At 39.9% G+C, this 279,337-nt stretch overlaps 12 protein-coding genes, 2 long non-coding RNA genes and 1 other non-coding gene across 28 annotated transcripts; 9 read left to right on the forward strand and 6 right to left on the reverse strand.

Moving 5' to 3' along the window:
- Positions 1–11,148: 11,148 nt before the first annotated feature.
- On the reverse strand, positions 11,149–13,982 carry LOC147056822 (uncharacterized). The gene is made up of 3 exons (XR_015066117.1): positions 13,612–13,982; positions 13,387–13,528; positions 11,149–13,045 (listed from the first exon to the last, which is right to left on the reverse strand). It is a non-coding gene; the product is annotated as an uncharacterized LOC147056822 (long non-coding RNA).
- A 3,362-nt stretch (positions 13,983–17,344) lies between these two features.
- On the forward strand, positions 17,345–19,010 carry LOC147056823 (uncharacterized). Its single transcript, XM_085913088.1, has 3 exons — positions 17,345–17,444; positions 18,492–18,588; positions 18,695–19,010. Exons 1-3 carry the CDS (start codon positions 17,345–17,347, stop codon positions 19,008–19,010), a joined length of 513 nt encoding a protein of 170 aa, XP_085769214.1.
- Positions 19,011–19,578: 568 nt separating this feature from the next.
- Positions 19,579–19,649, reverse strand: trnag-gcc (transfer RNA glycine (anticodon GCC)). Its single transcript has one exon. It is a non-coding gene; the product is annotated as a tRNA-Gly (tRNA).
- A 262-nt stretch (positions 19,650–19,911) lies between these two features.
- On the reverse strand, positions 19,912–33,160 carry xpnpep1 (X-prolyl aminopeptidase (aminopeptidase P) 1, soluble). Of its 3 annotated transcripts, XM_085912946.1 has the most exons (21): positions 33,034–33,156; positions 31,625–31,741; positions 31,363–31,487; positions 31,070–31,137; positions 30,649–30,749; positions 29,415–29,507; positions 28,937–29,080; positions 26,924–27,019; positions 25,719–25,800; positions 25,188–25,398; positions 24,718–24,807; positions 24,574–24,624; positions 23,849–23,907; positions 23,392–23,469; positions 23,255–23,326; positions 23,128–23,188; positions 22,957–23,026; positions 20,606–20,779; positions 20,443–20,519; positions 20,270–20,368; positions 19,912–20,157 (listed from the first exon to the last, which is right to left on the reverse strand). In XM_085912946.1, the coding sequence occupies exons 2-21, from the start codon at positions 31,641–31,643 to the stop codon at positions 20,038–20,040; spliced, it is 1,890 nt and encodes a 629-aa protein (XP_085769072.1). In that variant the 5' UTR covers positions 31,644–31,741; positions 33,034–33,156; the 3' UTR covers positions 19,912–20,037. The 3 variants fall into 3 exon arrangements, with proteins under 3 accessions (XP_085769072.1, XP_085769073.1, XP_085769071.1); XM_085912947.1 differs by lacking the exon at positions 31,625–31,741 and having other exon boundaries at positions 33,034–33,160; XM_085912945.1 differs by lacking the exon at positions 33,034–33,156 and having other exon boundaries at positions 31,625–32,998.
- A 1,147-nt stretch (positions 33,161–34,307) lies between these two features.
- cusr (Copper-only SOD repeat protein) lies at positions 34,308–42,193 on the reverse strand. Its single transcript, XM_085912286.1, has 10 exons — positions 42,031–42,193; positions 38,878–40,963; positions 38,359–38,458; positions 37,765–37,833; positions 36,702–36,809; positions 36,487–36,619; positions 36,184–36,298; positions 35,837–35,961; positions 35,506–35,589; positions 34,308–34,655 (listed from the first exon to the last, which is right to left on the reverse strand). The coding sequence occupies exons 1-10, from the start codon at positions 42,065–42,067 to the stop codon at positions 34,564–34,566; spliced, it is 2,949 nt and encodes a 982-aa protein (XP_085768412.1). The 5' UTR covers positions 42,068–42,193; the 3' UTR covers positions 34,308–34,563.
- Positions 42,194–55,417: 13,224 nt separating this feature from the next.
- add3a (adducin 3 (gamma) a) lies at positions 55,418–90,763 on the forward strand. Of its 8 annotated transcripts, none has more exons than XM_085911708.1 (16): positions 55,418–55,609; positions 72,532–72,776; positions 78,374–78,512; positions 79,355–79,506; positions 79,868–79,948; positions 82,097–82,246; positions 82,885–83,028; positions 83,275–83,373; positions 83,884–84,060; positions 84,148–84,402; positions 84,816–84,920; positions 85,320–85,406; positions 85,837–85,860; positions 86,394–86,514; positions 88,581–88,670; positions 90,212–90,763. In XM_085911708.1, the coding sequence occupies exons 2-16, from the start codon at positions 72,582–72,584 to the stop codon at positions 90,460–90,462; spliced, it is 2,070 nt and encodes a 689-aa protein (XP_085767834.1). In that variant the 5' UTR covers positions 55,418–55,609; positions 72,532–72,581; the 3' UTR covers positions 90,463–90,763. The 8 variants fall into 8 exon arrangements, with proteins under 8 accessions (XP_085767834.1, XP_085767837.1, XP_085767832.1 ...); XM_085911706.1 differs by having other exon boundaries at positions 55,419–55,609; positions 90,209–90,763; XM_085911707.1 differs by lacking the exon at positions 55,418–55,609 and adding an exon at positions 68,149–68,733 and having other exon boundaries at positions 90,209–90,763.
- LOC147056828 (uncharacterized) lies at positions 67,154–69,214 on the reverse strand. Its single transcript, XR_015066020.1, has 3 exons — positions 69,167–69,214; positions 68,683–68,953; positions 67,154–68,599 (listed from the first exon to the last, which is right to left on the reverse strand). It is a non-coding gene; the product is annotated as an uncharacterized LOC147056828 (long non-coding RNA).
- Positions 90,764–113,990: 23,227 nt separating the features above from the next.
- mxi1 (max interactor 1, dimerization protein) lies at positions 113,991–136,116 on the forward strand. 3 transcript variants are annotated; one of them, XM_085912888.1, is made up of 6 exons: positions 113,991–114,333; positions 116,106–116,208; positions 119,792–119,821; positions 130,544–130,658; positions 131,405–131,588; positions 132,118–136,116. In XM_085912888.1, exons 1-6 carry the CDS (start codon positions 114,105–114,107, stop codon positions 132,279–132,281), a joined length of 825 nt encoding a protein of 274 aa, XP_085769014.1. In that variant the 5' UTR covers positions 113,991–114,104; the 3' UTR covers positions 132,282–136,116. The 3 variants fall into 3 exon arrangements, with proteins under 3 accessions (XP_085769014.1, XP_085769015.1, XP_085769016.1); XM_085912889.1 differs by lacking the exon at positions 113,991–114,333 and adding an exon at positions 115,377–116,035; XM_085912890.1 differs by lacking the exon at positions 113,991–114,333 and adding an exon at positions 115,377–115,933.
- A 2,092-nt stretch (positions 136,117–138,208) lies between these two features.
- On the forward strand, positions 138,209–164,366 carry dusp5 (dual specificity phosphatase 5). 2 transcript variants are annotated; one of them, XM_085912997.1, is made up of 5 exons: positions 138,209–138,319; positions 159,433–160,058; positions 160,788–160,921; positions 161,538–161,757; positions 163,548–164,366. In XM_085912997.1, the coding sequence occupies exons 2-5, from the start codon at positions 159,695–159,697 to the stop codon at positions 163,952–163,954; spliced, it is 1,125 nt and encodes a 374-aa protein (XP_085769123.1). In that variant the 5' UTR covers positions 138,209–138,319; positions 159,433–159,694; the 3' UTR covers positions 163,955–164,366. The 2 variants fall into 2 exon arrangements, with proteins under 2 accessions (XP_085769123.1, XP_085769124.1); XM_085912998.1 differs by lacking the exon at positions 138,209–138,319 and having other exon boundaries at positions 159,424–160,058.
- Positions 164,367–165,237: 871 nt separating this feature from the next.
- smc3 (structural maintenance of chromosomes 3) lies at positions 165,238–181,603 on the forward strand. The gene is made up of 29 exons (XM_085912472.1): positions 165,238–165,424; positions 165,839–165,914; positions 166,290–166,328; positions 166,410–166,477; positions 166,564–166,635; positions 166,972–167,051; positions 167,142–167,220; positions 167,353–167,470; positions 168,064–168,239; positions 168,407–168,487; positions 169,026–169,190; positions 170,130–170,251; positions 170,706–170,919; positions 171,198–171,301; positions 172,047–172,146; positions 172,677–172,837; positions 173,150–173,291; positions 173,520–173,670; positions 173,769–173,919; positions 175,514–175,667; positions 175,831–175,989; positions 176,833–176,940; positions 177,316–177,424; positions 177,593–177,840; positions 179,233–179,445; positions 179,530–179,718; positions 180,249–180,426; positions 180,509–180,615; positions 181,080–181,603. Exons 1-29 carry the CDS (start codon positions 165,410–165,412, stop codon positions 181,149–181,151), a joined length of 3,651 nt encoding a protein of 1,216 aa, XP_085768598.1. The 5' UTR covers positions 165,238–165,409; the 3' UTR covers positions 181,152–181,603.
- Positions 181,604–186,432: 4,829 nt separating this feature from the next.
- rbm20 (RNA binding motif protein 20) lies at positions 186,433–210,996 on the forward strand. The gene is made up of 14 exons (XM_085912953.1): positions 186,433–186,494; positions 199,189–200,161; positions 200,890–200,954; positions 201,248–201,351; positions 202,312–202,412; positions 204,557–204,703; positions 205,139–205,270; positions 205,355–205,434; positions 205,656–206,331; positions 207,303–207,386; positions 207,465–208,053; positions 208,348–208,413; positions 209,467–209,588; positions 210,451–210,996. The coding sequence occupies exons 1-14, from the start codon at positions 186,433–186,435 to the stop codon at positions 210,511–210,513; spliced, it is 3,264 nt and encodes a 1,087-aa protein (XP_085769079.1). The 3' UTR covers positions 210,514–210,996.
- Positions 210,997–211,844: 848 nt separating this feature from the next.
- pdcd4b (programmed cell death 4b) lies at positions 211,845–218,559 on the forward strand. 2 transcript variants are annotated; one of them, XM_085912955.1, is made up of 12 exons: positions 211,845–211,958; positions 212,370–212,465; positions 213,052–213,369; positions 214,386–214,480; positions 215,248–215,361; positions 215,438–215,659; positions 216,939–217,036; positions 217,368–217,482; positions 217,570–217,677; positions 217,750–217,860; positions 217,934–218,073; positions 218,153–218,559. In XM_085912955.1, the coding sequence occupies exons 2-12, from the start codon at positions 212,423–212,425 to the stop codon at positions 218,208–218,210; spliced, it is 1,422 nt and encodes a 473-aa protein (XP_085769081.1). In that variant the 5' UTR covers positions 211,845–211,958; positions 212,370–212,422; the 3' UTR covers positions 218,211–218,559. The 2 variants fall into 2 exon arrangements, with proteins under 2 accessions (XP_085769081.1, XP_085769080.1); XM_085912954.1 differs by having other exon boundaries at positions 217,934–218,069.
- Positions 218,560–218,612: 53 nt separating this feature from the next.
- Positions 218,613–220,036, reverse strand: bbip1 (BBSome interacting protein 1). Its single transcript, XM_085912956.1, has 3 exons — positions 219,970–220,036; positions 219,417–219,480; positions 218,613–219,114 (listed from the first exon to the last, which is right to left on the reverse strand). Exons 2-3 carry the CDS (start codon positions 219,460–219,462, stop codon positions 218,957–218,959), a joined length of 204 nt encoding a protein of 67 aa, XP_085769082.1. The 5' UTR covers positions 219,463–219,480; positions 219,970–220,036; the 3' UTR covers positions 218,613–218,956.
- Positions 220,037–221,838: 1,802 nt separating this feature from the next.
- On the forward strand, positions 221,839–234,523 carry shoc2 (SHOC2 leucine rich repeat scaffold protein). Its single transcript, XM_085912661.1, has 9 exons — positions 221,839–221,926; positions 226,476–227,519; positions 227,622–227,759; positions 227,846–227,976; positions 228,256–228,444; positions 229,210–229,332; positions 229,922–230,059; positions 230,165–230,282; positions 232,451–234,523. The coding sequence occupies exons 2-9, from the start codon at positions 226,817–226,819 to the stop codon at positions 232,657–232,659; spliced, it is 1,749 nt and encodes a 582-aa protein (XP_085768787.1). The 5' UTR covers positions 221,839–221,926; positions 226,476–226,816; the 3' UTR covers positions 232,660–234,523.
- A 5,314-nt stretch (positions 234,524–239,837) lies between these two features.
- On the forward strand, positions 239,838–243,235 carry adra2a (adrenoceptor alpha 2A). Its single transcript, XM_085911947.1, has 2 exons — positions 239,838–240,075; positions 240,716–243,235. The coding sequence occupies exon 2, from the start codon at positions 240,839–240,841 to the stop codon at positions 242,102–242,104; it is 1,266 nt and encodes a 421-aa protein (XP_085768073.1). The 5' UTR covers positions 239,838–240,075; positions 240,716–240,838; the 3' UTR covers positions 242,105–243,235.
- Positions 243,236–279,337: the final 36,102 nt, after the last annotated feature.

The following is a 279,337-nucleotide window of genomic DNA, read 5'->3' on the forward strand; positions in this document are numbered from 1 at the left end:
TGTTTTTATTAATTCGATATCAAAAAGGAAATTTCAACCAGGGCTACATTTGCACATTTTTAATCAACCTTTTTCAGATTATGGAAAAAAACATACCATGCCTGTAAATTGTATAACATTTTGTAAATAGAAGAATATAGTCATTACATTTTGCCCTCCACTATTAAAAAAAATACAAATTTGGTTATTTGAATGATTTCTTTAAATACAGTATAAACTGGAGCACTGTACAAACACGAAATGAACTGTTGTTTAAAATACAAGATTTGAATGAGGAGCATTCAGTTATTTTTTTAATTTACGATTAGTACAGAATTGGCAAGAGCATAGAAATGTGTGATTTTTTATTTATTTACAATTTCTCAAACTCAATATGATTTTTGTTGTTGTTAGTTAGTTAGTTAGTTAGTTAGTTAGTTAGTTAGTTAGTTAGTTAGTTAGTTGGTTGGTTGGTTAGTTAGTTGGCCTATGTTTCCTTCTTGTTGCTTGATTGTTCAAATGTCTCCACGGCAGAAAAGTGCAGCAACACACTGGTACACAAACCCACACAGGCAGAGTCAACAAGAACCACTTCACTAGCCAGACCCACCAAGTGGAACCCAGGTTCCTTGAGGATCACATTAACCCCATGACTTTCACACACAAAAATGTTGGCGCCTATAGAAAGCGCTCTATAGGATGTTAGTTTTGTAAAGTTTCCAAGCAAATGGTAAACAAGGGTTCTCCTTTGCCCTCCTTTTCACGCCATGGTTTTATTCTGCACAAACGGGCAGCCACCCACCTCGACCCAGCTGACGAGCCACAAAGGCTGCAAAGCTGCAATGAAAGACCAAAGACATTTTGTGAGAGCGGGGCATTTTCATCATTCCAAGTCTATGGTCAGTTTTGAGCACTGAGGTGTGAATGAGCTTTTGGGACATTCAGGCTTTGGATGAACATCATTAAGAACGTTTTGAGCCACTGCAAAGTGCAAAGGCCGCACGCATTCACTCGTAATGATAAAGCTCCACAAGATCAGTAACCTTGTTCTGTTTCAATCCTCACAAATGCCAGTCAGGCTCAAATCATTTGTATCAACACTCCAAGAAACTTTCTTCAATTTGTGCTAGCTTCTCCAATAAAGAAGGGAGATGAAAGATGGCGACACACTTTTCATTCCAGGAAAAGTCTTTAGAGTGTGGCCTGTGTCGAGGACACCAGCTCTGTAACACATCTGCTGCAGCAGTTCGTAAAACCAGCTCCCTTGTCGCTTTGTGACGGCTGAACAATGAGCCAGAGTATCCCTACGAACTGAAATGGCCATGAAGCCATGACGTTTTTTTTTTTTTTTTTTAGAGCAATGATTATTTTTATATAGACATATTTTTGTGCCAGAAAATTAAAGAAAGTTCAGTTGCAGCACCGCAACCCCATTACAGTTTTAGGAACACTTCCTTGGCACAAATTGCTCAATTGCTTTGAGCTTGAAATGGAGGTAAGACTATACAACTTTGAAACAACTCCTTGGTTTTGGGTGAATTTAAACAAATTAATCAGGTTGAATATTATTTTTTCTTTGGGTTTTTTTTCCCATACATGGAGCTATAGCCGTTCTTTTGCGATAGAGGTGCATTCCAGTCCAACTCAAATCTGTATTTACAATGATCATTTATTTCATAAGTGAAATATGCTGGAGACAGTAAAGTTGTCAGCAGAATTTTTACTGTTTAGGTGGGAAGAAAAATGTTTAAAAAAAAAAGAAATTGCCATGGGACTTAGCCATGCAGTGTTGTTCATTGATGGAATTGTAATCTACAAAGAAAGTAAAAAAACAAAAACAAAACATCACCTCAAGTAGTAAATAGGCTTCTGATAGCTTCACAGTTTTCTCCCATTTCTCAGGTTGTTTTTCCTCCATCTTGTTAGTCTGTCTCTCCTAAACCATATCAACTCTCTCCATCAGCACTACACAGCGCACTTGCGTCTCTGGGGCTGGCGACTCCCTCTTCTCCTATCAGCAAGTTCATCAGAGTGCTTTTTCGGTACTCGTTGACAAGACTGCGGTGGCGGCAATCGCTCAGGGCCAGTCCGGGTCACCTTTCATGTTTGACTGATTTTCCATTTAAATTGAATTACACAGAATTAGCAGCACAGCCAAGTCGAGTGAGGAACTTTTCAAACCGACACAGGATTTAAAATCAAGTCAGAGACGTGCGAAATGCCTTTTGGGATACAATTGCTTGTGAATGCGATTACATCCTCCAAAATTTGTCAATTTTGACTTTTTAAATGATTTTTTTTTTCCATGCAATTCACTAATCATCCTAGTCGTGCTCAAGCATACAAATGTGGTTTTGATATTATCTTCACATACACTTGGCCACTGCGTGAGCGATTCGTAGCTTGATCCAGACTTAATACCCCACGAGAGGAATAGAGATCTCTCAGTTCCTTGACATGAATCACAAAGACAAATGGACATTCAGCAGACCCACAGGAAGACACAAGCTAATGCAGACAGTGTGCGCCGAGTCGTTTAACACTGAATGCACTTTGAATATGTAGTGAGTAATCTCACCTCCAGGAGAGAAGTCAGACATATTGTTTGAAAATAAATATTCCCGTTCTTATTTGCACAGCTGGGCGGGCAGTAGATGCCTGATAAAAAAAAATGAAATCACAGCGCTGGTGAAGATGTTGAACCATCCACAATGCAACTCACCTCCTGTTTTCAGTTCAATGTGGAGGACATTCATTTATCACACAAAATGATTTTTTTTGTAATGTTTGCCTTTTTTTAAAATTATTACTTATATTGTTCGAATCATCTTCTCCTCCTTTGTGCTACCAATATATTTTAATGTTTGCCTGTCCTGTCTGTCTTGATAAATGATGAAGACATGTTGATTTTTCTTCAACTTTGCCATCTGTCATGTAAACCATAACTTGGATTGTAAACCTGTGCCACTGACCTCAGCACTGCTTTTATGGAGGACCCTGACCACAGTTGAAGCTGTCACCTCCAATTTGTGGCAGCATAGGTAAGAAAACAGGAGTACTGATCTCTTTTGATGGACATTATAAGCGAACGCAAGGTCAGCCTCCATAAACTTTGACCCAACAACAAATAATCAAAATGTGCAAATGTGCTTTTTGTGGAAATATTTGAGACAAAATGGCAGTAAAGGTTTGATTTATTGTTTTCACTGTCTTTGTGGTTGTACCATTATGTTGTATGTAAAGCATGTTGTTACAGCTGCAGCTGTTATAAAATGCACTATATAATAATTATAATATAATACATAATAACTATAATTATTTTTATATTACATATTAATATTATATAAATACAGTTGTATCGTATTGTATTGTAAAGACAGACCAGGACAGAAAAGGTCACGCTGTCACAAGAGCGACTCGTGCCTAAAATCAAATAAAAACTACATTTCATAATACACTGATAGAAAAGATGACTGTCTTTGCCATGGTGACCATCAAGGTCTTCTTGTTAAATATATGACGTCTGGTAGAAAAAAAAAATCTCCAACATGCGGGAGCAGATGAATGTGTGGTTTAGAATGGCGACAAGAATATCATCCTGTCGTTTCGCAGTGCAATAAGTCAAGTGAGAAATGAAGTCATTTTCTCCTCATGCTCCACAAAAATGGGATGAAAAAAGTGCAATGACATCTTTGTAGTGAGACAAGCCAGAGATGTGCACTCCACGGGAAGACTGTTGTCAAGCTGAAGAATGTAACTTGGCCCCAGATAACATAAGATATGAATGCATACATGTAGTGGAAGGAAACAAGATTGGAAGGTTTATGGGGTCTTCACTCAAATGTGAGGACAGGAAGAGGGGGACTGTGAGGGGAGGGGTGCTTGAATTCTCTCAAACCACAGCAGTGTATTTATGGGCCACCCGTAAACCTCCGATGATCTCGGGCCTGACCGCCCTGCCCGTAAACCGCCAGTTTAAGAGAATCCCGGAATGCTCTGAACCTTGACTGAAGCCGCTGAGGTAAGAGGACACCTTCGTCACAGGGTTCCAAATAAACCACCTCTCGTGACTTAAAAAAAAAAAAGAGACATGCTTCTAGCTGTCTCTCAGGACTCTTTTGATAGGGAATTCCAGCCACAAGTGATCCAGAACAAGTGGGATCAACGCCTCTCGTTGTGGACCCAATGAGCTTGAGAGAAGGTGAGTCCGGATGGAATCAGGAAGACAGAAGCGAGGAGGCGTGATGTGTTTACCGCTACGCATGGACGCACATTGCATTGTCAGATTGTCGGCAAACTGAGAGCAGACAGGACGTCCTGCCAATCACACAAACTCACAGTTTTACCGTGCGTTGTGTGGGTTTGCACATTCCCAAAGTCTGTCAAGTGGAAATTAATGGCTGCTGAAATTATACATCCAGTTTAGCATCTTTCTTGGACCCAGACACCCTGACATGTTTGAGCTGTGAAAACATAATCGTTTAAAATGGCCATGCCAGCACAATATTTCAGTCACTGTCGAACATAATTGTTGCGGCTTTTGGAATCACTTAATCTTTGCAAGATGTATGTCTTTAATATGACATACGTATCAAGAAAATTTGATGACAACTGGTTTGCTGCATGCAAACATATGTATATGTATCCTAGATGTAATCGAGAATCTTTTTTTTTTCTTTAGGAGTGAAAGACTTTAAACATTTTGTAGTTTTCTTTTTGTAGGCAAAAACCTCACAGATTTTGTATGACAAAATATGTCGAGCAGAGCTTGAAGGTGAAATGTGTGCATGTTTTCTTTTCAGTACTCAATCTGTGCCAGCTATTCTTGAAGGAGGGATTACGAACAAAACAAAAGCGTGTGTATTTTAAATAATATCTGTTCCAACATTCTTAAGGCAGATACGTGAGATTGATATCTGTTTTTGATTTTCACCTGAAAAGCATAATTTACTGCAGAGATGTGGGAAGACCATGACATCAATTTTATTTTAGAAGAAACATTTTTTACATTCTGATGAGTGAACAATGTAACTTTTTATTACTATTTAGGGTAAAAGAACAAAAAAGACAAAAGATCACAAATTATAAACACCAGAATGTTGTTAAAAAAAAAAAAAGACCAATGATCGTGGTGCGCTATGTGTGCTTGTGTTGGCAAGTGTGGATTTTTTTTCACACCCGCATCCATATGTGTACATGTGGGTCACAGGAGATAAAATTACAGAGATTACAGATGACAAAATGTTAAAATGTAAGAGTACAAAACAAGTGATGGTACCTTTGGCGTATATGTATTGAAATATGAACTTCTTCCAGGGAATAAAACCTAATGTTGCGCTTCAGAACGCTGTGGGAGATACATATGTTGAACTTCCTGTGAGGACCAGCAAAGTACATTTGGAAAAGTTTCACATTCACGACCATGCTCTCATCTGGCATGCTCCAAAGCAGCTGTACAAGGTAAAGGAGCTTCCAGTGTTACAGTCAGTGACATTGTTGGATGTTGATGCCCCCCCCCCCCCTGGAAACAGAGCCAATGGCTGTTTATCGTCCTGTTAAATCCACATGAGGCTGTCAGCAGACAGCAGGTAGACATCGATGAACTAACTACTGTAACGGGGGGGGGGGGTTATAGATGGAATATGTGCCTATGCGTTTTATTGTTAGACTTTTCAGGCAATCCAATAACACGTGGTAGAGTGTCTCAGTGATCAACATGTGGGATCCATAAGACTTTCCCCACTATATTTTACACATGATGTCATATGCTTTGGATCATGTGCTTCCCTTTCCTTCATTCTTCATATTTTGCTCTCATTCAATGTCCTCTAGACAAATTGCACAATGTTGTGGGGCTCATCAATGCTTCATTTCAGGAATCAACCCAGCTACTAATTTACTTTGTAATTGTTATTCCAAATGTAAACTCAATTCCTCCTTATCAACTGTTCTTAAGCGACGTTTGGGATTTGTTTTCTTTATCATTTTGAACATGGCATTTTTTTTTTTATATATTACTTCAATATCTACAGACCTAAAGTATTTATCCACTTATCGAAACCGCTATGCTTGATTGCTCAGCTCAGAAAGGAAAACATTGGGCGTAAATATGTTCAATACGTCATTTCTTCTCATTTCTTTCCTCTGACCTTTGGTCATCTCAAGTATTCACTGCAATTCACGTACAGCGGGGACCGGCAGGGATAATGGAGGTGCCTTCGATGCCAAAGGTCAAATTTAATGGAAAGCTCTCGTGCGAGCCGTCTCAACAACGTCTGCTCAAGCCAATCAGAATGTTCCGCATCTCCCACCGGAACTCAGACCTAGTTCATGCGCAAAGTGCTTTTGAGATGGACGCGTGTCGGAAAGATACTTTGGCCAATGACGTAATGACGTAAAGTGCTATCGACGCGGAGGGAAGAGGATGCTCACGGGAAGGTGAAAAATGTAAGATTGACCGATTTTGGTAGAGCACGCAGCAGGGAACGTGTCTAAAAAAGATTTGTATCGTTCACACTGGCTCACACATGTTGAACAAATCGACTCAACACTAAATGTTTCTCTCTCCTCTGCCTAATTCTGCACTGAGGAAATAAATAACTTCTTGAAACCAGTCTAAGGGGAAGCTTTAAGGGGGTCCTCCAAAAAGATTAGCCAACATCCACTAAGTACAAGCTTAAAGTATTATGTTTCAATAATGTTTGAGTAAAATGCACTGCCCAAGCGCACAAGTTTTGATCTAAGGGGATCTCTCTATAGCTCGTCGTGTCATTTAAATCCATTCACCAACTGTTAAAAGTGAGGAGAAGGATAAAAGTTCATCAAATAAGTTTTCTGCAAGGATACAGTTGGAATCTAATTGCGTGTTTAGGCACAATTACAATCCGCAATAAGTATCGTGGAGAGTTCCCGTCATTTTTCATTTCATATTTAATATGAGCATCAAAAGTGCTTGTTTCACAAATCTTTCAATAATAATGATAATGAAAAAACAACTCAAGAAGGAGATTTGCACAGAAGTCAGGTTTAGCTTTCAGGTTTAGCAGATCAACGTGAGCAAGCTTTGAGTTGAAAAAGACATATTGGATGAAGAGGACATGTAAATAGACATGCTTATATTTAATGATGCCTGTTGGATCAGCAATCATCAGAAAAGGAAATTATTCCCTACCAAGTGCGGCTTTTTTTTGTGGGTCCGGCTGTTTATGTCAAACGCTCATATTCACCTGGAGTATGGTTGTGGTAGCACTTGATACATAAATGGATGTAATTCTTGATATATAAAAATATATATACTTAGATTTATATGTAAAAAAAATACAAGCTTTATCTTACATTAGTTGTCAATATTGTATTGTGCATGTGAAATTAATAATTGTAAACGAATTGTAGTTGTGTACTCTAAGTAATATAGTAGATCATCCCTGGATTGAAATCAAGTGGTGCTTAGGAGCAAATGTCCTGCACTAAAGGCTCTATTGGGAACTTTTAAGTATTTATTGACTCAGTCAAATTAAACCCTGAGGACCACTGTGATTAACTGAATGTTTTATTTCACTACTGTGGCTCTTCGAAGAGATGCTTGTATTTGTATAGTGGTGTGCCGCGTTTGTGTGTGTGTGTGTGTGTTTCCTGCAGAGTGCTGTACATGAAACCAGTGGGTCGAGTTTATCTAGTGCGGTCAGCACAGCAGGGCACGTATCTACAGTAATAAGAGGAGCCTAGAGGCTCGTTTTACTGCCCTAACTGATTTCGTTTTTTTTCATGTCTGCATTACTTACAGTGGGATTTCATTCTAATTGCAAAAGTGGTTGAAAAGACAACATCTATATTTATGGGAGGTGCCTATATGCTTAAGTGAGTAACTGTTTTGCGGCCTCATCTGCACACCTGTTGTCCATACCCACAAAAATATTTAAACAAGCGACTTCATCAGTACATCAATCAATCAAATGGGTCATTCTTCATCTAACCAAGATTCCGTCTCTGTTCCAGCATGACTGTTCCCTAGTGCGGGTAAGGTCCATAAAAGCATGCTCGGATGAATTTCATGTGGAAGAACTTACGCAAAACTCTGACCTCAAGATCATGAACTGCATTTGGGATGAGCAAGCCAGCAGGTCTGGCTTCCTGTGGGTCCAGTGAATCGTGTCGACTGATTTTACCAGGAAGATGTAACACTTATTTTCTTCTTATTATTTTCCAGTACTTTCCAGGAATTATTTATTTGCCACAGTACGCGGTCCAATTATTGCAACGTATACTAGTCATTTCCACCTCCAAGCGCTGGTGAAGTGTTATTTTCTCCAAATGAAAATTCCATTTCATACGTTTAACAAGATTGCTTCAATGTTACCAAATACCAATGTCGTGCGGTTAGGGCCTTCAAAACCTTCTCAGCAGGCCCGAAAGGTTCAAAGAGTGAGAAAGAAGTAGTCTAGACTCCAGAATAATCACCCCACTAATATGTGCAAAAGACAAATGCAACAAACTCCAGTACTCAATATTCATATCTATTCATATCTAACCCAACATTCAGCAATCTCCAACTCATGTGCACTTCATACAAATTTCGGCTATTGTAGTGCAATTGTCTTATCACTGTGAGTACGAATGACCTCTATCTAGTGCTGTTTCTTCAAGTCTGGCACAGAAGGAACCGATCGGGGGTGGGAAGTGTTGTCCATGATGGATGTGACGCACATCCTTCTGTCAGCCTCCTCTTCCATGATGTCCAGTTGGCAGCAGAGGACAGAGCTTACTTTCTCTTCCTATTAATGCCCGGCACGCAATGACAAGAAACAATGCAGAGGCCATAATAAAAGGTCCTGAGCAAGGCTTTGCTTGTAATGAATGATCTCAGCCTTCTCAGCAAGTGGGAGGCGACTCTGGCCCTTCATGTAGCAGTACTTCTAATTATTCAGGTCAACACCTGAGAATTTAAAATCGAATCTTGTCAATAAAGAACAAACTAAACATTTGAGAAATGATTGACAAATCTAAATGTGTGCTTGCATGTGTGTGGCAGTTAAAAAGAATTGCATATACATTAGACCATGTTTTTATTTAGAGACTATAAATGATCTTTCATCCGTGTAATAATAGCGCTTAGCTTTAGGAATGTTTTTTTCTCTCTCTGTGGAGTTATACATCACAGTTTTACCTTTGCAATAATCACTGTTCCTCAATTTATTAGCAGTACCAAAAATGGTTTATGTTCGCTTTAAAGTGTCAACTGTGCAGTGAACTCAGCTGGTTTCCATTTTTCTGTCATTATTACGTACTTGTATTTAAAGGGCTACAAAGCAAGAAGAAATCAATACCTCGTGGACACATGGCATTGTAACTTCAACTTGTAGACACATACATAGTTATTATTTTTAGAATCTGCCAACAAATTGAGAAACAAAACACTAAAACATTTACTTACCCGCTTACTTGATTTGAATGTCATTAGTTTGAACCCGGTTGTAAACTCTCCATATTTATAAGCTGTTGTATGATTGTGATGTTGACAATGCAGTATCATTTTCAGAAAATTCTTGACTTCAAAGTGTCTTGTTGCAAAGCCTTCTTTTCAGGAATCAGGAACTAATTAATAAGTCACTTTGCTTTCTCGAATATCAAATAGTTTTATGGCTCGGCCATTCGGAGACGCATGTTAAGATGTAATTGTGCAGAGAAAATAAACTCAAGGCAGGTTTACCGCTGTGGCGGATGAAGGTGGAGTAAAACTAACAGAAGCCGGGGGTTCATGTTGACTAGCTGATCCCAACAGTCAGTACCACGCTGAGAAAATATTTGGGCTAAGAGTTTGCCCTTCGGTGGTGCACCGTGACGAGGCGCAAAGAGAGTCCTTGTTTAGCCAGTGTGAGTGCGCTATGAGTGGGGTGATCCCACACCTCCGTCTGAAAAATGGAGTGGGAGTGGGGGGCCCTCAGAGGCAGAGGGTCATTTCTGTTTTATGTTTGCCCAAACCTGCTTGTGTAGGCCTCTTTGTATTCAGGAGAGGTGAGGCTCCACGTGATTGCTCACAGGACCACAATGAATCATCCTCTCACTCTATCTTTTCCCAACCATTTGTTTATGCCTGACACACATTTACAAATGCGCTCATCGTTATTTGAAAGTTTGCCAAGTTCACTTTGGAGCTTGCGGAATTCACAAGTACGTGTTTGACCTTTGCCTTTAAAAACAAATCTTCAAAAGTGAGGTAAGCAGCAGCTATATACTGGTTGTTTGAAAGGAAAGGTTCTGTGAACAAACTCATCACAGTAACCCAAACTTGTAATTTACACTTTAATTAAAAACAGATTCATCAACTACAAATTAATGACACAGCACACACTGGATATTGAGTCATCTCATTTGATCATGAGGAGTAGGACAAGTAATTGACTATGTAAGCAGCAAGCAAGGAATAAATCAAAAATAAATTAAAAAACAAGCAAATAAATAAATAAATAAATAAATAAATAACTTTTTATTACTTATTAAAACGAGCCCTTCAGAAGTATAGGTTCATTCCATTTTTTTCGTTATTTTGCTTGAGGGTGTTTTGAGAGTGTTTAAGTTTTATGACTGTAATAAAACCTGGGGAATTTATATCCTGTTGATTTACAATGGAAGAGTACTTCTTGGGATACGCGTTTTTACGGAAATCATGGTTTTAGCTGAGAATTTGTCATTATGCCCAATGTAAAGATTTTGAGTCATGAATTATAATGAGATTAAATTATAATTTAATCCACAACAACGGCACTGTCGTCATCTTCAGCTGCATGTGTTTGATCCCGGTCAGCAGTTGAAATTGGGCTGGTAGTAATCGATCATCACACTGGTCCGATGAAGTGCATTCGGAGCACGTTCACAATGGCAGTCATGTAAAAAGCAGTGGACCATGTGTTGCTTATAAAACTGTCACTAAAACCTTTGTCACCTTGTTAAAGGCTCTTACTTATGAAAAATAAACAGGTGAGCGATGGATTGTTGCAAAAAACAATAACGGATTTTTTACCACTGAGAAAAGTATTGTCATAGTAGAAGTAACATAATTCAATATTTTCTATGAAATCATCAGTCAGACAAGGTCAACAGTCAACACATTTTCTCATGAGATTTTAGTAGAACGACGCACAATAAATCACCAGATTGCATTCATCACTGGATTTGTTTCTTACCCAGCAAAGTGTCGATTTTACTGTACAACTCTCAAGCAATATATTGACACCTTCTGTGTGTGTGTGTTTGTTTGTGTAGGTGTGTGTGTGCTCACAGTCATTAACACAAACAAAATATAATGCCAATGTGGCATGCATAAAGTCGTGGCCTTTCCATGATTGATACATTTTAGATCATGGGATTATTGTTCTAAATCCCGGTTGTCCAGGAATAAATTCTCTTGGGCAATCCCAATGATCGTATAAGTTATGGTCATTAGCTTCGAGGGGATCTTTGCCTTTTTTCAATGTCCACCCTGTGAAAACATATATGTGTGTGTGTGTTGGGGGGGTTATGGGGAAACTTGCATTCCTCTAACCATCTCTATATAAGAGAGTCTTATTTTAGTTACAGCTCCTGTGTCACACACAGAGACTCACGCACACACTCACGTAAAATAAATTGTCCAATTCCCCTAGAGTGTCTGTTGACATGCTTTTCCCAGAGATCTATGTATAACACTCATCTTGGACCATCTTTGTTTTTTACATATGCATGCCCAAGTGTGTGTGGCTCCCACAGAAGAGGTTGGTTTGGGAATTCATTTGCGACATACACTAAGAAAATCTTCGAAAGGAGCAAGATATGTTTTAGCTAATAATTTTAGCTCTTACCGATGCATCCATTTTTAATACTGCTGATCATAGTAAGGGCTGCGGTGTAGTTTGGTGCACCAAATGCATTCTTGTAGGAATGAAGCATCCCTTCCTCTTCCATGTACTGGATTGTTTTCATGCGATTGTTTTGAGCCTGTTTAGACTCTGTAATCCTTGACGTTTGGTCAAGACAAGTGGGCTGCAAGCCTCCGACAGTTTAATGCAACATGGAAGCAATTTGATGTGATTGAAAGCCAGCATTTTTGAGTGCATCGTTTTCAAGCATTTTCTTTTCTCTCTCTCTAATCATTACATAGCAGCTTGTATAAAGTGCGGTTTGCCATGTCATGGCTGAATGATGGAATGCTATTAACGTTAATGCCGAAAGTGAACACTGGCGGTAAGCACTTCCTACAGTTTTCATGTTTCTTATCTTGGACTAAGAGCAAGGCAGCCTTTGTTTTTTTTATAGGCTTCTTTGTCTGCAATTTCTTTTACACACTCACAAATCAAGACAAAAACAGAACATACAACAGGTCTTTTGGCATCATCCACTTTGCATACTCTTCTAGTTGTGTAGTTTGTCTATTTTGGAATGGACAGAGCTTGGATGAATGAAGACTAAAAAATAAGAAAAACAGAAAGTTCAAACGACAACCACAATGGCAACAAAACCTATTGATGTGATTTTTAGACAGGCAGTCAGCAAGAAATAGCATCTACAACACCAGCAATGAAATGTTGCAGTATGCCAAGATCACAAATATCCTCAAAATATGTTTAGCTCATAATGAAGTCGCAAATCAGCATAAAAATAATTCACATTCACAGAAATTGTCTGGCATCCTCAACAAATTATATCAACTCAAACATAGACAGCACTGGTCAAGGGCCAAACATTTACGTAGCTCTAGACTGATTTGATCAATATGCCACATAATAACATAATGAGAAGCACAAACATTTGTACATAGTTTGACACGCATGGAATATCGAGTGAAAAGACCACACGCCTTGGAACAACACCCAGTCAGTTTACGCCAATGTTATTCATGTATTCCTTGATTGCTTGCAAATGAAGTAACACCATTTCAAAAAAATGATATTATTTTTGAAATGGATTCAGATGGGTGGGGAAGTTCAAGCTTTGTTTAAGAGGCAGAATCCATCTCTGATTTGCAATTTCCCTCAATTTAATGGGCGGAATCCCTGAGAGAGAATGGCGCTTGTGCAGAATAAACAGCCAATCCCTGTGAAACAAAACAGGGCATATTTCTCAATCTGCTTTTTATTTAGATCTCTATGCCATGTTCTAAAAGTAGCATTTTCAGTCAGATTTGTCACAAACATAGATATATGAACATACTTTTTAAATCCCACGAGAGAAATCAAGAGATGGCACATGCATAATAGATATACATTCACACGCACGTACATCGATGCGCACACTCACACAGACATACACACACAACAACAAAAACGAGCAGATGCATAAAATTAATGCATAACACGTATGACCATCTTTAATTTATAACTTAAATAATCTGTATACAACAGGCTGTAATCAGCATAAAAAAAAAAAAAACTTTACCATTCTCCTCCACTGCCTTCCAAAGGTTCATCTGGGAGATGGCCTCCTAACATGGTTATTCCAATGTGACTTGATGGACTGCAAACATTAGCCATGTTCCCGTATTGTTACGTGAGTGACATCAGCAAAGAGATACAAATCACTAAAGGAAAAGAAGGGTGAGTTCACATTTGCATCACAAACAAAAATTGAATTATCTTTACCAGACGTGTCGTTAATATTCACCTCATGTCCACCTCTTTCCTTCTCCCATTCAAACAATCCAATGTTGGCTTCTCATGGTCAACAGTAGCTTTTTTCCACCCCCTTACAAATTGTTTAACTAACACTCCCCAGACTGCTATGTCACGTGTACAAAGATAAAGTGATGTTTGATGGGATAATACAATTAACACACTGGGACCCCACAGCATGTCGGCTCGCTGTTCTCCGTTTGTATTTGTGTTCAACTGGGACATGCAGCACAATGATATGAAGTCATTCTACCTGTGGAAAATACTAATGCTCAGTTTTGATTTCATATTGTTGATATTTCACTAACTTTGTGTACCTAAAAAAAAAATGTCTGGTCAGTCGACTTTGTGTGATATTTTTGACAACTGTTTATTGCTTTGATAGAAAATAAATTATCAAACACTCACAACAGCAAAACCATCAATTTTAAAGCATACTGGAGCTTGATAAACTACCGTTTAGCATGCTAAAAGAAAAAAAGCAAGCAGTCCCATAATCATTTTTGTCACATTACAGGATATTTAAAATGTCATGTCCAGAAATCTAACAGCAAGTTACCAACTCAACAATTTCAACCATCCATTTTCAGCCGCTGACATATTTCTTAATGTTGGCTTGCTTTTATATCAATAATTTTACGTGAAGTAATCACAATACCATCATCCTACCTCCGCCTTGAAGGATGGACAGAGACTGAGAAAATTGGAGGCACAGGTATGTTAAACATCTCTGCCAGTAACAGTACCTCATCAGTTTTAAGACGGCAAGACAAAACAACACTGCAGCTTCGGTGCAAGTTTTACATGAGCAAAAAGAGAAACATAGTAGCCACAGATGTATTACATCAAAGACCTTATCAGATACATGCCCCCATGCTTTTCCATCATTTGGATACAGTTCGTTAGTGTTAGTCATCCTCACATCACACTGCAGCTTGTTCCTCCCTCACGTAAGAAGTGTAATAATGAGGTGCGTGTGTCAGCTCTGTTATACTACAAATTCTTACTAATGGGAGTTCAAGGCCTTTAAAATAAGCAAAATGATGTACAAATAGTTTGTACATATTTGGTGTCAAATAGGAATGAACTGGTGTTGGAATGAACTGTGATGAGTCCAAAATAATATTTTGACCCTCCCTCTGACAGCTAGTCATGTTGGCTTTATTTTCTTAGCAAAAGGAGGTGCACCATGCAGGGTAATATTATTATGATAAATTAATTTGTTTTTTGTTTTTTTGGTCCATTCAATTGTATACTTTAAAGATCTCCATCATCAACAGTATTTCAATTGCTGATACAAATAAAAGCAGCAGAAAGAGACACCATAGCGTTATGTGCTTAGTGGTAAACCCTCTCATTGAACCACATAAGAACAAATGGATCGCACCAGAACGTTAATTCCCAGACAGCCATGTGTAAACATGACATGGGCAAGGAGGGGGTGATGAAGGATGCGCAGGAATTCACCGGACGATCACAGATGACCGATGGATCTGACCGCTTTGGATTCTGAAAATTTAAAATATGTCCAGTGTGTGCACCCCACCCCTTGTTAGGAGTCATCCGGGATGAGCTCCAACACACCTCTGACCCTAATGAGGATAATTGCTTTAGAAAATGGACTTAACATAACACTTGTGGGTTGAAAATTAATGTGGAGTATTTGAATCCCCCATCTGTTTTTAATTTCTCGCACAATCACAGCGGCTTCTTTATTAAATGGCCATTTACTTCTGTTTGGATTGAATCCATCCTGTCAGTCTCACTGATTTGTAATGATTACAAATGGGGTATAGTATCTAAGGGCATGTGTCATTTCACTTCAGTAGTCGTTTCATATACTGTAATATGGATACAATATTCCCCATTCATTTCTGGAAGAGGATTTAAATATAAGATATCAATCTTTCCTATTTCTACTGGAAATGATCTCAAAACATTTGACAAAGCCAAGTAGATGCTTCATTTCACTTCTGAATGTTTTCCAGTACAAACATTTTGCTTTCCCTTTACGTCAAAGCAAAATTAAGACACACATTTTTTGCTGTGCTGTTATTCACAAACTAAGTGGTTCACATTCCACGTTACTCCTAAAAACTCAGGCCATCTTCTTATTGACAAGACACAGCCAACAATAATGATTTTATCCCAAAACTCTCCGATTTAGTAGCCGCTGTGATTTATGGAATCATCGTGGTCCCAACTACATATTAGTCGTGATTTGTCTCATGCCAACTGGTTCATTCAAATAAACCTCCTAATCTCATCCATGTGCGCTTCAAAACTGGAACAGCTCTGAGTGCCAGGGTTGATGTGGACATCAAACCAGGGTTGAAAACATTCATGAGGTGTAAAAGAGATATTGTGACACCGCTTCATCATTCACTCAACTTTTGTCTTTGTTTTTCCAGACTGTACGCTGCCCTGGAAATCAGTAACGTCCAAGTCAGACTACCAGAGGTATCAAAGTGACTGAGGAGTAGACATAAAAGCCAAGTCTGACATCTAGTGACTGCTTTGTAAAGTGTACTTTTGGACCAGCAAATCCTAAAATGAATTTTACAGACATATACTGAAAAAAATCAAAATTGGAAAATGCAGTACTGCGCTACCAGTGTTGGATGAGTTAAGAAAAATGTATTGTTTCACAAAACAATATATTAACATAAAATAATGACAAACATCTGCAGAAACAAAGACAATAGTGCAAATTCAGTGCTGTAGATACTGTTGAATTCTATAAACTTGTATTTATTGTGGTTATTAAAGTCTGTGAACTTCATAACCATTATCATACAGACTCATTAAACACCTAAAAATAATCGTCTGCTCAATTCCTACCTTATTTCCTAAATTTAAACCTCCTCCTTGTTTTGTGTGTGATGTTGGCATTTTGGGAGGTATTGGATTTTCTTGAGGTTTGAGCATTAATTAGCAAAATAATAAAAAGTAGAACCACCAGATCTTTCACTATGTGTGTAGTGAATCAATATGAATTTCATTTGACATTTATTGACATTTAAAACAATGCAGGCTACTGAAATAAAGGATGTTTTCAATGATTTTATGATATCCTAGTTTGAGATTTAGCTGAATAAATAAAGACACAGGAAGGTCGATACATTGCTTAGCTTTTCAAACAGACTGCTCTTATTAGTTGCTCAATTAATAATATTGCGATTCAGGATGAAATGAAGCATAAGGAAGGAAGAATGCTGCCTTTGTTTTTCATTGGACTGTTCTTGCAATTTTTTTGAAACCAAATATCTGAAGAGGCCCGTTCGGGTACCCCTGTAAAAGGAATGCTTTCAATCGGGCTTAGAAATAACACATTAAAAGGTGACATAGATGCAAGAAAATAACCTCCCCTGATTTACTAACTTGACTAACTTATATAACAGGAAGCTAAACTCAAAAGAGCCAACTCTCACATCATTTTAAGACTTTCTTCTGCAAACTGAGAGCCTTCACAATTACCACAGGCAGTTTGGAAGAGTGCAACTTTCTCCCTTCATCGTCCCCCCCCCTAAACAAAGCGCTCAAGCCGAATAATGAGCAGTAAACACGAGGGGAGCTGAGAGAGAACGAGAGTTGAAATGAAGGGTGACAAAAAGAGGGGGTGTCTCCATGGCAACCGATCCAAGCCATTCGAGTCTCGTCACCCAAGCTGCGATTGAATCCAATGCCGCAAGTTTGAAGCTCAGCTTTGCCGGGTTGCTGGCAACATGAGTGGAGCGCAAGAGGAGCGAATGATGACAGCTCACAGCCTTCATTTCAACGCAACTTTGGATCTGCATGATGAGGAGATGAAAACAGCAGTTTTTGGTCTGTTATCCTCTTTTATATAATGTAGACCAGGGGTCACCAACCTTTTTCACATTGAGAGCTATTTCTTGAGCACTGATTAATGGCATCACTGAAATACTGAAATGTACTATTGAAATAAAAAAATATTCTCAAATTATTTTAATTTTATTCATATTTCATCAGTGTGAAGCCACTCACACTCTTAATGATTCATCACAATAATTATCGATATCGATTTAACAAAGCGATACTTATAGTATGCTACACTTTATTTGGATTGTAGAGTTCGGCAAGTGTTTACATTTTCAAATGATTACCTACAAAGTATCCTGGAAATGACAATATCCCAATCTTGTGAACTATTTTTAGAACAGGCTCTCAGGCTACTCATGTGGGCCATTTAGCGCCTGCAGGCAACCATTATGATTTCCCCTATTCTAGTCCAATATATATTCCATTGGCCCCTATGGAGCTGAACCTGGCTCCAATAAAACGGTGCTAAGTTTTTCATTAAAATCACACAGTTGTATTCTTAAACATTTATTCCTGAATTAACTTCCATGTACTCATTCATTCTTTATGCTCACAATTGTGGCACTTAAAATTCAGCACTCAAGTATAGTTTCTTTTTTTCCACTACAAAAAGAATATTTTGGCTTATTAGTTTGTAATCAAAACTACTGTGTTGCACCAGTAATAATTGTATCTGGTAGGCATGTGTCAAACATGAGAACACTCTTTATCAAGTAAATTAAAAAGTACATGAAGCCGATGATAGCCTTGCTAAAGTTCCATGTAACAGTTTGTACTCACAGGGAGAACAACGTTGGCCACTACATATTTTTATTTTATTTTATGTGAGTTGGAAAATGCAATAGTTTACATTAATTACATTACATTACATTGTTTACATACAAATGCTATTAGTGAAGTGACAGACACTGGTTCTATACACTATTGCCACTAGTTCATCAAATATCTATATGATTGATTTATATTCAGTAGCATCATAACCAATTTTGATGTTAAGATAAAAACCAACATATTGTGTTTTCTCCATCCCAGAGGTCAAAGTTTTCGACATAGTCATCATTTCCTTGGCCCTGTGTATCCTCATCATCACCGCCATCTACTGCATCAGTGTGTGCTACAACCGCAGCAGGTGACACGCCCACACATACAACAGTACAGTGCATTATTTTTGCCTCCATGAGCAAAAAATGATGTATGATGATGTCATGATGATAATAAGTGACATCTTTTTCCAGGCAATCAAAGAGAGCCCAAGTGTATGAGACTGCAGTGACCCACGGAGAGCCAGTGGACCCTGTTGCGGTCAGGGCGGTGAAGCGGTCAACTAGTTTCATCAACCCGCTGGCCTTCTTTCGGAGAGCAGATGCAGCGAAAGACAACTCCAGAATCTATTATATCTATAGTAACCCGCTGCCCGTGGGCGCCAAGGAGGATGAAGAAGACACAGCCAGGCAAATCACACTTTCACCGCTTCCGTCCATTGAGGAGTATGCGCAAGACCCCAACAGTGGAGTCATCCTGGACCCACCAATATTTTACATGCAGCTTTAGGTGTGTCTTATAAGTGTAAAATGGAGTCAAGTTTATGAAAAGCAGGACAGCTGTAAAAAAAACATTGGTGCATTTCTGAGGCTCTGGAAAGGTTTTGCAGTGCTGTAATGATTTCATCACAGTTATGATGGCCAAGATGATGGATTTAGAGCCCAAGCCTATAAACTTCAAGGAAGTTCAAAATGTGTGGCGATATGTGCAATATATAATTGTGCAGTTTTAGGAGCGTTTCTGATAAGTCAAAGGTCACGATGCGGTGTTAAGTTTCCGTTTTTGATTCAGTGCTGGAATACTAACACTGTAATCTATTCCAATAGTTAAGAGTTCGTCGGTTAGTTGTACGGTATTTACATTTCCTTCTGTTTTATCTTAGAACTTGAACTGCTTAATACCTTTTCTAAGAATGAGCACAAAATGGTGTTGAATTTAAGATTAAGTACAGTTGGTTAACAGATTGGCTGAATGAATATTGAAGTGCATCACTCAATTTGTCATTACTTGCACAGTATATGGTCCACATCAAGATAATTACTTTATCTATCCCCAGAGGGATAATTGGGAAGGGACATGCATTGGCCGGGAATCGAACCCGGGCCTCCCGCATGGCAAGCGAGAATTCTACCACTGAACCACCAATGCTTGTGGACAGTAAAAAAAAGTGGTGTGTAGGGATTTTTCTCAGATTGATCAAAATAGCATACAATGCATATACTATGGTGTACTTTAAGAACTGAAGTGATCAGATTTCTGCAATTGTTTTTTCTTTTTTGTAACTCAACACCATATTCCAAACTTACCAAGACAAAAGTGATGAATGAGTTGATCTGTAGTTTGTGCCAAGATGATCATTTGACAGTAAGACTGAAACAACCAATAAAACATTGATTTATTTTCATTGATCTTTAATAAAACTCTTGATTGGACATTGTGTTAAAAAACAGAAGAGACATGAAAGAAGTTGAGACACGTAAAAACACTGATGACTGCACAGCACCAGATGGCACAGTAGTCCCGGCCATCATGGTCCTCACACGATGGGTTGGGTCTCTCGGATGAGCCACTCCAGCGCCTCCTTTCTGCCTTGACGCTCCAGCTCCGCCCCTAACACCTGGCGGCACATCCTGTGGTACTCGTTCACCCAGTCCCGCTGCCAACACAAAGACACGCAAAGGAGATTTAGTCAAATAAACATTCTACTTGTAAAACAAGCGCTCGGCTTTTGAGAAGAATGCGATTGAAATGGTGTGGAATGTGTTAACCTCCTTCTGGGTGAGCAGCTCTGTGTTCATCATCTTGACTTGGATGGGAACCAGCGTCAAGGGCTCAAATGTCAAACTACCTCTATTTCTGTAGTTGTACTAAGGGAGATCAAAGAACAAAAAATTGATTGTACAAACTGTAGAACTTGTTTTCCTTCAATTTGAAGTCTTACCTTGGGCTTCGTTGGTACAACAAGAACCACATTTTCAAGTCGGATACCAAAAGATCCATCTTCATAATACCCTGGTTCTATGAATTAAACAAGAACATGTATATCTAAAAAGGCTTAAACTGAAAAAAGCTGGTGAGCTCTGCCTTAGTGTGTCAATCCATACCATCACTGACAATCATGCCTGCCTCAAGAGGCTCATCAGCAAAAGTCTTGTAGCTGATGCCGCAGGGTCCCTCGTGAACATTAAGAAAGCAGCCCACGCCGTGACCTGTACCATGCAGGTAGTCAAGGCCCGACTCCCACAGGGCTGCTCGCGCAAATGAATCCAGCAGGTGGCCTGGACAGTGGAAAAAAGCCATTTAGTCAAGCAGTATGTGTTAGGAAAAGTATAACTTCAACATGACTTTCTGTCGGAAAGCAAGAGCTAAATTTGTTATTTATTCTTACCATCAGTGTGTAACTGGCACATTGCGTTTTTGCTAATTCAATGAATTGTGTTCATTGTTTGCAGCATGAATACCATTCTTACGAAAGTTTGAGGAGTTAAGCAAAACTTGTTTGCTTTGACGAGGAAAACTTTGATGACAGTTTTTGAAATTTGGTTCAAGATTTTGTTAGTTGTGTGAAGACTTTTGCAAAAAATTCCAATGGTTCTCAAAATGTGCCTAAGTCATCAGAAAAAAAATGCGGTGCCTTAATATATGTTGAATTTTTTCTGTGACAACCCTCATCTTATCCTTGCCCCCCCCCCAAAAAAAAACACAATTTGAAAAGAAAAATACAACTCTATATTAATGTGCGTTACCAAGATTGTGTCGAATGTAATGCATCATGATTTCTTGCTGCAATTCATTTCAATTTGCTGTTCCTTCTGATGTGCCGACCTTGACCACTGAAGGCAGTAGAATACCATCATGCAGAGCTAGATGCTAGATGTGAGTTTCTGGAACGAGAAGCCTATAAAGCCTATGAGGTATATTATCATATATATATATAATATTATTGTATCATCTGTCTACATGTGCTGTTATTTAAATTTAAAAATTGTAAAGGTTGTATATCAGTTTTAGATATATTGATGTATTGTTATTATCAAACTAGTGGGGATCGTTCTTCAAGCAGCATAATTTATTGGCTTATTTGTTATTTTTTGGCCTTCATGTAAACTTCACTTGAGTGTCATTAACAACTTTCACAATAGTGCGTTTACGCATGTAGGTCAAAGCAATTAAAGAAATAAAAGGCATCATGACAGATTGAGTGTCACACACCTGGAAAAAATGTGTGTGGGCTTCTAGTTCTTCTTCTTATCGTGTCTACAAGGCAGTTAGTTACAAGGCTTGGCTAGATGTGGTTCAGATGGGCCTGGACATGTACTGACACTCCAGGATTTGAGTCCCTGGCGGCGTAGTGTGTTACTGATGGTAGTCTTGTTACTTTGGTCCCTCACTAGGTCCCTCCGTGTTTTTCAGGGATTTTTGTTCGCCGTCCTTGTGATCATTTTGACCCCACAGGGTGAGATCTTGTGTGGAGCCCCAGATCGAGGCCATTATTGACCAAATAATTATTTTCCACCGTAATTTGCAAGTAAATTCTTTAAAAATCAGACAATGGGATTTTCTGGATCTTTTTTTCATTTTGTATCTCATAGTTGATGGAAATTACAACCATCTCTCATCTTGTAAGTGGGAGAACTTGCATAATTGGTGGCTGACTAAATACTCGTTTGCCCCACTGTATATAAAAATCTCATCTTGCCTCTTATTATTTTGCGAGGTGACCCTAATACGCCGTTGTAATTTGCACCATGTAGAGTTAGAAAAAAAAGTTCAAATGTAGCGCTACAAGAGTACAAAAAAAAAAATAACAAAGGCAACAATCAGATAAATAATGAGAAGTTCTTCTGCTTGGAAGAGATTATCAGCGCTCCTTTTCCTGCTGTCCCTCATTTTCTTCACTATTGCTAATGTTCTCTCCCCTGTGCACTCTCGCTTAAATGTCGCCACTTTGGCTACTGCAGTCAGTGATTAACAATTAGTCTCTGACAATTAGTGAATGACAATCATGTGCAAGCTTTTCCAAGTGAACATGAGAATGGCTTCCAATAATTCCGTGCTCTCACCACACAACACTACTTTTTACAGTCGGCGTCGACCACTTGCAAAGCAAGGATTTTTTTCCTTGTGGGGGCCATGGGCAGCCAAGGAAATTCAGGTAGCCTGGCAAGCCACACCTACAAAGAAAGTAGCTCTGGAGAGCATGCCATTTATTGCACCTTGACCTTGGGTCAAAACGAGTCAAAGTTGTTTACTTGCTGTGAAGTGTGCAACATCACTCTTCAGCAGTCTAAGTCTATCCTCATTTAAAACGGCGCATGGGAAAGACAATAGTTTATTCATTCATTCAGCATTAAATCAGTTTTAAATCACCAGAAATACATAGAGCCATAGAAACTTTGGAACGGTTTTGTGAATACTGAACAAAATGTCATCCAAACATAAATTTAAGTGGTACCTTTGGTTCCATTGGGGAAAACGGCAGCACTGACGGCAATGTGTCCCTTGAGTACATAAGTGAAGCATTCCTTAGAGAATAAAGAAAGGACGTCATTCTCTGGAAATTGCTCTCATTATAGGATTGCTCAGGACAAAAATAGTTGTGGTATGTAAAGTAGGCAGTTGGCACCTTTTCATACGCAGATGGGATTCCAAAGTGCATGGTGCGTGTGACATCTGTTGTGCCATCACTGCCAAAGAGCAGACAAGTCAAACCATAAAGCCATTAAGTTTCGGCGTGAGAACAATGAGTTTACATGTATTGGGCTCCGGAATCGATGAGGTAAACTTCATTGACGGTGAGCGTTCTGTTGGTCTCAGGCAGAGGCCTACAAAGACAAGCGTATTAGAAACACACTACAACAAATCAAAGTGCATCTTTGACTTTTCTGACCTGTAATGTATGATTGCTGCATTGGGCCCAACGCTGGAAATTGTAGGGAAACTCAGGCCGACAAAGTTTTTCTGTTGGCTGCAAAAATACATTGAAAGATTTCAATTGGTTTATTTTTGGTGCTTCAAAGATTAACATCCAATCCAACCATCCATGGATGTTGGAACTGAGATTCAAACCCAGAACCTCTGGACTGTGGGGCAGATGTGCTAACAATTGGTGCAATGCCCTGCCCCCCAGTAGACAAAATTCTTTACATACAGACCAAAAAAAAAAATGTTTAATGATTAAATTGTGCATAGGGTTAGGGTTCAATCTTAAAACATAGTAGATTGAATTGGTCGATAGATGGATGGATGTTTTTCTACATCCTGTAGAGGCAGTTATAACTCGAGAGCCTCTTAATAGACAGCTTTGTAAAGTATAAAATGAATTTGTTTGGAAACATAAACATCACCTGCGTAGTTCCTCAGCCTTGTCAGCAGCTGAGATTTCTGTTACAGTGCCTTTTGGAATCTATAAAATGATCAGTATGACAAAATGGCAGCAAAATCAGTCAATAGTATGTGTTTCTCCAGGGCACAAAACATTGAAGGGAGTACTTAAGATCTGCAAGTATATGATATTTCACTTCAACATAATATGTATAAACTTAGCATGGTTAGAAATCTGAGACCATGTGTGTTTCCGCAGGGCACAAAAAATTGAAGGAAGTATTATATTTAACTTCAACCACAAGATGAATAAACTTAGTTGGAAATCTGAGAACACATTTTTAAAAAGAATTCTTGTTTGCACAAGACTGGCTCCTCATGACACAATTCAAAAAGGGCAAACGCACAATTACAGTAGTTAAGTAGTGTAGTTAGTTTGTAACAATTGTAAGAATTAATCAAAGAAAAGCTGAAAGTTATTCAAAAAAAAGTGCTGCTGAGCTAATTACTAGAAGTGGAGTTAAAAAGGTCTTTGGAGTTGTTTGGAGCAGTCACGTGAGTGACCCATAACATTCAAAGAATTTAAGTTTTGCAAAGTCATTTCATTCTTTTAAAAAAGAAAATAACATGATCCATATTGGTGGTTAGACCGTAGATTAAGGTTCAGCCTCGAAATCAAGAGAGTTGAGGATTCTTTATGAATACAGCTCAGATATTTTATGTAATGCTGAAAATCATACAACTGTACCTCTTTTTCCAACCAGGCAAAGAGGTCACACAGAGCGACTGCATCCTTGATCTATCAGAAAAATGACAGATTATTTGTGACACATGAATAAAGCTGCACGTGGTTTTTACGTGGATTTCAAAAAAGCAAGGGGGTTGATCTTACATGGGCTGTTTTCATTCCTTGAATCTCTGTCGTGTTCTTCACTGCCTTGGCCAGACAAAGAGGGGTATAGGGAATGGTGGACCTGTGCGCCTGTATACACAGCAAAATGGAATGGTCACTGGTTGAAAAGAATGAACTTCAATTCGGTGCAAATGGGGTTGCAAAAAAGGGTGGAGCCAAATAAAACATTGCCAGAGAGTGATAACGATGTTTACTATTGTGGTTGCAGTTTGCAGTAGTGCACTGATATAAAACAAGAGCTGTTGTGTTTAGCCAAACAAGATAATTGAAAACAGTTTCATATTTTCAATGAAAATAGGAGGCAACACCAGGGTACACTTTGACAGCAGAGCTGAGATTTGAACTGACAACCCTACAGTCACTAGATGACGCACTCTACCAACAATTGACAAAATTGACAATCATCCCGTCTCGCTTTCTGGACATACGACATGCATGCCCTCCCTCACCTGGGGGATGACCTGCGTGAGAGCACAACTGGCCTTGTCACAGATCCAAACTTTGTCCTTCTGGCCAAGTGCGGTGCAGATGGCCTGCAACTCAGTGAAGACCGCTTTGTATGGGAATGTCTGAATGTGAAACTCAGGTAAACTGGGCGTATCCAGCTGCAGATGATCTCTCAGTGCTGGATCAGCGAGACGCTTCAAGTCCACAAAAAGCCTGCAGAAAGATTCAGGTGAAAAGAAAGTGGAGTGAAAATACTCTTTGTTTATTTATTAATGTATGTATTTATTAAGTTTCGAGAACACATTCACTCCAAATAAACAAAAGATGAAGAACGATACATTATCTATCTCAAATGAAAAAAAAAATCAGGCCAATTAAATGAAATTGGATGATTTCCCCTATACACACACATCCATACACACACCTTATGACCTGTCAAACTGGTTGAGAATGAATGCAATAAGGAACACAACATTTGAATGTGTTAAAAATGCGCACAAAAAACCTCGGCAACAAATGCATTGAATTCCAACCTTATTGAGTTGATCCCCACAATAGCATACGCAAAGAAGACAGGGTTATACTCAATATCTGCACCACGGAGATTGAAAAGCCCTAGAATAAAAAGAAAAAACACCATAATAATTATTATTCAAAAACTAGAAGCTTTGTGCAGTATATTCTGTATGATCATTCAATGGTCTGTGATATATATAATATATTGAGCTACCATCTTAAATCATTTGAGATAAAAGAAGCAGAACTGCAACTTTGGTCCTGTTGTGTGTAGTATATTTGTACAGCATACAAGTTTCAATTTTTTCATTGAACTGATGAAATAAAGTGAGTTTTTAACAATATTTAAATTGAGGAGATTCACCTATAAACAGCCCAATTTTTTTGTGGTGATCCTCTGCAGATGCCTGAGCAACTCCCCTTCAAACCAAATGTCTATTTAGTCCAAATACAAGCTAATGACAATCACAATCAATGTAATTATCATGAATTTTCCAAGCAAACAATCAGAACTAAGAGCTCTTCAGGCTTGGTCAACAAGATGCTCAAATGGACATGAAGTGGTACGCCTGTACGTCCCCGGGGTCCTTGGATCGTGATCTTGTATCAAAGCTGACTTATGCAAGAGAAGTGAGGCTGATGCACACGTTAAACTAGTAAGAGGTGATCACAATAGATTTTGTGTGTTTCAAAATATGGTTATCGCAAGTGGATCTTTTGTTAAGTTGCAATAAAATGCATGCTGAGTTATTTTTTTGTCATAGTCGAGTTGTCAGAATATTTTTTCATTTACTCAATGGTGCATAGATATTTCTAATCCATTTACAAGGACAGATTATTAATATATCGCCCAGCCCTAGCCAATACCAAGCCCTGATCCAGTACCTTGGAATTGCCTTAAAAAAAGAATGCATGCAAATTGTCTCAATTGGCTTCCCACTTTTGTTATTATCTTAAAAGTATCCCAACATTATACCTTTATATATGACCGTAATTCTAGTGCAGTAACTGTGCAAATTAAGTAAATATTTTTCATTTCTAACATTGCATTTCCATGTTTTCACTTTGGCCTTTGACCTTAACCGAGGTGTGAACTCTGGTTGCTCTTGTTTTTCTAACACTGCATCTAAAGCCCAGTCTTCCATTCACATATATGCCAATGCAAAATTGCAGTATCTCAGCTAAAATACAATTGAGGTCATTCGCATGACTGAATTCTTACATGCTATCTCGTCCAGAGCTGTGGCAATGAACCAGGACATTTTTCGTTCTGCCATCTTTGCACGCAGCGCTGTGATCTTGTCTTGCCACGACATACCTAAAAGAGAAGAAAAACCAGTCTAATCTGATCACTAAATGTAAATCCTGTTTTTTAAATTCTGACAAAGAATACAAATACATATATATATAATCAAAGACAATCTCAGACAATTGCATATATTAGTGATCCACAATTCGCTACTTGCTAATTTATTCATTTATAGATTTTTTTATGGAAACTACCTTCTGTTATTTGTAATTTTTTTTTTTTTTTTTGTGATCAGGTCAAAGCCCTGCTAGTATAAAAGTATTTCTTTGCTGCATCTTGGTGCCCCAAATTGTGTTGACACTACAGGAGGAGTTTCAGTTACCCAGGCCATTGCCCCGGCCAATATAAACGCTTCATGTCCATGTTACGGCATCCATAGGCATTTAAAAACCCCGTAAAGGGGATACAGGAAGCGGTCTAAATTACTTGCAAATTTTTGTAGCAATGTGATATTCTTGGCACGACATCCCTAAATAAGAAGACTCAATCAATCACATGGTCTTGATCTAATCAAATCAGTTAAATACAACAGAAACCAGGAAAGAGTCAAAAGTTTACAGTATCTCCCGTAATCATGATTCTCTACTTGCGAATTTACACGTTGACTGTTTTTTTGAGGGGAACCCATCCTCCGTTATATGCTGAAGATCTCACCAGTTCACTTTTTTTTTGTGCTCAGGTGTAAAAAAAAAAAAAAAAAAGGGGTCTTCGCATATACAGCGAACATGATACAGTTGACCCTTTTCTGGTTCCGTGAAATATGACCGCCGTGTATTCACAGCCTCACATAAACAACTGAGTATGAGCCTTAAATAGGACATAGATTTGAAGACGGAACTTTTGTGTGTCTGTTTCTTTAATGACTTCTTACGGTAACACGAACTACCAAAACAAATATAAAAATTAAGATCTAATCTATTCATAATGCATGCTTGTTCTTATCCGCACCTTGCTCATGTTATGTCGTATGACTCGGCTTAACTGGCTTCAATTAGTGAGCGTGCCAAGAATGCCATGGCTAAGGAAGGCCAAACAACACAACAGCCTATTTCAAGCCATGTATGCTAGAGAGGCCTTGTTTAATAGATTTTTATTCCGGGGGCGGCATTGTGCCACGGGCATTGCTATATTCCAGTGTGCACATCATCATTCAAATTTAAAGGATAATGAGTATTAATTGTGAGAAGTTCACCGTCGCAACACACAGCAAGGTCTAAACTTGACTCCGGAGAAAAATATTCAGTGGAAAACTCTTGAGCGAAAACAGAAAGTTTCCAGGGTAATAATTACTTGATTTGACTATCAACAAAACCTGATGAACAGCTCGCAGTAATTGTTGATGATAATCAGTCTTGATGCAGAGAAATTCACTGCACACAGATAAAGGGGTGACCATTTGAACTTGAGCATGTACAAGGCATTCATTGCCTGTAAGATGAGCACAACGTAATGTGTGAGGCTTTTTCAAACAACAGAAGACTAAGAAATGTTTGTCTGATTCATTCATGAATTTTAAAAACATAATTTATTTTATCTGCAGCTTTTACCTCGCATAGAATCAATATCAATATATATAGAATTACCATCAGAGATCTAGCAAATCATTAAAATCCAGATGTAAAGTTTTTCTTTAAGTCATGGATTGTCTTCTTTAATGAGTCCGTTACTCCTTTTCATTTAACATTTTCATGCCCTGCAGTGTCGTGAATGAAGCTTTTTGGACAATTAGCCTAAAACGCTGTTGAATTTACATGACGATGTGCATGTCGGAACACAGCAATGTCCATGATGTTGTTTGTGTTGCTTTTGGGAGGGATCTAGACCCTTTTTAAGGCTCAAAGCAATCTACGTTTGTGATGGTTAATTGAAGCAAGCCCTGTGAACACACCGCGCAGCCATTTTACCATTCATACGTGTTGTACAGACCCGTGTAGTCCAATCCCAAGGTACGAAGCTGCGTGCTTGGTCTTTGTGGACGGTCACTCCACACCACATCGATGAGGTTTTCTTGCACGGCTATGAGAGAGTGGCCCGCACTGGTCAGTGCCTTGGACATGGCTTTCCATTGATCTGACATGGAACAGATGCAGGGAGAAAAATAACACATGGTAAAATTTGAAATACAATAACAGTCAAAAGATTGGACACAAGTCTGCATTCAATAGCATGACAACTACTACATAAATATTGTGACTATTTGCTTAAAAGCTTTACTTCCAGAGTACTTCCGTAAAGTACAATCGGGCGACTTCTTTGGATGCTACTATGTGTAACGTATGTGGCCATTGATTGTTTCTACCATAGTGCTGTAAATGATAATATTGAATCTATTCTTGAATAAGCATTCACGTTGCTATCGCTTGCATGTCCTGCAAGGAATTTTTGAAGCATGAAATGAAAATACCTGCAGCAATGATCCAAGGGTCAACCCCCACTTTGGAGTTCTCTGGCAGGACACTAATCAGCCAGTCCTCCTGCGACGGTGTCTCCTTCAGTCCTGTATGACAGTTTAAAAAGTATATTATTTGAGTATGCCTATTTAGCTGTTGAATTCCAAGATTTTTCAATATTTGTATAAATATAGGCATGTGCATAACAATCTATCGCAGACATTGATGTATCTATTTGTATCTGTATATGTATCTACACTTGATTCAACTTGATTGTACTAATACTAGGAAATAGTGAACTGGACAAAGCATTTAGTCTTCCTATCTTTGACCTTATCACCACATGCCAGCAGACAAGTTAGCATAGCGGAGGGCAGAAGCAGATGAGAATTTACCAAACCACCATTGCAGTCCATTGTGTCGATACACCTTGCCTTTTGCAAAGATAAAGTTGCTTGAAATAGGTCACAGGATATTTCGCATGTTAAGGTCACATTACCACGGCAACGTGACAAACATCTATAACCGTATAATGTTGTCAACAAGGAATTCCCACAACGCCGACAATCCAGGCACCATATGAAGCATTACTGCTGCAACTAAAGCAACAGCGTAAGGTCAGCAAAAGCCCCAGGCCGCGCCAGAATGCCAAAACTCAGTCATCATGGTTTTGAAAACAACAGTACAATTAGCAGGTAAAGGTACTGTTAATTCAATCTATTATTGTTATGTTGAAAAACAAAAACATAGCAGGTAATCCGATAGTACTGTCGGTTGCACTTTTTTTTTTTTAAATGCATTAGATATTAAGAAATGAGAGCAGAGATTAACCTGTAAATTCAAGTGAATGAAGTGTTGGTGTGAATGCATTTGCAATTGAGTGTTGTTTGTTTGTCTATTACAGCAAAATTACAGAAAACATCCCAGGGAGTTCCCACTGTCCGATTTCCACTGATTAGATGTTTGTCTAAAAGCTTCAAGAATCAATTGCGTGTCAGTAAAGCATTTTGAATTGTATCGTTCTAAATGAAGCAACATAGTCACTGAATTGCATCGGCAACCCTGCACAATTCACAATACGAACCAAACTGAATAGCTACACCCCTAAAATAGAGCGTTAATAGCAGCAGTCACACTGCAAGTCAGCAGGAAAAGGTGTACCAAAATAAAGAGAATCAGCGCAGTCACTCCAAATGATCTGCAACTTTACTGATATCTTTGATGTAAGCACATGAGGTTGTAAATTACCCATCTTCATAAGAGTCCAGTTGTTGTCCATTTGCTGAGTGGCCTGAAGAAAATAACGGCCATCAGTCCACATGGCGGCGTACTGCTCTGTGACGATGGCTGTACCTATGTATACATCACAACAGTCACTCATGACTCAAAAGGCTCGTTGTTGTCCCCACAACACTGGTTCTTTATTTTCTTACATCAAGTACCACACCAAAAAATACTTGCCTCTCCAAGTTCCAGCGAAATAACAAACATTAAAATACAGTAGCATAGCAAGCCTAAGTGTTCACAATTTGAGGCAACTTATGAGCTACTATAACTTTAAGTGATATTAAACTAACCTGTCCTTAAATGTATATGTATGTATATATATATATACAAGGAAGTCACTGTCGCTTGCTACAAAGTTCAAAACTTCCCCCATCAAGAACAGGTACCTGCTGAGCCGTTGAAACCACAGATAAACTCCCGCCTGCAGTCACACGGTGCGATGTATTCACTCTTAAAGACACAAATACATTACAAACATAAAACAGAGGAAGATCACATACATCCTCGGTCCGCATGTCATCTTTGCCAATCTGTCCTATTCACCTTGTGACTTGTACAAGGAGAGGTGAAGGTTAGAAGCAAGAATTCATTTTAAAAGATCGGGTGCAGAAAACACAAAAGCACCAGTATTGTGAGTTATTACAAAGAGCAAGTTTCTAGTAAATCCATTTTTACCTGATGGGCATCACCAGATGGGATGATATAAGCTTGAAGAGGCTCAGAAAAATATTTACAATTCTTCATCACCTGGCGGAGATGCCTGAGCAGCTCTCCTGTGATCTTTGGAGACATGTTTCTGTCTGAATGGACAAGAACCAGAAAACAACTTCATTTAGAGGGAAGACACTAAAACAACAAAGTTGGTTGCAAAGTATACAAGCAAAAATAATTAAGCATAATGATATTGATCATTTAAAACCTGAGGCAGTGATATTACCAGACATTTTGGAGGACATGAAGACTTCGGACGCCTGGAGGAGTGACTCACTCTAACTGGCTGTCTATTAACGTGGAGCTCACAGATCACGTCTCGATCTTTAACCCCTGTAACATGCTGATTCAGCAACAGGTGTCTTTAAAAATCTTAGAAGTAGTACACTCACTGGACTCTAGATTAGGTACCCTTAGAACAATCTTCTTAGAGCTAATGTGATATATGGCCAACTCCAACAGACAGCACTAAATATGTTGCTACAAATATGGCAGCACAGAACAACATCCTGAGAATGAGATTGTGTTTGGTGAGATGTCTTCAATGGCATCATTGATCGATTGGCAAATTATGACATTATAACCGATGTAAAATGCAAATTATGGACTGATCATTCCGGACGATCAGATTTGTGCAAAATCTAATCCCAGCTGAATTTGTGTGAGAAAATGGGAAACAAACCATGCCGGACTGGTCGCCAGTCACTCACTCACCATTCGCATTCACACAAATGAATAATTCAGAATTCTCACATTTTTAAGAATGGCGAGGAAGCTTGAATAACTGGCTAAGCCCCACAGCACAGGGGAGAACACCCCAAATGCCAAACAGGCCTTAAACCAAAACTGGAACCACGCTTGACTGTGATGCAGACTCACTAAAATGTAGTAATTAAATCACAATTATGTTGCCATACTTTTGTTTGTCTTTTTTTCATGTGAAATCAAGGAAATGGTTTGTAATGCTGTAGCATTCTACATAATTGTGTGTTTTCTGGTATTGTTATAACTTCGTTATAATACAGCATAAACTATGAAGTGTTGAACGCTGTGTAATAAAGTGGATTTACTGCTCAGTCACATTAACAACACTCCATTCAAAGCGGAAGCGCTGCCAAATGTCCCCCAATCACGTTGCAGGCTTTTACATCGGTGGGCGTTACCATTGGTTCATCGCTTCGCATGCAATTGACGTTTGGAAATTGACAATGTATATCTTTAAAAAAAAAAAAACTCATTTTCCTTGCGATCGTGAGCTGCTAATACTAAGACACACAATTATTTAACGTGATCTGGTAATAAAATTACATTTGGCTTAGTGTGTTTTAAGGCCAGCTATGCAGTAACAACAACAACAATGTCCACGTTGTATATTGAGTGTGCTATGGGTGTGTTTGGAAAACAGGAGAACATCATCGGGATGTTTTAAACACCCAGCACGGCTCATCTCAAGTTTGCTCTTGACTTTCATGATAAATAATAACGTGGGTTTAAGTCATAGACGTGGGATGAGCAAACGTGTCGTTCGTTCGAAAATAGACCGCATCTGCCAAATAACTCGAATTGGATCACGCTCTGAAGTCCTTTCCGCGCTTTACGGCCCTATATGCAGTACATCAAATAATGAATACACACCCGGGTGCTTTCGCCTTGTGCGCGGGGTTCTTGCGATTAAGTGGACAAAATGTCAACAACAAGTCTTCAGGGTTTGGTTTACTAACAGAAGGCAGCCATTTCGTTGGTGACGTCGACGTTCACGTGACTTCAGTTTGTTCCAGTAACAGTGGAGGGATGCAGCCTCGCCCATCCCTGTGTACTGTATATACAGCATGTCCGTGGCCTCGCCGCGTTATTTTTTTTTTTATGTGCAATCATTTTATGCCCCCCAAGTTGATATGAATAAAAATCACAACTATAACAATCATATGTTATGTACTTTACATGAGGAGACAAATCTCACAGTGCACAATACAGGCAACGGTAAGCAGAACAGCAGTAAAATATAATGCAAAGGTAAAAGAAACAGTCAAGAGGTAAAATCAGCCTCGCAATCTTTTTAAAATATAAACTTTAAGAGTACGGTGGATATAATATTGAGAATATGTTCCCACTATCAAGTGTAGACTCATGACAGACTCCTGCAAAGCCCTAATTGCTCAAATACCAGTAAGAGGTGGGGATGTTCCACCATGCACAAAGTTTTGAGGGAATTGCTAACACTGCTTGACAGAAATTACACACTGCAAAAACTATTTTAACATCACTGCGAGTTTGAAAGCTCCTTCGAATGGTATGAAGGAAAGCAGCCCTGTCATGTTTCCATGCTGTCATACTGTAGAAATATATGTTTTCCTACTGAGCTTAACATTCAGTCAGTCATCTTTCAGCATTCCCCACAAAACCTCTTCAGCGACACCAGACGTTGTTGCCAGGGGCATAACTGGAATATTTCTCAGTGGGGTGGCCATTCGCACACGCACGTACACAAATAATTCAAACTCATGAAAACTCCCAAAATTCAGTGTTTATCATACCATATACAGACAAGGTTTCATTCATTAAAAATGCAAACCTTGCAAAACACACACATTACAAACAGAGGTTCACACTGCAGGTCTCCATGTTCAATTTGGAGTTATTGGTGAAACACAGTTTGTGTGTTTTCACATGACATACAAAACATACTGCGGAAGCTTTAATTTAGCTCAGATACATTTCTCTAGTGGGTCGCTTTAGTATACTGTAATTAAGATACATTCAATGTCAAATGGCTACATTTTCCAAGTAACCAAACAAGAGCAATTTCATAGCAATAAATTAGTATTTTGGTGGCCGCACATTAGCATTTTATACATATCTGTGTTGTGGCCAGCATCATGTATGGTGATCTAAAGATCAGTGACTCACTATACAAACTATGGATTTTATTCAGTATACTGTACATCGATTTACAAACAGAAATTTAGAGTGCATACTTTAAGACAGAAGGTGTTCAAATAAACAACAGGAAATACTGTTAACAGTGTAGATGACATGAGAAATATACACATTGAAAAATAAAGTTTCTTGATCATGTTTGTAAAAAGGTCAGATGAGGCCATGATACTATACTATTTCATTCCGTAAAGTCATTCAGTGGATGAACCCGGTTGTGGTAGTGGCCTGTCACACTCCAAGTGTTGCCAGAAGTAGACGTCCCACAACAAATATGAAGCCGACGACAATGTGTTTGGGTGCCAGGAATCCGGCGGCACTCCCTGTAAACATCAGATAAGGTTTTTCACAAAAGAGATTAAACATTTTGAAATCTCTTCACATCTAAACTTATTAGCAATTCAGTTCTTTCTGTACTATTTTTCCCCTCATTATGAGCAGGAGCCTATTCCAAGTGACTTTGGCCAAAAGGTGCGGTACACCAAGGGCTAGTCACGTCATGTGAAAAAAAATAACCATAATAATGGTACAATTATTATAATCGTTAGTCAACAAATTTAGAAGATTTCCTATTCCAAGTGACTTTGGCCAGAAGGTACGGTATACCAAGGGCTAGTCACAAGTCATTTTACTAAAAATAACCATAATAATACAATTATGATAATTGTTATTGTCATCAAATTAAAAAATTTTTAGAGGCACAAGTAAACATTCCTAGATTATTTTTTGTGCTGATTCCAAAGCTAACCCCTCTTTCCTTTAGCACATCAGGTAAAAGTAATGATAACAAGTAATATAGGGATATTATTATTATTATCATCATAGTATTATGTATGAATTCAGAGTTGAGTTCATTAACAGGTGGGACATTTTTTCCGAGACGTCATAGTTATGACATTAGCAACAAGTGGGATATTTTTTTGGAGACATCATAGCTATCAATTAGAATAGATGGTAAAATCTGTAATGTGCAAGCTTTTATAGGTCAAACTAAAAAAAAACAAAATTTAAATATTTCAGACACCTGATGTGGTAGAATTTGACTTGCTTTAAAAAAAAAAAATATTGGAACACTCAAACTATTTAGGACTGCATACATCCACATCTATTCACATGGATCATTTATTTGAGTTACACTTGAATATTTGATTACGTGATGCAAAGTACACTTACTGAGATTGCATTCGTCTGACTCTCGGAAGCTGCCCATTTGTTCACTGGTTTGGACAGCTGTCAGAAGCTCTTCACTGACATTACCTTATAGGAAAAGACAACGTTCAGTCACACAATGGGCAGCAGACTAAAACTCATGCAAAGCGATATTTGTCCATGATCAGAATAGATCTAGAGCATCTTGAGAATTAGAATGCAAATAAATTTGGTATTCTGTGGAAGATTTTTGTGATAATGGACAAATTTCAAAATGACTTTAGAACTTCAAACAAAAGCCTATAGTTAATTTGTGCTATTCATTTGTCTTATTGCATGCAAAACAATAGCATACCTGATATCATGTAGCTTACTCGCTGGCATCTTCCTTCAGCTTCAGGCACGGGAGAGGAACCCAAGATGGTCACTCTTGCCATTTCAATTTGCAGGACAGTAGCAACACGACTGCGGAATTGATATCTGGGGGGAAAAAGATCGGGGATTAGTGATACGGATTTCGATTGCTGTGATAATGTCTAGGTTATGAGAAGTGAAGTTGAAAGTTGAAACAGTATTCCACTGTATGACTTCAAATAGGGAACGTTGAAATTTTTATTGAATACAGCATGCGAGTCATGTAGATCTAATACAAACCGGAATACGCGTTACAGTAATACCGACTGTGGATGTTTTTTTACTGACCTGCTAAAGTTTGTAACTCTGGGGAAGGTCTGGTCTGCAAAGGGAGATTCTGGGAAAATGTCAGCGCATGCAATGATGTCCTCACCATCCTTCAGCACGAAAGATCTGTTGACCACTGTGAATATATTATAACAAACTTATTTTTAGGGCATGGCTTTTTCGCTTACCTAAATAAACAGAGTGATAGTGTCTCAGTCTCATTCGAAATACACTCAAGGTTTACATCTGAGTTAATTATTAGCATGTGGACAAAAGCCATTTGGTGGTTGCTTATGGGCAAGGTCCTCATGACTCAGTTCTCACCTGTGTGATCCCCAGAAAGTTGAATGATGCTATCAGTGTAGAGCTGTCTCTCCCTCAGGCTGACTGCACCGTGTCTTCCAGATAACTCCCCAACCACACAGCTCAAAGGATAGTCAATAGAGCAGCTAGAACTCTTCAAAAAATGAATATAAAGTTATGTGTTTGTCATTATCAAGTATAGATTAGCTATCACACTTGATGCTTTCGAGTCTTACCATTGATGTCATGTTGAAAGGGTTATAGGTTCCCTGGTAATTGTTACACTGGCTGTTATCAGTGGCGCTGATAAGGTTATTTGATATGAACAGTGAAGCCTCAGTCAGCTGCAAAGAGACATGAAAACAAAAACAAGCTCAAGCTTTGTTTTTTTTCCCCTGAGGAGTGCATACTTCCTTCAATGAGTATTTAGCAATAAAAACACCTGTCATCCTTAATCTGGAAGACTTTATCCGGAAGACTATTTCTCATTGACACGTAATTCCAAGCAATTTATGTAGGTCATTGCTTTCTTAGTCATCGAGCATTTCAAATTAGCCCTATTGCTCTTTGAAATCAGGTCCTTGACAAGTATAAAATATTACAAACTTGCACGTCACTGGACTACCAAAATCCTGCTCATCAAAACATAGAACAAACAAAAGTAAAGCAATAATACCAATGGTAGGGTATTAACTTGAAATGGGGGAGGGGAAGTTAAGCTATCAGTAGTGCAGCATTTACAGTATTAAAAAAAAGAGGGGGGGGGGGTTGTAAAATTGTTGAAAGGACTCCTGGATAATTGATGCAGCCAGAGTAACGTAACTGAAGGGCTGATGGTCAAATGTTCGTTTACTTGCTTGTAATGGTGCATATTAAATTAAACAATTGCTTCTTATTTACTCAAGTGTATCCAGGTATGTAGGTCACAGCAAAAAGTCGAACAAAAGTAATTATTTTGTCTCTATGGAATGTTTTACCTACATATCCCACTGCTCAAAATTATCTCTGTTCACGTAGATTGGCAAAGGAAAAAAAAAAAAAAAAACTACAGACAGAAATTGTACCAAAGCACAAAATAAGTTTTTTTACTGTTGATTATGTACTATATCCATTTCATAAATTTGGCACAGCATAAATGCTTCTGACCTACTTTTATGTCACAATTGAATTCTTAATGTCATAAAAACTACACCATTTTTAAAGTGAGTCTTTACGTCAAACAAAGTTTCAAATATTCCCATATACAGCGGTGTGAACAGCCAAGCAAGCAAAACATCTGTACGTGTATGCAATGCTTACATTTGCAGATCGTAGATTCACCTCCAGGGTGGTATCACCGCTACTTCCATCAGGAAACATTTGCTGGACCTGGAAGAGATCAACCAGAGATAGATGTATTAATTGCTTATTCACAGAAAGCATTGCCATCCTTCCCATTTTTTTCTTGCTCTGCATGCAGAAGGAATTCTGATTTAAAGAAGTGGTTCATGTTAAATCATTTTGATTGTCTCCAAGCGATCACCTCACATGCAAATACAACTAAGTTGTTAGCTCTTTTCCATAGATGCTGTCGGGCTCAGCATGGTGCCTCAGGAGGATAGCTGACATGCACAGCTGTTCTCTTTTGCGCTTCATGGGAGCATTTAGATTCTTACTGCCAGAAATGGATGACAAGTTAAACTGTAGATTTTTATTCTTTACCTCCCTCACGTAACCTACGGTACCACAAGCACAATGCAGTCTCACATGTTTTTGTGGCAGCTTGGCTCATGTTAAGTTACAGCTGTCAAGGACGACTGAAAAAAATCACATTTGTGATCACTATGAAAATTTTCTACATAACTAGTCCGCTCTACCCGGCGGCTGCAGATGCTGAAGACTTATAATACTTACCATTCTGACTGTCCCATTTAAAGGGCCATTAAACACAGCCGTGGAAATGATCCATTGTCCATCTGTATTTCTCTCCGCAGATACGTCAGCGCACTGCATTCTGTGAAAAAAAGTGCATTTTAATGCGTATCAATTAAAGGTCTGAGAAAGGCCTATTTTTCACACAATATTTTGAGTGACCTAATAAATGGAGACTTATGTATTATAGTATTAAAACAAGGGAATTCTGTTACAAAGGACAAGCCACTCTACTACACCTGACTGCCTTCGAAAGGAAAGTAAGCTCTATTTCTATCCCAGCAGGTTTGCCTGTGTGTTGAACACACAATGCCTATTCATGACAAGTCGTACAAGAGCCAGAATTTTGTGAAAAAGAAAGAATATCATCTCCCATTACTTCTAATGGTAGTTAGCCTTTCTTTCAGTTTTGAGAGCACCACCTTTCCTTGCCCCACCCTTTATTCATTCCAATTATTTCACACCCTTTATGGATACACACCCATCGACATGTGTGCTCACCTTGATCCATTGCTGCTGTAGTGAATCACAACAGATCTTCCCACAACGCTGTGGGGCCCAGTTAGTGGTAGGTTGCTGTCGACATACATCTCCTGTGACTCATTCAAGTCAGTCAGCAGTCCAAATTTTCCACTGATATCGCCAATCTCATACTGGTCAACAGTGCCATTTCCAGGTGGAGGGGACAGTGTGATGTTGACAGACAGTGGGTTGTAGTGTCCTTGAATATTTGCAGCGGAACACGGTTCTGTGCTGTTTGGTGGAATGGGCAAAACGTGAACATGGTAGCCACCGGCCCTGGCGTTCAAGTTGGACAAGGACACAGCTATATTTGTGGGGCCATTGGGGACAGATTGGTATAACTGAATATTTCCAGTGGTTGAGCCAGGGCCAAACCAAGGTCCTAGGTTTGCTTTGGGTACACGCAGCATAGTGATATTAGCGCAGGCAATCCTTGGGCCTCCTCCTTCCGCCTGATGGATGACCACAGAACGACCAATGACGCCCGAGCCTTGCAACCACGAAGTGACATCAGTGAAGAAACTTTTCGCTTCGACCCCGCCAACTGCGGCACTGAAGTTAAGGGCACTGTGTTTATTCGAATAGTCGCCGACTTCACAGGAAAGCGGATTGGATGGGCGACAGTGGAGACCATAACTGCTGTCTTGTGTGTCAACGTTAAAAGGGTTCCAATGACCTCCTGCTGTGCTGCAGCGCGTCTCATCATCGTCCCGCTCTGAGCTGATGGGGTACACGTGGATATGCCAGTTGTGGTTTATGGTCGAGGCCATTGTCGGGTTTCCATATGACAAAACCACAAAGGTGGATACATCAGAGAGGGGGTTGTCCTTCAGCTGGGTGAACCACATTTCACCAACTAATGGACTCCTAAAGGTAGCTCTGGCTACAATGACTTCACCGGGATAGCCAATGCTGGCGCAAACATACCTGGGACCATTTGGTTCGTGAATCACAATGGATCGGCCAACAATGCTATTCTGTCCAAAAAGAGGTAAGTGAAAGTCTTCAAATGTCACATTCACTTCATTTAGAGTTGCGAGGGACATATGCTTGGAACTGAGGTCTCCAACCTCGTAAAGGTCATGTGTCGATCCAGGCCCAGTGGGGTATGTCGGGGCTGTTGTGTTGACACTAAATGGATTCCAATGGCCACCCAAATTGTCATTAGAGCACAGGTTAGAAGAAGATGACCTGCCTGAAGGAACAGGAAAATTGTGGACATGAAAAGGACCCACCCTGCTGCGCAGGTTACTCAAGCTGACCTCCACCTCTGTCCGATCAAAAGGGGAAGCTTGACGGAAGCTGATGTATCCATTTATTCCTTTCATATCAAATCGGGCACTAACTTGTTTCTCTGGTACACTATAGATTTGAGCACATATAAAGGTTGAAGCTTGGCGAAGGATGAGAAACGCTGTGTTGTCATCATAGTCACTTAAGTCCAGGCGAGATTTCCTAAGTTGCAAGGGAGTTCCAATCTCGACGACACTTAGATTTGTTAAAGCTGATTCATCTAAACTACCAAGAAGAACGTCGCAGCTTGTAGTTGAGCTTACTGAGCCAAAGAGTGTCATGTTGGTCGAGGATGCATTGACTTGACCAATTGTAACAAGATCTAGGAGGAGCCTTGAGTTGCTTAGTCCGGCGTTTCGACGAATATAAACATTACCTGCAATCCCTCCAGTGAACCGAGCCTGACTTGTCAAGACTGTTTGACTGCGACTTACAACCGTACAAACACGACGGTTGTCGCAGGTCTGCAAAGTCAGCGATAGATCATCCAGGTTTGAGCGCTGATCAAAGAGACTTGACACACTGAAGCTGGCATCTGACGTGGGATCGGCAGTGAATGTGAAAACACTAGAGCCAATGTTTGCCTCTGAGCACGGATCAACAAAGTGGCCGTACATGACGGGAAACTCAGTGAGGGAAAGGTTGATTGTACCGCATGATCCAGCACCAGTGACGTTGACAGTGGCCGTCAGTGACGTTGAGTCAAATTGCACCTGACCTAAAACTCCACCCATGTTGATTGGAGCTAGAAACTGAACACTGGAGGCGGAACCTAAAAGAAAACACATCACACCAAAAACATTTGGTTGGGGAATAATAGTAGAAGTACTTTTTTTTTTTTTAAATCTTTGATCAGTTCAGCATTCTCACTGGAAATTATACAGTACTTGTATTAGAGACATTTTTTTTTTTTACTACCACCGAGATTGATGAACAAAATAATTTCAGTCAATAATTTCATTAATTTTTAACATCATTTGTCAACCACTAGCTGTTATTTCTCCAAGTAGCCTACATGAATAATTTCTAAACCGAAAATAGGCTTTGTGCCAATATATTTTCATACCGTACTCGAGTCATCATTTAATTTACAGGTTTTGCGGGATTATAATGTCTTGCATTTATTCTCAAAGTTCAACACATTTAACATTTGAAAAAAAATGCATTGACTGAGAGAATATATATATATATATATACCAAGTTTTCAAATACGCCAATATTTTTTTGCTAAAACCCCACAGATCACAGAATTTAAAATGAGAAATTACACCCCAAAAATAACTGCAGCATTGCCGAACAATAGTTTAAATCAAGACAGTTCAAATAGCAAATGGAGATCTTGACGTAATAATCCCAAATAAAGTGCAATAACAATCTTTGATAAATATAGAAATAATGGAGATAGTTAATTTTGAATAATTTCCTTTTTTTTTTGTCTTCCACTCAGTTGCGCCTGTCTGGTATAAACCATCTGTCCATTTTTTTTTCCACTTATTCATTCTAGGGTCAGGTCACTGGACAACATTTTTTTAATTTTTTTTTATTGCATACAATGATTGCATTAAATTAATCATGTGAGCACAGCACTTCCACATCTCTATAGACACACTTCCACAATTGACATGCATGCAAATGATAAAAAGTAGAAAATCCGCAGCCAATTCTGAATGAGACTTTAAATGTTTTTTAAGCAAGAAGCCCTTTTGTTTACACGCACCATCCTGTGAGCAAAATAAAGTACTCAGTAATCTAATTAAACAATTAGTCAAACAATTAAAGGTTACAAATAAGAGCCTAGTGACAACACATTCGGTTCTGGAAAAGCTACATTATACTCACCAGTGAAGCTAATTAGCAGAGCAATCAGAAGGCACATAGTGGCAGGAGGGCAAAAGTCAAATGAAAAAATCTGTGCAGTGTCTTGATGTGAAGTGTGTGTGGACACAAGTGCATTCTCTAAGAATGTGTCCTGCGTGACTGGTTTGCAGAAGTGTACAGCTCTCTTATACTTCAATAATTGTGCCATCTGTCCTTGTCAGCCTGTGATTGGTTATCAGGGCTGTTTCAGCTGTGTTGGTTAGAATAGGGGAGGGCTCAAGGCAGTATGGATGGAGGTGGCTTCCACAAAGAGCAAAACGAAAGCATGGGAAGACAATATGCTCAATTGTTCAAGTACACTATATACATACATATGCCATTGTCGATGTTACTGTCATGCTTCATGCAAATGGCTTCAAAAAAAAAAAAAAGGAATAATTCAGATGGGTGGGGTTGGTTTACATTTCACGTTCACTCCTCTGGCCAGATGAATAGAGGTAGAAGAAAAGTTTCTCAAAGCAAAAGGGTGAATTTGTTCGGGGATTTTTGTCGAATGTTTGAGGTGTCTTGCTGGGATTTTCTTTTTCCTTCCACTTCTCAGAGTACGCGTCATCTGTCCTTGTGACTGAGCCGAGGAAAGAAAATGATGGAAATAGGAACATGTTCTAAAAATAGACACCAATGGCCCATCATTTTGGGCTGTTTGTGGTAGGCCATACAGTTATTTACTTACATACCCTAGAGTGCATGTGAAGTGGATCAGGTCCTTCATTTGCTTTGTTTGGATCACTGATTGCTGCAGAGGCTACACTTGTTATGTGACTATTTCTGTGCCACTGCGGGTTTGCTGACTGCTATGGTTTGCACTTGAAAATATGCACTGTAATAACAAATTGTTAAACTCGCAGAGACATCGCAGTGGTGTCATCTGAATGTACGTACGTTTAAATCAGAATCAAACTATTTTATGTTTGAGTTTTGGCAAGTTTCGGAGATAGTATTCTAGTCTATAAGGAATCCTTAAACAAGATCTGCCCTGCGGTAGTATCCAAAATGTTTTAATCTAAACTGTTTTTCTCCCATATTCTAAAAAACATGCATGGGAGGCTGATTGAACACTCCAAATTGCCCGTTGGTATGAGTGTAGGTGAGAATGGCAACCAGCTCACGGTGTCCTGTACCGCAAACCTCATGAGGATAAGCTGAATGAAAGTTGCCATTGTCAAATAAAAACAGTAAGTGCATCAAATATGAGAAAATGAACAAATAATTCAAAGCCAGAAAAGGACTTGTGTGTTGACTCACTGGGTGAGGTCCAAATAATCAAAAGCATCTCATGCAGTACATTTGTACGTAGCTAGTACATGTCACCGTATAATTAAAACCTTAATGTGTTTTTTATGATTGTGATTCAGCAAAGAAATGTTTTAATGAATGAGTCCCACCTATTCACGTGAATTCACAGAAAGATGCCACACTCCTTTCTGACTCATCCTAAATTAGAAACTCAATGAGATTCTTTTTCGTTTCCACGTTAAGTACTGTCATCTTATGTTTTTAGTGTAATTTGAACAGTTTGAAACAATGTTTTGCTTTTTTCATGTTTCCAAATGTATTCGTTCTTTTCACACATGTTCGAATCTTGAAAAACGTTGCATTAGAATAAGATGTGAATGATATTTTTATGTTTGAATGCCAAATGAAAAAAGAGCGCTTTATTGAGGAGGTTGTATCCCATTTTACAGAAGACCTCAGCTGTTTTAAAAGCGCACTTTACTCAATGTTTATTCTACTTGTCTCCCCACTGACACCATCTGAGGTGGTTGTGCACTTCGATCGACAGTTTCAATTGTTCATGCCCTCTAGATGGAGCCAGTACAGCATATTTCAATGCGTCCATCTTCTCAAGCTTGCAGCAAAACTACAATACCAAATACAAAAACGGATGATTTGTTATTTTGATGATTGTTTATTACTATTATTGTTTTGATCATTTTTATTCTATCACGTACAATGTGTTTATTTAGTTGGTTTTCTGCTGAAATCACACAGTCTCCTAATGTCTGGAGGCTTTCCACAGATCCGTAACAATCCTGAAATGATCATTTCTAAAAGTAAAGCCTCCATTACAACTAAAAATAAATAACACAATATCTTTACCTTTGTCAAGGCTGAAGATATTGTTTCTTTTTTCTTGACTGGCTGCAAGATGCAATTAAAATCATTTTGTCCATCTCGTACCTTCCATCATGCTTGCTATCCCAGATGAGTTTGGGCGAGAGGTGGGATATACCCAGGAATGATTAGTCCTACAAAAAATAATATATTTATACTAGTGGTCTCATTCACTGAATGTGCAGATATTCAATTTATTCCTAGTGGCCTTTTAAGTGTATTTAAAAAAAATCAGAATTTTCATTCTCGAGACCTTCACTGCATATAGGACCCACATTGTGAAGGATAAAGAAGTTCAGATGATGGCTGGAAGAACAGATGGACAGATGGATGAAGGGTTTACAATGGCATCTATGGTCATTGGCTCCCTGGCCTAACATTTGACCCGCTTTTCATGTGTGAGTTTAAGAAAGTGTATGGCTTGTACAACCGGTTGGTAAAAGTTAATTTCAAGTAACTGAAAGCAAAAGTAGAATATTCCTGTCAATACATAAATGGAAAAGAATGGAATGCACACTGCATTGTTTGGCATCTAGACGCCGATGATAATTATCATTCGTGGAAATTGTATTTTCGTAAGTCTTGTGCTTGAGTGTGTGTGTGCGCGCGCGTATCAGTGCTCAGCTCTTCCTATCACCGAAAGAAAAAAAACAACTAAATTTTAGAAAAGATTGCGTGTCAAGTCACCTCACTTCATACAAGCTCATCAAATCCAAGGGTCAGATCATATGTACAAACGACAAAACTCGGTGGAATCATATTAGATGGAAAATGAAGTGGATTTTTTTTCTGCTCCCTTGATCAACTGGAAGTTATATACTGTAAATCTAATGTGGTTTAAAGACTTTTAAATACTTTGACGAGACAAACATGCCTTTGGGTTGGAGAATGATCCCAGTGGGTTTAAAGTTGGATGTGAACAGAGGACAGAGATGACTTCATCATTACCTCACTCTGTGCTGCTTTGCGCGGCCTTATCAAAACCACGTGGCTCTCCATGCTATGCACACTGCAAAGTGATTGATTCTTAGACACTGTTTTCTGTGTTTTATTATGTTGGCTGTGTGTTTTATCATGTTAGAATGTAATTTGTATCTCTGGGGTGATAATCACCGCATGTAATTCGGTGCTGCAGCTTTGGTTCACTTCCCAAGAATTTTTTCGCAACGGGATGTTAAACTCTGAATATTCTGGTGCTTTAACATCCTGTATAGCCTCCAGCAAATCGGTTTCTCATTCCGCCATGTCAACGATGTCTTGAGCATGCAGATTTTGAAAGAATGAGAAAAACAGCTAATACTGGTGGCAAAGTAAGCCTCCTGTGTTCAAGCCCTCAATGGTGCAAAAAGCCCAAGTGCTTTAGGCAGTATGCATCTGCAAAAATATCATAGTCCAGACAGATTTACACTGTGCATCATGTCACAAGAATAGAAACCTTTGAGACCAAACATAAGGGAAAGAAAGCCAACAGGTGGAAGTCTTAGCCTATTCCCCAACTAAAGCAAAGTATGTTTAAGAGATAAGAGTTTAATAGATTTTGTGTTTCTCTGTAGTTTTATTCTATGTGGAAAATGTCCATGACCCAATATGAGGCTTGATCACATTTTTTGTTTTTTGACAGATCCTTGGCCTAACAGCATGAAACAAAAATAAAAGTGGGTGTGGTAACCTGATCTGCTGCCAACTCTGATTTTACAATCCTGAGCCACACAATTTCCAGTCATCCATCTCAGGTGCATTCAAAGCTGTCATTTTGAGTTTGTAAATGTGAAACCAAAAGGAGAATTGTCGCTGCCACGTGCAATATTTCTATTTCGACTGTTAAGAAAATAATGCATAAAAGAAGGTGAATTTACTTTTATAAATTATTATTATCCATCCAAATAATTCACCTCACCTGAAGGTGAATTATTATCCATCCATTTTCTATGCCGATTGTCTCCACGGGGGTTGCGGGAATTATTATTATATTTAAATATTTATTATGATCTACAGTACCAGTCAAAATTCTGAAAACACCCTCCAAATCAGTGTTGTTTTTTATTATTTAAACAGCATTATGACTTGAATTGTTTTTTATTACTTACACACAGGCACAGGGAGAACATGCAAACTCTGCACAGGACAGACCAGAGCCTGGATCAAAATCTGCACCTCTGAACTGTGAGGTGAACCTGCTGACCAGTGAGTGGAGACGGAATTATTATTATTATTATTATTATTATTATTATTATAGACGCTGATAAATCACTTTAGATAGCAGTGAGCCAGGCTATTATTATCGTGGGTATGTAAAATGTTTGCGCCTCAGTTGCCCCTTATCTAACTAGGTCAGCTTGTGTACCAAATGTACCTCACAGTCCAGTCACTGAGATATAACCCTGTCAACAGTGCTCAGTTTTAGTTCTTGTAGCTTGTTCATTATTCATTTATTTTCAACACCACTTCAACATTTGGATTGTGTGTAATGTTACCCTGTCTGCATCCATTGCAGCCTAGTCATCCTGGAAGGGGGATCCTGCCTTCTGTGGTCTCTTCTCAAAGTTTCTCATTTTTCCCCAGTTGGGGTTTTGTGAGTTTTTCCCTTGCCCTCCTGGGAGTTGACATCAGGGGATGTTGAGAATAATTGTCAATTTTGTCCGTGTGATGGCCTTTGAGACTTGTCTGTGTTTAAGGGCTGTATAAATAAACTTGACTTACTACCTTACTTGACTGAGCTAATTAATTGTAATTGCTCTAGATAATGTTCAACCATTGGCTTGCGGTGTACATTTAAATCTGGCATTTCTATTATCCATCCACCCATTCTCAACAGCACACCACAACATTGTTTTCAGCTATTTAATTGTAATTGCTGTAGGTCATGTTCAACCGATGGCTGGCGGTGTACATTTAAATTTGCATCTCACGGGTCAGACACCTCTATTAGGAACCTACTGCATATCTTTGTAATGTCATATTACATGGGCCAATATTGCAAAATCAATATATTTTTTAATTTATTCTACAGCTTATTCTGTTAGAAGTTACGGGGAGGGCTAGAGCCTATCCCATCTGACATGGTGTGAAAGGTGGACCACACCCTGCACTAGATGCCACTTACAGGGCAGGGCATTTAGAGACCAGTCACACCCTCACCCTCATCGTCACTGAGTGGGAATCAGTCCAACCCTGCCTACGCACAAGTCAGGCGAGTATCCCCCTCACACCATCAGCAACATGCTTGTGGACTAAATTTATTTTGTATGAGTAGAATGGCATAAAACACAATTTAAAATGTTTTTTTTTTCTCAAGTGTGGCACGATCCCAATGAATTACAAAAACAAAACAAAAATCCATGCAATCGTCAACATATCATTTATAATTAAATTGCACTGAAGTAGTTATGTACTTATGTTTTAGTAAGAATATTACAAGTTCAGTTCCAACAAAATTGACAAAGTGTTTACACAATGTACGATATAATTTTCCTCCATTTGGTCATGGATGGCAGCCAAGTGGTGTAGAGCTGTAGTCTGCCTCACAGTTCGGAGGTTCAGCCGTCCCGTACCGAGCTTGCATGGGTTTTCTTCAGGTGCTGCGGCTTCTCTTCCACATTCCAAAATAAAAACAATTGTTTTGGCAACCAAAGAAAATTAGTCGGAAACGATACAAATTTTATTGAGGTAGATTGTCACGCCCAGTGTTGTGTAGTGGTGGTTACTCAAGAAGCAATGCTGCGTTACATCCTGTTTGAGTGATGGCAAAATGACATTTGGCTGTGTGGACAAAAATGGTCACAAATTCTATTCAAGTTCATTTTGAAAGCAGAATATCCCTTAATTTTATTGTGCATTGTTTGTACATGCGGCCTGACACACAAACATCAAACTAAGGGTTAAGCCATGACAGCAACACTCTGCAGATGAGGATTTTGCATGCCGTACAATTTTCCACAGAGGATGTGTCTGGTTGGAGGCAGGCAGAGATACACAATTGGACATGTGTCGCCTTGCCTGGACTGTCGCAGGATGTGGAGGCTGTATTTCCTTTTTCTCAGCATAGGAAATAACGACATAGGACCCATCTTTTTTTTTCTTTTTTTCAGGAGGGCCACTGATATGCTCCCGGGTTGGAGGTTACAAAAACAATGTAGTAAGATCACGGCCATGTGATATTCTCGAGAACCATTTTTTGTGTCCTTAGTGGGCCAGTGACACAATTTGGTGTTTGAAGTGTTAATTGTAGGACACTGTTGAAATGAGTCGTGTCATTTTGTTGTCAATAACAGTGCGTTGTTGGATCCTATGGATGATGTCATCACGCTTGGCCTGATTCTCTATTGCGGAAAAATCAGTTCCTTGAGCAAAGAGAATCCACGACAGTATCCAAAGCAATCTTCTGTCTTATTTGAGCTTTTTACAAGAAATACAGTTCAAAGTTCATAATTTAACAACATAGCACTTGGATGCTAAGGTCATTGGAGTCATTTGCGTCACACCCATTTCTTCTGCGTACAGCTTGTTATGAACAATGAGCAGTGATATTTTTGATTTGCTAGAATAAATGTTGAAATAATGTCATGGCTGTTTGTGGTTGATGTGAAGATTGGAGCATGCCTGCTTAGTGTTGAAGTTCATTTTAGAACATGATGTTCTCTTCCATCTCATCCAACCCTTTGGTTCAGTTTACTAAATCATGTCCAGATTCCCAAATAGAACAAACGATCTGAACAACAAGACTATCAATGGTCCCTTTTTCAGTGTGTAATAACCATCATTTTCACAACACAAAGCAGATCCAGGAAAAACAGACTCGACCCAGCAGGTCTCTCACGTCTCCTCAATCAATTCTCACTGCATTCAGTCAGACTGTTGCGTAATCGTCGATGATGCCAGTGCTTGTGGGGTTTGACCGTCACATCCAACACATCACAGTGGTCAGCAGTGGATTATGTAACTGTACTGGCTGCTATGATTTATGTGAACAAACGCAATGCCTGTCTTGATTAAAGATGGATGTACCTCCCACAAACTTTTTCAAGTAGTTGTAGTTTAAGTTTGGGTTGTTAAGGAGACTCAATGGGGCCGTCTTCATAAGCGAGCACGTTCATGTAGTTTATGATACGAGTTCATTCATCATGGTCTGGAGGGGAGCTATCTTTTCAGAAGCGAGACGGACTACGTAATTGTTCAGAGTTAGCCAACTTTTATGTGCAAATATTCACCCTCTTGCACTTCATGGTGGCCAAAATCACAAAATAACCAAACTGTCAAACTGTTGTTGAGGTAAAACACACTAGCCAGAGTCCAAAGCAAAAGTAGCTGGTTATTGAAATGGTCAGTTGTCCAAATGTCCAATAGATCATGGAAAATCTAGATGCCCCAAGATCGTTGTTCGCAAGTACAGAACGGAACATTTTGGCATCGACTGAAACGGTATGTGTCTGCCTTCTTTCAACGGTAGAGTAACTACTTAATGATAGGTGTGTTACCTGCATGACTTGCGGTAAACTGTTCTACTGAAAGAAGAGCTATTAACAACTACTACGTGCGGTAAGAATCTAAAGCATTTCTTTGTTCAACGTTCCTATTGTCAAGTAGTTTGAATCTGTGCGTGTTGCGTGCGTGCGTGTGTGCAGGTGTGTTTGTGTGTGCGTGTAAGTGTGTGTTTGTGTGTGTGTGTTTGATCTACAGGGAGATAAACATTGCACAAAATGCCTCCATTAAAATGAGCTTTGTGCTACCATAGGAACCTCTCATAGAACAGTCGATTGCCGCGGCCAGTAAGGTCCATTAAGATGCAGACGTTGAGGGTGTTTTCACTATTGTGTTGCCAAAGTCCTTACTTTCTATTTGCTTTAAATATTTAGGTCATTGTTTCCAGGTGCCAATTATCATCATCAGAAAGGAATGCAGGCGCAGCACCTTCCAAAATAACACATCATGTATTCTATCAGTAGCAATGTTCTCAAACATTGAACCAGGCCTCCTGGTGTTTATACAGTTGGTGTTTATGCATATGGCATTGATGGTTATCAAGGGCAGATTGACTCCCAGGGGTTTGTCTGACCCTCTTCATTTAAACTACGAGTAAAAGGGGCCTCTTCAGAGTGGAAACTACTGACCACGGTGATGAACAGCAGAGCTATGGTTCACGTGATTTCCTCCCATAAGTGCATGTATACACATTCTTCATTTAGACCCAGAGGTGTTTTTTGAGAGTTATGGTTTTTGCCTTTATTTTAAACTACCATCATGCATTTGAAACCCAAAAAAAAATATCTTTTTGAAGTTTCATGAGGCTTTAAGAGGTTTCTCAACACTGGCTTTACTTGGCAATTGAAGACTAGTCAATGTATTTTCCTCCAAAAAGTTGTAATATGTTAGAAAGTAGATAGCGGAATCATTGGCCTACAAAATTGAAAAAAGAAGTTGGCAATACAACAAAAGAATATAAAACTACAGGTAACTTGGAACAAAGACAGCTGGATGAAACTGAAAACATTTCTGAGTAAAAAACTTCCTACAGTAGAGAAGAGATGTACCAATTATGGAAATTGAAAAGTATGAAAAATGACAAGAAGAGATTCTGATCCAAAGAATATCTCACAATGTCTCACTATGTATATGACGCAAAGAAAGTTCCTACTAGCAGCCAAGTTATGACATAACATGACCTAGTTTTGTTCTTTTAAATCAATTGGTGCATCATAGCAACAGTTTTTTTTTGTCCGTTTCTTTCCCAGTTGGTGAGTGGTCACATCAAATGTGTCTATTAAGTTTGCTGTATCAACACACTCTCATTTGAACGTCTTTCAAACTTTTTGATTGCATCAGCAGAGCAGCTGTTTTCAGCATTATGTTGCACCATAACGGCCACAGTGGCAGGAAACAGTGTCAACTATACGGTGGTACAGTCAGTCTCCCTGCTCAATGATATGTCCAGATTTATTTTCTTTTTTTTTGTGCATAATTTCAACTTTATTTGAAATTACAGACTTGAGGCTTTTGAGACTGTCCGTTAAATGTTGATCCAGTTCATATTTGGCAACGATCCATGGTTCAAGGCTTGCAAGGTAAGTGAAGGAGAACGCTAAAATGCCTCGTCGTATGTCACATAACTCTTTCACACTGAAAAAACAAACAAAAAAACTCTTTCATACTGTTTAATTTTGTGCCTTTTTAACAATTGTGTTGGTGTATTGCTATTTTGCCCATCAGAGGACATTATCGTGCAGACAATTACTCCATTTCAACCGCATGAGCAATTTTTTTAACCTAAAATGTAAAAGTCACTTTCCATGTTAAAAACTAATCTAATATAAGGTCTACTTACTTTGACTATTGTGCTATCTTTTTTTCATAATTTTTTTTTACACCATCAATAAGGATCCCTGCTAGGTTTGGTGAATTTGACGCATCTGGCATGAGTGAACTATCTGGCTGAGCTATTTATACTCTATTTACATATCACGTTGCTACAAGGTGGCACGGCACGGTGGAGCACTGGCTCAGAGGATGCAGGTTCGATGCCAGCTCCGGCCCGTGCCTGCACTCCGGTTTCGTCCTACTTCACAAAAACATGCATGGTGGGCTGATTGAGTACTTCAACTTGCTCGTAGGTGTGAGTTAGGGTCCATCACGCGCGCAACCCCCATGGCACCTTTGATTTGCGTTCTGGGTGCATGCAACCACATTTTGTACTACTAATGGAAACCAACCCATGATGACATATTGTGGAAACTTATTTAATAATTTCATATACTGTACATACAAAACAAAAATACATGAGAGCATTTCAGACACAAGTGGTTCTTTTGAAAACTGACGCATTCGCTTGAATGCTCATATAATCATGCCACACAAAGAAAGAAGTCCATTCAATGACCAATTGAGATGATGATTGATAGGCGTGACAGGTTACTACACAAACACTAAAACAAACTTTCACATTTGTGTGTTTAATTGGGCAAGTCAAGTGAGTTCATGTACTTGCGCATGACTATGCACTTCTTAGTTGGATGATTCATTAGTGCCTCCTTGTGTCACAAGCAGAAAAATGACAAAGGACAAGAGAAAGTGAGCAGCAAGTAGATCAAGATAGTACACACAATTCACATTTATGTGGAAAAGTTCTATTGCACTTTTTTTCCCAACATTGTTGGATTTTTTTTAGCATGTAATGATTGTACACACATTTCACATTTATGTGTAAAAGTTCCATTTCACTTTTTTCCCACATTGTTTGATTTTTTTTTTTAGCATGTAATGATTCTCATTCAGCGCATCAGAAGCAGCTTTCTCCTCTGCTCTAAATGAATTTTGCTTTAGAGTGACATGCATCATTCCTACGCAAAATCTCCTTTTACAGTTGTTTTTATATCACAGGAGCCCACAATGTGTTCATCCACGTGTATTCAAACAGGGCTTCCTACATTCCGAGATCTGAGTGGATGAAACCACAGTTCATGGAACAGGTGCTACTAACCTGACTACTTGCTACAACCTAGTGTACATGGTGGTAAATTACAGCTTCAACGCCGAGAAAATCCAACAGAAAAAAACAAGCAGTGTACAAATGATATTCAGCGAACAAATGATAATAAATCCAATGTTTCCTGTTGGGATAGACTGAATGTAAAAATGCATGAAATATCTCTGGCAGTCTGCAATGGAAAGACGCTTGGAAATGGAGTGGGCGTTGTGAGCAATAATACTTAGCTGTGGGCTCTTTTCGTCTGTGTCCCTCTCACTGTCTGCACTACAGTCAGGCAGACGTGAAAGCCCGAATTGCAAACGCAGAGACAAGATACAAGAGAAGTACAATACATTTAATATAAAAAGAATAAATCGATGAACATTTATGACAAGCTGCTGATAGCACAAGTTTCACACATTTAGATGTAAAAATACAAAATATTACACTTTTATTTCCATAACGTATATTAGTACTGCACTGCATGCAAAGATGAGAGTATTCTTTCTCGTAACACAGCAGGGATTATGTTGTGATGTGTTACGTCTGAAATGTCTGAAGTTATTTTTATCTGAAATGTGCTATCACACGGTGGTAATTTGATTAAAGTCCAAGTCACAGTGTGCATTTAGGCCCTAATGAGCTCCCCCTGACCTTGTACCAGACATGCACTCATTACATGAAGCGCCAGGTTTGCTTCTGTCACATGTGGTTACGGTCAACATAGGAATTAAAGAGACTAAAGCCCCCCCGGCACTCCTGCCCCTCCCTGTCATACAAGAATATGCCCATTCCATCCACTGGATTGGGGAAAGGTCATTAGGAGAGTTGTTACCTCTACAGTATACTATTGGAAAATAAATGGCAATCATTTTGTATATACTTATCTGCACTTTATAATATTGTTCAAGGTCATGGGGGAAACAGAAAAACACAGCTGAGCTGGGGTGACGTCAGAAAAGGTTTTCAGCTATGAATCTTCTTAACTTCCATTTCAATGCCATTTCTCTTTATTTATGTATTTATGTATTTATGTATGTATTTATTTATTTATTTATTTATTTATTTGCAGAACAATATCATACATAGCTCAACTTTCAATAGAAAAATATACATTCTGAGACTTTTTTTATTAGCAGCACTGTTTTTTGCCTAACATAATTAAATCCGTTTTAAAATTCCATACAATCTACGCTGCATGAACGTCGGGTGTTGTTGCTTTATATTTTACGTGCAATTATCACGCAAGAATTGTATTCTCATGGTCATAGTTGTAGTTGTATTGTTGGCAGTTTCTGTTCTCAAAGTCGGGTCTGCACTTGTTGTTCCCATGAAAGAATGTGATTCTAAAATCCATCACCATAAACAGGATTGTACCTTTAAATAGGTTGGGCTACATTTCATCTAGTTGTTGATTTGCTATCATTTATCAAAGGATGCTTGCAACCCAAGCATCTTTTCATTCCATGATCAAATTTACAGTATGTGCAGTGGTCGCCTTACACTACGTGAATTTGGAATGCTTAGAATAGCAGAGTATCTCCAGTGTACAATTCACTACCACTATGTTCAGCCTTCCTCTCCTCAAAGGAAGCCTGCAGAAAACAACTAGGTGGTCATAAATAATCTAGATCCACATCCATTTTTGAACCCACAGAGAGAGCTTTGACCTTCTGCGTATTTGCCACAAACCTTCTAATGTTAGACCAGGCATGCAGCTACTGCTATGGTTCTTGAGAGTGGCAAGTTTATTTTGGGACAGGTATGTGCTTCTTCAGAGAGATTGTTTGTGGTCACCTTTCCACATAAGCAGTCTTCTGCATTCTGTACATGTTGGCATCTTTAAAGTGAGATATCAGGGTGAGTGGGCTGAATTTGAATAGATGCATTTGGACGCTTTGCTCAGTTGTGCATCCACTGTTTGCTTGGCAAGCAGAAGTGCCATCGTGATATTTGAGCATTCACATTTGTTTATCTTAGCAGAACCAAAGACAGAGAATTCTGCAGTCTCAGCAAATGTTATTTTGATGAATCGTTTTGTAATCAGAGACATGCCACGACAATTATAGTCTGCAGTCAAATTATAGTTTGCAGTTCTATCAAGGGATTAATTGAAAAACAAATACCCCTAACCACTACACACAGAGTGTAAGCATGCCTTGCCAGTTTAAGTCACGATATAATTTCAGTTGGGCATCGAGTCAAATCATGAATTGTTTGTGGTGTATCAAATTTTTTTGAGTCAACAAATTTTGGAGTCAAATTTAAGCGTTCATTGGTTCATAAGGCTGCTTTGTTAAGTCGCAGATGAATTGGCAAAATCATTTATTTATTTAGTAATAATTTAAATTGGATTTTGAAAACTATTATTTTGTGTTTTTGCTCTCCAAAATGCTGTTGTCAGATCAAGGAGTGGCCAAAACCGTATTGTAAACAGGTGACCCTCAGACCCTTCTCATTTTTTTTCCGTTCCATGCAAAGTGGTTTTCTGCAGCTTTTGGTTCTACTACTTCTAAGTGCTATCATTTCTGTCCCCTCTTTTCCAAAAACCATCAACTATGTGTGCTAGAACATTTAACATTGTTTTCCCTCCTTTCCCTGTCCTTGGATACCCTTCCAAACAATACCCCAGGTCATCACACCATGCTTTCTAGTTCTCTGCAGTAGATAGTCTGCTCAGCATAGAACTCGATAAGGCAGATTGTTCCTGCTTTAAGGGAAGGACAGAAGAGCACTGGGGGGCAGAGAGGAAGAGATGGGAGGGGAGAGATGGGAGGAGCGTGAAACGAGGGCAGCTGGAGCAGTAGGCGACTTTGACACTTGAGTTAGAATGAGACAGGAGTGCTTGCTTGCTGGAGAGGGTGAGTGAGTGAGCAGCAGTGCTGGCAACGGACTTGCTGCAGTGCAGGTGGATCGCGTTCTTGCTTGCTTTAAGAGGAAGAAGATTCAAAGGCACAGAGGACAGAGGTTTGTTGCGCTTTTCCCTTTCACAAAAACTGATAGTAGCCCCGGTTTCTGCTCTGTGACAGACATAATGAGCACAGTGTTCTCCAGCAACAGGGCTGTTATCTCACTGCCCTCCATTCCTATTGACCGTGCAGTTGTGATGGTTCCCAGAGCTGCCAGTGCCAGGGAACTGCATGGAGGTTGCCTCTTTGGCTGTTGCTGTAATCTCATGCAGCAATGCTTGAGATTCAGTTCTAAACTTAAAAAGTAAAGAGGGGGTGAACATTCCATTTTGGCTGCTTCAAGTATCTAGCACACCAAATGAAATCCTTTCACGGGTCCCCCTTTTTAAATACAGAGAAGAATAGAATGGGACGATATGAATGGACCCGACATGGCTTTCTGTGTGCACGAGAGAGGTGCCGCCTTCTCAAGTGTCAGCATGCTTAGCCAGTGGATGCAGAGTATGTATTTGTGTGTGTGTGTGTGTGTGTGTGTGTGTGGGGGGGGGGGGGTAGCATTTGTTTGCTGTTTGCAGATGGGGGCAGGGATTGTTGCAACTGGCCCTCATTGATAAAAGATAAACTATTACCTGTGTTCCCCTCTTCATATCACATATGAGTGAAGAGTTGTGGAGGTTTAAGTTGCTTGATCCTATTCTTTCCCTCATACGTATGATGAGGTGATTTTATCAATACCTTCAGTGTTGGAAGTTTGTCGTGAGAAGACTCCTTCTTGCTTTTTCTGGCAGTTGCTGTGTGTGTTATGGCAAAGGCTCACATAAACAAATTTTCAGGTCATTTTTTTCTTTTTATCAGAAACCCTACAGTATCCCTCCTTGGCTTGCTATTTCTGTTTAGCAATGTGTCCGTCGCATGCACCACATGCACAGATCCTCACTAATTTAAACATGATTTAAAAAATGGAATCTATCACCACAAGTTTAAGTAAATTTAGTCTGCCTTTTTATGGGGATGGACACGCTTCCCACTCACTTTTTTCTGGAATTAAAGTTCATAGCTAAGAACTCCTTTTCTGGTTGTCATGGTAACACAAAACTGAAGTCACTTGGCAACCCCCCCCCAGTAGATGGGGGTAGGGTGACCAGTGGCTCATCTCATAACCCCATTTCCAATGAAGTTGGGACCGTTCAAACTGAACGTCCTTCTTCTTCTTCTTCTTCTTCTTCTTCTTCTTCTTCTTCCTCTTCTTCTTTATTATTATTATTATTATTATTATTATTATTATTGAATAGAGGTTGAAAAGGATTTGCAAAATGATTCAACTTCATTGATATTTGGGTTTGTGCATGTGATACAAAGGTCATCCAAACTCCAGGCTTCAATCAATAGGAATGTTTAAAGGTGTGGCAGTCAATAATCTATAAGGCCACTAGTTGTTGGAAAGATCTGTTATCAGACTAATGTTGAAGTGCCTCTGGAGGGCTGTTTGTGTGCTGCTTCCCTCTCCTTGCATACATGCATGTGTATGATCTGATTCCATCTGCAGTGGGAAACACCAAATATGGTGCAGCTGAAATAGAATTACCACTCGACGAATTGTAATCGGTAAAAATGAATAAATGAATACATTTAAGTGCAGTTTTTTTAAGTCGTGATAAAGACAGTAAAAACAAGAAATGATTAAAACTAATACAGCTGACAGCGCAAAACATGAAATCAATCCAGAGTCTTTGCCTACAAACCACAGTACAGAAATGTGCCTACCATCTCAGTTTCAGTGAATTATGCCACAAATCTCTGCGGTGTGTTTTGACTGGCAATGGTTACTCTCATTGGGATTGGGGAGGGACCTAAGAGATTTGGGTCCAAGTTGTGTCTTGTTCTGCAGCTGATTTTGAGATAAGAACCTTTTCAAACTGGTGTTTAGTTTTGCCACTAATGGGTGTTTCTACACTTGCTGACGTCATTCATGCATGCACCTACATGCCATAAAACATTAATCATTGACCCACACTGGCTAGGTAACTGCTGTGTTTATTTCACAATATTGCTATCGACTTAAATTGTCAGACATAAAAAAAACACACAATAGATATTTTTGCTCCAAGGCGCTGGATAAAAATAAATAAAATTAGTATAATGAATGAATAATTCTTGAAAGTTGTAATACAGTGCGCTTTTTTGTAATATCAAATTAAGATCAAACACCCACGACAAGCCTTAACCATGCTGTCATTAGCATTTTACAATCATCAGTTTAAAATCCATTCCTTACCCCATTTTTTTCTACATCTCGAAGTGAGACGCTTGATATGGTTTTTACGTATTTTAATTCTAACCAAAGTAAGAAATGACTCTGTTCAATACTTCCACATCAAAGTGGTTCAGAATTCTGGCCCAGCAACCTCATTGAGCCACAAGAGCACTATTTATTTTCTGCCCCGTTTCTCTTTATGATCATCGGGGAGAAAAAAAAACAAAAAACACTGGTGAAATTTTGCAAACCAGTTCCGAATGAGCACTGAACCTATACCATTATCGAAAAAGACTAAGAGGAGCTTACATGTGGGCTTTGATAGAAGAACTAAACACCCCTTAGCTTTCATGTGAATTTGCTTTCAGGGCTTCAAACTCACTGTGATCAGGTTTCTCTGCCAGCAGTCAAGATCACTATGTTTTATTATTGTTGAGGTTGCTCAGAGTTCAATTTCTCAGGACAAATTAGTCTTTGTTTCCCTGGAATAAAAGTCGAGCATTTTATTACATTCAGGCATCAAATGTTTTTAGAAAGGAATTGCTGTATATTGTTGGGACATAGCAAATCACTCCAGTCTAAATATAGATTGAAATGGGTGAATTATGCCCCAACCTGTCCTGACACAGCCTTGGATGAAATCAAGCCATCACTTCAAAGAGAAACTTACCATTTCAGAGGTCATGGCAGTGGTTTTCGGAACCTTTTTAAGATCTTAGATAAGTTTAAAATGATCTAATAATGACTCCCTGAAATGGCCGTGACGTTTTAAATAAACAGGGCATTTGTTTTTAGATGATGTCTTTGATGAAACAATACTTCTTGGCAGTAAACATTGGAGCCTGTTTATGACCCCTTTAAATTGTGCCACATTTGTAAGGCGCATGTATTTGTGGGATGAGCAGCAGAGATGGGTATGTGAGTTGCGGCTATGAAAAACTACCCATGCCAATACCAGACAGCTTATTTTGCTGTTGCTATTTGCTCTTGTTTGGTTTTTTGGTGTATTGGATAATTGAAGTTTGAAGAAACAACTTAACCACTTCATTATTTAACATTCAGGACTCTCACTCATTCTCATGCTGCTTACCAGCCTGGCCACAGACTGCTATGGATGGCATCCTATTCTTCAGCATTTACTGCAAATCCGCCAAAGTGGTGTGTTGTGAAAAGCATGCCCGAAATGTTCTGCTCTGCAGTCTTTGCTTGCTACCTGTCTTTGTGGCGTTTTCATGGTCTCCTAATCATTTCATGGGATTATGCAACAATGTAAATGTTAGAGATAAAAGTTGTCAGTGTGTCCTGTGACTGTGCCTTAGACTGGCGACCCATCCTGCATCTCACACAAATTCTGGTGAGATAGACTTTCGATCACTTGAACAGGATATGGACAGATGAGACAATTTGTTATTGTTGTATCAATTCTACTGAAATTCCTTCCATGAAAGGACTTGAAATATCAATTACAGACTTGTTGACGAAACAAGGAATTGAAACCATCTGGACTGAATATGCCCAGTTTGATGTGAACAAAGCAAGAAATTATCAAATGACAATGAATGCTTCATTTCTGTTTTCTCACTATGTTGTCATTTCCTGTGCAGCTGGTTCCGTCACAGAAAAACAGAACCTAGGAGATGAGAAGTCTAAACAGCAATACTGCCAGTGGGCTGGGCGTTCCCCACTGCTGAGACATGTACAGTCAAATGAACGTTCTTATTTTGTAATCTGAAGCGAGTAGGCAGGGTCACAGATGTGATCACAGCAGGTTTATGAAATAGGCATTTACAAAGTTTAATCAGGTAATATTGCTCCAAAAAATGGGGATGATATGTTAATTTGAATTTTTTGTACCAAGTTTTAGAATGAATGTCAGAATTACATTGTGATACAGTACACTGTGAGCCACAGGGCACCAAAGTACTTATCAAACGTGGTGGAAGCAGAGGTGGCAATTTGTCCAGCTCTCTGAAATAGCTCTCTCTATTTGTACTGACAAGCAATTCCAGAGATTTACAGTGCAGCCATGACCCTCAGCAGACCCTGGGTTCACTCAGGTTCCACTTGACATCTAGTAGGCCATGGCACCAATAAAATATTCTCTTAACGGGGGTTGGAAGGTTTTCACACCTGACAGTAACCTGCGAGATCTGCAATGCATTTTTGCAAGGCAACTTTATTGTTAAAGATAGTCAATAAAATGGGATATTTACTCAGTTCTTGGGTGTATTTGTGTGACAACGGCTCACCAGTTTGCCTTACAGTCATAGTGTTTTGTTAGCATATTTTTTTGGGCAACATCCACACATGCAATGTCTTCTTTACATCCTGAGAGGAAAATGAGCTGCTCGAGTAGAACATATTCCTGTGCCAAATTATTCAATTTGCTTCAAGGGAACACATTTTTTGAACAGCCAATGGAGATGTGAAACATTGTGAAAATTAAACTGAATATTATTGAATATTTTCATGAATTGTTATTGTCTTATTATTATTACAAAGCTCGTCAGTCATTTCATAACTGTTGTTTTTGAATGTTTGGCAATGGGCACGTTGTGAAACACAAACTGCTTCTCATCTGCAAATATTGAATGAAATAAATTCCCCCCAGTCATTTCTCTCATACAAATGTAGAAACATGCTAACCACATTTAATACTAAAAGTTAAAAATAATTACCATTAAGCAAATTCTAAGTGGAAACGAAATAAAAAGTGTTTCTTTTTTCCTTTAAATAAATAAATAAATAAATAAATAAATAAATAAATACAACTTTGGCAACAAGATCTTGCAGTCCTTCAGGACCATCAAGTGATCAAGTGTCGTGGTAAAAAAGTGAAGGAGTTTGACCAATATGCATTTCTAACAGTATAACATAGTGTTAAAACTCTGGATATAGGCTAAAGGTCAAAGCGTCAAATGTCAGCTTTATGAAAGTGAAAGTCTCAGAGGCACCTTATCTGGAAAGTGACTTAAATGAGAGTACACAGGTATGTTTGTGTCTCAGATAACTAGCGCTCTTAATGCAGTTCACCACTTCAAAGCATACATCTTGGCTCGTCATCAGTGCATGGAAAGAAGCTCATTCTGAGTCTGATGCTTGCCTCATGCTGCCCGGGGTCTGGCAGGTAAATGGATCAGTCTTATGGAAGTCATTAAAATTCCTTGGAAACATGTGGACACTTGTTTATTTTTCCGCCCGTCTTGAGAGTGGTGGGCTGCCGGGATAATGCACTGTCCTTCCTTGTCGTCGGAAGAGATGCGAGTGGTTTGACAGAAAATGAGGTGGGAGGAAGAATGGCAGACGGCTATGAAATGAAGTTGAATATAGAGGGATGAATGCAAAACACACTGCCTGTTGAATGGCTTTAGTGAGATGTGAAAAGAAATAGACTCAAATTGAGAAATAAACTGGTTCAATTATTTCGATTCGTTATTTTGCTTTCGGTTCATCTTCAAACAAAAAATCGAATATCACAACCGTCACCATGGCATAAAGGGCTGTGCCCGCCACCAAACTGCTTTTAGAAACTCGAAAATCTGATCTAATCTAAATCTGCAGTAATACTTGCCAGTGGAAAAGCCACAAAGTCGCAAAGTGTGCTCGCTCGCCCGCGTTCAAGACTGAGGTCTGGCTATTGGACTGTCGATGAGCATTCTAAAGTCACACTGGCCGGGCGTTCTCCCTGATTGGTAAAACAGACAAGAGCTCTTGAAGGAGATATTAATTCTCAGCTTTTGTAAGAGCAGTCTGTATGCTCCATTAGTCAGTTTCTAAATCAATTTGGAACATTTGAACGCAATAAACTTACTCTCCTCCACCTGTTCAGAATGTTGTCATTACTGAGAAAATTTGCAGATACCACCGTCTCTTCTTGTATATCTAAAAAGCAGATTTAAAAGGACGAGGGTCAGATTGTAATGACACCACAGGGAGGGTAAAGAAAGAAAAATCAGGTCCTGCTTTGTTGGAGCATAGCGATGGTTTCAAAGTAGCAACAGCTGAAAAATATATCAGTGTGAAAAGCCGTTGCTACAGACACTCCCGTCATCGTGGGACAAGAGACAAATATTACGGCAGCTTGCCATGATTGACGTCACTCTCTATTTGTCCATCTTTTCTTTCCACTTCCTACCTACATATTTTTCTGTGTTGGATCATCAAGTGTAACCGACCCTTGTTTTTGTTCGATGGTTTGTTAGAGGCACAGATGGGATTTTGGAAGAGGGGGTGACAGGGACAATGTTTAACCCTAACTTTGAAACCCGGACCCTACTTTGAAACCCTAACCTTAGTTTGAAACCAGGGTGTATGGCGTTTAATAGACTTCTGGCTAGGGTGAGTCAGTGCAATCCATGGACTTGAATGTCGAAAGCTGAAAGGTCTTGAAAAAATTGGACTTGCATGAAACCCAGTTCTCTTCCACGGTGGTCTCATCGTGTGTGGTTGCTTTAGAGGCCCAGAGAGAGAAGCTGATAATTGGTCTTTTTCAGGTTCAATTGGAAGGGTGTGTTCCACAATATCATGAATGAAAACTTTTGTGTAGAATAGTGTTGAAGTATTTCCCATCTTCAGTCAAATGCTTGGTCAGCGTTGATACTAAAGCCTGCTAATTTCACATGAATGAATGTACTTTCAAAAGGATAACACCCGAGCTGTGTCACCAAAGCTGTGACTTCTGAACCTGTTCCTCTACTGAACCCAACATCCTCACAGGAAGCATGTCCTTCCTTCATGGTCGCATCCATACTTGCATCTGTGGCAACTGGCATTGCATCTGAGCTGGACCCTCACTCAGGCAACTGCCAAATAACATGATAATCAGACACGGATGACAAAGCACACAGAAAGATAAGCTCAGGAAATGATAGTTAAACTATGCCCCAGCCTTGACCCCCCCTGAGCATTCAAGAACCTCTGACTTTGGTCATTCCTGACCAAAGTGTGTGTTTTTTTTATGGAGTCTTTGTTTGCCGGACTTCACTTCAAGTGTTGTGACATGAATGTTCATGAAATTGTTGATGAGGTCTAAGAAGACTCTTAGGAGTCTGCAACAAGGTGCTTGGACTTCTCCGTGTCATTGACATTCCCTCTCACAGATGGATGCTTTGTTTTGATTTGTGTAGCGAACCCCAACAGGCTTTTGGCTGACGAGGTCGAAATCACGGGGGACTCGCTTGAACACATGAACTCCGGACACGCTACTCTCTCTCTTGACAGCCTGTTATTGAGCGGTCAGATGTGATGGAAAGGGTCAAAGCGCAGAGCGGGGACAGTGACTCGCTGAGAAGAACGCTTGCTCTTGTTTCCCTTCCTGTCATGGTACGGACGTGCTGAGATTCTCTTTCATACCAAACAAAAACTCACAAAAGCCCCCTGGCCAAATTCCAATGTGTCACGACCACCCTTTTGATCTACAGTGCAGCACATATGGTATTTTCTGTTTTATTGAGCAACAATTTAAACAATATTGCAATTATTTTTATCCTTAATCATAAAAATAAGCTGATGAACTTGATGAACGGATTGTGCACACACACACTGGAATGATGCTGATAAGTTTGTATGACCACAATTTCCCAATTATTGTTGATTAGATTCACTGCAAGGCTGACTTTGGTCATGTTTTACTTTTTTTTTTATCAAAACAGTGCGGAGGTTCATCAGTTACTTCAAAGTGAACAATTTGTAATATCAGACTCCTTTTTGAGATCCTGGCCTGGTGCTCCCCACTTTTTTTTGTCTCACTGTCTTCACTCTTGCCCTTTTTTTCCTGCTCGGATGGGGTCATCGCTCACTGCGGATGTTTGTTTGCCGTCGTCATGGAAACCGGTGAGTGCGACTGTGAGTAAGTGGCCCCTTGTGCAAATGTGTGTGTGCTAGCATGATTAGACCGCAGTTGTAGTTCACAAATAATGACCTCACTTAGACACAGACCCCAAAATATCAAATCTGTCTTCTCCGTCAAATTGTGTAATGGATAGTCTCGGAAAACAAGCCAGCACTCCGGCCTCCTCAAAATACGTGCGTGTGCTTGCATGTGAGAGAGAGAAAAGGAGCGCTTGACCAGAGACCAGTTCATTCTTTTTTGACAGCAGGGGAAAAAAAAAAGCATAATTGATTTCGAGTTTAATCCCTATGTTCATCGCAAACAAATTCAGAAACCAGGAAACGAAGAAAAGGGTAAATAGAGTTCACTTCAGTGTTTGTGGGATGTGCCGTCTGTGCTGCATTGTACTGGCTCATCATTGATAAAAATGTCTTTCTCACTTTTGTGCAATTCAAAGTTGGAAGGGAAAATTATGACTATGACGAACTAGAAGTCGCCTTTTTTTTTTTTTTTTTTTATTATATTTTTTTTTTTTTCAGAAAAAAGACAGGCCTCAAAAATCTAAACTCTTCCAGCAGCTTTTGGCATGACCATACACTACACGCCCTTAAATTGTATCACAGCTGCTTGCGCACTAATTGCTGGGATTGCTCCGTTATTTTGGTGCATACGATAATGACTTGAACATAAAATCTACTTCCTGGTTGAAATAGAATTGTGCAATCGACAGGACAATACAAACTGTCCAAATACTGTATAGTCAGTAACAAACAGGAAGGTGTTTGTGAAAAACATCAGTGATAGTCTTCTTCATAGCAGAACACTGGAGTCTATGTAAAAGGAGCAGTGGCCTTTGAAAGTCTCTTCAAACCAGACGTTGATGTCAACAAGCGCTTTGAAAAAGTCATATAAGTCACACAAAAGCTAATTCAGCACTCAGCTCCTCATTGTGCCGCGTATCCATGGAGCTGCAATGATCGTTTGGCTATTCACTCTGTGGCTGATCGTAAAACTGGTGACTTTGTGTGCATATGCGCTAGGCCAGAAAATCAAAAGAATGAATTGTTTTATACACTTGGTGTTTTACAGTCCTTGCAGGTTGGACTTTTTTTTTTAAAATTGATTTCTTGTTGGTCTTCACATTTTTCCAATTAGAGTCCACATTTTTGTGTGATTTGCTTGTATGACATCATTTTGTGATATTTTGAGTGACAAATTAACACATTTTCTCCCGCGATGCACAAACATTTATTGGGTTTGAGTCATTGCAGGCCACTTTTTTTTGGCATTGTGGCAGTTTTGAAATACAAAATTATCCTTTTGTGGCTTTGACAACCACTCATGGAACATAAACATATCATCCCCATTTCTTTGACTCTCATGTCGACAGTCTTAACCAAAGAGTCCCCGACATGGATTTGATTAAATTTGAAATTGTCACATCTGCTTTAACCATTGATGATGACATTGTATATGAGTCATCTCATAGTGACATAATTATACTTAGCTCTAGCACTTCAAAAGAACAAATATCGGCACCAAACGATGACAATTTCAATGTGTTGCGTCGTCAGTCCTGCATAGTGCCTAAATGAGTAGATGCAGCGAGTGCCCTCGTGTCATTTGAGTTCAACTTGACCATCTGATGAGATGATGACCAGGCGGAGACTTCCTGTCATCACTTCCACAACTCATTAAGTCTCAATCAATGGAGGGAAATGAAGCAATAACTATGACTTCTTTGCAGATCCAAACGTACATGCTGCTCCATCACTTGTCCTCTTGTGTCTGCTGTCAACATTTGAGCCACACGGCCTAAGTAGACTCCTCCAACAATGCTTGAGTGCATCCTCCTTGTTTTGGTCGCTGGAAGTGAATGCGACTACGTCTCATTGCATTAAACATGTGCATCGGACTAAATGCCTTCTTAATCCTCAAAAATGGATTAGTGGTGATTGAGGATCACTTCCACGCTTGTGTGAAAGTAAACAGGCTGTTAAGAATGGCTAGCGTGACAGCTCTCGCAGGATGTAGGTGTACACATGGATGTGTATTTGTGATGTAATACGTGGGCCTGTTCAAGCCTCCAGGCTTAAAGTTATCAGGGCAACAACCCACCATATGAGTCATAAAGGCTGATAAGAGAGAAACTTCAAACCTGCTAGTATTCTTCTGTTTACATAAAATGGAACATTGGGGATTTTCAGCATATTTTGAAATTAATAAGTAATTTCTTTACAAGTGAAGAAATAGACAAGTTATTTTATAGAGGAGGATTATTTCTGCCAATTTTATTAGAGGTCTCCACACCACTATGGCTTTTTGTTCTTGGAGGAAAAAAAAGTCATGAACTTTTTGTTTTTCATTCCAGGATGCATTTAGTCTTGGTTCTCCTCTCTTGGGTTTTGTTTTTGTCACAAGGGTCATGGAGGGGATGAATGACTTCATCACTGGTTGGGATTACTTAAATGTGCAGGGGTGGACAGATGATTCATGAAGCAAACTTTTTAAAACGTTTGCACAGCGGAGGCAGCATTTTGCTGCATGCATCTAGTCTGACGTCATTGGGATTTATTTTATGTTGACACGGAGCAGTGATTTTAGTCGTCTCCAGCCTGTGATTAGGTATCTGGGGGAGACAGACCGAGCTTTATCAGTGATTCACGTCTGTCATCACCTCCCTCCTGCTGTAGTTGGAATGGTGTTTTCTGTTTGCGTCAGTCAAATGAGAGCATTTCTTTTTTTTTTTATAGTTTAGACCGGACTGACTGGCAGCTTCCCAAAATGTGGGGACTGCCACACAGTCATTAAAAATGCTCTATTAAAGTAAGGAGAAAATGCCGTAGCATATAACGGGATAGGCTCAGAAAGCATTCCAGCTGTTTAAAATAAAACTCGCCACCCTTCTTTCATCAGTAGCCTTAAGAGAAGGATGTGGGGCACATATAATGTGAAAATTCACAGCCACGTACTTGAGCTTGAGAATTTCTATTTTTTTTTAAACACAATTGTGGCGCATGGTGATGTCATCATTCATGATGAGGTAGAAAATGTTTCCCATCTGTTCAGTAATTTAAAGACTAACACAATTTAACGTTTCATTTGTTGAAATATGGTTATAGTTGAGCAGGTCAACACCCACTCATTGTTTTTCCATTTGTTGAACAGGTTGTAATAAAACGTGAAAATAAATGAATTGCTTTCTCATGATGTGCAGTAAAATGTCATTGGAAGTTCCTTAGTTAATATACTTAAAGAGTGAAATCTGGATTAGATATTTTTGTCGGATTCCTACGGCTCATACAGCCTTACTTTAGGACTTATTTAAAAATGCATGATAGACTCACAACTTATTTGGACACTCTCCGCCAAGAGAGTCATGCTGCTTTAGCAGAATCAAAACTGTTACATGTGTTTAAAAAAAAAAAAAAAAAGTCCAAACAAGCTTTAGGTGTGGCTAAAGCCTGCCACTTTTATTTTAAGTAAAAGTTATGACTCAAAACAGTGCAGCGGAAATATTGAGATGAAAAGGCTGGCCTTGGTCCATGACCTGCAGGTACTAAAAACAACTGCTGGTTCCATGCAGAGTGAGGTGAGAGCGAGAGAGAGAGAGAGCAAGAGAGAGAGAGAGAGAGAGAGAGCTATTGCTTTCTGAAATACAAGATCTGAAACATCTTGCTTAACATGAGTTGGAACGGCAGGTTTTAGACGAGCTTAGAAATCCTCTTTAGACATTTACTCAAAGCACATTGGGCATTGTTGTAATTTGAGCAAGGTTACTGGCAATGTTTCACCCTGGCAGGTTTATGGCATTAGAACCAGTTGACCGATACTAAGAAGGTGCAGTTACTTCCTTTTTAAGATATCAGAAAAACAGAGCCTTGTTGACAGTTAAACTGAGAGCCGTTAGTTATGTAATCCCCAAACAAATCTGTTTTGCGCAAGAACTTACTGCTTATGTAGTGTGCCAAAATAAGACAATGCAGCACATTAATTCATGTCAAAGTGAGAATATAGTACATGTGGCCAATCCCCTGAGGAAACCGTATGACGTTAGTTTGTCTTAAAAATGCATCAAAATAAAGAAGTGGGTTGCTTAAAGATTGAAATTTTGATTAAACATCACATATACTCAATTGACCCCGAGTGACCCTGATGCTGACCTGCGATGTGACAGAGGATCATTTACATTAAAATATTGATCTTTGGCAAATTTGTCGCCTGAGGGGTCATCCGAGTCTAATATGTGTCTTTTGTAAACAAACAACTTTACAGTAAGTCAGTCAACTGCAGAAGGTTGTGAGGTCTGCGGCCGGACGGCATCATAATCCCCGAACTCTAAGTATAGTTGCCCGGAGACAGTTGTGGGCTATGTGAGGTTGTGTCAAGTAAGAGATGTAAAGAGAGCGAGGATTGTGGAATGTGGAAGAGTGTCTAGGCTTTTGAATTGATCAAAGGGGGGTGTAAAAAGCGCAAAGAGGGAGAAAGCGAACGAGAGAGGTGGAGGAGGCAAGGGTGGAGCAGGAAGGGCGATTATTGTGTGAGCCTGCTTCTGATTGGTCAACGTGTTTGGATGTGTGCATGTGCGTGTGTGTGAGAGCCACTGGGCGGGGGATTAAGCCTGCATCACGTGGTTCCTTTAGCTTCTTTTACACACATACCGTCATTTACAGAGGGCACACACACACACAAACTGATCCTCTCACATATAGACTCACAGCTGTTGATTCATCTCTCTCTGATGAACGGCGAGGAGCAAAGAAGCCCTGCAGGGAGTTGAAGGAGAAAGCAGCTCTGCAGTTTGCTCCATCGCGACTCCACTTGAGAGCAGCTATATGGAGGATCTAGATTGACAAGTGCACTGATTTGTTTTTACGATCGCTTCCTGGTGTTCCCTTGGGTCATTCTGGTCGTGCTCTCTCTCACACACACACACGCTGTCTTGCTCTTCTTATTTTCGGAACCTGTGAGAGTTGATGCAAGATTTCAGGCAGCAAGTTAGAGGAGAAAAAGAGACATGTGCTTTTCTTTTGGTTTCGCCACCTACCGCCACTGCTGCTGCTTCTCTCCCATTCATTGACCAAGGAGGAAATAAAAGGTTGGTTGGGCTTGTATATTTACACCTGCTTTGGCTTTCCCAGTAGATTGTCCTCAAACTGTCTGCTAGAGTTTATTTGACACAGCCACCTTGTTGTTGAAACCTGTCTCGTGTTGTGTTGCACCGCAGCTGCACCTCCCAGTCATTCCATCCCTGTGACTGATTTTCAGTTTAAGGGGAATTCCACGCTAGTTGGGTTGCTTGGGCCTTCAATGCCGCACTAAGAACACACATGGGTGCTAACTGTGCAGTGAGTGTGAGCGCCAGAGGAGATTAGCGCTACTTATTATCTCATGTGTGGAGTCTTTATGTGAAAGGCAACTCAGACGAGGTAACTTGGCCTCAGAGCATTATTTTGTGAAATACAAATCAATGACTCCGAAAAGTATGCTTGTTGCACACGAACGCCCTTTATGCAAGTCGAAAAACAGACCTGCATGCTGTGTGCGGCTTTCAGTTGCTCCGACATGCTGTCCTCTGGTTTCGCCGCTAGCTCTGTCTTCCTTGTTAGACTGGCTTGCTTAATCATGGAAACACGCCCCCTCCTCTGTGTGCATGTGTGTATTGGACTGCAAGGCTATGTGTGGATTTTGCATGTGTGGATATAATTAGCTGCCCTAGAGATTCTTTCCTGGTATTGTTACTGTTGGGGTTGTAAAGTAACCCACAAGGATGTCTATATTTAGAGGTGGCAGCCACACAAGCAGTTATATTTTGGTGTCTCCCCCCCAAGCATGAAAAAGCTATGCAGGTGGATGTTTATCAGTGACAGTTTTAATTTAGCTCAGCATCACATTTTAAACCTTAAGACGTTATCACTGCCTGCTGATGTCTCATTTGTATTTCATTTATTAATATTAATTCATTAAAACGTCTGTTTATGAGGTGCCTTGCATTTGGCTGGTGACCAGTCCAAAATGTATCAAACTTTTCTCAAAATCAGCTGAGTTGACCTTTGACCTCCACAAATTTTCTGCAAGTCAGTTGTTGTGTTGTTGAAGCGGCGATAAATTTGACGTCACGTAATCCTATTGACCAGCACTTTCCAGTTCATCTCCACATTGTGATGGATTGTTCCATGAGGGAAGGTTTCCAAGATCTCACAAAATGTACGCTCTTTTTCCACCATGCAGAACCTAATCAGTATTGACTGTTGGCAAATGCAGGTACGAACAAGTTCTGTTTCCAGCTGGTCTTCCAAATGTACCAACCTGATAACCATATGCTTGACAAAAAAAACACTGCGGGGCTCTCAGTTTCCCAGACATGACAAAACACACACAATAGGCATGATTACTGTTGACTGCTGTACTATTGGGACCATGATTGCGCACAGTTCTCATCTTTTCGGTTGAAATGAAATGAACGAGATTTATATTTGTATGAATGATATTCACTTTGTAAAAGAACAAGTGCTGGGACAAAATCCTAAATTAAAACTTGCTTTTTATAATACTTGGTGACCATGACCCAACATGTATGGACCCTAAAACCCCAAAACTGAGGCAAATGCAAAATGTTTGATAGTTTTATGTACTGTAACGTAAAAGAATAAAAGATAATATATGGACAAGCAAATGCATGGTTGCTTGATTCATGTGGAAGATGGAGTGATGTGTGTTGTCTGAGCTGCTGGCTCCGAACCAGCTCCAAATGTCAATGGAGCACTGGTGCATGACGGGTGAACATTCCTGCTAATAAACAATAAGCTGCTGTAATTGAAATCCAAGAGGGAGCTTATTTTGTAAACTAAATGAAAGTTGGGATGCAGTCGTGCATCAATGTCACTCAGGTCTCATGTTCAAGTCAACAAGCGTAATACGACAGTGCCACAGGTATGTTTGTAAAAAGTCTTGTTTCATTAAATTATTTTTGAGGCAGCAATTAGCGCTGGTGCCGAGCTGCTCTGGTCTTGTCAGCCCTAATTCATTAGAGTGGAGAGGAAAACACTGATTCAATCACCAGCATTCTGTTTATTGGATTAATTTAAACTCATACATGCAGAAAAAAAAGGATCTCACTGTCTGCTCCCATCTGTTGCTAAGGTCCAAAAAAAAAAAAATGTGACTAAGCGGGGTGAGGTGTACAGCTCACCATTGTCACAGAGTTTCGAGGTCATGGTCACCTTGCCTCAGCCTGCAGATTCCTCTTGAATAAACACAGTCACAATGCAGCACTGTATTCCAACATCACATTTCATATGAAATCAACTTGTTGCTCGGCATTGCATACGGCATCTGATTTATGGCTAACCTGTGTGAATATGACTGAATTTGTCATCAAATATTTTTTTTTCCCTCTTCCAAGCATGTCATGTTAGAACGCCCCTCAATAAGGCTACCACCCCCTTATGATCCCAAACAGTCACGCTCTATCTGGGTGTGAACAGAGATCGGGTTCACGAAGGGGGCAACAATCTATTGACAGACACCGAAAAGAGAATGTAAATCAAGGGGAGGGGGCAACTCATGCCGCTGGATTTATTACACAATCCTGCAACCCTGTGTGTGTGTGTGTGTGTGTGTGTGTGTGTGTGTGTGTGTGTGTGTGTGTGTGTGTGTGTGTGTGTGTGTGTGTGTGTGTGTGTGTGTGTGTGTGTGTGTGTGTGTGTGTGTGTGCTGTGTGCTGTATTTGTTCCCACTCCTAGAGTTTAGGGAGCTTACTATATTTTGGTAAGGCTACAGCTGTTGTATTTTTTGACACGCTGAATTCCAGGCATTTAGCAAATTCCTGGCAACTCTTTGCCAGATATCATTTTTTATGCACCCTAATGACTTTACTTTTACTTTCTGGAGCTAATCCAATAAGATTGATCTCTAATGTAAAATAAAAACCTTCAATGTTGATGTGTCAAGTATTTGCTGTCTGTGATGAAAATGGCACAAGATTTTCTATGATTGTCCAAAAGACCTCTCCTACAGGCAAGCAGGGGAGGTGAATTTAATATCAGGTTACATAAGAGTCTTATCCATGCGCGGTTCCCTTAGGAGGTAATGCGGTCAGCTTGTATTCATTTTGGTCAATTCTCATCCTCTGGATTCCTTCCCTAAATTTCTTCCTCTCATTCCTTCACCCTTTGAACCAACACCATCTGCTCGGGCTCACGTTGGCCCCACCCCTTCCCTAATACACTGGCGGCTTATCCTCAGCAACAACAGCCACTGATGCAAATTTGTATTTTCTCCATCAATGACTGTTCATCTCCTTTCGCTTGCTAAGGAGGTAAATCCCAGCTACCCAGCTCCATCAGTTTATCTGTTGTTTTTTTTGCATGTTAAGGCAATACTGTGCAATTTTCATTAGCATCCTTTGACCTGACAAACAATATTATTTACGGTAATTTAATCAAAGTAATCTTTTTTTAATCAGCTGTAAAATTGTTGCAGTTGTCATCCAATATGAGAATAAACAAAATTATAGAGAAAGAGCATACTCATTGCTGTGTTGATGTGTCCTGGTGAGTGTGACTCAATTTGTACGGTTTATATGGTCATAAGTGCAAGCTAATTAAATTGGAGTGCAGATTTGATTTAGTAGTGTCATGTGTAACTTCTTCAGGTTGTTAGACGATGCCAAAAGCGGAACAAAAATAGTTTTGTTTTCATTTGAACCTCAGTTTCAGCTTGTTTTCAAATTGAAGGAGTTATTTGCAAAAAATTGTTTTTTATTGTGGGGCGTGTTAGGATTTGGATTGCCACAGGCCATGCTGTATGACAAAATGCCATTTTTATCGTTGGTATTGAATTTTTATGAACTGGTTTTTGAGTCTAACCTCTCGACCTCTCTTGATATCCTCAGGAGTGATTCGGAGCGGCAGCCATTCAGCAAAGAAGTGAAAGGCAACAGGGATGAGTGTGGACAGCCACCAGGGGGTTGTGACCACCCCTCCCACACCCAGTGGCAAAACCAAAGAGCGCTACTTTGATCGAGTCAACGTCAACGATCCAGGGTACATCCGAGCCAGGAACATGTCGGCTGACCTCCGACAGGACTTCAACGTTCTGGAACAGAAGAAACGGGTCACGCAGATATTACAAAGCCCTGTAAGTTCAAATAACTTGTTGTTTACACTACTTTAGCACACTTGTATACCTAAAATTTGGGTTTCTTTATTAATGTGAATGCACTGATTCATGCCCACGTACTACTAGTATGTACTTTTAGTATGCCTGGATGTGGTCGGCTTGTGTCAGGATTCTGGTAAATAAATAAATAAATAAATAAATAAATAAATAAATAAATGGTACCATGAAACTCTTTTGTACCACTCAGGTATTTTTGAAAAGCATTCAGAACTTTACTGTTTGCTGGCTTAAGTGACAATTTAACTCCTCTTAGACATTTTATAGTTGCTATTGTCAGTCTACAATAAATCTCCCAAATCGGTGCTGGGGTTTACAACTGACCAGAATGAAATGAAAAACCAGATGAATTCTTTCAAAAGCCACACACTAATAGTTTGGATCAGCACTTCCAATGGACTTTGCCCTCTTCTGCAACCCCATGCATTGCATATTCAGCTGTATTTTTTTGCAACTTGAAACGAAATGCCAGTGGCAAGCTAAAATCCCGAAAGAAACACCATGTGCCACACCCTTGCTCAGCTTTGCCTCCAAAATTCTTCAAATGCCCTTCAGGCCAGCAGCCCTCATGTCGGGTCAGGTTTTGCTGTCGTCGGCATCTTAGTGAGAGCAGGGCATATTCTTGCCAATGCTCGTAATGCTGTTGTTTGCTTTTCTATCCCCGGCGGTCCAGGTTCTTGAGAACTATATGAGTTGTGCCAGATAAACTTCTACTGGAGGTACAGTTTGTGATTTCGAAGCTCTTTGGCAAGTATTTTGACGCACAAGGTTGTGTGAGGACACAGTTAAATGGTGCTGTGTACAAGGTATTAGGATTGTCTTGTCTCTCTGTTGTTCCCAGATCGAGTCAAAGGCAAACACCTCATAGCAACACGATTTAAACACAGCTTGTGCATTGTGCTTTGTAATTTGCCCCTTGAACACTTCACATGGCATTTTGTCAAGATGGCACAACAAACCTAACCTAACCTGTCATTTTGGCCCTAATAGTGTCTGGACTATTTATTCAACACTGTTGACTCAAGGCTGGTGTTCAACTGCTCTAGGTTGTGTGCAATTTGAGTCACTGAGATGTGACGATGACGAATGATTAAAAAAAAAAGTTCAATCAAAGTTTGGTCAGATGCCAAATGGTGTGTATCTTTATTGGCATGTATTTAAATGAGGGAGTTTGCAATTAAAAAACGTCATCATTATTAAAACTGTCAGTCCACCATACCCAAGAAAAACAGCCAATCACAGATGGAAGCCGTAATTGCCAAGGTGTCAATCATTTGCCTTGCACTTGCAAGCTGAATTGCAGATTCGTGCTTTCAGGATTGCTGAAACTGGCTCTGGAAAAAAAAAATGTGCATCACTTGTTCGCTAACAATTTTGATTTTCAGTCGATTGTACAGTCCCCTCCGAAAATACAAGCACAAACTAATAACATTTAGTGCGAGAGTAACACTGACGTATATGGGACATTAGATATGGCCATTGAAATCCAATGCGAGTGCTAAAATTTGCCATCATGACCTATGACATTTGCACAGTACAGAGTGCCAAATGGATTCATGGTAAATATTGATGACATCATTTTTTGGGACAATTTTCTGCGACATGACACATCAATTGAATGGTTATGCACTTGGATGTTTACATATTGTGAGCCAATGTAATTAGAAATGTCTCTTTTGGAATAAGGCCCAAAAGTTCCAAAGTGTTGCTTTCTCAGTCTCTTAATCCAAGTTATCGTTTAGCAGCAATACAAAAACAACATCGTGTATGCGTCAGTAGCTCAGTGGCCTCCTTCTCACGACTGGTCTTCCTTTCGCAGTCTCTTTTTGTTTGTTTGGATTCCACTCTTCAAGGACTAGTGGAGTCGTAGATTACATGCTTCTGGTGCTCAGATTGCAGGTTGCGTTTAAAGTCAGACCAATATAGACCAAGTTCGGAGCAATTTACCCATAGCGTGTTTACTTTTGGAAGTCTATAACATTGAATCCTTGACACTGTCTGGATTCATAGACATTGAAGATACAACCCGTCATAACATTATGACCACTTAATACAATAAAATGATAGCCAATACAAGAGCTCTATCAAATCTGCTTGTACAGATGATGATTTTTTTTTATTTACTCTGACAGATATATTAATTATCACAGTTAAAAGTGTTCAGCAAAAAGAATTTCGTTGCAATTACCTCCCTGAAAGAAAATGTGTTTCGCCTTTGAGCTTCGATTGAACTTTTCTATGACAATGAGATGCATATACAGAAATTGGATTACCACCAGCAAGCAGATAGTCAAAAGCACAGCTGACTGCATGTAGAGATAGATTTTGAGTTGAAGATAAACTAGAAAAGATTGTATACATCAGATGATGTCACCACTAATAATAATTTGTGCCATTTTCTTGAGGGGGTTTGAGTTGTTGTTTTTATTTGCCTGTTTTTTTACATATATACAAAACAAAAATAGATTTGGATGCAAACCCTGGCAGCAGATTTGCAAAGCTAAGTTTTTTGGGGGCTTCTGAAAATTAGTTTGCCGTGACTCACTCTGTCGTCTAATAGGTCAAAAGATTAGAGCGCCTGAAATTAAATTTCAGATGCAGTTTCTCATGCTGCTTCTATTTTCTGCATCCTTGTACCTTGTCATCTGATCTTCTGAATGCGTTCTCTACTCTCCTGCATTTTTTCCCGTATGTGGAAACTTGACGTTTCTCATCTCACTGTATTTTTATTATGAATTATAGGAAGTGTGAATATTACTCGCTTCCTCTGCCACTTGTCAGAAAGCACGAGGAGATAATTGATGTGGTTTGGCAGGCTGTGCTAAAAAACGTCTTGCGTGAGGCTTCATATAACGGCTGCCCTCTATTAGGTTTCTTCTTCTCTTTTAAAGGCCCGATGGGCTCTTTGATAGAACATTAGTGGTTGAACTTCCTCCAGAGATTCCTTTTTGAAACCGCTCTTATTCCCGCAGAGCCAGCTGTGTTTCACGAGTCAATCCTCAGCATCTATTGGGTGACGAACTTCATGAAATGTCCTCATTGCCCGCACAGTATGAATGGGTTGGATCATTTTGTGCAACTTGCAAAGGCAAAAGGCAAATTTTTACTTTGCAATTTAAGTGACCTTTTTTCTGCAAGTTTAACTTGGGGACCTGAAGCAATAGAAATATGACAATATTGCTGTACGGTGAATATTTTAGTATTTGAGTATCTGACAAATGCTATCACATAATCAAATTCTTTCCAGCTTGGTAAAAATGATATTTGATTTAAAAAAAATCATTTTAGTGCCATCAGTTGCATGAATGCAATAATCTGGTTATGTAGCAGCAGGTTTCGATGCCATCTCATGTATATACATAGTGTGTGAAGTAACGTCCTTTTAAAACAAGCCCCATGATATTTATAGACCAAGTCCTGTTTCACAGATGCACTCATAGAGGTTAAATTGGTATAATCGATTGCGCTGCCTGGCCTGCAGGCAGACGTTGTCCTGCTCTGTAACATTGTCACGTCGTTAGCTTGTGAGCAACGTTGTGCTCACACAACAGGTTGTGACTCACCAAGTTTTAGGAAATACTAGATTTTATAATATTTTTGTGGCTTTTGGAAATTATTTTCTTGAAATGTAGCTTATGCTACCCTACTGAAATCAATTGTACGATTAGGACTTAATAGGAAAAGAAAACTTGATATCAATGAGCACCTATATGGGTGACATTTTCTTATTTCATGTAATATATTTGTGTAAGTTTGGGATAAACTTCCATTTTGTGCTTTGGGAACAGCAGACACAGATGTCACAAGGCTCACCCGATCCTTTATTTTATGATTATTGCAAACCTCAGCAGCATAAACAATTTCTTTGTTGTTGTTTTTGTTGGTGCAGCAGCGGTCAGGGGGGTGGTCCAAATATTAATGATAGATCCACTTTCAGCCCTGGAATTAATCTGTTTGCATGATGCAGTCAAATCCCTGCTGTCATAATCTTTTTGAGAATTTAGTACTCACACAAACTGTTCAACAGATGCCTGCTAGTGTATGTGTGTGTGTCATTCTAAAATGTGCATTTGTGTGCTTTTTGAAAGGCCTCAAGCAGTTTTCGCTCTTCTTTTTATGAAGCCTGCTTGGATGGGAGGTGAAATAACTTCTAAAATCACCAGAACAGCTCAATTAGGGTCAACCCATTGCCCTGAGAATAGAACCAAAATACCAATCTCTACAGCCGGGCTTCGGTTCTGTCTTTCGAAAACAAATGTGATGGCAAACGAAGAACTCTCCGAAACATAACCCTGAATCGTTCACAGTCAGACATCCGCTTTGAGGTGGTCACCACAGCAACACTGCCACCAGGGACAGAGGAATGTTTGGTCATGGTTCAGACTCAGCAGTGCACCGGGACTCAAGGTGTTCCAATAGAGGGGGTTGCTCCAATTTTCACAAAACACCCTCACACTGGGCCTGTTCTGTTGGCAGACCGCCCACGGATGAGCCTGTGGTTAGAGTGTTGGAGGCAGCATCAAAGTGTTGGATTTTCTTTTCTGCAGACACAGTTCAGAGAAGTTGCAATCAAAACATCAATACTGTTTTAGAGTATGCTTTGTTACTAGACTGAATCTTCATGTGGAAATGGTTCCATGACCCATTTTGCTAATTGTACAAAATATTTGACTGTATGTATAACCCACATTTTGCAATGTATTTTTAAGTACCTCGGGCATTTCTCATTGAGCCCAGCGCAGAGGCTCAATCAGTGAGTTACGTAAACCTTGATCCTGATCCAGAAATGAAGTCCTTCATAAGTGCAATAAATTGCAACCTGATAGAATGAGGAGTGAAGGGAATCTTCTGTTCTAAATGTAAATGAATGGCAAATGTGCAATCCAAATCAATTTCGGACACTGAAAATATTGAGCGCTTCTCATTCTTTTAAAGTTACATAATGCATTCAATTGATTTCATTTTTTTTATGACTCCATTACTGTGTTGATCAAATTGATCAAAACTGCAGCTGAACACTATGTTCAGAACCCAATTAGTAGATAGCGTGTGGCTATTCGATTTCCCACATAGGATGAAAATCATCATATGTCCACCTTTCTATTTGTAATGTAGTCATCAACAAGTCTTTATTTCGTGACAAGTTTGGCTCAACTTTGGATGTTTGGATGGTTTCTCACGTTAATATGATTTTCCACGGATTTAAGAGGTGACTGTGATCTGGATGTCAAGATTAGCCTCACAAACACAAAAGACAGCACACGCTGTTAGTTATTCAGTCTATCGAGTGTACGCTTGTTGATTAGCCAATCAGCTTCGCCGAGGCTGCCTTCCTGCTGACACCGAAGGACCATGACTAATCTGTGATTAAGTGCTGCTTGTGTCCCACATCTTGTTCCCACAGTCATTCTTCCACTGTCTTTCCTACGTGTGCTTTAATCCGCCATGCCTCAAGATCTTTACACACAAGTGTGTGCACATGTGCCATCATTTATCCTGAAGTCCTGAAAATTGAGCATTGTCATCTCATATCTCCCTTTGCTAACTTCCATCCCCAGGCCTTCAAGGAAGAGTTGGAAAGTTTGATCCAAGAGCAGCAATGCAAAGGGAACAACCCCGCTGGTCTGTTGGCTCTCAGACAGATTGCAGACTTCTTCATGGCGAGTTCAATGGCCGGTTATAACACTTCCCCACTAAGTGAGTATTCATTGCCATGTGACATGTCACCATGGTGACCAGTCAACAATATAACCCACACCCAGAGTTAAAAAAAAAAAAAAAAAAAAACTTATTTAAAGACTTTCCCTTCTTGAAGGCTGATGTGCTGATCTAGGCCTAGACACCGGAAGAGCCATGCATTTTTCTCTCACTTTGGATTCTCTTGGAGTTATGACTTGCAAACTGCTTCCATTTGCACATGTGGAATGTGCATCTGAATGCTGGCTGGATCATGTGTTAAAGGGATCAGAGCAGCTCAGTCTTTTGAGTTAGTATTTCAAAGGCTGCAACAGTAAATGATGCTGTGTCCAATACATCACTGTCAGGCTATCACTATTGAATATTTTCAGACTCGATTAATCCATCAATTAATCAACTAATTGGATAAAATTGTATTTACATTAGACTGTGTTAAAAATATTCACCCCGCAAATACTGTTTCTTAACCAAAAAATGTTATTTGAATTATTTTGTGATCATAAAAGAACTAAACAACAGTTAAGCAATATCACACAAGATCGATCATTGTTTCCAAATTAAAAGCAGATGATTAAACACAAAAGATAAATAAGCCTTCTTTCATGGACTACAGAGATCAGATCATTATTACATTTGAGAGCCTGAAATCATAAATAACATTTCTACAATCTTTTGTAGAAAGAAGTCTCAAAGCACTTACTTGATTATTAAAATGCAAGGCGATTAATTAATCAATTAATTTTCACACCTCTACATCACTAAATAAAAGGAACCTAAGTGCTGTACTTCAGTCATCATATTTCTTATATTGCATGCATTTTATTTTGTATTTTCCTGTTCAGGTTTGGGGATGGTCATACCCATTAACGACTTGTACAACGTGGAAGCGAGTGCCATGGTGAAAGGAGAGAAGCTAACACGTTGTAAACTGGCCAGCCTCTACAGATTGGTGGACTTGTTTAACTGGGCCCACTTTGCCAGCTCCTATATCACCGTAAGATTCCCCAAATTCATCATGTAGAGTACAGGTGGACAGGCCACTCATTTTTATTAAGTGTACTTGCACAATATATCATGAGATACAATGACACCCACAGTACTTTTTCATCACTGCTCTATCTGCCGGATCTATTGGTGCATTGTCCAATTCCAATAAAGTTCTCAATTTGTTCAGTCTTTTTACAGAGCCATATCAAATTAGATGGTTGCTTCGCTGGTTTTGTGGGGTTGGTTTTTTTTTTGGGCTAATGCTGAGTGTTATCAGTGGAATGGTGATTCTGTAAAACTTCATTCTGATGTTATCTGGTTGAGTATATACTTTAGAGAAATAAAATCAGTATTTTCTCATTCCAAAGGCCCGAGTCAGCAAAGAGCAAGATCACATCCTTATCATCCCCAGAGGGCTCTCCTTTGCTGAGGCGTCCGCATCAAACCTGGTAAGACTCAACCTGCCTCTGTGCCAACCTTTTGAAAAAGGGCAGCTTCCTCCATTTTGATTAATATCACCCAAAAAAAAAAAATTTGATTGCAGAAAGTCAAACATGTTTTTAAGACACAGAAAAACCACTTAGTACTTATACCAAAAGACACAAAATGAAGAAACCTGAAGTGTTTCTGCCTTTGTCCTGTGTCTGAACTTTGCTTTCAACAAACTTTCAAAATGACTCGTTGGCTGTTTATGTTAATAATTAACATTGTTAAAAAGCCTTTGGCCTTCACTGGTTTCACTGCATTCCTGTTTTGCTGGAATAATATTTTATTGCCTGTATATTTTGTTTTTAAAATGGGCTACATGGATTTTTTTCTGGTTTAGTATTGACACATCATTGCTTTGCTTCAAGACATAAAATGAGCAAAACCACATACTGTAGCCATCTGACAGTGACTAACTAATTAGATTCTGATGCCAAAATAATGACAAAGTACAAAAACGAAGTAATACTGTAATTGTCTGTGCAACATCTGTTCTAACATTTTGATTGAGCAATGCGGCTGCACTGCATCTTCCAAATCCAGCTATTAAAGATAAATGCCCCACATACAGGGGGAAATCATTCACTTTGAATATGTGTCATTTTTACATTTTGCAGCTGTTAGTTTTGCACAAATGTCTATTGTGGACTAACATTAAGTTATCAGTGATGCGCTATGGTCACTTCCTGTCTGCCTCACCTCCACATGTCTGTTTGAGATCCAATGTCAATTAGAGTCATGAGAGTTTGATTCCAACTATCTGGACTTTTGTTTCCAGGCAATTATTGCCCCAAAAAATAAAAGTTTGATCCAAATCCCAGCCAACCATTTTAGATGATAGGCTCTGTTCCATCGGTTGAAGTGGTCAGTTTACTTCCTGTCAACACACACCAACCCCTCCCCCAATGCCCCTGGCTCTTGAGTGTCGTTGCCATTTTTAGACATTTCTTATCATCATCGTTTAAGCATGTCACATTTAACAGCCTTCTGACACGTCCTTTGACATGTTGTGCATATCACAGGGGCCGGTAGAGTTGTGTGAGTGAGCAGCAGCTATTGAAGGTCATGGCGGTGAAATGTTACTTACTGGACATGTGATGGACGCAAATCAATGTTCAGTGGTGGTGGTGGTTCGGTTTTTGAAAGATCAATAAATTGCGTACCCATAATGTAGTTTCCATCTGAGTTAGGAGAGGCTAGATCAACTGGTGTGGTCGACAATCAATAAACTCCAAAAAGAATATTTTGTGTAAATTATGTCAAATGCCAAAGTGACATGTTTGCAACTTGCAACAATTTTCTACTGCTTATCCTATTAAAAGGCTACACATTGGACTAACCACTAACCATAAACTGGTTAATTTAGTTAGCTCCAAATGGATTTTCTGCTTGTTTCTTTTAGCTGGACACAGGACTGAAACAGAAAAAAAACTTGTAGTCTGTGTTCAACAGGGAGATGTAAAATGGATTCATGTGCGTCCAACTGCATGATGAATGCCCTTTCCTGTTGCTACAACTCACACTCACAGTTTTTGTTGTGAAAGGGAAATGCGATCTTGTGGTTTTCTGCTTTATATCAGAACAACATGTGCACCATGCCCGCAGGCCTCAGAGGCTTTCTGTTTGCGATTAACTTTCAACTGGACCCTCACATCTGCACACACTTGGGTCATTTCTTTTTCTTCCGCTTCACACATCTGTCTCTCTAACCAGGTGTCTTCATTCTCTCCCGTTTGTCTATGTCTGCTATTCTTTCTTGCGGGTCGTGTACCTCTCTGGTGAATCCGATATTGCTCCCAATCATCCAATAAGGGAATGGTAATGCAGTTGCCTTATCGCTACTATATCATGTCGCATGTAACGGTCTAGTTCATTTCCTATGGAGGGGCTTATCGACGTGAGGAGCGCTTGTTAGTTTGATTTATGGTGTTGGTTCTATTGCTTTTGTGGATGGATGGATTTATCTGCTAGATTGTTAAACATATGTGTTACAGCAGAAGTTATGTGAGCTTTCAATGTAAAACCATTTGATGGTACAAAGGTGAATGTTTCAGATTAAATACTTGGGAAAAAGTCATGCTGACTCCAGCTGCTTTCCTTCCTTCCCCTAGCTGAAGGTTAACATCATCGGTGAGGTGATCGAGCAAGGTTCCACCAACCTGAGCATCGACTCAGCCGGTTTCAGCCCCCACGCCGCCATCTACTCGATACGTCCAGACACCCGCTGTGTCATCCATGTGCACACTCCTGCCACGGCTGCTGTAAGTCTCTTTCATTTCGTACAACCTGGTAGTTTGTGAGGTCCACTTGAGTAGCCCGCCGGGCTCACCAGTAATAGGAGTGATCATTTAAAAAAAAAAGATTTGTGTGTTGCATATATTTTTCCTGTTCCCTATATATGCACAAATATTCTGCTCCTGAAACCATTAACATAATCATTCACAAAGATGAATATAATTATTCATAAAAACACATATTACTGTCAGGTCAACTTTATATACAGTATATAGCCCTGAATCAAAAGAGGGCTTCATAAGCCCATATTTGACAAATATTAACAACATCCCCTATTCTTAACCCCTTTAATTAATCTTAATTTATTATTTCAAAAATGGGGTAAATGTGATTTTCTCCCAAATGATGCTGTTTATTGTACACAGATTACTGACTATGTATCTTCTGCCATCTAGTGGAAAAGCGTGTAGTTGTTTCACACGCCTACAATACATTGGTGGCATAAAGCAACTTTATTGTTGACAATATTTTTTAATACCAGTTCATTAAATATGGATAATTTTGCTTGGTACACCTGAGGATATCCCATGACAAATTGTTCCACAGCACAGTGGTTGGGAATGATTGACCTATTTTGATCTTATTTCTCCTCCCTGCTTTGTAGGTGTCCTCAATGAAGTGCGGCATCCTGCCCATTTCTCAGGAGGCCCTCATCCTGGGTGACATCGCCTATTTCAATTACAATGGCAACCTCGATGAGCCAGCCGAGCGAAGAGAGCTTCAAAAAGCACTCGGGCCTACAGCAAAGGTGAAAACGCCTTTCGGACACACAACATGAAACAATTTCAATCATGCAAAGGGTGGGTGTTTTTCACACTTTTAGTTTTTAAGCTAAACAGACAGACAACTATGGGACCTCAACTGGTAAAAAAAAAAAAAAAAAAATACATCACATACATCAGTCCGATATGAAATATGTATGGCAAAAATAGCAGTACTTGACTTGTCAACAATTGAAAACATAACCATGAATAATATGCTCTTATTTTTAAAGGTTCTGGTGTTGCGCAATCATGGCTTGGTTGCTCTGGGTGAATCTATGGAAGAGGCCTTTCATTACATCCACAATGCACAATATGCCTGTGAAATTCAGGTACAATCAAACTGAACACTCTTGTGTCAATATGGCTGACATACCAAAATAAACAATCATGCATGAAGACTATATAAAAATGTTGTAGCTATTTGAATAGGGGATTTTTCACATTTTTGCAAATCTTTGTTTTCACTTTTGTTTTATCTCGCTGTGTCCAAGTCTCCTACATAAATGCTTGGTAAAGCAAACAAAAAAAAAAAAGAACATTAATCCTACAGCAAAGCCCAGCTTAATTTCTATAAATAAATCCCTCCCAAGCATGTTTTTTTTGTGCTGTGTGATTTATGACTTAGTGTTGTTGAAGTCCTGTGTCTTTTGCTAAAGGACATTTTGTCCTTGTGCAGATTAACAAAGAGCATTTCTAGCACTAATTCAGCATACGGAGGATTTTAGTTGGCAAAATTTGATTGACAGATGTTTGTTGGTTCAAAAAAAATAGCCCATCTGTCAAGTGCGTTGCGCAAACTGACATCCATCTCCCCTCCTTCTTTGTGTGGCTGCTTTTAGGTGAACGCCATCTCTTGTGCTGGCAGCATAGACAACCTGATTGTGCTTGACCAAGAGAAATACAAATCGCGAGTGTTCGCCGTGGCCTCAACAGTTTCCGAAAATGTAAACAGCCCGTACAAGTGGAAAGTTGGTGAACTGGAGTTTGAGTCGTTGATGAGGATGCTGGATAATCTGGTGGGTCGATTGGTAGCCATGTATGATTTTATCCTGATTGTGATTGAGCTTCCATCTTTGATTATGTTCTTGATGTTTGCTCTCCAGGGCTACAGGACAGGTCATGCCTACCGCCATCCCATCATGCGTGAGAAACCGAGGCACAAGAGCGACGTGGAGATCCCCGCCACCGTCACGGCTTTCATGTTCGAAGAGGATGTTGACGCCACGCACTTTCCCTTCAATTTCCTACAGCAGCGGCAGCAACGGGAGAAGACGCGCTGGCTCAACTCACCTAACAGTTATACCAAGGTCAACGTGGAGGGCGGAGATGACCGCTACAACCACAACAGGACAACCACGGTAAACACAATTTACAAATGCAAATTTCATATCAACAAGATGAATATGGGTCTAGTTTTTCCGTCTAATAATCACTATAATAATTTTTCTAAAGATGTCAGGGTCTGGCTACTATAGCACGTTAGTACTGCCATCTGCTGGTTAAACAAAGCACTATTATACTGCATGGAACACTAACTTCATTTGCCATCATTGACCTTTAGTTTAAGACTTAAGACTCCTTTGTCACTCACCAGGTCAGGTCTTTTCTTTTAGGTATTATGGTTTCTTTTCAAAAATAACTATATGTATATTTATAAATGGAATTGAATTCCTCCAACCATCCGGTTCATGGGATGATTGGTAGAATAATCGATTCTAAAATGATTTGACAATGCCATACCTATTATTAATATTATTATTTCCTTTTACAGTGGATGAAAGCAGAGGAGACTGGAACGCCAATCAGAATTGAGGACCCCAATCAATTTGTCCCTCTCAACACAGACCCCAAGGAGGTACTGCAGAAGAGAAACAAAGTAAGTCTGACGTCACGTCATACAATTTCGGATGACGAGGTCTTTTAACAGCCAAGATTCAATGACGCTGCAAGTGTTAAACATGTTGTGTTTTTTGATGACTGCAAGTTTCATTATTTTGCCATAAATCCAATATTGTGTTTACAATCCTTGGAATTTTCTGAATGTTTTGATTTTTGATGACTGCAAGTTTCATTATTTTGCCATAAATCTGATATTATGTTTACAATCCTTGCAATTTACCCAGCACGGAAAGTATATGCTAACGTTGCCTCAATTGCAGCTTTTCTTTTCTGATCAATAGTAAAAATATGAACACGAGAAATATGCAGACTGTGTGTGTGGGTTAGGGTTAATATTCTTCTTCTTCTTATTGCTATTCTTATTCGTGTTTTACAGATCAGAGAGCAGAATCGGTGCGATCTGACAACATCAGGGCCACGTTCACAGCACCTTGCTGGCATCCCAATTGATCAACCACGACGGGTAAGTTGCAAAACACACAATGACATCATGATATCAAACATTTAAAAGTAGAAATAAAGATCAACAAATTTGCAGGAATTACCATTGTAGGTTTGCTTTAAGGTTTTTATTGCATAGCACTGAATGGAGCTGATTTGTTGTAATTGACTGCCGGTGACAATCTTAGGGTGTAGTCTTAAATATTTGCAGGTTCAATCTGATTACACAAAACCGATTAAATAGTAACACCTTAAAGCCACTAGAGGGAGACAAGTAACAACATCCTGCTGCAAATGCTAACCAAAGTGCCATATTCAATTAATTTCTATTTCTTTTATCTTTCAATGAGTTGGTTGTATAAGAAAATTGCTTAAATGCTTTATTATTATAAAATGATTCACACCTTACCTTTTAATGCTGACATGAGTCTGGTTGGTATCTTGTTTTGAAGGCTGAAGTGCAGATACACGTTCTGGTAAATATTAATGAATGGTTGTTTGCAATATATTTCCAAATTTTTCTCACTTTTTGTGTCACAGCACCAAGAGCATGTTTTGTTGTTTTCGAATCGTCGCAAACACATTCACCCACTGTGTGTTGTATTCGTACAACAAATCATTGTGCTGTGTTCTTAATTGGATGTTAACATGTAATGGTGTGTTTGAATACTCAAATGTAGAGATTTTATTTCACAGATGTGGTTGGTATGCATAGCCTGCATGTTACCACAATGGCAATGTGTGTGTGTTTCATTGTCTAGTTTGTGCAGATTTAAGTTTCCCATCTGGGTTCAAGATGTCAGAACATTTCTGTCTTGAAATGAGTCAAGTTTGAAGTGGTTATTCAGTTTTCCTCAGTTGACAAGCTTTTTTTGTGGTTATGATAAAATATAGACTGGAGTAGATTCATTCTTCTATACTTACTATATCATTCTTTTTTTTTTGTTGCCTTTTTTGGGTTACTAGTGCCTCCTAAATGTTTATGTGTGTGTATGTGTGTCCACGGCAGCCATACGTGCCCACAGAGGAGGAGCAGATGGCCCCACTGCCTCCCAACCCTTTCAGTGAGCTGTCAGAGAAAGATTTGCAGGAGTATCACAAAAACGTGGAACTGAGGCAACTGGGTCTCGGTAGGTGGTGCACGACCACACACAAATTTACTTTGATTTTTCGTGACATTTGGTGCTTTACTTTATGCTCAATGACAAAACATTCCAACACACGTGCGCTCTGAGAAACGTAACAATGTCGCTATCTTGTTTCCATACCAGATGAACCACAAACATCATCTCATAGTGGTTTAGTTATCAGATCAATTCTTTGAATATAAGGGCTCATTAAATGTGGATTTCTTAAACAGTAACTCACAGAGCCAAAATATATATAAAATATATATATTATATTATATTATATTATATATATATATATATATATATATATATATATATATATATATATATATATATATATATATATATATATATATATATATATCTTCCATATACAAAAGTGAATTTTTTTTACCATCTTGTATTGAAGCTCATTGCACAATGTACCTAATGTGGTTGTTGTGTGTGTTTATAGTATGTAGCTTAGCAGCAGCCTCTAGGGAGCTAAAAAACAACAACACAACAAGCTCCTTTTTCCTCCCAATAGACCCTTTGTTTCTGTGCACAGACACACACACACACACCGAACACCAAATGCTAATCATATTGAGAGGCATGGGAAAAACCAAAAATGAACAAATCGAGAAGAGGCAGTCTCAACAGTCTGCATCCTACTTTAAAGCTGCCACCTTGCATTTAGTACATGTGTTCATTCATGTATGCACATGCAGACAGTGTCGGTGTAGCGTGCGGGCACGAGAGGCCAAACGATGGCAGAACAAACAGACAGCAGGTCTTCACACCATACTCAAGACTGCCGGTCATTGCTATGAAACTGTTGCCCTCCCTTAGCCCTGTGAATCCCCACTGGTCAATCTGGATGCCAGCTGGAGACCGTCTGGCCTAAAACATGACTTGGCTACACACACCCACACACACGGGGCCCTATATGGTCATCCAAAAAGCCATTTCATATATTTCAAAAGTGCATATGAAATAAGATATTTGCACCCCTGAAATCTCATTTGTATGGTTGTAGGTTTTCCACAGGCAGACACACACACAGACATAAAGCAAATCAACTTTTTCCACATCTTGTTTTGCAACGTGAATGCATGTAAGTGTTGTGAGCCAGGCCTCGGCTTTCTCAGTGTGTAACCCTGAACGTGCTAATTAATGTGTCATTGTGGTTTGGAGCAGCTTTTGTGCACTGTTAAAATTATTCAAGCCCCTTTTGCTGGGCTGCCCTGGCCCATTAACTATACTAACATTGGCACTGATGTGACTTTATTGTAATGCATAAGATAAAAAAATCCTATTAAAAATAGGTTCATAACTTAAGTTTTGGGCAGTTCGGTAGGTTTAAGAAGTTAAAAGTAAAAAAAAAATCCAAATGGTCAAACTCCTGCAATAAAAAGAAAATAATCTGAAGGATTACATTTGAAAATGGCAGGCTAACATTTTTACTCAAAGAACAAGTTGGATGTTTTTATCGATGACGTAAAAATAGAAATTGCAAAAAAATGTAAAACAGTAATTAGCTGCAATAATTTTTAGAACAAAATTACATTTGTTACATGATATATATCATGTAACAAATGTAATTTATATATATATATTATATTATTATATTATTATTATATATTATATATATATATTTTTTTCCAGTATTCAGTATAAACTTTGCCCACCATTTGTTGCTTAAAAAAATACATCAATTACGATGGTAAACTGCATAGCTAAATAGAACATCTTGAAGAACCTACATGTACACATATAAGTGTACTCCTGTCAAGATAATAATGTCCAGGAAAGAGAAAACCCTGAAAGGAATCCAACAAGGATTCTGTCAAATTTTCAAAAGAGTATCTGTCCATGTCTGAATCCTAACTTGTGTGTGCTATCACTAATCTCTTGACTCGCCTCCCCCCACTTCCCTCCTGACCCTTCATCCCAATCCCCGCACCCTCTCTGGACCGGCTCGCTCCCGCTGTTTTGCCACTGCTTCAATCCATGTCCACTCACCACCATCCTGCAATCCGCTCATCCCACACCCGCTCACCCCGCCCGCCACCACTACCACACAGATGGCGAACACGAACTAACCTCGGACGACGGCTCCACGCTCTCTCAGTCTGTGTCACTCACCCAGTCCCCACAAAGCACTCCAGCTAAAGGTATCAGTCACGGCACTAGAGCCACCTCTTTAATTTCCTGCCCTGTGCATCTGTTAAATTCAAACGACTCTTTTTTTTTTTTTTTTCTCACGATATCTATCACTCATATCCATAGTGTCGGTTTAGTAGGTTGAACACTTGGAAATCTATAATATGATGTCAAATGTCTATTTCGTTAGAAACAGTTGGGCTAGCAACAACACAAATCTTAGCAGATAGTTTAGCACCTCAGTCACGACAAATAATCTGCAATTCTTCTCAAAAGCTTCTCCATTAAATTCATTTCTAATTTGGGGGAATAGTGATGCTTGCTATCCTGTTTCCATGGCAACTTGGAGCCAATTGCGATATAAAGCATTATGATGTTTTCAAAAAGGAGTTCTTACAATATAGCTACCGTAATACCTGATCTTCTGTTGGCTACAGCTCACACGCAGGTGCTCACGTGCACTCGCCAAGTCACCCCACCTCACAAGGATCCACCTCTTAAAGGCACATGCATGTACTGTACACAGACACTTCTATACAGACAGTATTTTCCCAAAACATATTGGGCTTGCAATTCTTTTTATTACGCTGTGGTACATTTAGAATATGTTTAGCTTTTGCAGGAGGGTCTGGAATACCTCCTCCACCATAAATGTGTGTTCACTGTACTTTTCTCTTCTATTTGTTCCATATGTCCTTCGCATTACCTCCTAGGGCCGCTCCTCCTTAAATAGTAGCTGTCAACATCACAGGATTTACTTCCTGTCACCTTCCCTCATAGCCCAAACACATACAACCACACACCAGCAATAGCAATTAACCCATAGCGCCGTGCGGACTCGCGGGAAGCCTTCTTTTATGATGGCACTGCTGTGAGGTCAGATACTTGTGCTTGGATCCGGCTCAGTTGTTAAATGCTCCATTATCAGGATGGCCTCAGTGTATTGTTTGCTTTTTGTTTGAACCACAAAAATAACCTGAGAAGTGGTGATAACGTTTCATGATATTTATTTAAGACCAGTGGCCTGCTTTCTTGGTGTTGCTGAGCTCATAGGAGGAGCTGTACACTCGCAGGACCTTACGTGAACAGAGGATATAGTCTGCTGTTAAAAACCGAGGCCTGTTTTTTTTTTTTAAAGTGAGAGTAGGACAGGCTCTTTAGTCTATGAGGTCAATGGGTTTTACGATGCCATGTTATGAAATATGTAGAGCACAAGTGCAGAGGCAATGCAGCAAACACCTGAAATGGTGTTCGTATGTTCGAGCCAGCAGCGACGCATATACGACACGAGCATTAAAAGCACGCTTGGTAAATGCTAATGAAGTTGAATTTAATGTGCCGGTGTTACAGTTTGAACTCAGTTCGATGATTTCACTATAATTTCTTCTTCTTCTTTTATAATTAGGAGCGTTGTTGACTAGCCTGCCAAATTGGAATGAATATAAAAAATGCCACGTAAATGAAGCGAGGCTAAAATAAATAAATAAATACGATTCATTATTAGTATGAATGATAATCCCGTGTGTTCACGGGGTACTTTTCCCCCCAGCAATCAACCACGCGGGCCTGATGAATGGCAAGGACAACCACTGCGACGCCAACGACGACTTGTGCAAGCGGGTCAGCCAGCTCAACACTAGCGCGGAGAGCGTGGAAATGACGGTGCGCTCGGCCGACAAGATCGAAGAGGTGTTGTCCCAAGAGAGCTCGCCCTCCAAGTCGCCCAACGGCAAGAAGAAGAAAAAGTTCCGCACGCCGTCCTTCCTCAAGAAGAACAAAAAGAAAGAGAAGACAGAGGCCTGAGGGCCACCAAGATGATAGAAAGGGGAGGGCATCTTTTTATGTTTTGTCTTTTATGCTGTCTTTGTTTTCCTGATTTTTGTGTTTAGTCATTTTCAGAGTTTTTATATACAAAGAAAGGATTTGGAGAAAAAAAAAGAATTGGCAAAAAAAATTAAAAATAAACGTTTCCCACGCAGATGGACAGATAGTGTGGTCGGGCATTTTCAAGTGAATCACAAATGCAGTACTCAAAGTTGATTCAGTGATATCTGCACAACTGTGCTGATATTAGAATTGTTAAAAAAAAAAAAAAAAAAAAGTACGATCATTTCAACATAATTCTCAAGTCAAGAGTGTATACTGCACATTTTTTGTTCAATCCTCATCTGGTGGTCCTCTGCCTTTGCATTGAGTTTAGAATCACTAAGAGGCTGCATGACCGATGACATCACACTGGACAACTTCTCCCCATCAGTGGCCACAGGGTATGTGTCCATTTGTTTACTGGCTCTTCTTATTTTGCACCATTCTTCTTGTTTTTTTGCGCTTCTGCGGCATCGACACACATTTACTCACCAAACTGGAGTCATACGCCTTTTAGCGTTAACATCTCAAAAGAGCCAGTCGGATACGATTCATTTACATATGTAGCATTTTCCTACTTACTTTTGGGATGAACCGGATTTTTTTTTTTTGTGTAGTTGAAGTCATCGCATGAAATCTGACCTTTTTTTATTGAACATTTTGCTTGTATTCAACATCCTTTTGTACTCATTTCTAGGCTTTTTTTCCAGGCGCCTATTTTGTCTTTTGCCAGGAGAAGTGATTGCTCACACTATATTTTAAAGTAGAGTACATAAATATAACACAGATATATTTGACAACTGGATATGTCGGTTATAGATTTGTAACTATATATTTTTTTATTTTATTGTGCTGCACTTTCCACTGTAGTAGGATGGTTTCACCCGTGAAGTCGTATGTGGTCGAAAAGCGAGCAAGTAGCAAAGTGAAAAGACTCAGAAAGTGAAATCAGTATGAAGGAGAAAAAACAAAAAAAAAGTAATGATGAGTGCACGCAGCAAAATGACAAACAAAAATCAGGAAGTGTGTTGTGCTGATATGTCTAACCTCTGCAGTCGCCAGCTGAGAATAACAGGAGTATTAGGACCTCACTGAAGTGGCGAAAAAAGGGATATTACCAGATACAAAGTCGGAATGGTAGAAAAAAGTGGCCGGTATCTCCATGAAAATGGAAATGCAGTCATTCTCTGCAATTAGTATAAAGTATTTTAAAACATTTCAACATGGAGTAATATTACAACTTCAATCATGAGGAACTGTTTTTTTTTTTAAACCTCAATTGTTGTAATATTACAAACAAAATTACATATTTTATGCTTGACCTATTTTCCTTGTAAAATTATTATCATTTTCTTGTAAAATTACAACAGTTGTAAAATGACTGAATTCTTTCTTCCTCTTTTACAACATTATTCTTCAACTTAATTCTTATAATCCAGCATCTGTCACAAAATTATACCTCGCAACATTTCGATTTCATTCGTGTTTTATATGTTCAAATGAAGTCTGTCCTGACATTTTTACTCCTCTAGTTTAGGGAGGGAAAAAAAAGATGATTTTATTCTTGTATATTAAGAGTTCCTCTAATATTTTATCTGTGTAGTATATTTTTCCCCTCCGCAGTCTGGCCCTAATCCTCCTGTGTCACGAATGAAGTATGAAGCAGGGATGACTTTTGTATAGTGTTGATATACGTGCTTAAAGAGTGTGTGATTTAAAGCCATATTGTATTGTTTTTGGACAAGAGGTTGTGAGGCTTCAATGACCCTGACGGGACCTCTTGTTTAATCCCCTTAATGACTGCACGACCCCTTCTCTCGGGTCCAATAACCAGCACTCTTCTTCACTCCTCAAAACGCAGCTTTTCACACGCGCATTCAATCTCGTACGCCCGTTTCACTCCCCTCGTGCAACGTTTTGGATAAATGTGATATTTGTCGGATGACCCGTCGTTGACCTAAACTCCAAGTGTAAGATGGGGAAGGGAGGACTTGTAGCATGCTTTCAGCTTTTTTTTCATGGCATCGTCGTCTTTGTCATCTTCCATTTGTATGGCTATATTTATTCTATGTTTGTTCATTAAATATTTTATGGGCATAAATTGCTCCCAGGTGAACTGAATGTGCATTCCTTCAGTTTGACTTTTTAGTTTCTTTGCACCTTGCGCTACCAATGCTTTCCAATCCATCTTTTCTGTTTAAAAAAAAAAAAAAAAAGTTTGCTTTGGTATGCCACAATGAGCCAAGCGACTTTTCGATCTGTGAACACCCCCCTTATATAAATGCTAATCTATGGAATTGCTTTTAGATGTATTGCTAATCAGTGTACATTCACAAATAAACTGTATTTTGCCAAAAATGAATGCTCATTTTCATCTTTGTCCGCATCCACGTCACTCCATGTATTGTTTTGCCTTGCGCTGTATTCATTCACAATCATGTTCTTTTGCATCAAGTGAGCCAAGTTAGGTTGAAGCCATTGATGTTTGCACAATGATCATTGGTTGCATTGTAACGCTACAAATTGGAAGAGGTCTACTGTGAGGAGGAAATAACTGGCTCCTTTTATTTGTCTTGGATGGGAATGGATATACAACCTGTGTGTCTGTGAAATGTTCAATCACATTTGCCACAATGGTTGTTGAGTCTGACCAATAAACAATTGGACAATGACAATAACAGGCACAGGATATGTAGACCTTCTTGACAGGAATACCAATGTCATGAGAAGAGGCCTTGAGAATATCGTGAGAGACATGCGCAAGCTTCTTTGCTCTCCAAATAATTGCGTAACATTTCATAATGCGGCTGCCATTGAGCCAGCCATACTGCAAAAACTGGGTCAAATAAATAACCTGCAAAACAAAACCCCAAAATTGTGTCCCGCCAAATCTTGTTTACTGGGTGTTCCATTTGAAATTTGAGGGTCAAATAAATAACCGAGAACATTTTGTTGTTTTTGATCCAGCTGTTATTAGAGTGTAAAATGAGTTTGACCATATTTTGTCTCAATTTTATGTTGACTATTTTCAGTGTCCCTGAAATTGCTGTCCACCTTGCCATTCCTCTTCCCCTTTAAGACATCTAGTTGCAGAGAAAATATTTCCACATAGTTTTTTTTCCCCATCATATCATGTGTCTAGTTAGATGTTGTCAAGTTTAGAGAGTTCATATATATTTGATGAACTACACACAGTCAGATTTTGAACAGAATCATGCCGCTCATGTCCACCACATGGCTTAGCCAAAAAATGTCCAACCTGTCAGCAAGGTCAAATATTTTACTGTTTGCATGTGTATTGTCTGCTTGGAGTTGATTTTTAATATATACTGTATATTTTTGAAACATTTTCTTATTTAGTCTTGTGTGTGAGTAGTCACATTGTTGTGAGGCATGTGACAATCATTTGTGTGTGCTGTAAATTGCCAAATATGTTTCCTCGCCCTTTAAAATTCAATAGATACTTCCAAAGAATGACCTCCACTCCTGAAATTCCATGATACTACTCAATGGCTGCCTGTCTTTGTTTTGCACAGCCAGTGTGCCTTGACTACATTGCCATACACTAATACAAAAAAATGTGTTGTAACCTTGCTGGATTATTCTTGATGTGCATCGTAATATATGTACTGTATATCATACAGAAGACCAAAAAGTACAAAGTGGTGATAAAAGCATAAATATGAGTCTGCGATTCTCTGTGTTAAGGACAGAGGAGGACGGATTATTGTGTTGAGAGCAGTTCAACCATAAAGTGCTCGTATCTCAAGACAAAGGAAAAATGAAGCTGTCAGATGACGGCTGGTATCTCCTAAATCAGATCTTGGCACTTTAAGGCACTGGTGTAACATTAGTCTTGTAATATTATGACTTAAACTGACAGAATTTTCTTATAGAGTAGTATTCCAACTTTATTCTTTAGTTTAGTACCTCTTTTTTTCTTAAAAAAAGCCTTTTTTTTCATTTCAATGGGATTAATTAAATAAAAATTACTATCTCTTATCATTTTGCTTATATTTGATTGAAATTATCCTTGTAAATGAAAAAGTAAAATCAACAAATAAAATCTATTCTTTTGGATAAATGGTGCCAGTATTAAAGTGTTACTCCCAGAACATATTTATTGCCAGACTCTGCTTTTCAAATGTTATGCCATACTGATTGGTGGTGGCTTCATCATTTAGAATAAAAATCTGATGAAGTCAAACTGGGTGTCATTATCATTTTCATCACATCATAGTTACACGGTTAAAATGGTGATTCCCCAAAAATGACAAATAAACAACTGTGTAACCATGAGGATGTAAAAGTATGCGGAAAAAAAAAATGTTTGTGTAAACAAACAGATTCAATGACATTTTAAAATAAAACATCAACATCTTAAATCTTTGCTTTTTAGGAAAGCTTAACAATAGTTTGTCTTCTCTGTAGGAAATGAATAATGCAGACAAGTATGTACAGTAACAGATTGAAATGGCTTCGGCTTGATCAACCAATGAGCCGTCTTTCAAATGAGTTCATCAGATTGATGTTCTGCCCAAAGCAAGTTGCTAGCCAGCAAATATGACAGCCGTGATTCAAGCCAGAAGCTGATCTGCAAGACAGTTGCACTTCTTGTAATCACCCCATCATATTTCATAATATGTATGATAAAGAAATAGTTTTGGACAGTGTTCAAAAAAATGTGGCAAGATTTTGCAGGCCACATAAAATGACCTTAAGTTTGACACCTGAGCTTTAGATACAAATTGAAGAGTGCTATTGCGTGATGTCACATTCGCCTTAATGATGGCTTGACCTCTATAACTTTTGTGACTTAAGAGGCATATATATCATGACTTTGCAGGTTGCACTGTAAAATGTTGCCTTTTTCCAGTTCATACCTTCCATGCATGAGACGAAACAATGTCATCCTCCACGAGCACGAGCCAACAATCTATTTTTAGAACGGCAGCATGCTGGAAGCTAACAGAGAAACTTAACTCCACTGCAGCCCTATTAAAAAAGGCGTCAAGTAGGGGAATGAGAAGATGAAATGGACCAGACCCAATTTCTCCTAGTCACAACTTTGTGAAGAATCACGGCTGTGGCTTGTGTTATTTACAGCCCGGTGTGTGAGCATGCCCAGTGATTGTGATAAGCCGAGTTCAGCACTTGATTTGGCAAAGCTCCTGATATAAACAATAAAACCAAATCCGACGACTCAGCAGGATTTTGCGAGCGTCATGACCGCGGCTCGTTCCGTCAGCTCGATGGCGGCTGCTGACACACATCCACTGCTCTTCCCTCCATCAAGGTGATTCCAGTGCGCTCAAAGGACGCTCATCTGATTTGTGATCATTATCTGGTGGCAGCATATGGAAACACAGCAATAAAAGAGATTACACTATGGATCCCCTTTGGAGAAAATTGGTTCCAGATCAATAACGGTTCATTACATTAGTGTGCTCTTGTGGCAGGAAAACATAATAGAAAGGATGGAAAATGGTTGTTTATTGGTTTTGCTCCAGAAAAAAAAAAAAGCTATTGGCCTTGCACACCTCCAATTTCAATCACGTCCATCATGGTGAATGCAATTTATTGTGACAGAAGGACTGATCACTTTTTTCAATCATAACAAAAATTCACGACTTTGTATGTTTGTAAAGGTGGATTGTTATTTATTCATTTTGTTTAAAACCAGCACTTTTTTATTACATCCGATTAGATTTTATATGTCAACCTAATGTTGCCATGTTCTCTTAATTCACATCAGTTTCAAAATGTTGAATCAAAACGATAAAAATTTTATTATTAATAAATATTAATTTTAAAAATTCACTATTTGCTCATCCAATCAGATTTTAGGCTCACTCTGGTCGTTGTCTATTGTCATCTGTTGTGATGCATTCAGTCACTGACTCACCAATGCTGTTGGTATATTCTAAGTATAGTGAGTTGTGTAATGTTCCTACTAAGTCTTATCCTAAATATGCCTTTTTGAGAGTCATTGAAAATTGTTTTAGGACACGTACTCCTGGGTTTTCTTGCTCGCGTTCCTGTACTTGTGTCGACCAATCTTTGCCTTCATAGTCTTTTGCAAATATGTTCTGTCATTTAGATCTAAAACATAAGTAAATAACAAATGAACATACATCCTAATTTATTTTTTATTCATGCATTTTATTCTGAGCGGTATTAAGATGGAGGTGATTGTGCTAGTTTGGGGAGGAGGGTGATTTGTTTCTCTGCACTAGACAGCATCATGCTGTGAGTGTCACAACGATGAGCCTGATTCCGTCACGATGCATGTGCTACTGTCGTTGGGTTTTGTGGAAAACAGGCTAGACCTTTGTAGGGCAAACCCCCACCCGCGAGCACAATTGCCTAGACCCAAACATGCCCACGCAGACACCTCGACATGACTCCCGGGCTCACAGCTAGCTCATGCCAGCAGGACGAAAACACACACACACACAGGGGGGCAGTTTGCCCACACCCCATTGGACCACCCACACACCGGCTTTCTTGTCTATGATAGCATCATAAATAAGCCTTTTGTTATTGTACTGCAGGTATTGTGGTTGTGTACTGTGCAATTAACACTGATCAACAAATGTTTTTTGATCAGAGATTCAAGTTTACTACTTTACATTGTTACGTCACTCCAAATTGTGATTGTTTGTCACTATGTGCGCTGTGATTGGCTGGCATCCATTCCAATGTTTGCCACCTCTAACCCAAAGACATCTGGAATAGGCTCTAGATCACCCGTGACCTCAATGAGGACAAATTCTATAGATAATAGACGGACTGCTTCCCACTACCTTTGGAAGAAAATAAAATACAGGTCGTATCATGTTGTGTTATAATTCCTCTTTCCTCTTGCTTGCCAGGCAGGAGTTTTTTTTAGTATTCAGGGACAGAGACACAATAAAGTCCAGAACAAAAGTGGACAGTGGAAGGAACAAGCAGGTGATGGATTGGTCTGTGGCATGAGCTCCTGAGTTGACTGGGAAAGTCAGACTGCATTCAGAGGGAGCAACGTGAGGAAATAATTGAACTCTAGTCATCTTTTACATGCACAGCAGATGCTCTTTGATGATATTTTATGAACAGCAGATTTCACAGGATGTGTCAAACAATAAATTACAGTGTTCATGTTTTGCACGGGGTAATGCAATGCATCGAAAATGCAAGCGTCAAAGCCCTTATTTTCCTCAGGAAGGTGTAAAATATTCTTGCACTATATGGAATATTATCCTCTAAGATGATATATTTGTATGATGCACATGGGCTTCCTGAACACCCCCCCCCCCGACATAAATTAATCTAAAGTCAAACGCATCAAATTATAATTCACTAGACCTAGTTGTCAGGAACGCTGGCTCAAATCTATCCTGCTCAGGGTTGCTAATAATAAATTTCTTTTTGAAAATCTAGGGGGAAAAAATCTCAGGATGAATAGTGGCATTGAAGTGGTGTTACATGATTGATCTGTAGAAGGAGTAATTCTTTTTCTCGAGTTGCCATGAAAAATTTTAATTGAAGACATGGGCAGCATCGTGATTGAGTGGTTCATGTAGCTCCAGTTTGTAGGTTCTGGATTTGAAAATAATTTGTGTCCGTACAACTTTGGTGATAATGAATGCAACTCAAACAGTCTTATCCATAAAAATAATATTAGTATTCGTATCAACCATAGGCGGATGGTTTTGGATGACCAACCCAGATCCTTAAAGGAAATATACCACAGTTGTTTAGGAGTTGAAGTGGCCTCAATGCTCCTGCTGACTTAAGCTGTGGAAGCAGATGGAAAGCAGCTTTATGCTCTCCTACAATCAAGGGATCCTTGTGACAAATGCGGCCACTGCACACAAGAATTAGTGGCATAGATTGCCTATGGGCCGCACAATCATTTGTCCTGACTATTGATTCCCTGCTATGGCTTATATATAGGCCACTCTGTCACATCCTCCTCCCATTGTACAATGAGATTGTATCCTTTTTCTATTGGAAATCTCATCCTCCAACCCAGATCAATAGCCTCCTATTTCTTCATCACTTGTCGAGGACTCAATAGAATACTGCCGTGGACTGGACTGCTCGTCTGCTGAATTAGTGAGACTCGTTTGACACAAACTGTCCAAACTTTCCGATAATTTTGCCACTTTTTTCATTTGTTAAAGATGCATAGGCAGCATTGCGGTTTATAGTCGCCACACATTGCCTCAATCAATGTCATGATTTGTACAGAATTGATTATTGTGTGCCATACTGGGTTTAAAAAAAAAATCATTATGCCATACACATATGAGTATGACGTTTCTGTATTGTTCTCCCAGGTTCTTGCAATTAAAGTAGCTAAAACAGAGCTCGGAAGTTTCTTTTCCACTGGGCGACATTGACTATATCGGTAGTAATAAACAGTTGTAGGAATCAATGACACAAACAGGATGGCTCTGAGGTGTGAGTGTATGCGGTCCTCAGCAGAAAACTGAAGCCCACCCTCAGTTTGTCATTGTGATCTATAGTCCAATGATGGCACACACACACACACGAAGTGACCTTTAACCCGCTTGTCACGATAAACCATGTTGCAGGAAGGAAGCCCCGCACGATACAAAAGTGTGCTGACCAAGTTATGTTCTGGGTGGTTTTCCGTTTCATTTTTACAGGTTGAGTTGCTAAGATCTTTTGAGGTTGAACTGGGTCAGACTGCTGGACTGGGCTGGACTGGACAGCAATGGGCTATATAGCACATCATTTTATTGCCTTGGGCTCTGGATGAACTGATTGGACCAGACTGTGTGAAATTGACCTCCACTTTGAACTTGACTAGACCTTACAAGAAACATGCTTTAAGGAAAGCTGCAAATAGACTCCAAGAGTGTCATTCAATAGATAGAAAGCCTTGAGGTCAGGTTACCTGAGGAGGAGCTACATAAACATGTAGAGAGGTCTTTGAGAAACATCCATCTAATTACTGATGATTTTACTCCAATATAATCCTTAAGAGAACCTAAGAGACATGAACTCAAGTCCGTGAAGCAAAAATAAATGATGTGTCCTAATTCTTTAACCAACACCTGCTTGTTTCATTTTTTTGCAGACCACGGCAAGTAACTCCCCTTTCAATTAAGCTGTCGTGATTGACAAGGTTGAATCCGATTTGAGTCCAATAGTTTCCATCCCACCCAGTCTTCTAGCCCTAGAGAATATGCAGTCTCTCCTCCTTGATAAATAAATAGATGAGTGCGCTATACGTTCCATAGGGTATGAATCTCCCTCGCGCTAGAATCTCAGTCACACAACTTCCTGATGTCCACGTTTGCTGACAATGCCTCAGCAAGGACACTGTATCGTCTTCCTACCCTCTTGCTTTCCTTCCTCTAGCTCGATGGAAGCAAGGAGGGTAGGAAATAAAAGGAAGATGACTAAGACAAATGTCAAACTTGGGAAAAGGGGTGTTCCTGTCATAAAGAGGCTCAATGAGGTGCAACCAGGCTACTGTGAGCTGGGTCTTGTGGACTGATGGTCTTCTTTGTATCAGCCACTATGTCTACAATGGGCCACTAATGGGGGGACTTAGATTTCCCTAAGTGACACTGATTAATGTTGAGAATGAAGGCAGATCTTTCTTTCTCTTATCGGTGCAAGAATTTAATTAGGCCTTTAAGTCTGACAGAAAGATTGCCCTGAAGAGGCATTTCTTGATCCTGCTTATGTTTTCCCAGATTCATGTCAAATCGAGATGTTTAGACTTTAGAATCCAATTTTATTGGAGGGGGGAAAAAAGGCATGATCGTCACATGACTAGAATTACATGCATACAGTGCTTTGAACATGTATTTGCTCCCTTCTAAAATTCTAATCCTTTTGCATATGTTCCCTACTTTATTGTGTAACACAGTCCCAAAAAATAGTAGAGTCAGCTAAAATGCTGTTTTAAATGATGATTTTCTTTATTAAGGGAGAAAAATCTATTCTAAGCAACCTGACCTTGTGTGCAAAACTACTTGCCCCCCTTGTTAAATCATAAATTTACTGTAGTCAATCACATTTGTCAGTTCATTTTCACTGACCACACCCAGACCTATTCAATCAAGAGAGCACGGTCCTATGAGCTTCTTCTCTTTGGGCTGTAGAAATTTGGAGCAGCAGGGAGGAAATTGTGACTTCTCTATGCGAAGCTGGAAAAAAAAAACAAGATCAATGAGAAAGATGAATTGCACACAAGAGAGTCGATTTGTGGAATGTAAATACTATATTTGAAATGGGAATACAAAATATGGTTATTTGTAGACAGGAGTGAAAGGAGTGACAAGTGAAAATGAGGGAGGAGGCTGGAAGAAGGCGGGACACAAGAAGTAGCTGTAGCTTCATCCTCTCATTGTCACGTTGACCCTCCCTCTGCCCTCCCACTCAGGAGTCACACTGACCTCCATTCAGCGCATACTAACGAGGGTTCTGTCACCCCACCATACCCACACACGACCCACTGTACCACATCAGCACATGTACGCACACACAATGCTCTCATGAAGTTTGCTCTCATTCTAATCACATAGCATGTTTTTATGGGAGCAGCCGTGTAAACAATCTCTCCTTTATCCTTTTATTACAACATACACAAGCACATGGAGGACACAAGCCCCACGACAAGACAGAACCACATTAGAATGGAAACAGTCTATTCATAGAGTATACACAGAGTGTTATTAAGGAATTTAACCAATGTTTGATGGATTTTAGTATTATCAATACAAATGTGCCATTTGTCATCATTTGAAGCAACATTTGTAGTTGCAGACAGTAACAGAGACACTCACTGGTTATTTTATTGAGGATTATTTTTGAAACACTAATAAACATTGGCAGGGAATCATTTGAGAAGAATCCTGGCAGACAGCCATGAATGTTTAATGCTTTCATATAGGCTTCATATAGGCGTGCATACACATATTGTACACCTACGCACTCTACAGACACACAAAGCTATTAGACTTCCTCCCATGAATTACTTTAGCCTTCATCTGAGATTTTTTAGACACTTGAATGTGCGCACATACTCTATTCAGACAAGCGCAAAAAGCCCTTCGGGGCACATATTTGCAACATTACATTGCTCCTTTTGATATATTCCAATCTTTTTGAGACTTTATCATGAGCACACTTTGAATTGTAAACAGCCCTCCGAGCCCTCCCTGTCTTTTCTTTCTGCTCATCCAGCACACACACACACACATGGTAGGCTACATACTTTCCGTACAGTGTAAGGGACATCTGCCAGAGAGCCTACGTACGTCCCCACTGCCCATTATAATGCACACATTGTGATGAAATCCCTGTGAGTCTGAAGTGGGCTGACAGGCGCCTCACTGTGAGCGAAGTCCCTCCTCATAAGCCATTGTAAGCCTTTCCATATCACAATAAAAGCTCCCCCTCCTACCAGACAGGATATGGGTTAATGGGTCAAAGGGACGGAGCGCCGCTGTGCATTACATCGGAATTATGACTCGGCCTCCCCTCATCTTGCATATCTGCTATAATCACCTGCAGATTATCCGATACTGAATGCCGGCCTTAATCAAAGTACGCTTAGGGAGAGTAGACAAGGCATGTTGACATGTTATGGTGTAGCCTAAACATGACTGGGGTGGGCTCACAGCTAATTACGCACATCGAAACACTGTGACCGCGTTATCTTAGTACACTTCTCCAGACAAGGCCAAGCTTTGTGAAAACAAGTTAAGCTGCTCCTCTGGGTTGTCCTCTAAGACAACCAGAACAGTCCAGTTGCGATTGATTCAATTTCATAAAAATAAAATGATCTGGATGGATGAGAGTATTCATAGGCAGGGTAGTCTGGGTTTGGTTACACAATGATTGTTATTTCACTGAAATGACGGACACGCTTGTATGTACTAGCCACTTAAGTACAGGTGACAGAATCATATCAGATTGAAACGAACTCACTAGACCCATCTGACTTTTTCTAACCAATCAGCAATTAATAAAAAAGTATATATATTTTTTTTTTATTATTTTTTTTTTATGTTAACATGATAGTGCGTGTAGTACTAGTATTTCCGCATTTGAATCAATGCATGTATTTCTTTTATTTTTCTGGTTTATCTGCTACTGTAACACTTCTTATCATACATGTCAATTGTTTTGGGGTGTTTTTGATGAAGGGTATAAAGGCTTAACAGAGAGGAAAAACATATTGGAGAGCTGGAAGACTGTTCATTTTAGGTCAGCTTAATCTTATCATTGCATTTCTCGACAGTGCGGCCTGTTTGTTTTGTTTTGCTTTGTCAGAAACCGAAACAGTGTGCAATGCTATTCCAATGTGAAACATAATCATATCTTTATACAGTACTCAAAGTAATGAATTATCTTGCTGCCTATCAGCACAAATTAAACTTTACATAACTTTTACAAGGGGGTTTAAGTCCAGCACTCCCTCCCGCCTGCATTCTTTTCACCTTCGTAACTGTGCATGTGACCTGGTGAGGAGCAAGGGTCATGGGCCAGTGTTGTGGGGGTGTTAAGGTTTTGGAATGGAGGGTCCATCGGCTCTAAGCCTTTCTTGTCCTGAGCAGAGCCCCCCCCCTTGTCAACCATCTCTTTCTTTGAGCAGCTGAAATGAACTCCATGGGAGGGCACAACGCAACATCGCAGGCGTCTGCTTTGCACCACCCCGCCCAAAGCCAAGGAGGGCCAGCCATCTGCACCCTTTGTCTAAGGAGGGGGGGAGAGCGCACCCTATTTGCTACTCCTGCACCCCTACGCACACACATACATGAGCAGCAATGGAGTTAAGCATATTTCTCAAGAAGAAAGAAGTCTGTTTAGCCAGAGCCCCCTCCTCTCACTCATTCACTCCCTTCCTCAGTATGGAATATCAACGTTGCATCGTCTTTTCTTTTTACCGTCACACATTGTGGCTCACAATGAGCGGCTGTGTTTGCTTGGGAGTTGCCGAGTGACTTGTCGAAATTGTTCACATAGCTCATTGTGTCTGTCCAGACCTTTATGTTTTGAAGACGGGGGGGGGCTCGGTCTCCCTGGAGGATCACGCTTGAATAACTCAGCAGACTGATGATAACTTCTTACCAAAGTCACTCTCACTAAAATAGTGTAATATTTGAATACAAAACATGATGCAAGGAGGGGGTTGGTCAGTGACTCCTTACGTGTCAATTACATTTCAACCCAATTAAATTTGTACTAAATGAAAGAAATCCAATACGTCACATCTTACATGAAATCAGCCATGGAAATGGTCACAGAGCAGGGTTCATGGCCAGGAGGCTTGTACAAAGCACATCAAATAACCATTGAAGGGCTATAAACGTATGTGAATAGAAAAGAGATCTATGCATTGGATAAAGCACATGTCCAATAGGGATGCCACTCCGAAACGAGACTTGGATCCTTCTGGCTTGAGAATATTCATGTTATCACTCCAGTCCCATTGTTTGTGCACGATGGCTCAGTGAATAGAAGACCTAGTTTAGGGCTGTGGAGGTCTGGAGGACCCGCTTTGCCACTCTATCCCATTGGCTCTCATTGTTTGGCTGGGGTTCTGCCTCGCTTGAGGCCCACCCCAGACCTACTTACCCACAAACAGCAAACTGCTGAGGTTATTCTGCAGCCACTGAAGGTCAATGGCAGGATGGAGAGTAATGTTGTTTTTGCCAAGTGTGGCTGTTTTCAACCTTAGCCAGACTCACTCACATTTTGCCATTCACTAACATTTTGTCAGCGTGTCACTGACTAGCTATCTATCTCAAGTTTTGGAGGTTGGAAGCATTGGAAAATGCAACTTGATAGCTTGGTTGATTGGTTTTCAGGCTATCACGATGGGAATCATCAAATAATTGCCAAAGCGTTAGGATCTAATGAGCCGGAAGTGAGATTAGTATTAAATAATGTGCTATTGCCTCTACCCACCCAGTGAATACAAGCTTGATATTAACTTTCCATCCCAGACAAACTCTAATTGAAGTACCTTTCACTTTCAATCCTAAACTACCTTAATCACCTGCTAATTACAGACATTATCGTTTGGAAGATGCAGTGGCAACTTGTGCATTAGGTTGTGGAAATGACACTAATTATAATATATCAAATTTGTTGGCCAAAAGCAGAACGATTCGCAGAGGGGAACATTAATGAGAGCATTTATCATGATTGCACAATGTTTCCCAGATTGCTTTCGCTAATCTTGTTTTTCACTGTTTCCTCTTAACTTGATGATAAATAAAGACATATTTTACATGCTGTTTGCTGATGGTTTACTTTAGGCTATGACACACAGATATAGAGGTTGACTCACAAAAGTCATGTGTGTGTGTGTGTGTGTGTGTGTGTGTGTGTGTGTGTGTGTGTGTGTGTGTGTGTGTGTGTGTGTGTGTGTGTGTGTGTGTGTGTGTGTGTGTGTGTGTGTGTGTGTGTGTGCGTGTGTGTGTGTGTGTGTGTGTGTGTGTGTGTGTGTACAAGTGTCCATGTTTCTTGCAGTACTACTTAACTGTAGTACATTGCGCTTGCCGATTAGCAGCACAGCGTGTCCGTTATGCTTCTGCCCTGAAGACCCGTGCGTCCCACCTGCACTGAATTTTAAAGAACCGCTTTGATTGGCCGGGATTCAAGTCAGCTTCTTTTACTCCCAAAACGGCGCAAACACCCATATCTGAACGCCAAACGAAAGAAATGTGCACACTTAGCCCTTTGCGTTACACCTCCACTGGCCACAAACATTGAGCCCTAGATTCCGATCCTGATGGTAACCAAGGGGATAACTTAAAACATGATGCATATCATTACTCAGCACTTTCTGGCACACCTGTCTTTTCTAACCTATTTATATGTTATTCCCGACTCATCATTACACTCCATTTCCTGGCATTATAACTTGCTTGACCCAGGGGCTTTGCATGGCAGTGGGGTGCTTTCTTTTGCTGACAGTAACAAGGAAGGATTAGGATTGAGCAGCTGCAGTCATGAATTGAGGGTGCAGGGAGCAGACTGTGCCCAAGACCATCATAGGGTTCAGTGGCTGTGTCTAGAATATCATTGTATGCATGTGCCTATATGACAGAGATACTCTATGAACAGGGATCCAAAAGTGGAAGCCACTGAGGTTTAAATATGCCCCTGGTTGCATCAGCCCTAGTCCTTCAGGGACTAATTAGATGCAACATTTAATGAATTGTCAATGTGAGCAAGAGTCTTGGTATACCACAACATTCCCTCTGGATTTTTATTCTTCAACCGAACAATTCTATGGTGTCAACTTTGTGTACACAATATTGGAAAGACCATTTTTGTGTGTGTAATGCAAATCAAGGATCATAAAAGCTTGCCTGGATGTGTTTGGTGTTGAAGAATCCAACCCCACCAAACACCTGCGTTTACTCAAACTAGAGTAGAACTAGAAGAGATTGTGAGCATGCAGGTCTTTACTGAAGTCCATTGAGTCTGACCTACAATAAATTGTTCTTCTGGATGAATTGAGTCTTGAAAAAAAATTCTTGTGATTGATCAAATTGTAGGAAGTATCAGCCTCTCTCTTTTTTATCAAATATTTTTATCATAAAATGCAAATTACCCCAATTAAAAGATGACCGATGTATTGAAATAATCCATCCATTCAGTCCTGCTCTTCAAATGTAGTGTGGTACATTTGTCTTTTTTCATACTCAATCAACCAGAAAAGTGTCTATTGACATTTTTTTTTACCTTTGTTAACAGATTCAACATTACACTGGAGGTGTGCCCTCAACTGAATGGCATTTTCGTTTGATCTCTGTGTTTACCCCACAAAGAGACTTTAACTGAGATGAGCCTATTGGTTTGTTTTAAGATGGCTCCAGTCTGACTGCCGTCGCCACAGCCTCTTAAAGTAATGTTTCAACCACTGCTAAATGGAAAACATGGCCTCTACAGCTCTAGTGTGTCGAAAAAATCTGCACACCCACAATAACCCTACTGATTAGACTTATCAGGAGGATAATGGGCGGAGCTATGCTGGTAATTACATGATGTCACTGATTAATTGTAACAATAATACCAAGTCATGTAGTTTACAGTATTTAAACACCCCATGTAGGAGGAACAGACGTGTGGGAGCTCCTTTCATGCATGAGTCATTGACTACACGTGAAAAAAATGATTCTGGGATCTGAAGAGCAATCTTTCCTCGCTGGATTCCGTTTTGAAATGTATTGTAGGCAAAGCTTCAGCCTCCACGCCACACCTACACTGTTAGTCAACTTGTCTTAATCAATTTCCGACAAAATTGATGATTTAATTCTATGAACAGTTATTGTGAATAATTATAGATGGATAGTCGTCATCATGATCTGATCTCACTAATCCAGTGGTTTATTGTTGCAGGTGAAGGTTTCACATCGACAGCTTTTGTTCTGATAGGGCAAATGGTCAAGGCCATTAAAAATATCAGAAAGATTACACATTGAGATTACACGTTTTACCATCCTGCCATGCATTTTCTCGTTGAGGTAACGGCCTAGGTGAGCTGGAGCCTATTCCACCTTTGGGTGAGAGGCAGGGCACACCCAGTAAATTCCAGGGCACATACAGACTTCCAATTATTCTCACGTAATCACACCTTTGGGCAATATAGAATCTTCTATGACATTTTTCACGACTGTACATATTAACATGAATGATTTAGGAATGTGGGAGGAAGCTGAGGTAGCTGGAAAACACAACGAGAGAACATGCAAACTCAACACAGGAGATCTGAACCTTGAATTCAAGCCTCACATCAGGCAGATGTACTCGCTACTTGTCCTCCACGCTGCTCGCACATCTTGCCATTTTAGATCAAGCACATTTTATGTTATCATCTTCATTCACAGTGCATTATATTTAGACATAAGTCATCTTCCGAAACCAGGAACACAATGCAATAGATCAATTGTGTGCAAACACTAGATGACCAACAAATGTATTTCTTTGTGCAGTCTGTATCTGTAGGTAGAAATGTAAACTTAAGTTTTATAACAAAGTTGAAGAGGCCAAACAAAGACATTTGGAATTTGAACCCCTGACCATCTGGGTACACACACACACACATATACACACACACCACACACACACACACACACACACGACTCCCGCTGTGCTCCATCTTATCCTAATGGGATTGCTACGGTGGAAGTACCCCAATAATGCAAATAATTAAATCAGCAAGAACGCAAAGAAAGGTTTGTACTCTTCTTGCAGGGAGCACCGCCCCAACACACACACACACACACACACAAACACACACACACACACACACACACACACACACTACTGCCTATCAGCTCAAACCACAGACAGAAAAGCACTGGGCGGCTAGGGGCGGTGGAAGGGGGGGGGGGGGTACTAGGAGATTTGCCGACAGTACCCAGGCAGGGGGGAAGGTTCAGGAGTTGGAAAGGAAGAAGTAAGTGGCAAAACGGAGTGTAGGAGAAAAAAATGAGATGCTTGATCAAATCTGTCAGATGTTCACCACCATCATAGACTGCCCCATCACAGACATCCTAATGAAACAATTCAGATGCAAATGTAACATTTAGAAATGGCTTGAGAAGAGTGATGGGTAATTTTTGGCTTTGCAAACTGAAGATGACAATGGACAATCCTGGGCAACCTCTACTCGTGCTTAAATGAGCTTTTTTCACAGCAGTATTTTGGCATTAGCAAAAGTAATAGATGGTAGGATATGTGGAATGATATTAACTAGGTTTTGTTACTATTGCTCAAATATAAGGATAGAGTGACGACTCCTGGACATGACACCTGACACACGGGAAGTGAAAAGATGCACTTAGTTGTTCCCTAATTTTATTGACTTCTTGACAAGATTCATCCAGAGGAACTTTCATCAGTTCAGACACTGATTACAAATTTGTCCAAACTGTCTTGATAAATTGAAGGATTAAAACTCACAGCTGACATACAGAGGAGTCTGTATTGATTCATGATTTGAGAGATGTGCCACAATGTCTACTACATTGGTCACTTCGGGATAAGAAATACCGAATGAACTGTAACCTCTGTTCTTAACATACATTTTCCTCCTCATCTATATACTTTTATTTCATCCTCCCTCTGTAAACATCCGGCATTGTTTTTTGTGACACTCTTCAAGCTAAAACTCACGTTTTTGTAACCCCACCTATTTTGGAAGGATGTCCATTTGAAGTAGTCTCTGCTTTGACCAAGCTGAACAAGCAACAACCATGAGCTCATGTCTCTTTTCCTTCATCCCCCAGTAAAGTCCCCCCACAGACATGACCCCCCCACTACTGCTCCCCTCCCACATAGGTCCTTTGAACCTGCCCTCTCTTTCTCTCGCTATCCGTCCCACACACGCCCTCCTTCCTTGCTCTTCATCTGCTCCATCTTCTCTGTAATTTCCAGAGCCGCCATACAGTCCCAAGGCTTTTTAGCTAATGTGGCAGCATCCTACATCAGACTGGAGGGCTTGCTTTAACAGTTTTAGGGGAGTGAGATGGCCTGAGACAGTTTGTCTGAGGCCCAGAGAATAAATGACAGGCTAGTGAGACAAGGAAGAAATAAATTCACACTTTCTGTTTGACATTAGAAGACTTTGAACTCTCTGCAGCTATGTACAGTAGATTGTGTTTTTAATGGCCTTTTCATGCCACTTCATATTAATATTTCAGATTGTTCGCAAGATTATGTTTAAAAATATGCATATTGTATTTCGACATGTAATGCAGGGCTTTTATTCAACATCAGGCATGCACATGGCAACTAAACCAGTATCACACCTGTCCAAAACCTAAGATCATAAAAAGCAATGATTTACAAGGTACCATCGTATGTTAGCCCCAAGAAATCAAACCACCTGTATATCAAACTTGGACATATTGAACAGTTTTTGACACAGATACAATTAGTATCAGTTTTTTAAGAATCAGTTAAGGATTTGATGCCATTTAATTTTGACGTCGTCAATTGGCCCAAATGGACTTTTGGGAAATTTGCTATAATCATTATTTCTACATTTTGCCTTCAACGTTTGCCATTTTACACTATCAAAAAGGGGAGGATGACTGACATGAGTGATGTTTTCCATCACGATATGTGTAACTACGGCTCTGGACTGAGCTATGTAATCATTTACGGCCCAGACATTGCTGACAACGGCTGGAACTCATGTGAACTGCACGACACATTGACCGATGACACTTCATACGTGTCACTGTAATATGCTTCGATTGTGCAGCGACATGCACACATATACTCATATATACTGTAAAATCCTATCAGGAACTCAAACAATGAATCACAAAATCATATAAGACACTACATTTTTATTTAGATAGCGCTTTTACAACAGCTGCAGCTGTAACAAAACGCTTTAGCAAGCATATAAAATGATAAATACTGTACACTACTGAGTTTGAAAGCATGTATGTTTTCCTGTGTGAACATCTTAACACAGTATTATTATAGCTGTCACGAATTGCTCCAAATTCTCGGCTTGCTTGTGCGTGTGACTCGGAAAGATTGTTTGAGCAGTCATTAGTAGAGTCAGCCACCTTCTCATTTGTCTGCTTGTGTACATTTCTGCATGCGTGCAATTGCAGACTTTTTTTTCCCCCCCTCTTTCCCGCCGTGTCCATTGTTGCCAGATGTCAGTGCCTGGGAACAGAAGTGAACAATAGTCACAGAGAGCCAAAGGGCAACTGCATGTTCGGGGAAGGGTGACATCAGTCTGTCATCTCACAGGTTTGTACTTCACCACTTCTGCCACTACAGCAGTGTTTGTCAGTAAGTTGGATCTGTTTCAAATCTCTGTGCTAACACTGACTGAACTATCTAGAAACAGCATGGAGGTGAGAATCGAGATGTGCAACAGTAGTTACATCAACAGCATTTGGATGAGGAATTGGGTGGGGTGCATTTGTCTAATGTGTTGTTTTGATACAGTATTTCAAGGAAGGGCTGAGAATATCCTGAAATGGAGATAATACCCAGGAAGCCTTTCCCCCCCAGCGGCCACTCGGTTTGAGCCAAACAAAAGCTGCCTGGGATCTTGATGGAAGACAGATAAGTATCTTCATTAGAAAACCCTGACAAAGCAGGGACCCACACAGATCACAGCTCCTGGGAAAAACACGGAGCGTAGTGTCAGCGGCGGTGTCAATGTGAGGTCAGTTAAAGAGGCTGACACTGCTTTGTCACTCTCACCTTGTCATTTTCCTTGATTAAGCCTCCCCTCAGCTCGATGCACTTTGTTTGGCGCACACTACAAAAGCACCTTTTGCTTGCTCACAGTATGTTTGCACAGTGTCACTATAATGTAAGTTAAAGACAGACAAGCGGCATCTATTGTGCTGCAGCTGCAGGCAATTGCGCCTCCGGATCTGTGAATGTAAACGACAGACAGCCACCCTGGTTGGCTTGGTGGAGAGCCAAAGAATTACATAATTGGCCCACGGAGGGAACAAAAGCAGGCATGACACGTATTCAGTGTTTGTGTGTTTAGGCTTGACCTCCCACTGAGAAGCAGTACCGCATGAGAAAGATGAGGACAGGAATGAGAGGTTAAGAATGAGGGTTGCTTTCAGGGCCCTTATTAGCGACACCACACAGCCACATAAGACAGGCCCAAACAAAAGAGGTTGATTTAGGACTGTGCAACTCTCACGCGTCACCTATACTATGCATTACGAAAGTAACATTTACATCATGTGTATTAGTGGGACCTGTTTTATTGACGCTGGACTTCTCGTAAATGACAAATTACGCAAGACACTTTCAAAGTTGATTTCACAAACTCACTCTGGGGTGAAAAGAGAATGGAGAAAACAAGGGTGCTCATTTTGTTTTGAAAAGTCCAACACACTGAAAAACGTGGCTGTAAAAAGGTCAGATTTATGAACGACCACTTTTGAAATCTCTGCTAGGACAAGTGTGTCCATTTTGGAGTGCTGTTTTGAGAGAGATTCTACAAGTGTTTCTACTTGAAACTTTTAGATTCCTCCTGTCATGCTAGCTCAGTGATGGCGGAGAAGCCCGTGATGAATGTTGCCTAATACTCTCAGAAAAACACTTGCTGAAATGGTCTTTGAGAATGATGTAAGTCATTGACATTTATGAAAATGTGAGATTTCACAGGGAGCAATAAAAGGGTGAGGGGAAAAAAAAAGATCCATTCCAGTCCAGCGTTTTATGAAGTCAATTTGTCATCCGTTCTGATGATGCATATGATTTGAGGGTCTCATTTAGTGGGAGCACTCTATCTCGAACCCCTAAAGATTGCCGAATGACGTAGAATGGCTCCAGCAAAACAAACCAGCATCAGATTTTTCTCATACCATCCGAAAGGTTAAAAAAAGATAAACAATTGCCTAACTGCTGCCGCAGTCTTTGCAATCTGAAAGGTTTCAACGTTAGCATCAGAAGTCGACCATCAAGTTGTTTTTGACAATAAAAATGATGATGCAATTATAGCTATTTTTGTCTTCTTAAATGTAAAGAATATTATGTTCTATAGATTCCAAACAAATCAACATTTAAATGAACTGTAAGAAAGCTGTAATTATTATTCGTGTCAGACACTGACAATAAAATGCTTTACCCTTTTCTTTCCATTTCTCCTTTTGATGCCTGAGCTCTGAGGCTTTGGCTTGTTGCACTGTCTGGGAGTGATTAAAGCAAAGTGCTCACTTTAATCGCAGCGATAACATGAGGAGAATTTGTTGAATTCTTGTTGGTGGGTGTCTACAACAAGGAACATCCATCTTAACCTTCACATTATGACCACAGTCGGCTCGTGGGACGAGCATCTTCTTTGCAGCATTCCATCCAAGACTTACACATGAAGACGTTTGACCTAATAAACATTGCAATGTCCTTGATGTGGCAGAAGAATAAATTGATCTACTCAAGGTCTGCAGCAGGCGGAGGTGCATGAAATATTTTTCCAAGGTTTTGCTCAAGTTAATTTATTTGATAATGACATCTTATTTTCTGTTGATTTGCTTTTGTGCACTTCTATTTCATATACTGATTTGCTATCTAACAGCCAATCAGAGTGATCACATTGTCGAACGGCCAAGTGAAGTGACAATGCTCCAGTCACATATGGATTGCTGCATCCTCCGCATAATGCAGAAATTTCTCGGTGGAAGAAGAGCTGCTTTAATTAGTGACAAATGTAGCCAGCGGTGTTCATGTTCACAACGGCGCAAACCACCCTTTTTTAAATTCTCCAAGTTTGCATATGTCTGCCAACATGGCTCTGTGCAGATTTAAACTGCGCATCATACCAGACTTGCACCAGTCAGGAAAATAGAGCTCAAAGATTTTGGTATGCCCTTTTTCTGGAATATCTCCTTATCAGTACAGTATAGTACTATCCCTGCTGGACATCATTTTTATCTGCTCCGTGTTCAAACGGGTTTCGGTCTTGACAGCCGGGCCTTACAAAAGGTGGAGCGGGGACCTTCAAAGATTCCCCTGTGTTGCACTTAAAAGTTTCTGTCCGTGTGAACTTTACATCAAACGAACACGGGCTTCCACCAGCACTTTGAAGTGGCAAAGTAGGTGGTTGTTTGAGCTGTACACAGGCCCGCCTTGACATGTTCTGGTTGAAAATGGAAAATAGAAATGGCCCTGTCAAAGTATTATATGAAAATAACATTAGATCGCTCAAAAAGAGGATTCATTGAAGAAACTTGCACAACCACTTGCAATTACAGTGGCAATGTGAATGACATTACAAGCAATTGAAACACAAAATATTGACAATAAAATAATGACAAGTGTGAGTGCGAGTGAGGATGGTTGTTTGTCTCTGTGTGCCCTGCGATTGGCTGGACACCAGTTCAGGGTGTCCCCCGTCTCCAGCCCGATGACTGCTGGGATAGGCCCCAGCAAGCCTGCGACCCCCATGCGGACAATCGGTACAAAAAAAAAAATGAATGGTTGGATATTAATATATTCCTAACCCTATAAAAATATCCTTGTTTGCGAGGTGTGTTTAGAGTTGATTTGCTAATAGGGTCCAAAACGAGAAACAACCCGACAGGTGAATGAGAAAATAAGATGACATCTTTTATTGCGACTCCAATAAATGTTGAATGTGCATGACGTATTAATTGCGTCTTGACTTGCTTGATATTTCTCCCATAACTTGGGACTTGCTCGAAACCTGAAGGTTACGATTTGAGTCTTGCGACTTGCACAGGTGTGATTAACTCCTACTGGTTTTTATACATATTAATATAAGGCCGTGTGCGTGTGCAGGTACAGGTACAGGTACAGGTGAGCCTCAATACATAGCTATTTTTTTTAAAACCCGACAAGCACAAGGACCATGCAGAGGTCCTCGACTCGAGGGGGCGGGATTAAGTTTTCTCATGGACCAGCATCCACTGACATTGGCTGCTGCTCCACATTGGACAGCCTGCATTCATAAAAAAAAAAAAAAAAAAAAAAAAAAAGCTCAGGATCGATCAGACACAAACAGCTTCCACTCACTGGCACAAGTCTCACGGTTTCTCCTCAGAAGCCACGCAAACTTACAAGGGGAAAAAATGGCCAAAATTGAGAGTCAACGAAGAAGTTTGAAGAGCGAGGAGTTCTTCTTTGATTCCGAGGCGTCTGTCTTGGATCAGCAAGACTTGGAGATGTCCAGTTGTCCTTTCAATGACGTCTTCAACCCCAAAGACTCCCACATGGATCAGATCAACACTTTTCTGAAAAATGTGCAAGTATTGTTGGAGGCTGCTCGCTTTCTCGAGAGCGCTGAGAGGAAGGACGGAAGTGAGTTGACGTGCACTGTGCGATGTCGTTCTGCATTTGACGAACACACTTTATCATGTGCAGTCAGACAACAAAGAACTGAGTTAATTCAACTAAGATTTAGGTTATTGTCTACGCTTGGTCACTACCACGCTCACAAGACGGATTTTCCTTGCAATAAAAAGATGTTACACCATCGTACGTGGATCTTTTATCTGCATTAAATGGTATGCGATCCACACTGGAGTGTGTATGCACGTCTCCACGTAGGAAGGGATCTGTTATTGATCTTTGCACAGTTGAAAATAGCAAAATGTGACATATTGATTGGATGAGTGGGTGTGCATACTGGCTCTCACTCAGATGCAATACATCTGACCACATTGCAGCGCGCTGCTAGTCACTTCTAGGATGATGTCATTGCGCCCCCGCAGAATGTCATAAAAAGCCTCCAACTCGCATGAGCAAACGTGTAGGACGATGCGATATTGAAAGAGGTACATTCACAAAACCAGCATTTTAAAATGATGAGTTTTACTTTGCGTTCTATTGATGTTCTTCCCGGATGTCTTTTAGATGTGAGTATTGTTGTTCTAAAGTTTTTATACCGAAACAGGAAATGCAGCTTTTATTAAATGAGTACTTTAGGTAAATTACTGGAAGATTCGCTCGTACAGTTCCTGTTTCTCCACAGTTCTCTCGATTGTTTGCTTCCTGCTATTTGTGGGCGTGTCGCGCTGGGTTCCACATGGCGCAAAATCGCTCTCTGATTGGATAGAGGCGAGCTCAACCCTCGAAGTCTGTCAAAGATATCTGCCAATCAAAGACACGGTCAGCAGCTATGTCACGTGTTGCTGGGCCTGACTTTGTCTGTTAACCACGCCCCTAGCTCTTGTTGCCTCATGGGACTTGTAGGTCTTATCGAGTAGAAAGAATACATACTTGAACTTTCAAGTCACTCTCTGTTCATTACTAAGATTCAGATCATCAGTGTTCCGTTTGCTTTACTGTATATACATGCATTTATGATGTATGTATGCATATGTTTTACATACTGAATGGCCTTCGTCGGAAAAAGACACAATTTCCCAGAATGCCCCTCGCTGATTCTGGACCCTCCTTCTTTATGTCCCCGCCTCCGAACTGTAGAGCTGTGGAAAGCAAACAGGAGAGGAAGCGAGCAGCAGCAGGCACTTGCTGGCGCAAGTCACCCCCGGGGATTTTTTTTTAATATTGTTTACATTTAAGTTTTTAGCAAATAACAATCGTATTAATGTGGACGTTTTACTATTCTTATACGCTGATTTTCTGACAACCCAGCAAAGGATTGGCTGCAGCTTGCTAGCTTGTCAACTGTGGAAACACGATTTCCCATCCTTGAATAAGAGAACTAAAAGACTTTTTTAAAATTTGCTTTTAATGTACATATATTGAATTTGTTGCACTGATAACCGAAGCACTGTCTTCCGTGTGTTTTATATCGTTGTATCACTGCTGTCAATGTTAAACGCTAGCAATAAGGTGAACGACAGCAAGGCTCAGGAAAGAATGACGGCTGTTCAACTAATGAATATCCAGCGTCTATTGGAAGCCGCGGAATATCTCGAAAGAAGAGAAAGAGGTAAAAAGCCATGCGACATTGTCGACAGGAGCGTATTGAAGTCTTGCCAGGAAAAGTCCCCGTGCAAAAGGAGGATTTACCTTCAATGTATTTACATTCAGGGTACTTAGAAGAGTGATGTTGAATTTGGCTCATGGCTAAATGCTAACCAAATATATTATTCTTCAAACAGAGTGTGAACACGGATATGCATCGACGTTTCCTTCAAATCAGGACACAAACTACCAGAGGCAAAGGAAATTCCGAAATAAGAAATTCAGCAGTAACCACAATAGGTAAGAAAACTCATATGTTCTTGACAGTGCGAAAGTACACCTACATTGCTTTGGGGCAAGAGGGCTCGTCCTTTGCAAACCTGAGTCACCTGGAATTGTTTCTATAGTTAACATGGTGGTTACACTGATGATTTTAAAGTATTGACTTAAGGCGGAAACAATACCATGTGATTAGTGTTTCCACTGACCCAAAGTTAAATACTTGAGCCCCTCAGCTACTTGATCACAACATTAGACTAAACTAATTAGAGCAAATACAAGACCATTAATTCATAATTCAACTCACCAATCATGATGATGATGAATCATTTGGATTGGCATGTGTCAACCACAAGCACAGTAAAGTAAACAAGTGATTAGCATGGCTGCCTCACAAGAGGCGAAGGTTTCTAATCGCAGCTCCGGCCGTCCTCTGTGCAGTTTGCTTGTTCTCCCCGTGCTTGTGAAAGTTTTCTCTGGGTACTTTCCGCATCCCATGAATATGCATGTTGGGCTAAATGAAGACTCTAAATTGCCTAAATTTCTGTGTACGTTTTTGCCCGTGTGAATCTTTGCTTATTAATGTGTTCATGCTGGGGTGGGCTCCAGCATTATGGCAAATTGTATATATCAACAACTACTCCTCAATAAACTGTGCCATATTCTATTGAGTGGTGTCTTTTAATAATGCACCACTCATGTTACTAAATGAGGTCATCCACATAGGTCTTCGATTGCGTCTAACTAGCTGGTGCAGATGTTCCTAATGAAGTGTCTGATGCATGAACACTAAGGATTGATTTTCGTGCATGACATGTGACAGACAGTATGTCGCAGTATTTGCTATTGATGAATGTAACTTGCATTTAGTAGAGGGAAGGAAGTCTCGCAAATGAAGACCCGTTGGCATGGTGTTCTCTTTGGTACTGGGCTGCTCACGTGAATCTGTCATCTGATCGCCATACATCAAACGAAAGCCCCACTCGCTTGCTCTGAATGCTTTAATATTAATGTGAGAGCGAGCAACAAACAGGAACTGCGCATTACTCATAATCAGCACAGAATGCTGCCTACTTCTGCATGGCAACAGTCAGGATCATAATTGGATTGAGGTGCTTCTCATAATGCTTCCGATGGACAGGGCATTTGTTTAAGAATGCTAATGATGTTGCACAAGCTGCTTGAATAGAGACTCAAAGTCACCAGTATGGGGAGGAGTAGCACTGCAAATATATTTTCAAATGAAGATTTTTTTTCATTAGAGTGATAATTCAAGATGGTGTTATGAAAGTGCCAGCCAGTGTGATCACAGTGTGCATTGATTCTCATGCAATTCACATTACACAATACGTTTATATTTTCTGTGTCATCTAGTAAAGTCTCATGCTCCATTTTTACTATTACTTTGCTTATAGTCACCATTATTCCTTTTCATGGGAAACATATGAAATTATCAATCCATCTACATGTCTGTTTTCAATTTTGCTCACCATCGCACAAACGCATTCAAAACGAGGTCAGTAAAAAACATTTTTTTGTTTTAGCACCATACAAGCCCATTTACCTAACATGAGGTTTTTCCAAATCGCCTCAACGCATAATTTGACAAAAAAAATGTTTCTATATTTTTTTGCCCTAAACATTTTTGGGGTACTGAGCACCTCTGCTAAAATTGACCACATCCTTAGTTAAACAGGTCATTCAATGAAATGAAAGAATTATTAAACATAATATCACGCCATTCAGTATTTGTTTTATTTTTCGGCTTTCCGAAATAATGCTCGAGGTGGTTTTATAAGGAAGATGACAAAATGATAGGAGATAGAACAATGTCAATTTCCGCAAACAGTTTAAGTTTTTGTGGCCTTCTTACTGCCTTCTCTGTAACGTGATAACGCTTCAAGTGATGGGCTTATCTGACTGTCCTCACTTGCCTTCCGTTTATAGCCGGAGCGCTTTATCTCATTGACCCACTCGGTCTCCGTGTCTACATGCACGTGCAAGTACACTCGCACAGACGCACGCATTTATGTGTCCTCCCTCCCACTCGCCCAAGTAAGCATACTTGCAGTTGTGGATGACCTGGAGCCAGTTCATTATCTGGTTTGAAGTATTGGTGAGCTGCAGACATGTTGCTATCTGATTCTGGATGAAGGGAAAGTCTTTGTGATGATAAAGGGCTGTAGGACAGCAAGCTGACTTAGATTGATCCCCATGAATGCGTGACTATATAAAGGTTGTCGAGAGTGCCAGCCTCATGGCTCAACTCTGAATAATTCGTCTTGCCTGATTTGTTTGGCCTAATATAGCAAGCAAGTCAACCTGGCCATTAGTGGCCTTGTCATCTAAAATCATATCCACTGCCACAGCTGACTGCACAGCCACTCTTGCATACCTAAGTAAATGAACTAATATCGTCGAATGCAGACATATGGTGTTTCAATTTGTCAATTATTAATCCGGAAGAGATCATTTCATCCAAGGCAGTGGCACCGAACAATTGCACTTTCCACCTTGTAAATCCAGGTTACAATGATGAGGGATGTGATAGGAGACATATTGAAGCCTGTTTACCTACCTCGAGGGCAAGTTACACATGTCACCCTCCTTCAAATCTAGCGATCCTTGAGCTGAGGAGTGGATGGAAACCCAGCCATTCAGTCAAGGGGAGGGAGGGGTGTTTTGTCTCCTTTCAGTATGTTGCCCCACAAAGGCAGTGTTAGGGACCATCTCATTCACATTTCATTTTCAACGGTGCACTGCACCCGGCTTGTTGCCCACACAGGGCATGCACATGTTCCTCATAGTCTCCCCAACAGCCCATACACGTGTGTGTGTGTGTGTGTGTATACAGGCGCACACACACGCACGCACACACACACACTCATGTGCAGTGTCAAGTCCAGTGAATGCAAGTCACTGTTACATGTGCAGCCCCACTGAGCAATGTTGTGTATTATTGAGGAGGAGTTGATGATAGTGCTCTCCTGCCTGTCACATTGATGTTTTGATGGTGCAAAGGCTTCAGTGGGTTCTGCTTGAACTTTGTTGGAGAGTCTCTTCTTAGTGATGTCTATCGGATCCAGCTGTTCACATTCCTTGGAAACTGGCTGTACTGTGAAATATGTATTTTGAAGGCTATCTTTCCACCGGATAGTTGTATTTTTATTCCAAAAACTTTTAGGGCATTTTGTAAATATGTGAAATAAACTTAAATAAAATTGCAATTAATTTAATGTCATTTTAAGCAAATATGTTTCACTAAATCAGGATATTTGTTTTTATGAGGATGTAAAAATACCAGTACAGGGATATAAAATTTTGTCCATACCGTATAACACCAATGCAGAGCTTCATCATCATCACCACCATCATCATCATTCACCATAAGTAATAATTCAGTTAATCACATTTCATTATTAGGACTCCTTGCCTTGGCTTGCTTAATACACTACATTAAAGCTTTCAAACATCTAGCCCTTAACCCTACCGAAAAAAATGCTTTCGGAAATACTGCACTCTGTCAACCATACTGTGTACGGCATGTATTGCTTTTCTTAATATGGTGTATTTAAACATCTATTGATGTTTTCTTCCCTTGCAGGTCCACACACAACGAGCTGGAGAAGAATAGGTGAGTGGACCCTCCCAAACATTTCATCTTCAAGTCTTAACACACTTTAATAGGCACTTGTTTTGCCTTTTTAAAATTCAAGCTTTGCTCCTCGTAATCAAAACAAACCCGCTCTTCCTTTTGTTTTTTTATTCTTCACCACATTTACAAAGCACATTTTTATACTGAGGTCTTTGATTAAACACTGGCAGATTGGAGCTCCCATGCCGGTTAGAATTTTTTTTTTATGGGTAGTATTTCATTTATACAAGCACGTTTCATTGTTTGTTCATACAACATACTGAGTGCTGTTTATGAGTCCCTCCACATTTTTTTGTTTTCATTCTTTGAAGCATTCCCTTCACATCCTCCCTGTCCTGCTTGTCCTTTGCTGGTCCAGGCTGGCCTTCAACTCTGCCAAAAGCCAGATCTCGGATCTTGAAACATCTGATATTTCAAGTAGTTCACTTCCTCTCCTCTCTGTATAAGTAAAAACGTATTTCTGGTACCAAAGAAAGTGAGTCGAATTGATGTGGTAATCCATCTTTTTTGAAAGCGCACTTGTTAAAATCATTTATAATCCCCCGTCTTTGCCAGCAGTTAATCCAATTCCCTTTCAGGACATGCCCCACTGTAAGATATATGTATTAGTCGAAGTTGTTCACCCGAGTGTTTCAGGCTTATACCACGATTCTCCTAAGGCAGACTTACAAGTTGTGAAAAAGTCCCAGTCAAGCTGAACCATGATGGAATTCACATTTAGAGCAAGACTGACTTCCTGGATTTGTTGTTGCTCGCATGCCGGTTGAAATAGTCTCTTCCATTCTCATCGGTTCCGTCACCAAAACGTCGGGCTTCACCGTCTACCTCAATCATTCTCGAAAACCAAGATGGATCATTTTTGTATTCGAGTGCGTACAATGAAACGCAAACCTGTTAAGAAGCGACTCGACATTATAGTAGGTGTAACATTTTCTTCTGGTACATATCCTTGCTGGAGCCTTTATAATAGCGAGAATTGAACTGAGCTTTGTTGCGAGAGCCCTCGGGGGGTGGATGAGCCGCTAAGCATGAAAAAGCCCGGGCTACATTTTCTGTGGCTGTGCTAAAGCTTTCTGTTCCCTGCCCAGTGAGTGCAGCCCATTCTCAGGCCTTGCTGCAAGCCCATTCTCAGGCCTTGCTGCAAGCCCCGCGACTGGGACCATTTGTCCCGACCAACGTGACGACTTGTAAGCTTTTCTTGGCTGAGAAAAGCCGCTTAAGAGGCTTGATCTTTGGTCTGGTGAGCCCAGCTGCAGCATGTGCACGTGTTGTGGGGCGCGTTCATCAACCTCCCTAACAAACGCACGCGCACAGAGGGCGCCCGGTGTGATTCTTTAATAGCCTCGCTTGATGCTGGATTAACAAACGATCGAGTCAGAAGACAAGGAACTAACTGACAAGCTGATAGGATGAGCAGGGAACGTAGTCAAACACACCTGACTAAGGGTTACTTAAAGCAGCACGCAAGCCTAATCTATTCTCCCTTGTGTGGCAGATTGTGCATGGTGAGCCTTTGTACCCTGTACAGTAATTAACGCAATGAAATATGAGCCAGTATTAGGGTTGAGGATATGGCTGCAACTTCAGTCCTGATGGAATAACGCTTGAGGGATGGTGAAATTGTGTCAAAGATTCATGTATTTATGCTTCTAATTTCCTTTGAGCACAAGAGAAGTTTCAAAGGAAGACCCCGTAGCATGTGCTGGTTTTTCCCTGGTTTTGATCAGTAAGAAGATTAGATGATCTGAAAAGCTTTTAGAAAACACGCTTTGGGTTGATTGACTGACAGTTGACCAGTGATGCGACCAGAGAAGCAACTTTGCCTTTATCGGTGTCAAAATCCAAATCTGTACCTTCACGAGATGTTTGAGGGGTCGAAAATGAAACAAGGCAGAAAGGAAGGAAAACGAGATGCTAGCAGAAGAAACGTGACTCAATTAGACTAAATCTGACTCCAGCTTCTATTTTTAGCTTTACAGCTGGGGCAACAGAGAGAAAACACCACCGTCTTCTGACCAATCACATAGGTTAGCTGTGTGCCACCAATGAGAGGCTTACGATGAATAAGCGGTGAAAAAGGTTGTCACTCCTTATTTCAGTTAAACGGGCTCTGGATGCTAACAGACAATTGCGATAAACACAACATTGGAAAAAAAAAGATGATTATTTTATACGTAGCCTGTGTCCGCTGCTGGTGACTCTCTGTGAAGGATTCAATCTGCCCCCATAGTTCAAATCTAGATTGACGGTTACAAATACTTTCCGAAGTGGGATGATTATTCACGAGGCCATGCATGACATGCCCAGTGGAACTCTTAGGATAGGAACTGGGGTTTTAATCCAAAACGCAGGTTTAAATCAGTTTTTTAAGGTACTGTTGCTCAGAGAATTCATAACAAACGTGACAGTTAGCTGTAAGGTCATCCGAAGCACTCTGCGGAAAGGTGACCCCTAATTGACTCACACGGATGGAATTGGGCCGCGGAAAAAAGAGCACGTCCCTTAATTTTCCAACTCAAAATATGAGTATTCTCGTCCGACAAGTTTTAAGAACATGAATCAAAACACAATTCCGCATGACTCAGTGCTACCATCCCAGCCTACTGGGACTGTGGAAAAAAACATAAGTGCCTTAACACATGGATGTATTTGCACTTTAGTTCTGACATTTGGATTACATACAGCCATTGCTGAACCAGCTACATGTATTATACTACCATCCCCCAGAGACAACATCTGGCCAAATCTCTCTTCCCCCCCCTTCATCAGACTCATTTTTAGAAGCCCATCCATATTAGTGTTGTAATCCAAAGCTCCTGCCCCACACCCTTCAGGTCACATTGGGTTCAAATGGAAAGTTTGCGTTCATTTGGAAGCTTTCATCCAATCACAAATGAAGACAAAAGGAGATGCTATGTTTAATATATTGGTTATTCAAGTCAGATGTTTCATGCTTGGATACAATTCGGAGGTACGGTGCAGTACAGGGATTAGGGGCCGAGTGAATTTCAAATCACATGATCTGTACGTGTGATTAGGAAAGAGATTTGAACAGTATATGCAATTGTTTTCATACTATGCTTGTTTGTTGTCGGTTTTAATCTGAGACCGAGCCACCTCTTTGCCCTTGTTTGGATTTTTTTTTTTTTTTTTTTTTTTTTTTTTTCCTCCCCATCGCTTGTTTCTCATTGGAGCAGATTAAAAGGCAGTGTGCACGTGTGAACTAATCCATGAGTTAGTGATGGGTTTCAGCCCCGGAGTCCCTTGGCCCCGTCATGCAGCTAGCACATTCCCCTGCCGCCGTCCCCCCCCCCCCCCTCCCTCACCAGTGAACTTTGCACGAGCATTCGTGTGTGTAAGCGTGTGTTTTTGCCTGTGAGCGCTGCTTGAAGAGGGTCAATTGCTGCTCTATTGTTTTATTCTAACATTTTTTCCCCCCTCGTTTTGCCCATCAGTCCTTGGTCCCTGCTTTGCACTGTTGCGATGCGTCACGTCTCTCAGGGTGGCCTCGGCAGTGAGCGTGACAACAATATTTGTCCGCTTTGTGATCAACTGCAATTTCACGTTATTTACTACTTGCGGTCATGGTATTGGTTAGGCAGGGCAGGAGGTTCTTTGAACATTTTATTGTCCCCAGTTTGCAGTGTCGTGCTGAATATATATTTGCATTTTGCTAAGGTTTTTTTTTTTTTTTTTTGCTCACCCAAATATTCTTGCTCACAATAAATCTCCATCTGGGGATTGAGGTCACAACTGCATGCTGAAGTACTATTAAACAACCCACTCTAACGCTGCCATGAATTTTACTCCTCTATATTTCCTTTGCGTTTGTTGGCATGTGGGCAGAATATATAGTAGGTCAGTAACGGCTCATATGGAATCCCTTCACTTGTCAATGTGCATCGCTGTGAATGAGTGAGATGAACATTTGAGTATTTCATTTCAAACTACTCATCAGTCTTTATCATAGCTAGAAAAAAGTTGAAGTAGTTTGTTGACTATTATAGAAGTTTCTTCTTCTATATGGTCTATTTTTCACTCATCATTACTCAACTCAGAATTAATCCTGACTGGCTTCTGTTTTGTGCCAATGGGCAGTTTCTGGGCAGATCTCACATGCACACACACACACACACACACACACACACACACACACACACACACACACACACACACACACACATAAAGCAGCCCTCTCCTCCCCCACGCTTTACATCTCTCACCTGCTCTATCTCGCGCCAACTCTTCCCATATCTCTCCCATCTGTCTGGATTTCATAAAGACAAGAGGGATGTATCGGTCAGACCAACAAGAAGAGCCTTCAGTTTCTGAAGGGAAATTATTCTTCTAATCTGACGTGTACGGAGACGTGATGGACTAACTTTTGTTGACAGAAAACAAAACCAACTTTTACAAGTGCACATAGCTGTCTTTGATTCAGGCACAAGTAGAAAGGAGGAATGTTATGAGCAATGTAATGAGTACCCACTGTAGTTGTGGGATTTTCAAAAAATAAAATACAATGAACCCTTCAAACGTCTCTGAAATCCTCTATAACAAATCAGTTCAGGAAATAAAAAATTCAATACTCAAGGACATGACTTATTCCACTGCTCTCCTCATGACTAATGTTCCATTTGTGCTATTTGAGTTGACTTTTTAGGGCAAGAAGCTGTTTGAAACGTCACGCTCATTTTGATGTGTGGCCTGGAGAAGGCTCCATACAAGTAGATGTGTTCAGAATTAAACAAGTTTTACTCTAATCTGAAGGTGTTTTTTTATTTTTTTGAAAGCAGATTTTCTGTAGGCGATATCAAACAAAACGTATCATCATATTTTCAAAATTCTTGGTGTTTTGTACTCTGGTAGAAATAGCCATTTCAACCAAATTCATATTTTTTACTGACTGTCAAGTTATTTTCAGGGGGAAATCTTGCTATGTCGCTAATATTACTGCTAAACTGTGGCATGCCCATGATCATAGGAAAAAAGTTAGCAATTTTCACTTGCACATTGGAATACACACATGCAATGTTGAAGCTTTTTTTTTTTATATATATATATAAATCACATCTGGCCACTCGTGGTATGCAGAATTTTTTTTTTTATGATTCAGAGAGCACTGGCATTTCAGTTACGGTTCCTCCTAATTGATGAGCGAGGCCAACATGATCTTGTTAAATGAAAATAACTACTATGACGTGTGAGCATGCCTAAAAATAGGCTCACTGCCAAATCCAGAGGTTTTCTACATATAGTTATGCCACACATCCAATACGTAAGTGCAATTTACTGAACTTTAAATTTATGGTTCATATAATAAAGCTGTGGGTTAACGCCCATGCGTCAGGCCCCAATTTAGCAGCCATGCTTAGTAGCTCTTTAATGACTGTTCCAGCAGTAGCGAGTGGTAGGTCCCCCGTCAACGGTATGGGGGAACATGCAAACGAGAAAGTGAGAGAAGAATGCCCAGCTCCATGAAACACAGGCACAGAAATACTTTGTGGGGGGATGTGAAACAGGAACAAAGACAGTATGTTAAGAAGCCGCATGAAGTTATGGATGGATGGATGGATGGATGGATGGATGGATGGATGGATGGATGGATGGATGGATGGATGGATGGATGGATGGATGGATGGATGAGATGCCACGTGAGCTGAGCCCTTCCCTTCTCGCCATATATATTGCATGTCACCATCTGCACTGGGGCTTCACGATGTGTCGCATGTTTACATGCGCTTTTCTTTGTGTATGATGTGGGAAGAAATTGTCGTACATAAGATTTTCCTTTGATGACCGGTCTGGATTGTTCCAACAAATGAGGAATGTGTTCAGCTCAGCAAGTACAATAGAATACAAACTGCCTGCACGTTGACTGGGGTTGATTTGATTGCATTCCTCCGTGACGGGAGATAATTTGACATTGACTTCATGTTGTGCCCAGTGGATGTGGATTAGACTGCTTCAAATAAGCTTTTGCATGACAAAATATTCTAAATGTTTTTGTCATCACTCAGAATTAGGTTCTGGGACTGGCTCAAATAAGCCTTGACAATAAAGAAGTTGTAAGAGCATCGAGGGAAAGTTGAGCTGATGATCATCTTTGTTATAATTATGATTCCCTTTGTAAATCAATTTAGGGGGTTCACCTCTGAGACGGACAGCGCTGATATGTAATTGGTGTAATAACTGGGTGAAGGGTCAGATTCGCTCTCCCTCCAGATGAAATAGAATTGGGTCAAAGTGTGTGTGCGCGTTAAAAGGGCTTGAGAGCGTGGGGGATTTGAAGATGTAGATTGACTCTTATCTGGGCTGCAAATGTGACCCTGCCTTTAAGAGCATAGCCAGTGCTAATGTCAGACATATTCGGGCCTGAGAAGTTATCTATTATTTATGTATTCACAAGTTTAGAATCTAGGGCAGTCTGTTTTTTTTTTTTTTCTCCTCTGTCTTTCGTGCTTTAGCTTTAAGTGTTGCTTTAAGACGGTTTTGATTAAGTCGAAACACGTTTTGGTTTATCAGTGCAGCTTTTAAAAACAAATTACAATGTTCTTTATATTTGTCCTTAGGCTTGTGTTTATTGCAGCTAATTTATTCAAAGCTTAGAAACATTTGGTGAAATAGCAATGTGAGTAATATAGTCAAATTTACTTTTACATTACCTTCATGCTATCAAAAATAAAACATTGAACGACATCGGTACTTAACAGATTCCCATTTAAACTCATTTGATACCTCGTTGGATTATTATGACGGCTCTTTATCGTTATGAAAAAAAAATTTGCGGCATCTGTTAACATACTAGACAGTTGCTCATCATATGTACCAGTATGTGTGTTCAGAGATGATAGCAGAGCGCGGGAGGAGGCCAGTGGTGAACTGTACTCCTTTGAACTGACAAAAAGAGATGTATATGTGATGTGCGTTGGTTTCTAAACCAGTAGGTAGGCAGCTCTCCTATACCAGATGGGGGAAAGAATCAAAGTGCTTCTATAAAAATAAAACCCACATTGAAGTCTGTTTGCTCACATTTCAAAGCTGTAGTTGAAGCTGCTGCAAAGGACATTAGTACTGAATTTTAGAACAACAACAAAAAAAAACATTGCATTTACACGTCGCTGTAAACGCGAATGAGTTAGTCATGCAATCGGAAAGGCACTGCTCTTGTGATTGGAAGGGAGGTGAGCAAAGGTGGGGTGAGCTGGGGTGCAGTGACCCATGGTCGGTTGGCTCCGAGCTCACATGTCGAAGCCAAAAGGCAGAGCTGCCCTTCTGCGTAACCATCTGGGGAACGTCAGGAGCACAAGCCATAAGAAAACATATGTACACAAACATGAAGGGAATGGGCCAAACAAAGTAGACGTATTACCAGATCTGTATTAAAAAAAAACAAAAAAAACACCTTTATAATTATTGGCACCCCTGATAAAGCTTTGATGCCTTCGAATAAATTCATTTGTGGGAGGAGCTTGATTCGGTTTGTGGCGAACCATTTCTACAATTTTCAGGTTGAGAGTATGCTTCTTCAATAAAGAAACAATTTTTAAAGAATTTGCCACATCTAAGCTGATATTTCTTGAGGGCTGTGTATTTCTCTCGATGTTCCACCACTCTATTCTGAGGGTGTGACTGGTTTTTGAGGGCTGAAAGGACTCTGGCTGTGCTGTGTAACTATTTATGGTAGCGAGACGGCTCTCGTATTGTTAATAGGAAATGGCTTAAACTGTGTGTCTCCATGATAACGTATCAATTGCAGGGCTTAGGAACCCTTTGGAGGGGCCTCCCAATAAGCCACAAACTCATGGCCTTTAACCTCCTGGTGACACATTTCAAGATAGTGCTGGCAGAACAAACTTATATGATAAACCTGCATCCGCTTTTAGCTATCTTTAGTCATTAGCTTGTTCCCTAACCACAAACGAAGGGATTTTATTATTATTATTAATTTTTGCAAATATTTGCTTTTCAGTCTGTTGACATCACAGTAAACAGACTGACTTGTCTGTCTTCCTCCTGGTCATACATGATCAGCTGAGTTCTCCTTCACTCATCAAAGTGTTCCCTACGAGTCTGGCATGTGTCCAGACTTCGGGACAAAAAAAAACAAAAAAAACATGTAGATGTTTTGCAATCTTGTCTGTCACTGACAGACACGTTGAGGGTGCTTGAAGGCAACATGCTGCCAATGGACCACTTGTGTTTCTAAAACAGGAGATCACATGGTACACACGATAGTGTTAAAAGCAACACAACTAGAACTTAGAGGGCTTTGGATTTACAGACTGTATCAACAATTGGACAAAAAGGAACAGAACCAGAACTCAGAGTACTTTGGCAATACAGACTGTATCAACAATTGGACATGATATGCAGGTCTATAAAATAAAGCCAGTGCAGAAGGATTTGATCAGTTGCCAAGACCTCTTCCCAGGATTTTTTTGTTTATTACATGTATGTTCTGTAGCAATGATAAAACAAACTAAGCTTCAGGATGTGGCTTCCTTTTAATGTGCTATCATAGTAACCTGTCGGCCCAGCTAGAACAATGCATGTGACGGTGAATTGTATTTATTGTCTTCTTAGGTACAGCATGTTCTGGTGCTCTTTTTTTTTTTTTTTAATGCTCTGAAAATTGAATCCATTCATCAAAATGCTCTCCTAAGATGTACTCATCCTACAGTTGACTCGCTGGAATTATTGTTGGCCTAGTAGACCATAGGCTAATTAAACTTTATCCAGACCTAATGGAAGCAATGTAGGGTTTTTTTTTTTTCTCCGACATGACTGCACGACAGCATCATTGCCATGTGAGTGTTAAATGATTCTTGTGATTTCTCACGGCCTTGTCAAAAATTGCGCAACAAGCAACGCCTCGCAGTCTCAAATAGAAATCACGGTGCAAGAAACCAGAACTGAATTTGCCAAGACAGAATGCTGTACTCCGTGATTGCCCCTGCGGATCAGAAACAAGTGCGTTTGAGGAAAAATAGGAATGGGCAGTGGGGTCAATTAGCCATTTTTTTTAAAACACAATCCTGAGCAGCCTGAAGCGTTCCTCCTTATTTAGCTTGAGTTTTGGTTAGCGAAATGATCTGTCTGTCTCTTCTCCAAGCATTATTGATTTCTTCATTTGTTTTATGAAAACTGGCCATGCATTAGCGAGCTGACCGGCACGGTGCGTGGTCCCAGATGAAGCCAGGCTTCTTGGAAAGAGAGATGAAGTGTCAGCTGATAACATGGTGGTTGAAGCAGGGCTGTGGGTGTCCATGTGAGGCAGACAGACTTTGCTAGGCCCCCCCCCCGTCAGTAGAAGATAAGGCGTTGACAAAAGACCCGAGCCAGACAGATAGACATCATGCTCACAGCCAGATTAGAAGCATACTTCACACGCGTCTCTTGACCTCCAAACTTTGAGCACCACAGATTGCATCATGGCACCTCCTCCTTCATTCAGACCACTTTTCTTGCCGGTGTCGAGTTAAAGCGCACCCTCATGCATACTTGCCATACATACCGCTCTAATGGTTTGCACTTTTGTTCTTATCAGCGGCATCCATGTATACCTCAACCTTCCATTCACACTCACTGATGGATGGATATTCCGGGCTGCGCTCGTCTGCACCAGTTTGAAAGTAGTTGAATCCCAGTTGATTTGATTTCTTCAGTGTGGGTCACTAGACTGAGCCCCCAGATTCCTAACAGCCCCCCGCCCAGCCCTTCAGGCGGGCTGAAAGGGCAGCTCCTGTTAATGGAGCGCTGATTGCGTTATAGCCATAATTATCTCTCTTTATCTCTCAACTCCGGGCCATTAGCCGGGATAGATGTCACCCCGGGCCTTTCCCCAGACACCCAATAAGGTGCTGTCTAGATGATGGAACGTATGGGCCCAGAGAGGTCCAGGAAATGCCATTACACCTTTCCTCTCTTCACGGCACCTATCATCTAAAACATATTTGTTATGGAGATGAGCGGGGTAACCTAAGGGGGCTGAGAGAAATGCCAACAGAGGATCATGTATCGCCCAGAGGCTGAAACCATATGCAACTTGGCTGAGGTGCTCGCTATCACTTCAAGCTTGTTGACATTGTAGGAAAGTGTTGGAGAGTTTCTGCTTTCTTCAAGTATGCATAATATGTGCCGTTTAATATGTCTCAAGATTACATAGCACATCTTGCGTTAGGGTGCTGAAGTGCAAGTCTTTCCCATCTCCTCATTAGCACTCGACTGTGAATGAGTCGCCGCTACGGTAAAGTCAGTAACGGTAGACATCTGTGTTTAGCCTTTTAAAATGCTCACTGATTTACACTGACATGCGATGGGGGGGGAAAACGAAATGGTGTGTAAAACAGAACCTCGATTTCATGGACGAAAGGGGCAAAGTAGTCCTTAGTCCAACTTTATTTTTGATGCCAGTTTTCCTCAGATTAGTTTGAATTTCAAAGAAAATTCCTCCATTCAATTTAATTACTTTGGGGACTTTGTCTAATCCATCACTGTCATCAAATCTTTATTAACTGTATCAACAATAATTGAAGTATATATATTTTTTTACCATCACCCAGCAAGTAGAAGACCAAGCGACAAGTCTAAATGATAATCCTTTCAGGGAATAAAGCACTCATTAACATGAACAGCATGCATTGCTTTTAATGTTTTCTTCCCTGTTGTGTAAACATTTCCCCTCTATTTTGACTGTAGACGGGCTCACCTGCGGCTGTGTCTGGAGCGCTTGAAGGCCCTCATCCCGCTGGGACCGGACTGCAGCCGCCATACCACCCTGGGCCTGCTCAACAAAGCCAAAGCACATATAAAGGTGATTCAGCTATTCCATTTTATCCACTGTTTAATTTTTACCAGAATACCTGTGGTGAGTTTAATCCTAACTGATTTTAGACACTTATCCATTGTACTAGTTTCACACTGGAACGGCCTCGCTCGGCCTCGAGTGAGCGAGAGGCGCGGTACAACCTCAACCGGTTGCCAGGAAATCACAAAAGACAAATACCAATTCGCAATTCAGCGTCTTCAGTTAAACACGAATGTTCTCGGAATGTGAGAAGAAGCAAACATGCAAACTCCACACTGAGATTTGAACCCAAACTTGAGAAAAGTGAGGCAGACCAATAGTGTGAGATACGTTCCAAGATTCCCAAAGTATCGAAAAAACGTGCGCGTCTAAATTGTGAAGCTCAGCGACCTCATGTTGATGAGCACTCAAAACGTTTTAGCGCAACGTGCGTGTGTAATTAGGGAGGGAGGTGGAACAAAGGCCACATTGTTGCTGCCTAGTTGATCGGGCAACATCCACCAACACTCGACTCGTCTGCTGCTGTCAACTGCTTTGGCCAACGATGACCCCGTTGTTTTAGTTTTGTCTCCGAGAGTCACGCTTGTCACTAGTGACATAACGCAAATGAAAATAAAGGGACTCTGAAGGCAAGAGTCAGGATACACTCTGGAGTGCTTGCTTCTCAATAAGGTCTTCAGTCATCAAGCTATGATGATGACCTGTTAATACATGTCAATTTAACCCCGCCCCCCTTTGATTCCTGCTTCCAGAAACTTGAAGAAGCGGACAGGAAGAGCCAGTACCAGCTGGAGTCTCTGGAGCGTGAGCAGAGGCACCTCCAACGCCAACTAGAACTGCTGAGAGGAGGCGGCGGAGTGGCCGTGGAGGGCGAGAGGATACGCATGAACAGCGTGGGCTCCACTCTGGGTTCTGAGCGCTCCGACTCCGACCAGGGTCAGTTGTTGTTTTGATCTACTCGCAGTAAAGCCGACATCATCATGACAGCTTCTGTGAGCTTGAAACTGACATTTGATCAAAGGACCAAGCAAATACAAGTCGAAATGATGTAACATGAATGCTAGCCGCCAAGTTAATGTCAACAAAAGTAACTGGTGTACTCACTAATTGCAGGCTAGTTCACATATGAAACTTGTATTTCAAATTAAAACTTTCATAGTTAAGAATATAATTCAACATAGACATAGCGAAGCTAAGCAGCTGACATGGATGAATTCACTTTGATGATCCAACTCGCCTTCATCTTGTTGCTATCTGTGGATGTCAAAAGCAGGATTGACATTGAATCATCTTTAGCAAAAACTACTTTGAGTTGAATTGGTCGTACTTCCTTTTTTTCAATTTTCTAAACTCAAATGTACTCTCACTAAATCATTTGCCACTATCGCGTGGTCAGTAAAGGAATTGCACGCTTCCTTTCTTGCTAGCGTCGATCGAGTAATTGACGTTCCTCTCTCTGCCACAGAGGAGATCGAGGTGGACGTGGAAAGCACGGAGTTATCTCACGGAGAGCTGGACAGTCTGAGCACAGCCAGCACCAGCGACCTGGATGACCACAGCAGCCTGCAGAGCATGGCCAGCGATGAGGGATATTCCTCTTGCAGTGTCAAACTTGCCTTCTCCTCCTAGAAGCTACACAATGCCACCACTGCAAACACCTCCTATTCCTCTGGCCCCTCTTCTTGCTGCTCCCATCCAGCCCTCCCACCCGATATATCCGTGCTCCCATCCAGCCGGGCCCTCTGTTCGCCTTCTTTCAGTGTGCCCATCACCATGCAAAGGCACCGTTAAAGCCGAACCCAGTATCTTGGACAGGTGCTTTCAAACTTTTTGAGTCTGGGAACCTACTTGGGAGACATTTTTATGAGGAGCCCCTCTTAATCCTTATGCCTACTAAATATATTTTAACTACCACGTGAACCTCTAGAAGCAAAAATAATTATGGTCTACCGTATTTTCCAGACTATAAGTCACTCCGGAGTCGCACCAGTCATAAAATGAATAATAAGGTAGAAAAAGACAAATTTGGGGGGAAATTTATTTGATAAAATCCCAACACCAAGAACAGACATGTCATCTTGAAAGGCAATTTAAAATAAAAATAGAATAGCAGTGACAACAGGCTGAGTAATTGTACGGTATGCTGATGTTACATGACACATAAACAACAAACTGAGAACGTGCCTGATGTAACATAAAGAGTTATTCAGATAGCTATAGCATAAATAACATGCTAACAAGTTTACCGAACCATCCGTGTCACTCCAAATCACTAAATACAATGAAATCTTCAACAACCCCACTAACTCCGGAGGGAGAACATGCGGCACTTCCTCTTCTCCGTTGCTTACGTCAGACTCATCGTCAGTTGCAGTTCCAATTATTCCACAGGCCTAGAGCGCCCTCTTGTGGTTTCGTGTGAAATTAATATTAACATAGTGTGTTAATAATTTCACACATAAGTCGATCCTGAGTATAAGTAGCACCCCCGGCCAAACTATGAAAAAAACTGACTTATAGTCCAGAAAATACGGTAATTTTTTCTACCTAAAGGCAGTGTTTCCCCAGATCGTAAAAATCTGCAAATAATTGAACCCCCCCCCCGTAAATGGTTCTAATTGCTTACAGATGACATAAGGTAGAAAAGCACTACTTTTGTCTAAATGAAGGTCCTCAACTCCATTCAATATCATACTTTAGCACTATGATGCCGCAAGAGAGCACCAAAACTATTTATTTATTTTTTTTCGTTGCTTTGGCCCAAGCATAGAAATAGCAAAATAATTTGGCAAATAACAGAGGACACATCCCTACAAATATTCAGCAAATTTAGTCAGATTAATGTGGTGCATCACAGGAGGAGTCATTTGTTTACTGCGTGCCCATCCCTATATCTAGGTTTGCACTTTCAAAAAAAAAAAAACAGAAACCACAGCATAATTTATTGAAAACTATTTTGCAGCTCACGGACCCCAGTTTGAGACCCCTGATATAGGGCCCCTAAAATCTGGTTTTGATCATTTTAGAAAGACAAATGACAAAATATTTTAAATAAAAAAAAAAAATCACGCTTACAAGCCCATGTATGACCCAAGATGCACTTGAAGCCCATTTGTTGTTGAAGTCGCTCCAAGCTGATGGGTGATTCAGGCCGATGGAAAGCACACAGCGCGGTAACATTACCCCACGCCGCCTAATCTGTCTTATCTTGGACACTTGACTCGGTGCTATTGTGCAAGTCCTCCATCAGCTGGTAAAGCAAAAGCGTCCGCTTCCACGCGCTAGCCCGGAGCAAGACCACCACACACAAGTCATTCCTGTTCAATGCGGCGCCTTCTCTTCATGCTCTCTTTCCCTCTCAAGCGATCCTGCACTTAAATACTTTTCAGCTGACACGGCACAAACTACAGCAACAAGATACGATGGGAATAGACGTCCACCTTTTCTCCAGCAGTAACAAGCAATAACTCTTCATCTTTTTCCCTTTTGTGACCGTCCAAAAAGAAGCAAAGTCATGTTTTATTTTTTTTTCTTCCCCCCCCCCATTGTATATACAAATAGCTTAATGAATTCATGTTAAAGTTGAAAAAAAAAGAAAAAAAGTTAGAGCTCATGGATAGAACTTTTGCCTCTGTTGCTGACTTGTGTTTATTGTGCATTTGAAAGTCCATAATTGGAAGCGCGGTGGACGTGGCTTGAACACTTCATTTTTGCTGGTTGACATCCTACAAGTTAATTCGTGTGTTGCTGTCTGGTGCTGCGCAAGGTAACGGGATGGAAGCTGCAGAGTTTAATTTATTACATGTGATATTCTCTCGGGAGTGTGTGTGTGTGTGCGCATGTGTGCGTGTGTGTGTGTGTGTGTGTGCGCGTGTGTGTGTGTATGGCATTCCACTGGTGGTCAGGTGATCCCACATGTTGGGGAAAATAAACGGGTTGTCAAAGTTAGCCATCCCAACTCCACTGGCATTAAGAATTGCACTTCGCCCACTGTTTTTCCCCCCCCCCCCCCCTTTCTCTCTTCTGCCCTTTTGATTTCTAACAGAACATCGTTTGAATATTTATTTCTCCATCCCTCTAACAACAGATGTAACAAGAGGGAGAAAAATAACTTATTTTTGTCCTGTCTTACTTTAACTTTCCATGCGTATTCCTGATTCCTTATTTTAAGAATAATGTATTGTATGTTTTATTGGTCTTTGGGGGCATTTGGGAGGGTAACATAATGTAGCCATTTTCTTTTGCTTTGGATGTTTATTCAATGGACACTTGAAATGTAAATGACCCCAAAGCTGCTCTTTTAGTTGCTGAGCCTGTTTTTAAGTCACCTGTCTTGGTTGGAGGTTGACCCCGCCCCCTCGCCGCTGCCAGCTTCGCACTACAAAGTCACGTCCGCATGTTATACAACTGGATTGGCTTCTCTCCAAAGCCAGCCTGCTAGTCAAGTGGAGACTATTGTGAGTGTGTGTTTGTGAGAAAGTAGGCCAAGAGGGCGGGTCTTCGCCACAGGCATATGCTGAGCCAGCTACTACCCAAACTGGGGTCTTTCAAAACGCCACTTTCCTCATACAAGAGGACTTGTCTTTTTAGTTGATAACATGTGTCTTAGACTTACAACACCCCCATAAGGTGATTCAACAGAAAAACAACAGTAGGGTTTCAACTTGTTGGCACTGAATCAGAAAGTGACCACTGGTGCTCGATCCTACAAACAAAAATGCCAAAACCACATCAGAACACCTCAGTGTCCTCATTCTCTCTCTCTCTCTCTCTCTCTCTCTCGCTCTCTCTCTCTCTCTCTCTCTATCATTCTACCTGAGGGACAGCGTATATTGATTCTGCCCCTCTGTGACTTTTAGCCATCTTTGTTTCCATTTTCTTCTCAACGTTACTTTCCCAAGACTGCTGTTTCACTTCTCTGACTGTCTCAACGCTACAGGGTGTGTCAGAAATGTTTCAGGACTTTGTGTCACAAAAGATTTCTTTTTCATTTGAATGTGTGGAGCAGACGACATTTACATGCAGTGATTATTCGGGTCAGAATTTAGGTTCATGAAACGATTGGAATAACATGCCTCAATGGACAGAACTTACATTTAAAGAATCCCGATTGCACACAGGTGACAAGCCGAGATATATAACGCGCTGAGCATCTGACAGTGCCTGGTCGAGAAGAACATCGTCATGTGACCTTATGATTTATTTTTGTTATCTTACATCTTGGGCTCAAGAAGGTCCTCTTAAAATGCTCGGTATTTGTATTAGTAACTGCAGGGAATTACTTCCACAGGAATATGGTTTTGAATTGCCATATTTTGTGACACAAGTCCTGGAATTATTCTGACAGTGTTTTTTTTTTTTTTTTTTTTTTACATCTGCTGAGGATATGGTCCCGAACAAGCAACCTTGAGCGTGTGGTTAACTTTGCAAGTGGGCTTTGTTCTGCTTTTAGAGTCTAGGCAGCCCCCCCCCCCCCCCCCCCCCCCCCAAAAAAAAAAGTTGATGTTGCAGTTTTTGTTTTGTTTTGGGAAACCACACTCCATTCAAGTGTCGTTGAAGAAAACGGGTCCTTGAGGTGAAGTTAAGGCAACGAGATGAGTCCCTTGCGGGGAGTCGTCCGGTTGTTCTCAACCTGTGACCATCCTTTGTATAACATGCACTCTGATGAACGTGTTTTGTTGCAAAGTTGGAAATGCAATACTTACAATAAAAACGAGATTTTCAAACCTAAACCACTGACTCAACCTTTCCATAGCATTACACAGATATGATCAATGTTCAGACTTTACGCTTCAATTGGAATTTAATAACTATTTCAAAATTATCATTATTTTATGCACAGAAACATTTTAATTCAAAATCAAAGAATACATTCCATGGACATTAATTTGTTTCCTCACTGAACATACCTTTTGCATTCTAGGGCCACGAGATTTGTAAAAGTAACAGATGCCAGATCTTTTGCAGATGAGGTATAATAATTAAAGTGAATTATGGGAAAGAGTTGATCATAAAAACCAGCACTTTTCTACTTTATGACTGATTCAATTCTAATTAAATGTAATTGAGCAGTTATTGAACAAAATATGCATTGAATGTTACATATTTACGTAGAATAAACTATGTTGGTTCCAGCACACTTGTAACCCATTGAGGCAATCTATAATGGAAAATAGATGAAAACTGGAGAAGATATAAACTCCACAAGAGGAAGACCAGAGTCAGAAAAGAATACTGCTTCTCTGAACTGTGAAGGTGAGCTGTTAACCCATGCATCACTGTGCCGCCTGTTTATTTATTTCAATTGAGGCAGACACACATGATGTTTAATTCAAGGGTGCAAGAGTGGCAACCTTTTCGGTTTTTTTTTTTTCCTAATGTGCTTTAAGGGAGGCTCGACCTCCCGTGTTGAACAAAGGCACCATGTCACTCCATGGAGAGAGTCTTCTTTCAATGATGTCAAAGTCAACAAGTTCCTCCAAGATCTCAAACAAAAGAAAATCCTCTTTATAGTGAGTAGAGCGCTAAAGGTCATCATGCACCTAAAAAACTAATGACGTTCGCTTAAGGCCATATTTAAAAAAAATGTTGCCTTTCAAAGATCTTTTGGTTTTTCCTTTAATCCTCCTTTGTTGTTAAATACGATACAGTTGATGCACCCTTTATTTTCCATGCAATGTGAGCATTAGTATTTTTTGTCTGACGGACATATTGATTTGATGTTACGAACTGGTTTCTGCAGAAATACGTCAATAATGCATGTCCCGTTACCACTTTCTTGACATTCATAGTCGTGGCGTGGAATGGCTGCATAATATATAAATATTTCTTAGCGTAGTAGTGATAGAAGACGCGAGTTCCGACGCCAGTGCGCATTCCCCGTTACGTCGCCCTTGTCGTAAATCGAGGACACACTTTTTTTTTTAAACCGCGTGAGCAGTCGTGCTTTTCGAGTTGGATCGTACAGAGCAGGGGTACCCAACGACCGGGCCGCGGACCGGTACCGGTCCGTGGGTTATTTGGTCGCACAGAAAAAAAAAAGATATATATAGTATATATAATTTATTATTGACGATCAATTAATTGATGTCAAGACGCTCGTCCCGGTCACATGACATGTTTCACTAGTCGAGCCCGCAAAGTTAGCAAAAAATGAGTAAGAATTTATTTTGAAAAATGTAAAAAAAATGTGGGGATTCTCTCCCAATGACATCCGTCGGTGCACCTGTGCCTCCTGACACAGGTGAATTCAGGTCAAGACGCTCGTCCCGAAGCAAGCAAAAATGAGTAAGGAAAAGAGATGTTTGGAAAGAGGAAAAGGCCCAATGTGGAGACATATTGAACATATTGTCTGACAGACATCCAACCAGTTTGTCGTTGCTGGTACAGAGAACAAAAATACGGCCACCTTGTGGACCAAGTCTGCCTGATGAACAGGTCTTTCATTTTTCTGAATTTCCTTTCACCCCCAAAGAATGGCAAAAGTGGGTTATTTTTATTATTATATTTATTTATTTATTATTTTTATTATAGTTATTTTTTTATTTATCCATGTACCTACAATAACGTGTAATACCAGTAATACCACAAACGCCGCTAGGTGTCAGTATCGCTCTACAAACACCTTGCTGTTCTGCCTCATTGGCTTGTCTGTCAGTCTTCAAAGGGTAAGTCATTTTATTTTCAATATTATACCATGTCTTGATATTCCCTGCTTAACTAACTTTTCTTCATTCTGTATTCCTACGAGTTGCAAACATAAAAAAAAGAAACGCTTGCCATGCCTGTCAAGTATTAATAATTCAAAACATTTTTTGGAACTATGCATTTTCAGTAATGCACTTAGGTGTACAGAATTCTAAGAGCGCCATTACATTACGTACACTAAAAAAATCTTTGCCATGCCTGTCGAGTATTAATAATTAAAAACACTCACTTATTATTTTTTTTTTTTGGAGCTATGCATTTACAATTATGCACTTGCCTTCACTGCTATTCTATAGCTGTACAGTATTTCAGAGTGCCACCACCATTTGCTTTGTCAATTGCCTTATCCAGAAAAAAAAAAGGTGGAATATGTGCATTGGAGACATTTATCTAAATGAGATGAAGGCGGAATGAAAAAAATGCTAAATTACAAACAAAAAAAACAAGGGATTGTATTGTTTCCACATTGGTTGTGAGTAACCTTCTCTAGGTATGTTTAATAAGGCGGAATAGGTTCGCCCGAAAAATCGTCAAATAGGTAAAAATATGCCAAACTGCAACGATGCAGTTGTCCAACATGTAGTATTGACGTCATAATTTTGGTATCGTTTGACCATACTTTGAGGTTGTTGGAATGAAATAAGAGTGATGGATGACACATTTGAGCATCACAAACGCGGAGTGGAGTGGGGGGGGGGGGGGGGCGCGAGCTTTGGGGTTTCTCGCCCCCAACCCCTTAAGTCCCATCATGACTCATCGTCAGTAGCTCATCTTGTAGTTGTTTTCACTCCTTTTGCCTCACTGGAGCCCATGCCACCAATTACCATGCAGAAAGTCCTTAGTGGGAGTCTATGGGGGATTGCCAGAAGTTAAAATAAAGGAGGCCAGCGGGGCAATGTGATAAAATGGGGAGGTGGGTGGGGTTACTCCAGTGGTAAGCATGAGTCATTGTACCCAAGGCGACTGGTCATTTGACATTGGAGCAACTTTGATGCTCCCTTTATCGCTATCTCTCTATTTCTATCTCTCCCTCCGGGGCAGCCAGTCGTGATGACAAGCTGATGGATCATTCATGCTTGGAGGAAGTGGGCACCCGCAGGCACGTACTTGGCAGTCAGACAGGAAGTGGCACCGGGTTTCATGAGAAAGGGTCTTTTCAAAAGTGTTCACCAGTTGCACTTTGAAGCTGCTCATTAGTTGAGGCTTTGTGTTGGAATTAAGAGTGCCATCTCGTTTCTCATTACGATCGCGGTACATTGGTCAGGCGGAAGGATTTCAAACCTGTTTTGATCTTTTGAAAGTATTTCATTCAGCATTTTAACATATTAGATAGACATTCTTTCCAGGTTGTTTTCAAGGAAATACAGTGCACGTTCGATAACTCAACTGAAATAGACTTCAACTAGATAAAGTGGGGTACGTGACAGTGAAACTAAGTATAACACAAGTAAAAAATAGTAAAAGGCTGCCCTTCACTAGCAATGTCATCTGATTAGCAAATAAAAAAATACTTGACTGCAGACAAATAGTCGACGGACAAATAAGCAGCAAGTGAACGGACCATTTTTTTCACTGCAGGCTTCCTGTCCATAGCAATCTACCGCCTACACTACCTTCCTGTGTGCCATGCATTGTGACAGCCAGCTAGTCATGCATGGTTCAGTGACAAGGTCTCAGTCTGCTTCACACACTCCCACCCCTGTTTTGCTGTCCTTCAGCGGGATTGTTGCTGAATGGGAAGTAGCACTTTGCTGATGACTGGCATGTCATTTCTTGCACACACAAACACACACGTCCAGAGCTGAGCTGACTCGGTCACCGTGTCACATGCTGACCTGGTGAATGTTCCGCTAAGCTTTGCGCTTCCTCCACACCATGTCATTTGACCATTATTAGCTCTACCATGGCCACAATTTGCCATCTCTGAGCAGTGCGACAGCCCGAGGCTCGCTCACAGCCCTCCGAGGGGGTGACGGCTACTCGGCTGTTCCAGGAGGGCCTCGGGCAGCCTTCAATCTCACGACTGCATTTATTCTTAAATCTTTGCACTCGTCGCTCCCGCACTGTTCACACTTCACGGTTCGCTGAGAGCCGTGAGTCATTTCTACGCATAATCAACCCGATTTGTCTCCATTTTAAATGCGGCTGCATTTTACCTGAAAAATTCAAATAATTCGCAGTTTGAACACCGGCACTTCTTCATTTGTTTATATTTGAATTCTCCCATAAAGGCATTGGATGTTCTCGGTTCCTGGTTCATTAAACCATGACAAGGATTGGGATTGACTAGGGATTATTGTGTAACTTTATCCTAGTTTGAGTTAAGAGGCTCTTCAGCATTGTTTGCATTTTTTAATGTGTTCATGTTCTCTCATGATTTGTCTAACTTCCTGTTTTCCTCGATGAGAGTTTGCACTTTTTGTTTCCGAGAGTGATGCTAGTGCGGAAAAAAAAAAAAACAACTGATGGAAGGGCACGGCCGTTGCAGCAGCTGCCCGAGTGATGTCTCAGATGATATTCATCCACACTCATGCTGTTGACTCACACTTGCAAGCCTTGGCAGGTGATGCGTACGGCCGCAAGATGAGCACAATCTGTCATAGATGAGATAGGCGAGGTGAGGCCAAATGACAGAAAAAAAATCATTTCAAAACAAATCGGGAATGATTTAGAAGAACTGATGAATAACCAAGAAAGTAGAGATGACATTCATATGATTTGATAGAAAATCTGTAATCTGGTTTCGCTCGCGTTTACACCATGTCTGGGCGTGTAGGCAGGATGGTGATAGTCGTGTCACATATGCCAAGCAGGGTACACGCATGCCGACAATCTGGACATAATTGAACATTTTTCCTCCCTTGCCATTAAAGACCCTATTCACGGATGTCGCAAACGTACAGTATTTTCCAGAGCCATTATACTGTGGTGTGGGTTGTGTTCAGTGTCTTTTGATTTTTTATTTATTTTTAAAGTACTCCTTTCTGTCGCTTGTCATGAAATGGAAGAGTATTGTATAAAACAACACTTGGAGGAAATGAAAAGTAGAAATTGATAGAGCATACAACACACATAGGCCTCATTCTTGCTTTGGGGTTGATGATGATGTGTTTTTATGAATGTAGCTGTGTGTCTGTGATAGAACAGTGGCATGTGTCAGTGATGCCACGTGGATGCATCATGAAGTCAATTAACCACAAGTATGTGACCTTCGAAGACTTGTTTTCACTGGGACCACATTGCTCTGATCAAATGATGCCCCATTTTAGATCAGTACAGTTTGGAAGTCCACTGAGAGAAACAGCAGCAATTTGTGCAACCTATATTTTTTTTTCTAAAAGGCAGAATCATCTTTTTTTCTTTTTTTTTTCCCAGGTCTATTCTTTCCAATTGCCGTTTGCTTTGTCTATCTAATTTGATGATAGGATCTAATCTTCAACCACAATATGCCGTGGGTCTTGAAAATGTCACAACGCTCTAAAATATCTGGTAGTGAATGAGTCAAAGGAGTACAATTGAAGAAATGCATTGGTGATGTGAAAGGAGGGTTAGGGGTGTGGATTGGATGGGTGCTTGATGACTCACCCGTGTTGCTGCTGTGTGTATGTCACAAGACGCGACATCCGCCTCAGTATGTCTCAAATTCTCCCAGGTCCAGTTTTGTGTGTCTTTTTGTAGTAATCCATTGTTAGAAAAGAAATACCTCGAATTCCATTAGGTTCCTTAATCACACACAGCCAGAACAATGTTTTACAAAAGATTTTCCAGCTACATGATTATCTCATTGCAACATCACACAAATCGGGCAGACAAAATGAATAAAAATTATTTGTATGTTAATTGTCAGGGTTGAGTGCAGGCAGAACCAGAAACGTGTGGGTTGCAAAGGAAATCTCAAAACAGATATTCAGAATGTTGAACAAGGAAATACCTCAATCGGATGCAAATTAATCAATAAGACACATTCGCCTTGTCGGCATTCAAACACTGAATAACCTGAATACAAATAAAAAAACTTGTCAGCATAAAAAAAAAAAAGGTTCATTTTATGATTCAGTCAATAAATAATTAATGATGAAATGACAATCGCAGCTCTGGAAAGGCTTCATATGCAACTTTAATATTTTATATGACTGCATGTTTTGGTGCGCTTTGATTTATAGTTTATTTTTTGGCCATTCCAGGTCCAAAGCCCAGATGTAAAAAAAATAATGATAAAAGAAGAAGAGGTTTGTAGGTTGTGTCAGGAAGAGAATCCAGTGTAAAACTTTGCCAAACAAATCATACGAGTGACTCACCGTGACTGATGGGCCAATTTCAAAGTCACAACAATAAATTGTAATCTTTGACTTTGGGCCCATTTGGGTTATGGTCTATTACCACAAAAAAAACAGTTTACTTTGTTATTGTACTTTGCGGACACATAAATTGGTACAAATCAGATGTAAATTGTGTGACAAAAATGTGTAACTTCAATATTTCCTTTGCTCAGCAAGATTGTGACCCTTCATTCCCCAAGACGTGTCCACATAGCTCAATGAATTGAAATTCTGCCCCCACCGCTATGCATTAATAAGACACTTCCTTCATGCAATTCTGTATGGAGAGTTTTCCATCCACCTACTCAGAGCAAAAGAGCGGCCAAAGCTACTTGTACACGGATAACAGCTGACGATTTCTTCTGTGCACTTAAACCACCCAGAAAGGCTCGTGGTACTCGAAGACGAGAATGATTTTACCTACGTCAACACCGACAAGAGTTCACCTCATCCTCTGTGTGAGGATGTGAATAAAATCCGAATTTCTCACAATGGAATGGATGTGCTTTTCTGCATTCCTAATACCTCAAAGAATGCGTATTTGTTTTGATCAGCCAGAACTAGAGAGTCCTTTGTGTAAAGGAGTCTCTCAAACATTCCATTGTTTGCTTCTTTGTCTCCGAGCAGCCTTCAATTGTAGCCGCGGCGCCCTCAACGACGACAATATCGTAACTCAAGTGTAGTTAGCACCGAAGCAATTAGAGGTGAGACTGTGACGATGTAAGAATCCGCTCATTGTGCGACGTCATTGGCACTTCATCATACAAGCATACAGCTGCTAATGAGACCTTGCTGGTGTGACACAGTTGACATGTTGATTAGAGAGTCCGGTTGTCTCCCTCTCGTGTTTATGTGGCCGACAGGAAGTGACACAAGTTGACTCACGCTGCATGCATCTTAATAATGTCTTTTCGAAGGCGCCATTGTTGCAATGACGGTGGGGGAGTGGGGGAATATAATCTAAAAATAGAGCACAACTCGAAAAACACACACAGCTCTCATTGTGATACATTATTATATTTAATGTAGTTCTATGAAGATAATAATGGATACCTTTTTCAAATGATATTACTTCGAACGTGTCACTCATAATGAAGCATCTTTTTACGATCAGAATATTTGCGACTGATCTTAGATTGAACTTCATTATACTGTGCAAGTCATATCAAGGCTGTCTGTATCGACTTTACGTTAAGGTCGAAGTGCAAACTGTAATTTGGTTGGCAACTGAAACAAAAGGTCAGTCACTACCAGTAGCAGACACTGCTTGGTTACAACTGGAGGAAAGAACTGGCTGGATTTACATTGCATGGTTGGAGTGACACCATTTTTTGTTCTCATGTGACAATTCAGATATGTTTCAAAGCAGTATGGTGTGTTTGTGTGGATGTATGAAATCAAATATTCGGAGATACAAAATGTCTTGCTGACTTGTCACGATTGCATTTTTAATAGCTGCAATTGTCATTGAAGATATTGGTAACGTAATTATGACGAGTCCAAACGACCTGTGGCGAAATCTGTAATTCTGTTTTTGTTCCAGTCCAAAGTGGAATACAGAAATCTGCAATATCTTTCTGCCTTGAAGACAAATGACATCTATGACTACTGTCATTCATAAGTAGGCAATAAATGGTTTTCCTTTTTCTGATATAATCTATATTTCAATTTCAGACATCCACAAGCGAATCCATTCGAAGAGGATATTTAGAATGCGTGTCTCTGCAAGTGCATGTGACATCCATGTTAATGTTTTGACGAAGATGAGTCACCACTCGATTATATCTGACGCCTTGCTGAACGTGTGCGCTTCTTTCCTCGCTGTCTCGCTTTTAGCTTTTCTTCCCCTCGTATATTATTATCTCTTTGTTAGTAGATGAGTGTGCCCGCGGGACGTGCATGGTTCAGCAAAATCAATCATTTCCAATATTTCCAATCCAATATACATGAGCTGTTTCTAAAAAAAAAAATCACCATCTTTATAGAAATGATAATTGACTGAATTTTGCCCCAAAGCATAAACAATTTGGTCCTATTTTCCCGCAATATTCCTAACCAGTCGAAGAATCGCTTCCTCAGTGTACAGCATGAACCAAAAACCTCATGCTGTCTGACAGAACATTTTTGAGGACATAATGAGAAGATAAAAATGCATGTAAATTGGAAGCGAGAGTGTACACACGTGACATCAGCATGAAGGTGGATCACTATTGGCCCTCTAATGATGTCATTTATTCATGTGCGTCAGACAGATAAGGCAAAGCAGACAAAGAGAAAAGGGGTCCCTTCCACTATCTGAGGTGCTGTGACATTGCTGCAGGCTTGTCTATTTACATTCCATTAAGCTGTCCAAAAATGTTTTATTTTCAGGCATATACATTCACTATGGCCATCCAGTTTAACAACACCTCCAAATCTGAGGTTAAGGTCCTCAACTAGAATTTAGAAAAGGAGGGGGAAGACATTCCTCAATCAAGTGGAGGAGTTCTTGTAGGTATTGGGTGAGAAGTTGGATCACCCGGGCGGGGTTCAGGTGTAGAGATGCTGGGTTAGTTGACTCAGGTATCCTGTTAAGATTCCTCCTGGGTGGGGGAGGTGTTGTGGACATGTGCCATCGGGAGGAGGGCATAATCTGCGGAATAAATTGGATTGATGGAATACAGACTTGTGTTCCTTTTATAGGCTTCCAATTATGGCTCCATGATATAATGTAGCTCAATGACATGTTCCCAAGCAGGTGCATGGGCAGACTCCCACAAAGCTGTCCAATACGCAGACTATACAATCTTCATCCTAACTCACACCACCAACATAAATTAAAAATAAACATCCAACCCCCCCCCCCTCCATGTCATACAGTATTGTAAAAAGACAAAACAACTTCCTTCCTATACTAAATGCACACACACACTCGTCACAAACATCACACCTAGCCAACTCGTGAGATAATACATGATAGACGGAACCTTCCAGCTCTAAGGGGACCAGGCAGAGTTGGAAGCAATCCCTGAGGGATTTGAGTCATCCAAAGGCCCAAGGGAGAACTGGTGCCTGCAGACGTCAAGGCGGGTTTTTTCCGAGAGATTGAAAATTGCTCCCTTCGGAAACAGGAATAGCATCAATGTGAGTGTGAACGTGTGACAATAATGGTTGGCGTATAGGTGTTATTCTTTCAGCATAGTCAAATGACTAAAGCTACTTGGGAGATATTGATTCTCATACTTGCGCCACTGACAAAAAGAGATGGTTTTGAACCTAATATTAAAAACTGCTGGTAATTGTATTCATCCATCCATTTTCTTAAACTCTTGTCCTCAATAGGGTTATGAGCTGGGGTCTATTTCAGTTGACTTTGGGAGAGACTGGTAATCTCAGTATTAAATTTATTTTGAAACATATTTTGTTGATTACAATATCCATATTAGCTGAAAAGATCATGTCTTTTTACTATACAATTACCTCCAACAACCTACTCCTTATTGCAGGTAAATGTAATCCAAACCTATTTATTTATGTATTTATGTAATTATTTAATTATTTATTTATTTATTTATATATTTGGGTTGACAGGTTGATAATCGGTCACATCATTTTTCACAAAAGGCTTTCATCTCTCTCTCTCTCTCAAGGGAGTGTCACGTGACACATGGCAAATATATCCACAACAACACAAACAGGTGATTCACATGAAAGGCACGTTCATACACAGCACCAAGGGTGTGTTTGTTTTTCCGTTTACAAACACGAGACATGCAGATGATGGTTAAGCACACCTTGAATTATTCACGTGAGGCCTTGTATTTCCTACTTATGCGTCATCACGTTAATGGAAATGCTGCAACGTTTACTGGTTTATTATTAAGCTAGAAACCTTGTTTGAGGCCCAGTCAATGCCCGTTACGCCTCCCGTCGTCACTTCCACCCATGTAAAACTCAAGTTGCATACTACCGCCATGCTTGAGGTCATTTGCAAAATGAGAAGCGCTGTGGCATTTATTAGAGGAACTGTAGGAAATACCCTCGTTGATTGTCTGGAAAACACTTCGATAAAAACATCACGACGCATTTGAGTTGTGTTATTTCCCTTTTATTTCTAAATTAAGATGAAAGTAATTTCAAAGGGAATTTTTGGTCAAACCACACACTTTCTCTGAGAATAAAAGAATTTTCCAAGTCAATGTACATTTTCGACTACTTAAAAAAAAAAAAAAATTTGAAATTAGCAGGTAATGTAACTATGTCCACTATCTTCAACGTTCAATACATTTAGTAGTGGCTTTCTGGGTTTCTCAGAAATCTGTTAAAGTGGAAAACCTAACAGTCTAAACCGAGATGGTGATTGGAAATCTGAGTCTGAGTCCGGAAAAGACACATTAGGGGGCTATTGACATGAAAATGACAAAGTAAAAATGTGAATGGCTATGTTTTTCAGTATATTTGGCTTTTGGGAACACAAGAGCCCGTTACTCAAAATGCAGAACTCTCCATTTTGCTGCAGACTGCTTGAAAGGAGCAGAAGCACTTGAATGTTGATGAACAGATTGGACTGGGTTTCTCTCTGTTGTCTTACTCTAAGGCTGAGCCAGGATTGTTTGCTAGTGCCTACAATCTGAGGCTTAGATATCCAAGTGTGAGAGAAGCTGTCACATAGTTTCTAATGGTACCAGGATAGATCATCAAATTTAGAAACTCCAGAAAAAAAAGACTCCATGTCATAGTTTTCCATTTGTCACAATTTATTATAATTGCGGTTATACAATTTTCCTATGTAAATATTCTTAACTGTCTATTTTGCATGTGGCCGTGTGAGATGAGAAATGATACGCCACAAACCATACTGATAACTGTTTTTAATCAGCAAGAGGGGAACTAAAGTGTTTTTTGGTGGAATTACACTAAAAGGGAAACCACACAACAGAAACAGTAATGTGAATATTATTACATTACATCCGTTCTCTGTGTAAGACTTTGGCTGTAAGACATGACAGGAAGACTGAATCTTTTTCGAATAACAAAACCCCAAATATTCATGCAGTTAAACTCAGGATAATAATTGTCGGTGCAAGTTTTGCCATCCCTCGAGCCCCCGACAAAAGCAGGTCCACTTCCCGTCGAGGAAATGCATAGCTGGTCCTGTGTCGTTCCGCAATGTAGGGCAGGAAGTGTAGGCTGCTCAGAAGGGACTCGTTTCTTTCAGCGTGCCAAATGTGCAACTCCGTTGTTTCCATGAGCTCTATAATCAGCTGTGGTAATACTTACTGGATTGGATGTACAATTTTGTTTACCCACACAGGACGTCTACAACTAGTCAAACCTGTTTCAAGGTAATAGGAGTCAATCATAAGTCACAATATATGAGCAGGGACTAATGTTAAAGTCTATAAAAGACTGAATGAATAAATGATTAGCTTGAATCTGTAATTCCACGCTATCATAAAAGCCGCACATGTATGAGTATAATTTAAATGCAAATTAGAATAATGATGAAATGAGTGTCATTTTAATCGCAAAAACCCACAATGAAGCGGATTTTTTGCTCATAAAAACAATGTTTAATTCTAAATTTGATACATAAAAGCGTCACAGTGACATTTCTAGTGGCGTCATAGTTTATAAGAAATTTCCACTCTAGGAGAGTCTGATTACAGTTATTTCGAAAACAGGAAGTTTCCCTTATTTGCCTTATTTACCTTCCTCCTTTTTTGTGCGTCTACAACAATGTCCAAATACTTCCTCCTTTTTTTTTTTTGTGAAGAGTAATATTCAGAATTAAAATTCTTTATCTAGCATTTTAGTTTTATCTCTCTAAGGTCCAGCTAAAACTTTGGAGATAAAGGTTACATCATTGGCTAGATTACTTCATAATACATCACAGAGTTTTATCAATTAAGTTAGCTTTTCTTTGAATTCTTGCAAATATTCATCCCAAATGAAGGACCAGCCTCAACAAAGGGTATTAAGAGTAAAATAATATCCAATGCCATCAAAAACGATCTGCCTCTTTTCTGATCAACACAATTTTAATATCTCACAAAGGCAACTCATGACACTGAACCAAAAGTTACTAATCCTTAAATGTACGAAATGTCCATGTATAGAAGACACAAGGAGTGAAAAAAACAGATGTATCCATAATGCAAAAACAAAACAAAACAAAAAAAACATTCTTGCACGTCATCACGGTGTCTGCATCACCACGCATTCCCTCCTTCCTTCATTGAAAGGATCACACTAGAAACACAGAAATCACCAAGGAATGACCTCAGACAGGCGTCAGTCCTCTTCAGCGGCAAGCATCATTAGCACGCTGCCGACGGCAGCTTCGAATATGACTCCAAATTCACACAAGCAACTGCGTGCCGGTGACTCATTGGGTGAAGCCCGACTCGTGCAGCCTGGCCAAATGAAATGGCAGTTTAAGGAAAAAAATACATCGGAGTTTGGAACGAGCTACATAATTGCTTTTGTGAGTGCAGTTGCTTCACCGGCTCTATGAATCCTATTAACTGATATGATCCAATAAATGATATGAGAAAGAGCACACATCAGATGGAGATGATGCAAAGGGGTTGTTCGAGAAGACTAAAAGCTACTTGAGGAGAGATTTATTAGGAATCGAAAGTACAAGATGGCGGTGTGAGTCAAGAGGCAAGGTACGTAAGTGTTATTAAACGTAAGAAAATAAGACACATTTGCTGGGTGTCGGTGGGGAGGAGGTGCTCATTCCTCTGACTCAAACGTTCTCGCTTTTTGTCACTGGACTGCAACATTGCATAGGAAAATGAAAAGCCTCCTACACGATGACCACGTCTTCTCCCTGCCATTCAACTTGTCAATTAACAATCTATTATACATAATGGAAAAAAAAAAAAAAAAAAAGAACCGTCTTCTTCATGGATGTTTGTAGTTCCACAGGGATCCATCTGTAGATGCAAAGATATTGCTGGAAATCGAATCATGTTTCTCCAGCTGCTCCCCAACCATTCATAATGATCAGCAACCCATGAATCAATATGGGCTACTAATCAACTGTGACAATTCATTTCGTCAATACTCCGGTCGTTTTAGTCGATTAATATTCTAATAGTTGTGTATTTCATTTGAAGCTTTGAAGCCGTTAACTTGGATTTTGTCAAAATAGAAAATGGCGTTAATGGGTCAAATTGTAGCTTTATATGGTATGTCAAGTCACGTATAATAACACAAATTGTCCATCTGTCATGTTTTAACATCAACATTCACAACCTGGATCCGGCACTCCGTTTCGCTCAAGGAATCCCATTTGTCTCGCAAATTCCTTCCTCTGCGTCTAACCCCGCCCGACTCCTGCTCCCTGGAGGACGTCTGCCTGCCTTGTCCCCTTTCATCAGACCTGGAAAGAGCTCATGATAAGAGGCTTGAGCAGCAGCCCTGATTGGATTCAGGTAGAAGGCCTCATTTGCAGCCATTGATCGCTTCCTCTGCGAGCAGACATCACGGAGCCTTTCACATTAAGTCAAGTCCATTTTAATATAGATGTATATAAGACCAGAAGTTATCTCGGGGACACGAGACTCCGGTGTTTACATACGATGGCAGTAAAACAAAGACGTGAGATAAGTCCGTTTGCGCTCATCTCAGAGGAGGGATTTCTGCTAAATGTTCCATCGGTCAACGTCATTGCTTTGTCTTACAGAAGACAGGAAATGACTTCAAATGATTTTCTTCATCCGTTTTTTTTAGAAGCCCAATTACTTTTTGGCAAGCTACAAAATTATGATTGGCTTGTAGCTGGAGGGGACATTGGTGAAGCACACAAACAAAGCATTTACAAGCAATTCAGAGAGCACAAAATGAGACTTTAATGATATGGCATGTAGCGTGCACTCGCGCTGTTCTGGCATAAGAGGTAGAAAAGTGGACAAACAGGAAGAACAGAAAATAAACTGGGTAAATAAATGATCAACGGTGAAAAACAAATGAGAAATGTTCGGTTCTTGTTTGCGTAATAACTGTCGTCTGTTGCTATATATTTTTTGGGATCAACTTCCTATTTTGACTTGTATTGTCAGTTCATTTTATAAAAACCTGAAACATCTTGTGAAGTGAATCCATCAATTTGTTTTTCCTGGAAGCATTTGCAAAAACCATTTCATGCTGAATTATTTATCATCATTTCATTGTATTTATTTATTTTAAACACGTGTAAAATGGCGCCCAGTGATGCATCAAATTCTTTGTGGTGTGACAAATTTAGAAGATATTCATTTTCGAACATCAGAGAACGTGTCTCAACAAGATGCGTCTTTGAAGGTGGAGCAAGCGGCAATATTAACGGCTTGTGTGGATTCGGATTTTTGAATGAATGAACGAAATTTCTGCCTTTTTTATTTATTTATTTAAATAATATATTGTTCCTTGTGGTTGATAGTTGTGACTAAGATGAGATTCATCACTGTTTGTTCCCATGAAGCTTCCTTTTAATGTAGCTCCTCCGTGCTGTTGTTGCTTCTTTGTTGCTTCAGTTGCGATGGGAAGTAAACCGCTCACTGCCCTCCAACCCCCATGATGACTGTATAGGGCTTTCCCTCAAGAGCTGGATGTCCTCAGTTGTGTATATTTCAGCTTGACCACAAAGTTGAAGTTTTTTAGTTTTTTTTTTTTATTTATTATTGTTGTTGCACGTCATATCGCTCATCACTGACTCAAAAGTGGGATTTGCTTTCTCCCATGCTGAGTCATAGAGTGTCTTTTAAATGTCACCTCAACTCATTAAAAAATCATGTAATCCTGTATTGGAGATAAAAAAAAAACAACACACCACATACTGAACAACTTTATCAAGATGCAGCGGTTCCTCGCAATCAAGACTGTGGGTTGCGATAAAAGTAGTGTCTCGTTCCATCTCTGAGAAGAAAGAAGGATTGCGAGGAGGTGGGTTTGCTCCCAAAATAGGAAAAGTATAACCTTTCACTCCTTTCAATCAAACAAGCCTTCCCCGTAGACTCTGCGTGTTGAAGTGGTTGGCTTGGGAGCTACAACCGACAGGAAATTTCGAGTCAAAACCACCTACGCCCTTTACTCCCTCCTCCTTCACTAATTGAGGGGAGGTTAGATGTCGTATGAGTCACCAGACTGTCCCCCACTACCTTAGAGACCTACGTAGCCAACGTTGTGCAGAGATTAAGTTTCAAAACTCTGTTCACATTCAAAGTCGGTTCCTCAAACCGTAGGCCATGAAAGATGGATTCTGGCTTACATGCTTTCCTATCTCCCATGATTTTTTTTGTTTGTCATGTTTTTTCCTCTTTCTTGGATTTCTCTTGATTTGGGACTGGCACTGGTGTGATCTATTGACTAGTGTTGTGATGCTCGCTCACATCTGAGCTTGCAATAGCTGCAGGCTAGTCAGAAATGTTTATCATTACACCGCCTACGGCAAGCTACAGACTAAAATTAGAAACTGATACTGGCACTGGCACCACAGGCACTCCAGCCCTAGTTACTTCCAAAAAGGGTGTGACAAAAATCAACACAACTTGCTTGCTTTATTTTAAACCACTTTTTTTATAGTGCTACATAAAGGAACAATCATAACCAAAATGATTCTACTGTCACTCTACTTGAGCGCGACCATGTTATCCTTCTTCAAATAGAAGCATCCACCTTGAGGTTATTCTAGATCACATTTTTCGAACGTTCCTTTCAAATGCACGGCTCGCCATGTGTATTCCCGTGCAAAACGTTCCTTTCTCTGACACACTGGCACCTGCCTCCAATGATAACAGAGTGTGCCTACACTGCGTGCGGTTTGCGTACGTGTGAGAGCCGTGCCCACTTCCTGTGACGTGTGCTACTCCCCCCATCGCATCGCCACCCTCTCCCAGAGCTCCTATCTATTACATCTTTCCAACCCTGCCTCTGCATGTCTTTCCATCCACTGAGTGGGAGCACTTCTGTTCTGTGTCACTGTGAGAACAGTGTTAATGTACATGTAAGCGTTTGTGTGTGTGTGTGTCTGTCTGTCTGTCTGTCTGTAAGGCAGATCAGCACAATCTGTAAGGTCCTTGTGAGTTTAATCTCATCTGAGTGAATTGGGTTTTGTGCCTCCCACACAGGTGAGGGGAGGGGAAGCCGGCTGGACATCAGGGGGGTGAACAAGCAGTGTGGGGGGGGGGGAACAAATAACAAGCCGGAGAGAGGGTGTGGGAGGGACTCGACAATATTGCGTTACGAAAACAAGAAAACGTATGTCATCACCAGAATTTGTGTAAGGGAAAATTTGTGACATTTCCCCTTCATTACCGTAACATACTCCGGGTTTTACATACACAGTGGCTGTTCTCAGAATCACTACCTATTCGCTGTATAGTGCTCTGGGTAGCCATTTTCTTGTGCTACTCAAATATGTTGTAAGTTTAGGTTATCACCTTATCATTAGTATTCAACATTTATCATTTCACTGATAAATGAAATATAATTCTAATCTAAGAGTGACATTGAGTAAATATTTCACAACACAGCCAATTGTAATTTTGCATTAATACTCACACCATTTTTTTATTTAATTTATGTAAAAGATGGCTGCTGTGTACTGTAATTTCTTCATGTGGGACGAATAAAGGAATATCTCATTTCATTTGATTGGCACTTATGCATCTATTACTTTACTTTTACTGCTTGAGAAGTAATGCAGAATTCTTACATTATAACTGTACAGTACTGACTTGGAATCTATGCTGAACAAAGAGCAGAACTTCACACTCGGTGTGTATTCTGTTCTTAAAGCATCATCCTGCCTGGTTCCTTTTGTGGAAACTGTATGAACTGTAACTCTGACTTCCTTCCTCATTCTTTATTGCGAACTACTGCAGTGACATAGTGCACATGCATGTGCATTTATTCATTGTGAAAAGTTGAACTTTGCAAAAGAGTTGCAATGGTGTTTGCTATAGAAATGTCAAGTGTAAGTGTTGATGTGATATTGGTCAGTGATCCTCTCACCTTCTAATGTTCTAATCCAACATCCTGTCAGAACAGGAAGAGGCTCTGGGAACGGATTTAGTGTAAGAGGAGCCATAATGTCTGTGATGATGAGAAATATGGAGCAGAGGTCCTTTTGGATAGAAACAAGAGCTTTGTACCATTTTCCATCTATGTAGGACAGTGTTATACAGTATCTTTTATTATGTATCCGACTGAAACATTTATCAAAAAAATCTAATAGTCAGATAAAATATATGTTGCTTGATTACAGAGCAATTGAAACATTTCATTTAATACTGACTGCCTAGTGTTTTCCCTTCTTTTATAACAGTTTCTATTGATTAAGTTCTCATTGTACATAGCAGCAACGTTCTTGTATGTAAATCTTTTTCATGGGAATTTTTAAATACAAATACAGTATACATTTCCGTTTCAATTTCACATTTCTTGTATTAAAAAACACAATGGCATTTAAAAAAAAAGAAAAAAAAGCATTATCATTCTTTGTGCAACTTCAATTGAGCAGCTAGCATTTTTGCAAGTGACATTACAGGTTCATGGCTGTGGGTTTATGAACTTGGACCAGTTGAGAAGGAGTAAGACCAAGTCTATAAGTTTTGTTCAAACTAAAATGAAAACACCAATATTTACTTCACTAAAACACTACAAAATATGACTGCTCGGACTACTATTGAATTTAAATTGTTAATTTTACTATGAATTATTCTGGCAGCAACTTTTGCAAATAAACATGAGAAAAAAATGCAAGAGTAAGAGTGTAAATATTTTGAATGAGTTCTCTCCTTTCTGCAAGAAACAATAATAAAGCCTCACCTTGTTTATAGGCAGTTATGACACAACTTTTCAAGTGTGAGCATGCAAGATTACCGTATCGTCTTATTTTCACAAATGTACATTCAAAATGTGAAAATTATAATGAACACAAGATATCCAATTAAACCCAAACTACAGAATTACACTGGACACTATCCATGTATATGTGTCATGACGTGAAGAATACAACAACACCGCGTAGAATTCCTTAATGAAATCCCACCACACACATTCCTCCGGAACGCAAACAACCAAAATGTGTCACATCCCGAGGCCCGGACTATTTTTATCTCCAGAAATTTCACTTGGAGAGACGTTCTGTGAAAACAATAATGGATTTCAGCCAACGGGTGAGCTCACCTCTACTGGATTCGCTTGTATTTATTTGATTTCTCTGCCCTGGTTTGTCTTGCCAAGGGATTGGCTCGTCTGGAAGAGTCATAACGGAGCTGAGTGTGTGGGACTGATGAGTGACTCAAGCCTTTGAAGCATCTGCATATGTGGCTGACTGTGTTTGTGTGCATTTATGTGTCATATGTGCCATCAGATCATGACTTGAACTCATACATGCCAAACATTCCTGTTGTATTCGGAATCTGCCGAGAGATTGGCAATCTATGACATGCAACTTTCTACTCAACAGATAATTCAGTGCTGCAACATTTGCCGTCACTATTCGACACACTTTTGCAATTGACCATGAAAATGTGCTTAGCTTTTCATCCGAGTGGAAGTAATCAGTCGCAGTAAAGGAAGTAACCAGGTATTTGCTGCGAGCCGTGTGTAATAATTTTTTTGAAACATTGATATTTTGAAACTTTTGTTTTGGGTGCAAACTGTGATCGAGTCGTGATTGGAATGAGTCACACGGCCCGATTGGGACATGGAGGCAAACCAGGAAACACCTGTGCCGCTGAGGAGGGGGTGGGCCTATTGTGTTTGGGTGCTTTTTATAAGTCACATGGAAAACGGGACTATTTGGACAGGAAGTGGCATGACGCACTCGCATACCATACCAATAGCGTCTCCAACCAGCATTATGAAAATGAACAGTCTGACAACAATGTACCTCTTGAGCATTAACACCCCCACTCAGATGAGCATACTGGATTGCACAGTGCATTTTTTTTTTTTATTATTATTCATCCCTCCAATGATTTGGCAACTACAAATTCATGCATATTGGGCATTTGAATTAATTAGCACACAATATATGTATCATGACAAAATGAGATACAACTACTGTAACTATTCACCAGTAGCGTACACCTTTCTGTTCACAATGAAGAGTTTTAGCTAAACCAAACACATCACCTTACGTGCTCTTACGTGCACGTTAGCCAGACACACATTAACTCTGTTTGATCTTGTCATTTGTTGACTTCCATCATCACCACTCCTTTGTGCTCGCAGCCATGCTGCAAGAGAGGGAGATGGAAGGCGGCGGGGCAGTGTTTAAAAGAGCGACAGGTCAAATTAAAATAAAATTAATTCATTAAAAAACGAATAAATCAAAATTCACATGAATTAAAAACACCCTAGTAAAAAGGCCATCATTTCTTGAGGAAGAAAAAAAGGGGAGTTCCCTTTGGTGTCTATGTGCTCACGTGCCTGCAACAAGAGAAAGAGAAAATATCACAATACTTACATGCAAATCTTCTTTACCTTCTTGTTGTTGCTATTAAAACATTGTCGAGTGCTGGTTGTTGCTATTAAAATGCATCACCATTGTTTTGTTTTGTTAGGGACTGGATGAATTACTGGCATTTCCACAGACATTGCTGAGAAATTCCTGGTAATCTTCCACATAGCTCTGTTTTTATGAGTATGACAAAACATGCAATGGCTTTCATTCATGTCTAATTATTTCTTACATCACAGTACAATTACGGTAAAAGTCATGAGCTATTAAGGAAATTATCTGAAAAGATAAATAATGACATAGCTGAATGAAATCCTGTTCCCGTGTAGGAGCTCATGCTTGCTCATGTGTAAACCAGCAGAGAGGGAGAGAAATGGAGAAGGCTTTCACAAAAGCAAGCAGAAGACACATTATGTTTGTCTGGCTCACACGGGTCCACTGTTATTATTTACAGCTGACACCAGCAAACCCCATAATGAAATGAGGGCTCGGGAACGGATGGCGGGCCTCCATGCACTCATCGGCCGTGATGTCACAAGCCCAGATTAGACCTGACCATATGGCACACTGCCTGCTGGCCTGCTTAGCTTCAGCCTTTCAGACATCTTTCCCTCCATCCGACATTCACCCGACATTCACTCACTGGTTCATCGATTCATTTGGCTTCCTCAAACAAAGCCCACTCTCTGCTTCGTGATGACCGAGATTTTAATCTGATGTCTAACACAATGTTACCGCGGCTGAGCATATGGAACAGTATGTGGTATTCATTTGTCCTTAAAAGCTTCCTGCTAAGAATAGTACTTACTCTACAGTCCACATTAACACAAAGTAATTTAATTAATTGGCAATTTTCCATTTTAAATATGGCCTGAGTAGGTGTTTATTTAGACTGACTCTAAGGACACTCCCACACTGCGCCGGAAACCCGGGCTTGGCAGAAACCAGTCTGGCCAATTGACAAACAAGCATTGCGCTGTCAGGTGATCAGGTTACACCAACATTTCTTATATGGCACAATTTCTATGTGAATAGGACCCTAAAAATATCATAATAACCACATAGACAGATACACAACCTCTTGTATTGTAGAAAAAGGCTTTTGCTAACTTTAATGAACAATTAAAATGAAATTAATTCAACACATCGTTGCTGGTAAGCAGAAATCACATAGTCTAAATATTGTCAATGCATATTTTTTCACAAATCCATTGGTCAGTCACCATGTGGTCTATTATATTTTTATAACCTCATTAGGCAAAAGCTTGTGAGCAAATCAATTAACTCTTTCGGACAAGGCAAGTGTCAGTGTTAGAGAACTCCACCTCTTTTTGAATCCTCGGGTAGCCTACAATGTTTCAAGCCAAATACTTAGGACCTATGTTTGACCCGAGCCCGGAGTCCTGGAGTGATTGCATGTCATGTGAGTGCACACAGCGGGACATTTTAACCTGTTAGTTCATTTGCTGGCTTAGGCTTACATGCCAGAGGATATAAGGCGGGTTCATTCAGCTATACGTGGGGCTAGGCAGAGGTTAGTGTTTCGTCAAGCCGCTGAGCTCTCTGCGAACTCTCCTATTGCACAGCAAGGCTGATTAGAAAAACAAAAGACTCAACTGAAAACTAAACGTTTTTCATACTAATGACTCCCCCATCAAGTTGTATTTGAACTGAGCTGTGTGAATAGATAATAATGTTGGCCAGTATACAGAAATAATAGTAAATCACACTTTTAAGGGCAGTTTTTCCTCATTTTATTGATTAGAATATTGTCACACACAATGACACGACATGCCGCAATAAGATAATCGGATGCGTGATGATGTCGGCGCCAGCTCAAGTCACAAGATGACTTTGTCAATGCTGTTTCCTCATAAAAACAACACATATATGGGCAGAAGAGCTGTTCCTCTTTGAGGTAACCAAAATGTCAGACACAGCCCTCCTACAGTTTTACAACCACAGTGCTGATCATAGGCAGTAACAATGAGTTGTTGGAGATGTGCTCGTCAGCTTTCTGACTACTTTGGACGTGCCCTTGGGCAAGGAAATACTAACACACACACCCTCCTGTGTTCAAGAGGCGCAGCTTTCTCCTTGCATACCTGTACATGTATCATCTAGTACTCAGAAATTGTTAAATCAATAGCTCTCTGCAAACATGTCAATCAAAATTTGGGGTGAGCAGGCAATGACTGCTCTGCTGGTCTAAACAAAATAAGAAGCACTGACCTACATTTATGACCTAAATTTAAATATTTCTTTCCATCATTATTTCTTATTCGCAAAAATCTATTCTCTTCATTCAGTAGCATATTTTCGTCTACTATCGAGCCACGTCAATCTGTCCACTGCCTTCGAAATTAGAAGTACAGGTCGATGTTGATGTCGCTAAGCAAGGAGATTCAAATTTGTCCTAACAATTCAGCCAGGGCTGGTGAGCTTGCTCTTGAAAACTCAGCATTTGTCAGCGCAGTTTAACTTTGACAAGTAGCATTCAGTAGGTTCCCCATGGCGCAATTAAGTCACCCTTACAGACTGCTGATTTTCAGTTTTGTTCTTGCATTGTGCACTCAAAGTAGGTTAAATGAAACAAAACGTTGCTTTTATGGGTTAGCTGTCTTCGCTCAGTGGCAACAGCCAGATCAATTTATTTTCTGTACCTCAGGAATATATTTGTTTTACTCTTCCACTGACCAAACACAAAACCTTCTTTCAAATATGGGATACGAGCTGTCGGGATGTTTCGTGTGCAAAAAACTTGGCAATGACAAGCCAGGATGTGGTCCTCATCACTATCCCTAAACAACTGTCTATATGCATTACATAATTTCTATTGGGTATCTTTCGGGCCTGTGGCATTATGGGTAAAAATGAGAACAGAAATAGTGCACTGCAAACAGTAAAACACCAATAATCATAAACACTGTTTAATTTTACAAATGTTGTAATAATATTGGCCAAATGCTAAATAAGGTTTCTGTTTTACATACACTTGCGCAAGTCAATACCCCATAACTTGATGACATTGTTTATAGTATTAAAAAGCAGCCTTTTCTTGCACAATGTCTAATGTGTTCCCATGTGTTTGGGAAGAATTGCATCGGGTGCCAAGATGATACCAACGACTGTCAACAAATTCCATGCGTGTTCCTCTTTCCTCAGAAATATGATTCACATTCACACACACTGTGGTGCTTTCAAATGTTGTCTGTTTTGATGAGATAACAACACAGCAATGCTTCTCGAAACTGATCTTGGAAACGAGTGAGATGAGTAATAAGAGTTAATCAATCGCTGTGGTACGTCACAGAGGGAGGAGTTACGCAACTGCCGTCATCCTCGCGGGTGGGTCTTTAAGCTGCAACCACGCCTCACTGCTGTCCATATATGGCTCGTGACGTCACTCACGACGAAGTCCCATTCAGTAGAAAAAGACTCCGCCGGAATCCCCTTGGAGGCAATGTAGGCACTGAGGCGCGCTGGGCTCATCGTTCGCCCGCAGCCACTCTCATTCAGGAATCTACACGCATTCTTTGGGCAATAATAAACATAAAAAAATAATCATCATCATAATGAAAGTGTCCAGCATCGACGGCCGCCACTTGCGGAGGATCATCAGGAAAGAGCGCGGGAGCTGCCTTATCGTGGACTGTCGACCTTACTTGTCATTTACGAACTCCAGCATCAAAGGCTCCGTTAACGTCAATCTGAACTCCGTGGTGGTCCGGAGGTCGCGGGGAGGACCGGTGCCTCTGCAGTTTGTTATCCCGGATGAGAGAGCCCTCCTCCGGCTCCGGGAGGGGAGCATATCGGCAGTGGTGGCTCTGGACGACCGGACGTCCCACTGGCAGAAGCTCAAGAAGGACAGCGTAGCACAAATAGTAATAAACACCCTGACGCATGTGGCCAGCGGGACCAAGATATGCTTCTTAAAAGGTAACGGACTTTTTTTTTTTATTCCCTCCAAAAAAAAAATAGGAAAGAAAGAAAGAAAGAAAGAAAGAAAGAAAGAAAGAAAGAAAGAAAGAAAGAAAGAAAGAAAGAAAGAAAGAAAGAAAGAAAGACAGTATTTATGTGGTCATAAAATATTTATGACAGTATTTTATCGGAAATCATGCACAATCAGTGAAGGCGATGACATTGATGCCAATGTATTGTCACACAATTACATGTTATTGACACAAAAGCTTTTTCCTTTGACAAAAAAAGTAGAATAACCTAAAATCAAATTAATAAACAATTGTAATGACGTTTTTCAATCGTTGCTACACAATCTCTTTTGGCCTTTTTAAACAACTATATGATCGGTCTTCCTCCTGAAACTAAATATGCGTCAACGGAGCCGATGAGTCAGTGCTGACAAATATGAACAAATTGTGAAACCGACTCGCTGTGGCAAGAAACAATTGAAGATCGAGAGGAAAAAATTCGAAATAATTAGCTGTGTTTGTGATCATGTGTTAAAACACCTCAATTTCACTCTGTCGCCTTTACATCCTGTGGAAGTGAAAAGGATTAGCAAACTCCTGTAATTAATGGGGCTCTTATAATCCGTTTATAATCCGGCGCTAAATCTGTTTCATAAACTGTGGTTTCACAAGGTGTGTATTCGTTTGTTAAATATTTTAAATAAAACTCTTTGTGCTCTGCCGTCCCTTCTCACAGGAGGATATGAGAACTTCCACACGCAATACCCTGAACTTTGCACTGAAGTGAAAAGCATCGAGCTGAGCGGAACCGAAAATGAGAAAAGAGCCAGCAGTGAGAAGCTTGGTCACCACAAACCAGATTATGATCAGGTGAGGGCAGCACATCATCATCCACCCCAGCAACAAACACATCCGTCTTTTTCTAGCATAACATCCAACGGAATAATATAAGACTAGTGGTTTATATTTGGCATACCGTATATATCTGTATACAAACATACACGGCTGTGATATTTTGTGACCTATATCCGTCTCAGAATGAAAGTAGGCCAGATGGAGGAAAAACACACCCTTTCATCCATGACCTTTCTTCAGCGTACCAATATCTCAAATATCGATCTACTATAATGTGTGATTGTTTTTGAACAGGACTCCTTGTATGGAGTGAAACAAATCGTAAATCTTTCAAATCGAGTTACCATCCCAACACTTGCAGATTTACGAGGTGTTGCTCATTCTGCAATCTTTTCACTCATTTCCTTCTTTGATGTTTTGACTCCACAACATTTTTACGAATGTCATATGGAAAGTGCAACAAGCAGCGTTACAATCATTTAGATAGTTGAAAGGCATATTAATTTGCTTCGGGTTGACAAGTTTTTAATCAGATGAATGCGTCTGTCCCAATATCACACCTTGTTGTATATTGGGCCTACTCATCTTGACTCACATTTGGTTTTCCTCCCCACCCATTTGTCACTTTCAGGGTAAACCTGTGGAGATCCTGCCTTTCCTCTACCTCGGTAGTGCCTACCACGCCTCCAGGCAGGACTATCTCACTGACCTTCACATCACTGCCTTGCTCAACGTGTCGCGCAAAGACATGCAGCCCAACAAGGGCCACTACAATTACAAATGGATCCCGGTGGAAGACAACCACATGGCAGACATCAGCTCCCACTTCCAAGAGGCAATAGAATTTATCGGTGAGTTAAATCTTTTAAGATGGCTGTCCAAACCCCTTTTTCTTTGGGCTTCCACCTGAAGGTTTATTTCGGATTCATAATCCGACATGTTTATTTCTTGTCTTGACTCCCCGCTCAAAATCATGTGCTCAGCCAGACTATTTTGGCAAAGGGACATATACGCACCATCCCAAGGAAAGAACTTTCCCCAAAATAACACCACCTTCAGCGTCTCTATATTTATAGTTCCAGATTACATGTAAGACTTGAAACTATTCAGTCTGAATTAGGCGACTCCTATGCATAGGTGTTTATTTTTAAAAGGCGTCTTCGTCAGCCTCAAATAAACCCTCACTGCGCCTGCCTGCTACCATTCACAAATAGAGGGCTCCAAGAAACCCAGTGGTAATCAGTTTAGCTTGATCGCCTACCCCCCCAAGCTTCCGCCAACGCAGCCAACCGGTCCTATCCATTCAGGATTTACCGAGGTGTTGACGCCCTCCTGGTTCTTAGCTTTAAAAAAGATATTCGCATGTTATCATGACCTGCTCGCCTAATCTCCAGTGGGTGTGGTCGTGCTGTGAGGTTGAATGAGGTGGAACACACCTCGGCGGCGGTTGGTTGCTCACTCACAGGTGGGCCTAAGAGAAGCAGCAGCCTGTGGTGAAAAGAGTGTGTGGGAGGCTGGCGCTGGATCATAACAGCCAGCAGCAAACGACGCACGCAACGTGTTGGTGCTTATTTATAGACTGGAATAAAAAAGCAAGGACAAAGCCCAGCCAGGAGCTACTGACTGACCACTATTGGTTGGCTGCTATTGTGTATTGTTTGAGGATGCAGCCTACATTTAGTACTTATTACATAAGAGAGCTAATTGTACCAGGAGCAGGATTAACCTACATTTAGCCTACAGTAGCTCCAAAATTCATCTACTAAGCTCTTGAGTTAGTTCAATTAAGTGGAGATGATTGACAGTTTAAGGAAGGGGTGGCTAAGCCTTTTCCAATTTTGGGCTATTTTTGGTTTGATAGAATTTATGGCACAATAAATGATGAGATATTATGGACATGTCAAGGTTAAATGTGGTACAGATGTTTCGGGGATAAAAATAAATGTTGTTGACCTTTGACTGAAGAGACAACACTACCAGCTTGCTCATTAAAACAACCATCAAGGCAAGTGGCCCACTGGAGCTGATTGAAATGACCTTTAAGTTAAAACATTTTTGTTAAAGGTTCCATGCCAGAATTTATTCTTACTGTTTTCTCCAAATTTTTATCTCCTAATGGATTTGTGAAATAATTTGGTTTGGAAATAAGAAGGATTCCCTTTTCAGGTTTCTTTTTTAGAAGGCGTCGTTTTCTCATTAATGTTAAAAAAAAAATCTGTATGTAAATCAACTTTGTTCGAAAACAGCTTTCCTCTGATTGGTTAGTTGTTTTGTCACCATGTTAGAAAACAAATTGCGTATTACTCTACATATGTTCCTTAAATGAGAAGCTGGGAATAAGCAAGAACTATGATGTTAGTCGAACTGGACGCTTCGCTACAACATGGTGGATAGCACCCAACACCCACAATGGTTGGAGGACAAGTGTGGAAAAATGACACTTATTTAAAAGAATACAAATATACAAAACCTGGTCCCGGCAAAGGTTCTCTGTGGGTTTTGCCTTTACATCTGTGGTATATATGTATACTTAGTGAGTAGGAGTAAATGGCAGGTTATTTCTTCAGTCCCTTCAAATGTGATTTATTATTTTCTATACACCCCTACAGCCGTTTGAATGTCCCATTTGTTCTGTGTCCAGATCACATAAAGCAATCTGGGGGAAAGGTCCTCGTCCACTGTGAAGCGGGCATCTCTCGTTCCCCCACCATTTGTATGGCCTACATCATGAGAACCCAGCAGCTGAAACTGGATGCAGCATTCGATATCATCAAGCAGCGTCGGGCTGTTATCTCACCCAACTTCAGTTTCATGGGTCAGCTGCTGCAATTTGAGTCTGAGGTCCTTTCGACAGCTCCCGCTCATGCAGCCACACCCGAACCTGCCACTCCCTGTATCCCAGAGTCTGCTTCCTTTTTTGCCAATGACATCACCACCTCCTTCAACACCAAAAACTTTGAGCCATCTGTATTCACCCTTCCTACCTCTTGCCTGAAGTCTCCGGTCCATCATCAGTTCAAGCTGAGCCCAATAACTGCACTGCCTTAAAAAAAACAAAAAAACAAAAAAACTAAGACTGCTCATAGTCTTACTTGAAAAGGAATCAAATTTAAAAGCTCCTTGTGTGCCTGGTGTTGAAACCAGCAGACCAGAATGGAGATGAGCAAGTCTAAATTGGTAGTAGTACACATTTCATAGGATGACACTGATGCCACTGTTGTGGCAATAGCACAGTGATAAAACTGCAATATAACATGCCTTAGGTTGATCATGTGATTTATATGTTCATTCACAAATACAGTCAGGCATTTGAATCTAATTTATTCAAAAGTGAAATCTTTGTGATTTTTTTCAATAATGTTGATGTTCAAGTGTTTAATAAAAGTTGAAAACCAAAGTTGTTGTCATACAATCATTGAATGAATGTCAAAGGTGGCAAAAGTACTTAGACTTTGTACTTTAGAAGTACTGATTAAAAAATGTGGTTGAAGTATTAAGATGATTCACTTGGTATAATAAAGATAATAAACATTTTAAGGACTTGATCTAGTTCATGAAATGAGGATTTTTGTCAAATTCATAATTTTGCAACTTTCAACATCTTTGCACAACACGTATGTGGAGGGCTCCAAGACGTTTGCCTTTAGCCTCCTCGTGACTAAATATTACACCCCTAAATAAAAGCAAAAAGTCATCTGAAAATTAAATACTCAAAGAAAGTACTGATACCTTAAAAATAATACACTCAGGTAAAGTAGTTATTTATTTGTACATTGCGACTTCCCACGACTAAGAAACACAGGGTACAGGCATAATATTCATGTAACCCACCATGGGGCTAAAATTTGTAAACATTTTAAATTTTAAATACAGGCGTTGTTTTTCCATAGTCTTAGTGAATTTGACAGGACTGTGATTTTGTTTATTAAAGTGCCAACAAAGTAAATTAGCTACCCATGGGTGAATATGTGCATTGTTTTATTGAATATTGTTTCCATATATTAGACATTTTGTTTTTAAACGATAGTGCAGTTTTAACATTTGTGCAATTCCCATCGTCTGCTTCTCTCACTCATTTCGCGCCCAGAAGACAACCAGTTGCTCTGTACCAAATTTACAAATGGGGAAGCACGAAACGACCAATTTTTTTAAAGGTTTTATTATTTGCACGAAGATAAATATAGAATATTGATTTTGTTACATATAAAACTAAAACGTAGATTTTCTGGCCAAATTTTGCGCAATACAAATGACTGTTTTACGTTAACATGTGTTATATTTATCATTATAACCCTGTTTTCATATTTTGGTATAATCCACTTCATCCCGCCCCCGCCGCCATTTTCTATGTTTTCCTTCACCGCGAAGTGGTGCACCAATTTTAAATGCTGAAACGATAATATTAGTAGTAAACGTGTGGGCTTTTATTTACCCCCCATCTCCATTTACGTGGGGCTGACCGATTTGCTCCTAATTCAGATAAGGAGACCCCCGAAATAGACGATGTACATCAAACAGGTAAGCTAACAACACTAGTGTGTTCCCGTTGCTTGCTCTTACTGGGCCGAATGGGCTAGCATTGCTACTTGCTGAATGAACGCTGTTCTGAGGACGCAGCTTCAGTGCAAAACATTGTTTCGTGTAAGTAACAAAGCAGGTCGCATTCACGGTCAAATGAATGGCCGTCACTATAAATTTAACCACAACTCCAAAGAAAGTCCTGCGTTGAATTGCCCGCCCCCCTTTTGAGGATGCTAGGCTAAGGCTAGCCGAATCTTCAAACCGTGAATATAACTCTACTGTCTATCTCCCTACTTTCTCAGTCTTTCTCTGTGGCGGCAATATTTGTTATTTGACACATTTACATGATGATAAACGCAATGCATTTGACACTTCCTTCCCATAAACATGCATTGAATGGCTCTTGTGCAGGTTATCATCCAGGGGTTCCGAAGTTATCGGGACCAGACTGTGGTAGACCCCTTCAGTCCCAAGCACAATGTCATCGGTAGGTACCGGAATATTGACACCTCAACCTTCAAACTGTATTTTATTGTGAACAGACAACTGAGTTATTTGAACGAAGACACCCAAATGAGTTCTCTAGATTACAAAAATCCTGTGTAATCTCAAATACCCACAAATGTAATCATGGGAATCTGGACCTATTTGATTCAAGATTCTATACCGAGTCATAATTGTTGTGCCAGATGATAAAAATCCTCGGTATAGATGAACATAGATACATTAACTATGGAAAAAATAAATTTCAGACCAATTAAGTGATTGGATCGTTTTACTTGGCATACCTGCTGTTCTCTAATGGCACACTGATGTGCTGTGGCATATATCAGTTTATTTCATTTTCCCCTCTTTTTCACAGTTGGACGAAATGGATCAGGAAAAAGTAACTTTTTCTATGGTAAGTAAGCCACTGAGGATAACAGCTTCCATCCATGACCTTGTTAGAGCTGGGGTTCATTGTTTATTTCTTTCTCCCCAGCCATTCAGTTTGTGCTCAGTGATGAGTTCAGCCACCTCCGACCTGAGCAGCGCCTGGCCTTGCTTCATGTAAGTACCGACACACGTAACATAAGATGCAAATAAGACTAACTTTAGTGATCATGCAAATTAAATTTCCTTGGCTTCTTTTGTAGGAGGGAACTGGTCCTCGAGTCATTTCTGCATTTGTAGAGATTATATTTGACAACTCCGACAACCGGCTGCCGGTAAGACTGAGACCAAATACTGTGTGTACTTATCACATCGGTAAACGCCGTTGCCAGAAGGCTTTCAACACAGGAAAATCAATGTAACTCCAAATTTTGTTGCACTATTGTCTAATGCATAGTGTTTACTATGTTTTGGGGCTGACTGAATACAGTACTGTACATTAAAAGAGTCACACCCACACAACATGTAAGCTTAAACTCTGAACATGGCCACAAACAGTTCTTTTTTCCTGTCCACTGCGTATTATTTAGACCATGAAAGCATTACATGGCGTAATAATTTTTTTGTGTGTTTTTTGGTGTGTAGCTAATTGTGAATATGTCTCCCTCCAGATTGACAAAGAGGAAGTCTCCCTTCGTCGTGTCATCGGTGCAAAGAAGGACCAGTATTTCTTGGACAAGAAGATGGTGACGTAAGTGTTCGTGTGCCTGTCATCGCAGGAAATATTGGCCCCACTGAATTCATGTGATCACAAGTTTGGTGGTGTTTGTGATTGGTGCAGTAAGAATGACGTCATGAACCTTCTGGAAAGTGCCGGCTTCTCCCGCTCTAACCCATACTATATTGTCAAGCAAGGCAAGGTGAGAAAGAAGTCTGGTCTGATCGCCAACTTTCTCGTCATAAATGGTGTCATAAATGGTTTCCATTATAATATCGGCCACATTGCAACTTATATTTCAATTGTAGTGCAATGATTTTGTTGTTTGCTGCAGATCAACCAAATGGCCACAGCGCCTGACTCTCAACGTCTGAAGCTGCTGAGGGAGGTGGCAGGAACAAGAGTGTATGATGAACGAAAAGAAGAAAGTATTTCGCTCATGAAGGAAACAGGTGTGTTCTAAAGTTTTCAGTCGCAGCTCTGGGTTCTTCCTGTGTAGATTTTGATACTATACCAAGATCACCAATCAACTGGACAGGTCACATTAGCCAGCTCTAAGCTGGTTAAAAAAAAAAAAGTCATTTCTACGTCACACCCATACTCCCAAAAAGTCCTTTTTTTTTATGACTGCTACCGGTTCAGTTTTCAGTGGTAGGTCAGTTGCCGTCATGTTTATAAATGTTATTGTACATGGTAAATAGAAGTGTGATTTCCTAATATCTGTCAGAAATAAAAATGCAATTCACTCTACCTGAAATTGTCCAGCCCCAACTCTTACTATAGTTTAATCATGTCATGCCAGAATAGTAGTTATTTATTCTAATTTTCTGCCTATTCCCAGTTTGCGAAACAAGCTGTCATCATCAACTGCCGAACATAACTGGCAAATTATAGCCTGTCGTATTATCATTTCAATAAGCTTGCTCCTCTTTGGTATGACGTTCTGTTATCCTTCAAACTCGATATTGAACAATACAATTATTCTAACGTGTAGTTATATCTAAATCAAATAATGATCTAATAATAATAATCATGTGTTCACCAGAGGGCAAAAGGGAGAAGATCAATGAGCTGTTGAAGTACATTGAGGAGCGTCTGCACACCCTCGAGGATGAAAAAGAGGAGCTGGCCCAGTACCAGAAATGGGACAAGATGAGAAGAGCTCTTGAGTACACCATCTACAACCAGGAGCTCAATGAAACCCGCGCCAAACTGGATGAGGTGATGTGCACAAACCTCGTTAACAGTGTTTAACACGATTGTGCTACTAATTGTCTAAGTAATGACGTGTAGTAGTGATGATAATATAAAAAAAGTTTTATTTACATCACGTTGCCTTTTGTTTATTTTCAGCATAGTCGTTTAATTTTTGTGTATGTATTTTTTAGCTGTCTTCCAAGAGAGAAACGTGTGGAGACAAATCACGACAGTTACGTGATGCTCAGCAAGATGCCAGAGACAAGGTTGAGGTAAATGAATAAATAATGATCTCATCTACCTAAAACTTAGCAAAATAGAACAAAAATGAAACACTGGAAGAAAAATGCCGTCAATTACCTTATTAATAAAAGCAGAATTTGGTTTTTAAGTGCCATCTGTAGTAGCACTGCAGATGGTATTAAAGCGGAAAATTAACAAATGGTCGCATCTTAGTTAGGGAAATGGTTATTTGGGTGCCCACAACTTTTTACACCAAATTTGAGTGTTTATTGGAAACATGGCTGAAGTAGCTCATATTCACACTCCTACAACCGGCTGGTGATGCACTGACAACAAAGGCTTTATTTTGCTCGCTCTACAATGTGCCAAGTAGTTGTTGACATTACACTAAAACAGGTACTGGTAGCACTAATAATAAACACATAGAGGAAGTCCAAGAAGCTAAGCAGTCCTGGCAGTTTGCATGCCAGATGAATATCAATTAGTTCGATTCCTTTAGGAGAAATAAACAGAAGTTTGAACCCCTGAATAAATGAAATCACCTTTTTTTTCCCTGCCCTTATGTAGGAGACAGAGCGAGTTGTCCGAGAATTGAAATCTAAGATCTCCGCCATGAAGGAGGAGAGGGAGCAATTGTCTGCTGAGCGCCAGGAACAGATCAAACAGAGGACCAAACTAGAGCTGAAAGCCAAGGACCTGCAGGATGAGCTGGCAGGCAACAGTGAACAGAGGGTATGGAAGCCTCCCATCTACGTCACTCTGCTTTCCAGCAACACTTACCCTTCCTCTGCATTACTGCATGTATCTCCGCTACTGTCACGGCTACCAGCAGGCGCAATTGTGCTTTTTAAATAAGTCACTGAGCCTAGCATGTGGAACATGCCACAAAGTGTTGCCAAGGTGTCATTTCATCTTCCCGTTAACCCTTAGTAATCAACTAGCACGTTTTATTTCTTTATAGCTAAGGTTGTGATTCAAGATAAATCCCACTGCACATCTTTATTGGCATTGGTTTGCGTGCAGAGCTGGTATGACTCACCCTCAGTATGGCCTCATATTTGTGGGCACGTGTGTGTATGTATGTATGAAGAGCATCATAAATAACAGCTTTATTGGCTCAGTCTTACTCATGGCCATGATGGGTCCCAGGCAGAATGCTGGTTGGTGGCAGCCCAGCATCAGCCAAATGTTACTGGAGCCAAATAAAAAGGAATGCCTTCTGGCTGCCGGCAGTGTGGTTGCATTGTTGGCCAACTGCAAAAGTATATCAGTATTTTATTTGACTGTCTTTTAGTAGAGGTGTTTTATGGTCTGCAACTTTGTCCATGATTAGCAATCCTCTCATATGATGTGCGCTATAGTAGGCAAAAGCTACAAAACTCATTGGCAGCGTGTGGCTAATTGCAAGCACAGCACATTGTTGCAGTCTTGTGAGTTGCATGCTTTGAAAGTCAAATTAGCATCCCGAATACAGAAGGTTTTGGTGCTGTGAACACAGTCATACTGTCCTTCCTACATTTAAAGATACCCTGCAGGTTGCTCTTTGTTGGTTGGCCTGGTTTGTTTCGGCCACGAATTTCAACCTCACAGCTTTGAGAGATTTTTTTCCCAAATCTTGATATGCGAAGAAGCCAGCATGAGGAATAAAAAACCTGTTCCACTGTTGTGTAGAAACGTCTGCTGAAAGAGCGTCAGAAGTTGCTGGAGAAAATTGAAGAGAAACAAAAGGAGCTGCAGGAGACAGAGCCCAAATTCAATATGGTGAAAGAAAAGGAGGAGCGAGGTATCTCCAGGTAGGGATGACTCATTTACAGCGTCACAAGTTTACCGAGCAACTGGGGAACAGACCTAATTTTGTGAGTCAGTCATCTAAATCTCGATATATTTGGACGGTGGCAGCAGCAGGTACATATTAGGGCTGCAGCCTGCAGCTAACAATTATTTTGATGATCGTTGTTGGTTATAATGTTTTGTTCATTACTCAATTAATTCGTTTTCATTAAAAAAACATCATAGCAAATGCACACACATAAATTGTTTATGATTTAGTTACTGGTTTGTCCATTTAAATGTCAGAAAATAGGCAGAGGTTTTTACATTAAAGTGGATAATAAAACCATACTTCCTTCAATTAATATTTCTTAACCAGTTGTTTTAAAAACAACTACCTACCTAAAATGCTGGAGATGATCTCTGGATACTTGAAGAAATATATCAGATGATGGAAAATTTTAAATTTTCATTTAGACTTGCCCAGGCTACCCAGGAGAGGACCGACCTTTATGCCAAGCAGGGCCGTGGCAGTCAGTTCACCTCCAAAGAAGAGAGGGACAAGTGGATCAAGAAAGAGTTGAAATCTCTGGACCAAGCCATCAATGATAAAAAGAGACAAATTGCTGCCATCAATAAAGATCTGGAGGATACAGAGACCAACAAAGAGAAGAACCTTGAGCAGTATAGTGTAAGAAGTCATTCTAATATATGATAATGTGTGTGTTTATACAGTGTAATCTGTATTTTTATTTTTATGTACAGTGAATATACTGTCAACACACCCTTTTTCAAATGCCATTTATATTTTCTTGTTAAAAAAAGTGAGACCGAGTTAAACCAAGAACCACACTATGTTTAGCACTGATTATTTTACTTCATGCCCAACACTTTGTATGCATCTAGGTTGTTCTTGAAGTGCTCTCTAAATAAAATTGGGTTGAGTTGCATTTTCCCTTTTGTCTCTAGAAACTAGACCAAGATCTTAATGAGGTGAAGACCCGCGTTGAGGAGTTGGACAAAAAGTACTACGAAGTGAAGAACAGAAAAGATGAGCTGCAGAGTGAAAGAAAGTAAGATTCATTTTGGATTCGTATCGCTTAATTTTACAGCACACAGGGTTTGTCTCTCAAGGCAAAACATCATGAAAAAGTAAACTTAAAAATGTACAAGAAAACTAACCTTTTCTCATGAGGTAAAAGCACATGATTTGAAATATTCATTCAACAACACGTCATTGGCTGTAATGCATTTTAGTTCTTCGGGCATCATAATGACTCCATTAGCAACGGCACTTCAAGATTGAAAGAAGCTTCACCGTAAGCTTAAGTATCCAAAATATAAAATATATGCATTAGCAACAGCACTTCAAGATTGAAAGAAGCTTAGCCATAAGCTTAAGGATCCAAAATATGAAATATTTGCTTGCATTTATTTTGCGTGTGGTTTAATTTCATTTACAGTGAGAGACATTTCCTTGAGCATATCAATTTTAGACAAAAAACCCTATACAACTTGTACTGTTTTGAAATGACATCTTGGCCCTACAGATGACAGAATAGACAGATTGTGAGTCTCTATTTTCTATCTCTCTTGTCCTCATACGGGTCTCAAGTAACTAGGGCATATCTCAGCTAGTTGGTATATACATAAATTATATATTTTCACTTCTGTACAATATGCATGTCATGCACTTCCTTAGTGGACGAGTGCTTTCTCCTATCTGACTCCTTTAAATGTACCTGCGATACTTTTAGCGTGATCGCTTGTGGCTTGTGACATAAGCGTAACCGTGTGCACGTGTGTACCCGTCTGCAGCTACCTGTGGCGTGAGGAGAATGCAGAACAGCAGGCCTTGGCGGCCAAACGTGAGGACCTGGAGAAGAAACAGCAGCTCCTCAGAGCTGCCACAGGCAAGGTCTGTGACTGACTAGTCTAACACAATATCATAAATTGGTGTGTATGCTGCTGTCTTTTCTTGCCCCGTAGCTATTAAGCCTGACCTTTAAATGCATTTCAGGGCTCAATCGTAACTTTCTTTCTCAGTTGGTCACACCCCCTTTTTGGGTAACAGCACGATGCATGCGGATGGATAAATGTTCTAAATTGACATATCATAGTTCTATGTTTGTTTGAAATCAAGCTTGACAGTGAAATGCGTTTTTATACAGTGGAACTTGGATTTAATGGTCTTATGGGAGGGTGGTTTGTTAGAGCCAATTGTCTGTTAAATTGAAGCAACAGAATTTCCAGACTATAGATTGCACCTAATTAAAGCAGCAACAGCTAAACCTAGCCATAAAAACAACAGCTTTATTAGCTCCAGGTCTCCACATTCATTATAAGTGGTCTTTTCAAGCTTCAGGGATCGACTCTCTCTCTCTCTCTGCTTTTTGTGTCTTCAATGAATAATGTATTTATTTAACAATGTGTTTTTCTTCTCTCCAGGCAATCCTGAATGGCATTGACAGCATCAACAAAGTCCTTGAGCATTTCCGCCGCAAGGGCATTAACCAGCATGTAATCAACGGTTACCACGGCATCGTTATGAATAACTTTGAGTGCGAGCCTGCCTTTTACACCTGTGTGGAGGTGACTGCTGGTACCAGGTGTGGCATGTTGTTTTATTTAACGGTTTTTATCTTCTATTATTATGAGAATTTTTTCTTTTTTTAAAGGTACTTTTCAATTTAATAGCAAACCATTTGGAGTTGGTGAATAAAAGTTTGAGCGTCAAGAAGCTTTCAACCTCGAATCGATTCTTGACTGAAATTTAGATTTATCAGATGTCATAACTCATGGCTAGAAAGAGATACTCGCAATTTGCTACCTGCAGATTTTTTTTTCTATTATATTCTTAATATTTTCAAAGTATTTGTTTAGATCGTTGTTGAAGTTATTTAAAATGGTTTCACTTTCAGACTGTTCTACCACATTGTGGAGACCGATGAGGTCAGCACCAAGATACTCATGGAGTTCAACAAGATGAATCTTCCGGGAGAAGTCACATTCCTACCCCTCAGCAAGCTAGATGTCAGGGACACCGCCTACCCAGAGACCAATGTAAGGACGTGTGTGCATCTAATTTAGTTGCGCACACAGCCAGCAAATACTAATTGTGCCTTGGGCTCCAGGGGGCGCCACAAAAATTTCGAGTACTTTCCAACATATTTTTTTATTTCAATTCATTGCCTTTGATCTTTCTAGTTTTCTTAAGTATCCTGCTGTCATATAATATTTGACTACCTATTGTTGATGTGTTCATACAACCTTGTATCAACCTTTCATCAGGATGCCATTCCAATGATCAGCAAGCTGCGCTACAGCCACAACTTTGACAAGGCCTTCAAGCACGTATTTGGGAAGACATTGATTTGTCGCAGCATGGAGGTTTCTACGCAGCTGGCCAGAGCTTTCACCATGGACTGTATCACCTTGGAAGGTTTGATCAACAACACCACCGTCAAAGAAACAATGAGCCAATTAGAAGCAAATCAATAGAATATGTTGAAGAGGGATGACATCTGTTTGCCTTTGTAGGTGACCAGGTGAGCCACCGTGGAGCTCTGACAGGAGGCTATTATGATACTAGAAAGTCTCGGCTGGAGCTGCAGAAGGACATGAGGAAGGCTGAAGAGGAGCTGGGTGAGCTGGAGGCCAAGCTTAATGAGAATCTGCGCAGGAACATCGAACATATCCTTTTTGATTTGCACTGCTCTGCTCATGCATTTTCCATGAGAATCTCGGGTGTAAAATATATAATCAAGTTATGATGATTAACTCTCCAGTCGTGTCTTAAAATCGATTAGTGTTGTACTTTTTTAAATTCTACCCAGACACGTACATTATGAAGCACTGAAAAAAGAAAAAATTAAGAGACCAGTTTGGTTTGTTCCTCTCTATTTTAAAAGCCTAGTAAAACTAAAGGTACATTTGTTTGGACCAGTAGATTAAACTTTTAGATTACACTTTTAGCACCAGACATCAAAATGAACAAAAAAATGGAAGAAAACTCGGTGGTCCATTAATTGTTTTCCACGGTCATAAAAAGGTTTTCATACTGGAATCTCAAAGCTGGGATGCTGTGAGGGTCCTGAGAAAGGTAAAAAAGAATTAGGAAATAGCAGGTTGTATTGGACCAAGCAACAATGACTCACCGCTGTCAGAGCTGGAATGCACGTCAGGATAAACAAGAGAGAGGCTTTGTGTTGCTTGTTTTGATAACATGGTTACTTCATGTGTCTGCACAACTGGGGTAAATCAGGTGATGTGTGTGCGTGTGTGTGCTCCACCTGCGGATAACTTTGCGAGAAGACAGGCAAAAGAACCAATGAGCGAGTTGTGTGACCGCATCTTTCTCTTCCGCAGTGGTGAGTCACAGTTATCATCCATTATTTAAAAGCCCATTGTTGTTTTCTGTCTCTCCACTTCTGGCCTGTGAAATTCCCTTGATTCACCCCACCCGTCACGTATATTTAAGTGTCCAGTCCATCTTCATTTCGGTCAGACAGACAGGGAAAGGAGCTCAGATTCTTCTACAATTTGGAATCTTGTATTTGTTCAATATCAAATGCGGAGTGCGCATCACATTTTTAATATTCATTTCCTATCTGTCGGTATCACTGAGGGAAATGCTCTTGAACGCTTCATTGCTTGGACCGTAATTAAATCAATTAAGCCACCAGTTATGGATTTGCCGGCATTAATAGACTTGATGGAAAACTCCAAGGCTCAGTGGAGTGTAGACGTCATGGACAATCAATAGTGCCGTCTGTTCATTTAGATTTAAGATGGCAAGGCTCCCGCAGATCCTTAGTCTTGAAAAGCATTATGTGGATACACAAATCTAAAAACAAGGCCTTAATTGGCAGTGAAACATCAGTCAGCTTTTTATAAATTTGAACCCTTGAAAATTTTGTATAATAATAAAACTGTCTCGTATGTCATTACAATTAACATTATTAAAATACTTGACCAAATGACTCTCGTGGTAACACACACAATCAGGTCATCAGGAACAAGACTGACGTTATTTTAGTGGGAACTGTTAAGAGCACGTCATTTATGTACTGTAGCAACTTTGAGAACATTATGCATTTAATCTTAAACTTAATTTCAAATGGAACTTAAAAGTCTTGGATTTAACTTGCCTTAAGCGGCTTTAACCCTAAAGGAGGATGTTCAGCCATATTAAAATCATGTCATTGATGACACATTTTTTTTGTGGTGTTTTGTTTTAATGATAACCCCAAAAATGGTCATAGACTTCTTTAACACATGCTCTCACGTATCAACAATGAGATCGACCAGCTGATGAACCAGATGCAGCAGATTGAGACACAGCAGAGGAAGTTTAAGGCCTCCCGTGACAGTATTCTTTCAGAGATGAAGATGCTAAAAGAGAAGAGGCAACAGTCAGAGAAGACTTTCATGCCAAAGGTGACCCAAATTACCCGAGAACTCTATGTATGGGACATCACCAAGAGTTGTGCTCATTTAACTTCCAAGTCAAGGCTTTATTGAATTTGTGTAAAAACAGGAACTTGATTGTCTCGCTTCATACCGCTGACTGATGTATCGTCCTTTGATGTTTCCTGTGCAGCAACGAAGTCTTCAGAGTCTGGAGGCCAGCCTCCACGCCATGGAGTCCACCAGAGAGTCACTGAAGGATGAGTTGGGCACAGATTTGCTCTCCCAGCTCAGCCTGGAGGACCAGAGGCGCGTGGATGACCTCAATGATGAGATCCGCCAGCTCCAGCAGGTTAGGAAAAAAATGTGCTGGAGAAACAGTGCTGTGTATGAAATAACCACTGATTAAACCACGAACAAGGCCCTCTTGGAATAAGTGTTTACTGTTCGATCAACAAAGAAATTGCTTTTGGGGGCGTTAGTATTCCCAAATAGTCAAATTCTGTCTTTCAAGCGCCTGTGTCCCGGTGAAAATGTATCTAGTCCAGGGGTCCCTATTCCCTAACATGACTCATCCAAATTATACTCTGTAGCACCCCCAGGAATGTTCAAAAGAGGTAAAAGATCCATGCACATCACTGATCAGGGAGTCCTTCATTTTTGCAGCTGTTTTAATAGTTTCACCTAAATTACCACCTGTTCACATGGTGAACGTGTTCCCGGACATAGTGGCAGTTTTCTTGACTGCTTGCAGAAATTTGAGAATGTAACTATTTCTGACACAAATGGACCGGTTCATGTGCACTTCAGTTCAGCACCGTTGTTGTCTTAATTTTGCCACCCACCGTCCTCCTATTCCCGCTGCTGCTAATGCATTAAAATGACCTGGGTGCGGTGAAAGGCGCAGGCAGCAGCTGTGTGTGGGAGGTTCCTGTGATCATTTTTTTTTTTTTTTCTGTACCAGCTTCTTAAGTCATATCCCCAATTGTGTTATACAACTTCACCCACATAACGCAGAGCCTCTCATGCAGCCTTCCTGCAGTGTTTGCACTCGGTTTGCGTGACATGTAACATAATGTGCAATTGTGCATTTTATGACAGTGAATCTCGCCACGGTATTTCGAGTCTCTGCTTTTTCGTTGTCAAAGCAATACCATTAGCACAAATAACAATGTTGTTTTTGTGCCAACCACAGGACAACAGACAATTGCTGAATGAGAGAATCAAGTTGGAGGGCATCATGACTCGAGTGGAGACGTACCTAAATGAGAATTTGAGGAAGCGTCTTGATCAAGTGGAACAGGTACAGTGTGGCCTCAATGTCCTGTGAGAGGAAATAATTATTTAAATCCCCGCTAAATTGTAGGATCTTGTTCACGTTTTCATGAGTAAAACAGGCATTTCAATGCCCTAACAAAATGCAAATTATTATTATTTTTCTAAAAATGGTGCCACCCCGCTTTGTTTATTTGCATTGTAAATTCAGATATGTCATAATGATAGAGCTGCATTTAAATGCCAGGTGTGAAACCTGTGAGGCTATGTGAATGAACTTTTGATCAAATCAACCCAAATACATGGTAATATGTGGTTTGGGCAAGACTTGAAATAAAGTTCACCTTTCATGGAATGCAGAATAGGGAATAGTCTGACAATTTAATTTGATTTGCAAACACAGGAGCTAAATGAGCTGCGAGAGACCGAGGGAGGCACTGTACTCACAGCCACAACATCTGAGCTAGATGGCATCAACAAACGAGTCAAGGAGACACTGGCCCGATCAGAAGGTATGTTCACGTTGCAGACTGGAGAAATAGATAAGGACTTCATTCAATGTGCAGTTGATTGGTAGATAAAGTAAGAAAACCAACCAAACACTATTCATGAGTTGATTTCCTATAATATAATAAACAAGTGACACTCCAAAATGAGAACTACTTATGACATCCTTTTAGATCTGGATACTTTGGTCGACAAGACGGAGTCGGAGATCAAGGATCACATTAGGAGCATGGATCGCTGGAAGAACATAGAGAAGGAACAAAATGATGCAATCAACCATGACACCAAGGAGTTGGAGAAGATGACGAATCGTCAGGGCATGTTGCTCAAGAAGAAAGAGGAGTGCATGAAGAAGATCAGAGAGTTGGGCTCGCTACCTCAGGAGGCTTTTGAAAAGTACCAGACCCTCACACTCAAGCAGGTATAACCGTCACGCCTTCAACTTGCTCAAAACCATTCAGAAGAAGGACCTAGTAAAAACAAACATTCAAATCACCTACTGTTTTAGCACAACTTTCCAAATAGTCAAAAAAAAAAACATCCAGAAATGAAGAGTATAACATCTGATTAAAAACAAGATGAGGCGCAACAACGTTCTTGATTTAATTTTCTCTTCTATTTCTATTCTCTCAAATTTCCAAGAGTTTCATGTATTCATTTTTAATGCATTAAAGAAAGCAGAAGCGCCCCTCGGGAACAAGACCTGAGGCCTTTGCCCACCCACTCTCTCAGCAGTGACTCACATATGAGTCAGTGCTCAGCTTGTTGCCTCTGGGGGCTCTAACTGTGACTGAGTGCACTTGGCTGCAGCTTCATTAATGTCTAAGCATGTGTGTATGTTTGCTGTTTGCCTTCTATGACAATGCCGAGAATAGGTCCACATGTTTTCAAACTGCCCACATACAGCAGCTCGTTCTCTGTGGAAGCATGATTGTGGCCAGGATGATGCCATTGATTGCAGGAGTTGATCAGGCAAGATGATGGACAATCTTCCCCACTGATCCTTCTGGAACTCCAATTAATTTATAGGTCACGGGCCTAGAGAGATTTCTTTTTATTTTTTTAGCTCAAGCATTTTACTAATTCATCAGCCAACCTTGTTTCAGAGGATGATTCAATCCGACCATGCCCTTCTAACTCATTATAACATACTAAATGGGATGAACATTAATAAGTATTTTTACTTTTACTGCTGAGTTGTGGTCTTCTAAAAAAAGTAAGACTTCAGTGTCAAGTAAAACAAGAAGGCACATTCCGATACTGCCATACTTAAGGTTTTTCATTTGTTTCATATGAATGCATTTGAAGTGTTTACCAAGCAGATATTTACTGTAATTGTTACTCTGCTTTAACATACATTAGTGAGTGACCGACTACAGTGCGTTACATCTTAGAAGGTCCTTCTGCATCATAAACCAGGAGACCTATACTGTATTTCCTCAAATCGTGGCCATCCTCCTAATAGACATCATGCTTTAGTAAGTGGGTGGGTGTATTCTCATAGTTAAGAGGCACGTAAGCACCTCCCCGAAGTATGTAGATCGCTACCCATTGGGGAAAATAAAATCGGTTAGTATCTGGAATGACCCTAATTCATAAACACCATTTGTTGATTTCCCATAAATAGAATTTCTCTGTCAGTAATGTAATCACGACAACACCTTGCTATGTTAAAACTACAACCAATGAAAAGACTATTATATTAATTTTTTTAAACTCCTTTTTAAAGATTCATGGAGCATAGTGGCACATAGGGTAAAATGCGGCATGACAATTTGGGATAACTGGTGTTATATTTCTTTTTCCCAACCAGTTGTTCCGTAAACTGGAGCAGTGCAACACGGAGCTGAAGAAGTACAGTCACGTCAACAAGAAGGCCTTGGATCAGTTCGTCAACTTCTCTGAGCAAAAAGAGAAACTGATCAAGCGTCAGGACGAGCTGGACCGAGGGTACAAATCCATCATGGAGCTCATGAATGTGCTGGAGCTGCGCAAGTACGAAGCCATCCAGCTCACATTCAAACAGGTACTGAACTCTGAAAAGGCTGTATGTTTACAATCCTCGACTATTTAGTTTGTCAACCGAGCCTCGTCTTCCTCGCACCCGCAGGTGTCAAAGAACTTCAGCGAAGTATTCCAGAAGTTGGTGCCTGGAGGTAAAGCCACGCTGGTGATGAAGAAGGGAGACGCCGAAGGCAGTCAGTCCCAAGATGAAGAGGGCGGTGCGGACAGCGAAAGGGGCTCCGGTTCACAGAGCAGCGTACCGTCCGTGGATCAGTTTACCGGAGTGGGGATCAGAGTAAGAATCGACTTTTTTTTGTTTTGTTTGGTTTTAAGATTAAGACACGCTTTCGTGTATATCAACAGTTGCCCAGTGGTTATTTAGCTGAAGCCAATGAGGTTTATAAATATTCAAAAAAACATGTGCAACAGTCCTCGGCAGAAATCAAAAGTGTGTACAGAGCGATTGAACTAGAAGAGAAAACTGTGTAACTCATGATTGATCATGATGATGAATTGTAAACTTTGCATCTGTGTCATTTGCAAAGAGGAGGCAAAAAAAAAATAATTTCAGCACCACGTCCTACGAGGTCAGTTAATCAGGAGCTTTTTCCTCGCCGACAATTGTCGTCATACACGCTCAGGACTATGTTCAGTCCAGTCAGTCAGTGTAATTTGTCATTCTAGAAACCCCAATTGTACTATATATGGGTACTTGTCAAATAATGTCTTTTTATTTGACAACTTCTTTTGGGTTTTCGATTGGATTATTTGAAAGGAAGTGCTATTACATATAGACAGAGAAGCTGACACATTTCTGTGTTGTAGGTGTCTTTCACAGGCAAGCAGGGTGAGATGAGAGAAATGCAGCAGTTATCTGGAGGTCAAAAGTCTCTGGTGGCCCTGGCTCTGATCTTTGCCATTCAAAAGTGTGACCCCGCCCCCTTTTACCTCTTTGACGAAATCGACCAGGCCCTCGACGCCCAGCACAGGAAGGCTGTCTCAGGTACGGGCGGCGATTTCACACAAACATGCGCCATCTATGTGGATGAAGTACTAACATGGTTTCTGTTTGGTGTCCAATGGAGACATGATTGTTGAGTTGGCCGGCCACGCTCAATTCATCACTACAACCTTCAGGCCCGAGCTGCTGGAATCTGCTGACAAGTTTTATGGAGTCAAATTCAGAAACAAGGTGAGCCGGGCACCTGCGGATCTCTTCAAAAGTCGACATAGATCTTGCCAAATTTGCACTGGCATTTTGGTAATTTAGTTGTTAGAACATCAGCCTCAGATTGGAAGTTTGGAGTCTCTCCTCTTGGACCTGATTGTGATTGTTCGCTTCGTTGCCTTCTTCCCGCATGAAATAAATTTCCTTAAAAATATTGGGTTTGATGTGCCGAAGCTGCGTAGGTGAGGCCTTTTCTCTGCATTACCACTTGGTTGCCTTCTCTGAACTATAGCAACAGCGCCCTCTGCAGGCAGATTATTTACGATTCATGTTATTCCAATCCAAGCCCCCTCCTATTCACTTTTTCTTCTCACCTTCTCATCTCTGCTTCGTTTTTGAGTATATTTTTATCATCATCATTATTTCTTGATAGTATAGTCTCCACTGGGTGTAAATTGAGTTTTGTCTTTCTTTTGTTCTTTTTCTAGGTGAGTCACATTGACGTGATCACAGCAGAGCAGGCCAAAGACTTTGTGGAGGATGACACCACTCATGGTTAATAGGTGACTCCTATTGACTTCTACCCTTCTTCTTCTGCGTTCTTATGGTTCAAATGACACTGTTAACTTAGCTGTCCACTGACATTCTTAATTTGATTTGACTGAATTTGTATGACTTGAACATTCGGAGGTTAAAGTTCTGCAGAAAAGTTTTATATATGTATGTTTTTAATGTTTGTATAACTCGTACCCGTTCCGACATGTCCTTCCACTTGTCCCGCCATACTGTTTGTGGGCCATCAAAGATAAAGGCTCTGTTCTTTACTTAGTAGTTTGTACTTTAAGTCATTTTCTGTTTAGCATATTTACATACGTGCCATTTGAATTCTGCGACACATACCAATGATGGAAAGTTATAACAGTTTTTTTTTCAAATTTCCTCATTGATGTTGGTATTCTATTAGGTTGAATGTTTTTTGTATGTAATAAATTGGATAATGAATTAAAAAAAAGCTTAATCATCTTTTACACCTCCCTTTGCTAACGTTAGATGGCGCAGTTTTACTGTAGCACTCAGCGGTTGTTGATGTTGAGTTCCAAATTTTGTATTGTGCCAATTTTACCCTTCGATTTGAAGCAACTGTTTCAGACGTATTGTACAGTGGCTAACAACAGCAGCCAAATGTTTCAGAATTTACCATACGGCGCTTCACATTAGAAATGGGCACTTACACAAAGCATAGGCCTGCTATAGCAACCAATTATTTTCTTGTTAAGGCAAAGAAATAAAATGTAATGCAATGATCACATCTGACTGCAGAATTCCCTAAGAACAATCAGAAACTGAAGACAGCTGATGCAGATAAGCCTAGCAGAGCATCACGGAGAATAAAATCCAGCACCTAAGTCTAGTTCAGCTGTAATTGACCGCAAAAACTTTACAGTGGTAAAAAGTTGGATTTCTGATTGTTTGTTTGTCCCATTACATCTGGTCCTTTGGACTTGTGACAAAGTCTCAATATTTCTATGGCCCTGACTGTATGGAACCCGCTTAAGTATCGGAGGCCAAATAAGATTGAGTGTGATTATGCATTTGTACTGGAATGGTGTCAGTGCACTGGTGGGTGTCTTTGGGCCGAGTGAACCACCATGACCTCACAGGCAGTTGGTTGGAAAGCAGATGGCCGCATGTCATTGAGCTGGGTGCGATATTGACAGAACACCTCATGTCCGTGCGCCCGTTCGCCTTTACTTGCCAAGCATTTACAAGGCTGCAAACTATTGAATCCGCTGCCAATTCACATGACAGATGGCCACCATCGGGAAGATCCGCGCTTCTTGCCGACCCCCTGGCCCCGAGACGTTCTCAAACTCCTCTTCCAAAGCTGTCTTTTTTTTCCACCCCTCCCTTCTATTGCGCAATATAAACAACATGTCTTCAAAGTCCCAGTCCTATCAAAAAACTGGAGAACAAATGATCATTGCTCCACTAACAACAAAAGCATAAAGTTGTGCTAGCTCTAACAGTCAAGAAGTTTATTCGTTGTTGGCAGAGCTGAGTCCTGCCAATACTTTGCTTGTGTTCTTGCACTTCACGGTGGTCTCGTCTGACACACTCTGACGTCTGACCTGGCTCATCTTTGGCTCTCAGCCTCGCCTGTGAGTTCATAGCAAACAAGAATTTAACCAGATATTTTATCTTTTTTTAAATGTTGCTTTTATTATTATTTTTTTCTGTTTGTATATATAAGATGAATGAAAGTGTAACGCAGCAGGGTTAAACTTTATTGCATTTGCGAAAGGTGTCCCCAGGGGGCCCATTGTAGCAATGAAAGCTCAACAATGTATACTCAAGGGGAGCAATGGTACACTAAAAGTCCTGATTTAGTACATACCTTGGTTTGTGGCTCAGCTGACATTCACCAAAATACATTTAATGTTATTACGGGGTTCAGACTTTGTGGAACTAAGCTAACCAGTCACTTTGGCTTCATAGTTAAGAAAAGCTGCTGTTCTTTGCATTTAGTCGTATATCTTAGTAAAAATGTCCTGTCATGTAAACTTGATTCTGTAACAATCGCAGCATCTATGGGCTGCAACAAAATGACCTTGAAGGGACTCTTTTTTTTTTTTTTTTTTCTATTATTGTCACGAGACTTTGTGGATACACATTTACGCTTTTACTTTTTATTGGGAAAACATGTTTCTATGTTTTTTTATCACTCCAGACCGCCAGAGGGCAGTGCTGAAAGCACAGAATATACCTGGATGAGTTGGATGCGACCACCTAAAAGCCTGTGACACTTCACAGGACAGTATTCATTTAGGAACTTAATTATAGGCTTGTATGAAGTTGTAAAATTAATAGCTGTCTTATACTCATAGATAGAATTTTAAATAGAACCTTATACTGTTGAGGTACACAGTTTGGTGGGATAGAGTCAATAAAATCAAACATGTAAGCAAAGCCTTAGCTATTCAAACTCTGTAAGTGGACAACATCATTTACAAGGATGCAATACTGGTGTCACTGTCATTCAGTTTTATGTTAGCATCTATTTTGGATTTTTTTTTATTTTTTTTATGATCTGCTCTGTTTCAAACTCTTAACATTGGTAACATGGCCCGACGATGCAGTGGCAGGATCTTACAGGACGGGGTTGGGTAGGGTAAGGGGGCAAACAAATGTTATCTTACGAACAATGGAATTTACAGAGTGTTGTCAGTGATTGCATGTGCTTAAATTGCCTTGGTGACCTCATAAATGCCTGTGTGATTTTTTTTTTAGATCGAGAAAATGCCTTGATTATCTTGTATAAATTCTTAACACTGGTTGATATTCATATCATCTTGAAATGCATCTTGGCCTTCCATTAAATATCCACTGTATGAAGGAATCATATGATATAGTTGTGCATCTTAACACTTTCATGAGTGCAGAAAAAGAGCAGACTGAAATAGATACCCTCAATGTAAGGATATTTGACCTTCAGTTCCATGTGCGTATGTACTTGTATCACGTGTGGTCTGCTCGGCTTTAGTTGGACAGCTCGTGTCGCCCTCTGGGCTCTCAACATAAAAGTCCGCCTCTGATGAGGTTAAAGGTAGGATATTAGAATGATTTCATTAGCAGAATAATCCCATCTAATGACTTCACACATGTCATTTTAAATCCACATTCTGGCCTTTGTGTCTATGTTCAGCTTCACTGTCATTCTCACTTGCAATTGAGAGAAAATACCAGCATTTTATTTTTGCTTTTGGTAGTTGATGTCATGCGTTCATGTCTGTTATGTCATTTTTTTTGTAGGTTAGTTATTTTCATTTAAGTACACATTGTTGCAGTATCTAACCAGTATAAAACACCTTGTCCTATGATACACACACACAAAAAAAACCCAAAAAACATAAGATACAGGAACTGTATCAAATATTTTGCCACATCATAATGTTTATTATTCACCAACACTCTCAAATACATACAAAATAAACCTATATTGTTATTGTAGTTGTTTGTCATGTTGTAGAGGTGGACTTCATAATGATGCTGTTTCAAATATGTTGGTAACCTGAGTTATAATGATTGTATGCCATGTAAACTCTGATATAATCCGTGTATTGAATGTCAATACATTGTGCTAATGATCATAATTTATTTGGACAGTGTATATGCAGTACAAGGTGTGTCAGAGAAGTTCCAGGACTGGTGAGTACAGTACAATGTGACCTCAGCTCGATCTCTGCAGGCATTGAACCTTTTCCAAATGCTTTTATATACATACAAATGAACACTGGTGGTGATTATTTATCTCAACCTCAGTATCACATTTTAAAAATTAATCTGCAGGTGTCATCCATGTAGTGAGATATTTATTTCTGTTTTCATTTTAAACTGGGCTGGTAGTGGAATGATGATTCCCATTTATTTACCTGGGTTATGAAGCCAACATGTTTGGTTTCAAGCAGACGATATAATGTGAAATTGGATGTCATCTCCAAAATGATTTTTGTTTACTTTTTTACTAATCTGTGAGATCCAGTTACTTTTATATTACAGTAGTGCTTCCAGTTCTTAAATACTGTTGTGGGAAATAGTGGTGTGATGGTGTTCTTTGGAAGGCTTTATCACTTGACTATTATCATGTCACTAGACTCTCCGTCATTCCGGCTTGCCTTATTGTCAACACCAGTTGATGCTACAGTGGTATCTGCTTTCTCACCGAGCCCAAAATAGAGTTGTCGCACACGGACATTTGTATAACAGAGCGCTTGGGAGTGAGCTTTTCCGGATGGTTGTCAGCACAGAAAGAGATATCTGCTCAAGTCTGCCATTTGTCACTGAAATAGACAATGTGGTGATGGTGCACATTCCTCCCTCTGTAATTAATTGGGGTGACTGTTTTGGCATAATGTTATATTGGATCGTGCCCTTCGGTCAATGTATGGACATGAATCAAATTTAAAGACCGTTCTGTTTTTTGTTTGAAGTCATTCTGGCTAATTGTTGGTGTCTTTTTTTTTTTTTTTGCCAAAACAGTCATAGTTTTTGCCATATTTTTTTTTAGATGGCACACTACGTGGTTCTGCTCCACTTGGTCAAATCCTTCATGCTCCATAAATTGTCGTGATTATCCAATATGATCTGGTGGATGTGATCGCTAACCTGTAATGACAAATAGAAATAAAAATCCAGCCAGGCAATACTGACCTTTGTGCCTGTCTCCATCTTTCAGTTGACTACCAAACAAGCCTCACCTTTGGTCTCACCAATGGGAGACCATCATGTGGCAATGACATATTGACTCCATATAAAGTATGATTCAGCAGTTAGATTGATCTCCGTACCTCCCGAGCCACCCGACACCATTGCTTCCCATTATTGGCCAGACTTTGCGTCTGTCTGTATGTGTAAGTGTAGAGGTGCTAATCAGTGTTGGCCCGAGAGGATTTCTCGTCCCTGTCGTTGCTGTACCGAGCTTGTCCCAGTCAGGGACTCCCATTTGGCCTGCTCCAACTCAACCCCCTTGTGCCGTCTCTAGAGCCCACCCACCCCCCCCTCCAGAGAGCCATTCACTCAATCTTCCGTGGCCATTGGAAGAGACCCTACTTTGATAGCCCCATCTTTCACGGGGGAACCGAATTGAGTACATAGTTGCTTATAGAAAACAGGAGGGTGGGCCTTTTGTCCTGTGTTGATTTTTTTCGTTTTTTTTCCTCTTCCCACCTGGCAGCCAGAGAAGAACTGAAAGTTGCCGCTGCGAGTGGTTGAGGCTTAGGAGGTGTTAAAGCTGCAGGTGGTGCTTGGATCGCCCGGATATATTTTTAGGTGGGCTGAACAAAAATGCTTGGGAAAAGACAAAGTGGTGGATACTCCTCAGAGACAACTGGAGAAGTTTCACAAAGGTAAGACAAAGTCCAAGCCGGAATGAAACTGCTAATTGTATGCAGACTCTGGTTATGTTACTGGTGTGTTTTGAGAGATGTACATTCGCTCTGGCATGTTTGTCCACAACATTAACTTTAAATGCAAAAAGATTTTTAAGTTTTTAAAATATTTCCTTCATATTTTGCATGGGCTTGTGAAGTCACAATCAATATGTACAAAATTTATACAATATTAATTATTGTTAATAAAAATACCTCCCTTGAAAATGCTATTAATATGATTATTATTAATACATTATTTACTATACACATTTTAAAATGAAGAGTCCTCAGATGTATTTTAAATATTAATTTTGTGTGACATAGCAAAAACATTTCGCCAGCGATTACATGCTGATACTAAATAATGCTGCATAATTAATATATAAAGAAATTACTCATATATCATAATTCATTTCAAATTATATTATAGCTGCTTCACGACAACATTTACTAAAGTGCTTTATTAAGGGTTAATACAAAAGTCAAAGTCTGCTTTATTGTCAATTTCTTCACAAAGAGATCGAAATTACGTTTCCCACCATCCCACGGCGACTAGACACATTACACAATACATACAAGCAAATAGCACAGAGTAAAAACAAGAAGGCACAAACAACGAATAGATAAGAGTGATGAATAAGTAATAAACAAATAACCTAAATAATAAATAAATAAATAGATAAATAAGAGGAGCAAAATGGAGCAAGCATGCACTAATAATAATACATTTACTATAATGAGTGATACGTATGTACACAACACATAACTAAATGCAAACTGAATTTATTAATTTAACTTTACATTGAAACCTTTTATTTAAGTGTGTATCAATATTTACAAAATATATAGATGCATTTTGTAACTGGTCTTTCCCCGTAGCTTTAGGGCTCCTGCTGTGTGTCTAATAATTTATAACCATTTGGCAATGATGGTTTAGAAGGTTGCCTTTGAATGTGAGCTGCTGTATGGAGTTCACTTGCTTATTTTAGAACATTATGTCTCAGAGGAACTTTGTCCAATTAAATTTTAAGCATGGATGGCATTTGAAAAAATTACATTTGAGGAAAATATCATGGACAATTAAAGTAAATTAAATTAAATTGGGGCTAGGATTTGCACTTCAACAAAAGTCTCAAAACAAAATTGAGAAATAAGCTCTTTTCTCATGGTTTGGTTTATTGAGCTTATTCAGTTTCACTGCTTCGAGTTGTCATGTCATGTAGCAATTATCCCGTTACAAGTTATGGTCGCCATTGGCAATCTTTTGAACATAGGTATATTTATGTTGAAATGCAAAATCGTAGAAAGATAAAAAAACATTCGCCAATGAACTTTCTGACTGCATGTGCTATATGATCTCATGTGTGCTTATTTCATTGATTTCAACGCATAGCCTCCCGTTTCACTTGTTGACTTTCCTCCCGGTGCCCCACCTGCCAACTCTAAATCACTGCAGCAGTGTGTCACAGAAGGTTAAGTTACCCCGTGGCCACTCACAAGGCCTCTAATGGTCTTAAAAGAGTCCCCAAATATTTATTGTGCATGTTGAATGTGACCACACCAGACGGAAGGAAAACTTTAGGGTGGTTATTGAGCGCAAGTATGCCGCCAAGTATGTATAATATGCCGCTTAACCTCCTTGTCACTGACAACACAACGGGTCACAACACCGGGGTCATTACCAAGGGCGACTTTCCCTTACCTCACATGGCAGAACATTGGTATTGGGGTTGAAATGGCTTTTCTGACCTCATATGGGGACTCCTTTGAAATCAATATAAACTTGCTTGAAGCTCAGCCGGATCAGTGACTTTATTACATTTTTTTTGGCACAGCTCCACCTGGATTCTAGACTAGCCCCAAAAAATGTAGCTTGAAAGGGATGATTGTAATGTGAGCATTAAGCTCATAACATTTAATCCTCACAACTTTATTGGGTCTATTGCTCGTTGAACTGCTATGGAACAATGTCTTTACTCGAGGTTTGTTTTTGACTCTTCCTTAGAGAACTAAATTGAGCAATGACAGGCCTAAATAGCGTACACTCCTGCAGTCTTACAATCTCCAACTTTCACTGCTACAAATGTTCTTTGAGGTGTTGACACATGGCCATTACTAAAGCGAATTGTACTGTTAAATGTGTAATAGTGACCGACAAAGACACAAATCAAGTGAGCTATATTTCGTTTTTTTAACATTGCCCTCGAGATTTGTTAGAACTTCTATGTTAGTCATAACTCACTTCCGGTATAAATTTAGAGCTTGGACTATGTGCATGCTACCTCCAAGGTTTCTCAGAAGGACTTGGAGGGTATAGAAATGGCACAACCTCCTGTTTTATGTCCCGTACTGATTCTGATGTCCAGAAGCACAGCCAACAGCTGAAGCAGGGGACATTAAAACACATGTGTTCATGGCACCGTGCCTTTCACAATGTGGGGGGGCAGGAAAACAGGAAATGCAGCAATTTATTATATCTCACAGGTGCAAAACACACAAGCGCACAAAGTGTCATTGCTATTGCTTACTTATAAAATACTTTTTTGTGGTCCTTTTTGACCTTGAAAATGTTTGTATAATAATTTCATCGAAATATAGTTTCCTGAAAATATGACATTCACTTTGAAATGACAATGCAACAACAACCATTTAGTAACATGTCAACAGACTTCGATCTGTGTGGGTGACGGACGGCAAACGAACTCCTTCGACATTTAATCACGCACACAACTGAGCTCCCAAGCTCTGTTGCTAACCAAAACAATAGCCCCTATCAAAGCATGTGAACAGTCTCACAGATAACTCAGATGTCTTAATGTATGGATAATACTGATACTATTTAGCAACTGTGTTCTAAAACTAAAGGGCTTCTTTCCTGGTCCTGTTTAGTTCAGTTCATATAAGCCCCCAGCTCAAATTATTAATGGTGAAGGCAATGAGTAGCTTCAGTCTAGCATTTCAGAAATGCTTGCGGTTACGTGGAAACCAAAACCTGGCTTATATTCGATGAATTTGCATGGTGATAATCTATGAAATCCCCTCTTATTTTGGAACGGCAGAGCTCACGAACATTAAGGGCAGACAGAGAAGAACAGAGGCGGCGACATGCAGTTTGTTATAGACAAAGGATTTACTCCAAATTATCTGGTTCCACAAAGCAAAAGAGCAAGTCTGTCAGCCATTATTGAATTAAGACTTGAAATCTGTCATTATGATGATGAGTAGATGTCTGGCTATGTTTAGGTCCTAAACAACAGATAGCAGAACCAGCCACTCAGACAAGAAAGAGATTCAAAAATTAAAGCAAACACGATAAGAGGTGACGAGTGATAATTACCATCATGTAATTCTTCATAATCACAAGATAAACGACCTACGAGGGATATGTGACTCCATCGAAATTTAGCACTATAGTTACTATAACAACTTTTGAGCCGTGTGTTTGTCTTGCCACTAAGCTTTGAAAAAGTCATCTGGTGTGGGCTTCAAAAAGATTAAATGGTTAATTGGATGTCAAGCCGACTCATAACTTTGTTAAGTGTCAAGATACTGGATGCATGTGATGATTCACTGTGCTTGATACTTATTAAAAGTGTGGTTTCATGTTGCCGTTTCCTCTTAAATGTCATGCACATTGATGGATTTGTAACTATCGACTAAGAAGTGACTTTGGTGAGATAAGCTTGTTCAGTTTGCATATGCAGCAAACTAGACCAAATGCATTTTTTGCCGCTAGTTTGCTTTTTCGTAGATGTAGTTGAGGTTTTTATGTGGAACAATTATGTAGTCAAGGGGTCCAAGCTTGAAGGTGATAAACCCCTTGGCATTTGACCTACGTTTTACAGTTTAGATTGTGGTAAACCATTTCCTGACCAGCAATTTGGGAACTGCAGTATGTATTTATATAAAAAATTAAATTGATTAGACATAGGTGTGTGTACCCGCCGGGGAAGATGTGCAAAAATCTCAAATATAATAAATAAATGCAAATTTATTAGAAACACATTAATAAGATTCAGTTATCACAAATCCTTCTTTTTTAAATAAACGGTCATTAATAGATTGCATTGTAGAAACAGATGCATAAAAAGCTTTTTCAAATGAATCAAGGTTTCGAGATGCATGTACACTGAAAAAATATTGTGTTGGATTTACTCAATTTTGATTTGTCAAGTGGTTGCCCACAATAGAATCATCAGAATTTGTTTTGCAGGTCGATGTAAAGTCTAATTCAAAATACATTTCGATCCAGATCACTTTATTTCGTGCGACCACGTGACGGAATAAAATCAAATATATTCAACACCATTTTTATTTTATTTTTTTCAGTGAAGGACAAAATCTGTAAATTTGCCCCCCTAATGAAACCTCTGTCAAAAAACAATGCCATTGTTCTCACTTCCACCTGTGCCCCGCTTTGTTATGTGCACAATTCACCGTCGACCGACCCCAGTTCATGTATTTCAATATGTACTCTGTGAGCCCTGACAGAAATATCATTTTGGCTCATTGCCTTGCAACAGCTGCACTATTTCATAATGCTCTGATTTTCTTTTCTCTCTCTTGCTCTCCTTCTAGACTTGTGAAAGACACTCCTAATACTTATTTGTAGCGGCTCATGACGCATGAACCGACTTAGTTGTTGTTAAGGGTTTAAAGTTACACCAGTTATTCCACAATGATGTTTGAGGCTATTTTTCATCGAGCCAAATTGTTCACACTTCTGTTTGGCTGCAGACAGTCATGAAAGCTGTGTGATTTGCGTTAGCAATATGATGCTTTTAGACATGTTAAATGGCTAACTCTGGATCATGTTGCTGTTTGATTTTCACCTGTTTCAGGGTGTCTGAAGACAGTGCTGGAGGTTAGCGTGTTAAGCCGCTAGATTCTGTGCGGAATATTACCAATAAGGTCACATGGTGCGGCGTATACAAACGAATGGGCTACGCTTTCTTGATAGCTGCGGAGGATTGAACTACAGTAACCTTAAGAATCCACAAATGCCAACGTCACGGCGATGCTGACCGATGTTAATGAATAAAAATGTCAGGTATTCACTGTGTAATCATGTGACTGGCCTCTGCCGCTTGAGACGCAGCAGGTGAACATAACCAGTGGCATTCTGTAAAGTTGTCGACAGCTGAGAACGATCACCTTGTGTCCTTGCATGGGAGGTTTAGAAAAGCCTTCGACGCACACTTGTGGTTTGCCTTCAGCAATTTCATTTATATCTGTCATGCGTTAACTAAAGTTTTAGGGACGGATTAATATAGTTTATGATTAACTCCATGACGTCTTATTCATCTTGACTTTATTCATAGAACACTTTCAAACTGTACTGTGAATATTAATGCAAATTTGTTTTTTAAATGTCTCAAATTAAGGCAGAATGAAGAATTTCTTCTTTTAATAATTTATCACAACTTGTTATTGAGATTTTATTTATAAAATCTTTGATTGGCAAATAATCCTATTTAGAGTGAGACAACCACAATGACATATTATAATGTGATGAAATATGCAGAAATATGTCCAGTGTCTGTAAACTGTTGTGGTGAGAGAAGAGCTTGCTATTTGTCTCCTAGGGATTATTAAGTATTTGCTGCATTTTATAAATCATTTTTTCTATTAGTTTTTCTGTCATATTTATGCAAGGAAATCAGAATGTGAGACATGAACAGATACAGTATTGAACACTTACAGAAGTTGAGCCAGTGAGTGAAGAATGATTTTTTTTTTGTCAGCATGAGGGCAAATCCATTTGCCGATAACATGCGGCTCAGGTAAGAGTAGCCCTGCTGCACACATGCAGAAGATTTGGTTCTTTACTTTTTTGATGCTCAGGGCAGTTTTACCGTATAGGACAATCTCTTCTATTTCAGTCTGCCACACATAGCGAGGGATTGCATGGCATGAATTAAAGTGGGATCATGTTTGTTTGTGTGTCTGGATCTGCTCAGACACCCACTTGTCAGTAAGTCATCAGTTTGAAGATAGTGGGGCAGCGACAATCCCTCCGGCCTACCCGCAGCGGGAAGCTTTGAGGTGTGCAGACCGGAAGCTATCTCAGCCTGTTTATTTTCCGCTCCTGATGAAAATATGAACTGCCATTTATTGCGTCCGATAGATATCAGACACACCTGGAAATAGCTGGCAATCCGTGCTCCAGAGATTAAAAAAAAAAAACGTTTTTAAAAATATCGTACGTACCCTTTCGACTCCCTTCAAATATATTTGAACTTATCAACACTTCAACTTATCAAAGGGCACCTTTTCAAATCTTCCCTAGCGTCAGTTCTCACTTTCTCACGCACGTAATTCTTCAAATAAGACGTGAGGCATGCTTGTGTTAAGCTCTTTGTCACTCCTATTTCAGGTTTTCTGGCACAATAAAACTAAAGAGAATGATATGGGTAACAACATATTCAACAAAGTCATATAAAGATCCAGCTTGGTGTTAATGCGAAACGGGAGTTCACTATATTTTCCAGTAGATGGAAATGTTCGTGTAACCCCATCATCCACGTATGCTGTACCTTTTTTAACCTAAGGAAAAACACCAACTGTACCTTAACAAAAAAAAAAAGAAAAAAAAGATTTGAAGCTAACGACCACGGTAACGAATTAATTCGTTGCTATCTTGGGTGCACTGACTTATACCCGTCCCAGAGGACGTGAATGGTCAAGATGCTCAAAGAAGTTCGAGAAGGTATAGAGCTCATTAATGCTTAATTTAACTGGCTGTGAATCATGATCTTGAGTAATGTTGGAAAAGACTCTCCAGCAGAATTGTAAGTGAGCTCCATTAGTACAAGTTGAGACATTTTAAAGCACATGTGTTGCCATTCAAAACTGCAGAGTCTGAGACATTGGAGAATTTAGTCATGTCGATTAAACTCTCTCATAAAGGACAGGATGGATAAGGTCCGACCAGACAGCGCCAAGTTTCCTTCTTTTTAATATGTCGTATGTAACACAGAGGGCCCTTTTTTGGTAGATCGTCATTTTCGTGCCGGGCCTATATTCGAGTTCACCGTGTTTATGAATTTGGTGGACTGGCTATGCCTCACTGGGCCATCCACGCATCTGCAAATCTCTCTTACATTTAGAATGATTATAAAAGAAAAAAATAGAAAAGATCCTTGAAAATCATAACAAATGATTGCCCCTGAATTACAAAGCAGCTAAAATAAAAAAAAGAATGACAGAGCAGCTGAAATAAAAATATTTCCAACCTGTTTGAACCTCATAGGCCATCCTTAAACGGTTGCTTTTAATTTGGAAAGCACTGGAATAGAATAGGAGTGATGTAAAAATGAAAATGAGATGGTGCCGATATGGAAGGAGGGGTAAGGAAGGGTTTATGACTACATCGCCTCGTCGACCAGTTTAGCTCTGGTGTTGCTGAGCGCAGTCAGCGAAGACTCCGCTAGGTGTGTCCTGCACCTGCTTCTTCTAACCTGTTACACCTGTTACAGCAAATGTTGTAACTACATACATAAATGATGTCTCAATCAAGAAAATTGTAAGTTTCACCAAATAGCTCAGCCAATAAAATGGACTATGTATAGTCAGGCAGTGGGCTATAAATAAGTTTCAGAGCTGCAGCAAAAAAAAAAAAAAAAAAAGAGTTGGTCCGCCTCTCTTGTCACAGCCAACCGTATCCTGCCCCCACTCCTCACATTACTTCACCTCTCAGTTTGAGATTAAATGCACACCTCTTAGCAATTTCTACACTCCAATTCGGCATTCGTTAACCGCCAATTAATTAAATTCTTTATCAGGTCTGACTATATTAAAAAAAAACTGAAATGATTTGACCAATGTGCATGTTGGGAAACTCTCTCACCCTGCTTTCGGCACCCTATTTAGCAGAATGGCAGTTATTTGGTCTGTTTTTCTTAGCCCCTGTCATCACTTTCAACACACAACTAACTAAACCCAATAGTAGCTCTGAAAAGAGGATACACGTGTTGATAAACTGTCGAGAAAAAAAAAAAAACTCAGCATGCTTCACATTTGAAACGCAGAATATATATTTATATCATAATTAGATATAATTTACAGGTATGGCATGTGGGAAATGATATTAAATGTCTTTGGCAAATCCATCAGACTAATTGCATATGTAAGGCAAGGTTGGTATGTTCTTTAGGTTTTACAGTTGGATGGCAGCTGTCAAAGTTTGCTCTGACATGTTTCTCACTATCCCATCTGGCACCGTTTCAACAACTGAACAATATGCGTACTGTATATGCGAGTGTTAATATACATAGAAAGACTTTGTAAGCACAAAGTAACCTCATTTTGCGTCTTTGGGAATTTGACTGCCCGTGCTGTGCCATGCTGGCCATTCCAGAAGACAGGCGGTGTTTTCTTTTGCATACTGGCGCACGACGGGAAATTTATACGTAGATTGTCTGGATCAAAATTATTATTATTTTTTTTTTGCAACCACTAGATGAAAGAAAAATGAGTACATTCAACACACCCATGTTTAATTCGATATTTTCATGAGGGAAAATGACTGCTGGCCTGCAAATAGAGAAAAATGTAATTATTAACACCAATTCCAAGAAAGTGTGTGTTGAACTCAAAATGATTCATTCATATGTTACTTTTAAGCTACTTTATCGGACTTCTCTCCTTTTCTCTTGCGCCAGAAGCAAATTTTAGCAGCTCAGTACATTACGCTTTCTTTAGCTTGTTAGGAATAGGCAATGGGAGGATTAGATTATTTCATGATATCAAAACATGGTAAAATGAGTACCATGCCGAGCAGGGGGGGGGTCACCCGAAACAAGGGTACTTTAAATCAGGAGGACTCGTGCATCCTCCCTCCCTCCAGTGTGACTTTGCCAAATGTGGTGTGAGGGACTCTGACCCTGCTCTGCATCATACATACCACGCCCCATATGCAACTATCCCTGCCCTGGGGTATACACATTGCTACAAACTCTCTCACCTCCTTGACCCCGATCCCCTCAGTCCTATGATCATGAGAATTCTCACTTTAGAATTCTGAGAAAAAAAAGTCAGAATCCTGTCACCCCCCTTTTTTTTTTTTCTCTTCACTGACCCTCATCCTCTTCTACACAGAGAAATGTAGTGAAAATTCAGCAAGCGTCCCAACAACCAAATGCAATGTTTTATTGAAATGTATTTGATACAATTTAATTCAATGTACATGCTAACAAACAATTCAACTTGTCACATATGTTGATAACAAGGAAAGTGCCCTCATTTGGCATTCTGTCACTTATGGCAAAATGTGGCACCATCTAGTGGCTTAGTGAAGAAGAAAAACAACTAGTTTTTAGACTGTACCATAAGTTCTAAGTATGATCTCTTCTGAGCTAAAATAAAAAATATGTGGGTGATCGTTCTGATCTATTAAAGGGAAAGTCAAGCCAGATCTTAATATATTTTATACGCTCCCAGTAGCCTAAAGATGATATTCTGGTTAAAATTTTGAGGAATACAAATTAAGCAAAAAAAAAAAGATCTGTCTAGAAATTGGCTGGCTGTATAGACTTTTTGTCAGGAATAAATACTTTTCTGTGTTGCTGACAATAGATGTCATTTCTGAGCCCATCAACAAGCAGTCCGGAACTCCACAAATTGGTCAATTGCTTATTTAAATAGCGTGGAACACCTTCACAATTGGGTGCACTATTTTGTGTTTGTTTACCATCTCGCATCTTTTCTCATTGTTGACTTTGAATTTTATACTGTGTGTTTTGTTTACGTATTGGAGAATTTGTCTGTCTGCGCCTACACACGTCTTCATTTGCTAGAAAAATGATCCTGGGTTATACTGGGAGGTGCTGGGAAGTAGAAATAGTATCAGTGTTAATCAGTGAAAGATGAAAACAACTTCCCCAAAATTACATTCAAAGAAATTTGAATGAAAACAATTTATTTAGTTATAGGATTAGAATACAATATTTTAACTTTCACAAATTTGGTTGCAGTGTGCCTCAATCTCCACGCGGACCAACAGCAGCTCATACCGTAGCTGGCACCGAATGACCCCGGGGCCTCCTCTGAAAATACTTTTGTCACAATGAGTGTCGGTCAAGCCCCCCGTCCCCTGCACACAAGCTGACCACTTGTGCCTTTTCATCACATGGGCCCCCTTTGCCTGTCCGCTGGTTAATAACGGAGGCCGGCCGCGTCACTCGCATAGGCTGCAGAGCACTCGCGCTGATGTTAAGCCGGTGTACATGTCTTATGACATGCGGGGCCGAGCGAATCATGCGTCAGTCTCAGCTTCTGAGTAGAGGTCGACTCCGGGCAGGAACTCAGTGTGTCGCTTCATGTCACAGCTTTAATTTGGAGCCTTGCTGCACCTCTTAAAGGTTCGTCTGCTTCTTCCATAAACTTGTAGCGCCAATTGAAGTGTTGCCTGCTGGACTATGCCGGATAACCCCAGCAAGGCGGGACATGCGAAGCTTTATCGTGTGTTGATATGGGAGGGTGTGTGAAGCATGTTTCCTCAAGCTCGCCCGGGGACTTTTTTGGGTTTGGATGGGAATTCTAACACTAATTTGTTATTTCCTCCAGTGAGGATGCGTCGACTGATCCATGTTGGAATTTTGTTATGATTGTGCAGCTGTCTGTTTTGGTCCTGGAGGTTTTGCCAGGAAGCATGTTTTCTCAAACAGATGTTAATTTTTGTTTTGTTTTTTTAATTAATTTTGCCAAAGGAAAAGACATCTCTAACTAAATGAAAAAATATGACTTGAAATCACAAGTTTAGTTTTTAAGTTATTGTGAACATTCAGTGACAAGTGTTTGGTTTATTAGCGTTATAAGATTCCATATAGTGTAATTATGAATAATATCAACTACTTCACTGTGGATTTACCAGAGTTTTGTGAAGTTCACAGTGCTCTTGTCATATATTTTTGGGTGTGTTCCATGACAATGGTGAACCTCCAATTTATTTGTACAGAGTATGTTTTACCAGAAATCACAAAATAGAGATAAAATAGAAATCATCTTAGTTATAAAGCAAAGTCACATTTGAAAATTCTTTGCTGTCGAACAAGAAATAAAAAAGAATACTCAAGATTTTTAACTTTCATACTAGTGTAGAGAGACGTTAACGGTAGCAAAGGTTGATGTGACTGGGCAAATGCACAGAAGGAGGAATAGGTTAGTCTCATCACATTAACACTTCTCATGCCATTCTTATTTCATTGTATACCTTGACTTTTTCATTGTCCAAATTATGCTCAGCAGCCAAGACATAGACTCGTGCAGCGCTTTGTGACATCGCTTTAAATTGGATTTGAGGTTCTGTGGTCATTACACTTTTCCATTTAGACAGCCCAGGTACCACGGTATCATGGAAAAGCCAAAGAAAGCGCTTAACAAATTTGCGTATCAATTAAATGCTGCCGTGACTTTTCAGGTGTCCTATAGCTTTCAGCATCTCAATCTGAAAATAGTTTGTATGCAATCAGTATAGTGAGCATTCTTTCAAAATGGATCAATAAATTGTTGTAAAATGACATTTTCAGTGTTCCAGCTGACTGGTCTATTAAGGACACTCTGTTGTGATGGAAGGGAGCAACTCTTGTATTTATAGCTTCAGAGTCATAGGCTGGGAGGGTGTAAGGGTATCACACTCCATCAACATGCATGTTAACTTACGAGTGTTTACGGTCCACTCCGTGACTATTAATTGCCTATTGTTCAAAATGAAATCACTTGTCATGTATTTACAGTAGATATCTCAAAAACATCTTCAGGTAGTTTCAACTGAATGATGTCACTTTGTTTGCAGTGCTTCAGTATTATGCTAGAGAATGACCATTTGATGGCAGCAATGGTGGTAGATATTTTTTTTCTAAGGCTATTTGTCTCTTTAGTATGATGGGGCAACAGTGGGTTCAAGATTACTGTTGTCCACAACTTAACAGATGATGTGACGAATAGTTGAGACGACTAATTTTAGATAGTATAGGAAGCGCATTTGTTTGAAAACGAAATGACTAACCGGTCAAAGTAGGTCATGACTTGACTTAAGTCAAGTAGACAACTTGTTCCTAAGCACTTCTTTCACAGCGCCATGTGTTGTTCACCACGTGTTCCATACAGTAATTCTACGCCGCATAAAGGAAGCTCGGACTGAACGACATGTCGTCAGTCATTACTTTGACTTATGAAAGAAAAACTTTCTTTATTAAAAAAATGTGACGACGTTTAATGCCCTTTTTATTTATGATAGAATTTAAGTATCATCCTAATAAGTTGTCCCTGCCATTAAATTATTTTTGTTTTAGTTGTTTAATACATTTAAGTGGTCACAACCGCCTGATGCAAAAGCAGAATGCAATAAAAACCTGTAGCATTCTGAGAATGTAGCTTGGTTTTGATTGGCAGATGTTTTTTTTTTGTAATATATATATAGATCGCAGTGGTCAAGAACTGTTGTCACGTCATACTGAAAGAAATGTCCTATTTGTCAATTTAACCATAATGGTAATCAATACCTCAATGACCGTGTCTGTCGAATCCGAGGATTATTTTTTTTATTCGAGCAGAATTTTTCTATTTATACTGTGGAGCTATACCTAATGTTATTGTATGGAACAGATGACTCGAAAATGTTCTCTGTTTCTCTGTAGAATAACTGTAATTGTCTTCCCTCTGCCATCAGTGCAGTGCCAGTGGAGAGTGCGGACAAGAAGGGCCCTAAGGTGGGAAGTTTGCAATTTGGGGCCCAGCAGCAGAACCAGCAACTCCTCCTGACCCCAGCCAGCCTCCAGCTTGCTCAGCTCCAGGCCCAGCTTACCCTCCAACGCCTCAAGCTGGCTCACGGAGCCAATACAGCCACCGCGGCCACTGTTCTCAATCAGGTTCTTTCCAATGTTGCCATGGCACAACCCCTCTTCAATCAAATGCGGAACCCCCAAGTTGGCTTCCCAACAGGGGTGCTTGGTTTTCCGACTTCAAATCCAGCCTTGGGGGTTGGAGGATTCAACCAGAATCTAGGGAATGTGAGACTGAACCATCATGGTGGGGGACCCATCGTAGGCCAACAGTTTGGCATAAAGTCCGGGCCCAAGTATCCTTCTGACATCGACAGGCGTCTTCAATACAACGTGGGAGCGACGTCGACAGCAACAGCCCCTGCTACTGATGGACATTATTCTGTGGTCAACGCTCAAGCAAAACTCAACAATGTTGGATTCAAACAAGACTTCTATGGACAGGATATCTCCAGCAAACAAGCTGGATTCAACATTGCTGATCAGAACGTGAATCTGTACAACCGTACTGGACAGACAGAGCAATGGGATGGGTCAACAAATGTGAAGAACACAGTGAATGCGCCGTTGGTCTCTGATGGCGCCAATGTTTGGACAGCAGCCGGACAGGCAATGCGATCCAGAAATCAACTGTATAACCCGGAGGAGCCCACTTCTGACCACATATTCAAAGGTAATAGTGAGGGTTCGTCTTTTGTCCCTGACGGCTTGCAGGGCTTTGGGAGTTACCAACCCCTACATGGAAGCGAGGAAACTACTAGGACACTTCAGCCGTACCAAGTTAATGACTACCACGCTGTCACACCCACTCAACTGCCACACCAGTGCAGCATCTGTGACAAGAAAGTCTACAACCTCAAGGTGAGTTAGTTGTTTGGTGAAAAGAAAGGAAAACACAATTTGATGATAAAAAAATGCAAAATTAGTATTATTATTAATTAGGTTGAAGTCATGCTTAGTTTCAATTCTTAATCAAATCAAGTTTTAAGTAAATCCCAAATTACTGTGGCAAAAATCAAGTAAATTGACTTGCTCAGTCACAACATATAAAGTATTTGAACATTAGTCTGCACACAGTATCTGCACAAACTTTAGTATGAGACTCTGTACAGTTTATTACTGCATTTTCTTCTCAGTTAAACACATAATAGACATGAAGCTTAGCTCATGTTTGGGTTAGAGTAGCCTGTGGGTTTAGCTGTCATTGTCTCTTGGCTTTAACCTGTCATGTTGTGTCCTCTTTTTCTAATTTGATCAAAAACAAACCTTTTTGCAAATGTAATCATCTTTGATGCTCCCTCAGTGATACAAATGGATGCTGGCATCTGCATTCCACTTACTGACAATTTCCAGCTTTGCGCACAATACCCATAATAACCTTTTTCAAATATCAAAACAAATGGCACACAACGTTAGTTACCGTGTTCATTTTGGCAAGATTTGTCAAGTCATGAAATTCAAGTCAAGTCCAGTTTCAAGTCCTTCATAAATTTGAGACAAATCAATTTCACACAAGTGATTAAGTTATTCGAAAGCTTCTGGTGATCGATAAATTGTTCATGCGTGTCAACTTGGGTGTGTATTTTCAGGACTGGGAGCAACATATAAAGGGAAAACTACACCTGCAGAACCGAACGCTCTACAATAACGAAGGGTGAGTGTTCAAATCAGCACGAATTTTTAAAACATACACCATTCTGTTGCCACCCACCAGAGCCACTTACTCTGGGTTCCCTTGTCAGTGATTGCCCAAAATATATCATTGACACAGGTTACTTCAGTGAATTTTCATTCATTCGAGAACAGATTTATTTTTTCTTTGCAAATATATGCATGTATTATTTGCAACTACATACAGCTGTCTTGGCGTTTCCATAAAAGTGTGCACTGTCACAAGATATGAGGGCACTGGGCAGCTAAAACGAGCCGTGTGCTTGATTGTTCCAGCTCGGCAGTGGTATCAGCCGGAGCTGCTCACTACACGCTCGGTAGGCCCGCTGATGGTGCTCTCGGTGGAGGAGACTCAATGAACTCCACTGCTGCAGGTCAAGGTAAGTTATTCCCGAAGATGGTCTACACATGTGGCTCTGTCGTTGTGCAGTTTTTCAAATGCTCACAATATGTAAATGAGAGTGGCTGATGAAGCTGAGAGAGTGAGCTAACACACTATAATTAGATAGGTGTCTAGATTTAAAAATATGGTCCAATCTTCTCCCGTTACATGCTTTATATATGATAGTGTATAAATACTGAGTGTGGCAAGAATAGTATATAAAAGCAACATTGATTAAGGAAAATAAATAGTGGTAATCAATATAATTAGGTTTGGTGCTGATAATATGTTGGATTGAAAATGTTTGGGGAAGTTAATAAAATACATTTGTGGAATAACCCCAAATCTAGAAACGTGATCAATTATTTGCTTTATCATAATATTTAGATTCTTTAACAGAAAGCTGTGACATTGCAGTATTCCAAAATCACTACAATGTAAACAATAAATAATTGCTTGAGTGTTCAAAGTCAAAGAATTTCAAAGTGGCCCTTGCATCCATCCGATTTATGTGGCCCTTGGAGGAGAGCACTTACTCCCAATTTTTCAAAGCCCTATCACTGACGTTTACAGCATGTAGCACATCATACTGTATACAGCTGCACTTCAAATTGATATTTATTTTATTGTTCAGCTACATAATATTATTAAGACAACTATTTTCAATGTAAACATGTTGGGAGTGGGACTTATGTTTTACTCACCAAACTGTTTAAACTGACTCAGTTACTGGTTTGGTCATTTTAAGTTAAGTAAGTTAAGTCAAGTAATTTTTAAGTTAATTGATCTAAACAATTACCAGACGACTAAAATAATTGTTATATAATTTGATCATCAATTGCTTGTGGATTAATATATTGATTTATTTTTTTACACCTCTTTATACAACCATCTTCAATGGTTTCATATCACTTCTGTAACAGTTGCCCACTCTACAAATTGGAAATTGTTTCCACAGATGTTTCCTCAGGAGTCAACACCTCATACTTGCCAGCTGCAGCCATGACGAATTACCCTTTGGCCAGCACGGGATTTACGTCACACCAGCCAGAGTCAAAGGTCTGACATATGTGTGGCATTTATTTTTCTCATTCAAGTATTGTACCCCTAGACATAAAAAAAAAATATGCTACTGAAGGTTACAACAAAAGCAGCTGTCATCTTATTTACAACTACCCATATTCATAGGCCACATTAACCACAAGCCAGGTTTCAGTTCTATCACCACAAATGCACAGTACATTTATATTTTGTCTCTTGATCGATTTAAAAAAAAAAATTGCAGGAAAAATCAAAATAACCTATCAGAATGGAGGACTTGAAAAATCTGAGATAAATACAGATACAGTACTTGCTGTACATACAAGTCAATTTTCTTACTGGCATATAATTCTTTTTATTAAAGTTTCATGTTGTCCCCCTTCATCGAGGATGGTATCTTCAAGAAACTAGAAACACAAAAACAATAAACACAGGATTATAGTTGTTTGTACTGTTATTAGCGCTGCAGTACAGGCCAAACAACCTCCAGGCAGCTGTGTCAAGCTACACATGGAGTAGAACCCAGTAAAGTGATCCAGGGGATCAGCAGGGGAAGGCTTGTGGAACGTTGGCAGGAACTGTTAAAGTAAGCGGACCTACTCCCCTCCACCATCAAACATGAATACTGCTTTGTACAGGCAAATAGATCCTGTCAATCAGTACCATGTTGAATAGTTGGATACCTTTGTTTGGACAGAGTTGAATATATTAATATATTCAATAATGGTGCATTGCCTGAGCAAATTCAGAATACTAACTCAGTCAAGTTTATTTATATTGCCTTGAATAAGAAATTGCTCTGCGGACCACCCCATATCACTCTGTATTAACTTTAATGACAGTTCACAGAGTAAAAATAAGTTAATGCTAAATTATAGATGTAAGTCTGTTTAAAAGTCTGTGTCGTTTAGGTCACTTCCTATATGTATTCTTCATATTTTGGGCCATCTTAATTTGTGTATGTTTTTATCCAAATGGCTTTCATCACAGTTTGTCATCTCAGCTATTGTTCATCGCCTTAGTCACCCTCAGCGGGGATCTCATTGCTGAGCTTACACAAGCACATAACATTTGCAGGTCAAACACCAGCAAAGTGCAGAAAGCAACGCCCAAGACTCTTCTTCTCTCAAACATTTCGAGAACATTAACAGTCTATAATGGGATGTGTTTATTGAGCCCTGTGTATATTGACCTTTATGTGCTCTGATGGTGGCACTGGTACTGGCCTAGAGCTATTAACAGAATTAGCGCTCATGTACTTTTCAAACTGCCAAAATCATCTTGCTGGCCAGAAACTGTTAAGTTGTCATCATGATGCACAGTTTGTGGCCCAAAAATGTAGACTTTAAATTAAAGTGTGTTTGTGTGTATACATACTGTATATTGTATCTTCATAAGAAATTTGTGAATACATGATTTATATATGATTTATATCTTATTAAATGGAAATTCAAGACATGGGACCATTATAAGCACTGTAATTAAAATGGTGCCATATATACAACACCTCAAACCAGTTCAATATTACATCTGCTGCTATGTTTATGGAAATATGAGCTGTGTTTCAGTATGAGAAGAAATGTTGAAAATGCAATTAAATGTAGGTCAGTATACTTTGCAAAATGAAATGTTTGAAACATCTCATCACAGTGAGATGACAAATGTATACGTTTGAATGTGCTAAACTTGAATTATACTGCGACGGTTCTACAGTTGCTAATAATAGACAGTGTCGAATCAAAGACATCCTGTGTGATAGTGTTGCCTTGATGATGGGCAGAATCGTTTCCTGCTAGAATCGCTGCCACAGTGTTGGATAGAGTCTACTGACAAATCATATGTATAAAAAAAATGATTCCTTTACTGGTGTTATTGACAAGGACTATTCACATGGTTGTGTGTCTAAGGTCGGTTTGGAACACCTGCTTAGATTACCAATTATGGTAACTTCACACTCTCTGGAGGCCCTTGGGGAAATTCTATTACACTCTTAGAAGAAATGTCAGAGTCAGGCTGCTATGTAACACCCCCGGCCGGGCAGTTGGGGTTTCATGACCTTGCTCAAGGGCAACATGTCCTATTTGCCAAGTCAAAGACAAAGCCACTGCTGCCAATCTTTTCATTTTTTCAGTTTTTGATGTTTTTCCTTCTCATATTTACAGACGTTTCCCCCAAGAAAGGCCACCACGGGACGTGTTGTTCACATCTGCAACCTCCCTGAAGGCAGTTGTACCGAGAATGATGTCATCAATCTGGGACTGCCTTTTGGCAAAGTTACCAATTACATCCTGATGCGCTCAACTCATCAGGTATAACAGAAGATGTTTTTGCCAAGGATATATATTTTTTTCTATTATTGATATAGGCATACAGTAGGTGCGCAATCAGGGGAGCAATTGTCCAGGTCGCATACATAGTAGACTCCGCAATTTATACTATATAAACAGACTTTGCGTATGATAATCTCATCCTAGCGAGTCAATTTCTACTTCCGCAATGTTAAACATTGATTTTATGGGAATGAAGGGAGTGTGCCAGGAGTCGACTCGTTCCATCCCTCAATGGTGTGCAACAGCTGGAATCTATCCCAGCTCACGTTGGGTGAGAGGCAGGGCACCTGAACCTGTTGCAGAAGTTCTTCAGTGAATCCACCATGCATGTTTTTGGAATGTGGGAAGAAACCAGAGTGCATTTGAATATGAAAAATATTACATGTTATTCGTTTTTATTCTCTCTTCAATCAGGCGTTTCTGGAGATGGCCTATATCGAGGCAGCTCAAGCCATGGTTCAGTACTACCAATTGACTCCAGCTATGATAAACAATCAGAAAGTTCTGATTCGAATGTCTAAAAGATACCAGGAGCTACAACTAAAGGTAAGACTCAAGTTAAATGTGTATGAATTGTGTTCTAAGGTAAAAAAAAAAGAATACATTTAAATTTGTATTATATTTTTATAGAAACCGGGTAAAGATGTTCAGGCAATCATCCAAGATATTGCTTCTCATTGGGAAAGAGATGAAATGCAAAAACTTGAGCGGTAAGGAAATGTTTCAATTTTCTGCAACATGAAAAACGGCACAGATTGGAATGCAACTTGATATATATATATATATATATATATATATATATATATATATATATATATATATATATATATATATATATATATATATATATATACATATATATATATTTTTTTTTGCGGAATGTTACAACACAACTTTTGATGGTTGATTCATGTAACTTACCTTCTTCCAGCTACATGCCAGACAGAGCTCGCTCCCGGAGCCCCGTCAGAAACTCCCTCAGCCCTCAATCCCACAGTCCCAGTTTCACATCATGTAGCTCAGCCCACAGCCCCCAGGCGGCCCCCTGCAGGGGTCCGGAGCGAGGCACCAATGGCCTGGGCCCACCCCAAGGTTCTTGGGATTGGTCTCCACACTATAGACGAGGTGAGGACGACATGGAGAGGGATGAACCCTCCAGGCGGAACGGATGCAGCATTGACGGCGACCGCCCCAACGAACGACCATCGGACCGCCGGAAAGTCTATGGGAAACCCTCGGATTATGTCGTCTCCAGGTCTGCAGACGATCGAGGATTTGATAAAGGGATGACCGGAAACAGAGACTTCCCTAGAGGCAGTCCTCAAGGCAAGTCCTTCAACTCCTACCGGAGCATGGAGGAAAGCTTTTACATAAAGTCAGATAAGGTGACCAGATCATCATACCAAAGACACGATAGCAAGTCAAGGAGGAGGAATGGCAGTGACCACAACAGGCATTCGAGGCATCTGGAGAGCGAGATGATTGATGAGGCACCTCGCAGAACTCCAGAAGATAAGAAGCTGCGTTCACCCAGCAGGGGGAGGAGTAGGAAGCCAAACAAGAGGTGCACCCCTACAGAGAAACATGACAGCCCCACTACGAATACTGTGAGTAACAAATACATCTAGATTACAGTGAACCACAGTTTGTATTTGGGAATAAGTTCCAGACCCCCAATATCTAAAATCCCTGGCATAGAGAGACCTTGTAAAAAAAATTCAACATTTTCTTTTTACACTTTTACCCCACCCCCACACTTAAAACACATAAACTGTCAAAGTATGCATAAGCCTTTGTTCTCACTCTTCGATCTCTCGTCGAAATACCAAACATACTTGCTTGCTGTTTGTCAGTCCTCGTTGAAACTCAGGTAAAATTGACACTGACAACAAAAGAGGATTGAAAATCTTTCAACCACACTATAATGAATTTACCTGCCAGCTCACTTGATTAGAAAAAGCATCTATGGCTAAAGCAAAACGGTGGTAGGGTTTTTATTTTCTGTACCTGGATTTGCCCTCTCTACTGGAGTTGCCAATTTGGACAGCTGTCAATTTAATATAATATTCGTAGACAACCCCAGTGGCGGCTAAATGGCTCAGTGGGTGGTCTGTTGACTTTAGACACAGGGATCAAGGTGTAAATCCTGGTCAGGGTGAATGGTTCACCCATGGAAAATGGGTGGGTTGTGTCAAGAAGGGCATCTGGTGGGAAAGTTGTGCCAAATATATCATGCAAGTGACTTGCTGGGGTGACCACGGACAGGGCAAAGTTGACAGTGTTTTTCTCAAAATACGTTGCTAATAAAATGTTAATTATTTTTAACTACTGCTATACTGATAACCTGGTAACCAATATCTTGGAAGCTTGAAGTCATCAGTATGGATACTTTTTAGTTAACACTTGTTAGATCAAAATCTTGACTCAACTTGCTGGTATGGTACACAGGTCTAAATCAGAACAACGATTGCTAAAAAATCTGCAACACAGTATAAAACGGGCATGTGTAAGAGGGGAACACTGTGCAGCTGAATTATAGTCAACATATTTTTTTATGCTAATTGACTTTCCTTTGTAGGATGGCCAATCAAAAGAGCATGTGTCACCTCAGCGCAGCGACAAGTCAAAAGATGTTGCTGAATGTTTTAATCACAAGGACATTGTAAGTAACAAAAAAAGAGGCAACATCTCCAAACATCCTCATCTGTGTATTCATTTTTTTTCTTGATTACTTTGCAAGGAGAAGAATTTAGGAAGTGAAGAAAACACTGATGAGGAATGTTGCTATCCCAAGAACATGGAGGAATTTCTCACAGTTGATGAAGTGGGAGAAGACGACGATTTCATTATTGAGCCAGACCTTCCTGAGCTGGAAGAGGATGTGACCTGTCCTGAACAGTCTGCAGAGGAACAAACGCAAACAACAAAAGGGACTTCACAGTCACCTTCGCTCCCTTTGGAGGATGAGGAGCAGGAGATTAACAAATCCATCCAGGAACAGACATGTGAGGATGCTGAAGTCCTAGAAACATCTGCAACTGAGAAAGACGTTCCGAATGAGACAAGTTTGGAAGAACCTAGTCCTAGTCCTAGTCCTGTTACTTCTGAGCCACCGATTGTGAACCTAATTGAACCTCCAAATGAGGAGTTTAAGGCAGCACTGGAGGAGACGAGTACAGAAGACAAAGTTCCTGACAGTGGGCCCTTAGAGGAAAAGCCGATAAAAAATCACATTCAAATATCAGATGACTGCAAGGTCCAGGATGTAGTCCAGGTCACTGAGGCCAGTTCCAATGTCACTCAACACAATGACAGCATTCTTAAAAAAGGTACTTTACACCAGATACAATATGATATGATATTGATATAGATATTTTTTATCTATTGCCAGAAAATACATACAAAATGTCATCAAAAAGTAAAGATATTTCTAAATCCGTTTCAAAAATACATTACGGGGCACACAACGCCATCTCTGATTATCAGTACAATTTGCTGTTGGCCATTGAGACCAACCTATCATAAAAATGTAAAATTATCACAAATAAATACGTTAATTTCTTTTTTTTATTAAATTGTATCCACCTATTTCGTCCCATTTTTTTCAAATGTTCATTTTGTAGATATTGAAGCGCCTTCATCATCTAATGAACAGGAGAAGGTTGTCATTGAACACATCATCCCTTTAGGTAAGCATGATCTTTTTTTTTTTTTACTACACTTCTCTTGCAGTGAGATGGGAATGCAAACAAATCATTTTGGTTCTCCAGTTATACCCAAAATAGAAAATGGTCATTTATAAGTTTTTATAGCTAATCACTCTAACAGCCTAAGGATCTCAGATATTAGCGTCTGCTGTCTTAGTGTGAACGTTAAAGCGTTATCATGTACACTGCTAATAACGGCATTGACAACCTGTTGCATTAGCACTCTAATTGACGGGAATTGGCTGGCCACTTGCTGACCTATTTCCGTGATCTGCTTGTGAACTGCACCCCAGAGAGATGAGTATTTATATTATTATTAGCACTGGAATGGCACGGCCCAGCACATGCTGCATAGGGACTTACATAAGCCGCCTCTGCTGCGTGGCAACAATAGATCACAGACACGAGAGCTGTCTGCCATGAGTAATGGGGTTATTTTGGTTGGATGATGCCTCGACAATTTGCAGTACAACCTCTGCACAACTCCAATCAAATTTTGTTTGTTTTGTTTTTCCCAAACCCAAGGCAATTTAGGATGTTACAGTGTAGGCTTGTTGTTTGTCTGCAATAAGTAACTTCAGTTTTCTAATCATTTTCAATGAAACAAAGCCTTTTCAATGTCTGATTTGTCCATGTGTTAATGTGAGTTGAATTGGTTGCTTGTCTGGATGTGCTCTGCGATTGGCTGACAACCAGTCTGGGATGCACCTCGCCTTTCGCCCAAAGTTGGCTCTAAGTTAGAATGTCCAACCTTCAAATGTTCCTTTCAAATGTAAAGGAAAAATAAAGATGGCAACTGCAACCCAGGTATTTCTCACTAAATTAGATTATGTATCCTTCAAAAAGTGAAACTCATATATTCAGTCCTTACAGAGTGAAATAATTCATGATTTTTTTTCATTATTTTGATGAGTTTACAGGTAACAATTGCGATCCCTGGCCACCACATAGCTCCGCCCCTGAAAGTGTCTAATAATAAAGTGTCAAAAAATTCTCTTTAAGACAATAAACGACATATCGCTCATTGCTTTGCAGGAGTGGAGTTCATTGAGCCGAGGACTGGTTTCTTTTGTAAACTTTGTGAGCTGTTTTACACCAGCGAGGAAACTGCAAAGATGAATCACTGCCGCAGCAGCGTACACTACAGGAACCTACAGGTGTGTGCTGTCAATTTCCTTTGTCCTACAATTATGTATTCATAAAAAAAACAATAATTTAACATTTTATACTTTTTCATAATTCTATACAGGCAGTTCAATATCAAATATAAAAACAATACATTTTCTTTTGTTATGAGATTTTAACAGTCATCGTTTGTCTGCCCCAAATACTAACATGACAAACAAGTCATGGGTTCACTGTATTTGGTAATCATAAATGATAGATAATTAATCATTTATAGGTGTTTTTATCCAAAGGAAAAAAAATAAAACCATTAAAACAGTCATTCAGTCAACTCTGTGACATTCAATATTTATAGACACACCCAGTGCACACAGAAACACAAGTATTTCATGTTGGCTTGATCCAGAACTGTTGTATGTTACAATATTGACCATTCAGCAGAAAGCCGTGTCACATTTCTCTTCTGGCTGGCAGCACAGCTGACGCAAGTAAGAGGAGAAATGATTCCCCAGCATTCAATGTGTGACATTCCATGTAGAAAAATCTTCTTGACACTTGTGCTGTCTGTCAAATCTGCATGTGGTCCCTATGTTATGTATGTACATTTTTAATGGTTTACATTTCTCCAGACATTAATACCCATGAGTTGAAATGATATTTCATAACAGGGCTGTTGTCTTATTTCTATTCCGGATGAGAAGTGCAGTATATCAAAATAATATATTTCAGATGTTCTGCATCTGTACCAATTTGATTGGAACATTATAATTCACATACTGTGCATAATAATGTTGTATTACTGTAAATATAAACATAAATAAATACCATTACAATTAAAGAGATGAGCTTACACACTACTCTGTAAACTTATTTGAATCACTTTTTTTGGTGCAGAAATACCTGTCCCAGCTGGCACATGAGAGCCTAGACCTTGCTGAATTCTCAAGCACACAGTGACATCCCGTCCACAAGCAGCACAAGTGGAATTCATGGAGGCATAAAAAATACGGATACTTGCACTTGTTTTAGGATAATGGAATAATGGTCGGAAATGTTATTCATAATTGTGTTCAGTTTTGTACATACTCCAATGTATAGCAAGACTATTTATTAGTTTTATTCTTTGTATACACAAAGCTAAGTGTTATTTAATTTGGATGTTGACGCATTGTTTAACGAATCGATTTGCTTTCAAAATCTGATTTCCAGTTTGGACTTTGAATTGTCCAACTAACAATAATAGATTGTACTATTGCAACTGTATTGTGACTTAAATGATGCCAATGAATGTTTTTACTCAGTTAAAACTGAGACTGATGCTCAGGTGAATTTTGTTTGTTGAGTTTCTAACTCAGTGTGTGCAATTTATTGATAACTGGCGTTTTCTTGAACTCTGGTCTTGTGTGCACTACAGTTGTCTTTCAGGTCAAATTAATTTCATGTGTAATAATGATGCAATGGCTTTGCAATCAACTCTTTTCTGTGTATAAATGTCAACCTCTCAGTCCCAGCTTTATTAGATTAATTTAATGCCTCAGCATTTTAAATATGGTAGATTAAACTGGACCAGTTAAACTTCCAAATACAACAGTTGCTTTCAAAGCCAAATGTCTTTTCTACACAATATGAAGCCTTATCCTGAATGTTAATGTTGTTTTCTTAAATATAATTTTCATGTGAATAAATACTTTTTGGAGGGGTTTGTGTTTGTTTATTTGTTTGTTTACTTGCTTTATTAGCCTTCTTAACGTACAAACAGGTTGTTGAGTGATTTTTAGGCTTGGATTCTTTACCTGCTGCTGCATGGTGTCATCTCATTCAGAGAGACAATCATCAGCGTCACCCACCATAACCTGCTCACGACTTTGGACGGTATTGTTGTAAAACAGCGCCCCCAAGTGTTGAGGCAGAATAGTTCAAAATTGGGTAAGAATAGGATACAAAACTGAATTGACCATTGGAGTGACAGCTTCAGCAGAAAATCAAAATATTCATTTGCAATAAAAAAAAAGCAATTTACACAGTATCACAATTTACTACACTACAACTGATAAAGGAATTTGAAGTCTTATTTTTACAGATTGACTTTTTTTCTCAATAATTTAAATTTGCCAGGGTTGCCTGTGTGACAAATTTACAAGACGTATTTTCTTTCCCTTTACACGGACTCTGATGTAGTTAAACTTTTACGGATAAAATGTATATTTTTGTTTATGGTAATTGAGATTAAAAAAACTCACATTTCTATTGGCTGGGGTGTTTTTAAAACCCCGCCTCTGTCAGCCAATCAGAGAGTAAAACAAAGCGCTGACGTGATGGAGTTGCTGGGTAGACAAATTGAAAACGACGTAGTTCCAAGTCAGCACAGATCTTGAGGACTGCAGACGAACACTGATTCATTTGTGAGTTATTGACAAAATGTACATGCCATAACGTGTTGGGAAACATGGTATATTTTAATGCACTATTAGAGATTTTAAAAAAACGATACGTTGTATGCGCATTCCGATGCGTTATTTGTCAATTTTATTGCCGTAACCCGTCTGTGTTTTTAATCGTCGTGGCTGCTAAACGGACAGCAAATTGCACATTTGCATATAGCATTTGCATCATCACGTTATCACGTCAATACATTTTATATTTTTCCCCTGTCAGTGAGTGGTCGTGCTATATGCTACTGCTAGCCATTGTTTATCAACAGTACAGTGGGACTTTGAATGAAGGCAACCGTGGGGGTGGGCCTCTGTTGCGTTGGTTCGTGTCTGGGCATATTTCTCCGTCCAACCTTTGCATTCTGTTCTTGGATATTACAGGTTTTCACTAAATCATTTTTTGCTGTTGCAACATCTATTCACCGTTGTCGGATATGGCAGCTGACTGCGAGGCCTGGCTCAACTCGAACCCCGTCGGTGAGTGTGGGCCATTCCGAGCCATTTTAAGTGCATCATCAGTTGTGTTCAAATGGAGAAAAGTGGCTCTGTGCATGGAAGTCGTCTTACGTTTCATTCTTTCAGAATGAATCATTCGTTTTGGCACGTACAGTATCGATAATACTGGATTTGACATTTTGGGAACTTAATTTTTAAAGTGCAGCCATGTCGCTGACTGGTCTGTATTTCGATCAAATAGAAACATGAAAATAAGCGCATACGTCACTCTTCCAAAAAATGAATGATGTCATGTGATGTAATCTAAATCATTACGTACTAAAACATGACAGGCTATGCAACAAATGGAGTTGCAAAAGATTGATGTCATGTTAGGCGTTTACATCTTCTGTGCTTGCTGAGGGTTTCTCTGGGTAGTATGTTTGTATGCATGTATGTGAATGGTGCATTGGGTTAATATAGAAAAATAAAGGATGATGTCATGTAACAGTTATTCTATACAAGTAGATCAACAGCACCTCCACGAGTTGACACTAATTACAGCACTCTTTATTTTTGCCTTGTGTGTCATCTCAATTAACTAATATTTATTTTTTTCTCCCGACAGAGGTTGACAATGTGAGTGACTCCTTTGAATCTGAAGACGAAAACAACACTGGCACACTTATCGCCAACAAGAACATCAGCAACGAGGTCAATGGCAACTGGTTGTTGTCGTCGAGCAACAGCATCCACGAGGCGCGTCTCAAGGCCAAAGCTAAGCGGAGGCTCAGGAAGAACTCGTCCAGGGATTCTGGCAGGGGCGACTCCCTTAGTGATAATGGTGATCTGGTCAGGGGAACAACGGTGGCCCCCACCAGCCCCAAAAGTAAGCTGCTGGACAGGAAGTCCAGACTGGGCAAAGGCAGAGGTCTGCCAAAGAAAGGTAAGACAATATGTTAAATAATAAGTGATGACACTAATTGCTGCGTATGCAAGGAAGCGTTTGTTGTTGTAAACGTTTGGTAGGCATAACGTGGTTAGTCTGCAAACAAATTTTGAGGTCATGGACAATCAAGATGCTTTAAGAATCTGATCATTACAACACTATGAAATCAATGGGAATCACAAACCTCAGCACTGAATCAATAAATTTGAGTTACCCACCACTACTTTACATTCTTACTCCCCTCATTCTTCTTGTTGGGGCTGCACCTCATCCTGGAATTTGGATTGTTTTGCACAAAGAGGTCAGAAGGACACATGCAATGTTACAGGGATCTTTTCTCTTTCTCTCTCACACATTTTCCAGTAAATATCAATGCATGTAGTGAGGGTTTAGTCTTGTAGTTGAAATAAAAGGCAATTTCTTTCTCCACAGAATCTAGCACACCGTCTTGCACCTAGTACTTTGACTTACCGTGATAGCTACACATACACACGCACACCACAGACTGAGCCAAATGTGTTCACATAACCAGCTGGACTAAATATAGTGAGATGTTAGGTAAAACTTGGCACACAAGCTGCTTTGCCATCCATCTTTGCAAAGTGCCTGCAATCTGTTGTTGCATGAACAAGTTCTTGACAACAGAACTCAATACTGACCAAAGAAGGGGGAAGGGGGGTGGCCACTGGGATTTGTCTGAAACTGGTCTTATGCTTGAGCCTGAGTGGTCTTATGCTTGAGCCTGAGTGGCTCACAGTCATAAGAAGCAAATCTTTTTCATTTGAAGTACATGAAAAGCTTCCTTGATCTTGGGTGCCATTTCAATTCAGCATTAGCGCTCGCTTTGTCACATTGTTTGTTACGTGACATTATCCCCATAACATGTTTTTGTTTCTCCTAAAATAGTTCTTTGGGTGTTTTTGTAAGGGTCATATTGCAGACACTTCATGTACTGTTACCCCAAAACAGTTAAGCCTCTCCTGCTTATCTTTTTGACCTATGTTTGTGTGCAGGTGGGGCTGGAGGCAAAGGTGTGTGGGGCAGATCCGGTGAAGTGTATGAACCAGAGCAAGTAGACGAGAAAGACCCAAACTATGACGAAGCTCAGGTACTGACTGCCGAGTTGATCGACACAGGGGATAAGGAATATTCTGTGCTCAAGTACTTTTTTCTGATTCACAAGATGAGTTGGTAATTAATAATTTCCCAATTAATTGTGTGAATTATAATGCGTAAAGTAGCCCAGCTGAAAAAATGCTCAATAGGCTGGCTGAATAATTATGATTCAAAACTAAGACTCTTTTTTTTTTTTTTTTTTCTGTATGCCAACATGGGATTTTCTATGTTTCACATTATTATTTTAATTATTATTATTATTATTTTAATTTCAAAACACACTTTAGAATTTTTTTCTTTGTGAAATACAGTCAGGTAATCAAATCCAATAATATATATAACTTGCGTGTCCAACGCTCTGCAAATCCTTCATTGATTATTATGGATATATCTATTTCGGTGAAGAAAAACAACTAGAGACTACAACCACATAACTAAACACAGTTAAACCCATTGTTGTCATCAGGCCAGTCTTAAAGGCACTGAAGCCTTGCTTAAGCCCCTCTGAATAATTTGGTGGTTAATAATGCGCTAGCATCCACAGATGCTTCATTTACCCCAGACAGTTCTAAAGCTTCGATAAATTGCTTTCATTTAATGTTCCTTTACATATTCTCTTGCTGATCTAGTCTAGTCTAATCCATTCCGGTGTTTACTATACAACCAATACATATTTACAAAGCACAGTAGTGCAATAAAAGCAAATGTCAAAATGGTCCATTGATATTTCTGTTGTGAACATCTGGAATGTTTGGCCAGGAAAACTGTGTGTATGAGACTGTGGTCCCTCCGCTGGATGAGAGGGACTTTGAGAAGACGGTCACCCCCATTGTGCAGGAGTACTTTGAACACGGAGACACAAATGAAGTTGCGGTAAGCATGAGGACTGCACTCCACGAAGAAGCATAAAGATCTTACAAATAGCGTTAACAACGCCCTCCTCATGTAGGAACTGCTGGCAGATCTGAACCTGGGGCCCATGAGAAGCGAGGTGCCCTCGCTGGCTGTGTCGTTAGCACTGGAGGCCAAGGCCAGTCAGCGGGAGCTGACCTCCAAGCTGCTGGCTGATCTCTGTGGACCCGTCTTATTCCGCAGTGATATGGAGAAGTCCTTTGACAAACTCTTACGAGAGCTCCCAGATCTGGTGCTGGACACACCTGGAGCCCCGCAGGTGAGCGTTTCTGTCATTAAACTTAATTTTGTGACGACATCACAAAAAGCCAAAGAAAAAGTGGCGTTAAGACTTCAGATAACATTTTGTTTGACTTTTGAGGCATTCAAATTGCAGCACTGTGTGGCATTTGATGATGCCACTCTCGTTTCCACTCTATTCTTTCAGAGGGTTTGAACTTGTTGAGTTACACTTTACATTTCAAATATTTTGTTCAAGCATATATTTTTGTGTGTGCGTGTCCTTTTTTGTGTAGCATAGACATGAGATCTGTGGTCATTGTCTGGCTGCGCAGTAAAAATGCAAGCTCAGCAGAGTGTTCTGAAAGGCCTATTAGTAGCCCTCTCCCCATGAGCCCTCCCTCTCTGTCTCAGTTGGTCTTGCTTGTTCTTTCTCACAGATCTGTGTGTGTTTATGGGGCCAGTATAAACCTCCCTCTGTATCCCTCACTCTAGTTTTCTCACATTCTCATACATCTAGACACACACACACACATTGCCTTTTGTTCTTCTTGCGGCAGCTTGTCAAGCCTGCACCGAATTGAGAGTGAACTGACTCGTCTGTACAGGAACAATAGTCAGAGTGCTGAGTGCATGCTTTGTGGATAGCAGGGCAACAAAGCCAGCTCTTTCCATTACCGAAAATTACACACACACAACTGTAAACAACGCACACATGCCAGTGTCATCTCTATATGTTGTGTGTTATGGTAAAGTTTTGTCATCAGTTCAAAGTGGATGATATTTCAATGATATACTATTTCTGTCTTATGACACTGTCCATTTTCTAGATACTGTACTTGTCCTATTTAGTGTTGTGGATTAGCTAGAACCTATCTCAGCATACTGAGAGACGCAGGAGGCACGCTACACCCCGGATCCATCCATCCATCCATCCATCCATCCATCCATCCATCCATCCATCCATCCATCCATCCATCCATCCATCCATCCATGCATCCATACATACATACATTTTGAACATTGCTTCTCCTGTTCAAATAATGGGAATCCAATGGATGGACCGGCGGGTGGGTAGACGGACAGATGGATGGAACATAATTAAAAGTAATTAATTAGAAGCCCCATAACAACCTTTGAACATGAAATACATTTTCATAAAAGACTAAAACCTCAGGTGGTCTTGCCGTCATCTCATTCCAACAGCGCCCCTCAAGTCGCATCTTTTCATTCTCGCACATGAAGGAAATCCGTGGGGATAACTGATACATCTAGAAATGGTGATATTAAAGACAAATTTTCTCTTTCTTGTTTCCCAGCTTATGGGCCAGTTCATCGCACGAGCTGTTCGTGACCAAATCTTGTCAAAGAGCTACATTGAGAGCTATAAAGGCAAAGTTGGCTGTGAATACACAAGGTACTGTATGTGGTTGAATGTAGGATACATGTTTAGTCATGGGCGGGGAAAGTTTCAAAAGAAAAAGTAGGAGTATTGTTATTTGGATTATGACTCGGCCACGTGTTTTATTAAGAGCATGGATGTCAACACTACTTTGCAATATACAACTTCAGATATTGCTCAACAATGACTAAAAACTATAAAACAACAAATTTAGGAAAGTTGTACAGATTGAATACCAGGTCAGCGGAGTCACACGCCATTGTTTCCACTGTTGGAGGGTTAAGCTGTTGTGTTCGAAGTGTACCTAATGTTGTGACTAGCATACACGTAAATCATCATTTTGCAGGGCAGCCCTCGACCGGGCGGCTGTGCTTTTGAAGATGAGTAAGGGTGGCGTTCGCATCGACAACCAATGGGGCACAGGTGGGGGCCAGAGACCTGTCACACAGCTTGTCAAAGAGGTAGAGTCCTCAATATCGTCGCATCATCAATTTTATCCATTCGCTGTTGACATTTAATGTCTCTAAACATTTTTTGGATGATATCAGATGAACCTCCTGCTAAAGGAATACATCCTATCTGGAGACAGCAAGGAGGCTGAGAGGTGTCTGAAAGATTTGGAGGTTCCTCATTTCCATCATGAGTTTGTCTATGAGGTAAATCAGTCTGCTATGCAGTCAGCTACCAACAGACCCAACCGGCTCAGCATTCTGACTTATTTCTTAAAGGCTCTAGTAATGGTATTGGAGTCCAAGGGAGAGAAGACATTCAAAATGCTTCTTCAGCTTCTTAAGTTACTCTCTGTGTCCTCCATTATCACTGTGGATCAAATGAGAAGGGTAAGATGCCACCAGCTGTTTAACATTTGTATTGCACATCCATGCACTCAGTATTGTTGTTTTTCTTCCTTAGGGCTATGAAAGAGTTTATATGGATATAGCTGAAATTAACATAGATGTTCCCCGTGCGTACTTCATCCTTGAGCAGTTTGTTGAAAAGAGCTTTAACATGGGAATCATTGATGTAAAGTTACGAGACCTTTGTCCCTGTAGGTAAGTGCTCACGCCTTCTCGGCAACATTATTAAAATATACAAAATTTTTGACCTATGTCGTTTCATTTCTCCTGTCAGGGGCCGCAAGAGATTTGTCAGCGAGGGAGACGGGGGTGTCATCAAAACTGAAAGCTAAGAAGTGGTTTTAAAGCTCCAATACTTTTTTACTTGCATATTTTTCCAAACTAGGGGCAAAAAAACACACACACACTTTTGAAACTGAAGTTCTTTTTAGATGGTTTCCTCTCGTGTTTCAACATAAACGATAACATAAGCTAACCTTGAAAGTGCCACACCTCTGTGTCAGTCATTCCATATTATGATGTACAGTATTGGACTGAGTTTACTGCCGCACATTTTGTGTGCTCTAGGAGGCAATTTGTTTGTACACGCGACTGCTTTGTGTCAAGAGCTTTATAAAACAGTGTATGGAAAATAAAGGGGAGAATGTTATATGCAATACTTCTGCCCCCTTTACTAGCTGCTTTTTCTATGCTGTGTGACTCATTTTGTTTTATCACTGAAGGTCAGTTCAGGTTCCAAGAGGTGGTCTTAGAGTGTTTATTTTTATATCAGTCACATACTGGTACAATTGATTTACCAAGTGTTTCTTCCAGATTGTTCATTAAAACTATAAAGAATAAGACTTTTTAAAATGATTATCTACATACCAACAATTCACAGCTGAAGATAAACTCAGGTTATCAAAAAACACAAGACATAGGTGTAAATAATGAATATTTCATTTGATATCATCCCTCCAATGCACCCACTGGTCAATAAAACAATATACATGTATTTCATTGCTGGCTGGTTTGTGTATCCAACAAATTGGATCCCTTTTCATTCATAGCTCTGATGGAGAGGATCTGCTGCAGATCTCTATTGCGATTGCTCCTTCATTGCAAGTTCTTGTTGTTTGACAGCCTCTTGAGCCTCCATCTGCATCTTCTCCAGCTTCTCAAGTGTGACCGACTTGAGTGGGAGGAGTTTGGGTTTACAAAGAACCATGGTAGGGACATCTTCCATAGATAGTTGCCCTGTGATGACAAAATAAAATTCAACAGGAACATAAACTATAATTTTTTTACTGCTAATTATACTTCCCAACGAAACATAGTGTCTCATAGTTTCATTTTAATCCAAAACGACCAGCAGTATATTGAATTTTAAGCTTGTCCACAATAATTTCATGAGTAAACATCCCTGTTCTTTATCAAACAAACTTTTTTTCTTACAGTGACAATGGGAGTTTATGCAAAAATAAAAAAAAATGCACATGCAATTAGCAGTTCTGTTAGTAAAAACCAAATGTGTTTTTGTCGATCTTGAAGATACAAACCTTGCTTCGGCAGAACTTCTCTGAACACCGACTTCACCTCTGGCATTGTGTCTTCTTGATTAACCTATTGATGTGTAGTAAACATTGTATCACATCTCTTTTACTGTACTTAAATGACAATCGAGTAAAGGCCATAAAAGACCAAATATGACTTTTCGTCATGGTCAACAGCTCTCGCTCTTTGTAGGCACGATACAATCGTTTTAACGAAACAACCAGTCACTTAAGTGAGCATTATTGTCTTTGGACTGCGCCTATTTTGTGCATGCGATGGACACTGCCCCGCAAAGTGCATTTGTTAAAAATTTAACGGGGCTAAAAAAATATTTGACAGTGACGTGCGTTGTAACTTGTAAACAACATTGAGCTAGCTGAGCTGACGCTACCATTAGCATGTAGCTAGACTATCTGCATAAAACCTGCTTCATTGTATAACGGATGGTTTTGAGAAACGCGTTCACAATTTAGGCTTTGGGTTACATAAAAAAAAAAAACAGGCGTTACTCCGATGCATCAATCGATCATCAATACACTAGGATCTTGGACTACTCACCTTCACTCGGTCGGTTGTCAAGACAACGTTACCGCTGGATTACGTCATTTTCTTCCTCGCCTTTTTCACCATACGAGTGCTCTACTGACATCTACAGGCGACATTTAGATGAGTACAAACAAAAGCTCTCGCCGACCTTTGCCCTTATTTTCTATTTAATGAGGGAAGATTAAATGCATCGAATGTGTTTTTCTTGTTGATTGTGTGATAATAAACCGTTTTATTAAGGGTAACTTGAGTGTTTTAGTTTGCGTCTCTTTGATAGTTGTGTTTTAACGAATGTGTTGAGACAAGTAAAAAAAAATCAGTTTTTTTTTTATACTTGTTATTGTTTGCCTTGGAAATTTTCCACATTATTTTACAATTCAGGGAATTATATGTGTATTTAAAGATTGACAAGTTGTGGTATCTCAAACTTCACTCAAACTTCACAATTGAATCTTGTTTGTGTGCATATGTGTGTTTTTCATTTTCACTCAGTGTGCAGATCATATTTAGCTATATTTCAAAGACTAGCAATAACATTCAGGTCATTTGAGATAGCTGTGCCATTCATGGTCAAAGGTCGCATATGTGATGAGGCAACAAAACTCCATAACAACAAGCTCCATAGCCAATGTTAACCAGTGCCCATTTGTAATAGCGCTGTATCTGTATAGTTGCAGAAGGCCATTTTACCAACTTTTCTTCACCTTTACAAAATATTCAAGCAGGATACTTTTGTAGTGTCAAATCACTGATGTGTTGAAAATTTGTGGCAACAGAGAAAAATACTTTGGATCCATAAAATCACTACAAATGAACAATATTTTTCTAACAATAGGTGACAAAAAGTGAGTGATGAGCACTTTCTAGATCTGCAAACAATGATAAAAGCTTGTGGTTGCACCACTACATATGCTGTATCCCAAAAGGTTTATTGCGCTTGCCCACTTTTGACAACGGGAAATGGATGCCACATCCTGGAGAAAACTGAAAAGGTCTATTACAAAAGAAAGTGAATAGTAGTGTGGAAATGATTACAAATGGGGTGAAACCTTCAGTAACTTTAGGTGAGGTTCGTAGCCCATATTTATACTATAAGTATGGATAATTGGGATGCATAATAAACATTTTTGCAAACATTGCAGATGTGACGCAAAATACGACCATTAATTGTAGAGTAATTTTACCAACAAACAGTGATGCTGCTTTTCTGCTAGTTCTGCTTCTTTTGAGGGATATTGCGCAATCCAAAGCGAGGCTGGCTGCTTGCTGCCACACTTTACACCTCACCCATGTATTTGAATAGGAAACATGTAAATTTAGCAATGTTGACTATGAGATTATTATATAATAGTCAATAGCACAGAGTAGAGAACAAGAATAAAAACATATTTTTATTTAATCATCTTTATCTTCATTATGATTATGTTGTTTTCAGATTTTGTTCTCTCACGTTTTAGATTCGGTCAGTCCAACCGAGTTTGTGTATTTGGTTTAGTTTCAATGAATCGTAAGAAGACGTTTTTTTACTGGTTTATTTGCCAAAACCTCATCAACATTAGAAATACCAGATGTAGTGTGAGTAAAAAGGAGCATTGCCACTGAGTACCTAGAATAAATCTGATGAACAAATATTTTTTGTTTTCATTATATTGTACAGACTACAGAGACTTCATGCACAATGGACATGGACTATGAGTGAATTTCCTGTTCTTGGAAAGCTGCAGAGAAGTTCAGTTTTTTTTTTTTAGTAGCAGCCTGTTGTCGCGTCGTCGGCCGCCGAATCCCACTGCGCATGTCCGCTTTGCAGGCAGGCGAGGCGAGGCGCAGCTGGTGTCGAAAGACGCGATTGGTCCGTGTGGGAATGACGCAGTTTGGTGGCCGCGAGGGCGGGGCGGGGGAGCCGAGCAGCACCAGTGTTGCTTGGAAAAGAGGAGGAAGCAGCGAGGATGGCGGAGTCACACCTCTGAAGGTAAAACACTTATGCTATATTATCAGATTTACACTTGACATTTCATATACGCTTTGCCTTGTCACGCAGGTCCAGAGATTGTACATTAACCAAGCTTTTGATCAAACCAACGTAACGCCCGAATGTCATTTTACTGTAACAAATACAAACGCACTCTTTTGTTCAGCTTCGGAATGGCCGCTGTTTTAGGAGTGTTTTCTTTTCTGTGTTTTTCCTCTTTCTTCGGCTAACACTCAACACAGGAACCGTTCGGATGCTGTAGTAAAGACGAGTCCGCGCTCTATTTGTCGTCATTGCCTCTTGCGCCAAGATGTCGCTTGCTTCCGTGGCTCTTGGTGTTGGGTGTCTACCCAGCGACCGATGGCCCTCTGCTGGCCTCAGCGGAGGCTTCGCTTCTCGGTCCAAGTCGTGGCTGGCGAGTGGTTTCGCGTCAGCCAGCCGCTTCGTTTGGGCCTACGTACCGCTAGCTCAATTTGAGACAAACATCATCGCTAGCAGTTAGTGGCAAACATAAGACGTTTGCCTCCTCACCAAATACGTGAAAGATCTTAAACTTGTTTTGATGCATCTAACTGCAGCGGTTGTTTTGGACTTGTTACATGTCTTGGAATTCGGTTAGCTCGAGATGCTAACCTGCTGGCTCGCTGACGTTAGCAAGTTAGCATTCTGCAACACTGACGTTTGCTTTTCACGTTTAGCTTACTTGATTTTCTTTCCTCTGTCCTTGTCAGTTACATATTTCAATAGTTTTCCTCTTTATGATGTTCTCCAAACTGGTTTTGTTCATAAATTTGTCGATCATCACCCACGCAATCAAAACTGTGTCTTACGAGATGTTTCACAACACTTACCACAAGTCCACGTAACCCAAATAATTACGTCAAATTGTATGTTAGACGTGAGACAACGTGCTCAAGATATTGCATGCACAAGAAATAATTTAGAAAGGTGTAATGACATGCATGACTGCTAATCTGATTCCAAGGATTTGTCATTAGCACAGTCACCGTCCAGAGTTTTAACTGTAGTCCAGTTAACTATCGAATGGATTGTCACAGAAATTGTAATTTCTCAATCAATACAGTCGTGCTTTATTTGACTAAAATCCAAACCAATTGCATGCTGGCCTATCTGACCGCCACACATCAATACGTTAATCTAATGCAAATAACCCTTGTCAACTGCAAATTTTAATCACAGATGGCTTTATATGCCCCTAAATGTAATTTCGATGCTAATTTAAAAAGTGTCTTTTTTTTTGGTATCAAATTGGGGTTTTGAGATATTTTTTTTTGTTTTTTTGTTTATAAATTTGACCTATAAAAGCGTGCTCTATATGGATTTCGCTCCGTTTCAGAATGAAATAACCCATGTTGCTGAATCTAATCCATAATTCATAAATATTACTATTATATTATTGTTGTTACTATATTATTATATTCCGATATCCTACCCCTTGAAATTTTGCCCCGTACTAGCTTATGGTGGATATTTTTCACTGAAGCTTGCCAGACAATTGGAAAAGCGGTTCACAAAGTAGCAAACGAACCGGACGTGTCGAGGAGATATGCTCAACAATAGCAACGTTTATACTCTTGCGCGAATGTGAAGGTATCGCTCAGAAACGCATTCTGCAAAAAAGCCTTTTTTTTTTGCTGCCACAAGGAAACCCAACTCATTTTCTCTGGAACCCATCATTCGATTTTCAAAATTGACTGTACTTTGTACTGTGGTTGTAGGGGCCATTCTCTGCATGCAAACCACATTTAGCATTCTGACAGACAGTCATTTGTGGAAACTCTTGTCACATTTCTACTTGTAATTCTCTGTGTCCTTGGACTACCCTTTAAGCCTTTTTTTTAATCCATAAAAAAGCCTCATTAGACATTTGGCGATAGTGTGTAGCACACTATGTTATTGTTAATGGACCTGCTCTTCAGTTTGGTTGAAAAGCTACCACATTGTCATTTGTCTTTTTTAATTGACATAGACAAGAGCTCAAACAATTCTCTAATTTGTCAGCATCTTTTTAGCAACAGCCGGATTTATTTATTTATTTGTTTGGGACTAGCAACAACTACACTACAATATGCATTCTGCAAGTTTAAGGCTAACACAGTGGGATATTTGGCATGCAGCTATTAATTGTGATTGAAGTTTGAATGTCTAGATCATTGTCTTTTTTTTCTACCGTAGTCCCTTTCCTCTCCTACGTGTAAGAAGAAAAACAAAGTTAGAAGACTAGTGAAACACATTGTAAATATGACATTCATCGGGATTTGGATGGGAGCAATAGTTTGACGTTAGTAATAGAAGGGTCCTCACTGTCACAGTGGAATCTCAGCCATCCAATGCCTTTTCAGCTTGGAAAATTTGGTGCTCAAGCAAATGTTTCAGGAAAATGTGCTTTACGTGCCACGCATACTTTGGACATTGGACGTTCAAATTGTCATGTCGGCATATTCTGCAAAATGTTTGTCCTCCACAGTTGTAGACTCCGGCTCCGTTCAGGTACTTTTGACTGCCGTTAGTTCAGTCTTATGCCAATTGGAGATGACTGCCCTATGGCTTGTGAATGGAGAAGCCTTGGCTTCCTTGAGTGCCGCCATTTTTATTTGGGTGGACCTCTACTGCCTGTTTTTGTTCCTGATTTCATTGGCTTAATAGGATGCTCAGCTGGAGTTGGTGTTGACCAGCTTGTTTTTTTGTTTTGTTTTTTTTTTAAAGCAAAGTACTTTTGATTTGAATATTTTTTGTATGAATATTGTTGTGCATTTTTCTGTGTGCTATTTTTCAAACACTCCTGTCATTCATTTCTTCATCCTTCCTCTGAAATCTGAACTGAATTGGTCGCCCGCACTTCCTTTTTAACTATTTATTTCCCCCAAAGCTGCTTTTGAACCATTAGGCGATACAACCCCTGATTGCTTGATGCGTGTTAAAAAGATAATAACGTCCTAGTAATTTGCACATTTTGTCTTGCCTAAAAAAACAACATGAATCCAACAGTAACTTGTATGCTGTGTGCAATGTCAAAGCATGTTCTCATGATGCTGGGATAAGGAACGTACAACCATAAAAGGAAGTTTCTTGTTCAGTTTGGACTAGATGACAATGGGGGGATCTGGCATTTCTCATTTTATGTTCAGTATTTTACACAGAGACAGACACACCTGCCTCAAACTGCGCAGTACACGTTAGCCCTTTGATTGATGATTGAATGTTTCTTTTCTGAAAGGGTCTGTCAAACTTTTGGGCTATGTAAAGAGGGTGCTGTGGTTTCCCCTGAAGGTCATACGACCTCTTGTCGTGGGGGCTCGATGCTTTGAAGGCCACTTCTAAAGATTAGTCTCAGCAATGGTAACCTTTACACTTGGTTCTGATCCTCATCCAAACATGTCTCTCTCTTTGCCGCGGCTTAGCATATACCAAGCAGCTTTATCCACTCTCTGAGACTAAACGAACACAGTCCACCACAAACACCGCCAACCTACACTTCATGTTACGGATTACATTCTGACAATTAGAAATAGCAAAATGCAAGTTGAGGTGGGGCTCCAGGCATCTGTAATGTCAGCAATCGCTGAGTTATGTTTATTTAGTCACAATAACGTGACGCGAGAGTCAACAGATTTGCTTTGACTGTTATAACTTCCAATGTTATGTACTGACACCTCACCAAACCTGTCACAAGAACAATTTTGTTTTTCAATGTTTCTCATTCACTCAGTTACACACAATACTTAGATTTGGGAAACAAAAGAATGCATCAAAAACAACTTACGTGTGTATTTATTTCTTTTTTTAAATCTGACGATTGTACTCATTCTCTGTCTCACATTCGGCACGTTTCAAGATTTATGGTCACAGTAACAATGACAGTAATAAAATAGGTTGCATTCTTCTAAATTAAGTGGAATTATTTGCTCTTAAATTTTTAATTTTTTTTAATTTGTAGAGATAATGTACTTTTTTGTTAGCTTCAGTTAAAAATATATAACTCCAATATATGTGACTGACTTAGGACTTGCTTTGAAATAAGTAATGACTTGACCCAACTTGCTTGAAATTTTGTGGCAACTCGTCTTGTTTGATTTTTATTTTTATTTTTTCCCCTCCCCTTTCTACCACAGTATGTGTTAACTTGGGACTTGGTTGAAACCTGACTATTATGACTTTAGACTGACTTAAGTTGCACATATGTGACATACTCCCACATCTGCCATTCTTATTTAGTTCAGGCTGTTGGCTGTATTTATAAAGAATCCAGTGAAGTGATATTGCTGTGACTGTGTGTGCTTTCATACAGCAACAAAGTATTCTACAAATAGATCAAAAGATGTGTAACCATAATAGGCCATTAGTGTCTGAAAAGTGCTCATCGTACAGGTACAATTCCTATAAGTAGAACAGGCCAGCAGAGTTGTGAACCTTCACACTTCATGCTTGACTTTCCAACTTTCCCTTACACAGAGGCCATGCTTAATTTGAACTATTGAACAGCAAAAAGCTCAAACTCACTGCTAATGGTTACGTTTTTCTTCAACAGAGGGATTACAAAGACCTTGATGACCCTTTGAGCCTGAAAGAATTCCACAAGTTTTACCTAAAAGTCCCGCCATTGTATGCAACTTCAACGCTTGAGAATGTGGCCCACCGATGCCACAGTCCAGATTCTTCAACAGAGTTTTTACTCACTGGCATTTTAACAAAGGAACAACCTTTTAAAAGTGTTACATCTTTTCCCTAGGAGAATAAGAAGTGTGTGGTCCTGCAGAGTGATGTTCTCTTTAAAAACCTGCCCAATTGTCCGCATCCCTTTTTCCCCCTGAATAAGTAACCTGACAAGAAACTCATGAGCAACTCTGCAGGACACCCGATAACGTCGACATGAGTAGTACTTTAGGCAAAGAAAAAGATTCAAAAGAAAAGGACCATAAGAGCGGTTTGGGCGGCAAAGAAAGGGAAAAGGAGGCCAAGGCTCTTGCGGGTCCACTTAAGGATGGGGGCAAAGAAACCAAGACCAAAGGGAAAGAAACCAAAGAAGGTAAGAAGGACACCAGCAGCTCAACACCGGGTGTTGCCTTCTCGGTTGACAATACGATCAAGCGGCCAAACCCAGCACCAGGTACACGCAAGAAGTCCAGCAATGCCGAGGTGATTAAGGAGCTTAACAAGTGCCGGGAGGAAAATTCCATGAGACTGGATCTCTCCAAGCGGTCTATTCACATGTTGCCCACCTCCATCAAGGAGCTGACACAGCTGGCTGAACTCTACCTATACAGCAACAAGCTCCAGAGCCTACCGTCTGAAGTGGGTTGCCTCTCAGGCCTGATCACTTTGGCCTTAAACGAGAACTCCTTGACCAGCTTGCCCGACTCACTGGACTCCCTTAAAAATCTTCGTATGCTTGATCTCCGGCACAACAAGCTGAGGGAGATCCCGCCAGTGGTCTACCGACTGACGTCGCTAGGCATACTCTATCTACGCTTCAACCGCATCACCACGGTGGAGAAAGACATCCGGAACCTTTCCAAGCTCACCATGGTCAGCATCCGGGAGAACAAGATCAAGCAACTTCCCGCAGAAATAGGTGGCTCAAACGTGCATGGCCTTTTATTTCTAGATCAAGTCGCCTGTTGCAGTGTTTACGTATTTACGCATGGCCGCTGTTCTTTGTTTATTATTTTTCCAGGGGAACTTCGCAACCTCGGTACTCTGGATGTTGCCCATAATCAGTTGGAGCACTTACCGAAGGAGATTGGGAATTGCACACAAATAACCAACCTAGATTTGCAGCACAATGAGCTCTTAGACCTCCCGGAGACTATAGGTATGCCTTTTACAGTCTTCTTTTTAATCCCCAAATCAGCATTGCATCGTCCTCATGCAATGTTCATAGGAAATCTTTCGTTTCAGGAAACCTTGCCAGCATAAACCGCCTGGGTTTGAGATACAATAGATTGTCAGCCATCCCCAGATCATTAGCCAAATGTCGAGAACTGGAAGAGCTAAATCTTGAAAACAATAACATTTCAGTGTTACCAGAGGTAAGTAGAAACTGTAACTTGGTCAGCAAAAAGCATGTTTTTCCCAAAGGTTTTTTACGAAAGAAATATTGTTGATCTAGTTGCATTTACCTTCATTCATTGTTCATGTAATGTAAGTTTAGCAAACTAATACTCTCTTGGAGCACATACATTAGAGTTGACCAACCAACTTGGGACTACCGTATGTTTTCTAAGGATGGCCAGTTCAAATCACAGCTACTTACAGATTCTTTTTGATCACAATTGGCTTGTGTTGTGCCTCTGTTTGTTATTAATCAGGGTCTCCTGTCAAGTTTGGTCAAACTGACCAGCCTGACACTAGCAAGGAACTGCTTCCAGTCATACCCTGTGGGTGGACCATCCCAGTTCTCAACCATCGACTCGCTCAACATGGAGCACAACCGCATTAACAAGATCCCTTTTGGAATCTTCCTCAAGGCCAATGTTTTAACCAAGCTTAACATGAAGGTACATGTTTTGACATCGCCTTCAATTGCTTTCAGCATGACCAATTTACTGTGCCCACAGCGCCTGATGTCAGGTTCTGTTTTATAGACGTAATAGGTAATAACTACCTCAAGATCTTTTGCTCTTTTAGTTTTTCTTCTTTAGAAAGGCATAAAACACTATAGATTCTGTTGAACCTTCTCGAGCGGAGAATAAAACTTAGACTCATAAATATCGTTTCAATATATTCTATTCACAAGTTGTGTGAAATGTACATCTAGTGGAAAGTCCCCAGTCTTGTTTTTTTTCCAGTATTTTGTGAGGCTTGGCTACATGTTAAAACAGAGTTACTGTACTGTCACCCCGTCATAAAAAGGTAATCACGACTAGATATAAAGATGTCTTCTAACTAAATGTATTATGGTCTTTACCTTTCTTCCAAAAAGGCTAAGCAGTTTCTAATTACGATGAAACTTAATCCTGATCTGAAGTGTTGTATCGTGGTTTTAATGTTGTTTCTAATGTAGCTGTATGTTTCCAATTGGCACAGTTTTTTTCCCCCAACCTGTGTGAACAGTAATTCCGAAGTCTGAATTGGCTTTTGGGGAGATATTGTTTACAGACCCATCAGCAGTGGGTGCCATTTGAATTTAAGTCTGTAAGAATTGATTCTGGCGTCGGTTCCCCAAGTGCATTGGTGTGTTCAGCTGTTTGAACGGATTCTTGTATTGAGCCTCTCAGATGTCTCGCATTTATCTTATAAATGCACGCCATTGTATTCCTCAGGACAACCAGTTAACTTCTCTGCCCTTGGACTTTGGCACATGGGCCAGCATGGTGGAGCTAAACCTAGCCACCAATCAGCTGACCAAGATATCAGAGGATGTCTGCCGTCTGGTGTCTCTAGAGGTGAGCCCTAGGTGCACTCAGTGCTACAGCTAATGATTTGAGTTAGACAGTCGGATAAGGCTTTATATGTGTAAAAAAAACACGTTTATGGCCTATTTGAAAACATAAAACATTGACGCGTGAAAACCAACATAGATTTCCCCTTCTCCCTCTCTGGATTATTGGTAGACGGGTTTCCATTGGCTTCAGTAGCCAAGAAACTATGCTCACTCAGAAGAGAACAGAGGCATTGGCGGCGCTAGGATTTTTTTTCCATGGGTGGGGTGGCAAGGATTTCTCAGGTGGTCCGACCCCACCTGCCCCCCCCCCCCCCTTTTTTTTTTTGCAAACCCAAAGCAGTTTTCTGAAAATGCTGATAATTCATTTTTTGTTCCATTTCTAACGATGAGTGGAAATATGTAGTCGTAATAATAAAGAAAAAGCATATTCGAAAAAGACCCAAAATTCAATTATATGGTCCTGGGCCTTGGGGTCAAAACATATTTCAGGGCGGGACAGCTTCGCCACTGGGCAGAGGTATATTGAGTTATCTGTACAGCTCTAAATCCCATGAGTAAATTGCATTTGACACTTTCTTCCTGGTTTGCAGGTATTAATTTTGTCCAATAATCTTCTGAAGAAGTTACCGCATGGTATCGGCAATTTGAGAAAGCTTCGGGAGCTTGATTTGGAGGAAAACAAGTTGGAATGTCTCCCAAATGAAATTGCATATCTCAAGGATTTACAGGCAAGTTTTGCAAACAAACGGTTCTGTTTGAGTAGCATTCACACACGACCTTGACTCTTTTAGTCTTTTCTACTTTGTAACTGTCCTGCACTCTAAATCCATTAGAAATTGGTGTTGACAAATAACCAGCTGACAACATTACCCAGAGGCATTGGCCACCTTACCAACTTGACACATCTGGGGTTGGGGGAGAACCTGCTGCAACATCTCCCCGAGGAGATTGGTAAAAATTTCATTTTCTTTCTTTTATGTTTAGGTTGCCACTCCACGCAACTTTTTTTTTTGCCACCTTGTAGATTTCAGTGTGACACTCTTGATTAACCATAGTTAACTAGAAGGGTTCAAGAGCTTAACAGTCCACAATTTGTCCCACTTTTGACCCCACCGCTGATTGATTGGGTGTGGTCAGCCCTGTTACTGTTGAGTTTAAGCCAAAACAAGATTAACAAGGGGGAGGCGGGAGCTATGGCTAGTAGTATTGTGGGCTCATGCAAGGCCAACAGTGGTTTAAGATACACTTAATCGACTTGGCTGAAGACATGTGTCTGTGTCTTTTTGGGCTTAATGCTTTTACCCTGGTCTGTTGTCAAAATTTCCTTTCTAAAATCCAAGTTAGATATGAATTCAGTTTGACCGAATGTTGACGGATAAATATTAGTTTTATGGCTACGCTCTATTGTTAGTCATTGGCTTACTGTTGCTTCTTTACTGCCAAACGTGGCTCCGTTAAAGGGAATAGTCAAGTGACGTCCGGAGCTCTATTGATTTATTTGTACTTAGCAGTGGCAAAACCATTTACAAAATCCACTGTTCAGTTTTGTTATCAGGATTCTTGCTTCGGACTATGGTTACTGTCAGTGACATCTTGTATCATTAGCTTAAAAGTGCAATAACGAGGCAGACATTTGATATGTTGTGACATTCAAAGTACTTTGTTGAGATTCTAGCTGCAAGAAAGGAGACATTACTAGCTCCAACCCGCTTTTCATTTACTGTATATGGCAACAAACAAGTAGGGGCGGGCCTGTAAAATGGAGCTTTCGGTCAAACTAAAGTCATGGGCAGTCAGTCAATCAGAGAAAGCCTTCTGTAAAGAGTTGCTGCAATTTAATATCTTGTTGCAGTTATACATAACATGAGTTGTCATCACACCAGCACACTTTGGTCAACGAATTTCCATTTTGGTGAGGCGTGTTGTTTTTGCAATTTGCAGTTTAGCATACCTTTGGAATGGTTTTATTCTTATTATTCTGGTTGTGACTTATAATAAAAGATTGTTGTCATAAAGCACCAAACAGTCAGTACGTGAAACAAATTCCTGCCGCTCCTAGAATGTGGCCGTCTGCTTCTTGGCAGCTATCGTGACCAGTTTTCTTCTCATCTCGTCATCAATTTTAGATGCACGTCCAGTTCTTTGTCATTTGATTGTTGTTCTCCACTTGATAATGACGGTGTTGAATGTGTTCCATGATATATGGAATGTTGGGTTGAAACAAAGGACCATTCTAGTAATCAGTGACCCTGCCCATTACTTTGTTAATGTATCCATGAGTCGTACTAGATACATTTTTTAATTTCCATCTCTTTATCACAAAACAGGACATTATTTGAAATCCACAATTCAGAAAATGTACAAAAATAGTTTGTGATTCAGTTACTGGTTTGGTCAAAATAAAAGCAAACATTTGCTAATGTTTAAATTTGTTTATTTCTGCTTTCATGGAGGACTACGGAAATCTGAGAATATATACAGGTTGACAGGTTAAATGAAACAAGATTTCTAAATAATTGATTGAGTCTCAAAAATAGTTCTTGATTACGTGTGGATTAATTATTGTACCTCTAGTTTAATGCGTTTTAAATGTGAACGATGATATTCCTCTGCTGTAAAAGCTTTCTGCAGGCGCTTTCTTGAGCAGGAAGATGTGACTGCAAATACGTCAGAAAAAAAAAAGTCTACGAGAACATCTGAACTTTATTTGGCATTAGTCTTTTTTGATGGTGCTCTGTGTGCTTAGTTCTGTTTATTAGGAGTTCAAAAGTCTTTGGTTAATTTTGAACACAGCCACATACCAAGTTATGTGGGTGTGCATACGTATGAAACTGCATAATTTCAGATTTTTTTCTTTTTATTCCACCTTTGAAAATATGTCTTTTTTTATTTTTTACATTGACTGAATATACAGGTAAAACCCTGGCTTGTTAGAAACTGCCAGTATGTAGTGACAAGAAAAGTCTTGAGACGGTCACACTGGCACTTGATTTCCACTTTTATTGCTATGACTTATTTATTATGATCATTTTGTAGTTTATTTTCCCTCTTTGCCCTGGTAAATTGTACCGATTCAGATCTATGTTAACATGAAGGCTTCCACTGGTCTTCCTCCTCAGGCACACTGGAGAACCTGGAGGAATTGTACCTCAACGACAACCCCAATCTGCACAGCCTGCCCTTTGAGCTGGCCCTGTGCAGCAAGCTGTCCATTATGAGCATCGAAAACTGTCCCCTCAGCCACCTGCCGCCCCAGATTGTGGCCGGGGGCCCCTCCTTCATCATCCAGTTCCTCAAGATGCAGGGACCGTACCGTGCCATAGTCTGAGGACAGAGCCCACACACATGCCTGCCCGCCCACCCCATTCCGTGTATCATACACTGTAAAGAAGTCAAGGCATCAGTGTCAGTTGGCAACGAAGCAGAGGAGATGGACGCAGAAGGAGACTTTCTCTCACCATTTTTGCGCAGACAAAAAGAGACACGTTTGAGACTCTGCATTGCTCCACTTAATAACGATTATTCTCGGACCCCCTCGTCACTCACGCTCATCTTCCCATTCCGAATTGTACGGGAGGAAAATATTCCCATCTCTTTGCCAAAACTGAAGATAGTACATGAATTTCTATATTGAGTAACTGTGAGCTAAGTGGCAAGTCTTTGAATCATATAAAGCGTGCTCCCATTGCCAATGTACGTATTTACAGTAATTACAAGAATCTACTATGTGAGCGAGGATACAGCTATATGCAAAAACAAACAAAACAAGTCTTTGGGTCGTAACATTTACTGCTGCTGCCATAATTTAAAGGTGTCATTTTTTTCTTTTGTATTTAGACATCAACCTCACTCTCTTGTGATGATTACTTGTGTTAATGACTTCTTGACCACAGAGAACAAAGGTCTAATGATGGCGTGTTTATACTTTTTTTTTGTACTTTATTCTTGTTTGTTTTCTTGTCGGTCTTTTTTTTTTCAACAATTTTTTTTTTTTTTTATAATCTTTTTTTTTTTTTTTTAAACTGTGCCTATGTTTAGAGTGATCCAGTGGTTCATTTCTAAACACTATTGAACATGAGAATACAAAGACATAAATTATTTCAAAATGTTCTTTTCATTACTGCTGTTTTCACCTTGGTGTTGCTATTGGATGAATCTATTTCAGCGCCATCACCGGTTATGAAATAGGGCAATTGGAGATTTTTTTTTTCTTGTAAGAAATAGCAGCAGTAGTTGTCAAATGTATAGCTAGTAGTCATGTATACATATGAGAAATACCAATCAAAAAAAGCAAGTTGGACTTCTTTTCAGTGTGGGTGGTGCTGTGTGACTCCGCCCCCACCTGTTGTCATGTGATCAAAAGAAACAGGTGATGGGGTCAATGATAGGAGATGTTTTTATATAATGTATACAAATTCTGGTTGTTGCCTTGAGTGCAATTTTAGTTTTGTTTACTTGTTTGATATTCTCTTCAGTGTTGGGCTGCATAGCTGTCATCCACTCGATCATTGACCAACATATCAAACATTTTTAAAGGACTTCACTTGGCAAGTGTATCAGAGCCTCAAAAAAAAAAAGGTTTGATAATAAAATATTGGCAGGTAATCCCTTGACACATATATATATATATATATATATATATATATATATATATATATATATATATATATATATATAATCCTTAATTTGTATCATTAAAAAAAGTTCCCGTCTAATTTAATTTGTTTTTAATATGATATTTTGTCCCACACTGTCCCAGTAATGCTGCTGCTCTTATGCACTTTTTTGGAATAAAAACATTGGCATCCTCTGTTTAACACAAACGCAGTAGCCTCTCATCGGTTATTTTTCAATGGGGGCATTTTCTTTCATTAAGAAGTAATTGATCTGTAAGTTTATCTTAGAAGTTTGCATCACTTGGAAAGAATTGTGTTTTGCAGGCTTAGAGTATTGACTTGAGACTACAATTGACTTGTCTTTTGAGGAGGTTTTATCCAGTCAATGTTAAAAGGAACTTACTCTGGTGAACTGTAAAAGTTTGCATATCCTGCTTCTTTCTTCATGGCGAGTGAAATGCTCAGCGTTTTTATTTTATATCATTGAATGTTTTCTTTTCTAAATATGTGTATTCACTTAGTATTATTTCAAGTGACTGTACATTAAAAAATGCCAACAATGGTAATCAAACCTAACATTTTGTACATGTGATGAATCCTAGTACTACACAAAAACTTCCATATCACTTGTACATTGAAAATTGTGTGGTTGTACCTAAACAGCATGAAGTGTGAAGATAATCCTCTAATACACTGTGTCAGTCTTTGCAGTTTAAATGCAGCCAAACAAAAACTAGACAAGAAGCCTACAAATGTAGAAAAGGAATTGGGTGTAAAAAGGTGTCGATTAATCTTGTATTCTCAAGATAGTATCATCAGGGGAAAAAAAAAAAAAAAGTACCAGTATGTGATTAATACTTATTCGTACTGTTCATGTTGTTTTGAGATTACACAATACAGCACTTCAAACAGCTATTAGATTTGCGGCATGCTAGCTGCACATGACCCAATTTTACATTTCATCTCAAATTGGGGTGTTGATATGTAGACTCAATGTGTGAGGTGAGAAGACAAATAAAAGGACTTTTTGGACCACTGCATGTTCATCCTAGCCCTAATCAGCAATTTATAATAGTTCACTTTGAGGACTGTTCTGTTGCTGTTTAGAATGATGAATAATGCGAGCATTACGGACGGACCATTTGTCCTCATCCTGCTACTTCAGAATGCAGGCATGTTGGAGATTTAACAGATCATTTTAAAGCGTGCATATTAAGCAGGCTTCTCGCATACGGCTCACTCATGTTTTAGTGGCCATCTGGTATATGTCTGCAAATGTTCCACTTTTCTATGTCAAAGCATTGTGAAATCATCATGCTAATCCTTATATACATTGATAGGCTGTCTTAATTGTTCGTGTTTGTTATGCTGTTCATAACAGAGACACAGACCTCAAAGCTGTTGCCCACTTGCGTACCACAATCAGGACTAGATGGTAAAGTCTTGATCATAATAATCCCAGCAAGATAAAAATGGCAGATTCAATTTCCAATGTGCTTCCCCTTTTTATGTGTTCTTTCAAATGACTTTGACAAGAGTTGTAGACCACTTAGTCAGGTGCTCATATTGTATGTGTAATGATGCATTTGTTTTGACTGTCCCTCCTCTTCATACTGACCATTCAATGGTCCCTTCCCAATATGTAATTTATCGTTTAAGATGGCAGGGGAGAAGCCTGGTGTTCTTTTTACAAGGCTTTAGATCATATTACCAGCAAGTGTCAGCAGGCATTACAGAGTAGTGGCCAAACTGCCGTTTGATTGCATTTTAGAAGCACAAGAAGAAATACTGGCCCCACAATTCGTGGTCCTGCACTGCAAAATGTAGCAGCACTTTTCCCAACATGCCTAGGGTCAGTGGAGAAAAAAAACCTACAAAGCATTTTCAAGTTGAGAACTGTTTGGTGCCCCCCCCCCCCCCCCCCCCATTATGTGTTAATTAAGTTAATCTCAAATATTTGGTTGAAATTGCATATAATAATTGCAAATATTTGAAGCATTATATGATGTTTCTGTACACATTTGCAAGCAGTCAACCTCTGTAGGGAGATGCCAAGGGCCCCGTGAACTCCAGGGGGCGCCAAAAATTTGATGAACATTTACCGTCAATAAAGTTCCTAAAATTCAATACAAAATTTTCTATTTCTAATAACTCTAAAATTCAAGTTAAAATGAAAGAAAATTAAATTGATATAATCAAAAGAGTGAAGAGGAGGAAGGTGAAATAATTTAAAATCAGCATTACTGTCCAGCAAGAGGAGTCAAAGCAGCATCTTACGCACTGTTCCATGATTATTCAAAATAGTCTAATATTTGGTAAAACTATAAAAAAAATAAAAAGGCCAATACGCCCCCCCCCCACACACACACAAATATATACACAATGTGTGTTGTAAAATAATCCTGCTGCAAATTAGGTGGAGTAATGTTCAGAATGGCTACAAGAATAAATATTACATTCGTACCACCCAACAATATTTATTCATCATTGTAGATTCAAACAAACTAACAAAAAACACAAAGAATATATGATAGTTTAAGTTAGAGTCAAATAATGAAACATGAGGTTAATTCTGTACAAGGCTACCCCCTACTGGTCAATTTAGGGACTCAATAAATAATAATAATAAAAAAAAAAAAAACATGTCCCCACAGATTGGTGTTTGAGGATGACGCTGCCTGGAAGGCACTTGGAGGAGACGACAGATGTCACTGTATCACTTCATCTGTACCTCCATGCATCAAACGGCGTCACACCAGACGGATGTTTATCCCAAAATAGTGAGTGCACACGTGTCACACAGCCTGCAATCAACCGAAAACATTTTCCACCAAATGCAGGTATATTCATTTTCCTTAGTGCCTGTCGTCATATAAGGCCGAGATGGTGAGCCGCAGGAGCCCATACCAGCTGCTTGTACCCTGGACAGGTCGCCTGCAGCCAATCACAGGGCACATATGCTGTGCACCAGTTACCGTTTTGTGAGCCACAAGGAAATTATGACTGTGAAACCATCCATCCATCCATCCATCCATCCATCCATCCATCCATCCATCCATCCATCCATCCATCCATCCATTTTCTATTCAACGTATCTCAGTGTATCATCGCATCTATCCTGGCTATCTTTTGAGTGAGTACAACCTCGGCCGATCGCCAGCAGTGTACATTGTCAGTCGATAACCAACAATTAACGTTCACATTGACAACTATTCACAATTTTCAACTATTCACTGACCTATCATGCATGTTTTTGGAATGTGGCAGGAATTCAGCCCAGCCAAACTACCCAAAGTGTCCCCAAAATCGACCGCATTGATGTCATTATAGGGGAAGTACAAGTAAAACAGCATCCGGAAAATAAATTCTAAAGACACCTGAAAAATATACTCATGTTCAATAGGGCCACAAAACTGTTAGTACTTCATCACATCCGGCCACTGGCACTGTAAGAACATATAAACATGAGATTCGAACCCAGAACCTCTCAACTAAATACAGCTACTGTATATCAAGTCATATTTCCTGCATGTGATTAAACGCTTTCATGCCTCCTGTCACTGAACTGTCATGGTCCGGTGCCTGCAGTATATCTTGGGCACACACACTGCAGTGTGATCAAGTCAAACGCTGTGCCTTTAATTTTCTCAGCGAGCGTATAAAGGCTGGATCTGGAATGAAACATTTTTCCCTCCAAGGGGATAACGACAAGCTATCCTGAAAGATGAGAAAACTAACTGGAAATATATTAAACATGTATTAGTTGACCCGCGACCGTGAGTACGCGTCCCAAAAGAACATATTGCAATAGCAGTTTGTTTGAATTCTGTGCCAATTTCGTAAATGAACACTCCCAGGTTCCTAATAATATACAGCGCAAGACCTGTGAAATGATTGTGTTCGATCTTTCACGTTTCACTGTCTGGACTGGACTACATAAAACTAACTTCGTTTTATCTTCTGACAAATATCGGATGCAGTTTTCTGGAGACGAGTCGAAGACGAGCTGACCACATTCATGAGTAATGTCGCTCTCTCCCTTAGTTTCTCAAGAAGTTTCATTTCCAATCTTATGACCCTGAGGGGATCTCAAGTGTGTAACTTGGTGGCAATAAGAACTTCACTTCCAGTGTGGGAGTTTGGGAAAAATTGCTTCTCTCCATCTGCCTGTCATGTCTGGTCGGTGAGGAGGGAAGATGTGTCACCCCCAAAATGGCTCACATATCAGTTTTTATTTGACAGGCAGTAACAAAAGGCAGTGTAACATATTTTATTGATCATCAATCAGGCCCATATTTTTAATTCCATTCATGTTTGTTGTATCGTGGATGTGTATCTTTTGTCTTTGACGTTATAACAATACAATATGTATTTGATAGATTTTGTGTGTGTTTTAAAGCTATTGTCGAGACTAAACCTCGTGTGTTTTGCAATGCAAACATGGCTGTTTTTTGTTGTTGTTATTATTCAGGTTTGAATATATTTGCCTTTTCATGGCTCGCTTAGAGTTTATCTCTAGCTTCCAGCAGATACGCATCAGCAAAACCTGATGGACAGAAAGCAACACGGATGCGGAGAAGGAAGACTGACGGGCTTCCGCGTGCTTGTAAGCCTCCACACTTGCCAAGTGAGTATCTCTCAAGTTTTGTCGACAATTACACAACTGGGATGAGCTCAGCGTTTTTTGCATGTGGTGCACTTGTCACAAATGGAAGGTGTCTAAAGACTAATGATAAAACACTGGAGCTGATGACTGCTGCTAGGCAACCAGCTGCACACTGCAAAAAATATCTATGCCGAAAGGCTGTGGAGCTGGCTTTGAAAGGTCTACCCATGTTTTTTTGGGGGGGGGATCTGAAGTGACCCTGGACAGGTCACCAGTCAAGTGCAGCCTTACAATCACAATACATGTGGAAGAATATGCACAGCGATGCAAACGATCAAAACAACTTCTGTTCTCAATTTTTTCTCGCTCTAACTTAAACGGATTTTCTTTTATGCATGATGTTATTACTTCCTGCTGGATAAGAAAACGTCTGTCTTTTTATTGCTTTGGACTTCCCTAATTGTGGCTAGTGGATGGCTTATTGATTTGATTGCGTTATACACTATTTTATGACTATTTGAATGACTTTTTGTTGTGTCATACATCCATTTGCCTTCCCAAATATCTACTGCTTTGCCACCACTCTTTCTTTTATTGAGAGATTCAAATGTTCACGCTGATATTATTTTGTGCCAAATTATTGGCGAAATAATGAGTTTAAAAAATACACTAACTAATCACTGATCTGATCAGAAGAACCAAACTATTCATGGGGTATTGGGACCAGACGGCCCTTGAATAGCCCACATGTACTGTTAATTGATGCTTGTTGAAGCACATTGAGGAAAAAAAATAACAATTAAAATTCGAATATTCATGATAAGGCAAACGCCCATTCTAATAAACCGATCAATTATAATTTCAGTGCATTTCAATAAAAACGGCGCCTGACCAAATTACATTCCAGACCTACATTTTGGGAACCCTGTCCTTGAACAAAACGACCACAAAGATTCCCTTCAGTAGATCACGACGTATTGACCCCCTTGGATTGTCTTAATTCAATTTATTGTGATGATCACAGTTTGGCCGTGTACCTCCACACCAACGAGAAAAGGCTCCATTCTTAACATTAATTCCCCCTGCGCGGTGAAAAAGTTAAACAAAATATTCGGAACACTCGTAGTTACTCTTGGCACTGGCACACGTCGACGCGCCCGCATGTTGCGCGGAGCTGCGTGGCGCACGGCGGTCAGCGGTTCACTTCTTACAGCGTGCAGGCTATAAAGCGAGGGAGTGGCGCCCGGTTACGCGCACTTGGAGAACAACGCACGCACACTGAAGCTCGGAAGCGGCCGCTTAGCGTAACAACGCAATACGAACATGATTAGTGCTTTATTGGCTCCACTGAGGCTGGGCGCGAGTACATGCCGCACGCCGGTGGAAGGCTGTCCGGGCAGGACGGACTTTGTATCCGCCTCGTGGATGGATCGTCTTGGTTTCCTAATGATCCGTTTCAAGAAGTTACACGCCGACACTTGTTAATGTCACTCAGCCACCGGGAGGATCACTGCTGCCTCAGGTAACATTGTTTGCACTTTATATGCAATTTTTGAATGTCGGTGTTGACGTCATCATGATCATATTAAGTCATATCATATCATAATTCCTAAAAAACACACCATTTTATGGTCACACTTATGATGATGTACACTTTAGCCTAGAGAAACGTTTATTTTCTCTGTGTTCTTATCCTTACTTGTATATGTTTTTGTAGTTTTCAATTGTTATCTCAGTCATAAAACCAAAATAGCATGTTTCCGGAATCTTGTATCACAGATCATGATTAACATCAGACACACTGTTGTTGTTTTTTAGACCAACAGTGTGTCTGATGTTATGCCCTAATAAACAAATATATTCCTGTAATGGAATATAATATATTTGTTTGTTAGGACATGCTCAATATAGCTTTACGAAAAACAACAAATGAAATGGTGACACTAGTGTGCTCCCGGGAGCTGTCGAGGTTCCCTTGACCAATGCGACCAATGAGTTCAATCCAATTAAGCACATCCCTATTCATTATTGGAAGAGGGAAGGGGTGCCCTGGCCTTGACAATGATCAATGCATGTAACAAAAAAAGAATGCTGATGGATTATCATAGTCTTATAAATGTAAGCTAATACTAATCGAAACTGATTCAACTTCACATTTTCAGATGGACAAAACTCCTTATCACTGACCAGTCAGTGCACCATGAGAGAGAGCAGCCTGTCCCCAAAGGACTGATTCATTTCCTCTCGCTCCCATGTCGAGTATTTAGCTGTGTGCTTTCTTGTGGATGATATTTGTCAACCGGGCATTAATCGCGCAGGAAGCGGGACAATCTGCCTCCATGGAGTTCCACAACGACACCAACCACACGGTGCCGGGGGTGAGGCCGTTGAGCCTGCAAGTCTCCTTGCCACTCTCGGTGCTGGTGAGCATCATAATACTGCTCACGGTGTTTGGAAACGTACTGGTGGTCATCGCTGTGTTTACAAGCCGGGCTCTGAGGGCACCGCAGAACCTTTTCCTGGTATCTCTGGCGTCGGCGGACATTTTAGTGGCCACCCTGGTGATGCCCTTCTCCTTGGCCAATGAGATCATGGGATATTGGTACTTTGGCGAGGTATGGTGTGAGATCTATCTGGCCCTAGACGTTCTTTTCTGCACCGCCTCCATCGCACACCTCTGTGCCATCAGTTTGGATCGCTACTGGTCCATCACGCAGGCCATCGAGTACAATCTGAAGAGGACGCCGCGCCGCATCAAGTGCATCATCTTCATCGTTTGGGTCATCGCAGCCGTTATCTCCTTCCCGCCGCTAATCACCATGGAGAAGGAAAACAGCACGGAGGGCCCCGTTTGCAAGATCAACAATGAAAAGTGGTACGTCATCTCCTCCTGTATCGGCTCCTTCTTCCTCCCCTGTGTCATCATGGTGCTGGTCTACGTCAGGATCTACCAAATCGCCAAAAAGAGGACACGAGCGCCCCCGGGGGACCGCAAGCGAATAGACAAGTCGAACGCCGTCGCAACCTTCAACCAGAAGGAGAACGGAGTGGCCGAGGCTGAGGCCGAGAAGCTGAAAGAGCATGATGACATTGAGCTGAAGGAAGGAATCGCAGGCAAAGAAGGCGAGGTCAACGGTGTGGACATTGAGGAATCGTCCTCTTCCGACCACAAAGTCAACAATCCCTGCTCTCTGAAGAAGAAAGCCGCCAAGGGTAGAAGTAAAATTAAGCCAGGAGACAGTGAGGTGCAGAAGAAGAGCTCTAAAGGAAGCCGCTGGAAGGGCCGGCAGAACCGAGAGAAACGCTTCACCTTTGTCCTGGCGGTGGTCATCGGCGTGTTTGTCATCTGCTGGTTCCCCTTCTTCTTCACATACATGCTGATGACGCTGTGCAAGTTGTGCCCCGTCCCTGACACCCTCTTCAAGTTCTTCTTCTGGTTTGGCTATTGCAACAGCGCGCTGAACCCCATCATATACACCATCTTCAATAATGACTTCCGCAGGTCCTTCAAAAAAATATTGTGCAAAAGGGATGCTAGACGATACGGATGATGACCTGCAGCTCTTGTAAATACTTTTTTTTTCTCCATTCATAACTAACATGATGAATATGCCTCTGGTGTGACTGCTTGGAGAGCAGTGGCGTAGCGTTGGTCGCCAGCGCTCAGGCAAATCTGGGCTTCTGGCTTGGCTCACTTCCAAATATCTAGTGCTGACCTTTTGGAAATTAAAGCTCATGTTTGGGAATTCAATGAGCCAAAACATGTGCTGTGAAAAAAAAAAAAAAAAAAAAAAAAAAAAGGAAATATACGGTCCCGTCTTCAAAGACCTCACCACTGGCTACCATCACGTCTGATGGGGAGTCTTAAATGGGGAGCAAGCTAATTACTATCTGAAATAATATGATCTGTACTTCTATGACTGTACAAGATATATTTGTTTTCGTCAAATTTTGCCCTCCCCCCTTCTTACTCCATTTATTTTCACTAAACACCTTCTCCCTGCCCCCAGCTTACGCCACTACCCAAGAGGCTTTTGCAAACCGAGCTTTCCATGCACCATTCGCTTGATTCCTTTTGATTTGAAAATCATCTTCAGCACAGATACTGACAGCATCGTGCTCAGCAGTCAAATTATTGTACGTAAATGTCTTTTTTTTTTTTACAAAAACATCGAAGTCAATGGAATTGTTTTATTTTGCTATAATTTGATGTAGAAAACCTGTCTGGATATTGCCATGGATACTGTATTGTGCCATTTTGTATGATATGAATACTGTGTAGTGTTGATGACGGTGATCAAAATATTGGGAAAATGGTGGTACTTGAATAAAACCCATTCCCTGAAACCGTTTCTATGCTGCACATTAACTTGTGATATCAATTTGGTGATGTCATCTGCATCAACACACACACGCATGCACACACACAAACAGAGTCTGAATTTATTCCAATCAGTGATTTGACAGATCTGAAAATGAAAGCTCTGGTCTAATCTCAATCATGTGGTCAAGAAGAGGTCAACTTTAATGAATGAATGGAAATTAGTGACCATGAGTGACCTTTCCACCAAAATCTAAGAGAAAAAAGTAAACCACCAGTGAGTCTGACCTTTATAAACAATTAAAAAGAAGCCTATTTAATGAGCCCGAATTCAACACGTGTAAATAATCTCTGGGCCTCAATTATCTGGTTTTAGATGGAGGTTGTTTTGTTTCATATATCCGATTCCCCACAGTAAATAACATTTCTCATTATCTTGGAGACTTCAGGGTTTAGAGTTTATGAATCCAGTGCATGTGTGAAGCACTAAGAAGCAAGAAATCACAGAGGTAATGGTTCATTTTCACGTTTGTGTTGTGGTGTAAGTGTCACAAAGTAACAAGCTTGTCAAACCAGAATATCTCTCTCTCTCTCTCCCTTTTCACACCGCGCTCTGTCAAGCATAAAGAGACGGGTAGTGGGTAAAACAAAAGAGGCACAGTGAATTCAGAGAATTTCACTTTTCCCAGCAGAGGGAGTGTAAGCGAAAGTGTTCCGTCTGCTCGGCGCAGGCTTTTTAACGAGGCTCAGGAAGATCAATGATGCTTCTGAGAGTTTGTCTGCTAATCCGTCTAGTGGCTTGCCATGTGCGGACTGTCTTCCTGCACGTCTACATCATTTAAACATGTGGGCCTGTGAAAATGTGAAGGAGAGGGGGGGAGGGAATGTGTGTTTGAACATGTAAACAATTGGCAGATGCTTCACTGGCTTGACAAGTTCACTGTATTGTCAGAGGAGCAAAGAGCAAGTGAACTTTAACTTTAAAGCATTTAAGATGCGTGCCCGTGACACGTGTTGCATCGAGACGCAAGCAAGCTACTACTAGCCCAGAGGCTAGACAGCACAAGAACAGATTATATTTTCCACCAACAAAAGAAACTCTTGGTCACAAGCCACCGAATTACACGTATTGATTTGGGTGCTGATCTGCTCATGTGGCGCATGCAGCAGAGACATGGCACACAACAGCCAGCAGACCTAAACCTATTGACTACTTTGGTGAAGACTCTAACATGGCGCTTATCTTCATCTAACACTCTCACACGCTCTGCTTAGCATTTGGCTGACATGATCGGTGTAGTCCTTCGAAATGGTGCACTTGGCAAAACTTTTGTGGAGGCGCAAATCTACTTGCAGGCGACTGTTGTGGTGCCCTTAAGCAAGGAATGCCTTCTATCACTCCAGCTCAAATTGTACAAAACATCTTTCACTCTGAATTTTTCCCTCAGATGCCTGCATATTTGTGATGTGGTTTCGGGTTATGAAAATTATACCAATGGTGATGAAAGTTATAATAAATATATAGGAAAAAAAATCTTTACCCTGCAGAGCTGCCAAGTCATGAAAACAAAAATGTAGGAATGGCTTGCTCACAGACATTCTTTCAAAAATATACAGATCAGCAAACTTTTTTTGGTAACTTAATTGGCTTTCTCCTTGGGTCACCCACGCCACTTATAGTCCTTGTAAAATGTCCACCAAATGCTCTGTGCCACCTTTGTTGCCTATTTTACCCTTGTACAGTAATCATGCACATCACTTCTGGTTTTTTTTTCCCCCATCAGTTGTTTTACCTGGGTCACAGCTGTCAGATTGTTCCTGCCTCCCTTGCCCCTTATTTTTGCTTGGGTGAGATGTGGAATTCACATCAACTATTCCCCTCATGTTGCATGTCACCGTTGTGGCCAATTTTGATAGGGTCACCTGTGTCATCCATATCATTCCTCCAGCTAGAGCATGTGGCTCATATTGCCTGCTCACATCATTTAGAATACTCACGTCGCCTGTTTTCAATCACACTCATGACGCATATATCGCTTGAGGTAAAAGCAATCGTACATTTGAATAATCTATATGTTATCGTCTTCAAAAGCATATGCACGGACCTTTTTGTTTGTGTGGGGGGGAAAAAAAAACAGTTGAGCAACTTGATATATGTGTCAATTTTGTTTGTCTTCGCTCCCTTTCTCCCACTACGTATCTGTTTGCATCTTTGTAACCTACTCATCACCAAGTAACAGTGATTACTTACTGAGAGTCTATTGGAGGAAGCAAGCTGTTGAAGTCAGAAGATTCCCTCCACCTCCATACACAACAACGCACGCATGCGCACGCACACGTCGCCTCTGGGAATGGAATGGAAGCATGGATCATCGTGTCACATCTGTCAGCAGAAGGCTACAATTCAAATAGACGGCGACAAAGTGTCAACAGGAGCGGCAGACCTTGAGGAGACCCTGGTCATTTGTACCCGAGAATGAGACAAGGCACAAAAGTTTCATTTGTAACATCTGAAAGCAAAAGGCTGATTTCATTTCTTGTGGGAGGACGGGCGTGTCGGCTGTGTGCAAACGCTCCGTAGGTGTTGGGGTGAAAAGGACGCAGTGATAATGAGTGTTAAGTGTGGCACCCACATACAGCAAACTGGCGCGCATGTGTTTTTCAGAGTGACATCCACCCATTTGGGATAGCTTCAATATGACTATTTACAGCGTCACCGATGACTCACTCTTGTTTTTTTCCTACTTATTAGTCCCACTTGAATATGGCAATTTCACAGGTGGTTCGATGCAGTCCATGTGATCCATCCAGGTTTTAGGGACAAGCAGCATTATCGCTAGCCGTCGGCTCTTTTTTTTTTTTTTTTTCAGAGACTTTTAAAGTGTCTCTGAGCTATCATTTCAAATGGGATTCCAGTCTCATTAAGAGGAGCTGATTAGCTGTCAAGCCTCTGGGTATGATTGGACCCTGCAAAACAATGCAGGGCCAACAGATATTTCCCTGGAAAATCATTTGTCTAGACAAATGTATTTTCCAGGAGCTCATTATGATCGAGAGCAATCAGCTCTGATGGTCCCAGAGACCAGGCTGCACTATGCAACGTGATGATTGGACCTGCCAGGCAATTCATTTTGGCCGAAGGAGGGACATATTGCTGGCTTTCATGTCCCTTTTTGAAAATGTTTTCAAAGTCGGAAGAGCGGGAGCCCAATTTTTCCAAATAGGTCAGTTCTATGCCCGAAACATTTTGCGTGCAACGTGGATGAGAATTTTATGATTACAGCGCGGAAGTAAAGTTTCTCAAGTGAATGCAGGCAACTCCCAGGGTGACAGTAATAGAAAAGGCATCGGGGCATGAGGAGAGATCACAGTCGGCTTCTGGCAGCAAAAAAACAGCACTGTAAAGTTGCACCTACTGTTTACTTTTATTCAATCAAATGATTTTGAAGTGTCTCTATGGTAACTTGCTACATCCACTGCTTTCATGTCACCTCCTCCTGCTTGGATAGAACCCGGCTACTCGATGTCACCTGATTCAAGTGTAGAACGTAAATGCCTGAATTATTTTTTTTCTACTTATGCATTGAAAAAGATGTAAATCCCGACAATAGATATTGAATAAGTACACCCTCAACCAGTTTTCATTATACAAACAAACAATTTTCAGAATTTTGATGATGATTGGATTTTCCTCACCTGGGTAAATTCTTTAATTTATCGTGACCCTTGCTTATACCCTGAAGTATGAAAATGTTTTGTGTATTCCAAACTGCAAGTTAGAAGAGGGCAGGAGAGCGTGGTGATATGCAAATTGCATAAAAAAGACGTAGCTTATCAAAAAAAATCCCATCAGCTTCAGGTAAATCATTCATTCAGAAAGCACACTGCCTGAAAGAGCAGAAGAAATAAATTGAGAGATATTGTGTAAGCAATCGCCACACATCTTCAAGGCAATTATAAAACTACTCTTTAAGTTTGTCAAATGTAACAGCCTACTTTGCAACAGTGATTTTTGCTCACGATCATGAGAGGATAAAGGGAATTTATGTCAGTCCAGGGACTGTTTCTGTTTTTGGTGGTTGACCCTTTTAGATGCTAGAAATGGCTCTTTATATTAAACAGTTGCTCTGTTTGCCCTAGAGCCTTGGCCAAATATATTTAAGGGTTTCCTCTCTTCTGGAATGTACTTAACAGTAAAACAAAAACATCCACAAGACATTAAAAGTGCTCCAATTTACAAAAATAATCTTCTCATAGATTTTCTAGAAACATCTCATATTCACAAGTTAGAACCTTATGAGTAATGTCAAGTCAAAATGCCCTGACCTTAAGAATGTAATCAACATAAATACAAAAAAAAATGTTTTCTAGTGGACCTACACAATACCATTTTCTAGTGGACATATACAACCTCACAACGCTTGTCTGTCATCATTCAGGTGTCAAGGGCTCTTTTGGTTGCTGATGATGGCGAGGAGTTGCATCAGAACTTTTAATTAGGTGAAAGATATTAAAAAAAAAAAAAGAAAACAGCATCCCATTCAGAGCATGGCGGTGCACTGTGTGGCTCTGTAATGACCACACATAAGGGCTCTCTTTCACGACTCTTCTGGACCTGTGTGATAAAAAGCCCGCTCTCTCCACAGATGATGGACAGCTCAGAAGTATAGAAGATGGTCAGGGTGAGAGAAGCAGGGCCAGCGTGGAGGAGAGGGCAGCACAAGTGGAAAGCTCTTGTGTCCGTAATGGTTTGTCTAGTGCATACTGATGGGCGGACCGGTAGGCGTTTGAAGGAGTTTACATCTAAGCACTTACTCGCTGAAGTTCTTACGTCATGGCCGCGGCTATTTGGTAAATACCCTTGCGATATGTTTGTCATGCTTTAAAGACTCATACAGATGATTATTCTTTTATTTCATGTCTCTGTATTCATCTTTCTTTATTTCTCTTAGCAAGACGTTTTGAACAATTGCACAGAGGATCCAGAAGGTTTTCACCGTGATTTATTTTTTCCATATTTTATTTTGTTAAAGCGTTACCAAATGTGATTGATTAATTGACTGATTAATTGATTGTTTGATTGATTGATAAAGAATTAGGGCACCCTTTCTAAACAGCCCTCTTAAGAATAGTTGCTTTTACAGTGCTGTTCTGTGTCTGACCCTTCCTATAAAGCCCTAAGCCCAGCCCAAGGTCATGCTACTCTGCATCCCACAACACTGCAGCTCTGCTTAGCTCTGTTGCCTTTGTAACAATCGTGCTTCTATGTAGTTTGCCTAGCTTGCGACAAAACAAAAAGTCAGCTCTTTACCTCCAAATTATTTGGTTGTGTAATTCTGCACTTAATAAGTGGGCAGACACTCCAGAGACATATTTATACAGAAGAAATTGAAAAGTCAATTTTCTCCAAGTATGTGCTCTTTAAGAAAAACTTCCAACATCCCTGTGCCAATTTCTGTTGCTCCATGCAGAATCATTTTTGTTTGTGCTGACTTGTTCTCCAATGGTCCCTCACTAAGTGATGGGTTTGTCCAAATGGAGCCTTTTCAAAGCAATGCAGTTATCGTGTGAACCATCATAAGCCATTATGTTGTTCAATAGCTTCCAGTAATGTGTAACCTGATATTGTTCTGTTTTCATAACTCTTACTCATTCAGATGGCTCACTCGAGCCTACAGGACAGACAACTCTCCTTTAAATTAAGCATGGAACTCTGCAGTTGAGTCGCTTAAGATCATTTGTGGAAATACGTAACAGTCTAAATGAGATATATATCACTCTAACTATACGACGTTTTGATGACTTCATCCACCTGGCATGCACACATGCTCTATTGTGAGTAATGATCTGTGGTCAGACATCATGTGTTAATAGCACGATTAAGAGAACCCGTTTAACTGAGGTCTTATCTGGTGTCATCCACTTAACAGCCATCACACATCTGAAGCCATCTTTCTATACATGGACGAGTATCCTCTCGTTTCTCGTTTGAATAACTCCGAGCCATCCGCTCTTACTGTGGTCAATGGTCAACTCTTCGCACTGTAAGCAATATAGTGATGATATTAGAGCAATCTGATTGGACACTTAAATGCATATATGGAATTGTTACCATGTCATTATTTTTCCTACAAATACAAATTGTGTTGATATTTCACTAGATTTTACAGTCTGATTCTATTCACGAATCTAATCTGTTTAAGATTAGGTTACCTTTTCTTAGTCTTAGGAAAATATCCAGCATGTTTATTGTTACCCGAAGTCTTGAGGTCTTTGTAGTGATGTAACACAACCAACAATCAACAAATGAGATTTAATAAAACCAGAAACAGGAAACTTTGCAAACATTCATGACACCAGTGTGAACAAAGAGGAAACACCAATGAAAATGTGACTGAGAATGATTTGCATTTAAGAATAAAATGCCTAATGAATCTAGTCATCAGTCTTGTAAAAAGTAAGCCTCAGTCTAAGAATTCCTGTGACTAAAAATTCATTAACTCATCTTTAAATATGAAAATTTTTCCAAGGATTGGGTAGCTTTGGAATGGTTGCCAGTCAATTGCAGGACACATATGGACACAAACCAATAACACATGCCCAGCTAAGGACAGTTTAGTCATGAATTCATCAAATATTACATACGTTTTGGGAATGTGGGAGAAACAATGAGCACTGAGAGGAAACCCACGCATGCACAAAGTTGAACTGCAATCCCCACAACTGTGAGATACTGCTACCACTTCAACAATCATTCAAAACAATAAGAAACAACGTGAATCGTCCAAATGTTTGTCTCTCAGCATTCATCAAATGATCAGAGCAAACACAGTGAGCAGGCTCAGACTGCGTGGGTGTTCTCCTCCCATCCCTCCTGGGGGTTTCCTGGGCGGCATGTAGAAGAAATGGTCTTGGGACTCAGTGGTGGCAAGTAACAAGAGTATAAATGGCTGTATATGTTTCCAGGTATCTATAGTTTCCTTTTCTGGCAACTTTTGACTTTTACTCCCTTCATTTAAAAACAGATCTGTAGTTTCTATTCTTCACTTGGTCAAAACAATTACAATTTCCACAAATGACAACAAAACCTATGCATTAGAGAGAGGTAAAGTCAACTGAGGGTCTTTTTGATGTTCTATTTTTTTTTCCTGGCAGAGGAGAACCCTCCTCTCAGCTGTTGTGGCATGATGTGAAGGAAGCAGCTTTTTTTTTTTTTTTCCTATGCCGTGACGAAACTCATGCGAGAATTGCGGCCGGGGCAAAGTAATATCTCATCTTCAGTCTGCACGTAGCATACTGTAAGGGCAGACGGAAGACAGTAGCCAAAGCAGATGACAGCAGAGGGAGTGTGCATGACAAAGAGCAGCAGCAGCAGAAGCAGCAAAGCACTCGGCCTGATTTGATCTTGTGAAAACAAAGCGCTAATTGAGAGCACCGCCAAAGGGGTTGAGGTGCACAGGCCGCAGGTGTGTTTTATGTATCTGGGAGCGAGTGGGTGACCTTTCGATTGAGTACACAAACTGCTTTGGTGGGAACACAAAGTCCATCTCATTTTTATGCCAAAGGCTTCCACTCCAATTGCACAACAAGATCTTGGAGCCTCTTCACGCTAAGCAACCCAAAATGCATTGTGACCAACCTCCTCTTATCTAGAAGTCCGCTTGCGATCCCAGATATTGTGAGTCCACCTCTTCCCATCAATAAGAATAATTTGATTTCCTCAGGACACGACTCATCTTTCATATCAATGCCAGTGGTAAATTAGGCTGAAGCTCAGCCATGGTAAATGGACATGATGGTCAACATTTATGGCTAAAATGGGTTATGTGGCTTCAAAAACAAATGGAAGCAAACCACTAGCGTTCTCTCCGGTACGCTCCCAGCCAATATGAATGCAGCAGACAAGTGATGTGTGCATGAATCAGTGGAGCGGATGGAAGCAAATGGCTTTTGGAAGCAGACAATAGCCCAACATTGTGCATAATTAAAAAATAACAGCTGCTCGTGGTCTGTCACGCCAAGTGAGTGCCAGAGCATCTGCGCTTCCCTGACAGCCTTCATTTTCCTCAGTACCAAACCAAACAACAACTTAGTGAACGGCCTCTAAAGAAGAGCCGAGTTTACTGTCCCCTCGGGCATAGCGCATTACGGATAAAACAAAATCGCTCGAGAGAGATCAGGTGGGCGCGTGGGAAATAAATGGCCTTGGTCCATCCAAGCTGCATTCCTAGCTGCTCGGAACAAGGAAATCTCCAACTTGGAACTTCCGAGGTCCAAAGTCACAAGTAAACAATAAACATGACCTTAGTATGCATTAGCGGTACATTCAAGTCATGCTTTTTTCAGATAACTTTATTTTATTTCACTTTTCTTTTTTTTACCCTCATTTATTATTATTAATAATCAAAGTTCTTAAAGGAGTGAAAATCTGTGCTTTAAAGAGACCATATAAATAAATAAATAAATAAATAAATCATCCAAGGTTAACCAAATGGGAAGAAACTGACACTGTGAAACATAAAACAAAACGTGTACATAAAAACATTCAAATCATAATTTCAACCACAACAAATAATACCAAGAATGATCACAATAATGATAACATCATTTTAATATATAGACGTGATGGCTGGATGATGCATATGCAAAGCTGCCACTGGCTAACATAGGCATTTCACATTTGATTCAACTTCAGTATTTATATCAAATCAATGACCAACTCAAATTTCATAATACACATCCAACCATGCATCCATTTTGGAGGTGGTGATCATTTTAAAAAATTGCCTGTAGAGGCACTAAAGGCACTGGTTACTTTTAATATTTTATATTAATGACATCACAGTTCTTCATTTCAGCGAGGTCGGGATACATCGACTCGTTCTGCGTAACTTGGAATGGCATTCCAGGTAACATTATAACAGTCACGCCTCCATGACTCCCATAAAGTCCGTGTACCCTTAAAGTGTGCTTTTGAAATGCTTTTTTTTCTCAGACATGATTGAATCTTTCGATATAAGAAAATATTCCACTAGTCAATACTTTCATTCACTCTTCCGAGCTTTTGCCTTTCAGCTCAAACCTATTCTGTTTCTATTCTCCTTTCTTACGACTTCTATATAGATTTTAAAGAGATTCCAAAAGCCGTAACGTGCACGCAAAGAAAATTCTTTTAGGGATGAATACATTGAAAAGTGAAAGAGGAGACAGCGTAAGAGCAGCAGAGAGGTAGATGGAGGCCAGGAAAAGACCTGCTGCTGAATACTGATGCTGCAATCATTTCCGTTTTTTCATGCAAAAATCCAGCCAGTGCTGGACTGCCGAGTGAGAAAACAAAGTGCGAGCCGAGCTTTGGGGAAAACCAAACATCTGGCACAGTCGCTCACTCCCGTCACGTTTTTTGGGTCCTTGTTTGTTTCTCTGGGAATTGTCGGGGCCATCTGGGAGTGATGTGAGGGAAACATAGACATCAATCTCTCTTGCATGATGACGAACGAGTTCACTTGTTCCCAGCACATGGACAGATATGTATTTATCAACAATTACGTGACTTGACACTCAAACGTGCGTGCCTCAGTCATGTGGATTTGTTTGCATGAACACCATCATCCATCATCAAGATCTTGACAACGGGAGTTTCTGGATCACATAGCTTACAACAAACCTGTCACGGAGGATCGGAATGGACTTTGACTGAGCGCCCTTGTTTATAACGCTTCGACCCCCGCTGAGTTTTGAACGTTGTCGACATTAGTGCGTGCGCGCGTGCTCGTGTCGGTCTACAAGGATCCACAGTAGTCGGTTCTCACAGGATTTAAGCTTCCTCTGAGGGAATGAAAGCATAAACAGCAAAGATTATTCTGGAGCTGCTCTCCCCCGCTCATCCTCCTGGCCACATCGACTCCTCTCTCACCATCATGACTTTTCTCCTTGTGTCCCCACCACCACCACATCTTCTTCTCAATTTGTATTTTTGCTTGCCTTTCATTAATTCCTCCTTGCGTTTTCCTTAAGTGTTCTTTGTCTCCTCCCCCCTTCTTTGTCATCTCCTTTCCAGTCATTACCCTGATCTCTTTCCTCTCTTCCTCCAACTGGAATCTGGTGACCTCTCCTTCCAAATGAAGTGGGAACTTGCTGGAGAAATATGAGGCACCAGGATGTGGCCGCTGCTGATAGTGATAATTGACATGTTGCCTGCTCGTACACACACACACCACACACACACACACAAACATGCACATTCACACTGTCAGGGCAGGTGCATTAAACAGCAAACTAAAAGTACTGATTTAACAATTTCATTTAATAAAGTGATGAAAATGGTAAAAAAAATGACATCTTACTAGCTACCAGACAGGGGTAAATAGAGGTCCACAAGTTGTCATTTTCATTTAAAAAAATAAATAAATAAATAAATACAAATTGAAATAAAATGTCATTTCTATTTTGACACAAATCAGAATAAATAGGTCAATAAAAAAAAGAAAACATGACTCTTATCATGAGTTCAACACAAATATATATGGCAAAAGCACTTATTGCAAACCACTGGTGTCCTGTGAGAAATCATCAGGTATGAAACAGGGAAATTAGCCCATTCCACTTAAGGCAGAATATTAAAATGCTTTTCCACGATATGGCAGATGGTCTTATTCACCTGTGTACCACCTATTGGCATTCTTACAACAGCCTTTAAAGGACAGTAACAAATTAATTTGCCACCACGGGACATATGGTGCATATAGACAAGATGCACGCGGACACGCACGCCGTCAGGCGCCCAGAAAGAAGCACTCTCTCTCACTCTGTCAGAGCAGGTGCATCGGGCAGATGGCAGGTAATGGCGCCAACGCATTTGCAGGACAGGAAGCCTACGGGGTCACCTGAAGGGAATTCAATTGCAGGAACCTTGTGTGCAATTTGAGGGTGCTCCCAGAGGTACTTCCTCCATGTTCCCATTACGATACTATTTTGCAGGGGATGATGAACTCAGTATTCCCATGCCACACAGTAGAGCCGCAATAACAAGAAACCCATCTTGTAATGGCACAATTAAGATGAAAGTGCAGATGGAAAAGAGTAAATGATCCTTTTTGTTTGTTTCTAGATTAGATGACTTGGATTATGCATGTCCTTGTCATACATGGCTGAGAGATGAGAATGTTTTCGCAGAGGGAAGCCTGTCAGTCATCAAACAATGGGCCATTGTTTGTGTAAGTGTTGGTGAGGAGCACGTGTGAGTCATCTACAATGCGCACTATGTAGTATGTAAGAACACCTCATATGATTTGGAGCACCCAAAGGCGTTCAAATCATCAACTATCAGCTTTTATGAGCACTTTTTATCTTCAATATAAATGAGGGATTGCCAAAAAGTCTCCCGTGGCACATTAGCATGCCAGGAAAGATCATCAGGTGGAATGTAAGATTTTTTGTTTCCTCCAGTAAGGCGTCACCTGGTTACACAGTATACCAAAAAATCCTGAACATCTGTATTCAAAAATAATCATTTTTATACATGTGGTTCATATGAAGACGGGAAGATATTTTTCATGAATAAATGTTGCTTTAGGAAACTTGTATTCCTATTATATGACTTTTTAAAATGATTTTTGCCACAACAGTGGTTGGAGGAAGATATTAGTGTAGGCTAATGTTGGCTTAGCTTCAGTCTGTTAGGAGGAAGGAATAGGACATTACCGCTTCACCCAAATTTGATGAAGACACAAATGTTAATTCTGCATGCATACAAATGTACAATTAGGGTCCCGCGACTGGTCACACTCCTGCATATATTACAAGAGTAACAGTGCAAAGCTTTGCATGCTGATTCAGAAAGCAATTTAACACATATTCTTCATGCGGGTTATGGTTTTGCTTAATGTGATTTGTGTCCCACAGGCAGACAATTGTTTGATGCATCCAGGCAATGTGTTGACAATATTATTTAACATTGTGCTCCATGTAGTAACTCCACATTAGCCTTGATCTCTGTAGATTTCCAAAGCTAATATGAGTTTTAAAAAAAATCTAATTTACAGCAAGCACTTCATCATGTGACACCTTGACTGCTGTGAAATCCACATGTACCATAAGTATTGTATTCCATGTATTACTCCCAGTGGGGGATTTTACCCATTTGGTGTTTCCGCCAGCATTAGCAAATTCCCCTTCCCCCCATTCTGCACACGACACTAATAGAACACCTTTCATGTCAAATGGAACAAATGGAATAGTTGTCAAGATGCACAGAGTTTGAAATAGTACACAGGTTGCTGCCTTGCTCTAATGGGATAAGCAGCTATTTCATCAATGTGTGGCATTTTCCTCTTGACTGAGGAAAACACTTGGAAATGGAGAGTGGGGAAAGGGAGCCGCATGACTTTTCACAAATCTGAATCCTGCTGGAATAGCATTGTGTTCTTGCCAGCCAAAAAGACAGAACATGGCTCATTGTATTTATGTGTGGGCAGCTTTTACTTCAGCAGATTTGTTGAAAAAAAAAAACAGGCTTCACTCACTTGACATGTAAGCAGAATATGGTTCTTGTTGTCCACATGCAAACATGTTCTAAAATCCCTGAAAATGACATTAGTTTTTAAGAAACTGCTTCTTTTTTCAGTTTTCCAGGTATAGATGTTAACATGCGCATCATTTTATCCTTTAATTTAAAATGTCACAATAATACATTAAATTGTGTTTATGGAAATAGTATATCATCATAGTACTCATGACTGTCCAAAAAATAAGATCGAGCAAAGCTTGTTGAACAGTTCAGATGAAAAGATGATGTCACACTTTTCATTTTCTAGACAGCTGTATTCTGTTGCTATGAACATAGACCAAATGATGATCGGACTAGACACTGCATAAAAATAAAGTTGTGAGCGTACATCGTGTATCATGACTTTCAGCTTGTTTGGACACTCTTGATGTGATTTTATGACTTGTTGCTATGTGTTAGACTTGGTACAGAGTACAGTCCGCATGTAGAGGTAGTTCAATGAAGCATCAAAATTGAGCCGGGGACTGTGGATGATTATGCAAGGATGGATGTGACTTTTCACCACTTTCCTTGACTTTTCACTATTGTGTGTGAATGGCTGTAGTTAACATATTTTCATTGCAGAGTTAATTTCATTTTGCTCAGTCAGCGTATGCCACCAAGAGCAGAATTAGCTGCAGAATATACAGTCTCTTTTGCATTTATGTTCATGGCTGTATTTTTGTTTCTTGTGAATTCCATGAAATCCTGCATAACATCATTTATTGTGTCTGAAGTAGCGTGACACTACGGCCATATTGGAACTTGTAAATATCGCACAAAAAGTTGATAAACACTTGTCAGAGACACCCCAAGGCAATGTCAAGTTTCCTCCTCAGTACAAAGAAGTCATATATTGAGGAGGGACAAACCCAATTAGATGCTTGGCCTTTTTCAATCAGTCTTATCTGCCCTCTTATGCATGCGAAGGCGTCTGCCTGGAGGTGAATATTCAACAGACGTTCAATGGGAACATCCAGGTCTGGAAATCTTCATGGTCAGGGTGAGTGGGAGTTTGAAATGGCTGTTTACAAGATTCCGCTTATGGATTCCCCAAACTAGCAATCAGACAAATTGATGGTTGAAATTTCTTTGACACGTTATTCATGTTCCTCTTCTCTTGTTCCCAGTACTCCCCATGAGGTAGCCTCTTTTTTTTCCTCCATTGATTTTCTGTCTCCGCTTGTGGGCTAATGGACAAGATCAGATTCACGAACGCTTTAAGGGTGGCCGTCCTTAACCTTCAGCGCCTTTGCCAGCAGCGGCTACTGGCATTTAGTGCAATTCATTAACGCAAAGACAACAGGGAATTGGTATCAACTCTGCCAGAGTAAGACGGAAGCTCTCATTACGCAACGCGGGTCGGCGGAGCTGAGATGACATCTCAGCGTCACACTGGCTGTGCAAGTCATGACACACTGCTCCAATTTGAATGCAGTTATGCTGTATTGACCATGACATGTATGTCTCCTAGGTGAGGCAACTCCTTTCTGCTATCTGCTTCATTTTGCTTTACCTCTAAGTGGACCACCAAAAGTACAATTCACTTCAGTTGCACAATCAATGACTGTAAAGTTGACTAAAATAAACACCATGCTTGATTGAACTTGAACATCGGTCACCTCAAACTGCCAGTGAGGCGGAACAAATGACAAAGATATGAATTGAATCTGTTAATATATAACTACAAAACACAAGAAACAAATAGGAAGAGCATTATGGAAATGACCTTCATGTTGTAAGTGTTCTGGTGTTGTCCAGTATATGAGGTGCCAAACTTAGCAGTAAGGAACTTTTCTGTTGCCTGAGGTCCCTCCACCTTGTTTTGTCTCTGCAATAGAGTATTGAAGTTGAGAAAAAAAACACACACAAACAATTCACTTTTATGTAGGTGTCTTAATTAACCAAAGTTCAAAATAAAACTGATTGTGAGTTTTGCTCTTTGTTCAAAATAAACCAAAGTGCAATATAATCATAATATGTGATGCATGTCACAATTGTAAAATAGGTCTGGGCAATAATACAGCTGAAGAGAAGTGCTTCTGGTTGATAAATATTGTTTCTTTTTTACCTCTTCAAAAAGGAAATTGTATGGATTCAAGAATAAAGTACAAACAAAAATCCACAAATAACATTTATTTTTTTTCTCAGTTGATGAAAGGATGCAGATGTGTAAAATTAGGATATGCATGGAATAATGTAATGGCAAAAGTCATCAGATCACCCAAATTGAGTTAAAACATAAATGTCTAAGCTAAATATTGATAGCAAAACACCAATAATGCACTCATTGTTGTTTGGTGTCGATTTTTTTTTTTTTTTCATGACATAATGCTCTTTTCAGGGGTGCCTGGCTACTCGAGTTACTTGCATCTGTATCTTTATTCTCTTTTCACCATTTAACCAAAACTTTTGACCACATGCGGTTACTCTGTTTTGCCAGCTGTTGGGCTCATTCATTAATTCTCTTTTTGCTCTCTATATGTATCCACCCTGCGGAGGGTTTTATTGCTCTCTTACTTAAATTCCTTTGTTCTCAATATGAAGAAGCCCTGGAAGCCTTCAAAAGCCATCACATAAATGAGTTCTAACGGCATGTTTGAATGTTTTCGATGTTTAATGATGAAATATTGAAGTCACATTGTGGACTTGCCTGCAGGCAGGTGCTCGAAACCCCCAGTGTAGTATTGGCTCCTCTTTTCTGCTTTTCTAAGCTACAGTTTCATTCCATAATTTTATTTGCCAAATGAAATATTTAATCACGTGCCGAGCTGCGCCTTGCAAATATCCTCATTTGTTCAGTAGTCATGTACGGCGGGAGAATGTCATTACTCGCCTATTCCACAGGAGAATAGACGGAGATGATTGTCAAAACGAGAAACACAATTGGTCACGTTTAACAAAAGAAAGACATTGGTTTTGCATCTGACAGATTTGTACTCTCACACCATGTTCCGCCACGATTGTAGCGTCCCATTGTACGCGGCAATCATTCTTAGATTGTGTTCCCAGTGGATGCTGGCGGAATGCATGAAATATGGAGCGTTCCCAAAAATTCAACACCATTTGAAATGGACATATTTGAGCCACTCAGTGACATCCAGTCAGAGCCTTCAAAGCTTTCTCTGTTGGTTTAACCATCATCAAAAGCACTGGTCATTGATGAAATCATATTGATTTGATTTGATTCCAACAGTCTATTCGCTTTCTTTTGCCCAATCTCGTTTCAGCTTCTATGTGCTGCCATGTCAATGTAATTTGCCTTCATAATGTTGATGACACTTCCTGCCTCAGAGGCAATGTAGTCATGTGGAATTGTCAAAGGCTCACTTCTCAGACACACGCGTTGATCCGGCCTATGCATGTTTGCCAGGGTGACCACGCAAATTCTTCTTGCGCTTTATAAGTGGTGAATTTATTTTTACACTTGTACGGCAGCTAAGAATGATTCAATTTCAGCAGTTAGAATGAGTCATTTTTTTTAGATTACACAGTGCACAATATAAACATTTCTTTTAAAGTACACAAGAATGCCTGTTAAGTATCCTAAACTATTACTTCAACGTGTATTGCCCATACAGGTAAATGGTTTGATTATTGCAATTCAGATAAATTCAAAAGAAAAAAAAAAAGTATAACCATATCAAAAAGTGACCGACTGCGGTCGACTTTGGAGGTTCCATTTTATGTGAAAGGGCTTTGCAGCCATTCCAAACAGATATTCACTCGCCTTTTTTTTAAGTCATTAAACTTTATTCAATAGCCTGGCGTCACGGGAGCTTGTTTGTTGTCGTTTCCAGCATTGCAAATGAATGCAGCGCTAATGAGGCAAAGTAAAACACACACTGTTTAGTCATGTCTTTTCATTAAGATAACATTTTTTGATTATCATTAAGACAACTTGTTCGCATAGTACTAGAAAGGTCAATGACCCACACAGCTAAAGTAGCCCATCATTGCTCTTATGTGAGCCAAAGAATCAGAGCAGAACTCTGGGCTTCTAATGTGATGAAAGAAGAATATATGGGAATTGGCCTCACATTTAACTTGGTGGCACTGTGACTATTGCCTCTTCAGGACACCAAATGGGCTCCTTTTTCTCTCCTTCTTTTTCTTACTCTTGAATACTCTCTTGTTGTCAGTTCATGAATTTGTATGGCCAGCGAAGGACGAGAGAACATCGACCCAATGGAAATGCGTATCGGATAAGACCTCGTCGCAGTGCATTAACCTTGCTAGGCGTCCATGCACGAGCTCAAACTGAGCCCTAATAAGGTGTGAGGATGCTGGCATTCAACCCCCCCCCCCTTGGGTGAAACGTGCTCCCAGTCCAAATTCATTGAATTTCTTTTTGTATTCCAACGTTGACTGTTTCAGAGTATTTTATATATTGTCCAATTAATTCAGACTCTTCTTAAGACACACCTATCTAAATCCAAGAGCTCAGTTGAGCTCAAATGTGTTTATATTTTACCATAACCGTTGCAAGAACTATCTAGAAAACAAAACCAAACACAAGTGACCTGTCACCCGACCATGAACTTTTCGAGATACGGTCCACAAAAGGAGGCACAAAATGAATTGGATTGCAGCAATTAAATTATGATGCACAACTTTAATTATTTACATTCTGCTTAATTATGGTATTGCTCCATGTATTTATAAAGTACAATTTTCAAATAAAACAAGAGAAAAATAATGATATAATAAAACTATAATAATATATATTTTTGGGTGGTGGGGTGGTCGGAGTGCTGAAATAGAATGATAGCGTTTCTATTCATTTCAATGATGACGGATGATTTGAGATCGAATGTAAAGGCTCATTTTGTTTGACACTATCAGGTGTTTCTGCTAACTTTTCTTTGCAGTTTCCTGAATTGATCATAAAAATATTATAAACTGTTCTGAGTTTGACAAGTTGCACTGCAAACTACAATAACATCCACATTGTTGCTGCTCAAAACTCACCAAGCGTCACATTTTCATTTAGCCTTTTTTTCCGCTAGCAAAATTCACTGAATATTAACTAAAATCAACAAATACTATGGAAGGGCAAATATGCTTATTGTATTTCCCTTGTGGAGCCTTTCATCAAATATTCATATTTGAGTTATTATCACATAATAATCCCATAGTCTGAATCTAATTTTACTGCATGCCTACTTGAACAACTGAGCAACTCCTATACTTCGGCATAATGCTTGTGCCCTCTAGTAATGGCATCAAACGCCAGCTAATGCAGGTCTAATTTGAATTTTGTGGGGCTTATTATATTATATTATATATAAAAAAAATCATCGCAAGCTTCGGATGTCATTACTGCTCGCTGGATTATTCATTGCTGATTATGACCAGGAGTTCGTCTGTCTCGTTGGTAATGTTGTGCCATTAAATGGATGCAATCACTCAAAACACAGAAGTTACTTGTTCATGCAGAAGAATCATTCTGAATAAAAAAAAAAGCTTTAAAAGTCTGCTTCCTTTTGTCTTGATGCTGTGTCATTTTGGTAATTAGCACTCATAGTTTGATGCACATGCTGACAAGTACCAACGGGAATCCGAACTCTCCAAACACTCAGACCTCAACATAATGTGCTAGCACTGCTGGGTATAAATAAATAAACAAGCATTGGTTCTAGTGTCTGGTGGCAAGAAAAGCCGTGAGCTGCGAATATCTAGTTAATATTCAGGCCACACGATACCATTTCCATATTAGAAGGATCCATTCATGCATGGTTAATCTCATTAAAAAAAAACACATGCCTTACATTAACAATAGTCAACAGGGTTACGTACATTATCACCCGTGTGTTGCATCATTTTAGCTTGTGGCAATCTTCTTTCTATCAATTGTGAGCAGTAATTTTAGCATGGATGCATCAAAGACTCTGCAAACTATGTGTCAACATTTATTCTGATCATCCTGAGAGATTTCCTAGCAGGTCCACGAGCCGTCTTGACCATAAAGCACAGAGCACATTTGGAGACAGACAACCATTCACTCAAATTCACATCTATGGACAATTTAGAGCACAGGTGTGAAACGCAAGGACTCAGCACATCATTTTATGTGCCCCACTAAAGTCAATAAAGCATATACTATACTTCATTATTTGGGCCAAATGGTTTTGTTCTTTTCATTTGGGTAGAAGATTGGTACCAAAATTGCAAATAATACAAGCATTTTTCTTCTTGTAATTATTATTGTTAATAATACCAATCCAGTTTTAAGAATAATTCTATTTTGTATATGTTATAATAAAATGGCCTAATTTACATGAAATGAAGTCATGATAAAAATGAGTTTGACTTTTTGAAATTTCCGATCTTGACTTGATGTTAGACAGTCAGGTCATCAGTCATCTCATGTGGGTACAAACAAAAGAAATGACTGATGACAGGTTCTAAAGTGTGATTGAGATACACCTGAGTCTCTGACATGGGGTCCTTCGAGTTCTAATCAATCCTTCTCTTCAGGCCTTTGAGTGACAGTCCTTCCTCCGGCGTCCTTTAACGTCTCATCCTTATGCAAGTTCAAGACTGGACCTGGGTCAGCGGCCAAGGGTTAATGAGCGTAAATGTGACGGATGACTAAGCCTTCATGAGTGTAATCCTCCCGTATAGTACATCAGATGTGGTCTGCATGAGATCATGTCCAACTGCTCTGTGGCCTTGTTAACCTTTGAAAGGCAAGGTTGAGGTGTGTCACAACACAATCTCTTTCTCAATGGCTCTTTTGGCCATGATAAGCAATTTTTTCTCATTAATTTGATAGTTTTTGATGAAAATGTTTACATATATTCTGTGGATCTATTTCTTTGTTCGTTGTGCTTCTCACGGATTTAATACAGGAAAACAGTCAATGGGTTTGCCTTCCTCTCAGTTTAAAATTTGATTTTGGAGGACTAAAAAGGCGCTAACATTCAGATGAATCAAAAGTTAGATTCAAAGAGCCTTCTAGTGGATGGAAGAGCATTTCCATACCTTTTTGCTGTATTTATATGAGCCGGTTTCCATAACAATGGAACTTTGTGAGGCTGTTTGAATAGCAACTTTCCTCAGCCTCCTGTCAATAAACACCTCTTGATTGCTTTGACGCCACACGGAAGGTTGCAATTTATGCATTTGTGGAGGCTAACAGACAAGTATGAAGAGAAGATTGATATTCAGCTTAGTATTTTTGGGATTTAATTATCTGTGCAGGGTTATTTGAAATGAGCAGCAGAATACGATTATCATTTTAGATATTAAACTCTGCGTTTGCCTCTAGAGGAATAAATAAGCAACACTTCATGCTTTAAAACAATGACATTTTTAAATCAAGGGATTTGCTTAGTTGTCCACGATTAATTATCGGCTCTTCAAATTCTCTCATTTTTAAACACTAAATGCACATTTAATGCCATTAAAGTCGCATTTGCAATTATAAATAACGTAACCAGCGGCAAAATGTGTTCCAGATGGAATATAGAAGGGCACATTTTATTTGATGCTCCATCCATGCAAACACGGCATGTTGGCATCTGGCAGACAGCATATTACGCAGCTCTTCTTGTAATTCACATCTCAAAATTATAAACGTACTTATGTTTATGTAGCAGATGTTCTACCACTCCACCATGTCTCTCCTCAACCACGGCACCACCACATGCTCATCCTCATGCTGGTGTTGTCATTTCAAAAGAAAATTCCAAATTCATTTTTTAAAGTATGATACAAAATAAAATGGGGGAAAAAAAAAAACTGTAGCGACTGGCATGGCTGCTTTATTTTTATTTTTTACAACATCTGTTTGGATGTTTAGGGATATGCTCCCAGTGTTTGTGCGAGCAGATGGATTGTGTGCTCTGCCGCTTAATTCAATCACGCATAGTGTTTAAATTCATATGTGTACACTGGATTCATTAGGTTCATCAAAACAGAACGTGCCTTCAACTGCGTGAATAAAGTTGTAGCCTTGAAAGTTAGCGCCGCATTTAATCATATGCGACACTTTAGTGCTGCGTTGTGTTTACTAAACACTTCAATCTATGAACACCAAAGAATCAGACAATATTTTAAGAGTAGAAAGAAGTAGAAATTAAATACAGACTTGTAGTATACTTGTAAAATACTTCTAAATTCCACCCTGGAGAGATTATGTCATCTTTTTTTCATCTTTTTTCATGCTGTAGCTCATTGCATTGTTTTCTACATCATTTCGACATGTATTTATTTAGTTTCCAACTTTAATCCATGGATATGTTTTGATTTCTGCGTAACGATAATTTATGCAGCATGAGATACTTGAGCACTTGAGATTACCTAACTGAATCCTCCCTCAGAGGTTATTTAGCATCCTGCGCCTGGTAGTCTCCTATCCTTGTTCTAACCGAGCTTAAGCATAGCTTTCAGCATCAAACAACAGTTGGCATTCTCAGAGATGGATGACCGCTTTTGATTTTTTTTTTAAAAATAGAAACAAATGTATTTATATTTATTTTGTATCAATCATCTAATACACGTCACTTATAATCAGTGACGATTTCTGTCGTCTGAGACGGCACTGACCACTGGGAAAATGAATAGCTTTAATCTGTGAGAGACGAAAGAAACGTGTTGTGAAAATTGTCTACTTGCATGTCAGAGAAGCTGCTCGGTGAAAGGAAAAGTTCAATTATATATATATATATAAAAAAAAAAAGACACACTCATACACTGGAATGTGCTGGAAGAGAAATGGAGTCAAATCTTGCAGACTAATAGCACATTAACTCCAACCTCCATCCTTGCTGGCAAGCTTCCATGGGAATTGTGTTAAAGCTTCTGACCAGCTGAGTGATGTTAAGCAAAGTAAACACAATAAGATAAATGGCGCAAAGAAGGTCACGCTGTCAGTCACTTTGTGGCCACTGTGTTTATGAAGAAGTTATCAATGTTTGGCAAGATGGACTCTGTGTCACTGAACCATGCTTGCACTGTGCTCATGATGGTTTACTCCTGCTTCGTTAGGATCACACAGTACAGACCAAACAGAGAAGAAGTTTGAAAACTTTGAAGTTTGAAACACGCACTGGCAACTTTATTGGTTGTAAAATATTTGGAAATATTTTATATAAAATATCTAAATATAATAAATAAACGGCACTTATTTAAGAACCAGCTACACTATAAACAATATTTTTGATAGAAATTAAAAAAGTTTATAAGCCAACCAAACAGGCACAACAACTGTAATTGCCAACCTATTGACCTCATCTGTCCAGGAAGCCAGATTTTGATGATAAAACTACTGTGAGCAATGCACGTCATTTACCCAATATGCTGTGATAAGAACCCAACAAATTTGTGTTGATGCTGTTAACAATTCATAATTGCACCTGTTTACAGTATTGCTTCAAAAAGCATCAATTTCACCTAAGCCAAAGACTTGCTTTATAGTATATTTCAATGATCTGTAATGGTCTGTTTACAGAAATAAAATCCAGCAGCTGTCTTGCCTGAGGCAAACTGAAGGACAAGGAGACTTCTCCATGGTTACCTATATCTGCACAAGTGGGAAGCCTCACTGGATAGCGTCGCAAGGAAAGCTGGATTATTGGGATAACGTCTAATGAGGCAGAACGGGGCTAATTCTATTTGAACTTCTCCTCTTGAGTCAACTTTACGGGCACGGTTAGCTCGCTGACACGAGAGACGGGAACAGAGGGGTTGTGGGAAGGTGACGACGGCAGGAAATAAAATCAATTTCCTCTCTGGGCAGTTCAAAACAAACGTTATGAAATTAATATTCTGCCTTTGACTGTAGTTGACCCACTATTCCTCTGTGTATCTTAACAAGGAAAACATTGTGTAACAATGTGTAACAGGGAAAACATTGACCTCAAGTGTTTGCTATTTCATATTTTATTAGCTTGTGCAATAGTAAATAAATTAAGCTATTGGAACCAATAATATCAACAACTGTAAGAAAAATTCCTTCCGACTGAGATGTTGACAAGGGCTCTGGAGAAAAACAACAGATCAGATGTGACTAGTGGCATACATTAGAAGGAACACAATGTTGTGTTCTTAACTGGATGTCCTGTTCAGAAATGCACTCCTGCAAACACATCATGTATTCTATGTTCTGTAGCTGTAATATGTCATGAAGTTAGTACAAACTGATTGGGTTTGTCATTTAGCATTTGATTTTATCCACCCATGCATGCATTTTTTCTCATTAGGCTTGTAGGTGGGCTGGAGACTATCCCAGCTGACTTTGGGCAAGAGGAACCTGGACTGGTCCACCAATCAATCACAGGGCACATAAATAAACAACAATTCACAGTCACATTCACACCTATGGACAGTTTGGAGCGCAGGTGGGCAAAGTAGGGAGACTGGAGTCAATTTAGGAAATTGGCAAGTTGAGCCTCCCCTTGTTGCTAAGAAACCATTAAAAAATTCAGCATGTTGCTAACTTTTTAAAAGGAACACTCCATTAAATGGAATCCGTGAAGGTAAAGGCCACTTGGCAAAAAGTGGTTTGATATTTATGTTTAAAACAACATTTTTCACAAATAAAAAAGTATTTTCACTATTTCAAAAGGTTCAAAATGGCTGTGTAATGCACCATGTATTGACATCCTTTTTTAATGTATTAAAAAAATGTTTTCTTTTGTTTCTGTTTGTTTTGCTGAACAATTATGTTTGTCACATTTGGATGACATTTACACGTAGGTCCGATGAGCAAGGCCTGAGTGCGCAAACTACACTTGCATTTGTTATATATGTAACATATGGGGAAAAAAGTGGAATTGACCTGGATCTTTGTATAATCTTCAACAGAACACAGGTTCAGACCCTACTAAAGTCCTTGACAAAGCAGCCAAGGATATTCGAGAGGGAAAGGCTCATTGTATCCCCTTGCTACATGGACAAATGGAATATAGAGTAAAGTGGGGAGGTTGGGAAATGGATGGAGAAAAAGAATGAATAAATGAAAGCAAAGAGTATGGAGAAGCGAGGGAAAGAGGAAGAAAAGGGATGAATAATGAGGATGGGTGTTGATCTCCTCGTTGACTGACACACCAAGAAACATCCTGTTTCAAGAGGAATCAGCTTTCGTCTTTTCTTCCAGGGCACATATTAAAGCATGCTCAGGATGTTGAGATGCAAGTAAACTTTTCAAAATGATATTTTTGTTGATTCGAAACCTGCCCTCATCTCTTTTCTCTAGCAAACTAAGTTTTCATCAAAGAAACGACAATATAATGATCGAATAATAATAAAATGTATCTCTTGACTCAGAGGCAGATGTGCCAACCTTGAACCTATAATTATTTCCTAATGTTTCATTCAAACATTGTCCGGATAAAGACCAATTTTAGAATATCTATTTTGTCAAAGGGTCTTAACATATTATTCTTGAGAGGAACCTACTTGTGTAATTGGCATAATAAATTAAATGTTCATGAGGTGCCGCACTCCTCAAAGATTTTGTCTCCGTTTCATCATATTGCAACAAAACGTGGTAGCGTCCCTGAATCCTTCCTCGGGTTTTACTGTTTGGAAAATACAAGCTATGAATCAAAGCAGTGTTCTAAAAAACATCATCTCCAAAGCGAGCTGCCTTACCCCGCGAGGGCATCAATCAGAAAATTCCCAATCTGCCTGGTAAAATGGCCAGCAATAATGTTAAATGTGCAATTTTCTTTTTCAGCAGTAGGCAAGATAACAGAAAAGAAAGCAATCACAGAGTAGATTTGCATCACAATTTAGTCAGTGTCATAAAATAAAAAGTTGGAGTACAATGTTGACAGAATAGAAGCTTGTCAATGCACCAGGCAAAACGGCGTGGGGGGGTCAAAGGTGAAAATTACTGAGCCACAATCATCCATCAGCACATGTGACATTTGCTGTCACATTTCTGCAGAGCAGCAGAGGTGTTGTTTTTTGCAGAACGACTGTGCACTTTTCACTTTGATAGTATTTACATGAACAAGGCTGCTTTCAGAGGTACAAAATGGCACATAATCATATTTACGGTACTGTTACTCTCCCACAATGCCGACCGTATCCCATGTTTGACCCTGAACTTTCTGAACAAAATACGCCCTCGATAGTTTCTCGCTTACGTGTGCCAGACACCGCAATGCTTAGTTCCAGTCACCTGGAAACAGACGGCGGCGAGCGGAGGGACTTTGAACCATTATTTTGTGTGCGGCATTGCTTTTAGACAGTCACATTAGAGCTCCACTCGTGTTGCTGTCCTGTTGATGTATTATTTCCAGCAAATAAGCCCTTAGAGCAGCATCATTTCCATTTGGGTTATTAGAAAACTTGCTTTCATGCAAACCCAAGTAGCAATCTTTTTTTCATCACAGACAGCAACAAACACATTACTGACAGATTTTGCGTGTCTTTGAAAAATCTAACAGTTTCAAGCCAGCAGAGGGAGTTTGAATGTATTTGACGCACAGTTGTGTAAGGGAAAAAAAAAAAAAGCCCAAAGACTATTTCTGGTACGATCTGTAACCTTCATCTTTTAAGTGTAGGAGCGTGAAATGTTCATTACATAAGCTTAAATGATTCAAAGTCACAAATCACCATTGACAACATGCAAACGTTCTCCTTTTGCAATGTCAGGAAAAAAAGAAAACCCAAACAAATGGGTTAATTCGAGTGGCTCGGAGTCATAAACATTCAATGAAGCATCATGGCTTCATTTCTAGACACCAGTCAAATGTTTCAGGGAACAATCGAGTTGGGGCTTCGATCTTGACGACCAGTGATTACAAGACCGGCGAGTCAGGCGTTTCTTTAGTATTATCCAGAAAAGAGTCTCTCACAAAGGTTATATCATGGTGATGGAAAAATGAAACTTCAAATTTGCCTCATGACCAAGTTATATTTTATGACTGCTCTATACGGCACTATTTGTTAGGAGTTTAAGAAAAGGTAAGTCAGGGTTCTTTCAGCCCAACAGAGAAGGCACCAAATTCTACAACTGGTTCATAAAGCACATTTGAAGCTTCATTTTCTCATCACCAATCATTGTTCCTCTTACCTTCAGCTTTCAACAGCTTACACCGTTTTTAAGATAACTGCATTGGCTCCCTGTCTGTTCCAGGACCAATTTTGAGGTTCTTTTACTACCTGGGCCATCATATCTAACAGAAGATATACTTTTATCATATCAACCCTTACGGTGTCTGAGATCCTCTGACACTGGCATTTTAATTGTTGCTAATGTTAGAATGAAAACCTAAGGAGAAGCTTCAGGCCATCAGGACTGAAAACACTGTTGATGCTTTTAAAAAGAGGTTCACGACCAAGCTTTGGCTAAGCTTTGAACCGATGTCTTTATCTATTTACATATGTAGGCCTATGTGCCTGTTTATCTACCGGCACATTCAGTTATCTATTTATTTTAATCATATATTAATGTGTTTTTGTATTTTTTTTTTAATCCTCCCTGATTAAATTTATAGTTATGGATGATTCGGACTTGTGCGGGTTCTTCTCTTTGTTATGCTGCCATAGGCTTAGAGTGCCCAAAAATATTTCTGCTACACTTTAATAATTAAATAGTAAACCATTGCGTTAATTGCTTTTGAACCATTTGTCGCATTCAGGAATGTGTTCCTAACAAGCCAACACAATCCATTTCAGCGTTGCTTGTCTGGAACAAGCACATTTGCATCAAAAACTTCTACAATAGTGGAAATATTACAATATTTTGTATGCAGCGTGTAGAGGCAAAATGTGCAAGTAGGAATAACAAAACAGAAAGCCTTTTTAATCTTGCAGGCAAAGAGTCTGCCCTCATCTTGAAAGCGTCTATTCCTTGCAGATACAAGAACCTGGTAGAATGACGCACTCTCCACTTATTCATTATTTTTCACTCATCTGGGAAGTAGATGTGCAGCAAACAGGAAAGGAGAGCTCATTGTCTCTCTGTTATGATGATTGTTTCAAATACTATAGTTAAAACCTCTATTCTTACTTGCACTTTACAAAAGATGAGATATTGACATTGCTTTCATTTTGAAATGACAAGAAATGTATCTTTTGTATTCCTGATGCACATGCGATGAAAAAGTATCAGAATCTAATTGATTTGAACAATACTTAAAATACTAACAAAGTTTTCCATGAGTCAATCTCATAGAGCAAATTTTAAAATGTAGCTACTCTCATTACCCCAAACAGAATATTCCCATTGAAGTCCCTCAGATATGATCTACTCAAAACACTGTTCAAAAGTCTGAAGTTCAAGAATACTACCAACAGCAAGGCCATTTGTGTCATCTGTGATTCTTTCTGTCGAGCTATACAACTGCTTATGTTGTAGAAAGAGAACAATATTCCACCAGTGCAAAACGGCCTGCGGTAACACTGACAGCTAACGCAGACAAACGGGACTTGACCTCAGCATACATCCATCCTGAATAGGGTCACGCGTTTCTCTACCTTGAAACCACTTTGGGCGCAAATTGGCTGCTGAATGTCACAATCCATCACCTGTTCAACCTCAGCCCTCTTAAAATATAGGACTGAGAAAAAGCTCATATCTGTTCTTCATTGAGATTGTCGAGCATGTAGCTTTAAGATGCAGCGGAGCTCATTATCTCTTCTTGTTTTGCCAAGGTGATCAGTGTGAGGCCACGGTGGCATCATTCCCAACACCTTGACAGCAAACAATTCAACAAGATTACGGTGGCCCTGACGAGAAGACACTTCTCAAAAGGCCTAATTGAAAGCATCCGTCAATGTTGACCGCCTCCTTTTTTCTCTCCTTCCTCATGCCAGATAACAAACTGACAAGATGGGCGGTCATGTCTGAGTTGCGACTCTTTCAAAGCAAAACAGCACCATCTGTGCCTGGATGGAGAGAGTCACTTCAATGCGTGTCACCGGGTTGCCAAGTTTCAGCATCAAGCATCTGTAACCAGCATGTTGGGCATTTGGAAGGCTGGAATCCAGCTGAGTGATGACGGCAGATCAGATTGAGCGCACGCAGAGCTTTCCACTGTGAGACTGTCACTTTTGATGTCAATTACATGCCAGAAAAACAATTGATTCTGACATGATGGTTCTTGTCTCATTGTGCTCGCAAATGTACTTCAGCATTTCACTCGGTCAGTTTACATACACGTCTATTTCGAATAATGATTTAAATGCTTTGTGAACCTTCTCGTGGTATCTGTGTGCATTTATTTAACATCATTATCAATTCAAAGCCTACCACATTAATATGGACTCTGTGGAAAATGCTATTTTATTCCAGTGTCTTGTTTCTTTCATGTAATATCAGCACTTGGGAGAAAGACAAGCAAATGAGTGAGCAAATAATTAGTTTATATGCAAAGATCAAGCATCTCGCTGAAATATGTGCAAATTGACATCTCTTCACTTGCACATGTGTTGAATAACTCGCTGCTGTTTAGGAAACCCTCGTTGCCAGATTTGTGATTCTGGTGCAACCGATGAGTGTTTTACATAAACACATGAAATATAATTAACCAGCACTTGTATCTTCTTAGCCGTGTAGCAGCTGGTGACATGCTTGGCCCCCAGTGCGCATATTTTTCACAATATTATAAAAAGACTCAAAGATGAAGCACTTTGAAAAGTTGGGTGCAAACACACCTGCAGGTTGTGGGTTGCAGACATTGATGTGCTGTAAATTTGCTTAAAGGACTTTCCAAACAGCAAGCTTCAGCATAGGTTGAATGATCAAGGCACAAAGGGCATTGTGTTTTACTCATGGAAGTACCGGACGACAAAATATAGTATTCTGCCGTGACCTATTTAACAGCAAACACGACCGGATTTACAGCAGAGTAGGAAAACATGGATCAAATCATTATGTACGGCAGTAACGACACACGTGCACATAAGCGGCTGAGAGCCCCAGCAATGTCATGTAATGTAACATAATGGAGGCAGCCGTTCTTAACCTGAGCTCCCTTCCCCATTAACACGTTGAGCCGGGGAGCTATTTCCGCAACACCGCTGCACGGGCAGAACAAACAAGCACACCAAAACACAACTTAAAATGACTATAAGAGAACAAACGAGTGGATAATGGGCGGGGGGGGGGGGGGGGGGGTGACACTGATGGGCTGGATCCATTATGTTGGCTGTAAGTAATGGAACACTTTTGGTCACGTTGGCTTAGGACTATTTACTGGATGTTGAGGTACCATGGAGAATGTAATTCCATTTGTTTGTGCTCCTTGAGTTTTATGAACTATTTAGCAGGGACGGTGCATATAAAAGGTGTGTGTGTGTGTGTGTGTGTGTGTGTGTGTGTGTGTGTGTGTGTGTGTGTGTGTGTGTGTGTGTGTGTGTGTGTGTGTGTGTGTGTGTGTGTGTGTGTGTCCTACAGCACGTACTTAACATGTTAACCCGGTTGGGCGTTTTGCCACTAGTGTTGCTTTTTTTTCCTCATATGAATGAATATGAAAGAGCTCAAAACCACAAGATTCATTGACACAAACATTTTAGCTTTATTTTAATGTAATCAGGGATGACTTTATATCCGTTTTTTTTAAATCCTCACTATGTTTGGGACTGAGTTGGAGTGTATCCCAGCTAACTTTGGAGGTGGTGCACATCGTGCACTGGTTGCCAGCCAATGACAGCAAATGTCAATATTTCTAAACATTCAACTGAATTGAAAAAGCAATAATCACTCTGCACTTCATTTATTGACAGCTGGGTTGAAATGCTAGCCTTTAATGCATTTGACACTCTTGACTCTAATATAGACAAGTACTATAGAAAATGGATGGGCAGTTATACTACATTTAATTGGGACTTAATATTTTATGGAATTAGTTGTAGAGTATTTGGGATGCAAAATTAATGGCTGTGAATCTTTTGTCGGTGTAGTCAATATCATAATGATGGCTGTACATACTTAAAATGTCAAAGACTTCATTAGAAAGATGTTTCACAGAGGCCTGACTAACTTGGTTGCATAAATGAGTGGAGAATGAAGCATTTGTTTGCGTTGCCAAGCCCAGCTAAGACGGAATTCTCACACATGAACAAAAAGCTTCCAAATACATTTGCTTTAAACAAATAGACAATGGATTTGTAGCATTGACAGAACGAGATCTGCCTTGACGGATGTCAGGCCGGATCTGTCGTTACCATAGTGTGGAGCCACTGTCTAAATCAACAGACCATACAGGCTAATGATAATGCTTGCACACCATTGTGTTTTATGTCTGACAGGAATGAAGTCTTGGCTGTGCACGTTATATACTGAACGCAACACGAGAGGTGGTGTGTTGGAAGAAGCATTTTGCGAACAGCGCCGCGGACTCATGATTAAATTGGCTGTAATCAGTGCTCGCATGATGAATTCCTAAATGTGTTGAAATGGCTCATCAAGCGAGTTTATTTCATATGACGTCAGTCATGTTGCTTCACAAGTGACCTTTTTAAAGTGATTAGGGAGAATACGCACACAGCAAAAATGTACTAAACTTTCAAATACCAGCTACGGTGGTTGAGTGGCTTGTACATCTATTAAGTCATAGTCCCGAGGTTTGGGGTTCAAATCTTGACTCGGGCTTTTCTGTAGGGAGTTTCAACGTTCTTTCTGTGCTTACATTCCAAAAACATGATAGGTTCATGTGAATGGTGGTGTTCCCCACCAAAATGTGGTTGATCACATAGAACAGATTTTCAAAGGATCATTTTATTCATACGGTTATTGGAGTGTTGTTTCCCATTGTGTCGCAACATGCTGGGCAGGCAGGCACCACAGAGGTCTACTGGAAGAGATGCCGCATAATTACAAACAAGAAGAAGGGAAGGACCCCCGCAGAGCTCCCATTATAATCGCTGTTACTATAGAGAATCCAATCTTGCTCTATGCTCTGTTTGTACGCATTGCTGCTCCAGGAATGTTGAAGTTGCAGGTGTTTGACAATTGATGCATTTGAATGCTAAAAAGCGCACATACATACATAAGCAGGCATTAATGAGAGAATTGGATCGACTGTAAGTATGTATGATGTCGTGCTGGCATGTTGGTCTGTTTAGAAAGATAAGATGACATCCACACAAAATTCTAAGCAGACTCCTTGGGATGTAAATGAAGGCAAGCTCTGCATGTTCATAAATCCTGGACTGAAGGTCCGCTTGTGACACAAGTGTCAATGAGGGGTTTTGTTGGCTAGTGAAGAAATGAGGCAGAAAATGATTTATATGTTATCTAGCTGCTGTTGTGTCATAAACAAAACACATAGATTCCAAACACAAACTCTGAGATCATTAGAATACTGATGTGAGGAGGGATGAGAAAATAATTGGTTTTCATCACTTCATTTCAGGTTCTCTTTTGATTTTAAATTAAAGGATGATACAAAAGATCCATGCTCAAAATAAACGTACTTAACTGGATCTGCCAAAGGAATATTCAGCAAAATAGTTAAGACAAATACATGTGACCACAGAGCTGCGGCAAAATCTTTAATCTAAAGCACAAATAAATGAAAGACTGCTGAACAAAATTAAGTGTTCCAAAAATCGATTATTTACTACAGTTGGCCTATATATTAGATCATATATCTATGCCAGAGATGTTTGGTGACAGGCAGATCAATTAAGTTCTTTCATTAAATGGCAGAAGATAACTTGCCTATCCTTTTTGTCTGACATTCTTGCTCTATCGTGTGCCTTGAGATTCATATTAAATATATGCCTCGGCTTGATTGTAATAACTTGCTTAAACAGAACTACAGTATTATGAAAATGTAGTTTATCCAAATTTTGTAGCACTCGAGGCGCCTCGGGAGGGAACTTACAGTAGCATGCAATTAACCTCCCAAATGTTTGCAAAACTGATTGAGCTGATGGCCTTATGTGACCTCCTCTACATCCTGCCTTTAAAATAGTCATTGGACACTGGACAGATGCAGCCACGGCATTCAAAAAAAAAAAAATCAGCTCGAATAGATTGGAAATACGTTTTGCATTATGTCACAATTTAGAAATGTTCATGTATCAGCATCGTCGTCTTAATGCAAAGCAATGCACCCGTCTTTCTTACTTACACACACACCAATGTGCTGATAATATAACAAACGCAAATAAAACATGCTCGCTCAACATCCTGGGATATCGTAAATCAGTGGAGCCCGCTCAGAATTCCCACAGACAAACTCGACAATTCCAAGAGCTCTTCGGACCCACCAGGAATTAAAAATAGTTCCAGCATGTTTGCGTAGCTGCGTGTGTTATGTCACTAATACTTTGAGTTATTTAGAAGCTATGGTGTTATCTAATCATCATGATTTTTTTTCCTCACTTTAAGTGAATAGTCTAGAATAGATCCCTGATTAACAACTTTATTCCTCCAGACAGTGTGCAGACTTAGAATTTAACTTATTTATTACATTGCCTGGATTATAGCTATAGAGAAATCTTTGCAGACAAAGCCAAAACCTTAAAGTTTTTAAAGCAACACTAATCTTATTCTCAGATAAAAAGATTGAAATTATTCTCATAATACACAGGCTTGTTACAATATACGTAGAACAGCTCAACAGCATGTTTTAAAACTGATTGTTCACAAACATATAAATGGTATTTGTTAGAGAACCAGTGAACAAGACAGTTATGCTACGTCAGGAAGGAATCTAATATTATTTTTCAATTTTCAAATCGGCAAATAAAACACATTTTCAAATAAAACAGAAATCAGAAACAAAACAACCATTAAGCAAAAATATACAACACGCAACGTGTTTCCCATTTGCTCATGGAGTGGTAATAGAGATTTTGTAAAATGGAATTGCAAATATCCACATTTTGGAGGGCTGAGAGAGAGCGAGAGAGCGTGTCACTAGATTTTCATCCGCTGACAGCATGCTTCATTTGGCCATGCATATCTGGAAAAAAATTCTGCTAATCCTATTTCAACTTCTGCCTAAAGTCCCACTCAGCTGTTGGATTCATGTGGAGAAATACTCCTATAAGAACTATAGAGCAGTTAACAATACGTTTATTCTCTCAAGGTGTCCTCACATTGTGACCTCATTTAACATTTATGAAAAAAAAAAAAAGACAAACAGCCAAACTGACTACACACTGGCAAAAAGGAAACAGAAAAATAAGTCTGCAACTGTGTCTACTTGTGTTCTGTTTTACTGATTTATATGTTGAATTATTAGTTTAATGGATGAAGTGAGAAAGGGGTAGGAATCTAAAAAGCTCTGCTTCCTCCTACTCCTTTTCGAGCATTCTGTTGTTTTTTTCTTGGGGTTTTTTGTGTGTATTTTCTGTGACTTCAATATAGCACTTTAAAGTGTTATTTATTTGAAACCATTTTTAAACCCTAATGCCAGTTTGAAGCCCTAATTTGAAACCCTAACCCTAATTAGAAACTTTACAATGTTGTTTTCCAGCAAGTCCTTGCTCATAGGAGGAGGCACTGGTTTGATTTCTGACATGGGCAGTTTTCAGTCATCTTGTTTTTCATCTAATTCTATTCATTTATACTTAAGAGATGATGTATTCTTGTTTTTATTTTGGCAAATTCATTCAATTGAATGCTCACTAATTATACGTGTTCAATGTTCACATTCAACATTTCAACATTCTCATAATTTGTTCAGAAATTGCACATTTTCTAGTTGAAAGCAAAATTCTATTTCTATCTCATTAAGTGCAGAGAGTACCACAATAGAGAAAAACAGTCCTTTGCTCAAGGTGACATAATGTGTTAGAAATGGGAAATGCAGGCACACATCAACATTTGCATTCTTTTTGAATCCTGTTTCTGTCCACCAGTTTTCCAATATGCACTTTCATTGGAAGTCTCTTGAGGAAATATGTGACACTTGAGCTGTTAAATCACGGGCTATCCTCCACATCTGCGGTTTGTTGCTGCCGATGATGGGCAGGTAGTTACCAGACCGTCTAGCTGTGAAAAAAAAAGCGTGTCGACTGTGCTAATGAGATTCGACAGAAGTAAAATCGCTAGAAAGATGGCTGTCAGAAACGACATGAAGGAGGCCTTTTCGTTTGTTGAGTTACACAGTCTTTGAAAAAAAAATGAGATGATTTATTCTTTAAAGAGGCCACATGTCTAATTGAAGGCCTTTGAGAGCTTATAAGACACGATTGTCCTAAAATAACTCCAAACAGTGCATGGTCATGCATTTCTTGACAATACATTCTAATTGTGTTACCTCCAGCTCAACAAGTGACACTGAGAAATGCAAATGATCCCCAAATGTCCAGGAAAAGTCACATTGATGCAAATGGCAGGTAGTCTCAAGTAAATTGGACATATGTACTTCAAGGAGAAAAAGTGGGGATGCCCTTTGTGTTATGAGGCGATGTCGGCAGTCAAAAAGTATAAATTACACCGGCAAAACCAGACTTTAAGAAAAACATCTAATTGTATGTGAAAAGTATGCGATTTACAAAAGCCACAATCAAAAAGAATCTAGTCATTTTGTGTGTGTGTGTGTGTGTGTGTGTGTGGGGGGGGGGTCGGACAAGGTAGGAAGGCAGAACAAGGGGATTCCTAATCTATGTTCTAAACCCAAAGAAGGATATCAAGGAGAGAGGGATCATCAAGAATCTCAAAATTCAAAGAATCAAACACTAACATGAAATGACTTGGACGTGTTCAGCAACCTTTCCGAGATTCAAACAGATCAAACACAAAGCCATGCGAGTAACACAGGAAGACAAAGGAGGGAAAAAGGAGGAGGAGGACGAGCGTGACGAGGAGGAACGTCAGGTTTTCTCATTAGCGTAAAGAGGATAATTGTCGCCTGACCCCTGAAGCCTGAATAGCATGTGATGGTGACTCACACTGGGCTAGCACATCAGGAGAAATGGCATCACGTGTACACAGGGGAATCATTGTAACCCCTTCGTCCCACTCTTTAATTTCACACATAGTACATTAAAACCCGTAACATTAGATCCCTTCATTTTTGCATGCCTAGTACATATGGAGCAGACTTGTCACACTCTAATGCGTTTAATTAGGGTTCCAGCACTCTGAGCCATTTGTAATATGCTGTGGTGAAAGAATAGGTTATAGTACACTGACTTGCCACAACATTAGCTATACTTGCACAATTTAACACAACCTAGTGCAAGAGTGGTATCCAAAACCGACGAAAATTTCTAGGGGTCATAATAATACACATCAACACTCATTATCATCATTCTTTTACTGTGTCTCATTATGCTGTTGTACTTAATATTGAGCGTATTGTATTTGATTCAGTGGAATCCTTCAAGTTGAATCAATAGATGATGCATTCACACACTCTTTATACAAAACTGTGAGGAGACGGTGATAAATTTGGAGCAGTCAACGGTGACTCCAATGAGTGAGTACAGACTTGCCAAGTGCATACGATGCAGCCTTCACACCACCTTGCCACAAGCTGACTTGGAAGGCCATTTTTATGGACGACATTATGGGGGGGGGGATCAATTGCAAATCTTGTGAGGATGTTGTCACTTTTGGGGCCATCCATTTTCTAGATTGCTTATCCTCATTAGGGGCACTGGTTAGCCGAAGCCACCTGCCAATAAATCGATTAATGCTTAATACGATATTTTATGATATTTTTACCGTATATTGTCTCCATAGTGCATTCAAATGTTTTAATAACCGTTTTCGAATTTACTCCCACACTCAGACGGAAATGGTTGCATCCTACCACGCACCATGTTAGATAAGAGCAATTTGTACAAAAAGACCAAGGCAAATTGACTTCACCTGAAAAGATTATCCTGCATTTTAGGTTCATCTTGAAATGTCATCCGCAAGCCAATGTCACCAACTTTTATTTTCTGCTCAATTCAGATTGATAAACATTGTATCAATGACTCATATTTGTACCAGATACATTATCTTCAAAAGGCAAAAAGTTCTACAGGTAAAATTTCAGAAGATGGAAGCTCAAAATGACTGCAACCAAATGGCCAACACAAGATGACTGTGTGCACTCATATGCAACCGTCCATTTCTGATGAAACCTCAGCCATGGATGGGGAAGCATGTAATCATCGCAACATCTTACATTCGCAATCACGCCACACCGATGCAACACACTCAAGTTACGCAATGCCAAGGCCTTCAACATAATTGATTATTTACAGCAATGTAGTATTTCAGCCCGCACAAGTTGCCGCAATAAAACAAGCGTCAAGAAGTTCAGTGTTCACCTAATTTTTGGGTGCTTATGCCTTCCATTATTTCCATTAAGTTAGCTTTAGTTCAGCGGTGTTCATGTGAAACATTGGGGAGTTTTAAGGCACCAGAGTTGAAAATTGCTTCATCTAGCCACTGACATGCAGTGAAGCACAAAATTACAAATGTGCATGCAGCCTCTCCTCTAACATTTCAGCTCAGTTGCATCTGACACTGATTTTAAATATGTAATTACATCATCATTGGTGGCATCACATGTTTATTTCTATGCATTATTTTATTAGGACTTTAAAGTTAGTTGATTCAAACGCTGCAGAATTAAATAGTGCTGAACAAAACTCATTGGCGCACTTTAGTGGAAGATCAATTGATGCAGGAACACTTGAATAAAATTATATTAAATAAATATAGAAATGAGAAATGATGTTGGTTTAGGTTAGTCCAAACGTATAGAGAGTGGATATTAAGTCTACAGTACCCGAGTTCAATTGCCACATTTTTCTATGAGACCACGATAAATCCTTTTAAAGAAAAAAAATTCCACTAACAATGTGACCGATTGTATAGCCTGTGCACCTCAATTGAAGAAAATTCAATATTTTGACTGGGGAAGTAAAAATAAACAACAGAATGAATGTGGTTGCACAAGTACTCACACTCTCTTCCTGAAGATGTGACTGTGTTCAAAATTAACCTATCACATTTGAAGTCACGGCAAATTTGAATCAGCACACAATTGTCAC

This window comes from Syngnathus leptorhynchus, chromosome 5, assembly GCF_054491065.1.
Source record: "Syngnathus leptorhynchus isolate UIUO chromosome 5, UIUO_Slep, whole genome shotgun sequence".
Classification (NCBI taxonomy): domain Eukaryota; kingdom Metazoa; phylum Chordata; class Actinopteri; order Syngnathiformes; family Syngnathidae; genus Syngnathus; species Syngnathus leptorhynchus.

Coding starts and splice junctions, on each gene's coding strand:
- mxi1 (XM_085912888.1), top strand. CDS start 114,105: ATGGCCAAAATTGAGAGTCAACGAAGAAGTTTGAAGAGCGAGGAGTTC. Junction 116,209..119,791: donor TTCAGCAGTAACCACAATAG/GTAAGAAAACTC, acceptor CTTCCCTTGCAG/GTCCACACACAACGAGCTGG. Junction 119,822..130,543: donor AACGAGCTGGAGAAGAATAG/GTGAGTGGACCC, acceptor TTTTGACTGTAG/ACGGGCTCACCTGCGGCTGT.
- LOC147056823 (XM_085913088.1), top strand. CDS start 17,345: ATGAGTGGAGCGCAAGAGGAGCGAATGATGACAGCTCACAGCCTTCAT. Junction 17,445..18,491: donor GATGAAAACAGCAGTTTTTG/GTCTGTTATCCT, acceptor TCTCCATCCCAG/AGGTCAAAGTTTTCGACATA. Junction 18,589..18,694: donor GTGTGCTACAACCGCAGCAG/GTGACACGCCCA, acceptor ATCTTTTTCCAG/GCAATCAAAGAGAGCCCAAG.
- adra2a (XM_085911947.1), top strand. CDS start 240,839: ATGATATTTGTCAACCGGGCATTAATCGCGCAGGAAGCGGGACAATCT.
- shoc2 (XM_085912661.1), top strand. CDS start 226,817: ATGAGTAGTACTTTAGGCAAAGAAAAAGATTCAAAAGAAAAGGACCAT. Junction 227,760..227,845: donor AGACCTCCCGGAGACTATAG/GTATGCCTTTTA, acceptor CTTTCGTTTCAG/GAAACCTTGCCAGCATAAAC. Junction 228,445..229,209: donor TAACCAAGCTTAACATGAAG/GTACATGTTTTG, acceptor TGTATTCCTCAG/GACAACCAGTTAACTTCTCT.
- rbm20 (XM_085912953.1), top strand. CDS start 186,433: ATGCTTGGGAAAAGACAAAGTGGTGGATACTCCTCAGAGACAACTGGA. Junction 200,955..201,247: donor ACGCTCTACAATAACGAAGG/GTGAGTGTTCAA, acceptor TGATTGTTCCAG/CTCGGCAGTGGTATCAGCCG. Junction 202,413..204,556: donor CACACCAGCCAGAGTCAAAG/GTCTGACATATG, acceptor TCATATTTACAG/ACGTTTCCCCCAAGAAAGGC.
- pdcd4b (XM_085912954.1), top strand. CDS start 212,423: ATGGCAGCTGACTGCGAGGCCTGGCTCAACTCGAACCCCGTCG. Junction 215,660..216,938: donor ACACACCTGGAGCCCCGCAG/GTGAGCGTTTCT, acceptor CTTGTTTCCCAG/CTTATGGGCCAGTTCATCGC. Junction 217,861..217,933: donor CTGTGGATCAAATGAGAAGG/GTAAGATGCCAC, acceptor TTTCTTCCTTAG/GGCTATGAAAGAGTTTATAT.
- bbip1 (XM_085912956.1), bottom strand. CDS start 219,462: ATGCCAGAGGTGAAGTCGGTGTTCAGAGAAGTTCTGCCGAAGCAAG. Junction 219,115..219,416: donor AGAAGTTCTGCCGAAGCAAG/GTTTGTATCTTC, acceptor TTGTCATCACAG/GGCAACTATCTATGGAAGAT.
- cusr (XM_085912286.1), bottom strand. CDS start 42,067: ATGTGCCTTCTGATTGCTCTGCTAATTAGCTTCACTG. Junction 36,810..37,764: donor TGAATCTACGATCTGCAAAT/GTAAGCATTGCA, acceptor GTCTCTTTGCAG/CTGACTGAGGCTTCACTGTT. Junction 34,656..35,505: donor GTCAGACGAATGCAATCTCA/GTAAGTGTACTT, acceptor TGATGTTTACAG/GGAGTGCCGCCGGATTCCTG.
- smc3 (XM_085912472.1), top strand. Junction 168,488..169,025: donor ATGCCAGAGACAAGGTTGAG/GTAAATGAATAA, acceptor GCCCTTATGTAG/GAGACAGAGCGAGTTGTCCG. Junction 169,191..170,129: donor CAGGCAACAGTGAACAGAGG/GTATGGAAGCCT, acceptor ACTGTTGTGTAG/AAACGTCTGCTGAAAGAGCG.
- dusp5 (XM_085912997.1), top strand. CDS start 159,695: ATGAAAGTGTCCAGCATCGACGGCCGCCACTTGCGGAGGATCATCAGG. Junction 160,059..160,787: donor CAAGATATGCTTCTTAAAAG/GTAACGGACTTT, acceptor CCCTTCTCACAG/GAGGATATGAGAACTTCCAC. Junction 160,922..161,537: donor ACAAACCAGATTATGATCAG/GTGAGGGCAGCA, acceptor TGTCACTTTCAG/GGTAAACCTGTGGAGATCCT.
- add3a (XM_085911706.1), top strand. CDS start 72,582: ATGAGTGTGGACAGCCACCAGGGGGTTGTGACCACCCCTCCCACACCC. Junction 78,513..79,354: donor TTATAACACTTCCCCACTAA/GTGAGTATTCAT, acceptor TTTCCTGTTCAG/GTTTGGGGATGGTCATACCC. Junction 83,374..83,883: donor AATATGCCTGTGAAATTCAG/GTACAATCAAAC, acceptor GGCTGCTTTTAG/GTGAACGCCATCTCTTGTGC.
- xpnpep1 (XM_085912946.1), bottom strand. Junction 29,508..30,648: donor CTGGACTCTTATGAAGATGG/GTAATTTACAAC, acceptor ACTGTCATACAG/GACTGAAGGAGACACCGTCG. Junction 23,908..24,573: donor TTGCCTGGTTGGAAAAAGAG/GTACAGTTGTAT, acceptor ATCATTTTATAG/ATTCCAAAAGGCACTGTAAC.